Source organism: Hemitrygon akajei, chromosome 4, assembly GCF_048418815.1.
Source record: "Hemitrygon akajei chromosome 4, sHemAka1.3, whole genome shotgun sequence".
Classification (NCBI taxonomy): Eukaryota; Metazoa; Chordata; class Chondrichthyes; order Myliobatiformes; family Dasyatidae; genus Hemitrygon; species Hemitrygon akajei.
The window spans coordinates 155,760,975-156,049,332 of record NC_133127.1 but is presented as its reverse complement, the minus strand read 5'-3'; the positions used below and the strand labels follow the sequence as shown (position 1 = coordinate 156,049,332).

The following is a 288,358-nucleotide window of genomic DNA, read 5'->3' as shown; positions in this document are numbered from 1 at the left end:
TTCTTTTGTTCTACCACGCACCTCAGAGCCCTACCATTCACTATTTAAGTCATACTCTGGTTGCTCTTGCTGAAATGCAACAGCTCTCACTTGACTGCATTAAATTCCATCAGCCCATTTTCCCAGCTGGTCAAGATGACATTGCAAGCTTTGAAAGCCTTCCTCGCTGTCCACTTTGCCCCTAGTCCCAGTGTCACCAGCAAATTTGCTGATCCAGTTTACTACATCATCTAAGTTATTATTGTAGATCAGGGGCGACAAACCTATGGCATGAGTGCCCAAGATGGCACCCACAAAAATTATATTGGCACATGGCATGCAGTGCCACCCATTGATTCTTTAAACCCCATTCATAATTTAAAAATAATAATGAATACTTCTTTACTGCCAAATGAAGCAGCAAACGATTTTGTACAACCCAAGAGCAGGAAACATCTCACTTTGACTTGGTGCCACCTAGATGGATGCAAGAGCACGTGATGTTGGATGATATGCTTTGAAATCCTTGCTGCTTGTGAAAATATTTCATTGAGAGTGAATTGGTTATTTTCCTTTCCTTGATCTTTTATGAATATGCACTGAAGTTTATAATTTCACATCAAGAATGCACAACAGCACCTCATCTTAGAAGTTTGGGTAATAAACAGCTGTGTCCGTTGACATTGGCTTCATTCTGCTTCCATTTCTTCCATCATTTGTGAATGATCACTGGATATTCAGTGATAATTATGGTAAATATTACCATTGGTAATAAACCACTAAACCAGTGGTTTAGCTCCTCCATGAATCTTTTTTGCAATAAACATTTTATTTACAGTATATCAGTAAAATCATTTTTAAGTTTATCGGTGTAATACTTTAAAATTGTTTGCCCTTTTCAGCCTGTTCAAAATATCAGATACATCAGTTAGAAATAAAAATGTTCAGATGATGGGAGAAGCAGCAGAGATTTTCAAGAGTGGTGGAGTGAAGGATTTGGCACGATAAAGCACTATGCATCTTATGTTCCGAAACAGTGGTATGCAGGACTCTCTCCATAAATTGGCATTATGAAACGGTTTATAAATAGCTTTGTGATAAAAATGAGCAAGAACAAAACAAATAAATTTCTCAAGAAATCAGCAACAAAAAATCAAATATTTTGATGACATTTGTTTTAGACAGTTCCAACTTAGTTATTGCTCAACCTGGAAACCACTCAGTGATGAGAAGTGTGTTAAAAACATGGCTAGAATGTGTGCCTTTGTTTTTATGGTTTTGCAGAAAAAGAAAACAAAAATATTCAGCACATTAAGGATTTGTCAGTGAGCAGAAAAGGGCAAAATATTAATTACATAACCAAGCCTAGCAGAACAACTGACAAGATATATTAGTTCATGGGAATTTCTTTCCATTTGTCTTGATGAGAGCACTGTTGTTACATCATTAGCCAGGCTAGCCATTATTGCTCAACTTGGTAGAGGCAAAATATCTGAAGGAATAGTTAACATAGTAACATTACCTGATCACAGCACAGGATTGAAATATGTAAAGTAGTAGTAAAACAATTGTCTGTTCAAGTTAACCTTTCAAAAATAGTTGCCGTGACAATTGATGCTGCAACTTGTGCTCAAGTGGCAGTATTTGTCAATCTGTTTGCAAAATACGGATGTTAGACATCCAATGATAGGCTTTAATTGTGTAGTACACGAGGTGGGTCTTTGTAACCTTGAGCAACTTGGAGAAGTGATGAAAGTCATAGCCAAGGTAATTAATTTTATTTTTTCCCATGCTTTGAAAAAGAAATTTCAGAATTGACTGAGCAAGGTGAATTTGGTTTACACAGGACTACTTGCGTACAATCTTTGTTGGCTTAATAGATGTTCTGTCCTTAAATGATTTGTTGAGTGTATGAATGAAATTTGTCTGTTTTTTGACCAATTAATTTTTTTTCTTGTCAAGAATCATATACATTGTGTGGATTTATAGATGAATGTTTTTTGCAGATTTCTGCTCATAATTAAATGACTTAAACACCAAATTACAGGGATCTGGCAAAATACTTGACGTCATGTTTAATAACATAAAAGCCTTTGAAATCAAACAAAGTATTTAAATGTGATGCCAAAAATGACACTTCTCAGTATTTTCCAAACCTAAAACATCACATAACAGATATTGAAATTCCTGAAAAGACAGACGTACAGAGCTGTGCAATGAAAATTTTCAGCATCGTTGGTTCAATGACTGTTCAATTTTCTTTAAGATTCACTAAATTTAAGTCATTTTTAGAAACTGCAGGGTTTATAAACCATGCAAACAATGTAAATTAGACAAACTGTATTTGGAAAGGTTGCAGTGGATTGATTTCAATCATTTTGAAATGCAATTGATTGATCTACAAAGCAACTCAATTTAGAAGTAAAATTTTGTCAAGAGCTAAACTTAAAAGCCAGTGCTCAGAGTGTAAATCGTAGTGCTCCATGGTCGAAGGCCAGTGATCTCTGGGGAGTTGGGTTGGCAGGTGGTGAGGGTGGCCAGTGATCCCCATGCTCAAGAACAGTGGTTGGCAGGCCCCAAAGGAGAGAGCTAGTGACACTCCAGCTTAGTGAGCCCTGATGTTGGTCCATTCGAGTCCAAAGGTCAAGACCTGTGTCCAAAGCCCTTTGATCAGCAAGTGAGTCCTGGAGTTTGGGGTTGATACCAGATATCAAAACCAAAGGTTGAAGACTGGAATCAGCAAGTCCGACGATTGAAGCCCCTGAGTTGGCTTGTCTAGAAGTTAAAGGCCTGATGTCTGCAATTCCAGAGCAGGCCTGAGAGTCCACGATCAAGGACTGAAGGTGGCCTGTCGTGTGGTTGGAGGCCTGCCTGTGTGAGTGGGTTGGTGGGAGGTTTGGAAAGGGCTTGTTTTGCTGCTATTGGTTTATTTTGTTGTTCTTGTTGTTTGTGGTGACGCTAGTGTATTTCACCCAACATATCTTTAGGTTGTGTTCACTTATGTTTCAAAGTACTTATAAATGAATCTGAATCTGAACTGGAAAATATCGAAATATATTAGTTAATGACTAGATCAAAGCATAAAACTCCATACTATGAAGTTCTACAACTCTGGAATCCATTCCTGAAACTTTTAACTGTTTGAAAAATCTTGCAATGGCAATATTTACAGTATTTTCATCAACATATTCATGTGGCTCATTGTTTTCAGTGATGAGCTCAGTCAAGTCTAGTTATAGGAGTAGACTTACTGATGAAACTAATGCTCTAAATTTTTTTATTATTGCAGCAGCAAATATTTCATTGAGAGTGAAGTATTTATTTTCGTTTCCTTGATATTTTGTGTATATGGACTGAAGTTTATAATTTATGAAGCGCCTCTACTTTCTTGGAAGTTTACACAGTTTCGGCATGTCATGTAAAACTTTAACAAACTTAAATAGGTCCACAGTGGAGAGTATCCTGACGAGTTACATCACGCCCCGGTGTGGAAACACAAATGCCCATGAACAGAAAAGACTACAATAAGTAATGAATATAGCCCATCCCATCACAAGAAAAGCCCTCCCCACCACTGAGCTCATCTACTAGGAATGCTGCCACAAGAAGGCAGCATCCATCTTCAAGGATCCCATCATCCAGTCCATTATCTCTTCTTGCTGATGCCATTAGGAAGGAGGTACAGGAGCCTTGGGTCCCAATCACCAGGTTCAGGGATAGTTATTACCCTTCAACTATCAGACTCGCTCGCCTCAACACTGAACTGTTCCACAACCTCTGAACTCTAGAGCTCATGTTGTAATTTTTATTTTTTTATTTATTGTTGTTATATTGTTTGCTTTGGTAATTGCACAGAGACCTCTTATGCATATTGGTTGTTTGCCTGTGTGTGTAGTTTCTCTTTGATTTTATTGTGTTTCTTTATGAATGCCCAGAAGAAAATGAATCTCAGGATAATATATGGTGACATATATGCATTTTGATAATAAAATTTCTTTGATAATAAATTTTTGAACATGCTAAGATGCTTTATTAATTTCAATGTTATACTTTTATTAATTGAACAATGAATATATGTAAATAAGCAATAGAATTCATCCTTTTTCCTTTAAAGCCCATAATTACTGTTACTAATTCATTAATCAATGATAATCTCTGTTCAAAATTACCATGCTAAGTGAGACAATTTTTTAGAAGGCTATAGCAAATTTGGGCACACATTCTCAAAACATTTCACCAACACTGATATAGATGATAAACAACAACAGACCCAACAACTTGTCCTGGATGATGTCAAACTTTCTCAGTGTTGTGGAATTATGTTTGTGGATTTTATCAGTCTTTTACATTTCCATTTGTCAGAAGGTACCAACAAACAGCTGGTGGATATGTAGAAAGCCAAGGGGCGGGATAGACTTTGCATCTGGACATTCAATTTTATACCAGTCTTGATTGCACATTTAATGCATCCTGTTTCTTTGAATGAGACTGCTGGCTTTCATCTATAAGGTAACTTTAGATATATTTGTAGTTTATTCTTCTTTACTTCAATCTATATTCATATTTCAATACTACTTTCATATTAATTCCCAAGCTGTGCTTTGGATCCTATCATTGGTAAGTTTGGAGATGCAAGACACTGCAGATGCTGGAGTCTGGAGAAACAAATTGATGGAAGAACTCAAGGGATCAAGCAACAACTTTGAGGAGAATATGCAAAATAAGGTAATTGAGCCCATAGCACAGTTAGAAATTGGCAGCTATGATGTGAGCATTGCAGAGTTCTGATTGAAAGAAGATCATAGCTGAGAGTTAAACATCCAAGGATACACATCCTATCAAAAAGACAAGTAAATGGAGTGAGGGGTGGGAGTGGCTATATTGGTAAAAATGAGATTGTATCCTTAAGAGGAAGTAACATAGGATCAGACAATGGAAGACTCTGTGTAGATAGAGTTAAGGACCCTGATGGGAGTTACAGGCCTCCAAAGAGTGTTCAGGAAATGAAGTACAAAGTAAACTGGGAGATGGAAAAAATGTAAAAGGCAGTGTTACAATGGTCATGGGGATTTCATTATGAATGTAGATTGGGAAAATCAGGTTGGTACTGGATCCCAAGAGTGTAGAATGCCTACAAGATTGCTTTTTAGAGCAGCTTGTGCTTGAACCCACTAGAGAAAATGCAATTCTGGATTAGGTATTGTGTAATGAACCAGATTTGATTAGTGAGCTTAATGTAAAGGAAGCCTTAGAAGACAGTGATCATAATACGAAAAAATTCACCCTGCATTTTGAGAGGAAGAAGCTAAAATAGGATGCATCGGTATTAGAGTTGAGTAAAAGTAACCACAGAGGCATGAGAGAGGAGCTGGCCTAAGTTGATTGCAGGGATGACGTAGAACAGCAATGGGGCAATTCAGAAGACACAGGATCGGTTAATTACAAAGAAGAAGCAGCATTCTAAAGGGAAGATGTGACAGCCATGGCTGATAAGGGAAGTCAAAAACAGCATAAAAACAAAATAGAGGGCATAAAATATAGCAAAACTTAATGGAAACTAGCAGACAGGGAAGCTTTTAAAAACCAACAGTAGATAACTAAAAAAGTAATGAGAGAAAAGATTAAATATGAAGGTAAGCTAGCTGGTTACGTAAAAGAGGATACCAAAAGCTTATCTCAGATCATTTGTTCGTTATGTGCCATGGCTGAGCATGGTCCTTCCATGACCATAATTGTTCTTGGCAAATTTTTCTGCTGGTAAACAGAGTAAACAGAGGCACAAATGGATATTGGACCACTGTAAAATGATGCTGACTAAGCAGTAATAGGAAATAAAGGAATGACAGATGAACTGAATAAGTATTTTGCATCAGTCTTCATCAGCAACTTGAGAAAATCAGGGCTGAAGTGACTGTAGTTGCTATTACTAAGGATTGGGTTCTTGGGAGCTGAAAGGTCTGAAAGTAGTTAAGTTATCTGGGCCAGATGGACTGCAACTCAGGTTCTGAAGGAAGTAGCTGAAGAGATTGTGGATGCATTACTAGTGGTGGTCTTTCAAAAATCACTACAGTCAAATGGTTTCAGAGCACTGGAAAATCACAAATGTCATTCAATCTTTTTAAGAGGGGATGGAAGCAAAAGGCAGGAAAATAAAGGCCAGTTAGCTTGACTTAAGTAGTTGGTAAGATCTTATTAAGGATGAGGTTTCCGGGTATTTGATAGCACATAACAAAATAGATGGAAGTCAACATTGTTTCTTTAAGAGGAGATCTTGCCTGACAAATCTGTTGGAATTCTTCAGGAAAGTAACAGGCAGGATCGACAAAAGGAGAGTCAGCAAATGTTATTTACTCAAGTTTCAGAAAGCCTTTGAAAAGGTGCCATGCTTGAGACTGCTAAACAAGGAAGGTACCCATGTGTAGAGGTTACTTAAAAACAAACCAAAATCACTCCGAGACTGAGTACAGGGGTTGACACTGCTTTCCACAAAAATGAAGTTCTAAAAGTCAAAAAAAAAGGTATTTTATTAAGAAACCGCCAAAGATGAGCAATCTTATACAAATTTTAAAAACTCAACAAAACTAAAAACTAGTGATATAATGAAATAAGCTGTCTAATTAGCAATTGCATAGTGATCTTAAGCTATAGCAGTCAACAACAAAAATCACCCCAGCTCTAACTAGACTAAACTGAATCTAAAGACAAAGCAACTATAATCAATCGCTTCTACCACCACCCTAACCAACGTGACAAATTACTCATGATAAATGTGCAATACATAATACAATACAGACAAAATAGATACATGGCTTCTACATCCCAGCTCTCATTATTACACAATAATAATTAGAGCTACATACAACTGAAAATAGGAGACATGAAATCTTCAAAGATAAACACCTTAACATTTATGCAAATGTCCTCTCTTCTTCCAGACGAGTCATGCAACACTCATCTAGGACAGAGGTTACCGGCACTTAGCCCAGTACAGAGTGATCTTAGCCACCACTCTGTCAAATCAAAGTCATGAAGATTCTAGAGCTATAGCTCCTTAAACTTCTGTCTCCTGTAGAATAAAGATCTTGGTTATTGGCCTGCCCAGATAGTTGGTCTTGATATACAACTGCTGCACAAATCCTCTTCTGTCTGAAAAGACTTAAGTTACTTCTCATAATCCATGAGTTTCAAGGCACTGTGTCGTCAACTATAAGCACGATGTCTCCTGGAAGGAGGTTGCATTTTATATCTGACTGTTTCTGGTGATCCTGCAGCTGTGGTAAATACTCCTTGATCCACCTTTCCAAAACAAGTTTGACATGTATTGGACCTGTTCTCATCTACAATGAGCATAAATGTTTTCGTTTTGGAATTCTCCTGGTGGTAAGGATGATGAGTGAGGTCTTCAGAAGGAACAGATCATTGGGTGTTAATGCTTCCAAATCATTGGGATCAGAGGATGCTTTAGTAATTGAATGATCATTGACAATAACCTCTACTTCATAAAGGAAACCCTCTTCATCAAGATTCTGTACCTTCATGGTGGAATTGAAGACCTTTCACACAGACCTGATCAATCTCTCTCATGCTCTTCCATGATGTGAAACAGCCAGGGAGTTAAAAATCCACTTAATTCCTTTTTGAAAAAGGATATCACTAAGCTGTGAATGATTCTACTTATCAATGGCTTCTAGCAACTCACGCTCAACTCCATCAAAGTTTGTCGCATTATCAAGCACAGTTCATGGTCTATCTCAGATCATGATCTTAAACTTGTAAGTATCAGACTGAATGCACCATTGCACACCCAGTACTCTCTCAACCAAAAGTATATCTTGATCTAAATCCAAATCTTTCGCTCTTTGCTCTTTTGGTACACAGCTAGCACACTATGTTGCTTATCCACTTTATGAGTCAAAAGCTGCCTTTAACCCAAATAGAAACAACGTTATGATAGACAGTGCTTTTTCCTCAGAAGACACTGACATAAGGCATCATCAACATAGGAGCAATGCAAAACCTTATCCACTGTCTCTCATTGTCTTCTGCACATTTCCTAAGGAGAAATTGACACAGCTTGGTGATGAAGTTGCTCCAAAGAGATGTACCACCATTTTAAAGTCCACCACATCTTGGCTGAGGTCACCTTCAAGCCACCAGAGAAACCTCAGCAGATCTGCTTGTTCCACTGGTACTTTAACCTGATGAAACAGATTCGATATCTGCCATCATCACCACTGGTTCTTTCCTGAATCTGGTTATGACTCCATTTAGTGAGCTAGTAAGATCTGGTCCCTGTAAAAGTTGAGCATTAAGTGATATTCCCTGAAAAGTTGCTCCATGGTCAAACACAACATGAAGTTTCCCTTTTCTGGGATGGTAAACACCATGATGTGGTGCTGAAGGGTCTTGACCCAAAATGTTGACTGTACTTTTTTCCATTGATGCCATCTGGCCTGCGGAGTTCCTCCAGCATTTTGTGTGTTACTTGGATTTCCAGCATCTGCAGATTTTCTCTTGTTTATGACGTGGATTATACCAGACTTTCCCATCACTGCATTCCAGATCTGCTGCTGCCATTCTTTCAGCATTACCTTTTGAGGTGACTTCCTTTGTAAACCCCACATTGGGCTCTCAGATCACTTATCTTCAAGGAGCAATGACCCAGAAAGGCGGTGTCCATTGTTAAGGATCCCAGTCAGCCAGGACATGCCCTCTTCTCATTGTTACCATCAGAAAGGAGTTACAGAAGCCTGAAGGCACAAACTCAGCAATCCAGGAACAGCTTTTTCCTCTCTGCCATCCGATTTTTAAATGGACATTAGAACCCATGAACACGACTTCACTTTTCATTTGTTTTTTGCATTATGATTCTTAATTTAACTATTTAATATACATATATTAAAGATCCAAGATGGCGGTGCGACGCAGCTTGCAGCAGCCACTCCGGAACTGATTATCTGTTATTTGTGAAGCGGGGTGCCGTGCGCAATCATAATCATAATCGGTTGAAAATGGACGTGGGAGCACGGAGGAACATCTGGAAATCTCCAGGAAGTCCTTCGTTGCTGCTGCTGCTGTGAGGTCCGGGTCTCTGCTGGGAAGAACAGGCCCCCGGTGCTCGGAGAAGCTGTGCCGGAGGGGATGGTCGGAGGTTCGACGGACTCGGAGTCCGCTGCGGTCAGGTCGCTTTCACTGTGTGTTGTGTCTGCGAGGCTGGGTCCGATGGAGCTTTCATTGTGTGCTGCGTCTGCGAGGCTGGGTCCAATGGAGCTTTCATTGTGTGCTGCGTCTGCGAGGTTGAGTTGGGCAGCGCAGTGGAAGTCCATAGCGGGGGTATTCCCTTCTACTGCCGGCATTGGATGACGAGTCAATCGGGACCCTGAGGACGTGTGAAAACTGTGTGATGGTTTCTTTCAAACTTATAGTCTTTTAACATCTTTGTACTATTTTTACTGTGCCCATGGTCTGTTTTTTTAATCAATTATGCTATTGTTTGCACTATTGTAACTATATGGTTTTGTGCAGGTCTTGTAGCTTTAGTTTTTGGTCTTGTTTTGTCTGGTGGATTTGGAGCTCCTTTCCGGGGAACGCGCTAAGACGGTAGCGCGATATTAATATGCAGCGGCCTCTCCGGACTCTAGATTGGGGATTGCCAAACGTTATGTGGATTTTCTGGTGTAGTCTGTTTTGTCATATGCTTTTGTGATATCATTCTGGAGGAACATTGTCTCATTTTTTAACTGCATTGCATTTGTGGTTTCTAAATTACAATAAACTGAATCTGAATCTGAATATATAGTTATTGTATTTAATTAATTTACTTTTGCTGCATTTATCATGTATTGTACTGCTGCAATTTTACGCCTTATGCCAGTGATATTAAATCTGATTCCAATTCCAACGAGCCAAACCAGCTCTAAAGATGGTGAAAACTTGGCCTGAGGGAATATCTCAACATTGCAGGACTGCTTTGAAAACACGAACTGGAGAGTATTCAGAGAGGCTTCTACCCATGGCAATGTGTGGATTCTGTGACCAGCTACATAGAGAAGTATACTGAGAATGATACCAACATGAAACACATCAGAAGCCATGGCAGAGGTCTGTGCACTGCTGAGGAATTGTAATGCTGCCTTTAGTTTGAGGGATGTGACAGCTTTCAGCAGAATGAGAATTGTGCTTTCCCACTCCATCGGGAAGGCAAAATGCGAGCATTCTCAAAGAATATGTAACCATTTCTGTGGTGTATGTGGCAGGGAATTCAGAGGGTTACTGACAACAGGCTATAATTCTACCCTGTGCGTCAGCAACCAGGTCACCTCACTTCCTGACAGGCTGAGTGTCTTTTTACACCCAGTTTAATGCACAGCACAAAGTGCTGATGATGAAGGCATTCTTTTCTCCCCAGGGGAGCAGAAACTCCCTCTGATGTGAGGAAAACCTTGCGAAGTCAACACACTCAAAGCAGTGGAGCTCAATAACATACCAGGTTGGGTTCTGAAAGATTGCACAACCAGCTAACTGAAGTGCTGACAGAAATATTCAACATCTGTCTGGAAGAGTACATTGTCCCTTCAGTTTTCAGGGTGGGTACCATCATTCCAGTGCCAATCGCCTAAAATCTTATCATCCTGTGGCATTAACATCAGTCATAATGAAATGCCTTGTATGGCTGGTCATGGAGAACATTAAAGACTTCCAGCTACATTGGATCCTTTCCAATTCACTTATCGCTTGAATAGATCTGCTGACGATGCCATAGCCTTTCTCCTGTCCCACCTGGAAAATGGGGTCTCATATGCCAGGATGCTGTTTATAGACTTCAGTTCAGTATTTAAAACAGTCATATCCGGGAAACTATCTTCACTGGGTCTCAACATCGTCCTCTGTAACTAGTTCCTGGACTACTATGGGAGCAACCAAGCATTGGACCACAAGTCCCTACAAAGGACTGTGAGAACAACTGAGAGGATCTCAGTGGTCTCCCCACCATCTATCGGGGACATTTATCAGAAGCACTGCGTACCAGGGTCTTTAGTATTATCAAAGGATCCTTAGTATTATCAAGGATCCCACCCATCCATCCAACATCCTCTTTGACATTCTACCGTCAGACAGGGGGTCTAACTCTTGTTTTACAGACACTTGAACAAATGAATCAACATTGATATTGAATGGTTTTGTCTTCTCCTGTGCCCTATCAATACTGTCCTGCTGAAGCACTTTTAGCACTCACCTTACTTGAAACCCTTAGCACATAATTTTTGGCCTCCTGTGTGGCAATTTCTTCCTGCAACTTAAGCTGTTCTTTCCTTTGCCATAACTTTTCCTCTTGCTCTTCAATAATTGTTGCCATGTGATTAATGCAGCTAAATCAGCTTCTAATTTAACGCGAGCAGAGGAGGTATTAAATATAGAAGATACTCTGCCTGCAGCACAACTTGGAGTACTGACATTTGACACACTGTAACTCAGGTTTTATGTCAACCTGTGAGTCCTCTGCTATATGTGTAGTCAAAACCTGCCTTGAAATTTGAGAAACATTTTCACTTGATGCAGCAACATGACCTTCAATAGAACATGCTTGGGTTAACCATTGTTTAATATCCTCTATGAATGCACTACTAAGGCAGCCAATGTTTGAAAAGCATTGGCTCTGTTTGTCCTGCTCAACCTTGGGAAGTAATGAGATCGATATGTGATGTTGCTTAGCAACAGCATTATAAAAATTAATCAAGTCTTCAAGATAAAATTGCACTTGTAAGGCATTTTCATTATTTCCCATAAGATCCTTCATTGATGATATTAAACCCTTAATTTTGTTCATATCTGTCTGATATTCCTTTTGAGGATTTTTGATTCTACCCGCTAAAGCTTTTGAAGTGAGTTTAATTTCTCTTTTACCAGCCTCAATATGAGGGTTGCTGACATCACTTCCAAGCTTTGATTCACTTTCTCCTAAATGCATCATTTGCAATTAACTCTTTGTTTTCCTGAAGCACCGATGATATTCCATTCAATAAACGTAGTCAAAAAACAAATATTCACAGCATTTAAACCAGACCGAACAAACAGCCTTCAGTTCAAATGTAGGCAGCCAGCATATTTCATCACTTCAGTAAAACAAAGCAACAAACACCACACAATTGAGCAACAGTCCCCAATGGACAGGCAGCACTGACCATTCAAAACTGTGTTGAAACCACAAACACATGGCATGAATCTACAAAAGGTTGCTTACTTGGCACAAGCTACTTGGGTTGCAATTTCAATTTCACTAATAGGTCCAAGGCAATCCTTTGCTCTAGACTGGTATTCGTTTAGTGTAATTTTTTTTGGTTGACAAAATTTAGCGGTTACTTGAAAACAAATCAAAGCTGCTCAGAGACTGAGTCTGGGGAATTGACACTGCATGACACACTTCCCACAATAACGAATTTCCAAAGTTGAAAAGGTATGTTTGGTCCTTTATTACAAAACCAGCACAGGCGAACAATCTTAGTGATTTTTCTTTAAACTAATGAAACGGAAACTAGTGATAAGCGGTAAAATGGCTATATAACAGTCTAATTAGCAATCAAATAGCGATCTTAAGCTGGAATAATCAACATCAAAAAAATTGCCTACCCCCCCCCCCCCAACCTTACGCTGGCTCTGACTAGACTAAAGTGGACCTAAAGACAAAGCATGAATACATAACTATACTCATTCACTTCTACCATGCCCCAACCCACATGGCAAATTACCCATGATAAACTCGCAACACAAAATACAATACAGACAGAAAATGGATGCATGACTCCTACACCATAGTAGTAAAAGAAAGATACTACGATGGATAGAAGATTCACTGTTTGGCAGAAGGCAAAGGGTGGGAACAAAGGAGGCATTTTCTAGTTGGCTCTCGGTGACTAGTCATGATTCACAGGAGTTAGTGTTATATGTTAATGACCTGGATGACAGAATTGATGGCTTTATGGCCAAGTTTGTGGATGATGCAAAGATAGGTGGAAGGGCATGTAGTGTTGATGAAGCTGGGAGTCTGCAAAAGGGCTTGGACAGGTTAGAAGAATGGGCAAAGAAGTGGCAGATTAAATACAGCAGAGGGAAGTATATGGCCAAGCACCTTGGTAGAAGAAATAAAGGCAGGCAAAAGCTAGGAAGCAAATTCAGAAATCAAGCTGCAAAGGGACTTGGGAGTCCTAGTGCAAGATTCCCTAAAGGTTAACTCCTAAAGGTTGAGTCAGTAGTGGTGAAGGCAAATGCAATGCTAGCATACATTTTGAGAGGACTAGAATATAAAAGCAACAATGTAATGCTGAGGCTTTATAAGGCACTGGTCAGACCACATTGGAGTATTATGAGCAGTTTTTGGAGCCCATATCACTATCCTGGCATTGGAGAAGGTCCAGAAGAGGATTAAAAGAATATTTCCAGAAATGAAAGGGTTAATGCATGAGGAGTGTTTGATGTCTTTGGGCCTGTGGAAGGCTAATTTAAGAGTGAAAACCAATTCAATTGAAGTTAGAGGTGGTATAGAAAGCAGATCAGCTTTGACAGGGTTTGTAGGCCTTTATGCAGGGCAAAACCTAACATCATAAACAGATCTGATGCTTCACTTCCAGATGAGCTGAATGCCTTTTATGCACATTTTGAAAGGGATAATAAAAATACATCTGTATGAATCCTTGCAACATCTGGCAACCCTGTGATCTCTGTTTCAGAGGCTAAAGTCAAATGATCTTTCAGGAGGATGAACCCTCGCGAGTTACACCTTGCGAGAACTCCTAGATGGTGTACCTGGCAGGGCACTGAAAACCTGTGCCAGGCAGGAGTGATCAAGGACATCTTCAACCTCTCACTGATGCAGTTGGAGGTTCTTGCCTGCTTCAAAAGGGTGTCACTTATATCAGTCCCCAAGAAGAACAGTGTGAACTGCCTGAATGACTTTCACCCAGTTGCATTCACATCTACTGTGATGAAGTGCTTTGAAACATCATGGCAAAAACCTGGACCTGCTACAATTTTCCTCTTGCCACAATAGGTCTATAGTGGATGCAATTTCACTGACTCTGCACTCTGCTTTGGACCACCTGGTCAACAGCAATACTAACATCAGTCTGCTGTTTATTGGTTATAGCTCAGTATTCAACACCATCGTACTCTCAGTACTAATCACGAAGCTTAAAAACTTGGGCCTCTGTACCTCTCTCTGCAACTGGATCCTGGACTTTTTTATTGAGAGACTACAGTCAGTGCAGATCACATATGACATCTCCCCCTCACTGACAATCAACACCAGCGCATCTCAAGTATGTGTACTTAGCCCTTTGTTCTTCTCTTAGGCATAGCTCAAATGCATTCTATAAATTTGCCAATGACACAGCTGTTGTGGGCAGAGTCTGATAATGACAAGGAAGTGCCCAGCAGTGAGTTAGATCTGTCAGCTGAGTGGTGTTGTAACAACAACCTTGCACTCAGTGTCAGCAGCCACCAAGGAACTGATTGTGGATTTCAGGTTGGGGAAGTTAAGGGAACACACACCAGTCCTCATTGAGGGAGCAGCAGTTGAAAAGTTGAGCAGTTTGAAGTTCAAGATGCAACATATTGATACAATTACAAAGAAGGGATGATAGCGGCTGTATTTCATTAGGAGTTTGAGAAGACTTGGTATGTCAGCGAGGACTTGCAAATTTCTACAGATATTCGGTGGCAATGGGGGTTGTATCACTATCTGGTATGGAGGGGAAGGACTGGAAAAATCTGCAGAAAGTTTGAAAACTAAGCCAGTTTCATCATGGACAATAACCTCTCCAGCATTGAGGACACCTTCAAAATGCAATGCCTCAAAAAAATGGCATCTATCATTAAGGATCCCCATCACTCACAACATGTCCTCTTCACATTCCATTGAGGTGAAGGTTCAGGAGCCAGAAGACAGACACTTAGTGTTTTAGAAAAAGCTTCTGCTCTGTCATCAGATTTATGAACAGACAATGGACCAACTTATGAACACTACGTCACTATTTTTGCTCTCTTTTTGTAATACCTATTTAATTATATATACATTTTTCTTATTGTAATTTACAGCTTTTTATGTATTATATGGTGCTTCTGCTGCTGCAAAACAACTAATTTCATGACATATTCTGATTCTGTACTTCCAGAGTTCAGAAGAATAACAAGAGATTTCATTGAAACCTACTGAATATTGAAAGGCCCTTATAGGGAGGACATGGAGAGGATGTTTCCAATAAGACCCTAAGATTGCAAGATATAGAAGCAGAAGTAGGCCATTCAGCCCATCTAGTCTGCTCTACCATTCAATCACGGTCTGAACCAATTTTTCCAGTCATCCCCACTCCCCTGCTTTCACTCCATACCCTTTGATGCCCTGGCTAATCAAGAAAAATACACCCAATGACTTGGCCTACATAGCTGCTCGTGGCAACAAATTCCACAGATTTTTTAAATATATTTTTTATTGAAGGAATGACACAATACAGAATACACAATGGATTATATTTTCCTCCATTTTGCTTTGATACCTTACCCCTAAACAAACCTCCCCTCACCTGCCCTCCCCGAACATACCATGGCAGCTAATGTATTTACAATACAACAATTCACTAATACAAGTACGGACATTTCACAACCATACCTCCACACTACTTCAAGACAAAGGCCCACACACATCCACAACATGTCAGATGATCCAGAATACACCCATATTACAATTCATCAACCACCCTGTGAGGTAAACCATATGCGTGTTAAAAGGGAGGCAACTTCCCAACTACAATCAAATACCCTCAACTAATAGATAATTCCTTAAGACTCCCAAAATATGACAAGAAAGACCCCATTTCGAATAGAACTTTTTCACAGACCCCCTCAAAGTGAATTTAATCTTTTCTAATTTCAGAAAACACATTACGTCCTCTAACCAGGCAGCAGCAGATGGGGGAGTGGCAGATTTCCAGACCAACAAGGTTCTCCTATGGGCCAATAGAGATGTAAATGCAATGAGATCTGACTGGCTTGCATTTAAACCTAAAACATCATCTGCCACACCAAATACAGCTAAGCGGGCAAGGTCTCAGTGTCACCCCCAAAACCTCACTGATAATTTAAAAAACCAGTCCCCAATAGCCATCAAGCCGAGGGCAAGACCAAAATTCATGCACTAAACCAGCCAGAGAGAAGGAACACCTGTCACAGCCAGCATCTGTCCCAGGATATATGTCAGCAAGCCTGGCTTTATTTAAATGTACCCTGTGTAAAACTTTAAATTGTATGAGCCCCAGTCAAGCACATGATGACGAGGAATGAACCTTATTCAATGCTTTTGCCCAATATTCCTCAGCCAGTCATCCTCCCACCTAGTCTTAGTTTTGTTTAGATCTCGAACTCCCAAAGACATCGGCTGAGAGTATAGTACAGAGATCAGCTCTTTATTATTAAAGCTAAGAGTGAGTTTTTCCCACAACATAGCAGGTGGTAGATTAGGAAAAGAGGGAAACTTCTCCTTGACAAAGTGGCGAATCTGCAGGTATTAAAAAAAATTATTATGTGGAAGGCCATATTTACTGCACAGGTTATCAAAGCTATCAAATATGTTATCTGTACAAATCCTTAATGCGCATAAGACCATTCAAACCCCATCACAAATTCCACAGATTTACCACCCTCAGACTAAAGTAATTTCTCCACATCTCAGTTCTAAATGGACATCCTTCAATCCTGAAGTCGTGCCCTCTTGACCTAGAATTCCCTACCATGGGAAATAACTTTGGCATATCTAATCTGTTCAGGCCTTTTAACATTTGGAATGTTTCTATGAGTTCCCCTTCATTCTCCTAAACTCTAGGGAATACTGCCCAAGAGCTGCCAGACATTCCTCTTACAGTAACCCTTTCGTTCCTGGAATCATTTTCATGAATCTTCCCTGAACCCTCACCAACGACTGTATATCCTTTCTAAAATAAGGAGCCCAAAACTGCACACAATACTCCCAAGTGTGGTCTCACAAGTGCCTTATAAAGCCTCAACATCATATCCCTGCTCTTATATTCTATACCTCTAGAAATGAATGCCAACATTGCATTTGCCTTCTTCACAACAGACTCAACCTGGAAGTTAACCTTTAGGGTATCTTGCACAAGGACTCCCAAGTCCCTTTGCATCTCTGCATTTTGAATTCTCTCCCCATCTAAATAATAGTCTGCCCATTTATTTCTTCCACCAAAGTGCATGACCATATACTTTTCAACATTGTATTTCATTTGCCACTTCTTTGCCCATTCCCCTAAACCAGGGTTCCCCAATTAGTTTTCCACAAGGGCCAAATTATGTCAAGCATGCCAAACCAAGGGCCAAAACGTCCAGGGTTTTTTTTCCATTGTGCCAGTAAGTTGTTTTATGGGCAGATGTTGTTGTTGCTGCTATTACCATTATTAGTAGTAGTAGTAGTAGTAGTGGTGGTAGTAGTAATAACTTAGGCCTGGGATTCTCAAAGCCTGTGTTGTGGGTCATACAAGAAAAAAAAATGCACTCTTGAAACAAAATAAATCCAAAACAACCATTTAATTATGACTCTAGCTATCACAACTGTCAGCTGTCACATTGAGAACTCATCTGGACTTAAAACACACACACACACACACACACACACACACACACACACACACACAGGCACACACACACACACACACACGCACACACACACACACACACACACACACACACACACACACACACACACACACACACACACACACACACACACACACACACACACACACACACACACACACACCTCCCCCCTTCACCAATTCTCTTCCACACACAGAGTTTTAGTAGTACTGCCTTTTCCAGTGTTTCTGTTCTCTCATTTAATCTATTTGTTCTTTTTTAATTAAGCTATGTAGCATTTGAAGTATGAAGCGTAGCTATAAATGAAATTATCAGTATTATTGTTGATGTAATATTATTATACCAGAAGTGACAGCGACGGGATGAGGCAATCCTTCTGATGTCAGGCCTGTATTCTGTTGTGGCAATCCTGAGGCACTGGCCAAGATGTGCATTGGAGAGTCTGTTTCTGTCCTGGTTCTTGATAGAGTTCATTGAAGAAAACGATGACTCACATATGTACGTGGAGGGGAACAGTAGGAGCATTGCAATAGCTCTCATGTTTTTGAATTGAGCTTGGGGAACCACTTTGATCCAAAAGTCATTCACCCCAATGTCCTTGTGTTGTGCTTTGAGCAAATCAGATGTTCCCATTTCCAAGACCTCCATCTGAAGAGTTGCCTCATCTATGGAAGGCACCAGCCTTTTGGCCTCTGCAGTCCACTGGCTGTCAGCTGAAACAAAGAACAGCTGTCTCAGGAAGAGAAGGATGTCACCTGAGAGTTTAGGGGTCTGTGACTTACTGCTGGTAACAATTCGCTTAGATGACAGATTTGTTTCTTAGATGACAGGCGGGTAGCTGGTGCGTGCCGCTGTCTAGTCAAGGACCGTAGAGAGCGTGCAGTAGGTCACGTGCTCTACGGGGGTGTAGGTCAAGTGTACGGTGTGGGATGAGGTTAAAATAAATTAGAGCAGCGCGCGCTTTATTTACATGTTATGACAGGTGCGTTCACGTAAGTGCCAATGGGTAGGCGCGGTCCAGACATTTGGCTCTCGCAGTCCGGACCTGGCCCGCGGTCCGCCTATTGGGGTTGCCTGCCCTAAACTATCTATGTCTCTCTGCAGGCTCTATGTTTCCTCAACATTACCCACTCCTCCACCTATCTTTGTATCATCGGCAAGTTTAGCCACAAATCCATTAACACCATAGTCCAAATCATTGATATTCATCGTAAAAAACTGTAGTCCTAACACTGACCCCAGTGGAACTCCACTGGTAACCGACAGCCAGCCAGAATAGGATCCCTTTATTCCCACTCTCTGTTGTCTGCCGACCAGCCAATGCTCCACCCATGCTAATAACTTTCTTGTAATTCCATGGGCTCTTATCTTGCTAAGCAGCCTCATGTGTGGCACCTTGTCAAAGGCCTTCTGAAAATCCAAGTACACCACATCTACTGCATCTCCTTTGACTACCCTGCTTGTAATTTCCTCAAAACATTGCAGTAGGTTAGTCAGGCAGGATTTTCCTTTCAGGAAACCATGCTGGCTTTGGCATATCTTGTCATATACCTACAGGTACTCTGTAATCTCATCCCTAACAACTGATTCCAACTTCCCAACCACTGATGTCAGGCTAACAGGCCTATAGTTTCCTTTCTGCTGCCTCCCACCCTTCTTAAATAGCAGAGTAACATTTGCAATTTTCCAGTCATCCGGCACAATGCCAGAATCTATCAATTCTTGAAAGATCATCATTAATGCCTCCACAATCTCTCCAGCTACTTCCTTCAGAGCCCAAGGGAGCATTCCATCACATCCAGGAGATTTTCCATCCTCAGTCCATTAAGCTTCCTGAGCGCCTTCTCAGTCGTAATTTTCACTGCACAAACTTCACTTCCCCGACACTCTTGAATGTCCGGTATACATCAGATGTCTTCCACTGTGAAGACTGATGCAAAATACACATTCAGTTCCTCTGCCATCTCTGCATCTCTCATTACAATATCTCCAGCATCATTTTGTATTGGTCCTATATCTACCCTTGACTCTCTTTTACCCATTATATACTTAAAAAAGCTTTTGTATCTTCTTTGATATTAGTCCCAACTTCCTTTCATAATTTATCTTTTCCTTCCTAATTACCTTCTTAGTTTCCTTCTGCAAGTTTTTGAAAGCTTCCCAATCCTCTATCTTCCCATTAGCTCTGGCTTCCTTGTATTCCCTCTCTTTTGCTTTTACTTTGGCTCTGACATCACTTGTCAGCCACGGTAGTGTCCTTCTTCCCTTTGAAAATTCCTTCTTAGTTGGAATACAGTATATCTGTCTTACACTTCCCTCATTATGAAGTCAGGAATGAAAGAGTTACCATATGAGGAATGTCTGGCAGCTCTTGGGCTGCATTTCCTGGAGTTCAGGAGAAAGAGGGGGATCTCATAGAAACATTCCAAATGTTAAAAGGCCTGAATAGATTAAATATGGTAAAGTTATTTCCCATGGTAGGACAAGAGGGCACGACTTCAGGATTGAAGGATGTCCTTTTCGAACTGAGATGAAGAGAAATTACTTTAGTCAGAGGGTGGTAAGTCTGTGGAATTTGTTGCCACGAGCGGCTGTGGAGGCCAAGTCATTGGGTGTGTTTAAGGCAGAAATAGATAGGTTCTTGATTAACCAGGGCATCAAAGGATATGGGGTGAAAGCAGGGAAGTGGGGATGACTAGAAGAATTGGATCAGCCCATGATTGAATGGTGGAGCACACTCGATGGGCTGAATGGCCTACCTATGTTCCTATATCTTATGTTCTTATGGAATATATCTGTCTTGCCCTTCCCTCATTTTTTTGCAGAAACTCCAGCCATTGCTGCTGTACTGTCTTTCCTGCAACAGTGGGAGAGTCTGGGGCCAGAGCGCACAGCCTCAAAATAGAAGGCTATCCCTTTAGTACAGAGATAAGGAGGAATTTCTTTGGCAAGAAAGTAGGGAATTTATGGAATTCATTGCCACAAACTACTATGGAGGCCTAGTCATTGGGTGTACTTTAAGTGGAGGTTGATTAGTAAGTGGTGTTCGATACAAAGGGGAGTGCAGGGCACACGAGGATGTCAGCAGCGTACAGGCTATCAACTGAACTTTATTGACAATGCTGCTTTTACAATATGTGAACTCTTCCCATATGAGAGTAAGTAACTGAGTGACATAAAACTAACCCATTAACTACCACAAAATCTCCCCTTCTTGAAAATAGAAAAGCTAGTTATGTACTTCTAGTCCATAGAAAGTATTGAAATAATAGTCACTGAAGTTGAGCGATTCAATTTACTTTACCCATACCACATAACTTATACTTCTTACATTAACATAAAAAAGAATTGCCAACATTATAACTGTCTTTCACTTGGGTTTTAATGGTCTCACTCCTCCGCCCTCCCCCTCTCCCTCCTCCTTTCCCTCTCTTCCCCTTTCCTCTCCCCTTCTCCTTCTCCCCTCCCCCCTCCCTCTCCCTCCTTTGTTTCAGCTATTCCTTTTTTAAGAACAGTCTCATTTTGTGAAATGTTTTCAACATTGGAACTCTTTTTAAAAAAAAGCTAAATCTAATGGAGGTCAGGCTAGACTACCTGAACACACCAACAAAGTCGGATAATTATTCTGCCTCGTTAGTCACTTGCCCTAAGCTATTAGGCTATGGATTCTATCTCTATGTTGGGACAGGTAAACAACCATATCTGGTATAGGTTTCTGGAAGTGTTGGAGCAGATAGAGATTCTTGAACAGGTTCATCATAAGGATCAGGCCACTCTATTTCTTCCTCAACCTTCTGTTGACTTTGAAGAAGCATGAGTGCACGTCTGCTCCACCTGATGTCTGATCTCAAACGATCATGATGCATGCTGTCAGACTGTTGTTCCTTTGATGAATTGGTCTGAAACACAAACAGCTTCACCGCTCCTGTTCAGCGACAAAAATTCTGCTCTGTGTCGGAGATCCTGCATGCTCTTCATTTTCTCGTGCTGTGTTTTCTCAAAGTTTCTCACTTTGTCTAAATCCAGTAAGTGAGGTGGGAGAAGGGAAGGAAGAATGGGCAGGCTTGTTCTCAGTCTCCGGCCCACTGACAGCTCTGAAGGACTGTAGCCATTCGCAAGAGGTGTGAAGCAATAAGTTAGTAGTGCTTTGTAGGGGTCTTTTGGCTTGAGTAGAAGCCTCTTAACAGTGTGCACTGCTCTTTCTACTTCTCCATTTGCCTGGGGGTGCCATGGACTGCTTATCCAGTGTTTGAACTCATGATCCCTAGCAAAGGCTTTGGATTTTGAGCAGCTGAATTGTGGATTGTTGTCTGATGCAAGAGTCTCAGGTATTCCAAGGTGAGCGAATACAACTTTCAGTTGCTGCTGAGGATGTAGAGGACAGCTTGGACACTTCAACATCCTGTGAGTAGGACAGAAAGCTTCAACATGATTTTTGTGCAGTTTTCTGCATGCTTCACATTGCTTTACATCATCTCCCAGCTGTGCTCTCACACCAGGCTGCCATACAGATTGCTGAGCTCTTAAGGCGACATTTTTTCAATGCCTTGATGTCCTGGGTGGATTTTGTTCATGGTTTTGGTGTGCATAGAAGGGAGGAATGATGTAATTGGAGCCCTTCAGCAACGAACCATCAAAAATGGGGTGTTTGCCTCTTTCAAGCCAGTATGGTCTGAGCTTGTGAGTTCCCTTTGGAACAGCTGGCCATCCATGCTCACATGATTGCATGACCTTGCTGCAGATTTAGTTCTTTTTCAACTCAGCGCAAACTTCATCCAGTTTACCCTGTGATTCAGGAAAGCTTTCACATACCTGAGATGTTGGTGTCTTCTATGAAAGCGGAGTCAGCTTCTGTCCACTCACTTTTGCATGGCATCCTCGACAGAGTATCTGGTTTTGTGGAAGATTTGCCTGGGACGTGTTGAATGTCATAACAGCAATACAAAAGCTTCATTCTGAATCTTTGCAGACGTGGAGGTAAGTCATCCAAGTGTTTTGTCTGAGGAGGCTGACAAGTGGTTTGTGGTCTGTTTCAGGTAGGAATTTAGTGCCTATCTAGTATTAGCTGAAGTGTTTCCAAGCCCATATGAGAGCCAGTGTCTCCTTTTTGATTTTGGGTGTAATGCTGTTCAGTAGGAGTCAGTGCTCTATGCCACCAGTTTCCATACACAACTACAGAACTGTATGGTTACCCACCCTAGGCCAAAGGGAGATCTGCTGAGACCTTGGTTGCTTTGTTCCAATCAAAGAATGCCAATGTTGGTGGAGAGATAAGTTCTGCCTGGAGTGATAAGAATGACTTCTCCTGTGGTGTGTTGTAGGTCCAAATGTTTCTCTGAGAGAGGAGGTCATGTAGTGGCTTTGTTTTCTCTGCCAAATCTGGAATGAACTTTCCCTGCTGGTTTACCATGCCAAGAAAACAACAGATCTCTAATATATTCATAGGTTCCAAACTCCTGCCAATTTGTCTGAATCTGGTTGCATTCCCTCTGAGGACAATTGGTGATCTAAGAACTTCGCCTCTAACTTTGCAAATTCACATTTTCTTTTGTTCAGGGTAATTCCAGCCTGTTTCAGTTTCTCCAAGACAGCTTCCACCCCTTTGTCATGCTCCTCACTTGAGCCTCCGAAGATGAGTATATCGTCCATGTGGCAGACTATTTCTTCCAGTCCTTCCAAAACTTGGTTCATCCTCATCTGAAAGAGTTCAGTGGCTAATGAAATGCCAAAAGGGAGTCTCTTGAAGGCATAGCATCCATGTGGTGTGGTAAAGATTGTGAGTTTCTGTGACTCAGGATCTGCCAGAACCCAGAGTTTCAAAGGTTTCAAAGGTACATTTAATGTCAGAGAAATGTATACAATATACATCCTGAAATACTTTTTCTTCGCAAACATCCATGAAAACAGAAAGAATGAATGACAGTTAAATGTTAGAACCCCAAAGCACCCCCCCCAGCTCCCCCTCCCACGATTAAGCGGCAGCAAAGCAACAATCACCTCTCCCCTACCAGCAAAAAAAAGCATCGGCACCCTCCACCGAGCAGTAAAGACAGACTTGCAGTACCCCAAAGTCTATTCGTTCACCCGGTATTCGACATACCACAGGCTCTCTCTCTCCCTAATTAGGGAAAAAGAGGTGTCTCCATTTCACAGCAAGAGGGGAGACATAACAAACAACTCGCTGATCTACAATGTTAAAACTATTTGGGATCTAGTTTGGTGAAGAACTTTGCTCTTCCCAGCATAATCCAATGTGTGCTCAATAGAGGGCAGAATAAACTTCTCCCACCTCACTGCATTATTCAATTTTGTTATATCAACACAGATCCTCACTGTGCCATCTGTCTTGGGAAGAGGAACAATGCCCCCACACCAGTCAGTAGGGCCTTTCACTCTAGTTATGATGTCAAATGTCTCTATTCTCTCAAATTCAGCTTTGATTTTGTTCATTAATGGGACTAGTATATGCCTTGCTGTGGTCATAGAGTAGGGTATCACTCCTGGCATCAGTTGGATAAGCTACTCTTCTTTCAGTACCCCCCAGGCCTGTGAACAACTCCAGGTAATTCTTCTGCCACTGAACATTGTTTAGCGAGTCCAGCCTTGTAATAGGTTCAACTACTCAATGGCATATCATCCCAGTAGTGGTGGGAAGAGATAGACGTCCTCTTTTAACTGTTTTTCATTTTTACTGATGGAAATATAAAATATTCCTCTCACACTGAGCATATGTTTCCCTGGTCCCATGAGCACTTTTCTTGGTAGGTTTAGTGTAACGCCTGCTTTCTTCACCAGCTTTGTGAGTGGACATTCAGGGATGGCTATGACAACTGCCACAGTGTCCATTCTGAATGTCATTACCCCATTTTGCAGTACACTAGCCTTGTCTATTTGAATCTAGAGCCCCAAGGAAAGCTCTCTCTTCATCTGCATCTGGTCTTCTTTAACCTCCTGAAGAAATGTTTTTGAGTGACACTGGCTTTTATAATGGCCAACTCTATTGCATTGGTGGCATTGCACTTTAATTGGACAGAGCTTTGACTTGGAATGGAGACTTGCCACAAGACATTTTACCTGTTCTTTGTTTTGTTTGTCTGTTTTGTTTGAGCTGAGCTCTGCTGTCACCTCTTTCTGTAGTCTTTCTGACTGCACCTTGTTTCCTCTCATATATCACATAGAAACATAGAAAACCTACAGCACAATACAGGCCCTTCGACCCCCAAAGCTCTGCTGAACATGTCCCTACCTCAGAAATTACTAGGCTTACCCATAGCCCTCTATTTTACTAAGCTCCATGTACCTATCCAAAAACCTCTTAAAAGACCCTATTGTATCCGCCTACACCACCGTTGCCGGCAGTCCATTCCACGCACTCACCACTCTCTGAGTTAAAAACATACCCCTGACATCTCCTCTGTACCTACTCCCCAGCACCTTAAACCTCTTGTGGCAACTATTTCAGCCCTGGGAGAAAGCCTCTGACTATCCACACGATCAGTGCCTCTCATCACCTTATACACCTCTATCAGGTCACCTCTCATCCTCCGTTGCTCCAAGGAGAAAAGGTCGAGTTCACTCAGCCTATTCTCATAAGGCATGCTCCCCAATCCAGGCAACATCCTTGTAAGTCTCCTCTGCACCCACCTTTGCTTTCATGTGAAGTATCCGTTGAATTCGTCCTGCACTATTTAGTACTCCTTTTCCTGAAAACCTGTCAGTCCTTATCCACCATGATGCCATCTGCTTTGTCACCCATGCAGTATATCAGTGTGCTTATTTTATGCTCTTCTGAAGCCTGAATGAGATTGCTTGCAACCCTAAATCTCTCAGTGTCTGAGCCATCTCTCAGAATCCCCTGGTTTAAAGAAATCAAATGCCTCGGGGGAGGCTTTATTAGGTAAGTAGTTGTAAGTATTGCAGCTGTCTACGGATGCCTGGGAGGGCAGTCCATCTAAGAGAAGGAAAACTCTGATTTCAAACCTCCGCTGCCTTGCGGCCATACCCACTCATGGGAAAGGCTTCGGGAGTAAACCCTGAGGATAAATCCAGAGCCAGAGTCCCTAAGGCAATCCGATGTTACATTCAACCTCGTTCTGGCAACTCCTGCGACGACGTCGGTGTCAAGCTGTATCGGCCCCTGCCTTTCCCTTGGACAGCATCGGTGGCGTGGAGAGGGGAGACGTGCTGCATGGGCAACTGCCGATCTCTCATAAAACCTTGCCCAGGCCTGCGCCCTGGAGAGGACACTCCAGCGTTGCCTCACCGTGGCGGCAAAAGACGGAAAGCAGCAGTCTACCGGTTATAAGCCTGCGCTCGATTGGCGTAGAGCAAGGCACCAGGGGTTGCTTTCGACGGAGGGAGAGGCCATCGTGCCTCACTGGACAGCTACCGCCCGCCTCAAGCTGGGCAGCCCCCAGCCAATAAGGTGCTGTCCCGCCACAGTCTGCCCGCTTCACTGGGTGCGTGGGGCTTAGGGATACAAGTATCCTGAATCGCGGTCTGTAAACACTGCACCAAGCAAAACAACAAGGAAGCAAGGCAAGAAGCCAGCATTCAGACTCGGATGTTGGAACGTACGGACTATGACAACCGGTCTATCAGACGACCTTCGGGAGATCACTGACACCTGCAAAACAGCAGTGATTAACAACGAACTGCTTCGTCTTCAAGTGGACATCACAGCGCTCCAAGAGACGCGGCTTCCAGAATCGGGGACCCTTCGTGAGAGAGAGTACACCTTCTTCTGGCAGGGGGAAGGCAAGGACGAGACCAGAGAGCATGGCGTCGGCTTTGCTGTGAAAAACTCGCTGCTGAAGATGGTGGAACCCAGCAAGGATGGATTGGAGCGGATCTACTTACTGCGGCTGCACGCCTCCGATGGGCCTGTCAACCTTATTAGCGCTTACGCCCCAACCCTACATTCCACACAAGACGCAAATGATGAGTTCTATGATCAACTTTCAAGGCAAATACAGGCGATCCCAAAACAGGAACAGTTGCTGCTACTTGGCGACTTCAACGCAAGAGTGGGTGCCGACCACGACTCCTGGCCAAGCTGTCTAGGAAGGTATGGGATCGGTAACTTGAATGACAATGGACAGCGACTGCTCGAGCTTTGCGTGCTCCACGGACTATGTGTCACCAACACCTGCTTCCAGGCCAAAGCTCAACACAAGGTTTCCTGGCCACATCCCCGTTCCAAACACTGGCATCAGCTAGACCTGATCTTCACAAGACGCAACCACCTGAAAAACATGCTCATGACTCGGTCCTCTCAAAGTGCTGACTGTGACACGGATCACTCCCTGGTTTGCTGCAAGCTCAGACTCCAACCGAAGAAGATGCACTGCGCCAAGCCTCTAGGCAAACAGCGTATCAATGCTACTACAATCCAAAACTTAACCAAAGCGGAGGTCATCAAGTCACTGGAGGATGCCCTCCCTGCAGACCCACCAGGAGGAGCAGTTCAGCAGAGATGGGATTCTCTCAGGGACACCATCCACAGCACTGCATTGAAGACCTTCGGGAGGAAGCGGAGCAAAACACAGGATTGGTTCGAGGCAAGCGCGAATGAGCTCAATGCGACCATCGAGGAGAAGCACGTTGCACTGTTGAAGCACAAACACCAACCTACTCAGGCGATGTTGCAAGCGTTGAGGACAGCTAGGAACAACGCACAGAAGACAGCCAGACGCTGTGCAAATGGCTACTGGCTACAACTATGCAAAAGCATCCAGTTATCAGTCGACACAGGCAACATTCGCGGAATGTATGAGGGGATCAAGAAAGCCATCGGTCCAACCCAGAGCAAGACAGCTCCACTGAAATCCAGGACAGGCGAGGTCATCAAAGACAAAAGAAAGCAGATGGAGAGATGGGTGGAGCACTACTCCGAACTCTACTCCAGGGAAAATGATATCTCGGACATCGCATTAGCCACCGTGGAATGTCTACCGGTCATGGAGGAGCTGGACGTACTGCCGACTGCTGAAGAGCTGAGCAGAGCCATCGACAGATTACCCACTGGAAAGGCACCAGGGTTGGATGGCATCCCACCAGAGGTCATCAAGTGTGCAAAGGGAGTTCTGCTCAACCACTTGCTGGAACTACTCTGTCAGTGCTGGGAGGAGGGAACGGTGCCACAAGACATGAGAGACTGCAACATTGTCACCTTCTATAAAAACAAGGGGGACAGAAGCGATTGTAACAACTACAGAGGAATCTCGCTGCTGAACATCGTTGGGAAGGTCTTCGCCCGTGTGGTCCTGGGCAGACTACAGAAAATCGCCGAAAGGGTATACCCCGAATCTCAGTGCGGTTTCAGGTCGGAACTTTCCACAATCGACATGATCTTCTCTTTGCTGCAAGAGAAATGCCGAGAGCAAAGACAACCACTCTACGTCGCTTTCATCGAACTCACAAAGGCATTCGACCTTGTTTAAAATCCTCGCCAGGATTGGTTGTCCTCTGAGGCTCCTCAAGATAGTCCAATCATTTCATGCGGATATGAAAGGCGTCGTTCAATTTGATGGCTCTTCTTCAGAGGCTTTCAACATCTGCAGCGGTGTGAAGCAGGGTTGTGTGCTTGCTCCCGCCCTATTCGGCATCTTCTTGGCAGTCATGCTGAAAAATGCATTTGGAACTTCAACCGATGGAGTTTACCTTCATACCAGATCGGACGGAAGGCTGTTCAGTCTGTCCCGGCTGAGGGCAAAATCCAAGGTCTGTGAAGTACTCATCAGAGACATGCTGTTTGCAGACGACGCAGCGTTGGTGACACACTCTGAAGAGCAACTGCAGCGACTTATGGACAACCTCTCAAGAGCCTGCCAGGAATTCAGTCTAACCATTAGTCTGAAGAAGGCCAACGTGATGGGCCAAGGCGTTGAACAACCCCCCGTCATCAACATCAACAATTACGAGCTGGAGGTAGTCCACGAAGTCACATACCTCGGCTCCACCATCACGGACAGCCTCTCCCTGGACTCCGAGATCAACAGGCAGGTCGGACGAGCAGCCACCACATTCGCCAAGAGAGTCTGGGAGAACAGAAAGCTAATTACGAACACCAAAATTACAGTCTACAGGGGATGCGTCCTCAGCACACTGCTCTACGGCAGCGAGACCTGGAGCCTGTACTCCAGGCAGGAGCGATGTCTCAATGCCTTCCACCTTCACAGCCTGAGACACGTTCTGGGCATGAAATGGACCGACCGAGTCACCAACACCGAAGTCCTTACCCATGCCCAGTTACCCAGCCTCTTCACCCTTCTCCAGCAACGCCGCCTCCGCTGGCTGGGACACGTACATCGCATGCTGGACAGGAGGATTCCGAAAGACCTACTGTACGGGGAACTGACCACCGGCAAGAGAGCACGAGGACATCCTCATCTTCGTTTCAAAGACGTCTGCAAAAGGGACATGAAGTCAATGGACCTGGACGTCAAAAGATGGGAAGATGTCGCGAACGATTGCTTACGCTGGAGACGAGAACTACACAGAGGGCTGGAGCGAGGAGAAGAGAAACTGAGGCTTGCCGCCGAGGAAAAGCACGCTCGCCGAAAAGACAACAACACGGCAACATTGGAGGAGAGCATTTTCAAATGCAATCGCTGCAACCGAGACTGTCACTCCCGTGTGGGCCTGTACAGCCACAACAGACGCTGCACCACCATCAGCAGCTGAATCAAAACTCTCCAGGAGCAGATCCATGGTCTCTAGAGACCGACGGATGCCACACACACACACTACAGCTATTTGTTCCATTTTCCTGTTTATGTATCATGTTATTTATTTAGACTACAAAATCTTTTTTTTTCTCTCTCTCCCTGAGAGTGTGACTGGCTTCTCTGCTGTGTCTCTATCTCCGTGCACTTTCCAAAGCTAGTGCCCCACAGATTATTGCAATATATCCACTTTTGGGTGCAACTCAAAGACGTAGCCTAGCACCCCTCTCCAGGTCTGATCTCTGCCTCATGATGCATACAATTAGCAACTAGAATATGCAGTTGTCCACAATTTTCAGAATCTGGCCATAAATCTTTATTGGGAGAAGGTGGTGCATGTTGTTAGAGAACATTTGTTTTGTAGATGTGTAAAACATTTCCTTTTATGCTACAATGAACAAGTTAAGGAGAACTCGGAGGTTGCCCTCTTACACAAAGTGTCAACTGTATATTACATCTGAGATTAGGATTATCTTGGTCTGAATCAAAGATAATTTCCCATTTATCATGAGGATTAGTTGCTTTCCAGCTAATTTTCTTCCATGTCTTTGTTAGATACAGATTTAATTATTCAGAATTCTCTTATGGATGACTTATCTTGTTCTACTTTAAATTTGCAGTTGTCCATGACCCAAGTTGTACTATCATTGCTATTTTCAAATTCCTCCTCTATAATTTTCCATCTATTATTTCCTTTAGCTTTTAAACTCTACAATTTTGACACGGTCTGACACGGTGGTCAGCAGCACAGGAGCGCCGCAGGGAACCGTACTCTCTCCAGTCCTGTTCACCCTGTACACATCAGACTTCCAATATAACTCGGAGTCCTGCCATGTGCAGAAGTTCGCTGATGACACGGCCATAGTGGGGTGTGTCAGGAATGGACAGGAGGAGGAGTATAGGAAACTGATACAGGACTTTGTGATATGGTGCAACTCAAACTACCTGCGTCTCAATGATCATTAATGGAGAATGTGTGGAGCAGGTTAAGACCTACAAGTATCTGGGAGTACAGTTAGACGAGAAGCTAGACTGGACTGCCAACATAGATGCCTTGTGCAGGAAGGCACAGAGTCGACTGTACTTCCTTAGAAGGTTGGCGTCATTCAATGTCTGTAGTGAGATGCTGAAGATGTTCTATAGGTCAGTTGTGGAGAGCGCCCTCTTCTTTGTGGTGGCGTGTTGGGGAGGAAGCATTAAGAAGAGGGATGCCTCACGTCTTAATAAGCTGGTAAGGAAGGCGGGCTCTGTCATGGGCAAAGTACTGGAGAGTTTAACATCGTTAGCTGAGCGAAGGGCGCTGAGTAGGCTACGGTCAATTATGGATAACTCTGAACATCCTCTACATAGCACCATCCAGAGACAGAGAAGCAGTTTCAGCGACAGGTTACTATCGATGCAATGCTCCTCAGACAGGATGAAGAGGTCAATACTCCCCAATGCCATTAGGCTTTACAATTCAACCGCCAGGACTTAAGAACTTTTTAAAAGCTATTATTAATGCTTTTTGAGATAGTGATTTAGATGCATATCATATTTTTTACTGAGTTAAGTATTGTATGTAATTAGTTTTGCTACAAGAAGTGTATGGGACATTGGAAAAAAGTTGAATTTCCCCATGGGGATGAATAAAGTATCTATCTATCTATCTATCTAATTTTGGCTTCTTGAACATTCCTATCAATGCACTGTCATGGTTTGGAATTCCCTTGCAAAACTGGGAGAACCACAAAGTTCAAGAGGCTTACCAGCACCCTCTCAAAAGCAAATACACTTGGGAAATAAATGATAGCTTTACCAGTAATGCCTAATATGAAGAACGAATGGGAAATAAAACCCACCAGTGCAGAACAGGCACTGTGTGATAATAAACATGAGGAATTCTTCAGTTGCTGAAAATCCAAAGCAGCATACACTCAATGCTGGAGGGACTCTGCAGGTCAGGTAGCATCTATAGAAATAAACAAACAGTTGACATTTGGGGCTGAGACCCTTACTCAGGACTGTAAAGGAAGAGGGAAGATGTTGAAATAAAAAGGTGGGGGTGACAAAGAGGATAGCTAGAAGGTGGTTGGTGGAACCAGGTGTGTAGGAAAGACAAAGGGTTGATGCTGAAGGAATCTGATAGGAGAGGAGAGTGGACCAGAGGAGAAAGGGGAGAAGGAGGGACCCAAAGGCAGGTGAGAAGAGGTCAGAGACCAGTGTCTTTAGATTGTTTGTGTTGTCACTTAGACCACAAATGATATGGACATTGTGTAGGCAGAAGCAATTCTTTCAGTTGGACATTTAATTAGTTCGGGACAACATTGTGTGTCGAAGGACCGGTTTCTGTTCATGTTCTATCATTTCAAATCTAGCAATTGTAATAAAAATGCAGAAACTGCCTTGGAAAATAGTTGCAGATCCTTGCTCATCCGCCTGGATGCACTGTGGGTGCCTTGGGAATCCATCCAGGGCCGTTGGGTGGGACGCGCATGCGCGGAGGTCGGCGCGCGCGAAATTCAAGCAGAACCTCCGGGCGCAGCTTCCGGTTGGTGTGTTTGGACACGGATGTGGTGTTGGGTGACCGTTAAATTGGTAAAAATCATCAACTTCTGATTTCTGAAAGTAATTGTTTACAGGAGTATGTTAGGGTTTTTTAATCGGTTTATGTGCGGTTAAAACCGGCCTTCACGGATTGAACTGTGAACGCTCTGCTTTCCGGAACGAAGACTCATGAACTGGTCGTTCGGCTTTTGGTCATTGGGCTCACTCTTAAAAAGAAAGGAATCAGCCAGAGTTTTCTTTAACACCCTGACGTAAAGAAAGATAGAGTGCACAGAAGTTGCAATTAACCTTGTGATGAGTTCAGTATTTGATTTGGGAAATGGAGCTTAAAGTAGGGACAAAGCAACGTTTGTTCACCGTCGTTTTTGATAGATGTCAATCATTTGGGTGACTTGCTTGTGAATAAGTTTGCAGTTGACTCATTTTATTAATTTTGTGTTTTGTGGAAAACATGGGTTGCTGGATAGTGCAAACAATAATTCATAATGGGCAAAATCTGGCAGTCTGTGACTATCCTTTTTGAAAGGAATTGCAAGTGTTTTGACATTTGAACAGAGGTCCCAGACAGACAAATTAGGGAAACCAAATCCCTATATTATTCAATTCCATTTGCAGCGAAAATCAGAGATTTTTAAAATGTTGATCCATAATATTGTTAATATGAGACAAGCTTTACCCAGCTTTGTCTCCAGTGAAAGCCATTCTGCAGCATTTGGGCAAGGCTGCGCTGTCTAGTCATCATTCAGACCTCTGAAGCATCCGCCTGACATAAATGGAATCTATTTATTGGAGGTGATCACAGGCACTGGACCTGAACCAGCATAGTGATTGGAAAAGAACAGGAGGATCTAGAAGAGTATCTTCCAACTTCTAAAAGTAACTATAATAGTAGATGAAATACTTAAAGGTATATTGAATAATGTTCTTTATTTGTCAACATACAGATCATAAGAGCAAGGGAGTCTCAGTGGATATGAATAAAATGTTGGGTACTTATGCTTGAGTTTTGAATGTGGCTTTCTTCATATTACAGGCATATTGTGATTGCAGTAAGAAACATGCAGAAGAGGTTTAAGACATTGCTAGGACTAGAGAATTTTAACTATAATAAATAAAGTATGGTAATGGTTTCCATGGTTGTGAGGAATTTGTAAGTTCTGAATTACATTTTAGTTGGACCATGCAGGTGTTTGCTTCCAGCAAGGCTGTACAGTATTAACAAAGAAGATCAAGGAATAACCATTCATGATCTTGAAACAGTACTCTGACAGGCTTAGTTGAAACTTTTTATATTTGGTATTTAATTCGTATTGTATTAAAATTTTATTTCAGTCCTTTAGAGAAAAACAAAAATCTTCCGGTGGCTGGGTTTCCTAAGTCAAGAAGGCAGCATGATCACAAGAATCCATGACCTTCCATTATCAAAATTGTTTTTAATTTTTATTCTAGTTTGTTTCCAACAGAGATGGATGTAACAGCTAATTTTTTCACTAAGTTGAAAACACTTGCAGTAAATTTGGAGAAAGAGACAACATATTTGGACAATGCTTTGAATAATGATTATGGTAAGCAAGTTAATTAATACTTTGCAAAGATGATTTTGTCTATTCTGCTGAAAAGACATAACAGTCCTGGAGTCTGTGACTAAGTTATAAATGCCTTAATAAATTATTTTGAAATTTCTAATTAAAACCAGAGAGAATTTACATAGAATTCCCCCCCAATAATGCTCATTTAGTTTAATGCAAATGAGACAAATTTAAATCTTTATATTACGATGTATCATCTGTTCAGTAATGTTATGTACATATGAATTAGGAGCACAAATATAGCGTGCATCTCTCTCTGCTCCTGGCAATTTTTATTGTCTGTCTCTAACCTAGAAAGATGCACTGTAACGGAAGCTTAACCTCACCAATTTCCCTAGCAATAAAGTGATCTTGTTCTGTTTTTTTTAAAATTACATGCCATATCTACACACTAGCCTTTTGAAAATACGGCACAATCCACTCATAACCTCTGCAATGTAGAGCTCTCGCCATTTTGATGTCAAGCTATTTTTTTTATTTTTCCGCCAAATTGAACAATTTTGCATTTCCAAGATTATACTCCATTTGCCAGATCACTAGTTACTAATTTAACCTATGTATTAACACACTTTCCTACCTTTGTGTTGACAATAAATTTACTAACAGTGCCTTCATTAAATTATTTGTATTAATTGTGACAGGTTAGGATCACGCAAGTCATTACCACTGCCAACCCTCTTTTCTGATAGCCAGCCAATCTTCAAACCATGCTAGATTATTACTTCATAGAGCAAGAGCTTTTATTTTTCATTAATTTGTTTGATGTGGCACCTTATCAAGTCTAAGAAAATCTAAGAACCATGCATCAACATTTTCGTCCCTCAACCACAGCACTAGTTACTCCTTGAAAGAATTTCAATAAATTTGACTTCTCTTTTATAGAATACTATTGACATTACCTGATTATTTAAAAAATTTCCAAGCTGCTATAACCACTTGTTTTCTGGGTCCCTTTTAGAATAAAGTGACAGATTGAAGGATACTAAAAGCAGTTTAAAATAATCATCTTGGAATCCATGGAATTTTGGCAAATTTAAATCTCTGTCAGTTTTTATTTACACTAAAATAATGTCTATCAGGATATGAATACTTGACTGTCTACATATCCAACAATTTTCTTACCACTTCCTTGGTGGTCAATTTCTCCAAGTTCCTCCTTCCTTCACAGTTCTGATTCACACCTATTTCTGGGTTGTTCCCTCTTCTGTACTGAAGACTGATGTATAATACCATCTCCTTACTTTCCATTATTTATTTACTTGACTTTATATAAGACCAATGCTTACTTTCCTCTTTAAATATATATTAAAATGACTCAGTTTTATACTGTTGGCTATCTTATCATTTGCTATTAATGTTTAGCCATACTTTGTCATTTTATATTCTAACAATTCTGCAATTATATTTTCTCTTTATGTTTGTGCTGCAGAGAGATATTTATAATACTGGTCCAATTTGGTGCATTACTCTATGGTTTCTAGTAGAAAGGATGTTAAGGAGAAAAGCCTCAAAGAAATTGTGAAAATGTACAAAATCTATAAAGTAATGGTAATAAGAGAGTTTTGCTATTAAAATACAGATTATGATAGCAATACATAAGGAGCAAGAGAGAGGAAGTAGATTGTCACAGGATAGCGGACTGTAAAACTAGAGGGCATAAGTTTAAGGTGAGAGGAGAATGACCTGTAGGGGATCTGTGGGGCAGGCTTTTCATACAGTGGGTGGAGGGTATATGAAAGTATATCCACCTCTCCCATTTCCTCAAAGGCGGATACAATTACAACATTTAAAAAAACATAGCCAGGTTCATGGATAGGAAGGGTTTCTGGATATGGACCTAATGCAGGCAAATAAGACTGGTTCAGGAAGAAACTTTGGTCAGCATGGGCCTGTTTCCTTGCTTTATGACACAATGAAGGAGCCAAAACCTAACATTTTATTTCTATCACATGAAGACCATGAAGAAGCTGCTCGCACAAAGATGCTTCATGAATTACATTCAGAAGTTAGAAATATTAAGGTAACTATTAAGTTATAAATACAATCAAATGGTAGACTTACTAGTTGGGAAGTTTTACTTCCAATTCTAACTATTTTGCATGAAGTTCATTTGTTGCATATTAAATGGTTTCTCCTAACATTTCACTTTGGCTAGCCAGAAGGTAAATATTTTAAAGATTAATTACTGTTAACAACTGGAGTCTGTTGTCAGCAATTGTAATTCTTGAAACTTACAGATGAAGGTCAAGCTTTCAAATCTGCTGTTTCAGAAAACGTTTTAAACTGATGTGAGTAAACTAACGTACACCTTTCACTTTTGAGTACAACATAACTCAATATGGCTATTAGTTGTTTATTTACATATTAATATGGATTATTTTTTGTCTCTATTTACATTTGAGGTTTTGTTTATTTGCACATTTCTTGTGATATGGACATGACTTTTGTTTATCCTAAGTGCTCTTGTAGGATGTTGTAGTGCGCTGACTTTATAATGATCCTTCATTAATTATAAATCTAAATGCTGGACTTCTGTTGGGGAGTGTGTTTCAGGGGTTAGACCTAACAGTGAAGAAGAAATGATGATGTATTGTTAGGGGCTTGGAGGTGATGCTATTCCTGTGCATTTCAAACCTTTCCCTCCTTGGCTGATTAATCTTCAAGTGCATTTTGTGGATAGTACAGGTGAAAGGGCTATCAGTGAAGTGAGCTGCTTTACCCTGGATGGTGTTGCAACTTCAACAATACACATGGTTCATTCACCCAGCCACACTCTTGACTTATGCCTTGTAAATGGTGGAAAGATTTTGGAATATCAGCAAGTGAGTTGCAGGTCAAAGATGTCGATGGAAGGGGATTTAGTGATGGTAATGTCATTGAATGTCATGGATAGGTGGTTGGATCTACTGGTGAAGGTGGTCATTGCCCAGTGTTTTTTTAAGGGCTGTATCTTAATACTTATCAGCCCTTCTTGAATGTTGACTAGGTATTGTTGTATGCAGGGATGGATAACTTCATTTGCTGTGGAGTGTTAAATGGAATCATCAACAAATATCCCCACATCTGATCTTTTGATAACAAAGTCATTGTTGAAGTGGTTTAAAAATGGTTTGGTCTAAGGCTACTACTGTGACGAGCTTCTAAAGTGGTGTCCTGGGTTAGATAACCACAGGCATTTTCTTTTTAAGTGTGGTATTACTGCAAACATAATGTTTATCCTTTGATACAAATTAATTTGTTTTATCGGGACTTCTTGATTCTACACTTGGTCAAATGCAGTCTTACTATCATTCTCATCACGTCACTAGAAATGAGCCCTTTGGTCCACCTGAAGGTGGACAGCCCAGGCAAACCCCAAACTAAGCATAGGCGATCAGGTTATTGAAGAATAAGTGCTATTGAAGCTTTTCATCACTTCACTGAGGGTTAAGAAAATGCTGGGTGGTAGCTAGATTTCCCTGTTTCCTTTGAGGAACACATACCTAGAAAATTTTCCATGTTGGGTGGATAATATTGTCACTATAGAACAGCTTCATGAAACACTGCAAAATATGCAGCCTTCCTATATCTGAGTCAACACAATAGATACTAATTTTATCAAAGTAGAAACAAAATTTTGTTTTTAGCATATATTTGCATTACTCAGGTGATGCGGAACATCACAATTTGCTCACAGCAAAGTTTCTTTGCCACTAACTTGTAAACATGCAAATTTGACAAGGAATTATTTTGCTGCTGAACATGCATTAAGATCTTTTTCAATTTGATCATCTTTCATGTAATCTCAGTACTTAGGATATTATCTGATCCTACACCCCAGGGTATACCCAGTGCTCTCAGTCATTGACTTTGGTGGTTCCCAGAGAACTCTAAGATAGGTTATCCACTTTTGGCTAAATGTGATTGTGAATACTTCAGTTTTGTCTTTGCTGTTATATTCAGGGCTTATCCTTTGATAGGTAGGTTAATTGTAAATTGTCCTGTGATTTGCTAATGATACAACCATTGTTAGTAGAACCTCAGATGAAGATGAGAGGGCGTACAGGAGTGAGATATATCAGCTAGTTGAGTGGTGTTGCAGCAACAACTTTGCACTCAATGTCAAAAAGACGAAAGAGCTAATTGTGGACTTAAGGAAGGGTAAGACGAGGGAACACAGAACAATCCTCATAGAGGGATCAGAAGTGGAGAGAGTGAGACATTACAAGTTCCTGGGTGTCAGTCAGTATCTGAGGACCTAACGTGGTCCCAACATATCAATGCAGTTGTAAAGAAGGCAAGGCAGTGGGTGTATTTCATTAGGAGTTTGAAGAGACTTAGTTTGTCACCTAAAACACTCAAAAACTTCTAACAATGTACTGTGGAGAACATTCTGTTAGGCTGCATCACTATCTGGTTTTGGGAGGGTTCCTGCACAGGACCCAAGGAAGCTACAGAAAGTGTAAAATTAGTTAGCTCCATCATGGATACTAGCCTCCTTAGTATCCAAGACATCTTCAAGGAGTGGAGCCTCAAAAAGGTGACGTCCATTATTAAGGACCCCCATCACCCAGGACATGCCCTCTTCTCATTGTTACCATTAGGAAGGAGATACAGAAGCCTAAAGGCACACATTCATTCATTCAGGAACAGCCTCTTCCCCTCTGCCATATGATTCCTGAATGGACATGGAACCTAGGAACAGTACCTCATTGTTTTGTTTCTATATTATCATGCATTGTACTGCTGCTGCTGAGTTAACAAATTTCACAACCTGATTTTGATTCTAATCAGGTTAATTGGGGTTGTCAAGGGGTTGCTGGGATGGCGTGGCTCAAACGCCTGTTCCACACTATATTGCTCTTTTTTAAATCATTGAATGGAGATGTTCATGGAGCTGCTGATATTCATTAACTTTTTTTATTATCCATCTCTCATCGGCAAAAGTGGCAGGATTGTGTCACCACTTAACTCCATATTTTCTATATTAATTATGCACATGTTACAGTTTCACTGGATTGGTACTTTTTTTTAGTGCTACAGGTATGGCTCTGTCATAAGACAGGAACAGGATTAGGGCATTTGGTCAATTGAGTCTGCTCAGCCATTCGATCAAGACCTATCCACTCTCAACCCTATTCTCCAGCCTATTCTCTGCCTGTAACCTTTAGCGTCCTTATTAATCAAGAGCTTGTCAATGAATTCCCCAGATTTACTACCCACAGGCTAAAGAAATTCTTCTTCATCTCTTTTCTAAAGGGAAGTCCTTGTATTCTGAGTCTGTGCCCCCCTTGCTAGAGTCTTCCATTATTGGAAACATCCTCTTCATGTCCACTCTATTTAAGCCTGCCAGTATTCGTTACGTTTCAATGAGATCTCCCCTTGTTCTTCGAAACTCTAGCAAGTAGCGTCCCAGAGCCATCAAACACTCCTCATGCATTAACCCTTCAATCCCAGGTTTATTCTCAAAAACCTCCTTTGGGCCTTCTCCAATGCCAGCTCACCCTTCCCTAGATATGGGGCTCAAAGCTGCTCATGATACTCCAAATGTGGTCTGACCAATGTCTTATAGAGTCTCAGCGTTACATCCTTGCTTTTATATTCTAGTTCTTGAAGTGAATGTTAACATTGCATTTGTCTTCATACCTGCAAGTTAACCTCCAGGGAATTCTGCAACAGGACTCCCAAATCCCTTTGCACTTCTGATTTCTGAAATCATTCCCCATTTAGAAAATAGTCTCTGCCTTTATTCCTTGTACTAAACTGCATGACCATACACTTTACTACAATATATTCCTTCTGCCAGTTCTTTGCCTGTTCTCCTAATCTGTTACTAGACACTAGAATACTACACAGTACAGGCCCTTTGGCCCTTGATGTTGTGCCAACCCATATATTCCTTAAAAAAAGTACTAAACCCACACTACCCCATAACCCTCTATTTTTCTTTCATCCATGTGTCTGTCCAAGAGGCTGTTAAATACCCCTAATATTTTAGCCTCCACCACCATCCTTGGCAAGTCATTCCAGGCACCCACAACCCTCTGTGTAAAAAAAAAAACAACTTAGATGTCTCCCCTAAACTTCCCTCCCTTAACTTTGCACATATGCCCTCTGGTGTTTGCTATTCATGCCCTGGGAAACAGGTACTGGTTATCCACCCTATCTGTGCCTCTCATAATCTTGTAGACCTCTATCAATTCCCCTCTCATCCTCCTACACTCCAAAGAGAAAAGTCTGAGCTCTGCTAACCATGGATCATAAGATTTGCTTTCTAATCCAGGCAACATCCTGGTAAATCTCCTCTGCACCCTCTCCATAGCTTCCACATCCTTCCTATAATGAGGTGACCAGAACTGAACACAATACTCAATACAATACTTGTATTGAACACAATACAAGTGCGGTCTCACCAGAGATTTGTAGAGTTGCAACATGACCTCTTTACTCTTGAACAAAATTCCCCTATTAATGAAGCCTAGTATCCCATAGGCCTTCTTAACTTTCCTATCAACCTGTGCAGCAACCTTGAGGGATGCACGGATTTGAACCTCTGTTCATCCACACTCTTAAGTAACCGACCATTAACCCTATACTCAGCTTTCTGGTTTGTCCTTCCAAAATGCATCACCTCACACTTATCAGGATTGAAATCCATCTGCCACTTTTCTGCCCAACTCTGCATCCTGTCTATATTCTCTTGTAACCTTCGACAACCTACAGCTCCATCCACAACTCCAATCTTCGTGTCATCCGCAAACTTACTCACCCATCCTTCCACCTCTTCATCTAGGTCATTTATAAAAATCACAGAGCAGGGGTCCCAGGACAGATCCTTGCGGCACTCCACTAGTAACCGACCTCCAGGCAGAATACTTTCCTTCCACTACTACCCTCTGCTTTCTTCCTGTAAGCCAATTTTTTATCCAAACAGCCAAGGTTCCACTGATCCCATGCCTCATGACTTTCTGGATGAGTCTGTCATGAGGGACCTTGTCAAATGCCTTACGAAAATCCATGTAGACCACATCTATCGCCCTACCTTCATCAATTTCTTTTGTTACCTCTTCAAAAAATTCAATTAGGCTTGTGAGGCATGACCCCTTCACAAAGCCATGTTGACTATCCTTGAGTAGACTGTACTTCTCCAAATGCTCATAAATCCTATCCTTAAGAATCCTTTCCAATAGTTTGCAGACCACCAATGTAAGACTCCTGGCTACCCTATATTTCTCATGAGCCCCTTCTGCTTCCTGATTCTTATATCTAAATATATGCTTCCTTCTTCCTCTTGACGAGTTGCCTCACATGTTTCGTCAGCCACGGTTCCCTTTTCCTACCATTTTTTCCTTGTCTCAGTGGGACAAACTATCCTGAACCCAGCACAAGTGATCCCTAAACTTCCTCCAAATTACTTCTGTGCTTTCACCCTTGAACATCTGTTTCCAATTTGCTCTCGCTAGTTCCTGCCTCAGGTAATTTAGTAGCCTACCTGCTTCCATAACACTACCTGACCCTCCACCTATCATTGTATCATCTACAAACTTGTAGATACAAATCTACAAATCAACTAGTGTTGCCATGAGTTTATGGTAGTATATATTGCTGCTTCTGTTCATGGTCCAGTGCCTCCTAATATGAGCTATTTAATGGAGTCGTAATACCACACAACACAACATGGTAGGAAGAATGTGATGATGCTGATTCTGTAATTTTTTTTTTGAAGTATAGCAGTTCTTGCTATACAGCCCTAAATCAGCAAATCTTATCTTTTGTTATTTGATCATCTCTAATAGAACAGTGTATCCAAATGGAAGGTTTGAATGATCTTATATAAGAATATTTTGAAGTACATTGCAGAGAAGTTGCCTGTTTGGTGCTACTTTATTGTGGAAATAAAAATTAATAGTAGACTCCAAATCAAACTGACAAATTTGTTAAATCACTGGGCAGGATATTGAACTACTCAAAAAAAACTATCTTTATATTAAAACTATTTAAGGGAAGTGATAAAACTCATCTGATTGTTATAGACTACAAGTTTGAATTGTCTTGTCTGGCTTTGCAGACATCCAGGTTAAATGGAATTCATACTTGTCAATATTTTTGTTTCCTCTTTAAAGGCAGATCTTCACAAAAAATTAGAAACTCTTGAAACAGAAAACAGAGATAATAGTGCATTAATTAGAGCTTTTCAGACACTGCACCAAAAGAATACTGCAGACCTTGAGGAAATCGAAGAACACTTTCAAAATTATGGGTATGAGCCCTTGCATAAAAATGATCAAGGTATGTGAATAGATGAGAACAGAATGTAACTCTCAGTTGCAATTTCATTGTGCTTTGATAAGTTTTAGAATGTTGTTGAAATATACTACTAAAATTAATTAGTAATATACAGAAGTTTAAGAAAATGGGGCTACAAAATAATTGAATTATTGCATGCAGTGATCTGCTATCACTATTCTGGAAAAAATTTAATTGGCAGATACTGCAAATTTAAAATAAAAACACAATACTAGAAATGTTCATCAGGTGATGCAATATATGAAAGGGGTGCCAGGACTTTCAACATGTTTTTTCAAAGCCGTAAGTTCACCACCCATTATAGCAATTAAAAATCCAAAGAAATGCATAACTGATGTTACTAGATTTTTGTATATGCCTACATAAGGCTCAGCGCATTTTTGATGTCTCCTTTACCCAATTAGTAAAATTTGCTGTCATAGAAGTTATGAATGGGATGGGCTGAAAAGGTTGTTTGATTTCTTAACACTCATTTCTTAATGATGACATAACTTTGCACTATGGAATATTGTGATAGGATTCTTTACTAGGAACACAACACTCATCCCTGTAATGGATTTTTGAACAAAATATGAAAATCTGTGGCAACTTAAAATTATGTTACAATTTTAATTTCAGTTTTTATGAACGGCTCCATTTTCCTTATCTTAACTATTTTTGCTTGTGAGTTTCGTATTCATCATCACAATTTGCGCCCATGTATAATTCTGTACAATTCCAACTAGTTAATCACAAAAGTCTTTAGGAATGGGGAAAATAATAATAATAAAAACTACTGAATGCCACATCCCATTACCAGTATTTCCCAATCTAAGAACAGATAATTCAAAGTGGCAGTAGTGTTAGTGAGGGCAGAAGTGATGTTGATGTACAAGTTTAATTTCTTACCTTTTTCCTTTATCTTTTCTGTTTTTATAAAAAAGGGGGAATGCTATGAACCTCCCAAAGTAACAATAGCTACATCAACAATAGTTTTCTTCAAAGAGAAGAAAGGCAGCCTGCAATTAGAAATGGCACCACCTCTTGGTTTTCCTTTTAAACTGAACTGTTCCAGTCTTGGAAAAACATGTTTCTATATTGTGGCTAGGATAAAATTATGGAACTCCATCTTGGAACCTCATCTCATTCACTGTCTGCAATAGTGGAGAATAATCATTCATTTAAACTAATATTAAATTCATAACTACAAATATTTACAAAAGTAATAGCATTGAGCACAGATGAGTTTCTTACAATGCATTTCTTTGCAAAGTCTGGAAGTTTGGTTGCATGCTATAAATCTTTGAACTACTTGTCCTATAGAATATAATGTTGTATTCCCTACCTAATACAGGTTTCCCCTGCTATCCAAAGGTAGAGCGTTCCTATGAAACCGTTTGTAAGCTGAAATGTCGTAAAGCGAAGAAGCAATTACCATTAATTTATATGGGAAAATTTTTTGAGCGTTCCCAGACCCAAAAGATAACCTATCAAATCATACCAAATAACATATAAAACCTAAAATAACACTAACATATAATAAAGCAGGAATGATATGATAAATATGCAGCCTATATAAAGTAGGAATATTGTATGTACGATGTAGTTTCACTTATCAAAATCAGGAAGACAGTGAGCCAAAATCGATTTGGAGGAAAAAAATCGGCATGTACATGCATGCGCACACAACTGCCCGCACAAGGTTTCACAGTCATGGTAGTCTTTCTCGGGGTAAACACACGTATAAAGTGGGCGTCTTTTTCTTCGTAAAAGCAAAAATCCTCTTTGGCTAGTGTTATGAAACCAGTAACTGGTTTCACTTACCAGCAAAGATAGATATGTCAGTTGAAGTCCAATGGTACTATTTTCAAAAGTTTTATTAATAAAGGGGCACAAAAATTAAGGTTAATACAAACATTCAGATAACATGCGTCAATACTCAATCTAAAACGCAGGTACATTAATAATCACTCAGAAATAAGCTCTTTCGTTGTCTAGGGTATAATACTGAGTCCAATTGGAAATATAAAGAGTCACTCTGAAGTCTGCAGGCTTTTCCCTTTTGGTGTCACGTGTTGGAGAGAGAGAGAGAGATTGTTAGGAAAAGAGACACTTGCCGTTGTCTTTATGAATCAAATCCTCAGCCTCAGAGGATTTGGCTTCCCTGGTGTTAAATAAAAGCGGTTTTCCGTTGGTTCTAGCCACAAACCCCGCATTCGGAATTTAACGCACGTGGCTTGCTTCAAAATGGCTTCCCGTTCCCACGGGAAGCGGTATCGTGCTTCTTGGTGTCTCCTTGGTGCGTCTGAGGGTCGTCCTCTTTCAGACCCTTCTTTATACTGCCTCACGGGATCTCAGGTGTCAATCAGGTTGCAGGTGATGCAATCTCTCTCAACCAGCCCACTTTGCCCGAGGGCTTTACAATGTCCCTGCGAGTTGGCACGTCTGCAGTTCCCAGGTGTCTCCTGAGAACAATGCCACAGTCACCAGCTTTTGTCCCAGTGGAATGCGGTATCCAGCACGTCGCTGTCTTTCCATTTCCTGTGTCCATTCAGCCTGTCTCTCTCTCTCTCGGGTCATTGACCCCCCCTTTCACTAGGGCTCTTGCAATTCTCACAAAGGAGGGGGCTGGTATCATAACACCTCCCCTCTTAAAAAGGTTTTTACCAGCGGTTAAAACCCAGAGTGGTACAGTCTTACAGAAATTTTGAATCTAATACAATACAGAAGCTTTTCTTTTCACTACAGAGTAATACAGTTATACATTCAAGTCAGCATCTAAACAGTTAACAAGTACAGTGCCCCTTTAGTTAATATCTTAACATCTTAATATCTTAAAGTCTTGTAGCATCAGACTTCAATTCAATAACCACCTATTTATTTATTGTTTTCAGCCACAAAACTGCGGAGGTGTGATCTTAGCTTAGGTGCATCTACAAAAGTTTATGCGAATACTAATCGTTTCGGTCGGTTTACTTCGCCGGCAGGTCTCCAAAGGTCTGTCTTTATTATTCACAGGCTTTGGCGCAACCCGTAAAACCTGCTTTGCTGTTAAAAAAAAATGGCATCCCCATTAACCGTCACCTCTTTTCTGGCGAGTCCCCCCGTTGGGACTTTGAGTAATTTGGCGTGGTGAACTCCCGCCCGCCTCGTTCATCGGGGCTATTTTTTCAACACCATGCCCCAAACTGTCAAGACCCTTCAGGCTATTTGTTTTTAATTCCAACTCCTCTTTCAGGTAGCATTTCGAATGCATCCTCTTCACACCCCACCCTGGCGTAACAATAGAGTGGGGGGCCCCGCTATTTCCCGACTCACTCTGTGAGCGATCTGCCAGGTTTAAAATTTCTTCCTTCGACTTGGGAACTACAGACTTTCCGTTTCCTTCCATAACAATCCTCATTCCCCCCTTAAATTCGGCATTAACCTTGGCCCCACTCTCGAATACAAACACCGTGGAACTCACACTTCCCACGGTTACCAAGGTTAACCCTTTTCCTACTGAACCCACCCTATCTGATCCACAAAGACGGCCGCCCCGTCCCCCTGAATCAAACACCTCAGACTTCCCCTGAGCTCTGTTACCAGGTTCAGCACCACGTGCGCCCCCATCTTGGACACACTCAAACGGGACATTGGCCCCTTCCAGGCTTTCAATACCCGTACCTTTTTCAAATTCTAACGTCCCCCGATCCTTCCAGTTACTCTCTAGGCAGCCCCCCGTTGGGGAAGGCGCAACCCTGCGAGCTGAAACAACCTCCTCGGCCATTTCAGCTGACTTCTCCACAGCAAGGATACCCTTCCTCTCTAAGACTGCCCTCATTTCACTCTCGGGACCATCGAGAACACCTTTAGAACTCTGAACTTCTTCAAACAATTCTGCCAAACCAGACAGATTAACCCTGTCCAACTCTGGACATTTTAACAACTTTATCCGTTTCTCAACTTTAGTTCCTACCTCTAGGACCTTTCTCTTCACTAAGGGCAGGGCTATTTCCTCTCCCTTACCCCCTTTTACTTTACTGCTTTCTGTTTTACCACCCTCGGAACCCTCATGGTACAGGGTCGGTAAAAACATCTTGGCCAGATTACTGCTGGCCCGATTTAAACTGCTCTCTGCTTTTCTGGACAGGCTGCGTGTGACCGCGCATGCGCGATAGCTTTGGGACTCTAGGGGCGGGGCCACCGCACTCGCCGGTCGGCGGGTCGGCATCATGGCTGCCCAAATCCTCCCTCCTGCTAACACACTTTGTAACAACGCGACCCACTGCTCTTGTGGCCACTTCTGGTTCACTGCCACCTTTTCAAAAAGCAAGAAATAACTATCAACATCCGTCTCTTCGAACGGAGGTACTACTCTCAGCTCCCGACTAACATTAAACCGCTCTCTCCTTAGCTCCTCCCTCTCTCTTTCTCTCCCCGCTGCCGTTCTCTCGGCTGCTGCTAACTCTCTGATCCGAATTTCATGCTGTCTTTGCCTCTCAGCTTGATCCTGCTCGTTCTCCAGTTCTAACCCCTTCGCCAAATTTAACAAGTCTGCTTTGGCACTCACCTCTAGCGCCGCCACAGTCGCGTTTTTCATAAATTCACACACGTCCATCTTTGCTGGTTTTTCTGTCTGGCTACCTGCGTACCAGATCCAAATTATTTTTTTTTGACTTACAATCCCGATTGACTGACCTCCCCCTTTTTGGTGTCAAATCCCGGACGAGCCCCCACTTGTTATGAAACCAGTAACTGGTTTCACTTACCAGCAAAGATAGATATGTCAGTTGAAGTCCAATGGTACTATTTTCAAAAGTTTTATTAATAAAGGGGCACAAAAATTAAGGTTAATACAAACATTCAGATAACATGCGTCAATACTCAATCTAAAACGCAGGTACATTAATAATCACTCAGAAATAAGCTCTTTCGTTGTCTAGGGTATAATACTGAGTCCAATTGGAAATATAAAGAGTCACTCTGAAGTCTGCAGGCTTTTCCCTTTTGGTGTCACGTGTTGGAGAGAGAGAGAGAGATTGTTAGGAAAAGAGACACTTGCCGTTGTCTTTATGAATCAAATCCTCAGCCTCAGAGGATTTGGCTTCCCTGGTGTTAAATAAAAGCGGTTTTCCGTTGGTTCTAGCCACAAACCCCGCATTCGGAATTTAACGCACGTGGCTTGCTTCAAAATGGCTTCCCGTTCCCACGGGAAGCGGTATCGTGCTTCTTGGTGTCTCCTTGGTGCGTCTGAGGGTCGTCCTCTTTCAGACCCTTCTTTATACTGCCTCACGGGATCTCAGGTGTCAATCAGGTTGCAGGTGATGCAATCTCTCTCAACCAGCCCACTTTGCCCGAGGGCTTTACAATGTCCCTGCGAGTTGGCACGTCTGCAGTTCCCAGGTGTCTCCTGAGAACAATGCCACAGTCACCAGCTTTTGTCCCAGTGGAATGCGGTATCCAGCACGTCGCTGTCTTTCCATTTCCTGTGTCCATTCAGCCTGTCTCTCTCTCTCTCTTGCTCTCTCTCTCTCGGGTCATTGACCCCCCCTTTCACTAGGGCTCTTGCAATTCTCACAAAGGAGGGGGCTGGTATCATAACACTAGCGAAAACAGATAATAATGTAGGTCTTTCGTAACAGCGAGCTGTCGTAAAGCAAAAGTTCAAAAAACGGGGGCCACCTGTACCACTATGAGAATGCTTTTACTGCATGGACTGCAGCAATTAGTGAAGACCTTTCCATACAATCACCCTTTGGCAAGAATGGGCAATATTTGCTGACTTTGCTGGCAGTACCCACCTTTGATAAATCAATATATAATAAGATTATCTGAGACAATCTTTTAGGAAATTTTGGGCCATTATGATACACCTTTGGTGTGAACTAAAGTAATAAAAGATGCTTGAAAGAATTCATTGCATGTTTTTATTTGATCGCCCTATAATTGGCAGGTGCTAATTACAACATCTTTCTTTTAGTAGTGAACTGTCGCTAGAGCTTTTTATTGTTTTAAGTTGTAGAGTTCTAAATGCATATTTTAACATAGAGGGACTATGTATCTTGCATATTGTCAGTACAGCAAATTAGAGTGTTTACTGAATTGCTTTTGTTACGTACCCCGTAACTGGGTCACTTACCAGCAAAGATAGAGAGGTCCGTTGAAGTCTGATAGTACTATTTTTAACAATATTTATTGATAAAAATACACAAAAATAATATTAATATTAATGCAAACATACAGATAATGTATGTCATCAATACTAAATCTAAAAGCGCGGGTATAATAATAATCAATAAGGAATAGCTCTATCGTTGTCTAGGGGATAATGTATTGTCCGATGGAAATATAAAAGTCACTTTAGTTCATTCAAGCTGCAGCTTTTTGGTTGGAGAGAAAGACGGGTTAAAATTTGCCCATTCCTTTTATGATGTCAATCCTTCGAGAGTCGTTGGGAGTTGATTTCCCCGTTGTTAGCTAAAAACCGTTCTCCCGTGGTAAAGGCCCACCGATTCCGGGGCAAATGGAAATGGACGCACGTGGCCTTCCCACCGGTTTTTGCTATTATGGGATCGCTAGCGTTTCTTCTGGTGCGTCTGAAGGGGCTGTTCCTCAGACCCTCTTTTATCCTGACTCACAGGGTCTCAGATGTCAATCAGGGTGGGATGATGCAATCCCTCCACCAACCCCCCCTCGGTTCATTGTCTGGGGGCTTCGATGCATTGTACAGGATTCAATACACAAGTCCGTCTCCAAGAGACAATAGCCGTTATCAATGGTTCCGCCTTTCGGAGGCCAGGACACATTCCAAACTCTTTGTGGATTCTGCATGTCTTTCTCTCATTTCCTGGGTCTCCTGACTCGAATCAATAGCAATCCTGCCATTCTCAAAAAGGAGGGGGCCACGGGCGTAACACTTTCAAACTACAATTTACCTAATGTAAGATTTTTCCACCTGAGCTCATTCGTAGTCCCTGTTCTTTGCAGCAAATTCACAAATGGTCCATTACTACGAAATAAAGTGAACACAAAATTGTACAGCACAGAAATGGGTACTTCAGCCTACCAGATCCATCTACAGTAATCCAGTTTGTCCACATTAGGTCTATATCCTTTTATGTCTTGGTTATTAAATAAAGTGCCTGTCTAAATGTAGTCATTGTATCTGACTCCAGCACCACTTCTGACAGGGTTTCAATATCAATTACTTTCTTTGTAAAAGAAAGCTTGCTCTTCAAAGCTTCCTTTTAAAACTCCTTCCTCTTGCCTTAACCCCATGCCCTCTTGTTTTTGATAACCCTATGTTAGGAAAAGATTCTGACAATTTACCCTATCTATGTTGCTTATTTTATTTATCTTTATCAGCTGACCGTCACCTTCCTTTACTCCAACTTATTCAATCCTCCAATTCAGACAATATCCCCTGCATCCTCTCTTAAACAACTATATCCTTCCTATAGTACAGCAACCCGGACTACAGGCTTTACCTCAAAAGCAGCTAACCTGTGTTCTGTAATATTTCAAAATAAGACCCATCTTTTTGAATTCTATACTCTGACTTAAGCAAGCATGCCATATGCCCTCTTAACAAACATATCTACCTGTTTTTGCCATTTTCAAGAAACTATGGACTTGAACCCCCATGTCCTTCTGTTCTTTTAACATTCCTTAGTGCCCTACCACTTACTGTATCTCCTACCCCTATTTAACTTCCCAAGATACCTCACCTTTCACTTGTCAGGATTAAATTTCATTTACCAACACTGCCAAATGTTTATCTTGTGTGTCATTCTGTAGCCTGAGAATACTTTCCATTCTATCCACAACACCAATTTTCATATCATCTGCAAACTTGGTATCATATTTCCTACATTCACATCCATAATATATATATATATATATATAAAATAAACAACAAGGATCCCAGCACCAATTTGTACAGTATACCACTGGTCATAAACATTAAATCAGAAAAAACCTGCCTCCTATAGTCAAGAATGTCCTTTCCCTCTCATCACCAAAGTATTTGGACAATGTTCCTGAAAAGTTATACAATCCTCAATGCTTTAGGGCAAAGGGAAGTAGGCAATATCCAAAGTCCTCATGAAGGGTCTCAGCCTGAAACACTGACTGTACTCTTTTCCATATATGCTGCCTGGCCTGCTGTGTTCCTCTAGCATTTTGTTTGTGCATTGCTTGTCCAAATAAATGCAGTATTTTTTTCCTTCTAGAACCGCAGATGAAACTTATGGAAACTGAAACTGAATTGGCAGCAAATTCTGAAACCAATCTTGAATCACAGAACGATGAAGTTACTACTCCAACGCATGAAAAGCCTTTGCTAAGTGACCCTACGCGTACCCCTCAGCTTGAAGATTTTGGACTTGGTCATTTAATGTTTCGAAGTGCTTGGGGGGTACAAGAATGTCCTCTGCCTTCAGATCCCAAAATGACTGATGGATTCTCTGGAAATTACGATACGCAATCTTCCGCATTTCAAGGTCCAGTTATACCAAAGACACCAAAATGTACATTGCAGCTGGGAGATGATGTGCTTCTTACACCCAAGATGGAAAATTTTGAAATTGATGAACATACAGGCTATGTAAACGACTTTACTTTGGCACTGTATAATAAACGTGATCAACTGAATATCAACAGGTAAATTTTAAACATTTTTCGAACTGTTCATACTTTTCCATTCAGTTTCCAATTATGTATGTGATTTCAACAATTAATAATGACTGATTTTTAGGAATATTTCATTATTGATTTTATACCTTAAGGATCTCTACTGTTGACCATATTCTGGATTTACTTTTTGCAATAACAGCAGCTATATTGCATTTTCTCATTTCTGCATGAACATTAAAACATTCTGCAGATTTTAATCTCATTTCCTTCCTAAGCATTTATAGCAGGGTTCCAGTGACATCATCATCCAGAATGGCTGCCTAAAATAACAGCTCCTCCGAAAAAGTACGTATTTTGCCCCTTGAACCGCCAAGTACAAAATCTCTTGATAATACTTGAACTGGTAAGGGGGACAAGAATGGGGAAAAGGGATGGAAACAAAAACAGCGCCATTGCAGAGCCTGTAAACGAGGAAAACACAGAGAACAGCTCTGTACACAGGCATAAGATGGCAAAGTTGACGCTAACCCTCACTCAAACGAAGAGGCAAGTTTAGCAAAAGTTCTGGAAGAGATACGGGACTTCCGTAAAGACATAAAACAACAACTAAATGATATTAAATCTGAGCTCACCAACGTTAATCAAAAAATAGCGGAAGCAGAGGCATAAATTGAAAAGGTGAAAGATCGTGCTCAAAATGTGGAACACATGCTAAGCAAGATGATAAAATTGATGAATCAACAAGAAAATAAACTACTCGACCAAGAAGGGAGGTCTCGACGGAAGAATGTAAAGATATGTAATGTTCCTGAAGGAACGGAGGGGTCGTCTATGGTGGAGCTTGTGGGAAAGTTACTACGGGACGCACTGGAGATTCCTCCAATTAAGGAGCTTGACATCGAGAGAGCACATCGGACACTGGCCCTGAGACCCTCTGAGGATCGGGAAGACAAGCCACAGTCAATAATAATCCGATTCCTCTGCTACAAAACCAAAGCAGAGATTCTGTGCAAGGCCTGGGGAAAGAAGGTATTTTTGAACGGGAGATTAATATATTTTGATCAAGATGAACCCCCAGCGGTCCTGCAAAAATGTAAGGAATATTCTGAAGTGAAGTGAGTGTTAAAGCAGAGAAAGATTAGCTTCCAGACCTCTGTCCCCTGCTAAACTGAGTGTTCTATGAGAACGGAACGCAGCTGTACCAGACAGTGGAGGAGGCGACTGCAGACACGAAGAACAGAGGACTGCCCGTCAACATGATCACACCAAGGGAAAGCCTGGCTGAGCAGCTATCCCGCTCCGCCTGGGAAATGGTGGGAGGACCGAAAAAGCAGGGGACGGGAGAAGAATATCAGGGAGAGACAGCAAGTTTTCATAAGACAGCCCTCACCCCCTCCAGAAGAGATATAAGGTTTGACTAATCTCAAAAGTGTTGATAAGCTGAACAGAAGCCAAAATAGATGATACTGTATTTATCTCAAGAAATACCTATTACAATGTGGATTTACTATTACTCTGTTATTTTATTTTTTATTCATTCATTCACTCCTCCTTCCCCACCTAAATGAGAATATATATATGGGAGGAATACACAGGGAAGTCTTTTCTGTGTAATGGACATAGACTTTTTCACTTACTTTTATGGGTGCTGCAGTGGGGGCCCTCAGCCCATAGGTAGGAGAGGCTATCCCCCACAGCTGGACGTTTCCTCTAGCTCAGCCCAGGGTCATCTACTAGAGACCTCAGCCTCGGAATCACATCTTCGTTACCTTTTTTCTCATTTGCGTTTCTTTGTTCTTACTTGTTCAGGGAGTAGATCGGCTAAGTTCTTTTCTGCTAATTTCAATGATACACTGACAGATAAATACAAATGATTAATGACAAGGTAAAATTCATATATTTTAATGTCAATGGGCTGTTGAATCCAATTAAACGCAGTAAAATTCTATCTAAAATGAAGAAAGAACAAGCCCACATAGTATATTTACAGGAAACTCATTTAAATGATAATGAGCATAGAAAACTAAAGAGAATAGGCTTCACTAATTTGTTTTTCTCCTTATATAAATCAAGACATAGGAGAGGAGTTGCTATTCTCATCTCAAGCAAGTTAAATTTTGAAAAAGTATTCAAAATTGGAGATAAGGAGGGCAGATATATTCTAGTAAGGGGGAATATAGACGGGAATTCCGTTACTCTGTTGAATATATACGCAACCCCAGGAAATGATATTTTCTTCCAGAAAATCACTAATATTATAGTAACGGAAACAGAAGGTCCCTTGATATGTGGGGGGTGATTTCAATTTACAATTACAATCAAAGTTAGACTCTTCCAGTAGAAAATCCCTTGAAACAAAGTCATTACGTAAGAAAGTTAACACATTTTTTGATGTTGGTCTAATTGATATATTGAGAGACCTTTTCCCCGACTAAAGGGATTACACTCACTATTCTGCCCCTCATTCTTTATATACAAGAATAGACTATTTCATAACATTTGGAAATTAACACCTGTGGAATTGAGACGATAGATTTAAGTGACCATGCACCTATATATTTATCTGTTGATTTTGATCTACAACCAAAGAATACTATGTGGAAACCAAATTCAAGACTACTCAATGATCCCTATTTTAAGGAACAAATTAAAAAAGAAATTGGTCTTTGCTTAGAATTCAACGATAATGGAGAGGTTTCACCTCCCATTCTATGGGATACTCTGAAGGCTTTCTTAAGAGGGAAAATTATAGCGATATCTTCATATAAGAAAAAAATAAGGAATAAAACATTAGAGAAATTACAAAACAAGCTGAAGGAACTATAAAAAAAACACTGAGTTTGGCGCAGGATACCTTAGAGGAAATTTTAAAAATTAGGAACAAAATTAATAGCTCTAAAATACTCTATCTAAATCGATGCAATCCTTTGAACAATATGGTCAATTATCAGGATACAAGATTAACATAGATAAAACCCAATTACTTTCATATAACTATAGTCCATCAAGAGAAATTGAAAGTAGATATCCCTTGGCATGGCAAACAGAGTCTTCCAAATATTTGGGCATCAAGTGCCAAAAGATTTGGCAAAACTATCAGAATGCAATTATTTGCCTATATATAAAAAAAATTAAGGAAGACATAACAAGATGGAATCTAATTCCTTTCTTTAGTCTCAGTTCAAGGATTGAGTCCATTAAAATGAATATATTGCCCAGATTATTATATCTCTTTCAGACCCTACCAATAGAGATTAACTAAAATCAATTCAATGAATGGCACAAAATGTTTCAAGGTATATATGGCAAGGTAAAAGACCTAGAGTTCATCTCAAAACTTTGCAATTGGCCAAGGAAAGGGAGGGGGGGATGGGGCCTACCCTCTCTTAGAGATTATTATTTTGCAGTACATTGGAGAGGTGTGATATGCTGGTGCAACCCATCATATGACACTCAATGGAAATACATTGAGGGGGGGATACGTCCCATCCCCATACAGGCAATTTTGGCTGATAACAACCTACAAAGTTATATAAATACTATTAATAACCCATGGTTGAAATAGAGTTAAAATATGGAAAACTATTATAGAAGAATATAAACTAGAGGGAGATATTGTAATTCTTAAATGGTGTGCATATGACTCGGATTTTACGCCAAATAAACTGAATGCTAGATTTAAGGACTGGACAGCCAAAGGAATAACAGTTCTATGTAATATAATGAAAGAAGGAACATTGTTCTGATTTGAAATGCTTAAAGAGAAACACCTATTAGAAAAGCAAGTTTTTTATCGGTATTTGCAGATGTGACATTATGTTAATAGGAGGGTGAAAAATGTAACCGAGGCAAGTACATGTTTGATAGAACTGTTTAGAAAAGCATTTAATTCAGATAATGATAGTAGAATCATTTCAAGCATGTATAAGGCTCTGTCAAATCTTAAAACACACTTGACTTCATACATTAAAACAAAATTGGAGAAGGAAGAAGGGATAACTATATCTGAGGAAGAATGGACAATAATATGGAGGAATCAATGAAAGTGTACTAGTTCACAGAAATGGAGGGAGTTTGGGTGGAAGAACCTGATAAGATATTTTACTACACCCTCTCAGAAATCCCATTATGATAGTAACCTCCCTGTTTGCTGGAGAAATTGTAGAAATCAAAATTCAAACCATTACAGGTCCACAATCCCTTAACCGAAATCCTTGGGGCCAGTTGCATTTTGGAATTCAGAACTTTAAGCATTTCAGAATCCCTCCTTATTGGTTCCGGGACCCCCCCGCAAATACCAAAAAACAGGTATGCTCAAGTCCCTTATTTAACCTGTTTCAGTGCGGGTGGACTTTAGGACCTGGCGGAGCTCCGAACCTACGCACATCCTCCCATATACTTTAAATCACCTCTAGATTACTTAAAATACCTAATACAATGTAAATAGTTGTTATACTGTGTTGTTTAGGGAATAATAGCAAAAATATTTTATTTCCAACAAAATCATTCAATAAAACAAAAATATACTGCTTGAAACAAACCAAATCAACACTCGGTAAATGATTTACTGGAATAAATGTAGAACGTCACTGTCACTTTAAAACTTCAGTAACTTGTCTTTCTGGTTCTTTAAATCATATACAATGGTAGTTCTGACGCCATATTCTTCAGTAAGACGCTTCACAGACACACCGCTTCTGTAATGACTCCACTTTCTGTGTTATTGATAATGATAGATGATTCCTTTTTTTTCTCATTGTTACCCATAGGGGTATCTGCAGCTCTTTTTGACATTTTCACAGTGAAATTAAACACAAAGTCAACAGTGAACACAAAATATCAGCGAACAGCAAATGCATGTGTAACCAGTACGAACGCTGAGCCACAACTGACATCTGGTGGCCTCTGCTAATGCTGCCACATCACTCCTGAGTGACGTCAGCTGTTGGCGAAAAGGACTTCGGTTTTCGGAGCTTTTTGGATTTCAGAATTTCGGATAAGGGATTGTGGACCTGTACAATATTTTATGGGATTGCCCATTATCAAAGACTATTGGAGTGGGTTACACAATGCCATACAAGACATTTTTAAATGTGAAATACCCTTAGAAAGTAAGACCATATATTTTGGGTATATACCTCAAGAATGGTTGAAAAGAGATAAATATTTAATGAATATACTGCTGGTGGCTGGTAAAAAGACTCTTACTAGGAAATGGTTATCACAGGAGAGACCAACTTTAAACGCATGGATGGAAATTACAATGGACATTTACAAAATGGAGAAGATAACAGCGTCTGTCAATCATAAATTGGAACAATTTGATTCATACTGGGAAAAATGGTTTTAACTACATAACACCCCATAGGCCTGATTTTATTCTCACAAATCAATGATTATGTTGTAAAAAATAGATCACTCCCTACTTATACATAGTTTTCCTTTTGTTAGTTCTTTTCTATAAGTGTATACCTCAGATAAATACTATGTGGAGATTTGTGGCAAACATGAATATATGATGTATTTCAAATACATCTTATGGAAATGTTTGTATGATTCAATAAAAAATAAATTACAAAATAAGAGCATTTATAGCAACTTTGCAGAATTGACTATCATGTGAGGGGTAGTACTATTGGGTTCTTCATGTAACTTATTTTGCAGCATTTGTAATTCAGAAAGAGGAAAATCATGTTTCCATTCTTCCTAAGGAAAAAATGTAACAATAAATGATTTTCCCAATGATTGTACTGACCTCCTTTGTCAATACTACAATCTTTAAATACATGTCTCTCTTTTTTTTGTTCCTTGTATTATTTTCTCCCATCCCAAAACAAAATGGTTTCCAGTTGTAATCCTCTATCAACTGCAGACAATCAACCACAGAAAGCCCATTCATTGAAGGATGACTTTGTGCATTGTATGTCACACCAATCAGTGTTGAATGGTATGTATTACGTAATACATTTTTGATTTTGAGATCAAAAGCCTATTATAGCAAATTATTTGATATACCCATTTAATTTATTAATTGGTCTGTTGATTACGTTTATGCTGGAAATACAAACTAAACATTCTGATTAAATGAGAATACATTGTTAGAAATTGATCTTTTAAAAAATATTAGAATATTAATATTTTCTGTAGAATTAACATTCAAGTTGTAAAATTTAGTGTTGTATATAATTGTTATATATTAGCTTAGTGGTTTATGAATTGCAGCTTACAATTTGAAATAAGTAAACATAAAAGTAGTTCAGATCTGTCATTGATTACAAACTAAGACTGTTAATTGAATCCAAGCAGACCACTTGTGGGCTACAAAATTTAAAATATGCATGAATATGCAAATAAATGTAATACAGACAGATGTGAAGGATTGCATGTAGGACAGATCATAAATTCCCAAATCCATCTCAGCTCAATATTCATCATGTCTACCCTGGACTTAATATCATAATTAATAGAATAAAATAGTAAAGCCAAGAGGAAAACGTTAATGTATTGTTCAGTCCCCAACTACAAGTCTCCAAATGGTTGTTGTAACTAAGGTTCTTGGAACATAGAATATTACAGCCCAGGAACAGTCCCTTCGGCCCATGGTGCTGTGCTAAACCAATTAAATTAGTAATCAATGGCTAGCTAAACTAATCTCTTCTGCTTAGACAATGTCCATATCCTTTCATTTCCCTCCCATTATATGCCCATCTAAATGTCTCTTAAAAGTCCCTAATACTTCTGCCTCTACCACCACCCCTGGCAGCACATTCTAGGCACCCACCACTCTGTTTATATTTTTTTAAAACTTGCCCTTCACACAAGCTTTGAAATTACCCCCTTTCCCTCTGATATTAGACATTGCAACTCTGGAGGGAAAAAGTTACTGTCTGTCTACTCTATCCATGCCTCTCATAATCTTATAAACAACTATCAGATCTCCCCTCAGCCTCTGCTGTGCCAGAGAAAACAACCCAAGTTAGTCCAGCCTCTCGTTATAGCATATGCACTCCTCATCCAGGCAGCATCCTGGTAAACCTCTTCTGCACTCTCTCCAAAGCCTCAACATCCTTCCTATAATGGTGATACCAGAACTGTATGCGATACTCTGGATGCAGTCAAACTAGAGTTGTATAAAGCTGCAACATAATTTCCTGACTTTTGAACTTAATGCCTCGACTAATAAAGGCAAGCCTTATCAATCTATGTAGCCAGATTCAGGGAGTTATGAACTTGGACTCCAAGATCCCTCTGGTCATCGAAACTGTTAAGGGAGTTGCCCTTAATGCTCTTTAAGAGGCCCAACACTACTTCCTCCTTTACGTTGAAATGCCCTAGTATATCAATACACTTGGCACTGATCTCCCTATTTTCCATATGCTTCTCGGTGAATGCTGATGTAAAGTATTCATGAAGGACCTCACCCACATTCTCTGCATCTACCCATCCAAATAAATGTTCCCTCTTTTATCTCTGAGTGGTCCCATCCACTCCCTAATTATACATTTGCATTTACAGTCGGCCCTCCTTATCTGCGGGGGATTGGTTCTGAGACACCCCGCGGATAACAAAAAACGCGGATGCTCAAGTCCCTTATTTAACCTGAATCAATGCGGTGGTCTTTAGGACCCAGTGGAACCCCTGACTTAATTTAACATGTTCAGTGCAGTGAATATTAGGAACCGGTGTAGCTCTAAATCTGCGGTGTTTCTGTTCACGAAAATAATCACGATCGCGATTGAAAATAAGGTGGGAGTAATAAAGCGATCGGAAAGAGGTGAAACGCCATCTGTCATTGGAAAAGCATTAGGCTACAGTGGGTCAACGGTCGGAACAATTTTAATGGAGCATTTGAAAGGCACTGCTCCAATGAAAGCTACAATTATTACTAAGCAATGCAGTGGTTTAATTATTGAAATGCGTATGATTCTTAAGTGTTTTATATGCATAGAAAAGTAAAATATGTACTATATACTAAGAAAAACGTTTGACTAACTGACGCTAAATAATACCGGATGTATCTGTTCCAACTCAAATCCGACTTAAAGATGGACTCAGGATTGGAACTCATTCAAACCCGGGGACTGCCTGTACTTTTAAGTCATTTCTAGATCACTTATAATACCTAATACAATGTAAATGCTATGTAAACAATTGTTATACTGTATTGTTTAGGGAATAATGACAAGAATCTGTATATGCTCAAAAAATGAGTGCTAGAGAGAACTTACGGGTTTTCCCGATCAACGGTTGGTTGAATCCGCGGATAAGGAGGGCCGACTGTATTTGTTTATTTAGAGATACCATGAGGAATAGACCTTTTTGACCCTTGGTGCCACACTGCCACCAAACCCCGATTTAACCCTAGCCTAATCACGGTACAATTTACAATGACCATTTTACCTACTACCGTAATTGGTACGTCTTTGGATTGTGGGAAGGAACCAGAGCACCCAGAGGAAACCCACACATTTCGCAGGGAGACCAGGATTAAACTCCGAATTCCTGTGCCCCGAGCTGTAATAGTGTCACACTAGCCACTACACTACTGTGGTGCCCCCTTGAGACATTAAGCACCCATTCCTGTCCCTCCCTTAACTAGGTCACAACATCATTGTTCCATGTACTGATTTATGCTCATAAGTTCATCACCTTTACCATAATACTCCTAGCATTAAAATACACACGCTTCATGTCTTCATATCAATTGCTTTGCTCCTGCCTGTGTTTTTTTTTTCAGGATCTGACATCTACATTCCTCTTCCATCCTCCGCTTTCTGACCTGGTGCTCTCATTCCCATCCCCTGCCCTCTCCTCAGTCACTGAGCCTTCACTCATTATTAAAATCAGAAGCCTTTTTATGTAGAAAAATCAGTTAGAAATAAAACTGGTCCTTTGACCCCACCCCAACTATTTCAGCTATCAAGTACCTGTCTGTACTAATCTCATCATTGCTATGAGCTAGCAGCTAGCAATCTGAACTGTACAGGATAGATTCAAGTTAAAATACAGGTGGTAATCTGATTATCTCCTGAGTTATGGCAATTTATTTGTAGAGAGCCTATGATTTTGCATCCTCTCAGTCCTTTTCTTGCCTCACCCCCACCCACCCACCACCATCCTCTCATATATTTTTAACTTAACATTAGGTCATTTTCCCACTTCTCTATTATAAGTAATTATTTATCAAGGATTTTGTAATTCACTGGTAATGTTTATACTGGTGAACAAAGAAATATGCTTAAATTATCTTGTAGTACACCCAAATTAATTTTAAAAGATTTTGGTCTGTTAAATGTGATTTTCTGCTGTAATATTTTTAGTATTTTCTTATTTTTTTTCTATTAAATTCATCTGTGCTCACTATCCAAAGTACTTTCCTTCTGCTCATTCATGAATTAGTACTCCAGTCTGAGTTTCTAATTCTGCATCGGTATACTTAACTATATCAGTCCTGTCTGGAAATCTATTTTCATATTTTAACAGATAAGTTGAATTCTCCTCTGCCTCCTGTGTTCTGCACACCTGGTTTGAAAATAAATAAGGCTAACCACCAAGTTTCAGTGGATGAAAATAGGAAATCAAATGGTTCAATTTCTTCACCAGTAGTACCAAACTTTGAAACGCCCTGGCTGAAAAGGCAATCTACTGTGAGTATGATCTTCAGCCAAGTGGAAATAAATATATATATATAAATAAAATGTGGGTGTGTGTGCATATTAATAAAATGGTTGTAGTGCTGTGTCTAGTGTGCTAGTTGCTCTCACTTTCAGCTTCCACCTCTGGCTAGCAGTCCTGTGAAAAGGAGAGCCAAATGAGTAAGTGTCTCCCTGCCAATCCATAGCCTCTCCAACAACAGGCCTTGTGTAGTGCCTCCTCACTGGCAACACACAGAAACTAAACTCCTTTCGGACTCGGAGGCTGAACTACAGAGGATGGGGAAGAGGTCTGGCCCCTACACATGTAGCATGCAGGTCCACCAGTGTGTGGAACACACCCTGATGCTCATGAACCAGATCCCCAGCAATGGGTAAATAGCCCCACTGCCTTGAGGGTAGTCTCAGGAGAGATGAAGGTTGTGGGAGTAAACCCAAACAGCAAATACGGAGCGGAACCATGAAGGCAGCTGGACATCATTGAACTTCCTTCCAGCAGCTCCTGCAGCCAAGCTGGGCCAAACATTTTGCTTCATAAGCTTTGGACTGCCCTCGTCAACTTTGCATCTTAGAATCTCTATGCCTTCCACCCAGCTTTGTGATAAGGACCCAGAGCGATAGAGCAGTGAAAGAAGTGCATGGAGTAAAGCCAGATCTAACATATAGAGAGGCTTTGAGGAAAGAGAAGCAGAATAAAGGGTGTAAAGGTAGTAAGGTAGAAGAGCTAAAGTGTGTGTACTTCAATGCAAGAAGCACCAGGAAGAAAGGTGATGAACTGAGAGCTTGGATACATACATGGAATTATGATGTAGTGGCCATTACAGAGACTTGGCTGGCACCAGGGCAGGAATGGATTCTCAATATTCCTGGATTTCAGTGCTTTAAAAGAGATAGAGAGGGGGGAAAAGGGGAGGAGAGGTGACATTACTGGTCAGGGATACTATTGCAGCTACAGAAAAGGTGGGTAATGTAGCAGGATCCTCTTTTGAGTCAGTATGGGTGGAAGTCAGGAACAGGAAGGGAGCAGTTACTCTATTGGGGGTATTCTATAGGCCCCCTGGTAGCAGCAGAGATACCGAGGAGCAGATTGGGAGGCAGATTTTGGAAAGGTGCAAAAATAACAGGGTTATTATCATGGGTGACTTTAACTTCCCTAATATTGATTGGCACCTGATTAGTTCCAAGGGTTTAGATGGGGCAGAGTTTGTTAAGTGTGTCCAGGATGGATTACTGTCACAGTATGTTGACAGGCCGACTAGCGGGAATGCCATACTAGATCTAGTAGTAGGTAACGAACCGGGTCAGGTCACAGATCTCTCAGTGGGTGAGCATCTGGGGGACAGTGATCACCACTCCCTGGCCTTTAGCATTATCATGGAAAAGGATAGAATCAGAGAGGACAGGAAAATTTTTAATTGGGGGAAGGGCAAATTATGAGGCTGTAAGGCTAGAACTTGCGGGTGTGAATTGGGATGATGTTTTTGCAGGGAAATGTACTAAGGACATGTGGTCGATGTTTAAGGATCTCTTGCAGGATGTTAGGGATAAATTTCTCCTGGTGAGTAAGTTAAAGAATGGTAGGGTGAAGGAACCATGGGTGACAAGTGAGGTGGAAAATCTAGTCAGGTGGAAGAAGGCACCAAGAAGTGTATATATATAGCTGTGCTGAATAAACGATTGTAAATATATATATATATATATATATATATATATATATACACAAAAACAAAATATCAAAGTAATTCTTCAATTTATGTGAAGAACAAAAGGATGACAGGAGTGAAGGTAGGACCGATTAGAAATAAAGGTGGGAAGATGTGCCTGGAGACTGTGGAAGTGAGCGAGGTCCTCAATGAATACTTCTCTTTGGTATTGACCGATGAGAGGGAACTTGATGACGGTGAGGATAATATGAGTGAGGTTGATGTTCTGGAGCATGTTGATATTAAGGGAGAGGAGGTGTTGGAGTTGTTAAAATACATTAGGACGGATAAGTCCCCGGGGCCTGACGGAATATTCCCCAGGCTGCTCCACGAGGCACGGGGAGAGATTGCTGAGCCTCTGGCTAGGACCTTTATGTCCTCGTTGTCCACAGGAATGGTACCGGAGGAGTGGAGGGAGGCGAATGTTGTCCCCTTGTTCAAAAAAGGTAGTAGGGATAGTCCAGGTAATAATAGACCAGTGAGCCTTACGTCTGTTGTGTGAAATCTGTTGGAAAAGATTCTTAGAGGTAGGATCTATGGGCATTTAGAGAATCATGGTCTGATCAGGGACAGTCAGCATGGCTTTGTAAAGGGCAGATCGTGTCTAACAAGCCTGATAGAGTTCTTTGAGGAGGTGACCAGGCATATAGATGAGTGTAGTGCAGTGGATGTGATCTACGTGGAGTTTAGTAAGGCATTTGACAAGGTTCCACACAGTAGGCTTATTCAGAAAATCAGAAGGCATGGGATCCAGGGAAGTTTGGCCAAGTGGATTCAGAATTGGCTTACCTGCAGAAGGCAGAGGGTCATGGTGGAGGGTTGTGATTAGTCGTATCCCACAAGGATCTGTTCTGGAACCTCTACTTTTCGTGATTTTTATTAACGACCTGGGTGTGGGGGTAGAAGGATGGGTTGGCAAGTTTGCAGACAACACAAAGGTTGGTGGTGTTGTAGGTAGTGTAGAGGATTGTCGAAAGTTGCAGAGAGACATTGATAGGATGCAGAAGTGGGCTGAGAAGTGGCAGGTGGAGTTCAACCTGGAGAAGTGTGAGGTGGTACACTTTGGAAGGACAAACTCCAAGGCAGAGTACAAAGTAAATGGCAGGATACTTGGTAGTGGAGGAGCAGAGGGATCTGGGGGTACATGTCCACAGATCCCTGAAAGTTGCCTCACAGGTAGATAGAGTAGTTAAGAAAGCTTATGGGGTTTTAGCTTTCATAAGTCGAGGGATAGAGTTTAAGAGTCGCGATGTAATGATGCAGCTCTATAAAACTCTGGTTAGGCCACACTTGGAGTACTGTGTCCAGTTCTGGTTGCCTCACTATAGGAAGGAAGTGGAAGCATTGGAAAGGGTACAGAGGAGATTTACCAGGATGCTGCCTGGTTTAGAGAGTATGGATTATGATCAGAGATTAAGGGAGCTAGGGCTTTACTCTTTGGAGAGAAGGAGGATGAGAGGAGACATGATAGAGGTGTACAAGATATTAAGAGGAATAGATAGGAGTGGATAGCCAGCGCCTCTTCCCCATGTCCTCAGTACAAGAGGACATGGCTTTAAGGTAAGGGGAGGGAAGTTCAAAGGGGATATTAGGAAGGATTTTACTCAGACTGGTTGGTGCGTGGAATGCACTGCCTGAGTCAGTGGTGGAGGCAGATACACTAGCGAAGTTTAAGAGACTACTAGACAGGCATATGGAAGAATATAAGGTGGGGGGTTATATGGGAGGCAGGGTTTGAGGGTCGGCACAACATTGTGGGCTGAAGGGCCTGTAATGTGCTGTACTGTTCTATAATGATTATCATCACCCATTGTTCGTCAAGATACAACCAACAACTGTGTGTGTGTGTATGTATGTATATATATATATATATATATAGATGAATTGTGCCTGTGTATATATTATCTATCAATCACACTCAGTGGCCACTTTATTAGGTACATCTGCTCATTAATATAAATATCTAATCAGCAAATAATGTATCAGCAGCTCAATACATAAAAGCATGCAAACAATTTCTGCATGGTAAATGCAAGTATGCTTTTTCCACTGAGGTTGGATAAGACTAGAAGTAGAGGTTAAGGGTGAAAGGTGAAATGTTTAAGGGAAACATGAGGCAAAACTTTTTCACTCAGGGTGGAGAGTGTGTGGAGAAAACTACCAGCAGAAGTGGTAGGTGCGGGTTTTATTTCAACATTTAAGAGAAATTTGGATAGGTACGTGGATGGGAGAGTTTTGAACGATTATGGTCCAGGTGTTCTGTGACTCTTATGGTTAAGCGTTTCATTACTTGTACGGATCAAACATCAGAATGGGGAGGAAAAGTAATTTTGACTGTGAAATGGCTGTCGGTGCTTAATGGGGTGGTTTGAGTATCTCAGAAACTACTGATCTGGGATTTTCATGCAGAACTATCTCTAGAGTTTACAGAGTATGTTGCAAAAAACAAAAAAAATCAATTGAACGGCAGTTCTGTGGGTGAAAAGCCTTGATAATGAGAGGTCAGAAGAGAATAGCCAGACTGGTTCAAGCTGACAGGAAGTGACAGTCAGAAAATTAAATATCCATGCATTGCAACAGTGGTGTGCAGAAGGGCACTTCTGAACACACAACATATCAAACTTCGAAGTGGATGGGCTACAGCAGCAGAAGACCACACCGGGTACCACTCCCGTACCTAATGAGTGTGTGTATATAATTTTTTTTTGCTTTTAAGATATAATATATACATATTGTTAACAGACTTGCTAACCAGCACAGCTGTCCAAGAGAGCAGTGATCTCATTGAATTCTGTGACTGCTGCAGATTTTGATGGAACTAGGGACAAAAGAACATGAGATACAGAAATGAGACTGTCCAAGACAACAGATGTCTGGTGTTCTTTCTGAAATGCTGTTGTTGAGAAATAGTATTGACTGAGATTTCTCTGATATCTATCATAGCCTCAAAGGACTGAATACCCATAGTCATTAGAAAACAAAGAAATTAATGATAAACAAAGAAATTAGTGACATCAGTTGCTAAACGCAAGGATTCCTCTAGAAGTGGAGCTCAGTTAATACAAGACATTGGCAAAGGGGAAGCACTCACCAAAGACACTACTAAACCTTTGTGTGAAGCTTTCTTCTAGATCAATTGGATACACAATGGGTTTGCTATTAACTGAATTCTGTGTTATTACAAAATAAGCTTCCCTTACATCAATATCCACAAGAAAGTTTTTTATAGTACATCTCTGACCATTATAATCTGAAATTTATATCATTGTATATTGCATCTGTGTTTGATGTTCCCAAATTATATTTAATGTTCTATTGGAAAGAATAAATGTAATAACTACAATGTTCTTGTAAAATCCCAATGTGGAAAATAGCACACCAGCATTGAGGCACCAAAGTGGTAAAATTACTTGACCCCTCTCAAAAACAATAACTGCTAATCCACACATGATACCTGCTTATTGGATTATGGAATTATAGAGAAATGAAATTAAAGAACCTAATTATCACTGCTTCAACTAGCCAAAGGAGAAAATGAATGTTGCGTTTTTGGGTAGCCATGAGAAGAAAATAACATGAGGCAATCTCAGCAGGAAAAATAGATAATATTAGTTAAATTAAGTACAAATAATCTTGTTTCCTTTAATGCTGGATTATTATATTTCATATTAATTTTTTTAAATTTAGTTGCAACATCTTAAAAATGAGGCATATGTACAAAAAGAAGCATCAGGTGAACTTGATTTAAAAGAACCTCAGCTACCAGCTATGAGCTCCTTTGGCTTTCTGAATGGATACAACAAATCGCCATCACCTCCGCCGATAATGTCTAACTATGAAATTCTTCTTGATACACCAAAAGTTCCAGAAATGACCACACAAATTCCAAGTGATGTTCTAAAGGTTGGATTTGCTTTTATTATATTACAAAATTGAACAGAAATTAATAAAGTGCAGCATATGATTTCAACTGAAGAGACTCTCCTAAAATTACACTATTATAGACACAGTAGGTATACTATTTGTTTGGGGTATCTTACTTTAGGAAGGATTTTATTGATATGATCTCTTATTGTAAGAAAAATTATGAATGGGGGTTTTCTGCCATAATTGGTTTTAGCAAGTCAATAATTAGAGGACTAAAACTTAAGAATAAAAAGAGTGCAAAATAATTCTCAAACTATATTTTTGGTATGATAGTAAATCGAGAGTGGGAAAAATTAAAATGGAATATCCTAATGAGAAGTAAGTATTATTCAATTTGACCACAGGTTGTAAAGGCACAATTTTAGGAGGAAAAAACTGGGGGGAGAGAGTATAAAGACTGAAGCAGCAGAAGGGTGGAATTAAACATAGCTTAATTCTTGGAAAATACTCCATCTTTCACATTTTGTGAAATCAGGTTGCCCAAAAGCTTCTGTTCCTGTTGAAGCATATGTCAAGTTGTGTTCACTTTTGTATCCAATTCAGGATCATGTTAATTTTAAAATTCTAACCTTCATTTTCAAATATTTGTGGCCTTGCTTTATTTAGGTCAATCACCAATTCCCCCCCCCCCCCCCCCCCCCCACCTTCTATGAATCTCTAGTTCTGGTTTTTTGCACATCCTTTCCTCTAATGACTTTACGTTCAGCAAAAATATCTGTGCTGTCGTGGCCTTAAGATTTGAAAATACTTTGTTTTTTTCAATTCCTCTCTTTAATGCTCTTGTCAGGAGCTTCATTATTTTATTATAGCTTTGTTCATCTAATGTCTCAAGACTTGGGAGGTATTGTTAAATTTAGTTAACACTTGTTCAAACAATTTTGGGCTTTTTATTGTCTGCAAGGCATTGTATAAATATAAGCTGTGTTTAAGAAGCAGTTTCAAAAAAACTTAGCAAGTGTAAGGTAGGCAAAATGGACAACACCTTTATTGTAAAATTATATACCTACCATTCATTTTACCATGATCATAAGCTGTTCTGTAGAATTTGATATTCAGGTAAGAAATATAATAAAAGTTAAATGTTACTACTTTTAAAATCATAGTTCATAATTTGCTTGCTATGGTAAACTAATTGTTTAATTTCTGCCAGATTCTGTCATCTTATGATACAAATCGACAAAAATCTAACAGGGAAAATTTGACTTCCTTTAACCTAATGACTCCTGTGCCAAGGAATAAATTTGTAAAGGAAAATAGGTAAGCTGGAATCATTAATTATTTTGTTTGTATTTTTAAATTTATCTGTCAGAAATTCTGATTCAATGCTATACCTCATTTTGAATACATTTTCCCTCTGATACAATGCAGCATGCTCTTTTTATACAGCTTTCAAGGTACTAGGTAGGGATTCTTCAATATCATCATCCTTGGAATTTGTCCTAAGGTATTATTTCTCTTATACCTTTTATCTTTGTGGCCCAGTAAATATTTGCATGGTGGCCAAGTTACAGAGTAAAGTACTAATGGGTTTTACTATATTAATTATAGTATAAAGAATAATTTTGCTGTATTATGATGCAGTAATTTTATTCAGTGGCCTATCGATGTGGTAATAATGTTTAAACATGTAAACTTTTAGCAATTTAGAAAAAGTAATGTTCTAATAATGTTTATTTTTCTAGAATGTGATCTCTTTGTACATTGAAGTCTTGGCGCAAGAAATTCAAAAATGAATGGAATAATACATCAGATTAGTTGGAAAAGTCTGAATATGACCAGAAGAGTAGTCCTGGAAGAGGATCTGTGCTGTTGAAAACCAGGTGCAGAAGCAACAACGGATCCATATAGGCAGAAGAGATACATGTAAATAGTTCTTGTAGAATAAATTCAATTATTAGTGAAACATATAGTTGTTTCCATATTCTTGGCACATTGCAAAGGTAGATCAAATAATTAAAGTGCAGTTAGGTATGTGAAGAAATCCATTTTTGAGGCTCAATATGCTGGAATAAGATGCATTATTTGAAGCTAAATAACTGATTTTTTTTGGCATTCAGTGTGTGATTATGGAATTGATTTTAAATTCAAACAAAGTTATAACACTGGTCATCATGATCATAATTTCTGTAAAATTCTCAATTTTGTACATTAATATATTTATAAAATTACTTGGTTTATGTATATTTTCATTAGCAAATAAAGTATACACTTGGTGTACGTGAGGATTTCAAACATTTCATTTGAAGAACTACCATCAAGAAACAGCTGGGGGGGAAATCACTGAGGAAAACCCCAGGTCAAACTTGTTTCCATGTACAGGTGACCCCGTTTTTCGAACATTCGCTTTACGTCACCTCGCTGTTACGAAAAAAGGCAGCGCACACCGAGCAGCCAAGTTCCTCCCCCGAAACTTGATTTAGTGTTGAACAGGATTTGATAAGCAATCTTGAAGTAAAGGAGCCATTAGGAGGTAGTGACTATAATATAAGTTTTTATCTGCAATCTGAGAAGAATAAGGGCAGATCGGAGGTGTCAGTGTTGCAGTTGAACAAAGGAGACTATGGAGCCATGAGGGAGGAGCTGGCCAAAGTTAAATGGACGGATATCCTAGCAGAAAAGACAGTGGAACAGCAATGGCAGGTATTCTTGGGAATAATGCACAAGGTGCAAAATCAGTTCATTCCCCGGAGAAGGAAGGATTCAAAGGGGGGAAAAGGGCCACAGTGGTTGACAAAGGAAGTCAGAGATTGCATATCATTAAAAAAAAGGAAGTATGACAGAGCTAAGGTGAGTGCAAAGACAGATGATTGGGAAATTTTTAAGGAACAACAGAACTTAACTAAAAAGACAATACGGGGAGAAAAAATGAGGTACAAATGCAAGCTAGCCAGGAATATAAAGGAGGATAGCAAAAGCTTTTTTAGGTATGTGAAGAGAAAGAAGATTGTTAAGAACAATGTTGGGCCCTTGAATGAATTGGGTGAAATTGTTATGGGAAACAGAGAAATGGCAGAAGAATGTAATAAGTACTTTAGATCTGTCTTCACTAGGGAAGACACAAGCAATCTCCCAGATGTATGGATGGGCCAAGGACATAGGGTAACAGAGGAAATGAAACAGATTGACATTAGGAAGGAAACGGTGATGAGTAGACTGATGGGACTGAAGGCTAACAAATTCCCAGGTCCAGATGGTCTGCATCCTAGGGTACTAAAGGAGGTGGCTCTGGAAATTGCGGATGCATTGGTAATCATTTTCCAATGTTCCTTAGATTCAGGATCAGTTCCTGAGGATTGAAGAATGGCTAATGTTATCCCACTTTTTAAGAAAGGAGGGAGGGAGAAAACAACTATCGTCCTGTCAGCCTAACATCAGTAGTGGGGAAGATGCTAGAGTCCATTATTAAAGATGAAATAGTGGCATATCTAGATAGCAGTGATAGGATTGGGCCAAGCCAGCATGGATTTACCAAGGGCAAATCATGCTTGACTAATCTATTGGAGTTTTTCGAGGATGTAACCAGGAAGTTAGACGAGGGAGATCCAGTGGATGTTAGTGTACCTCGATTTTCAGAAGGCATTTGATAAGGTCCCACATAGGAGATTGGTGGGTAAGATCAGAGCTCATGGCATTGGGGGGAAGATATTGACATGGATAGAAAACTGGTTGGCAGATAGAAAGCAAAGGGTAGCAGTGAATGGATGTTTCTCAGAATGGCAGGTGGTGACTAGTGGGGTCCCACAGGGCTCGGTATTGGGACCACAGCTGTTTACGATTTACATCAACGATTTAGATGAAGGCATTGAGAATAACATCAAGTTTGCTGATGATACTAAGCTGGGTGGCAGTGTGACACGTGATGAGGATGTTAGAATTCAGGGTGACTTGGATAGGCTGGGTGAGTGGGCAGATACTTGGCAGATGACGTTTAATGTGAATAAATGTGAGGTAATCCACTTTGGGAGTAAGAACAGGAAGGCAGATTATTATCTGAACGGTGTAGAGTTAGGTAAGGGAGAAATACAAAGAGATCTAGGAGTCCTTGTTCATCAGTCACTGAAGGTGAATGAGCAAGTGCAGCAGGCAGTGAAGAGGGCTAATGGAATGCTGGCCTTTATTACAAAGGGAATTGAGTACAAGAGCAAGGAAATCCTTTTGCATTTGTACAGGGCCCTGGTGAGACCACACCTGGAGTATTGTGTACAGTTTTGGTCTCCAGGGTTAAGGAAGGACATCCTGGCTGTAGAGGAAGTGCAGCGTAGATTCACAAGGTTAATTCCTGGGATGTCCGGACTGTCTTACGCAGAGAGGTTAGAGAGACTGGGCTTGTAGACGCTGGAATTAAGGAGATTGAGAGGGGATCTGATTGCAACATATAAGATTATTAAGGGATTGGACAAGATAGAGGCAGGAAATATGTTCCAGATGCTGGGAGAGTCCCGTACCAGAGGGCATGATTTAAGAATAAGGGGTAGGTCATTTAGGACAGAGTTAAGGAAAAACTTCTCCCAGAGAGTTGTGGGGGTGTGGAATGCACTGCGTCAGAAGGCAGTGGAGGCCAATTCTCTGGATGCTTTCAAGAAGGAGCTAGATAGGTATCTTATGGATAGGGGAATCAAGGGATATGGGGACAAGGCAGGAACCGGGTATTGATAGTAGATGATCAGCCATGATCTCAGAATGGTGGTGCAGGCTCAAAGGGCCGAAAGGTCTACTTCTGCACCTATTGTCTATTGAAACTGCATTCTAGCTGGCATTGCTTAAGCACTTGCCTGTGAGCATCTGTGTTTTATTTCGATTTATTTTGTGCATCCGTTAGCAAGATGAGTTCTAAGGTATCGGAAAAGCCTAAAAGAGCACGTAAGGGTGTTACACAGCGTAAAACTATACATAATTAAGCGTTTCGATCGTGGTGAATAAAGTAAGGACATAGTAAGTTTGGCTAAGGGTTTGTGGAAGTTGACGAAGATGATGTTGAAGAGGTTTTGGCATCCCATGACCAAGAACTGACTGATGAAGAGGAAAGGATAACAATTAAAGCCGAACGCAGTAGCGAACGGCCCGAAAGTGAAGTCGTCCAGGAACTGAACGGGACGCAATTGCGTGAGATTTTCGCTGGGATTGACAACACTGCAATGATTGCAGAAAAGTATGACTTTAATTTTGAAAGGGTACGTAGGTTTAGGGCATATTTGCAGGATGGTTTGAGTGCTTACAAAGAACTGATAGAAAAATGCGCGAGGCTAAGCAGTCAAGCATAGTTGTTTTTCAAGCCTTCCACATCAGCCACAGCAGACAACGAAACTCGACCGACATCGAGGCAGGCAGACATAGAAGATACCTGCCTGCCCTGATGGAAACAGATGACCCAGTGTCCCACCACCCCAACCTCCAATGACTCAGCCTAACACAACATCATCAGTGTGCTCACTCTCTACTCGATCCCAGTAAGTGAAACTACACTGTACATACATTATTTCTACTTTATATAGGCTGTGTATTTTTGTATTATTTGGTAGCTTCATAGCTTAAAGGTTACTGGAAAGAGTGCTTCTGCCGGGAGTACTTGCGCCATGTGTTTTTGCTGTGAGTGCTGCCAAAAGCACTTGCGTGAGATTTTTGCTGCGGTGGACAGTGCTGCAATAATTGCAGAGAAGTATTCCTACATTATATAGGCTGTGTATTTATCAGATCATTCCTGCTTTTACTATATGTTACTATTATTTTAGGTTTTATGTATTATTTGGCAGGTTATTTTTTGGGTCTGCGAACACTCACAAATTTTTCCCATATAAATGGATGGTAATTGCTTCTTCACTTTACGACATTCCGGCTTACAAACCGTTTCATAGGAACGCTCTACCTTTGAATAGCAGGGGAAACCTGTATTGTCCTTTCCACTAACCTAGTACTTCCATTTTTATTTTCTATTGTTAGCCATCAGGATAAAGTAGCCAATTAGAACCAACGTTGGCTTAGCAGGAGACCAAAAGTAGAATGGATGGCTGTCTCTGACTGAAGACCTGTGATGGGTGCTGTGCCACAGGGATCATTTCTCATTTTGTTGTTTATCATCTATATTAACGAGTTAGATGAACATAGAACAGTACAGCCCCTTTGACGTTGTGCCAACCTTTTAACCTACTCTAAGATCAATCTAACCCTTCCCTCCCATAAAGCCCTCCCTTTTTCTTTCAGCCTTGTAAGAGACTCTTAAATCTCCATAATACATCTGCCTCCACCACCACTCCCGGGAGTGCATTCCATGTACTTACCACTGTGTGTGTGTGTGTGTCTATATATATAAAAATTTTATATAAATAAAAAAACACACACCTCTGCTCTTCGCCCCCCCCCCCCCCCACCCACTACAATTTCTAAAATCGCCTTTAAAATAATATTAGCCATTGCCACGTTGGGGAAAAAGGTAAAAGGTGCTGGCTGTCAACTATCTATGCCTGTTGTACACCTCTAACCTTTATCAAGTCTTTTCTCATCCACCTTTTCTCCAAAGAGAAAAACCTTTTCTCATAAGACATGCTCTCTAATCCAGACAGCATCTTAGTAAATCTCCTCTGCATTCTCTCTAAAGTTCCATATAATGAGCAGATCAAAACTGAACACAATGCTACAAGTATGGTCTAACCAGAGTTTATGAGTTGAAACAGTACTTTGTGGCTCCTTGTCCCCTGACCATGGACCCCGAGATTCCTCGGTTCCTCCACACAGTTAAGAATCCTATCATTAACCCTGTACTCTGCCTTCAAGTTCAGAATCAGAATCAGAATCAGATTTTAATCGCCAAGTACCTATGCACATACAAGGAATTTACTTCCGGCAGATGTTGTCTCTCTGCTCATAACAATAATAATGATAAATATAAATGAAAATATAAATTGTACATACAGGTAGTGCAATCCAAGTAATAGTTAGCCGACAGTTAACCGGCAGTTAACTGTTCAGCAAAGTGACCGCAGTAGGGATAAAACTTCTCCAGTGCCTATTAGTCTTAGTCTGGAGGGATCTGAAGCGCCTACCAGACGGAAGCAGATCAAACAGTCCGTGCGCAGGATGGGAGGAGTCCTTTATGATGTTCCCCGCCCTCTTCTTCAACCTGGAAGAGTACAGGTCCACAATAGAGGGCAGGGAGGCTCCAATAATGCGCTCGGCAGTCCTCACTGTGCGCTGTAGTCTGGTTCTATCCTGCTTGGTGGCGGCTCCAAACCACACAATGATGGAGGTGCACAGGACAGACTCAAATGACTGCAGTGTAGAATTGCAGCAGCAATTCCTGAGGCAGACCGTATTTCCTCAAGAGCCGCAGGAAATACATCCGCTGCTGGGCCTTCTTCAGGATGGAGCTGATGTTCTGCTCCCACTTCAGATCCTGAGTGATGGTGGTTCTCAGGAACCTGAAGTTCTCCACGGTGGACACAGGGCTGCTGAGGACTGTGAGGGGAGACATAGCAGGGGGATGTCTCCTGAAATCCACTATCATCTCCTTTGTCTTGAGCGTGTTCAGCTCCAGATTGTTCCGACTGCACCAAAGTGCCAGTTGGTCCACCTGCTGTCAATATGCAGACTCATCACTATTCTGGATGAGTCCGATGACGGTAGTGTCGTCTGCAAACTTCAAAAGCTTCACATAGGGGTTGGAGGAAGTGCAGTCATTGGTGTAGAGGGAGAACAGCAGTGGAGAGAGGACACACCCCTGGGAGGCGCCGGTGTTGGTGATTCGAATATCCGAGGTGACCTGTCCCATCCTTACCTGCTGACTTCTGTTGGTCAGGAAGCTGTAAATCCAATCGCAGAGGTCAGGTGGCACAGTAAGGTGAGACAATTTGGAGCAGAGGGTATGAGGGACGATGGTGTTAAACGCCGAACTGAAATCCACAAACAGCATCCGAGCATAGGTCCCAGGACGATCCAGATGTTGCAGGATATAGTGCAGTCCCAGGTTGACTGCATCGTCTACTGACCTATTTGCCCGGTAGGCAAACTGCAGGGGATCCAGCAGGCTGCTGGTGAGGGTCTTCAGGTGGTTCAACACCAAGCGTTCAAAGGATTTCATGACTACAGATGTCAGTGCAACAGGTCTGTAGTCGTTCAGTCCTGTGATGGTGGGTTTCTTGGGGACCGGGATGATGGTAGAGCGCTTGAAGCAAGTCGGAACCTCACTCAGGAACCTTCCAAAGTGGATCACTTCACACTATTCCAGGTTGAACTCCATCTGCCACTTCTCAGATCAGCTCTCCATCCTGTCAACGTCCCATTACAACCTATAACCCACCATACTATCCAGAAATTCACCAACCTTCATGTCATCTGCAAGTTAACCCATCCTTCCATTTCCTCATCCAAACAATTTATAAAATCACAAAGAGCAGGGTCGCAGAACAAATTCCTGAAGTTGCTGGAAACTGACATCCAGGCAGAATCTACTACCACCCTCTGCCTTCTGCAGTCAAGCCAATTCTGAATACATGCACCTGAGTTTCCCTGGATCTCATGCCTCCTGATTTTCTGAATGAGCCTACCATGGAGAACCTCATCAAATGCCTTACTAAAATCCTTATACACCTCTGCCTTCATCAACTTATAAATCTTAGAGATGTACAAAATTATTAGGGATATACTGGTAGATAGAACAAATGCATGTAGGGTTTTTCCTCTCAGGTTAGGCAAGAAGTAGAGGTCATAGGTTTATGGTGAAAGATGAAATAAAAAGGCGATTGAGAACATTCTTCACTAAGAGGGTGGTGTGAGTGTGTAATGAGCTGCCAGTGGAAGTGATAGATGCAGGTTCAGTTGTAACATTTAAGAAAGTTTGAATAAATACATGGTTGAGAAGGGTTTGAAGGAATATGGTCTGGGTGTAGGTAAATGGCACTAGGCAGGTCAGTATGAACTGGATATACAGTATGCTGTGTATTTTTCATTAGTTCATGATATTATTTATGCAAGTGTAAACGAATGTGAAAATTACCACAATTTTAGCCTTTTTAATGGGAATTTAAACTTCGTACAGATGTAAGTTTGATTCGTAGTTTGAAAATTTATGCTTATGATCAGGATTTCTAAATGACCTATCTGTTTTTAATGCACTTTATGGATATTTACTAATGCTATATGATTAAACTTTTTCATTAAAGCCTGTAATAATTTATAAGGTACTTAACACCACAGATTTCATGGAGGAAAACCTCCATGTGCACAATTGACTATTTACTTTGTTTTGTTTGGACTTACTGTGCTACATCAAGGATAGTTTGTACAGAACTAAGTGAAGCTAGTCATTTAGACAGTTGATGGATTCAAGACAAGAAAAAAGTTTTATGACAACTAAAGTTCTTCAAGGAAGTAAGCAGAGATGATAGAGGGGCATCTTGTTGTCGTAATGTTGATTTCAAAGGTCCAATTTAATGTCAGAGAAATGTATACAATATACATCTTGAAATGCTTTTTCTTCGTAAAACATCCACAAAAACACAAATGCCCCAAAGAATGAACGGCAGTTAAACATGAGAACACGATGGCCCCCTTCCCCCCGGCAAAAAAAGCGCACCCGCTACCAAGCACAAGCGTGAGCTAGGCAATAGCAAAGACACAGACCTTGCAGTTACCCCAAAGACTATCATATTTCATCTGGCATTTGTCTGTGCCACATTAAAAGCTGATATTCCAAGAGCCATGGTTTTGGGGAAGTATTTAAGCATGGACTGAAGCTCTGTTGCACAGTAGTCAGAACAAACCTGTATTTTTCAGGATGGAAGGATGTAACTCAGTTCCACAGATCATTTGCCTTGGTTACTTTCTATTTATATTGAACAGAAGTGGGGGTAAAGTGCAATATATCTAAATTTGTCAATGATAATACAGTATGTTGGCAGGTACATTGCAGTGAGGATATTTAGACCCTGCAGTGAGATGTGGGTATGTTGAGTGAATAGATGAAAACTTGATAAATGTGGCTTAATGTAGGAATCAAAAGGCAAATTATTAAATAAATGGAGAAAGATTGTAGGATGAAGTACAGAGGAATCTGGGTGTTCTTTGGTGAACAAATTGCAAAATTTTAGCAGGCACAAGGGCTAATTTAGAAAAAGGAAGCCATGTTACAATTGTGCAAGATAATTGATGAGAGTATTGTGCATGATCCCCTTATTTAAGTTATACCAGCATTGGGAGTGGTCCAAAAGAAATTCCCTAGCCTTAATATCCAGGATAAGAGTTGTTCCTATCACAAGTAGCTAAAAATAGCAAAGGGGGCATAGTTACAATATGGGAGAAGTCATTTAAAACCGAACTGAGTAGAAATTTAGTATGGTGAATTTCTGGAATTTTCTAACCAGGGTAGTGAAGGCTAGATCATTGCATATATTTAAAACATGGATTTCTCTACATCAAGAGTGTAACCAGGGGAGCTTGCGGGTTCATGTTAACAGTGTCTGTTGGATACATGGACTGATCTCCATTTCCTATTCAGCTCTCTTCTCAACATTTTCCCATTAGGTTTTTACTTGACTTTTGCTACTTTATGTGCTTATACAGAACTTCACTTCTGCTGCCAATTTCTATCCTGACTCTCCCTCCTTGATGCCTCTTAAGGAAATGAATTAACTACTGACATCCATTATAAACCTACAATAACTGCATCTTTCTTTTCTTCAACTTTTCCTACCCCCAGCAACCAGTAAGAGTTCCATTTCAGCCTCCATGTCAAATAACTACTGTCCAGGCTTTCTACACCAGTGATTGTGTTTTTTCTTAACTATAGTTTTCCTTCAAAGATAACTGACAGGACTCTCAACTGTACCTCCTTGGTTTCTATACACAGCTGCTCTCACTATTCTGTTCTCGCTCACCAGACATTGCTTCATCCTCCATAATTTCTTCACCTTCAACAGAATTCCACCCTTTCCTCTCCACAAACAGATCCCCTGCTTCAAAAAATCCACATAGTGAAATAGCAACTCAATACCATTTCCAATTAACAGTAACCTCTACAATGGACAAGAATGTGACCTAGTGCAGAACAGCTTTGTTCTAGCTGGAAAGCTTATCCTGAGCTCCCAGTATCCTGCCACTCTAATTCTCTGTTCACCAATCCCACTCTGCTCTTTACTCTCTACTCTCCTACATTGCAGTAACTTAGGATTTCTTTACCTGTATAGATTTTTTAAGACAGTGGGAAATGGGTTTGAATGAAGCAATGTTTAGCCTGAATGATAATAAGCATGAATATTGGTAATTTCTATTCAGTGAAGCAGAGAAGTGTAGTCAATACAAAATCCTTAATTTTATATATCCTTAACTGTTTCTGGTGATTGGTGACTCTCCTACTCTTCCTCCAAATTTGTGTAAATTATATTAATGTTGAGAAATAAAAGTTCACAAAAGGCATACCTTTATTAAACTCCAAATAAATCACTAATCAAAATCCATAACTAAGATAGAACACACAAACGCTATAAATCAGTACTGCAAATTTCCAAAAATACATTTGCTTACAATGGAATTGGAATATGGCATACTTGGTTTTGTTTTCTGTAACAGTTAGATTGTAGCAGGGCCACCTGTTCCAAACAAAACCTAAATATGAGGTTTCCCAACCTCACCCCAACAAAAGGGGATGGGAAAAGAACATTAATAGGGTCTCATACGGCCAGGAGGTGGTGGTGCTCGACTAGGCGGTGTTATTGCAATGTCCAGATAGTCCCCAATCTGAAATTTTTGTGATTGTAATGTCATAGAGTCATCTGGTCCTTTCCTTCCTGAAACAGTGGTGCCAATTTCTTTTACTCTATGATTTAAAAAAAAAAGCACAAGTTAGCTGACGAGGTAAATTTTCTTCTATAAACACCTATAGAAAAAACCCTTAAACCTTTACCATTAACCTTTCTGTTGAACTTAACTTTAATAATCCCTTAAAACTGTATGTGCTTTATGTATGATTTATATTTAAACTTATCCTCCACAGAGAGTCTTCACTTTGTGCATTAATGTTCCTCATTTGTCTTCAAGACTGGCATTAAAGATTACAAACTTACATCAGACATCTGCACTAATTGACAAAATGTCCTGTGTTCAAGCAACCTCGCAGTCCATTACTCCGATGCAAAGATATGTCATCTCCAAAATGTTAGCAAACAAAAAGGGCAACTGAAGCCAATATTAGCAAATGACCTTTTGTTATAACACCTCTACAAGGATATTATGTGCTTGCAAAGAGTGTGATGTACAGTGAATCTGATCTTATACTAACCTGTAACCAGGTCGTTTTGGATCTGGATACACAATTGCAAAGCTGAAGTGTGTTCCTTTCTTCCGTGCTTCTGGGTAAACTTCCTTTACTAAACTTGTTAACTCTTTTAATGTTGCATCCATCCTTAAATGAAAAAAAAACTGCTGTTTAAATACATTTATAAAGCAAATCTTCCGAAGAATTATTAGTACAAGAAGCATGCGTACAGGTTTGAGTATAGATGTTTTTATACTGTTGGCTTCTTTTACATAGACGAATGTCAAGGCTACAAAAATAGCATAGTCATCAGAACTGAGTTAATAAGAACAATACTAACCAAGTGTAGATCTGAAGCTCACTAGATGGGACATTCCCTCTCGCAAAATCATCCATTCTGTGATGTCTTCCATTATTAGTTGTGAATACTCTCAGCAACAGAGGGCAGGTCTAAACAGATAAATGTAAAATATAAATAATGCAACATGGGGAAAAAGTTAACAGAGCATCTTAACTTTTTTTTTCTAGATCCACTATAAGCTGTACAGCAGGACCAATTATGTGAAACTGACCCAAGAGTTAATAACGGTATTGAGAAATAAAATGTCCAGGTATTGTTTCTAGATTGGATCATGAGAATTAAAAAAAAAGAAAATTGTTACACATGTACAACGTGCCATTTTCTAAAGCATAGCACTATAAACTAGAAAATGTAGTGCTGAAAACTGAAATCACATTAAAATTACATACTTTTTATTTCTAATATTGACCCATTGACATTTCTACTGCATGACATTACAATGCAAGATTAAGCTCCATAGCTGCATAAAGATTTGCTGAGACTCACAAGGCCTGCACTGTCCCTGCTGTATTCATGGAAACAATTTAACTGAATGGATCCACATGCACAGGTGTCCCCCACTTTACAAATGTTCGCTTAATGCCACTTCGCTTTTACAAAACACCTACATTAGTAACCCATTTTCACATTTACGAAAATTTTTCCCATATAAATTAATGGTTCTTCGCTTTACATCTTTTGGGCTTAAGAAATGTTTCATAGGAATGCTCTACCTTTGTAAAGTAGGGGACACCTGTATTCTCTTGCAGGGTTTCAAGCACAGCCATAGTAAAGAGAATTGTAGTTGAGACTTACAAGGTTGCCAACATGGTAATGAAATAAAAAGACACCAAATTACAACTAATTAAAGTAGGGATGCGGAATCAGGTGATGTGTTGTAGTTGCATTATGTGGGAGCGTGTGGACCCTATTCTGGTTCTTGGGTGCCACTGGCAGCACATGTTGGTTGCTTGAGAAACTTAAGATTCCAGGTCACCAACTTCAAGCACTGTGACAGATCAAAAAGGCAGAGAGTTACCTTGACACTGTTTCAGGAGGCAGTCAGGCCTGAACACTTAAATTCAGTCCAGGGAAAAGACAGCGTGACTGTGAGTGAGGCAAGTGGAAGACTCCAAGAATAGTTCTGGAGGAGCCACGGCCATCGAGCTTGTCCAACAGGTCTGAGATTTTTGCTCCCTATGTAAACAACAGTGGGGTCTATAGGAAAGCTATTTAGAGAAGCTATCATCTCATAAAATTACATTGGTTTTCAAAAATTGTTATGTACTCACAGTAGCTCCAATAGTCTGCAGTGAAATAGATCTAGTTTTATAAACTTCCTATTTAAAACTCCATGATTAAGTACAGTAGCTCAACCACCTTCAAAGAGTTTATTTTAAAAATGCTACTTGGTTTACCTTAAATACATGTGAGATTCAAACTCTTATCACTTCATGTTTTGCTTTACACAACACATGGTTACTTAAAATTACTGCGTAAATCTACTCTCTCGGGCATTATCATGGAATGTTTAATTGAACATTAATTAAGGAAGACGTATTCAGTTCATCAATATTGCCTTCACTGAGAGATGGCTCTAAGATACAGGAAGATACAATTCCGAGCAAGGTTGGAGGTAACATCAAATGCACATCGGCTCTAGCAGGGTTTGCAAGACATTACTTCCCACAAAGTGAAACCTAATATTATGAATGGCAGTGATGCTTCACTACCAGATGAGCTCAATGCCTTCCATGGCCACTTTGAAAGGGAGAATATAACTACAGCTGTGAAGATCCCTACTGCATACTGTGATCTGTCTTGGAAGCTGATGTTAAGCTGTCTTTAAGGAAGGTAAACGCTTGCAAGGCGGCAAGCGCCTATGGGGTACCTGCTAAGGCTCTGAAAACTTGTCACAACCAACTGGCAAGAGTATCCAAGGACATTTTAGCACTCATATCTATAGTGATGAAATTCTTTGAGAGGTTGGTCATGGCTAGAATAAACTGCAGCCTCAGCAAGGACCTGAACCAACTGCAATTTGCCTATCGCCATAATAGGTCTACGGCAGATGCAACCTCAATGGCTCTTCACATGGCCTTAGATCACCTGGACAACACAAACACCCATGGCAGGATGCTGTTCGTTGACTAGCTCAGCATTTAACACCATTGTTCCCATGATCCTGATCGTCTACCTGGGCCTCTACTTTTCTCTGCAATTGAATCCTCTACTACTTAATCAGAAAACAACAATCTGTGCAGATTGGCGATAATATCACCTCCTCACTGATGATCAACACTGGCACACCTCAGGGGTGTATGCTTAGCCCACTGCTCTATTCCCATGACTGTGTGGCTCAAATACCATATATAAATTTGTTGATGAAACAACTATTGTTGGTAGAATCTCAGATGGAGATGACAGGGCAAACAGGAGCGAGATATACCAGCTAGTTGAGCGGTATTGCAACAACAACTTTGCAATCAATGTCACTATGACAAAAGAGCTGATTATAATCTTCAGGAAATGTAAGACAAGGACATATGAACCAATCCTCAGTAGGATCAGATGTGGAAAGAGGAGCAATTTCAAGTTCTGAGGATCTACCCTGGTCCAACATATTAATGCATCTATAAAGAAAGCAAGACAGTGGCTGTATTTCATTAGGAGTTTGAAGAAATTTGGTTTGTCAACGAAAACACAAAATTCTATAGATGTACTGTAGAGAGCATTCTGACAGGCTGCATCACTGTCTGGTAAGGTGGGGGGGAAGGTGCTACTGCTACAGAAAGTTGTAAAATTAAATCAGTTCTATCTTGGGTACTAGCCTCTGTAGTACCCAAGACATCTTCAAGGAGCTGTGCCTCAGTAAGGTGACATCCATTATTATTAAGACCCCATCACCCAGGGCATGCCCTCTTCTCTTGTTAGTATCAAGAAGGAGGTACAGAAGCCTGAAGGCTCACACTCAGCAATTCAGGAACAGCTTCTTCCCCTCTGCCATATTATTCCTAAATGAACATTGAACTTACTGTAATTGATTTACTTATTAAATTTCCCACCTTTCTAAATTATCATGTATTGCATTGAACTGCTGCTAAGTTAACAAATGTCACGACAAATGATGGAGTTAATAAACCCGATTCTGAAGTGATCTACGTTATCTAGTGATGCCTTGAGGAACTTTATTGTTGCCAATCCTGTACAGTGCAAGCAAGGTGGTAAAGGATTTTTGTTCTGCAGAAGTGCAAAGCCCTCTTAAATGATTGTGAATGAGCTGACTTAGAATATGGCCACTGACCAGTCTTAAGCATATATTTACTGCACTGTATTGCTGCCACAAAAAAACCATGACATACGTGAGTGATGATAAACCCGATTCTGATATGGCTCTCTATTGTGGACTAAGAGCGGAAAGGGGGCAGGGAGAGGGGAATCAGGTTGGGAAAAGGAGGAGAGGGAGCAGGAAGCACACTGAGTGACATTCTGTAATTATCAATAAACCAACTGGAATGAAGTGTCTCAGGGCCATTCTCTCTCTGTCACCTGTCCCACACTCCTGCAGCACTCCACCCTCACCATTCCCACCAGATTTACAGACTTACTCTCCACTCCACATTGACAAATACAGTACTGTGCAAAGGTCTCAGGCACCCGAGCCATATACATGTACCCAAGACTTGCAGTGTACAAGAGGGCAGAATCAGGTTTAATATTACTGGCATTTGTTGTTTTGTAGCAGCAGTACAATGCAATACATAATGATAAAAAATATAAATTATAGTAAGTATATATAGTGAAGAAAATTAAGTTAAATGAGTAGTGCAGAGAGATGAAAATGCTAATGAAACGTTTGTGGTTCATTGTCCATCATAAATCTGATGGCAGAGGGGAAGAAGCTATTCCTGAAGCATTGAGTGTGTGTGCTGAAAACCCTGTACCTCTTTGATGGTAGTAATGAGAAGAGGGCATGTCCTGGGTGATGGGGTACTTAATGATAGATGCACCTTGAGACACGGTCTTTTGAACATATCCTGGATGCTGGGGAGGCAAGTGCCCATGATGGAGCTGACAGTTTAAAACTTTTTGCAGCTTTTTCCAATCCAATGTGGTATTCCCTCCATACCAGACTGCGATGCAATCAGTTAGAATGCTCTCCACAGAACATCCGTAAAAATTTGTAAGAGTCTTTGATGACAGACCAAGTCTCCTCAATATAGAAGCCCCACAATCCCTGTCAAGTGATAAATTATTTTTCCCATGTGAAAGAGCAGGAGTAGGCTATCAGACCCTTTAATCTTGTCCCACTACTGAATATGATCATATGATCTATGCAGCGTTCAACTCTTCTATATCATTCCTCCATACACCTATCACTTGATGTGAAATATTTATCCACTTTAATGTTATTGCCGGTACCTCTAATGCTTCAATTTCCACCACTAGCCAAGACAGAGATTCATCATCTTCTGCAAAAAAGAAATTTCTATGTACTGACCTCTTGTAGTTACCGGTACATCCCATTGTTTGAGACTCTCCACTACCAAAAACATCCCAATATCTACCCTGTCAAACACCCTCAGAATCTTATGATTGAATAAGATCACCACTTTATTCTAAATGCCATATAATACATGCCCAAAGTATTTTGTCTGCTTTGATAAGACAAGTCTTTCTTTCCAGAAATTAGCCTGGTGAATCTCCTTTGTATTGCCTCAAATGTTACTTACACTCTTTCCAGGATAAGGGGACTAAAACCATACACGGTATGGTGAGACCAATTGCAACCAAACCTGTCTGTTTTTAAATTCCAAATCTTTTATAATGAATACTAAAATGTCATTTGCCTTCTTGACAACTTGTTCGGCTTGCCTGCCCAAGATTTTTGAGATTCATGCAGTAGAAAGCTAGATGCCTCTGCACTTTATTCATTTACAGTTTATGCTCATTTAGATAACAACATGCTTTTGATTTCCTTTACTTACTAAGAGCATTTCACACTTCCTCACATCAAGGTTTTTCTTAAAACCCCACTCTCTAAATTTTTATGCCACTGAAGAATCACAGTATGCCCTTCCATCTATTTTCTGCAAATGTAGGAGCTCTACAATCCTTCACATAGAAATCTTCGTCCAGACCATTGATGAGAAAAGTGAACATGCAGGCCAAGAACTGGTCCATGTATTACTCCACTATTTCAGTCTGAAAGGGGTGCAATTATTCTAACTTTTCTATGAGACAGCCAGTTTCCACTCCTCTGATACCATGGACTCTTAATTTATGCACCAGCCTCTGACGTGACACCTTGTCAAATGCATTTTGGAAATCTAAATACACATCTATCACTTCCCCTCTATCAACCCTCTCCCCTCAGAATTTATGGTACTGATGAATTACAATCTGAAAAGTATCCTTTTTCCAAAATTACATCAAAAAAATCCAATCCAATTTACACAATCAAGTATTTTGAAGTGCATGAGCACACAAAAATCTTGCTGAAACAAAGGATGAACTATATTACAAATTACTTACATCATGGTCCATCAATGGAAGAACTTAAAGATTTCAATCAACTCAATAGTAACCTCAGAACCAGAGTGTAAGCATTTTGTATTGTCAAGCATACTCCTGATCTCAAAAGACTGCCCAAAATGATACAACTGAAGCAATAATGAACCTAAATGACATGAAACAACTTTATCAATCCATGGGAACCCATCTGGTCAAACGCTGCGTCTCCTCTTCCCCTTCATTTTGAGCAGGGTTAATATCTTCAGGGCTCTTTATGTCCTCCCCATTTTTGAAACATTTGTGGTCAGTTATTTCGTGTCCCGACATTTCTCAGCGAATTATGTGACTGTGTAACACCAGTTGTCTGCAGCAGTCCAGGCAGCCGCCAGTCGGAGAAGGCCCCATCGCTTCCCCAGGCCGCCTTCCCACACTAAGCTCTTCCAGACTCGGAAAAACGCTTCCCCTTCAATGACCGCCACCCACCATTCAGAAGTTAAATGTTAAGTGCCCAGCCGCAGCTGTCCATCACCAACCGACACTGGACACAGAGCCAGGGGGCTGGTAGCCGCGGCGCCTCGAGCCATCCCGCTCACCCGAGTGAGTGAGTGACGGCCTCAATCTCCGCGGTTTCGTAAATACTGCGCCCCATCATCACCATCAACAATACTCACTTTTTCTCGATCCACCGGCTTTTCTGGCTCCTTCTTAATCTCCTCCTGTGTGACTCTGGACTCCACAGCCATGTTCCCTCCCCGCCGTTCCCTCAGTGATGGCGACCGCACCATCGATGTCGAGTGTCCCGCGCGCGCACATGCGCACGCCAGAAAGCTCCTGTGACTGCTACGGTGGCCATCTTTGATCTGGGCAGTGGACGGCGATCATCAGCTCTCTGTTCCGTTCAATCCTGTCTGTTGGCCTTTCTTCCTACGCTTATTTGTATTCCGGCTTATAAACTTTTTTTAATATATTATCAAAACCTTTAATGCAGAATTGCGCACTTAGACTTTGCTGCTAACTTTCTAAATAACTTATGCAATAACTGAAATTTGTACCCTCTCACTAATTACTGGAAAACTATCAACAGCACATACGGTACACGCTCACTCCCATTTTGACCTCAATTTCAATCGTAGAAAAAGCTTCAGATTCTGGAAATCTGAAACAAAAAGTGTAAAATGCAGCATGTGATAAAACATTCGTGGAAAGAGAAGCTGACGTAGCATTTTATATTGAAAACCTTTCATAAAAACTGGGTAAAAGAGAGAAACATTAGTTTTAAGGTGCAAGTAGGTTGAACAAAGGACAAATTGGACAAAGGGAATATCTGATAAATTAGACCCAGGGTGTATGACAGAGGAGCTTCACAAGAATGATCCTTGGGAGAGCACATGAGAAGTGTTTGATGGCTCTAGAGCTGTACTCATTGGAGTTTAGAAGAATGAGGGAGGATCTTATTGAAACCTATTGGATATTGAAAGGCCCAGATAGACTGGACATGAGAGAATGTTTCCAATAGTGGGATAGTCTAGGGCCTCTATAGACTCAGAATACAAGGACATCACCCCAAAACAGATGATGAGGAGCTAGAGGACTGGTGGGTGAAACTGTGGAATTCATTGCCACAACCAGCTGTGAAGGCAAGTTACCAGGTATATTTAAAGTGGAGGTTTATAGTTCCTTGATTAGTCAGAGTGTCAAAGGTTACAAAGAGAAGGCAGGAGAATGGGGTTGAGAGGGATAATAAATCAGGCATTATTGAATAGTGGAGCAAACTTTATGGGCTGAATAGCCCAATTCTGCTCCTATGTCTTACTGTATGTCCACAGGGAGTGCCTGACCAGGTAAGCATTTCTAGCTTTTTCCTTGTTTTAAAATCAGGTTGTTGATCAACCACATTAAGAAATAAGATAAACAGAGAATAAAGGAGAAGTAGATGCCAGGATAATGACAGTAATCAAGTAAAACAAAAGGTACAGGAGCACATGATATTTATGAAGTAACATTATCCTCAAAGACTGGACAAACCAAATTGGCAAAAGCAGGCTGGAGAAGGATTTCATAGAATACATCTGAGAATGTTGTGTGAGGAACCAATTAGGGAATAAGGACAATGATGTTGTTAAACCCACAACTATAAGTGTGAACAAATTCAGCAAATGACTTTAATGAAAGGTGAGTTGACAGACATAGATTAAAAAGTTAAGTTGAAAATCTGGTAGAAGGCGGCTGCCCAACGTGCCAGAAAGAGAAACGGGCCATTGATGATAGAAGGGAAAATAGTTCTTTTCTATCCTGATATAAATTATGACCTTTTGAAGAGAAGGAAGGAATTTAACCCAGCGAAAAAAGTTTTATGGGGAAAAAGGTTATAAATTTATATTGCGCCTCCCGGCAACCCTGATAATTTTTTTGGATGACGGAAAAAGAAGATTTTTTACTGATTATCGGGATGCGGAAGAATTTGCACAAGAACTCCCAAATATTCGCTAACCACAGCCAAAGATTTAAAAGTGAAATGGATTAAAGATGAAGACAGGGACAGTGAATGGAGTTAATGGATGTTTAAGGACAGAAGAATATTTAAATATATTCTTAATTATATGATACAGGGGAGAAAGGTAAAAATTTGAGAAATATTAATCGAGAGTAGTGATATTATTTTATCTTCTCTTATATATACTTTTTTATGTTATGGGGGAGCTGGGAGAACTTCGGATCGATTGCTACGGGACTCACGTGTGTAATCATGGTGATTGCCATGACCCGTACAACGGAGGGGGGTAATGTTGTGTTTTTTTTTATTCAGAACATTAGTAGGGGGGTATTTTGTTATTTTTTTTCTTTATAATCTATTTCTCTTTTATCTTTCTTTCTTTGCCTGGATAATCGGGGGGGGGGGGGGGGGGGGAGAGACACATAGCAACATGGAGAATTTTAAAAAGATTCCCCAAGGTACTACAAAAGTTGAAAGGTTAGGTATTACTATGGATTGGAGTAACCCTGTTAAAAATAATGACTAATTTACTGAATTTTTAAAGGTTTAATGTTAATGGGCTTAATGGACCGGTGAAAAGAAAAAAGAATTTTAACATACATTAAGAAAATGAAAATAGATATAACTTTTTTACAAGAAACACACTTAACAGAGATAGAACATTAGAAATTAAAGAGAGATTGGGTCGGAAATGTTATCGAAGCTTCATTTAATTCAAAGGCGAGGGGAGTTGCAATTTTGGTTAATAAAACTTTACCAATTAAAATACAAAATGTATTAATTGATTCTGCGGGGAGTTATGTAATTATACAATATCAAGTTTTTTCAGAACTATGGACTCTTATGAATATTTATGCACCAAATGAAAATGATGTAAAATTTATACAAGAGGCCTTTTTGAATTTGGCTGACGCACATGACAAAATATTAATAGGTGGAGATTTTAATTTTTGTCTAGACCCAGTTTTAGATAGATCAACAAAGGTTGTTACAAAATCAAAAGTAGCAAAATTAACTTTATCACTGATGAAAGATTTAAATTTGATTGATATATGGAGAAGAATTAATCCAAAAGAAAGAGATTACTCATTTTATTCAAATAGACATAAAACTTATTCAATGATAGATTTTTTCCTATTATCAACGAATATTTAAGACAGAATGAAAAATATGGAATATAAAGCAAGAATATTGTTAGATCATTCCCCCTTGACAATGACAATGATAATGATGGATAAAGAGGAATCGATTTACAGATGGAGATTTAATTCAATATTATTAAAACGTCAAGATTTTTGTGATTTCATGAAAAAGCAGATTCTTTTTTTTTAGATACAAATTTACATTCAGTTGATGATAAGTTTATAGTATGGGAAGCAATGAAGGCATATTTGAGAGGCCAGATAATAAGTTATACTTCTAAAATTAAGAAGGAATATATGGTAGAAATAGATCAATTGGAAAAAGAGATTACAAAATTAGAAAAAGAATCTCAAAGATATATGACAGAAGAAAAACGAAGACAACTTGTTAGCAAGAAGTTACAATATAATACACTTCAGACATATCGAACAGAAAAAGCAATTATGAGAACTAAACAGAGATATTACGAACTAGTTGAAAGATCACACAAGATTCTTGCTTGGCAGTTAAAAACAGACCAGATTTCCAAAATGATAAATGCAATTAGAACAAGTGTAAATAAAATGACTTATAAACCTTTAGAATTTAATGAAACTTTTAAGAATTTTTATTCTGAACTGTATCAATCAGAATCACAAAATGATAATGTCAAGATAGAAAGGTTTTTATCACAAATAACTCTTCCAAACTTGAATTCGGAAGAACAGAAGGGATTAGATATGCCTTTTACATTAAAAGAGGTCGAAGAAGCTCTAGGATCACTTCAGAGTAATAAATCCCCAGGAGAAGATGGTTTTCCGCCCAAATTTTATAAAAAGTTTAAATATTTACTAATTCCTCCTTTTATGGAGTTAATATACCAAGCGGAAAGAACGCATAAACTTCCAGCATCTTTTTCGACAGCTATTTTAATAGTATTGCCAAAAAAAGATAGAGATCTTTTAAAACCAACATCATATAGACCTAACACGAGGAAATCTGCAGATGCTGGAAATGGAGCTGTGTTGCTGATCATATAGACCTATTTCTTTGTTGAATACTGACTGTAAAATAATAGCAAAAATTTTATCTAATAGATTATCTAAATACTTACCAAAATTAATACATATGGATCAAACAGGATTTATCAAAAATAGACAATCGGCAGATAACGTAACTCGGTTACTTAGCATAATTCATTTGGCACAAAAGAGGGAGGAAATGAGTGTGGCAGTTGCCTTAGATGCAGAAAAAGCATCTGATAGATTGGAATGGGATTTTTTATTTAAGGTATTGGAAAAATATGGATTGGGAGTATCTTTTATAAAATGGATTAAAACCTTAAATACTAATCCCAAAGCTAAAGTAGTGACAAATGGTCAAATTTCAACATCATTTCAGTTAACAAGGTCAACTAGACAAGGTTGTCCATTATCACCTGCTTTATTTGTGTTGGCGATAGAACCATTAGCTGAATTAATTAGAACGGACCCAGATATTACGGGTTTCAGAGTTAACCAGGAAGAATATAAAATTAATTTATTTGCTGACGATGTTTTGCTTTATTTAACAAACCCTTTGTATTTGCTGCGTAAATTATCTTCTAGATTGGAAGAATATGGGAAAATATCAGGCTACAAAATAAATTGGGATAAAAGTGAAATTCTACCCTTTACTAAAGGAGATTATAGTCAATGTCGACTAATAACTCAATTTAAATGGCCGATAAATGGTATAAAATATTTAGGTATAACAGTTGATAATGATATAAAGAATTTATATAAATTAAATTATTTATCATTACTGAAAAAAATTCAAGAAGATCTTGATAAATGGATGACGTTACCAATAACATTAGTAGGCAGAGTAAATGCTGTAAAAATGAATATATTCCCTAGATTACGATATTTATTCCAAACACTACCAATACAATTACCGCAGAAGTTTTTTCAAGAGTTAAATAAATGTGTGAGGAAGTTCCTTTGGAAAGGTAAGATGTCAAGAATATCATTGGAAAAATTGGCATGGAAACTTGACCTAGGAGGGTTACAACTTCCAAACTTTAAGAATTATTATAAAGCAAATCAACTTAGATTTATTGCATCTTTTTTTGATGAAGATAAACCGGCATGGATTAGAATAGAATTAGATAAAATAGGAGAAAATATACCAGAAGATTTTATATATAAGTGGGAATCTAAATGGATATGGGAAAAGAAAGAATCTCTTATATTAAAACATTTGATTGATTTATGGGATAAGATAAATGTTGATGATGAGATAAAGAAATCTTTATTAGCAAAGAGACCTTTAATTCAAAATAAACTTATTCCTTTTACAATGGATAACCAACTTTTATACAATTGGTTTCAAAAAGGGATTAGATATATAGGAGATTGTTTTGAAGGAGGTATATTAATGTCATTTGATCAATTAAAGAATAAATACAAAATATCAAACAACACTCTTCTTTGTTATTTCCAATTAAGGGCTTATTTAAGAGATAAATTGGGTCAAACAATGTTATTGCCGAAACCTAATGAAATAGAAACATTAATTCAAAAAGGAAAAATTTTAAAAATTATTTCTTGTATGTATAGTTTGATTCAAAAACAGGCAATTAAACAAGGAATTCATAAGTCAAGATAAAAATGGGAAACTGATTTGAATATTAAAATTGAAGAAACAAGTTGGTCAAGACTATGTCTTGACAGTATGACAAATGCAACAAATGTGCGGTTAAGATTAGTGCAATATAATTCTTTACATCAATTATATATTGCACCACAAAAAATAAATAAATTAAACCCAAATTTATCTGATCAATGTTTCTGATGTAATCAAGAAATTGGTACTTTTTTACATTCTACTTGGTCTTGTTTTAAAATTCAACCTCTTTGGACAAATTTAAGAATTTTATTGGAACAAATTATTGGAACACAACTTCCACATAATCCAACATTATTTTTACTAGGCGATATTGAAGGGATAAAACCGAAATCCAAACTGAATAAACATCAGAAAGAATTCATAAAAATTGCATTGGCAGTAGCCAAAAAGGCTATTGCAGTTACTTGGAAATCGGATTCATACTTAAGTATAGATCATTGGAAGAATGAAATTTTTAGCTGCATTCCACTTGAAAAAATTACTTATAATTTAAGAGATAAATATGAAATATTTCTGAAAATTTGGCGCCCTTATTTACAAAAGATAGGATTAAATATATAGATGCTCCAAAGATAAAATTACTGGTTATCTGGGGAAAGAAATAAATATATATATTAAAGCTATTATGAACTCCATGGAGCATGTGGGGATCTTCCGATATCCAGGCATTCTTTCTTTCTTTCTTTTTACTTCTCTCTTTTTTTTTTCTCTTTCTACAGGGATATGTTAGGGGGAAGGGGTTAAGGGGAGGGGGGAAGGGTTGATCTTTTTTTTTTACAATTTTTTTTTCCTTCTGTAACCTATTTGAAAATTCAATTTAAAAAATTTTATTAAAAAAAAGAAAATCTGGTAGATAAGCAGTCATAAACATTGAAAGAAATCATATTTCTGAATGAAAATATATCTTCTGGAGGATAAACACTGCATCCAAGGCTAACTGAGTTAAAGATAATATTCCATTAATAATAAGTCTTGCAGTGTTGTTAAGAATTATGAGCCCGAGATATTTTAACAGTAGATGACCAATGAAATGTTAGTGATTAGAATAAGAATCAGGCTCATTATCACTGCCAAATGTTGTGAAATTTGCTTTTTGTGACAGCAGTGCAGGGCAAGACATAAAAATAAGTTGAAAAATAAATAAATAATGTTCATGCATTCATGGTCCATTCGTTAATTGGATGACAGCAGCAGAGAAGAAGTTGTTGCTAAAGTATAAAGTTTTCAGGCTCCTGTACACCGTTCCTGATGGTAGTCTCAAATGGTGTGGGCCCTTAATGACATCTACCACCTTCCTGAAGGCGCTGTCTCTTAAAGATGTCGTCAGTGGTGGGAAAGGTTCTGCCCGTGAGCCTCTTTTAGTCCTGCACATTGCAGCTTAATACTAGGTGCAGATGTAACCAGTCAGAATGCTCTTGGCTGTACAAAGCAAGAAGCACAAAAGCTGATTATAGATCATTTATACCCACTGTAAAAAAAAAATTAAATAAATATGGGTCTTTTGAAACACAGCCAAGAATGAAGAATATTGGAGATTTTTAAAAAGCGGTTGTCCATATAAGACAGATAAAAGGCATTTTTTTTCCCCTTCTTACTGAGTCAAGTGATTTTGGAACAAACTTCCTCAGAGAGTGGTGGAAGCAAGCAGTATCTTTGGATACTTTTAAATCCGATGTGGACGAATATCTGGTAAGCAAGGGGGATGAAAATTACCTTGTGTAGATGGAAAGTGGAGGCGAAGTCATAAATGCATCAGGCATTATATAATGAATGCCATTGCAGAGTTGAGATTTGAGTGGCCTGTTCCTTCTCTTAGGTTTAATTTTTGTACAATAAAGAAATACTGGGTCTGTTCTCAGGCTGAAAAACAAATGATGAAAATTATAGGGAACTAGAATCCAATACGATTTAGGAATTTAAACTAATTAATATCAGTCAAGAAAATGTGGAAAGTAGATAGATAGATAGATAGATAGATAGATAGATAGATAGATACTTTATTCATCCCCATGGGGAAATTCAACATTTTTTCCAATGTCCCATACACTTATTGTAGCAGAACTAATTACATACAATACTTAACTCAGTAAAAATATGATATGCATCTAAAATCACCCTCTCAAAAAAGGCATTAATAATAGCTTTTAAAAAGTTCTTAAGTAGTTTACTTAAATACATTGAGTCCTAACCCCGGCACTTTAACATATCTTACTCCTGGCGGTTGAATTGTAAAGCCGAATGGCATCGGGGAGTATTGACCTCTTCATCCTGTCTGAGGAGCATTGCATCGATAGCAACCTGTCGCTGAAACTGCTTCTCTGTCTCTGGATGGTGCTATGTAGAGGATGTTCAGGGTTTTCCATAATTGACCGTAGCCTACTCAGCGCCCTTCGCTCTGCTACCGATGTTATACTCTCCAGTACTTTGCCCACGACAGAGCCCGCCTTCCTTACCAGCTTATTAAGACGTGAGGCGTCCCTCTTCTTAATGCTGCCTCCCCAACACGCCACCACGAAGAAGAGGGTGCTCTCCACAACTGACCTATAGAACATCTTCAGCATCTCACTACAAACATTGAATGACACCAACCTTCTAAGGAAGTACAGTCGACTCTGTGCCTTCCTGCACAAGGCATCTGTGTTGGCAGTGGGACTGTTATGAGACTGTATCTCTAAATAAAGTAAAAATAAAAGCCAACAGGCCCCCTGAAAGCAGGGGTGATGAACCTCTTTGAGAGCGTGTGCCTAAACTGGCAATACTATTCTGAATAATTTTTTTCACATGCCTTGGTAATTTTAAGCAGACCTTTTCATTAATAATCTCTGCTCCATCTTGGCTTCTCTTTTTATTTGAAAATTTTTGTTTCTTTTCTAGTGCATCTGACATTTTGAATAGGGAGAAAAGGGTAAACAAAATTTTAAAATATCTCACCACTGAACCAGATAATATAGTTTTATGAATATAAATAAATACCGTATATTTACTGTATGAAAATGAATATTATGGAGGCACAAAACTACATACAGTATTTACCATTATTATCACTGAATATCCAGTGCTCACTTACAAACATAAGGCAACTGGCCCATCCATTTACTATCCAATACTAAACTGTGCAGCAGGTTTGTGAGGATTTCAAAATGCATCATCCTCATCACATGTTCTTGCAGCTGTCTATCTGGAGCCAAGCCCGCTTGAGATTTTTCCTGTGAAGATATCTCATTGCCTTTGGGTTGTTAAAAAAAAAATCACTTGCTGCTTCATTTGGCAGTGAAGATAATCAATATGTATCTTTCTAATATGATAGATGTTTAAAGAACCAAGGAGATGGCACTGCACACCACATGCCAACAAAATTTTTGCAGGTGTCATCTTGGGTATGTGTGCCAAAGGTAGACTACCCCTGTCTTAGAACAAAATTACTCCAAAAATAATGAATGCTTTGGTATTAATAAACCAAAATCTTCTAAATTCTGGAACAGTTATCATTGATTCAAAGGTAACCAATGAAAGAAGGGAGAAGCTGGTTTGCCTGAAATTCACTGTAAGGTAAACTATTATGAATGTAGTAATAAGGTTCTTACAAATTCATATTGTGGTTGGGAGAGCGGATACAGTTGAATAAAAGAGAAATTTGTATTCAACAAATCTGTCAGAATTTTTAAGCTGTAACACACAAAATGCATGTAAAGAGTACATTTTATTTCCTTGGCCATAACTCTTATTTTTTCCTGCATCAGTAAGCCTGGATAGATCTCCTTAGTAGAAAGGTCAAAGGTTAGTCTTCAAAAGTTAATGTGAGTAAACTGCTTTGGACATCCTGATGATAATGTATATTAACCATAGAAATGCTTAAACCGTTCTTGTAAAATTGCTGTACACAATAAAGTACGGTAGTAAGCTTTTAATTTGATTAGCTTAAACTTTCATTTTAGTAGTGACTAAAAAAGAATTATTCATATAAAGAACATAAAAAATGGACTAGGTGTTAAAAATATGAGCACTCCAGTCTGCATTGCCATTAATAAAATCATGACTAATCTGATTGTGTCCTAAACTCCACTTCACCACTGGGTGTCAAAGATTCTCATTTCTGTTAAAGTCAAAAAATCTATTTATTTTAAGCTTCAATACATTTAAAAACTCAGCACCCACAGCTCTCTGTGGAGGATAAATCAAATTACAAAGATTCACAACCATTTGAACGAGGAAATTCCTCTTTAGCTCAGTCAGAAACAGGTGAATTGATCATGGGGAACAAGGACATGGCAGACCAATTGAATAACTACTTTGGTTCTGTCTTCACTAAGGAGGACATAAATAATCTTCCGGAAATAGTAGGGGACCGAGGGTCTAGTGAGATGGAGGAACTGAGCGAAATACACATTAGTAGGGAAGTGGTGTTAGGTAAATTGAAGGGATTAAAGGCAGATAAATCCCCAGGGCCAGATGGTCTGCATCCCAGAGTGCTTAAGGAAGTAGCCCAAGAAATAGTGATAATTTTTCAAAACTCCTTAGATTCTGGATTAGTTCCTGAGGATTGGAGGGTGGCTAATGTAACCCCACTTTTTAAAAAAGGAGGGAGAGAGAAACCGGGGAATTATAGACCGGTTAGCCTGACATTGGTGGTGGGGAAAATGCTAGAGTCGGTTATCAAAGATGAGATAACAGCACATTTGGAAAGAGGTGAAATCATCGGACAAAGTCAGCATGGATTTGTGAAAGAAAATCATGTCTGACGAATCTTACAGAATTTTTTGAGGATGTAATTAGTAGAGTGGATAGGGGAGAACCAGTGGATGTGGTATATTTGGATTTTCAAAAGGCTTTTGACAAGGTCCCACACAGGAGATTAGTGTGCAAACTTAAAGCACACGGTATTGGGGGTATGGTATTGATGTGGATAGAGAATTGGTCGGCAAACAGGAAGCAAAGAGTGGGAATAAATGGGACCTTTTCAGATCGGCAGGCAGTGACTAGTGGGGTACCGCAAGGCTCAGTGCTGGGACCTCAGTTGTTTACAATATATATTAATGATTTAGACGAAGGAATTAAATGCAGCATCTCCAAGTTTGCAGATGACACGAAGCTGGGCGGCAGTGTTAACTGTGAGGAGGATGCTAAGAGGATGCAGGGTGACTTGGATAGGTTAGGTGAGTGGGCAAATTCATGGCAGATGCAATTTAGTGTGGATAAATGTGAGGTTATCCACTTTGGTTGCAAGAACAGGAAAACAGATTATTATCTGAATGGTGGCTGATTAGGAAAAGGGGAGGTGCAACGAGACCTGGGTGTCATTGTACACCAGTCATTGAAAGTGGGCATGCAGGTACAGCAGGCGGTGAAAAAGGCGAATGGTATGTTGGCATTCATAGCAAGAGGATTTGAGTACAAGAGCAGGGAGGTTCTACTGCAGTTGTACAAGGCCTTGGAGAGACCACAGCTGGAGTATTGTGTGCAGTTTTGGTCCCCTAATCTGAGGAAAGACATTCTTGCCATAGAGGGAGTACAAAGAAGGTTCACCAGATTGATTCCTGGGATGGCAGGACTTTCATATGAAGAAAGACTGGATCGACTAGGCTTATACTCACTGGAATTTAGAAGATTGAGGGGGGATCTTATTGAAATGTATAAAATTCTAAAGGGATTGGACAGGCTAGATGCAGGAAGATTGTTTCTGATGTTGGGGGAGTCCAGAACAAGGGGTCACAGTTTAAGGATAAAGGGGAAGCCTTTTAGGCCCAAGATGAGGAAAAACTTCTTCACACAGAGAGTGGTGAATCTGTGGAATGCTCTGCCACAGGAAACAGTTGAGGCTAGTTCATTGGCTATATTTAAGAGGGAGTTAGATATGGCCCTTGTGGCTAATGGGATCGGGGGTATGGAGAGAAAGCAGGTACAGGGTTCTGAGTTGGACGATCAGCCATGATCATACTGAATGGCGGTGCAGGCTCGAAGGGCCGAATGGCCTACTCCTGCACCTATTTTCTATGTTTCTATTTTTCTAAATGGGCACCAGACAAAAAAGTCCTGTCATACCCTAATTTCTCAGGTCCCTTAAGAATTTTATATGGTTTAAATAAGATCACGTTTCATTCTTCCAAAATCTGGATGGCATGAATTTAACCTGCTTTATCTCACTTTATACCTCCATAATACTTTATCTAATGAATCTTCACTGCAATGTCTCCAATTCAAAGGCATGAAAGGCATTAAGGTCAGCCTGGATGTGGTGGGTAGAAGGGCTGTTTCTGTGCTGTACAACTCAATGATTCTCTCAGCTCCATCTTTAAGAGAAAGAGATCCAAATGGTGTTACAGATTTGTTCCCGCCACGTCCCATACTATTGCAGCAGAGCTACCCTAATTTTGTTCTACATTTCCTTTGCAGTAAAGGCCTCTGTCCCATTTGCCTTCTTAATTATGTAGCACCTGTATGTCAAGTTTATACTTCTTGTTAAAGGGCCTCTCTGGACACTAGCATTCAGTTGTCTGATACCATTTAAATAGTTGTGTTTTTACCATCCTTCTGACAAAGGCAATAACCTCAAGATTATATAGAAAACAATAAAAGCAGGATTATGAAGAGGAAGCAGAGGAAATTCACTGGAATGATAAGACCATAAGATATAGGAGCAGAATTAGGCCATTTGGCCCATCGAGCCTGCTCTGCCATTTCATCATGGCTGATCCATTTCTCTCTCAGCCCGAATCCCCTGCATTTTCCCCATATCCCTTCATGCCCTGACTAATCAAAAACCTATCAACCTCAGCCTTAAATATACCCAATAACCTGGCCTTCACAGCAGCCTGTGATATCAAATTCCAGAGACACCCCACTCTCTGGCTAAAGAAATCCCTCCTCAACTCCATTCTAAATGGACGACCCCCTGTTCTGAGGTTATGTCCTCTGATCTTAGACTCCTTCACCATAGGAATCATCCTCTCCACCTCCACTCTATGGAGCTCTTTCACATTTGATTGGTTTCAAAGAGATTCCCGCCCACCATTCTTCTGAATTCCAGTAAGTACAGGCCCAGGGTCACAAATGCTCTTCATATGATATGTTTTTCAATCTCAGAATCATTTTCGTGAACCTCCTTTGAACTTTCTCAAATGTCAGCACATACTTTCTTAGATAAGGGACCCAAAACTGTTCACAACAATCCAAGTGAGGCCTCACCAGTGCCTTATAAAGCCTCAACATTGCATATTTTAGTCCTCTCGAAAGGTAAGCTAACATCACATTTGCCTTACTCAACTGAAAACTAACCTTTGGGGACTCCCAAGTCCATTTGCATCTCAGATTTTTGAATTTTCTCACCAATTTAAGTGCTTGACCCTACACTTCCCGACACTGTACTCCATCTGCCACTTCTTTGTCCATTCTCCTAATCTGTCTAAATCCTTCTGTAGCCTCTCTACTTCCTAAAGGTACCTGACCCTCCACCTATTTTCATATTGCCTGCAAACTTTGCAACAAAGTCATCAAATCCATTGTCCAAATTATTGACATAACACAAAAAGAATCGGTCCCAACACAGACCCCTGTGGAACACCATTAGTCACCTCTTACTCAACTGTCACCACTAGTCACCGGAAGACAACCAGAAAAGGATCCCTTTATTCCAAATCTTTGCCTCCTGCCAGTCACCCACTGATCTATCCATGCTAGTATCTATCCTGTAATACCATCTTGTTAAGCAACCTCATGTGCAAGACCTTGTCAAAGACCTTCTGAAAATTCAAGTACACAACATTCAATTCTCCTCTGTCTATCCTGCTTGTTATTTCTTCTAAGAATTCCAACAGATTTGTCAGGCAAAGGTTTTCCTTGAGGAAACCATGCTAACATTGACATATTTTATCACATGCCTCTAAGCACTCCAAAACCACATCCTTAACAATCGACTCCAAATCTTCCAAACCACTGAGGTCAGACTAACTGGCCTAGAATTTCCTTTCTTCTGCCTCTCTCCCTTCTTGAAGAGTGGAGTGACATTTGCAATTTTCCAGTCTCTGGAAGCATGCCAGAATCTATTGATTTTTGAAACTTCATTACTAAGGCCTCCACAATCTCTTCAGCCACCTCTTTTAGAACCCTAGGGTGTAGTCCATCTGGTTCAGGTGACTTATCTCCCTTCAGGCCTTTTTGTTTCTCCAAGCACCTCCTCCTTAGTGATAGCAATTTCACTCAGATCTGCCCCTTAACACTCTTGAAGCGCCGCCGTACTGCTAGTATCTTCCACAGTGAAGACTGATACAAAATACTTATTCAGTTCAGTACGTCCACCATTTCCTTGTCCACCATTACGACCCCTCCAGCTTTATCAGTGGTCCGATATCTACTCTCACCTCTCTTTTACACTTTATATATCAAAAAACTTTTGGCATCATCTTTAATATTATTGGCTAGCTTACCTTCATATTCTATCTTTTCCTTCTTAATGACTTTTTTAGTTGCCTTCTGTTGGTTTTTAAAAGTTTCCCAATCCTCTAACTTCCCACTAATTTTTGCTCTATTATATTCCATCTCTTTGACTTCTCTTGTCAGCCACGATTGTGCCATCTTCCTTTAGAATACTTCTTCCTCCTTGGGATGTATCTATCCTGTGCCTTCCAAATCGCCACCAGAAATTCCAACCATCGCTGCTCACCATCGTCCCTGCTAGTGTTTCTTTCCAACCAACTTTGGCCTGCTCCTCTCTCACGCCTCTGTAATTCCCTTTACTCCACTGCAATAGTGATACATCTGACTTTAGCTCTCCTTCTCAAAATGCAGGGTGAATTCTACCATATTGTATTATGATCACTGGCCTTTATGGGCCCATTGCACAACACCCTATCTAGAATAGCTGATTTCCTAGTAGATACTCCAAAAAGCTATCTCTCAGGCATTCCACAAACTCCCCTTCTTGGGACCCAGCACCAACCCGATTTTCCCAATCTGCCTGCATTTTGAAATCTCCCATGACTGTCGAACATTTCCCTTTCAGCTTGCATTTTCTATTTCCCGTTGTAATTTGCAGTCCACATCCTTACTATTGTTTAGGGTCTTTTTACCCTTTGCAGTTCCTTAACTCTACCCACAATGATTCTACACTTTCGAATCCTATGTCACCTCTTTCTAATGATTTGCTTTCATTTTTTACCTTTAGAGCCACCCCACCCCCTCTGCCTACCTGCCTGTCCTTTCGATACAATGTTTATCCTTAGACATTAAGCTCCCAGCTATAATCTTCTTTCTGCCATGATTCAGTGATGCCCATAAAGTTATACATGCCGATCTGTAACTGTACTACAAGTTCATTTACCATATACTTTGTGCATTTAAATATAACACCTTCAGTCCTGTATTCATCACCCTTTATGATTTTGTCCCCCTTTTACATTGCAACTTATCCTGTTGACTGAAATTTTGCCGTGTCAACAGCCTCTCCTTGCTAGCAGTCTCACTACACACTGCCTCTGTTTGTAAACCAACTACCCCATCCTTAGCACTATTCCCATCCTAGCATACTGGTTAGCAAAAGGCTTTACAGTACAGGCAACCCGGATTCAATTCTCACTGCTGTCAGCGAGGAGTCTGTACATTCTCACTGCAACCACATGGGTTTCCTCTGGGTGCTCCAGTTTCCTACAAAGTATCCAGGACATCTTCAAGGAGCAGCATCTCAGAAAGGCAGTGTCCATTATTAAGAACCTCCAGCACCCAGGGATGCCCTTTGTTACCATCAGGTAGGAGGTACAGAAGCCTGAAGGAACACACTCAGCAATTCAGGAACAGCTTCTTCCTCTCTGCCATCCGACTCCTAAATAGCCCTTGAACCTGTGAACACTACCTTACTTTTCAATATATATTATTTCTGTTTCAGTGTAATTTTTAACCTCCAATATACATATACTGTAATTTATTTAGTTATTTATTTATCTTCTATATTGTGTAATGCATTGAACTGCTGTTGCTAAGACAACGGATTTCATGACACATGCCAGTGATAATAAACCCGATTGTGGCTTATCACTTCCTCAGTCTCCCGTATGAGTCAAAGGTCATCGAGCCGCAGCTCTGGTTCCTTAACGTGTTCTCCGCGGAGCTGCAGCTCAGTGCACCCGGTGCAGCCTGGAGTCTCCCAGGATTCCCACATCTCACACACAGAATAAAATACAGTCTGGAGCCTAACTGTACCATAACACATAAGGAATGATGAATAAAGAAGAAGAAAAAGAAACTTACCAGGTACTTACCTTGCCCAAGCCTGATGAGCCAAAGCCATTGCAACACTGGCTCACTCTGCTTGCCCTACCTTAGTTATATTCGCCCTTACTAATGAATCCCGTTCACTGATTGGGCACTGTCCAACTCCAAAAACTACCACAAAGTGCTGTTTTTTAAAAATCTTCAGCCACATACGCAAGTGAAATCGCGGCTTTTTCTCATGCACCCACTCACTGATTTGGCACAGTCCAACTCCCAACATGCACAGCAACTCCAGTCATGTAAAGAGATTAGAGAAATTCAGATTGCTCTTCTTGGAAGTGATGAAGATAAAAGGAAATACAAAACAAACATTCAAAATCAGAAGTTTGTTGGAATGAATAGGGAGAACCTATTTCCATTTGCCAATGTGTCTGTTAGCTCTCAAAATAGACTTAACAGTTGTTATAGAACATAGAACAGTACAACACAGGAACAGAGCCTTCAGCTCAGGACTTTGTCAAGTCAAGTCACTTTTATTGTCTTTTAGACCATAACTGCTGGTACGGTACATAGTAAAAATGAGACAACGTTTTTCAGGACCATGGTGTTACATGACACAGTACAAAAACTAGACTGAACTACCTAAAACAACACAGAGAAAGCTACACTAGACTACAGACCTACACAGGACTGCGTAAAGTGCACAAAAACAGTGCGGGCATTACAATAAATAATAAACAGGACAATAGGGCAAGGTGTCAGTCCAGGCTCTGGGCATTGAGGAGTCTGATGGCTTGGGGGAAGAAACTGTTACATAGTCTGGTCATGAGAGCCTGAATGCTACGGTGCCTTTTCCCAGACGGCAGGAGGGAGAAGAGTTTGTATGAGGGGTGCATGGGGTCCTTCATAATGCTGTTTGCTTTGCGGATGCAGCGTGTGGTGTAAATGTCTGTAATAGCGGGAAGAGAGACCCCGATGATCTTCTTAGCTGACCTCACTGTCCGCTGCAGGGTCTTGCGATCCGAGATGGTGCAATTTCCGAACCAGGCAGTGATGCAGCTGCTCAGGATGCTCTCAATACAACCCCTGTAGAATGTGATGAGGATGGGGGGTGGGAGATGGACTTTCCTCAGCTTTTGCAGAAAGTAGAGACGCTGCTGGGCTTTCTTTGCTATGGAGCTGGTGTTGAGGGACCAGGTGAGATTCTCCGCCAGGTGAACACCAAGAAATCTGGTGCTCTTAACGATCTCTACCGAGGAGCCGTCGATGTTCAGCGGGGAGTGGTCACTCTGTGCCCTCCTGAAGTCAACAACCATCTCTTTTGTTTTGTTCACATTAAGAGACAGGTTGTTGGCTCTGCACCAGTCCGTTAGCCGCTGCACCTCCTCTCTGTAAACTGACTCGTCGTTCTTGCTGATGAGACCCATCACGGTCGTGTCATCGGTGAACTTGATGATGTGGTTCGAGCTGTGGTTTGCAGCACAGTCGTGGGTCAGCAGAGTGAACAGCAGTGGACTGAGCACACAGCCAAACTAATTAAGCTAATGATACCCAATTAAACTAATTCCTTCTGCCTGCACATGGTGAATACCCCTCCATTCTCTGCATATTCCTGTGCCTATGTAATAGCCCCTTCTGCACCCTCACCATATTTGCCTCTACTGCCACCTCTGGCATTGCATTCTCGGCACCAGTTGCTCAATGTGCAAAAAAGAAGTTACCACACACATCTCCTTCGAATTTACCTCTCTCAGCTTAAATGTATGTCCTCTAGTATTAGACGTTTCAATCCTGGGAAAAAAGATGCCAGCTATCTATTCCATCTGTACCTCTCCTACTGTAATTTTATAAACTTCTGTCAAGTCTTCTCTCAGTCTCTGTTGCTCTAGAGAAAAACAAACCTAGTTTGTCCAACCTCTCCTTTTAGCACATGCCTGCTATTTCAGAGAGCATCGTGGTAAACCCCCTCTGCACCCTCTCCAAAGCCTCCACACTCTTCCTATAATGGGTTGACCAGTACTGAATACAATACTCCAGATGTGGCCTAATCAGAGTTTTATAAAGTTTCATCATTACCAGCCCATCTACCTTTGCAGTCACTCTCAGGGAGCTGTGGGCCTGGAGGGAAAATGAAAAATGTATTTTGCAGTAAGTTGATAAGGTCTTAATTACAATACTGGAAAAAAACTGAAAATAAATCCAATAAAAACAAGGACAAAAAGGGAATTGGATGCATATCTAAAAAGTAGAAAAACAGGAGAATAGGACACTTCAGTATTTATTTCAAAAAGCCAGCAAGGACAAGATGCGCTGCACTTGCAAATAACTTTGAGTAGAGAAATCAGAAAAAAATTATCTTAAATGACACAGCATATTGAACAGGTCATAAAACCAAACAGGCAGAAGTTAATAAAGTCCTGATAAAGAGTCTCAGCCTCTTTATTTTGTGAGTGTTGCAGATGGAAGTTAAGATGTTATTGAATCTTGTAAGTCACAAGCCTAATACATAACTCTCAAATTAAACCTCAGAGAACCCTTAGATACTTTATGTGCACATTGAAACCTACCAAAAGTGAAATGGTCGACTGATACTAGTTCTTGACTCACAAACACGAATAGGAAAAAAATCTTAATGGAAGAAAGATTGTTAGATAACTAATTTTGCAGTTTGAGACAAAGGCTGGTAGGTGGTAGATGGAAAGGTAAGAATTTTATTTTAAATAGGCTAGTGGAAGTGGCTGGGAGAACAGAAGAGAGGCATAAGGGTAGAGACAGAGACTGGTAGAAGGAGGAATGATGGACAGATGGAACCAATATAGAAGTGCAAAAAGATTAAGGCTAGCGACGGCAGTCAAAAGAAGACAGACACAGCACAACAACAGTGACAAAAACAGCTAAGAGTGATGATACACCAATAATGAACCCTACTTCAGACTAAAAACAAATGTGTGATAAAGGCATTTCTGACGACTGCACATCAGAACTCCAAACAATATGAATTCATTTCAAAGCAAACTGTTCCATATCAGAGGAGTGGGATGATTTCAAGGGAAACTGCAGTAGGAGTTTGCATGGTGAAAGGAGCAAGAGGATCTATCACCTTCCCTTCAAAGCGATAAGCACAATCAGTTTGGACCGGATTTAGAAGGGCAATCTGTTGACGTAAAAAATCATTTGTCCGAAGGTAAAACACACATATTAATCACTTACTTTGGGCGTGATTGTTTTTCTCTTAGGTATTTTCAATATCAAATGAGGGATTTAACATACACGGATGGCAGGTCTGAATCCCTTTGAAGAATCGTAGTATCGCTCTCTCAATGTTAAAATTCAGTATGGAAGAGCGCGGAACAGCACATGCCTACCCGTGGAATTAAGCCTCAAGAATGTTGTACCTCATTGCTAAAACCAGAAACTATACTGTTATTTTGAAACACCTACAGTATTTTCTTGAAGAGAAATCACGAGATTATTGGTTTCCCTGAATTCTTATTGCATCATTAGTTCGGTAATTTTCAGAGTTTAAGTGCGACTGGGGAAATGTTTTCTTTGGAGAATGAGAAGAGACAAATATCTTGACTTAGATATGCAATTAAAAAGCGGGTGCCGGAAAGGTGCAGGTTTTGGAGGGGCACCGGGACACCGAGGGCATTTCAGCGGAGGGGGCCCCGCCCCCTGCTGGTATGCCGGCCGCTCCGCGTGAGCGCGGCCACGTGATCCGAATGGAATGAAAACAATGTGGAAGGCGGCTGTCAATCAGGTGCTTTCCGAGCTCCGGCCCACATTCTGCGAGCGAGCGATCGGCACCCCCGACTCTCCCTGCAGCGCACGATCCGGAGGAAATTATTACAAGCCAGAAGCTTAGGGGTAGGAAAGGCAGCAACGTCAAGTAAGTAATTAAACTTCAAACTTAACGCAGTAGCTCTCAAAGCAGTTCAATTGTACGATTAGATTGATCATATTTAAATATTTTATACATATCAAATTGTCCGGCCTACGTGTTTAAATTTCTTAAAATTTAATAGTGAAACTAATCTGAGTTAAGTGCTGTCCTGAGCTTTTTATAGGATTACAGCTGACGTTTCTTAATAATTTGTCATTGTTGAAGATTAACCAGATTTATGCGACTTTATAGTAATTTTTAATGATAATGTTGGTAAATGGGGACTTCTTTTTTCTCTATTCCCACAGCACAACATGGTGTCGCTGGTAGATTGAATGTATTTTCTCCCTGCTATGGAATGTGGTTGCTCGGGCCGAGGTGCGTTCCATTGGCTCTGAGCCGCATAACTTCGTGTAAAAAAAAGAGAAACTGCGGTGACTCCAAATTGCCTGTATTTATCCCATTAAATCGGGGACAGTCTTGGGGAGACGATTTGTGATCTTAACGTGTAATTAACTACGGAAGATATTTTTGATGGTAATGTATTGTTTAAATCTCTTCTTGTCCTGTCACGTTAAAAAAAACACTCCCGATTATTTGAAGCAGTTTCTTTTTGACTACGATCTTAAATGTACCGTGAAGTAAACCCGTTTCGCAGTCTTCTTAAACCTTGACCAGTTCGAGTATAGATCCCACTTTGGGAGAGTTCGCGTGTCCGTTTGAAACATGATAACAATTTCAGAACATTTTTGAGGCCAGCCAAAGACCCTCTGATGACAGCTTCGAGTAGCCACTGACGTCCGCGGAATCAGGGCCGCAATGTAGGCAATTCTGAAGCTTGCATGCTTTCGGAAGCTTGTCATCGGTAATTCTAGACGTCCGGTATAAAATATCAAGTGCAATCAAAAGCGAAGGGTAGAGTTATCAGATGAATAAAATTGTCGATAAGCTACTTTCGAATAATCTATTCGTCGATTACTAGAATAATCGGGTTCTTTGTTAATGCTATATTCTGCTTCTAACTTTCGCGCATAGTGGGGAGGAGGAATAAAAAGGAAACAAGGATATGGGGGGCAATCGACCTATCACTTTTAGAGAAAATTCTAGAATCTAATTTTATTGAAGTCATGCTGTTTAACTAATTTGTTCGACTTCATGGTGGTTAGGACTTGCGAGATAGATATAGTGCCCATCATTGGATTGGTTATTAAGCAAAATACTTGGCTCCTTTGCCAGTTGGAATGCTGTTGGGTGTTAGAAAGATCAGTGCTTGGTCTGAATTATTTACAATCTTAACAATGACTTAAATGAGTAGTGAATAAAATTTATTCAGATTTTCTGGTGGGAAAACTAACTGGAATAACTAAAGGGAACTAGTTGGAAAAATCTGAAAAAATGTTGGAAAAGCTCAGTTGGTATGTCAATATTTCTGGTGGGCGGGTGACATTTTAGAGTGACTAACCTCAAGAGTTAGTAAAATTTCAAGATGTAATACATTTCAAGATGTATTCAAGGCGGGATACAGGGAAACAAAATTTAAAAACATGAGAAAACCTACACAAATTTTGCATTTAAAATTAAAGTTCTAAAGGAGGGGTAAATCAGAGTATCAGTATCATGATATAAAAGTGTTGAACTCCCAAGTTCAGAAGTTAGTAATGAGCCCAAAAGGTCACCTGACCAGGGATTGATAGATTTTTGAATGGGAGTGAAGACACAAGGGTAATGCAAAAAGGTTTAGTTGACGGAGAAGATCTTCCATGGTGTAACGAAATGGAGGAGCCTGTTTGTAGGACTGAATGGTTCAGATCTGGTCCTTCTGTTCTCACATTGATAATATATTGATAATATCAGCCGTTGATAATATCAGTCCTCATTCTAGTGCTGTATTTGATGCATATCTTAGACTTTAAAATGTGTAATGCATTTGTTTCTCATCGCAACAATGCACAAACAAATTATAATCCAAATTAGAGATAATTTGTAACACATTTCTGCTAATCAATGTTTTAGTTTACTATTTTCATATATATATATATATATATATATATATATATATATATATATATATATGTATAAACAAATAAGTGCATTACTTTTCCCAGTGTATACACACAACGTAATGCAAAACCTTACTGAATCCCATTTTGGTTGGTAGTATCAACACCTGAAAAACAGCAATTACTTTTTACTTGAAAAAGCTTCAGTTTTACAAATTAACTATCATTGGATTTCAACCTCAAAGTAATTCCCTCTTTTTAAAAAATCTCTACATTGGTGGAATTTTCTCCTTTTAGCAGGAAACATTTGAATGTGGTTATATGCCTCATTAAGCTAAATACATGTATCTGATTTCCAACAATCCTTAAATTATTTTGAAATATTACATGGGGTGCTAGCAGTTAATCAATAAATGTTTTCACAATTTTCAAAAATGTAATTTTAACCATACCTGTAGAAAAGAGGTAATGTAACTGCACACAGAAGAATAACAGGTTAAATTAGAGCAGTGCAGGTTACTGTGACAGAATATGTTTGTACAATACAGGTATGAAAGTTTTCATCTCTAAAACAGTACCAATATTAACATGGTGTGGTGATAATTAAAATGTTAGCTGAAGTATATTTTGTTTTAGATTAATAAAACCAATTTTCAAAATATTTTGTCTTAGTCTTATTAGTTGATTTTAAAAAGTTGTAGAATCCTGGAGAATATAGATATTTAAACTAGGTCCTATGGATCCTGAGAACTGTCATATCACGTGCCATGTTTTTAAAAAAATCTTAAATTACTAACAGGTTGTTTCATTACTTCTTGAATGCTGTATTCTGCATACATTTAAGTAGTTAAATGTCTAATTGACAGGGAGTAGTTTATTCTCTTTCAGAAAAGCTGCCTTTTGTAGTATGATACAGAAAGTATTGGACATTTATTAACTATTGTCCTCCTGCCAAATAAGCGAGAGTGTCTAATGATGCTGAACTCATTGCTTTGCAATGAACTCATTGCTTTGCAACAGGGATGTATATTCTCTAGATAATAAGTGGTCCAGAAGGTAGATAAGGCATCAGTATCTCTTGCTTATTGCCTAATGATATAAAATTCCTCCAGCTAGGCACATTTAAAATACAACAGTCACTAAGAAAAACGTGGTAATAAACTTGCTCAGAATTATAAGGAAGATGTAACAGCTGAAATAATTTTAATGTTTTTATAATATTTGTCTTTCAAGAATTAAAGGTGCCAATTATACACAATGTGCCCCATGTTTCTTATCACGGTTACATTGTAAAGAGTTAACTGCTATCTTTATTGTAACTACATTAAAACTATTATTACCCTTTTGTAGTCAAAACCTACCGCAAAATGTATATCAAAGTCTTGAAACAATTAGTAAGCCTTTGTACTTGAGGGATGTAAATGCTTTTAATTAATAAGTGTTACAAATTTGTTCATTTTCCTGTGCAAGTCATGGCAAGTTAAGTCTCCTCCCTTTAATTGACACTACTGATTAAACCAATTCATGGATAAAAGAAAAGAATATCGCTATAACTTGCCTCAGCTTGTTGTAAACTGCATAGTTCACATTTTTTTCTGCGAAGTACTTATTGCAAAATAGTGCACATGTATAATATTGTTCTATTTTAAGCATCCTAAAATAAATACCGGTAGATGGGTAATTAATTTCAATTCTGAGGTTGCTTAAAAGCCCTCCTCCACCCCCGGCCCAAAAAAATACAAAACTAACTTGATTTGCTTGAAAGAGACAATTAATTGAGTGGTGCTCAGCTGGATATTGATCATCTCTTCACGCATTCGGTAAAATAATTGTTTGCTATTTAATTTATTGATCTATGATCCTACAGCACAAGACGCCCCTTCACTTTCCTCTCTATTGTATAATATTATTGTTCGGTTTTTGTTGATATTTTTTCTCAGTATCTTTTTGAAGTTGTAGTTTATACTGTTAATGGCATTGGTCTAATCCAGAGGATAAAGGTCCATGACTTTGCATTTCAAAATGGTAAAATTTGGCTCTTCTAATTATGGTGATTTTTTTTTTTGGTGTGGCCATTTCAAAGAAAGGAAATAACTGACATTGTCTGCTCGGGCTAGAACAAGCAAATATTGTTTCCATTGGCCAATCACAGTATACCTGGCACTCTCTGAATGTAGGGGAGCTTCCTCTTTCTTTCCCTATAAATATTCACATGATTCTAAATGGTTCTGTCTTGGTCTCTGAAGAGTATATGAGGCATTAAAGCTGCGCTGTAACTCCAGGAAGAATTATTTTATTAGAATGCATTAATCAGTGTGATGTGCTGATTAATCAACAAATTTAAAAATATATAGGGTACCAAATTAGTGTGGAGTATGTTATGACACCAGTAAAACAGAGAGACTAAGTTTCAAGATATTCCCCTCAATTAAATTTGAAAACTTGATCTACTGAGATGGCAACAAAATCTGGGGAATAGGTCAACCCTGAAGAATTTTAAATCTTCTCTTCAATGGGAATTCAGTGAGACCCTCTCTCACTGCTCCCTCTCTGTGATCGCTGCTGCCTTCTGACTCTTCAACCATGTAACTTCCAGCTATGCTTCTCTCGCTTTCCCTCCTCTCACCTTTTTAATTCAGGCGTATTCTCTCTTCCTTTTCAGTCCTGAAGAAGGGTCTCGGCCTGACATGTTCACTGTTTATTCATTTCCATAGTTGCTGCCTGACCTGTTGAATTCTTCCAGCATTTTGTGTGTGTTGTGTTGAATAGGAGATAAAGGAATATTTTAGAGGGCATTTTGACTCTGGGTATGTGATATATTCTCTTAGTAATAGAATTGTAATGGGCAATTACTGTTTATCTCTGCATTTTCAGACAAATAGCTCAACTTCAAAATAATTGTTAAATTTCAGATTTGAAGAGTTATTGAATTTCTTTTAGCTTGGCTTTTGTTACATGTATAGAATGGCCACTTTGTTAGGCACAGGAGTGTATATTCATGGTCTTATGGCGCTGTAGCCCATCCACTTTGGGGTTCAACATGTTGTGCATTCAGAGATGCCTTCTGCACACCACTGTTGTAACATGGGATTATTTGAGTTACTGTCACCTTCCTGTCAGCTTGAACCAGTCTGGCCATTCTCTGACCCAGGCATTTCCCCCCACAGAACTACCTCTCACTAAATGTTTTTTCTTTTGTTTCTCACACCATTCTGTGCAACCTCTAGAGATTGTTGTGTGTGAAAATCCCAGGATGCTCAGACCACCCCATCTGGCACTAACAATCATTTCAGTCAGTCATTTAGGTCACATTTCTTCCTCATTCTGATGTTTGGTTTGAACAACTGAACCTCTTGACCATGTCTGCATTCTTTTATAACATTGAGTTGCTGCATGAGAATTTGCATTAACGAGTGGATGTACCTAATAAAGTGAGCACTGTATTTTTTTTAGAGTGACATTGTATCGTGTAAAGGAGTATTTGAAAAAATTAACTACTACTCTAGCCTACCTGAAGGTAGATGATAGGAATTCCACAGTACAGGAAAGATATGGTTGGCATTGGTGTAGTACCATCAATAAGTTCCAAAGTGTATCACTCAAAACAGGCACATGAAAGCTGAGTTTGGAGAGAAAGAGGCGACCTGAGATTTAACAGATAGTTATGTAAGAATATGGGCCTTGCATTGCTCTTCCATAAAATGAGGGTCGTTTTTGCACCATTTTAATAATTTATTCAATATACGTAATTGATTTAGTTGTTTATTATTATGTTTTATTTTATTTTCTTTCTCTCTTTGCTAGATTATGCATTGCATTGAACTGCTGCTGCTACGTTAACAAATTTCATATCACATGCCAGTGATAATAAACCTGAGTCTGATTCTAACATATCCTATTGCACAACACTAACCCATAAATAATCTCAGCTACAGTGGATTTCAGTTAATTGGGACACATCGGGACCAGTACATTTTGGTCCAGTTAAGCAGCTGCCCCAGTTACCCAAATTTTCATGGAAATAGTTTGAAAAGGTATAAAAAAAGACAAACTGAGGAACAAATTATGTATTTAAATAAAATATAGAACAAACTAGAACACTACCAATACTACTGCAGTACTATAAATCAATATTAGTTCCTAATACTTATTGCTGGAAGAACTCATCTGTGTCATGTACTTTTAACTGTAAATGTACAAAATCACCGCTGATAATGGATTGCCTTTATACAAAACTGTCAATCATTACATGCTCCAAATCTTCATTTTTCATCTTAATGTTCAAGATGATTGTCGATGCTTCAAATTCTTTGTAGTTCCTAACTTGTTAAAGTAGTGAAATCGTTCTATTTTTTTACTCCCAGCTGTTTCTGGCATCTCCAAGCCTCAATGCTTAAAACCACTGTAAGCAAAATAGTTCTGAATTGTCTTGCTGCTTATTTCTTGCCAACTGCTTTTTTGAACACAAACACACACATCTGACGCTATTTAAAAACTGCTTTAAGCACAGTGTAGTGTCTGACGGCCTCGCGAGTGTACGTGACTGACGCTAGTTAGACTCTGTTTGACAACAGTCGCAGTCCCAATTAAGCAGCATAGTGTCCCAAATAAAGGGAGTCCCAGCTATTTTCTCAATTAGTTTTTGTTCTTTAAGAATTGTCACAAATAAGGGGCTGCCCCCAGTAACTGGGACGCACTGTATATCTTAGAAAATATGGATCACTTTTTATATCTTGGAGCCGCATCTCAATGAAACTCATCACCACGTCTAGAGTATCTGCCCAGCCTTTGGCTTCGGGGGGGAGTATTCAAAGATCAAAACTCAAACCAGCATGACGTTGATGCTCTACTGAGCAGCAGTGATCTATGCTCTTTAGAGACATGGACCACCACCAGAAAGCACCTCAAAGTAGAGGAGAAGTGACTCCCAAGGCTATGCCTGAAGAGCTGTCGAATTCATTGTCAGAATTAACATCAGCTTCCTCTTCAGGCCAATATCTCCATCATTGAAGTTATGATTAGACTCACACTATTTGCACATTAAACTGCCTGAAGCTTGTCATCTGTTCAGAGCTCAAGATGTCAAGAGTTTCCCAGAAGGACAGAAAAAGTACCTTGAATTTGTTTGTGTGTGTGTGTGTGTGTGTGTGTGTGTGTGTGTGTGTGTGTGTGTGTGTGTGTGTGTGTGTGTGTGTGTGTGTGTGTGTGTGTGTGTGTGTGTGTGTGTGTGTGTGTGTGTGTGTGTGTGTGTGTGTGTGTGTGTGTGTGTGTGTGTGTAAATTAATATTCTTCTAAACCTATTGGGATCCTTGTCCCATAGAAATAGAAAGGTGCTGAGAGTTACTTGTGGATCCTATGCGAAAACACAAGAACATTCTAAACAAGCCACCACATTAAACATCTCTGCCTCTCTCGTGGCAGTACTCTTATTTGCTATGTACCTTAAATCCAACATCACTGGAATGGATAAAAAAAGTCATTCTTGAGGGCTGCCTAAAAAATACCGTATTGAGTCACTATTACAATGTGACAAGTGTCAGGAGTACACGTGCAAGTCCTTTGTGAGTGTTGACTCAAGCAGCTATCAATTAAACCAACCTACCCTCTAAACAAAAAGAATTGGTATTGATGTCAGAAAGGGCTGAATTCATAAGTATCAAGTACTGCTTTCTGAATAGCTTTTGTTTTTTCTCTCAGAAATAGCACAGTATAGGGGACTCAACACTCTTGGCTAGAAAGGAGATAAAAACCAATCAGAATTCTTCTCATTGCCAAGCAGAGTACCCTGCTGGAAATTGTACTCTTCGTCACTTAGCAAAGACGAGGTGAAGCCTAGCTGTGATGCCTATCATCATCATGTGGTCTACCCCATTGCTGGGTCTATTTAAAAAAGAACATCCCCCAGAGAACTATTCAACGTTTTTCCAACATGAGTCTGGAACTTCTGCAAGAATAGGAAAGAGAGGGAAAATATTAAGACCAGGGTAAACTGTGCTTTATTAACAAGAGGTTAAGAAGCTATTTGGATATTGGAGTATAGGATATTCTTAGCAGTTTTTGAAAAATAATATATATTCACATTTTATTTGAAAATGTACTCTGTATGTTGGATTTTGCAACCTTTTTATAACCATTCATCCACAAATGTACACATACTTGCAAACGCATATGTAAAGGAGAAAGTGTGTTCATAATATATTTCAATCAAGTAACTGGTTAGAGAATTTTGCTTTTTGTAAATATAACTGTCTTATTAACTCTTCTTCTATATTTCAGGTCAGGATGGTCATGGGAATGAAGCTGACATACTCTTTCTGTTGAAAATAAATCAAAGGACCACGAGTGACTATCAACAGAGGAAGTATAAATATATTGATTACAGCAGACTGATACAACTTCCTCAAAATCTGCATTGAGTCCATAGAGAGTTTATTTATGAAAAGCACAAGTTGTTTTGGTGATGAGGCCAAAGACATTTCCAGCCACTTCATATGTTGGAAACAGCCGCCAAAGACTACAGGAAATTCGGGAAGGGTTGAAGCAACCTCCTAAGTCTTCAAGCCAGGGCTGGAATGTTGGCTCTAACAATGAAACCCAACTTGACCCGAAAGTCACTGTTGGAAAAGATGCCACCAGACAGCAGCAGATGCGACCCGTCCCAAAATTTGGCCCTTATCAGAAAGCTCTCAGGGAAATCAGAAACTCCCTGATGCCATTTGCAAATGAGTCGGGTTCATCCATCAGCGTTGAAGTAAACAGGCAAATGCTTCAAGAATTAGTGAATGCTGGTTGTGAACAGGTACGTCTCACTGATAGTACGTTTTGCCATATGCCGCTAATTTGTAAAACGTTAAGCTTTCACTGCCACTGGGAAACTAAAAGTGTATTGGCTTGTAATTTCCATGCAAGTTACCTCCACACTCAATTGTAATGAAGAGGGTACAACTGGATACCAGTAAATGATAATGACAAAAGTGAATGACTGAGGTAGAAGTAGGAGGAAATAATGGTGGTGAACTGTCTGAAGCCATTGTACAGTTATTTTTTCAAAATCCATTTTCATTGTAAATGGTGCATATAATGAGAAACGAAAGGTCATTTGGGGCAGCAGGTCGAGGCACTGTCTCATAGTGCCAGAAACCAGGGTTCAATCCTGACTTTGGGTACTACATAGAGTTTATCCATTCACTCTACATCAATGTCTCTCTCTTCTGAGTACTCTGGTTTCTTCTCACTTGTGACATTGGAGCAGAATTAGGCCTATCGAGTGTACTCCACCATTCAATCATGCTGATTTATTTTCCTTTTCAACCCCATTCTCCTGGCTTCTTCAATGAAGTCCCCCCTCATTCTTCTAAACAGGTCCAGGGCTATCAAGTGCTCCTCGTATGTTAAGCATTTCATTCCTGGGATCATTCTTGTGAGGCTCTTCTGGAATCTCTCAAATGCCAGCTCATCCTTTCTTTGATGAGTGCCCAAAACTGCTCAAACGTGGTCTAACCAATGCCTTATGAAGCCACAGCAATGCATCCTTGCTTTTGTATTTTAATGCTACCAGTTTAACCTGTGAATTAAATTTAGGGAATCCTGCACAAGGACTCTCAAGTCCCTTTGCACCTCGGATTTCTGAATTCACTCCCCATTTAGAAAGCAGTCGACACCTTTATTCCTTCTACGAAGTGCATGACCATACACTTCCCTGCACTGTTTTCCCCTTGCTGCTTATTTGCCCATTCTCCTAATCAGTCCGAGTTCTTCTGCAGACTCCGTTTCCTCAAGACTGCCTGCCCCTCCATTTACCTTTGTATTGTCCTCAAACCTGGACCAAGGCCATAGTACTATCATCCAGATCACTTTTTCCCACTTTGTCTCCTGCCAGTCAGCCTATTTTCTGTCCGTGCTAGTATCTTTCCTGTAATACCATGGGCTCTTGTTTAGCAGCTTCACGTGCAGCACCTTGTCAAAGGCCTTCTGAGATTGTAAATAAAAGCACCCACTGACTCTCCTTTGTCTATCCTGCCAGTTATTTCCTAAAGACGTGCAGGTTACAGGTTAATTGGCCACTGTAAATTGCCCCTAACAGGTGAATAATGTAATCAGAGTGAAAGTGGGGAGAATAAAGAAGTAGAATTAATGCAGGTTTATTGTAAATGGGTGATGATGGTCAGCAAGGATTTGGTAAGCCAAAAGACCTGCTTCTGTGACTCTGAGCTGGATCTTTACATGGACTTGTACAGATAGAAAGAGAGATGAGACAAGTGCAAGCAGACATGACTAACTCAGACATCTTGGCCAGTTTGAAGTTGAGTTTGCTGTCGTCTGCGCAGGTGCAATGAAAAATTACTTGTATCATCATCACAGGCACATAGCATCATATAAGCAACTTGCACTAGATAAATTATAACAAAGGGTCTCTTTTTGTGCAGTTTGACTCTGTGGCTCTTTGACCACTGATGGCAAAACAGTCCATGTGATTGATCATCCCTCTCCTACTGCAAATGCTCATTCCCTACAATATCAGTATCCAGCGGTACTGGTTCATATTGTGTATGAATTGACTATAGTTAATTGGTTAATTTAATAGCGCCTCTCAAACCTGGGGTCTTCACCACACGAAGGACCACTGCAGTTGGGAATAACAGCATTTGCAGATTCCAAGTGTATATCGTGTTGACTTGGAAAGATTGTTGTTCCTTTGTCACTGGGTCTATGTTGCGGAACTCGCTGTGTAATGGCACTGTGAGAATACCTCCGCCAGAAGTCTACCGCAATTCAAGCTGATGACCCACAACCATTTTAAGCACAAGTTGGAATGGACAATGAATGCCCTTGCCTTGCCAGTAACGCAAAATATGAAAAATTAATAGATTAAAATCATTTGTCAGGAAACTGCCAGAATCTGTAATTAAGGATGTGGTAGTAGGTCTTTTAGAAAATTACAATAAGATTCGGCAGAATCAGTCTGGTTTTATGAAAGGGAAACAGTGTTTGACAAATTGAGAATGTAGTCAGCAGGCCAGAATGTTGTACTTGTGTATGTGGATTTTAAAAGAGTTTAATAATGTGACATAAGTATTGGGCTTCAATCTAGTGTGGAGAAAGGATTGTTTACAGAGTAGAGCAGAGTAGGAATAAATAGTCTTTCTCAAGCAGGTAGGCTACTACCAGAAAGTGACTAAAAGAACCCAGCCTTGGTAATTTGTAACTTGTATCTATTAGATCAGAAGACCTGGGTAAATGTTTGCCCAATAGTGATCAGAGCAAGAATGGAAAGTGAAGAATAAGGAGGGTGCAATCTGTAAATGTTTAGCCAGGCTTAGTGAGTGAGTGTAAGGTGCAGTCAATAGAGTTTATCTGGAAAGTGGGAACTTAGTCACTTCTGCGGGAAGAAAATGGTAAGAGATCAATAAATCTTTAACATATGGGTTCATTAAACATAGAAAAATTTAGAGCTAGGATAAGCAGGCAATTAGGGTTGAATCAGGTTAAAACAAGTTAGACTGGCGGAGAGTTACATGGCACAGAAACGTCCCTTTGGCCCACTGAATCTGCATCGACCATCTACACTACTCCTACTGTAATTTTTCTTAATATTCCCATTATCTTTCCTCAGATTCAACCATTCACCAGCACACTAGGGGCAGTTTACATTGACCAAGTAACCTACCAACCAGTATATCATTTGAGCATCTGGTGATCAGGATCAAGCCAGGTTACTGGAACTGAAGCAGCAGCAATACCACGTGTGGTACTGTGCCACACGCATTCATAGAACATACAGATAGACTATCTACATGCAAGTTTCTGTTAAAAACAGTTTTAGCAATTCTCCAAAGTGTCTCCGATTGTGAAGCTATTGGCACACATGGATGCCATGTGAATACTCAGTTCAAAAGTGTTTTCATTTTACCTCAGTAAAATAATATGTTTTCCAGTGAACCTGGTTAGTTTAAAGAGAGCAGAGGAAATGCTGCCTCAGTTTCAAGAGCAAGTGGGAGAAAGAACCAGGTGAGCTTCACAGGAGGGTAGGAACCAGGGCACAAGTTTGTAAAATGTAGTTAGGGAGTTAGCACCCATTGAACCAGGTGCCAAGCTGATAGAATTTTCAAATAGCTGGAACGTAGATTATTTAGTTTTACCCCTATTTAGCTTTCCTTTCATCTTTGTACATTCATATCACTGAGGCCTGTATTGGTTTTATTTTCTTATCCCTGATGTGGGAAGGATGGTGCCCCAAGAGAATATCTGATGAGAAACTAACTCACCACTGACTGGACTAAATCTTGATGTTTCTGGTCTGAATAGGTTAGTATAATGTCAGACAGTCATTTACTGCCTAAGCTGTAGGAGTGTTACAAGGAGCTATTTGAAAACTCAATTTCTTTCAACAAAATACATTTGCTAAGTACTATTGAGTTGGATAATGTCATTAAGCAAGATGTTGTCTGTCATCAATTGGCATGACACTATGGTATGTCCTGACCATTTGATTGCAAAATGAGTGCATGCCTGGGCCCACAATCATGCATTGTCTCTGATGTGAGCACTTGATTTCTTACTCTTAGTCAACACTGACTGAAAAATTTTATCTATTGGAGAACTCAAAAGTTCCTTATCATTGAGCCAGTCATGGGTTCTGGAATCCTTTCTGTGTTATCAGTACATTTTTTTCATTGATTGCATTCCACATTTTGTTATTGGTTGAGGATTTAACATTAAAGATATTTGTTTCTCCTTCATTCCATCATCTTTCAAAGGCTTTATGCCTTGTTTAATTTATTGATAAGAGCTTCATCCGTGCTTTTATGTAAGAAAAATGTTTAATGATTCAAAATGTAAGAAAACTTAAACTAAGTAATCTAAAAGCTTAATAAAATGTAAAGAAAAAAATCACCTCTGATTCATATTAGTACAATATTCATACTGTGCAAATGTCTTAGAGATGTGTGTGTGTATATATAGTGTGTGTTTGTGTGAGGGGGAGTGCGTTTATAAATCTGGTGGGAGCAAAGGATGTTGGGAATGGCGAGGATGAAGTGCCATGGAAGGAGTGTGTGAGTCAGGTGATGGAGAGGGCATGCCAGGGGTGGGGGGGGGGGGGTGGTGTGGATGTCAATACTTGCAATACCTGCAAGTTCTTCATAGTTCCTAACTTGTTGAAGTAGTGAAATAGTTTCATTTTCACTCCTGGCTGTTTCTGACGCCTCCCAGCCTAAACTGCAGTGAGCAAAACAGTTCTGAATTGTCTTGCGTTTATTTCCGGCCACCTATCAGTGACTAAAAAATCGCTGCTTTTTGAAAACAAACACATGCAACTGACAGTTTTTTAGAACTCTTTGCTTGAAGAAAAGTGTGGTGCCTAATGGCCACTGAAGTGAGCTAGAAACAGTTCAGCAACAATCTCCTGTCCCAGTGAAGGGGCAATGTGTCCAAAATAAACAAAGGGAATCTCAGTTATTTTCTCAATCAGTTCTTTGTCCTTTGAGTTGTCCTAAATAAGAGCCTGCCCCAATTAATCGGAATCCATTGTATTATAAACTTTTTAATGCTTTTGGGCTCGGCCTACACTTCTCATTGACTGCTAAAGCAGCTAGCATAATTAAAGGTCCCAGCCACATGGAACATTCTCTTTTTCCCCCCCTCCTGAAAATACAAAAGCCTAAAAGCACCTACTGCTACGCTCAAGGTCATCTATGTTATAAGACTATTGAATGGTTCCCTAGTATGATAAAATGGGTTCTTGACCTCCCAATCTGACTTCTTGTGACCTTTCATCTTATGGTCTACCTGCACTGCACTTTCTCTGCTGCTTAATCTGCACCTAGTTATCATTTATCTTGTCCTACCTCGGTGCATTGTTGTAATGAATTTACAATTCTGTATGGCTGTATGTCAGTAAAGGGGTCAGTGTGGACATAGTGGAGGATTACAAATACCTGGGGATACGAATGGACAATAAACTGGACTGGTCAAAGAACACTGAGGCTGTCTACAAGAAGGGTCAGAGCCGTCACTATTTCCTGAGGAGACTGAGGTCCTTTAACATCTGCCGGACGATGCTGAGGATGTTCTACGAGGCTGTGGTGGCCAGTGCTATCATGTTTGCTGTTGTGTGCTGGGGCAGTAGGCTGAGGGTAGCAGACACCAACAGAATCAACAAACTCATTCGTAAGGCCAGTGTTGTTGTGGGGGTGGAACTGGACACGGTGGTGTCTGAAAAGAGGATGCTGTCCAAGTTGCATGCCATCTTGGACAATGACTCCCATCCACTCCATAATGTACTGGTTAGACACAGAAGTACATTCAGCCAGAGACTCATTCCACCAAGATGTAACACTGAGCATCATAGGAAGTCATTCCTACCCTTGGCCATCAAACTTTACAACTCCTCCCTCGGAGTGTCAGACACCCTGAGCCAATAGGCTGGTCCTGGACTTATTTCCACTTGGCATGATTAACTTATTATTTAATTATTTATGGTTTTATATTGCTATATTTCTTCACTATTCTTGGTTGGTGCGTCTGTAACGAAACCCAATTTCCCTCAGGATCAATAAAGTATGTCTGTCTGTCTGTACATGTGACAATAATAAACCAATTTACCAATTACTCTATAGTTGGTCTCTCTTGTACTTCCAAACACCTGGACTCACTGCATCAAAATCTTCTGAAATTTTCTCACCATTCTTTCATTCTGCTTTTGTAGAGAAAAGAATCTAGCCCGTTCAGCTATTTCCTCTAAAATATAACCTCTCAATTCTTGGGAACATCCTTGGAAGGACCTCCTTTCATGTGTGGTGGCTGTTTTCAGACACATGTTCACAAAATCTTTGAGTAGAACACATTTATGTGGTTGGTAAAGTTAGTGTGAAGTTTTATGAAATTCTGCACCTGGCACAGAAATGATTCTGGCACACTTAGCAACCTTGTTTATGGCAATACTGAGCTTGATTTTAGCCTTGCCTTCCATTCTGATCTGATTCAAACTAACCATCTTTGTTGATTCATTAGTTCAGAACAATCTCTTTTAAAGATCCTCGTCAAACATTTTTGTGCTTTGATGACCTCTAAGAACAAACAATCTGTGATTATTTTTTCTCGGAAACAACATTGCTACAGTTTCTGCAGTGCAAATAATAAACTAAAGACAATGATTTTCTCAGTGCAACTGCTGAGTAATCCCATCTCCATCAAATTCTTTGGGTTCTCTGTCTAAATAATTATTAAACTCTTAACTGGTAAAGATAAAAATCTACATCTTATTGCCTCAGGATATCCCAAAACATTTATAACCACATTTATTACTGTTGACATTTTGTCACTATTGTTGCAGAGATAATCATTGGGCCACCTCTTAGTAGAGCCAATTAATCTGTATTTGATTGGTTCAATTTTAGACTCATTACAGAATTTCATTAAGATTATTGTTACCAATTGCTCAGGAAAATTTATGGTGAGATGAAAAACCAGTGAGGATTGCTGTCTGCCTCTCAAACAAATGTAAACATCCCTTGGTGATTTTCAAAGAACAAGAGGTCTCCATGTCGTCTTGATAAATATTTATCTTTAAAGATAATGCTACATGAAGCAAACATCATCTGGCCATTAGCGCATTGTTAATGCAATCTTGTGTATTTAGTACTGGTGGCACTTCATTAACTGGTATAGTGATCCTGAGACGTTATCAGATTGTAAAGAACAGCATATAAATGTGTTTATTTCCCACAACCCACTCATTAGTAGTGGCGTGTTGATCGTTAGCTTTCTAATGGTGCAGTGAGAAGAAGCAAAGGACACATTTCTATTTGGGAATACCTCCAAAGCAAAACAGAAATGTTATGCAATGCTAGAGTATGTTTTATGTTGGTTGCTATGGTGTAGGCATGGACCAATAATGCCTAGTTTGTTTTTAAGTTGTGAATTTATCAACTTGAACTCATGGGAGAGGATTCCAACAGTATTACTGTTATATGGAAGTTTTTAGTAACTGAAAACAAGGCTTGCATTTCCCCTGACATCTGAGTCAATGGAGAAACAGAAATCAATTGGCAATTAATCCAAATTTAAAGAAAATTCACTAATTCTTTGCTCATGTCACCACTTTGGAACAACAAATGAAGTAGTTTTGTGTAAATATGTGATGTATTACCTTTCATATGATTGCTCTTCTTTCACATTTTAATATATCATCAAACATGATTTTTAAAAAATAAAGTACGTTTATGTAGATAGTTTTGTGGAAGGCTTAAGCATTGAAAGGGTGAAGCACAGAAAAGCATTGCTGGCAACAAAATAATCTACTTTTCTTCCATTTGAATGAATGGAAGGAAAATTTAGCAGATTTAAATTACTGCTGAGTAATCCCATCCCCATCAAATTCTTCTTTGGGTTCTCTGTCTAAATAATTATTAAACTCTTAACTGGTAAAGATAAAAATCTACATCTTATTGCCTCAGGATATCCCAAAACATTTATAACCACATTTATTACTGTTGACATTTTGTCACTATTGTTGCAGAGGTAATCATTGGGCCACCTCTTATAGAGCCAATTAATCTGTATTTGAGGTTTTGTCCAGCATGTGCATTGCTGGTTGAGAGATAAAGAGAGCTGTATGCTATGGAATCTTTTATAGCGACTTGAATAGATAAATAGAATTTAAGCTCAATGCCTCAGCAGAAACCTAACACCTTCAATAATGTGGTGTCAGCTCAGTAATGCTATGAATATACACTTGAGTCTTGTCAGGATTATCAATTGAGTTAAATTGATTTTCTTTTGTAAAAACTAGCATCATACAAAACAAGACGTCCATAAAAGGATCAAGTAAATTTTGGAGACTCAGCTAATAGATGGAAGCAGGCAAAGGAAAAAAGAGAGGTAGATGGAGCGAGCTAGGAAATGGGGAGGGTGGTTGGAGACAGCTGCTGGTGGGAGATGCTTATCAATCTTCCTGTCATCTCTTACTTCTCTTCAGTACACCTATTACTTTCACTGCTGTCTCACCACTTCCCTTCTCTTTTTACTGGCCTTCACCGATGTGTGGTTTGACTTGAAACATTGACAGTTCCACAGATGCTGCTCAATCTGCTGAGTTCCTCCAAAGTCCAGAATCTGCAGGATTTTGTGTCTATTATTTTTTATTACTTAATTCAAAATGTAAGCCAAAAAGATTGTGGAGATTTTGAAAACATGCAATTAGAAAATGAAGAGCTCCACCTTTGCAATGTTTAAAGGTTTTAATTTTTTATTAAGCTGATTTGGACAGCATACTGAATTACTTTCTTCCCAACTGCATCTTGCAGTTTTCTATGGCTCTTTCACAGAACAAGTACAGCATTTCTGTTTAATTAAAAGAGATTGTTTTATATGTCCTTGAGTGTTAAATTACTTTCATATCATTTCTGAAACAAGATTGTATAAGTAAATGTTTGAGACGTAGTTTTGAATAAGTCCTCATCATTATTCATCTGAAACTGAGGGAGATCACAGTAATGACCAAAAATGTTACTGAATTAAACAGGAAAGACCTCAAGTAAACTTTATAAATGTTATGCTGAAGAGTTCAGAGAATGTGCCGAATTCTTAGAAACTATACAAAATAAAACGTTATGCAGTATTCTAATTTAGTTATCAGTTTATAAATAGAGAGGGATTTACTTTTAAGGTTTTTGTTTGGTATGATGCTGATAACTAGTTCTGGGAATTTAGTAACTCATTTTGCACATGATTGTTCTTTTAACTGCAGCAATGGTTTTCGTCTTGCTTCAGACTCGTTTGTACCCAAGAAGGCGTAACCAATTACAGGCAAATCCATTGGGAATTGCTGGTATTTCCCACTTAACTCTATGGAAGATTAGAACTTGTGTATAAGTATGCTTGTACGCAGAAGTGCAGATTTTGAGAGGTTCTTGTTGCTACTGATTAGACTGTGTTCTAATGTTGGGCTCTTCATGGGGCCCAGCAGTGGAATGCCAACTTCCTGCATTTTTACTGAGATATCTGTTAACTCAGCCAGATTTAGACCAGGAGCAGGTTCATTGCAATGGAAAGGAATGGTTGTGAGGGGGAAGAGGAAAATTGCAGGTACTATATCTTTTTGAGCTAATTGGGTTTAAATGCTTCCAAGTGTTTTAAATACTATCTATTTTAAAAATATATAATATTTTTGAAGTTTCAATATCTCTTGAATTCCAAAAAACATTCAATCTAACTCATTTAACAGCTAGTATATCTGCTTCAGCCCTGCCAAAGCATTTGCAGGCAGAGCTTCCTGTTAACACTTAATGGAACCTTATTCATCAGTTGGCTTTATGAACCATGTTGCAACTGGTAGATCTGCTCCACAGATCTACATGCTAAAGGAGTGGCAAAGTAGTTTATCATTACTAGAAATCTCAGGGATAATTTGTCCAAAGGTGCCTGCTTCCAGAATTTGCAAATGAGTTTTAATTTTAACTTCAATTTCAGTTTCCTTTTATTTCACTCCCCTCCATTCCCAACCCTAGTGCTGAGATGTGGTTTCAGGACGATTTCCCATTATCCATTATCATGATTTTTAGTATTTTTCCCTTCACAGTTTAGCTTAAGCAGGTGACATTGCCAAGTTGCTCCTGCGGGATCTGAAGTGATAGAGGGGGTGGTGCAGTTGTGTAGATTACTGATGGTGAATCATAAAGGTAAAACTAGACCTTTTCTCACAGGATTGCTGCATCAAGTATATTTCCCATCTTTCAGTGAAAAAGAACACTGTCGGACTTTTTGTTTCATACACTAGTTTGCTCATTCTAAATAACGTTCCTGCAGGGAAATTGATTAATGAATTGAGATCTGTAGAACATTTCTTTCAAAGCCATTTATTTTGACTGATTCTTGATCAAAGTTTTCTGTATAATGTAAAGCTGAACTGTTGCATTGACCTGTGTATGGATCATGAATGTTGGATCAGGTATTGTGAGTAAGCAGTTTTAGCACGGCTTGGCTGTGTGGCATATTGATTAGCCTGTGCTTGAAGTGTACAGACTAGATATTTGGTGACTTAAGATCTTGTGCAAGGGTACTTGGCGTTTAACACCCACCCACCTACCCATACAATTGAAAGAGATCCTCAATGCCTAACAGGTTTGTTGTGGAGTGACTGGGTGTGATTATTAAATAATAGTATGTTGATTGGTAACTTCTGAAGTGCTTGAAGTCTCAAATGCTCTAAGCAGTACTGAAGGTACCAACTTTTCCAAAAAGCTGTGATGTCAGAACTTTGTTGCTAGGCTCAGCTGATCTCTACTGGCATAGTGGTTATTGCTGCCTCAGACTGCCTCTGGCTCAATCTACCCTTGTATGCTAACAGTATGGATTGTGCGTCCTAATCCCAGTGCGCATTCTCTCCAGTTTTTTTCTGGGTGCTAAATTTTCTTCCACGTTTCCAAGAATATGAGTTATTGATGGGTTGCAGAAGGGTCAGTGGAGATGCATGAGAAGAAAGGTTACAGTGAATTAATTGGGGGAATGGGCATGTTCAAAGACCTTGTGTAGAATTAATGGGCTGAGTGTGCAGAAGAAATTCACCAAGAAATGCTTGAATTGGAGCATTAGCATTATAAGGAGAGATTGGATAGGCTGGGTTTCTTTTCCCTCGACCAGAAGAAGTGGGGAGGAATACAACAGGAAGATTTTAATCATCTTTTTTTTCTTCTCCTTGGTACGAGTGTCCAGGACAAGAGACCATAGGTAAAAGATGAAATTTAGGGGGATCTGAGGGGTATATTTTCCCCACAGAGGATGGTTTGATTCTGTAGTGTGTTGCCTGAAGTTGTGGTGGAGCCAAATATGATCACAACATTTAAGAAGCGTCTGGACAAGTGCTTGAATTGCAAAGGCATATAAAGTGATGAGGCTAGTGTGGGTAAATGGGACGGAGTTACAGTGGGTGGCAAAGGCATAGGCCAAAGGACCTGTTTCTGTGCTGCTTGACTCTGTGGACAGCCCTTGTCGATGTTATGAACAACAGGAATAAGAATCTCTTTTCCTGGAAGGAATGGATATCTTTGCTGACCACCCTGCCGGGCACTCATCATGATGAGGGGAAGGAGAGAGTCCAAAGAGTACACTTAATTGACAGAGAGGCAAGGAAGTGGAGAAAGTCTTCGGCCAGCCAGCCCTAACGTATAGGGCATTTCAGGAACAGAGCTCGCATATCTTCTTTTCCAACATTAATCCTCTCCATGGAGATAGTCTTTGATACCTGCCACCTGTTCTAGGTAAAGTCACTTTATTAATATTTTGAATCTGACTGTTTCTGAGCAGGAACTGCAAGGGTCAATGCCATCTCCCAACTTGCAGCACAGTACTGTATGAGTGCGGGTAGGCTCATTAGTAATAGGGAGGGGAAGATGCCTTCTTGGGAAGGGAATAGCAGAATATGGAAGTACATAGCTTCATGAACACACAGCTGGCCTCCCATGGTATTGGGCGTAATTGAGTCAAATAATCCAGATTTTTATCAGATGCAGGGTGGTTTCACTTCCTCACTTGAAAATTACATCATATATAAAATATTCATATTCAATACAAAGGACTGGGGAGTATTTAAGAATTCTTTGTACTGCAGCAGTCAGCTGAGCTTGCCATACCAGAGGAATATCCTCTGGAATAAGAGACCTAACCAAATACTCATTTCAAACCATTTATACATCCAGTTCAAGACTAAAATGATATGATAATTGACTAATCATTCTTGTACATACCTTTAGTGCTCATAGTACACTAAATAGATTGGAGCAGAATTCAGCCGTTTGGCTCAATGACTCTGCTCCACCATTCAATGATAGCGGATTTATTTTCCCATTCAATCCCATTCTCCTGCCTTCTCCCTGTAACCTTTGGTGAGCTTACTAATGAAGAACCTATCAATCTCTGCTTGAAGTACAGCCAATGACTTGGTCTCCACAGTTGTCTGTGGACATCAGTTCCATCCTGTCAAAAGAAATTGATCCTTATCTCTGTTATAAAGGGATAATTTTATTTTGAGTCTCTACCCTCTGGTCCTAGACTCTCCCACTACTGGGTACATCCTGTCCACATCCACTCTTATCCAGGCCTTTCAATATTCAGTAGATTTCAGTGATATTCCCCATCATTCTTCTAAACTCTAGCAAGTGCAGCCCCAGATCTACCATGTGCTCCTCATACCCTTTCTTCCCCAGAATTATTCTTGTAAACTACCCAGCACCCTCTCTCGCACAACTTTCCTTAGATATGGGTGCCAAAACTACTTATAATACTCCAACTGTGGTCTGACCTATGCCTCATAAAGCCTCAGCATTTTTATACTCTAGTCTTCTCAAAACAAATGCTAACTTTGTATGTACCTTCTGACTCAAACTGCAAGTTAATGTTTAGAGAATCCTATATTAGGACTCCCAAATCCACAACTATGATAGCAACAGTCTGAGATTTCATAGGGAAGACATTGATTACTCTGGAGATAATGCATCAGAGGTTCACCAGGATGTTCCCTGGGTGGGAAGGATTGTTCCAGTTATAAGGAGAGACTTTTTTTGGAGCAGCTGTAGGTAGTGGTGGAGGAGACTTGCTAGAGATGTACAAAATTATAAGAGCCACAGATAAGGTTGCTGGTAAGAAAAGTTTTTACTGTGCCCAAGTTCAGAGGACATAAGTTTAAGGTGAGAGGTAAGATTTCCTTCTTCCTGAAGGGATCTGAGGATGAATGTTTCCACTCAGATGCCACCTGACAAAGTGATGGAGGCAGGTACCCTCACATCTGGCATGAATTTGGATTGCTAAAACGTGACTGTCTATGAACCAAGTGCAGGTAAATGAGATTAGTATAGATAGGAACTTGATAGTTGGCGTGGACAGTGGCAGAAGGGCTTGTTTCTGTGCTGCGCGACTTTGCAAATTGGCTGATATGCTGCCCTGATGAAGTAAATGGGAATGTGTAAGTAGTGAGAATCTGTGAGATTTGAAGCAGTGTGAAGCAGCATGTGAGAGTGTGAATGTTAGATAGCAAGTATTTTGATGCTGCTGTGTGTAATGTTCTGAATACACTAAATAGATGGGAGCAGAATTAGGCCATTTGGCTCAATGACTCTGCTCCACCATTCCATGATGGCTGATTTATTTTCCCATTCAATCCCATTTTGCATGGCATGGGATATAGTGTAGGGTTAATGTTGCAGTTTCTGTGTCCTTGCTGATGCCTTCCTGAGCTTGAGCATGAGTAGGGTTCTGGTGTTGATCACAAACTTGACCTGATTTCACAGACACTTCATTACTTATTTGAATTTGAATGGCTTCCTGTGCACCCGCATGCAGAGTTCCTCCTTTACCCATCTATCTCATCCACCAAAGCCAGATAGCTCACTTTCCCAATGACCTCTAATAAGCTTTCTCAGTCTTTTGGAATGCCTTCCACCTTGTATTGGAGGATGTGAGCACTTTCCTTTTAGGGGATGCAGGCATGTCTTCAACCACTGCTAGTTTGCTACAGCTAATGATAGTCACCATGAAATCGAACCCCATGGATTAGAGTAAAAAGTAAATAATGGGTTAGCATTAGCAGATTACAGAAATCGTGATAATAATTTTATGTGCCTGAGTTTTATGTGCATCCTTCACAAGTTAATTGTGTGTCAAGAATCTAGTGATCATTTTACAGTGCTGTTCATTTTGCTTGGAAAATTTATTTTTGAAATTGATCAAGACCATGTTTGAAAGATGTGGCACACAATGTAGGCAAATAACACATGTTGAAATTAAAACTATTTCTTAAAGACAAAAGTTTTATGTAATTTTCAGGCATTTCCTCAAGTCTTCCTTCCCAGTATTGTAACTTAAGCAGTGGGTTTAGAATCCCTTTTATAAAACAAACTGTTTCCAATAGCCTCTGGCAAAGTTATAGTAGCAGAGAAGGAATCCCACTGGGGAAAACCCTTGTTGTCATCTAAAAGAAATGTAAAATCACGATATTTTTACAAAGTTCATAATCTGTGAATGTAATCTTATCACAATACTTCCAGTGGTCACTTTATTGGGTGCAGGAGTGGAACCTGGTGTAGGAATAATATCATGGTATGGTATCCCCTGTGTCATCTCCGGGATTTCTGTATGCCATATTATCAAGGTTTGACATGTTCTGTATTCAGAGCTGCTCTTCTGCACACCAGTGCTGTAATGTGTGATTATTTGAGTTACTGTCATCTTCTTGAACCAGTCAGTAACATGGTATTTTCGCTCACAGAACTGCCGCTCACCATTCTCTGTCAACTCTAGAGGTTGTTGGGTATGAAGATTCCAGGAGATCAGCAGTTTCTGAGATACTCAAACCACCCCATCTGGCACCTGCATTCATTTCTTCCCCATTCTGATGTTTGTTTTGAAGAACAACCAGACCTCTTGACCATGTCTACATGCTTTTATGCATTGAGTTGCTGCCACATGATTGGCTAATTAGGTATTTGCATTTATGAGCACATGTATAGGTGTACTTAATAAAGTGGCCACTGAGTGTAAGTTGATTCTAAGTATTGGTTAGGTTTATAACACTAAGTACTTATATATAAACCAAATCCAACTAGATCACAACCAATGCATCTTGCGTCATAACTCTAACCACACTGTAGAGTAAGATTGCTGAATTTTGTAAGCCATGAGGAGTAATTGCTAGAAATACTTAATAAGAAACTCAAACCTGTGTTGCAGTCTGGAGTATGTTGCCTTACAAGATGATGGAATAAAATAAATATTTAGAAAGCAAATTTTCTACGGTCTTGAATATTTTTGTTCTGAGATTCTTATTATTCCTGACTGCCAACATGTATCTGTGATTTACGTAACTGTAATTCTTCTGGAATTTACTCCACAATTGTAGAACATGAAAATGTGTAAATATATGCAAAGCTAAAAGCCTGAGAGTTTAAATTTTGGGGTCCTGTGAAGTCAGGACCATTAAGAGCTCTTTCTCTGGTGTGATGTTCATCTGGATGATGCTTTTAAAGGCTGAAATAAAGCATAGATTTACTTTTTCTTTCTTACAATTGAACATTTAGTTACTATTATATTAACAATTGCATTGTCACATTTCTTGGAAGTATGTATGCTATGTTAACTCATGGAAAACCTGTTCTATATCAACTGATAAGATTAACTTTGAAGTTAATTTTATCTCAATATATTGAAAGGTGAATGTGTCTTAAACATATGCTCTTGAAGTGGAGCGTGCTGTACTTTCTAAGTATAATTACCATTGCTTTGCTCTAAGGTTTTAGGAGGTACTACACCAGGGCTAATGAGAAGGTTGCGGAATTAATTTTTTTTCAATTTAAATTCAAAATATGCATTAATATGTCAGAGCGTTGAATTTAATCATGGTGAAATGTTGCAAAGGGGCATGGTGCATTTATTAAGTATGCTTAATGATAATGTCCAGCCACACTAGGTTGGCTAAGACTGAAATGCCTCCAAAAGTTTCTGTTGAGAAGGTGCAGGCAGTGACAGGCCATTTGACTTTTATTTTAACTGGTCAGGAATTCAATGGCAACAGCTGCATTCTGTGAAGGTTTCTGCTTGTATTGGAAACCAAGTGGGAAGGACTGATGGACTGTGGTGAAAAAGAGCTACGCTGGCTTCGAGCCATGTGAGAACATCAAATGACCTGGGGGGACAAAAGAACAGAGAGACAGACTGAGAGAATATTGTTACCCATGTCCTTTCAATGCCCTCACCGTTCATATTCTTCTAGGTGGTTTGAAGAATTGCTGGCAAAGAAGCCTTAGCAAATTGTTTCAGTGCATTTTGCAGCCATGATCCCCTGGATCTAAAAGAAGTAAATATCTGATCATGCGCTTGCCTTTCAGACAGGCTACTTTTTTCTCTGAATGGTCTCAGGCTTATTGAGTGTTATTTGATCCAAACTCATCTGGACCTAGATAATGGAAAGGGAGCTAGGTGAGTCAGTTGCGACAGAATAGCCAACTTCTGGCCTGTTCTTGCAGTGATAGCGTTTGTTCAATTGGGTTGCTGGTCAGTGGTGACTACTCACCACCACCCCAAGGTCTTTTGTGGTAGATTCTGTTTGGCAAATAGTGTTGAATTTCAAGGAAGATTCTCTGTTTAAAGTTTTCCTGTTCTGGTAATATTGCGGTTAGCGTAATGTTATTACAACATCAACGACTTGAGTTCAGTTGCTGCTGCTCTCTGCAAGGGGTTTGTACGTTCTCCCTGTGTCTGCGTGAGTTTGCTCCGGGTGTTCCAGTTACTGAAGATGGATGGGTTTGGTTAACTAGTCACATGGGTTTCATTGGGTGCTGTGGGCTCACTAGGCTGGAATGGTCTGTTACCGTGTTGTGTCTCTAAATAAAACATAAATAAATTTTATATTTGTATTGTTTGACTGTTAGTTGCCAATTACCCCATGCCAGAATATTGTCAGAGACAGTTTCATTCTGAGAAGTTCTAATTGGAACTGAAGTCTGTTGCTGAAATTTCAGCAAATGTCCTCACATTTGACTTTATCTGTGATTTAAGATTAATGGTGAAATGGGCAAAGATGCTGGTTTGGGACACTATTCTGAGAAACTCTTAGGATGACATCCAGGAGTTGAGAAAATTGTTCTCCCGCAACCTTCACCTTTTTGTTCTCCAACCAAGGGCTTACCATCATGGTTGTCATTTTTAAAATTCCTGTCAGGGTTTTTCATGTCACATTGCCAACTGTTGTACTGCTTTATGTTAATAACAATCACTTTTGCCTCAAACTTGGAATTTGTGTCCCTTCATTACATGCTCAGAGCAAGGCTATAATGCAGCATGCAGCTCAGTGATCATAACGAAACCCAAAAAGAGTATCAGTCATCAAGTTTTGGTGGGAAATTGCCACTTGACCACATGCACCAAGATACCTTCCGTCACCTTCGAGAGTGAATGGATGGGATGGTAATTGTTCAATGTCATTTGCCTTGCAACACTTAACTGGGAATTTTTCTGTATTGTTGGTTTTGTATATCCTTGTGACAGTGAAGGTGGCTATTCAGCCACTGAGTTCATGCTCGTTCTCATTTCAATTGCGTCTGTTCCAATCTCTCACTAATTTCCTTATAGCGTATTCTCTCTCACATGCCCATCAACTCCTCTCTGGTTTATGTTGCTGTTGTGTGTATTTATTAATCGGCAATACCCAATTAACCCACCACTAACCCCAGCTATAGATTCTCCCACAAGAAGCAGCTTCATTTTCACATCCACCCTATTCACACCCTTTATATTGTACTTCATATATAAATCCTTTCAGGCAGCCTGAGAATTTGAAATGACCAGAAAATCCTTGCTTGAGTTACTGTAATAGTGTCTTAGTAAGCATTCCATGGGACCTTTATCCACTCTGATGCAGAGGAAGCAAAAGAATAGAATAAAAGAGTATGGGGGGGGGGGGTGCTTGTGCAGGAAGCACTTCTCAGGATATTACACCTTTCCAAGGAATTTGCAGGCCATTGTTATATAATTCTGGGTATTTCCATCATTTTGTTTTAATTTTGAATTTCCAGCATCGCTAATATTTTACTTTTTGCATTTTCATTTCAGTAAGTTCTACAGAAGTGCAGTTGAGACCATGTTTTTGTAGTAAGCACTCTAAATTTAAAAAAAAATATACATAATTAGCTCGTACTTGTTAACTACAAAAACCCAAATGACCTGAGACAAGGATTTTATTTGCTGAAACTTGCCGTGTTACATGAAACTAACGGTGGGAGCTGCAATGTCTAAAGAAATGTTATCAACCTGAAACAATTACAAGTTTTTGCCTCCATTGATGTCTGACCAGTTGGCTATGATTCGAATTTTATTGTTGTAAATCCAAATTCAGTTCTATTAAATTCCTTACAGTATTATAAAATACCACGTACTCCACTATAAGCTGCTCTTTGATACTCTGTTTGGATTCTGTTAGGATCACTTGGCTCCAAGCCTCTGTTCAGACAAGGGTAAAAGAGCTAAATTCCAGGGTGAGGAAGAGTGAATTGCTCTGAATATCACAGAGCCTTGGTAAAGTCTGCAGCCATTGGGATATAACCACTGAGGCAATGAATCCAGTTGACAGTGAGAAGGAGAATCTATTCAGCATACTGTATTACAAGATGGTTAACTGCCCTGGAGGTTGGCTAAGATTTTTATGCACTGTGTTCATGATCATTTTTCTGGCACAGAGAAGGCTTTGTATGTTAGACGATTAACTTTAACATTGGTAAGCCATGTGCAAATTATGAGAATAGTTCACCGAAATACTTTCCTAATACCATGAGAGCTGACCCCAGGATAACTCCTATGTGTGGCTTTTCTTTATAGATGATGCAAGTTTATTAGAAGACTGAAATGCCTTCTTAACTGTATGTGTAGCTTACTGAGTCTGAACTACAGCCCCAAGGTGATTAGCAATTTGCTTAAAAAATGAACTTGGTAGTTTTATTCATGACAAAGTGATGTGTTGTACTTGGCTAAACTTTAGTAAAGTCTGCCAGAATAGAGTTTTTGCAGAAATATATTTGTAATAACCTACATTCTTAAATTATAGTGGAAAAGAATGTGGGTGGTAATTATGGGTTGCTTGGTAACCTGGTGTTTTTCTATGAATCAATATTTTCCCTAGTAAAACGGGGAGTCTGTCTAGATAAAATCATGGGAGAATAATTTGTGATCATGTATGTAGGACCAGCTTTTCTTCTTTGGAACTTGCTGTATGAGGGCCTTGAATACCTGATGTGTGTTTCTGGAGCATTTGTTAACATGTTCACTGTAGGAATAATATCATGGTATCCCCTGTGTCATCTCCAGGATTTCTACATGCCATATTACCAAGAATAAGTGGACATTAAAGGCTGAGAAATGAATGAAGGGAAATAACATGAATCACTAATGAAGAACAGTGGTGTTTTTGGTCGACCCACAGTATCTAGAAGCTAGTCATCGGTTCAGTTCTGCAATAGCACATAATTTCCTTTTCTACTCCAGGGCATCTGCCATATTGGCATTATCCCTCTTGGTTGGAGATTAGCGTATGTTGGGGGGGGGGGGGGGAAATGAAGTTAAACCTAAAAATTAGGTACCCAGAATAATATATTGTGAATGTCTTATTACAGAAATAGGTAAAATGCACACTTTTTTACCGCTGGCATGTTAATTTGAAGACTCTGGGGAAAACCCTACAGCATTGACCTTCTTTAGTTTGCATCCATGGTCCAGCTCAACATCAAATAGTTGCAACAGAGGCAAGTCAATGGCAACCTTGCACTCAACATCAGCAAAGTCAAGGAATTGATTGTGGCCTTCAGGAAGCTGGGAGAAGACACACCAGTCTTTGTTGATGGGTCAGCAGTGGGAAGGGTGAGCTGCTTTAAGTTCCTGGATGTCAATATCTCAGGACCTGTCCTGGGCCCAACACATTGATGCATTCACAAAGAAGGCATCCCAGCGACTCTACTTTGTTAATAGTTTGGGGAGATTTGGTACTTTTGCAAATTTCTGTAGATGTACTGTGGAGAGCATTCTAACTGGTTGCATCACCGTCTGCTCTGGACGCTCCAATATACAGGATTGCAAGAGGCTGCAGAGGGTTGTAGACTCAGCCAGCATAATCGCAGGCACAACCTTCTCCAACATTGAGGACATCCTGAAGAGGCAGACCCTAAGAAAGTGATCTCCATCATTAAGGACCCTCAACATTCAGCACATTCCTTTTTCCTCAATACTATCATCAGGAGCCTGAGGACCTATACTCAATGAGTCGGGAATAGCTTCTTGCCCTCTTATCATCAGATTTCTGAAAGGTCCCATGAACACTACCACAGTATTTCTTTTACTTTGCAATATTTATTTAGTTTTGTAATTTATAGTCATTTTATCTCTGTACTGTGCTGCTGCAAAGCAACAAACTTCATGCCATATAATAAACCTGATTCTGATTCTGTTTTGGAAAGCTTGTGGTCAAACTTGAATATTAATTTTCCTGCAGTAATCTATTTCAGAATGCAATTAGAGTAAGACCATACTAATTATGTTTCTTAAATGGGAAGGAATACTGTTTGGGGAGTTTGCATCATGCCTCTCAGAAAGAAAGAGGTGTCTATATATACAGCAACTGAGAAACACCCCAGCAGCATAGGGCAAAGCTTGGAGAGGATGTATTACCATGTGATTCCACATTGGCTTCTTCCACCTTTTAAGGAAAATGTGCTGTGTAGCTTTGGTAGAATAATAATGCAGTAATATAGAATAATAATAGTTGAGTTACAACATGTCCTGTTGGTTTGTGCTGTGCTTAATAAACTGTAGGAAAAATTAAAGCTACCCTTATGTTTTTACTGTTAATATCATACTACTTCCTCATCTGAAACCAGTTAAAAGGAAACTTTTTTATAATTTAAAGATTTGTAGGTGACTTTTAGTAAGACGATTAGATACTTACCTGATGCCTTGGTAAACACCCAAGTTTTTGTTTGTGAAATTCCTTTGAATTTGTTCATTTTCAGCAATCCTCATCTATGTTCTCTGGTAATATTGTTCTGAAGGGTGGCATGTAGCCGTAAATAGTAATAGACTCCATTTGCCTTTCTTTATTAAATGATTAATAACTACACTGGCTCAAAAGAAATACATTTTCAGAAATCCTGATCCAGAGTTGACTTATGTGATCTACGTGGGAATTTAAGAACACTTGAAGAAGCTTTTTAAAGGACTGTAGCAGTGCCTGCAACGTGTAGAAGTTGTGGTAACTTAAGTGGAGAGATGGTTAGACTCTTGCCAGCTCTCAAGTTGCTTGATAATCACGGAGCCAAGATTGTTTGCAGGAAGTCTTCTCTTTCTGGTGACTTACCTGAAATTAATTTGGTCAGTTTCAGAATAGCAAAAATTATCATTAAATTGGAACATCATTTTCTCTCAGTGAGGTCAAGGGTGGCTGATATTAGAAAAGGAAAACATTATATTTGTATCACAGGGGCTTTTTGCTTTCCCAGGACCACCAGGAATACAGAGTAAGTACTGATTCACAAACAAAAATCATAGAACTTAAAGAATTTGCCAGGTTTTGTTTCAATTGCCTGTAACCCTGCCATCCTGGTTTGCAGATCTTCTCGTGATTTTGGTTATTGCAAGAAGCACGACGGTCTGCAGCCAGAATATGGCACCTGAAGGGGTCAGCTAGAAGATGAATTTCATAACTCTACACTCAACTTTGTTGATTGTAACAAACTAGATATCTGACCTCTGATAATACCCTAGTTTTAGAAGGGATAAATTTCTAAATTGCATTTGGGAGATAATAAAAGCAAATCAAAATAATGTTCTGGAGAAATAAACAGAAAAGACAATGAAATTCACTGTTTGTAACAATACAACGGTTCTAATGTTGCAGTGCTCCGGGAAGGCAATAAGTTTCCAATGAAAGAAGAGCAGTTTTATAACTAACTCCTTTGGTGACATAATGTCTCCCATGAATGTAGATTATCCATTATCTCATTTTCAATCCTGTATACTTTCAAGTCCGTGCTAGTACTGATGAAACTTGACTATCACATTCATATCATTAATCTGACAAGTACTGAATTTAAGAAATTTTTTGGTGAAGATCTATATTCCTTCTGCTGTTTCTGCAAGGCTTTTGTGTCTGCCTGATAGACTTGAGATTTTTAATCCAGCCTGAATGGACCTCCTCCACGTTGGTCATGGTCTGTTGATTCCCAGGAGTCAGTGGAGATCTTGCACCTTTTCGAGGTGGCTTTGAGCACATCTTTGAATATTTTTCTTTATCTGCCTGATTCTCTGTTTGCAGTTTTAAAACTATTTTTGAGACTTGAGTCTGTTGTTGGTAAACACCATGTCCTCCCAATGGACCCAACTAACTGAGTACATGTGGGGTATCAATACTGAAGGTGTTGGTCTGGTAGAGGACACTGACATTGAGTAGCTTCTCCTTCCTATGGATTTGAAGGATTTTGCAGAGCACAATGGTAATGTTCCAACAGTGTCGTGAAGTGTCTGGGAAACCAACAGGAGGACAGAGATCACTGCTATTGTGTAGGCTGTGCACTTCGGACTGGGTGTGAGCGCTTCATCTTTGAACACCCTTTTTCTCAATTGGCCATACACTATACTTGTGAATTAAAAGTGTGAGTGAATTTCATCACTGACATCATTTTCTCCCTCAAGAAGTGGTTCCCAAAAATGATGTGATCCAAGTTTTCTAAAACCTTGAAAAAAGCCTTTGTTGTTAGATGAGGTGGTGTATAGCAGGGACAGAGCCAAACAACTGTCTTGTAGATATTGAGTGCAAGGCACATCCTCTGACATATTTTAAAATATCAAAATAAATTTTATTCAAAATAAAAATGATTTACAAGAATAAACCATGCAATCTGTTTCATTCTTACATTCATTGTCAATGTCTTCATTTCTGTTTTATTGTATTCTTTAAAACCAATAGGACTGTTGCAACTCTGACCATCTCAGATGGTACACTACTACAAGAGAAGGGCTCCACGGTAGTGTCGTGGTTAGCATGATGCTATTATAGCTCAGGGCACTGGAGTTCAATTCCAGCATCGTCTGTAAGGAGTCTCTGTGCGTCCTCCCCATAGAATGTGAGGGTTTTTCCGCGTGCTCCAGTTTCCTCCTGCAGTCCACGTACCGTGTAGGGTAATTGGTCATTGTAAATTGTCTTGTGATGAGGTTAAGGTTAAATCAGGGTTGTCAGGGATTGTTGGGGTGGGAGGCTCAAAGGGCCAGTAGGGCCTACTCCGGACTGTATCACTAATTAATTGAGGGACTTCCTCACCCAACCTGCACTGCATCCCTCTCCAGTAGCAGAAGAGTCATACACCGTGGTTCCTATCCTCTTAACTGTTTCAACAAATAAATCAAAAAGAGCTTGGAGCTTAGCACTCTACAGCTTAACAGGTAAGGTTGTGGTGACCTTGATTCTGGAATGTAGTCACCGTGGGTTAAATATTCTATTTCCAATTAGTTCTAATGATCTTCACTCCCATGGGAGGTTTGTTGGCTGCCATATTGTGAGAAATATTGAAAGAAGTGTTGGGGCAGTAATGCAGACTTGTTTGATTCTGTACTGAGGTTGTCTCTGTTGCAAATTCATTGGATACAATCAAGGCTTGCACCCCATCACAAATCATACGTTACATGAAGGTGAATTTCTGTTCACAGCTGAATTTGAGGAGAGTGCTCTTCAGTCCCTTGGAGCTGATGGAGTCAAAGGCTTTTGTAACATCAAAAACCAACCCTGTTCCTTGCATTTCATTTGAAGTGATGACAATGGAGACAAAAGAGACAGCAGATGCTGGAATCTGGAGGAACAGCAGGTCAAGCAGCAGTGAGAGGGGAACTAATTGTCAATTTCTCCCACCCCCTCCCCTCACACAGATGCTCTATCACCCACTGAGTTCATTTGGTAGATTATTTGTTCCAGCTGATGAAGATGATATCTACTCTGCCTTCAGATCAGGGTTCCTAACCTGAGGTCCATGGACTCCTCGGCTCCAAGGCATAAAAAAGATTGGGACACCCTGCCCTAGATGATGGAATCCACAAAGCAAGTTGGAAACTTTTCTTCAGATACTAAGAGCAAGCTGCTTATGAAGGCCCTCAATTATTTTTTTCTGTAGATGATTGAAGGAAGACCCCTTGAGGTTTCCATAGTCACATCAGTCTCCTTTCCTGAAGATGATCTTGTTTATAGCATTCCTCTGGTGCCCCTACTATATCCTGCTCCTGATTTGTGGACAATGAGATTGAAATTTGGTGAATGAAGCCATTCATCAACGTGTTTTAGAGCTTCAGTTAGGACATGGTGCACCAAGGCCCAGTTGACTTTTAGTTGGTTTGTGATCTTTTCAAATTGATGGACTGTAGATGGACTTGACAACACTGAAAACCCATGTGTGTCATGCATGTCAGTGAGTTGCAGGGCCTCTTGGATATTTCTGCCCACCACTTGACCTTTAGTTCATGGGTTTTCAGTTGGGGCCTATGACTTGGGTGCGAAGTGATAGAGATTCCAATCCAGTAACAACTTGTGTTTGCGCTTATTCCTTAATTTCTGGGTCATTCTCACTATACCATTCTTGGTAGAGAAGCCAGGGGTCTCTACATAGGCAATAATTATGGTGGACTTACTGGGTGCGGACACACTGTGGCTTTAGTTAGTTGGGAGTCAACAGGTTGTCTACGAGGTACTGCCTGAGAAGAGTTAACTTCTGTGAGATCCTTGTGAGTTATGACATTGATGTTTCTTTTCAGTGGCAGTGTCTGCTTCTGCTTGTAGTTTAGGGCTGTTGAGCAGGCCTCAGTATGTGCGGTTGGGAGACTGTAGGTCTGACACGGTGGTCAGCAGCACAGGAGCGCCGCAGGGGACCGTACTCTCTCCGGTCCTGTTCACCCTGTACACATCAGACTTCCAATATAACTCGGAGTCCTGCCATGTGCAGAAGTTCGCTGATGACACGGCCATAGTGGGGTGTGTCAGGAATGGACAGGAGGAGGAGTATAGGAAACTGATACAGGACTTTGTGTTATGGTGCGACTCAAACTACCTGCGTCTCAATATCACCAAGACCAAGGAGATGGTGGTGGACTTTAGGAGATCTAGGCCTCATATGGAGCCAGTGAGATGTTTGTAGTGAGATGCTGAAGATGTTCTATAGGTCAGTTGTGGAGAGTGCCCTCTTCTTTGTGGTGGCGTGTTGGGGAGGAAGCATTAAGAAGAGGGACGCCTCACGTCTTAATAAGCTGGTAAGGAAGGCAGGCTCTGTCGTGGGCAAAGTACTGGAGAGTTTAACATCGGTAGCTGAGCGAAGGGCGCTGAGTAGGCTACGGTCAATTATGGAAAACTCTGAACATCCTCTACATAGCACCATCCAGAGACAGAGAAGCAGTTTCAGCGACAGGTTACTATCGATGCAATGCTCCTCAGACAGGATGAAGAGGTCAATACTCCCCAATGCCATTAGGCTTTACAATTCAACCGCCAGGACTTAAGAACTTTTTAAAAGCTATTATAAATGCTTTTTGAGATATTGATTTAGATGCATATCATATTTTTTTACTGAGTTAAGTATTGTATGTAATTAGTTTTGCTACAACAAGTGTATGGGACATTGGAAAAAAAGTTGAATTTCCCCATGGGGATGAATAAAGTATCTATCTATCTATCTATCTATCTATCTATCTATCTATCTATCAGTTACCATGACCGTCATGGTGTGGATGATGGGGGCATCTTTGCTTTCACTTGTATGAACTAACAGGTGCCAGAACATGAGCTGGTGGGGTAGGGGGCATGTTGCTTTGATATTTTATGACCCTCTGATAAAGCTAGATGTTGATTATAGCAAAATTGTACCTCATGGATTTTGTCAGGACTCTATATTAGAATGAGCCTTCTTGGCTTCTCCTTTGCCGGTCATTCCCTGTCAGAAGTTTGCTCCCTTTCCCACCCTGGCATTGATCTCACCCAGGAGGATCACACTGTGTTCCTTTCAAATGTGACTTGGATTTTTTTCAAGGTCAAAGTATGAATTGTTAATCTTAACATGCTTGTTACGTCGTAGAAGGATTATAAGGCATTTTCTAATTCTGCCTCGGGAGTTGCTCAGGGACCAGACTAACTTATTCTTGATGGCAACATCCGTGCTGTGAAGGCAACGTTGTTCTTTTAGTTTGCCCTTTCAGAAGGTATACCCATCTCCAAACAGTGGGAGCAATATCAGTGTGGAAGTGTCTGAGTGCCCAGGCAATTATAGCTGAGCAGTGTTCCGATCTATTGCTGTTAGATTTGTCCAGTCATAGAATCTTGATTTGTGCAAGTTTCTTTTCACATGGGGCAGCCTTTGCATTTCAGCTATACACAATATAGCAGAACAGGAAGGAGCTAATCAATTCATGGAGAGTGTAGTACTTCCAATAATTGTTTATTAAGGGTTAATTTGTCATATTTTGATTCTATATTATATTCTCTTTAATTTCTAGGATACTGTGGGCAAATTACAGGAATTTGCATGCATAATTCCACATTACTCAGTGACTTTTCAACTTGGTCTTGCAGCTTCCTTGGAGATTGAACTGTAATCATAACAGAACCCTGTAGAGACTCTTGTTTATTTAAGTACACATAAACTTTACCAGTGACAAATTGTTTCTGAATACATAATTAGCTTCAAATATGAGATGAATGTAAATTTTGTTGTATACTTTGCAAAACACTCTTCAGAAAATATTACCATTACAAGAACACCATTTCTACTTTGAGTTTGCAGTATTCTGTTGCATGGAATAGTCACCAGTCTTTTGTAACCATCACCTTACCCTTTCATCTCATCCTATTCTCTCACTTAGTCAGTTACCCAAACTTATGCACTGTCATTTGCAAGGTATAAATACTCTTATTGAAAGCACCGTTAAGAGGAGGTAGACTTACAATTTTCCAAGCAGTGACTGCTAGATATTGACATATGTAAAGATTGTGCATCTACAAACTTGTATGCTATCCACGAATTGTGGAATCGGAACAGCTGAAACCTGCGACACTTAACGTTGCTGTTGTTTGCAGGTTATCATATTCTGGTAGATGGTTGCACCTTGTGTAACTGCTTACCTGTGGAGGCCAGAAATTCTGTCAGGTGGTGTCAAAACAGGCTTCCCAGAAAGATTACACATGCTTTTTATAGAAGTGCTGCAAGTTATTAAGCCATTCATTTGCAGTCTTATAATTGCATTTGTTTTTCGTGATTGCCTCTAGGCATGCTCCTTGATAAATCAATTTGTCTAGTCTAGCTGTTATGTAGCCATCGAGTCCTAGGATGAGAAAACTGTTGGTCAGCAGGTCTTCTCCATCACTCATCCTCTGTCTTAAACACTGGATGCTCCTGATTGGGTATACGTCTGGCATAATTTCTGGCTCTTCCGCACACAGATGGGAGCACACGGGGAATACATTGGATATTATTTCTTCAGTTTCTAATGCAGACTTCTGATTCTTGAAAATAAATATTTGCTAAATGGAACTAAGTATGTTGACCAGTCACTTGTAAGCACAATAAGACAAAGAGCAACCTCCTGTATTTCTGTAACTTATTAAATTTGTTGAACTTTAGAAGTGGCGAAAAAAAATGATGAGGAAAAAGGGATTACAAATATAGAAAATAGGACTCTGCATCAATAATTGTTTTTATTATATATGGGAAAAAAGTACAGTTGACGTTTCGGGCTGAAACCCTTCAGCAGTCCTGCCGAAGGGTCTCGGCCTGAAATGTCGACTGTACTTTTTTCCATAGATGCTGCCTGAGTTTCTTCAGCATTGTGTGTGTGTGTGTGTGTGTGTGTGTGTGTGTGTGTGTGTGTGTGTGTGTGTGTGTGTGTGTGTGTGTGTGTGTGTGTGTGTGTGTGTGTGTGTGTGTGTGTGTGTGTGTGTGTGTGTAGATTTTCGCTTGTTTTTCATTGTATATAGCTGAATCAAAAATATACTGAAGAATGCGTGGTTTTTGAGAATAATTTGTAACAGGTGTGGAAGGTGCATTGGTGATGCTTTTTTTCTCAATGCATATATAATTGTTTCTCCTCCCTTCGGGTTTTAACACTTTGTTGTTATATATTTCTGTGAGCATAACACTTGCTACCATAGGTTATAAATAGTCACATTTTTTGGCAGGAAAAAGAGCACCATCTAGTTCTGTCTTGTAGGGGAATTTACCCAAACCACAGACTAAAAGATTGTAGCTGCCACAAGTGTTACAAACCCGGCCACTTTGCTACATTTATATCTCCTATGTATAACTATTATTTGTCAACTTGATCTAAAATTTATGTTTTATTTATACTTTCTTAAATGGATTTTGTTTTTAGGAAATGGCAATCAGAGCTCTCAAGCAGACTGGTAGCAGAAGCATAGAAGCAGCTCTGGACTACATAAGCAAGATGGGTTATCTGGACCCTAGGACTGAACAGATCGTACGAGTTATTAAGCAAACTTCACCAGGTAAACCCAGAGCAACAATTCAGACCTGTGAATTTAACAGTGATTTGTTAAAGTCATAGTCATGTTTTTATAGTGATGGGTCCCAGGAGTGAGTTCCAAATTGTCACCACCTCTCAGTGGAAAAGAACTGTTTCTCATTACCCTTCTGTTAGTGTGTGTGAGTGTGAGTGTGTGTGAGTGTGAGTGTGTGTATGTGTGTGAGTGTGTGTGTGAGTGTGTGTGTGTGAGTGTGTGAGTGTGTGTGAGTGTGAGTGTGTGTGTGAGTGTGTGAGTGTGAGTGTGTGTGAGTGTGTGTGCGCGCGCGCGCGCCCCTCTGCTAAGGGAAAAAGATAATTCTTAAATATCTTTCTCAACCACTCATAATTTCTTTCAATAAGCCTCCTCTGTTCCAAAGAAAACAACCTCAGTGTCCTTAATCTTTCCTCAGCCAAATTTTTCCATTCCTGGCAATTTCCAGTATTAATTCGTAATACTTCCTCTCTCTCCCATTGTTGTTGTATGCAATAATTCACACACTTCCTCCTTTAAGTATAAAAAAAAGCATTATCTCCCTCTTTTGGGAAGATGGATACAAAGCATTCATTAAGAACCTTATCCATGTAACCTCTCACTACACACGGGTTATTTTTTGACTGACTCAATCAAAATCAGGTTTGATATCACTGGCATATGTCGTGAAATTTGTTAATTTTATAGCAGCAGTGTAATGAAATATGTGATAAATATAGAGGAAAAATCTGAATTACAGTATGCATATATATGTCTATTAGATAATTAAGTAGTGCAAAAAAAACCCAAAATTTTTAAAAAAGGTAGTGTTCATGGGTTCAATGTCTATTTAGAAGTCAGATGACAGAGGGGAAGAAGCTGTTCCTGAATCCCCGAGCTGTTCCTGAACCAATGATGATTAAATATAACTACATTTTCAATAGCTTAACATTTGGAGGTATATCTGTTAATTGTATCATTACATAGATTCTCAGCACCTCTTTATTTTCTATAATAAAATGAGACTGTTTGAGATATTGTGTAATAAGGTGTGATGGGAAAACCTTATGCTTGATTCCCAGTTTACACTAAATTAGCCAAAGATAAATATGATTGGAGTCAGCACAGTCTACATTCATTAGATTAATTTCTAGGATGGGAGGTTTCTCCTCAGAAGGAAGAAGGAAAGGTTTGGCTTGGCACATGCAGGATCTCATTAAGACTTTAAGATTCTGTGAAGGTTTTATTGGATAGATGCCAAAAAGCAATTTCCTTTTGCTGGAGAATCTAGAATTGGTTGGAGGAGGGGGAGGCCAGAAGGGTTAGCACAGTATTGGGGTAAGGGTGATTATTTAGGACTGAGAATCAAATATTTTTTTCTGCAGAAGATTGTAGATCTGTAGAATTTTTCACTTCAGAATTGTGAAAGCTCTATCATGGAAAATGACCTTCATAGACTTTTGGATGCAAAGAGAAATGGGGATTAGGCAGGAATGTATATGTCATAAGGTGAACCACGATTTTATTGAATAACAGGAAAGTCGTGAGAGGCCCTGTGGGCATTCCTGTTTCAGTCTTCTTTGTTCTTAGATGTCTCTGGGGCAGAGATGGCTATTTGGATTTGGCCTCAAGGGAAATTGTCTTTAGTGGCTAATTACAATAGCTGTCCAGCAATTTCGCTTAAATTGTTTTTGACCCAGAACAAGATGCTGCTTGCATGAGTTTGCCTCCCACAATTTGCTAATTCTTTTGCCAGAAGGAAATGCTACTGTGGAGCTGTAACCTAAGAAGGTGTTGTTAGCCCAAGGGCAAGAATATCATAGTGTTTTATATTTTTTTTTCAATTTATGCAGCTGTGATGAACAAAGCAAAACTTTAGATATTAGCATATCAGTCTTCTAAGTTGCTCACAATGTTCCTTCCAGCAATTGAAATGAAAATTGTGATTGTCTTGTCTAGTAGAAGTGTTCTTATAAAGCTCTGATATCCTGATGCTGAAGAGTTTAAAAACTTTGACAAAGTTTATACAAAGCCAGAATTTGCTACCGTTATAGATGACTTTCTCATATGATGAGAAATGTGATGTGTTGAAAAAATGCAGTTTATTTTGAAGAATCGTAAATGTCACTTAATTTTGCACAAGATTTCTTTGCCAATGTTTTCAGGCTTTTTGCTTTCCTGTCTTTTTGGTCTTAGGATAGTATTTAAACACCTTGAATTAATATATTCATAAATACAGAATCAGTAGCAATTATTGATCGGTAATCAAAATTTAAGTTCCTCCCAAGTTTTTAATTCCGTATCATAAGAGCACCTAAATCAATTACATCTACTGAGAAAATAAATGGGTTAAATCTTGGATGTTGCCTATTGTTTCATATTCAGCTCCTCATTGAAAAGAAAATGCAGTGTTTGGGTGATTCACTGCTCCAGGTTTGTTGACTTACATTAGCTCTTGACAGGACATGATTTTAAAATCCTTCCCCGTATTTTTAGATCCCTATATGGCTCACTCTTCCCATCTTTGTGATCTCATGCAGCTCTGTAACCCTCAGATGTCACTGTTTCTGCATTTCTGCTTTCATGATCATTCATGCATTTAGCCGTTCCACCAATGGTGACTCCGTCGTCAATTCTGGAATTCTCCTTTCAAATCTCACTTCTTCTCTATTGGTCTTTTCACCTTTAGTGCAATTATTAAAACCTGCACCTTTCAATGAAGTGGTTGGTCATCTACCTCAAAGTCTCTTTGTAGATAGTCAAATTTTATTAAAATATATTTCCCTGAAATGCCTGGGAATGCTTTGCCACATAAATATTAGTTGCTGTGGTTAAATGGACTTGATAACCTTGAGTGTGTGTATTATTTTTAATCCAGGAGGAATCTGGGATAGTGTAGAGTAGAATATGATTTTTAGCCATGTTTTTAATCATAATGTTCTGTGTTACTGCAGGAAACTCATTGTGATGGTAATATTATGATTTGTTTACTTTAAGGAAAAGGTGTTGGACCACATCTTGATCATAGACCAAGTTTTGAAGGATCAAACGACTCTTTGTCTGCCTATCATCAGATGGGAAATCCGATTTATGAAGCAGCAGATTCTGGAGCTGAGGGTGGAAGTATACATACTGAACTATCACGGCAATATGCAAATACGTCTAATGTTAACTTTTTAGTTGCAACTGGACAAGCCATGACAGCTAACAATCCTGGACAGAGGTGCTCCCCCATAGGACAACACCCTACAATGAGTGGACAGAATCCTCCATCGAATAATATATTCCCACCCATAGCTTGTGATATTAAACATCAACAGAAAGCATATTCAGCCAAAGGTGAGACAGGCCAAACTCTCCAAATGATTAGTTACAATCTCTCAAATCACAGCAGCCAAACAATTGCACTACAAGGCTCTCAAGTGTCAAATAATCCTCATTATATGAGGCAACATTTAATAGCTCAAGGAGACAACACTGTCTCTTTAGGTTATCCTGTCCAAAGAAGCTCATCTTTCCAAAATAAGATTCAACAAGAGGGAAGTTATGGAAGCCTTCAGAATAAAAATCATGTCACTCAAGGCATTGCCACCCTCACTTTCCAACAGTCTCCAACAGTTCTATACATACCACAGTCCCACCACAGACAACAAAGTCCTACATCCCCTCAGATGCAGATGTTGCCAGCTGTTGCCCCAGCATTTGGAAATGACTTTCCTGAACTTGCCCCAAATATGATGACACCCTCAAGAAATAGCCTAAACCTGGAGATCTTTGATATGAACTCTTCCCAGGTACAACATTGGCAAGTACCGTCTCCAATGAGAAGGGATTCCCTGCAGAACCCTGGTCTGGAGACATTGCCAAGGTCAGCTGGCCACCTGCGGCCAGATGCTAAAATTCCAAATCGAACTAATTCATTCAATAGCAAACTGCAGACATCGCCATCTGTGAGACAAGTTCAGACGAACAAAACAGATCCATCTCTTAACACTACCAATACCATTACAGCAGTAACATCAACCCCTATTCTCAAAGCAGTGAGGAGCATTAGAGTTCCAAGGCCCGAGCCTCAGACAGCTGTGGCACCTTTACATCCAGCATGGTTACAGACTCAGGGCACAGATAGCAATGATGTAATGGATCAGAAGCCGTTGGCGGTAGGTGGGGCTGTAGCCTATCCCCTGGAGCCTGATGATTACACTGTGAAAGAGCGTCGATGCCCTCCACCACCATATCCAAAACATTTGTTACTTCAGAACAGCGCAGAGCAGTTTGATGCCAATAGTTTATGCATGGGTGTGGACCAAAATATTCGCGCTATTCAAAGTTTGACATGCAGTGAAACTGAAAGTGTTGGCAATCAAAAATCTGAGAAAAATAACAAGCCGAACAAATCAGAGAAGATGGGAAAGGACAAAAAACTTATTCAAACATCTCCTGTACCAGTTCGCAAAAACAACAAAGATGAGGAAAAGAGAGAATCGAGAATTAAAAGTTACTCTCCTTTTGCTTTTAAATTCTTCATGGAACAACATGTAGAGAATATAATGAAAACATACCAACAAAAATTAAACAGAAGGCTGCAGTTGGAGCAAGAGATGTCAAAGGTATTGATTTTTCATTGTTAAAACATGTCTGGTCTGCAGAATTAAGTTGTGGGACTGGCATATGGCATATGGCTACTGGAAAAATGTTTCTGTAGTGTCACAGACTGACTTCTGCCAGCAGATGGGGAATGAGAGTAGGTGGCCTCTGGCACCACCACACAATCACAGACACAGGGCAAAACCTTTTCAGTTTATCAGTTACAAGGATTGACCATAAGTTAAAATACACTTCCATGGTGTACTGCATTTAACAGAGCAATCTTCACCTTCATCTATAATGGTTCCTTCGATTGCTTTATCCACTTTAAACCAGAAGGAGCACTCTAACATTACTAACTGTTGCATTATTATAACATGTATTAGCATTCTGATGCCTGAATCCTTTCTGACTAACAGAACTGGCACAAGCTGGAAGTTAAAATACTTGCAACAATCTATTCACAAAATCCTTAATGATTGTAAACTCTAACTGACTTGTAATCACTGTGGTGAGAGCATCATTGAAATTCATTAGTTAAGGTCTGGCGTGGATTTGACAATGGGATGTAGAGGAAAAACCTGGATTGTGTTAGGTTGCCTTCTTAGTCAGGAGTAGCAGGGTGACCATTGTCTTAAACACCAAGATGCAGGAGAAAATGTCTATTTCAACAGAAACAGAGCTTGCACGTCAAGTTAGTTTTTACTTATAATCCTTCTCAAAATTTCTAGGGGGTAGAAACAATTCTGGAAACAAGGAAATACCCAAATTTCAGTTGCTTTCCCTTCTCCTCTCACTTTCAATATATTTTGCTGCCAAAAAAAGAAGAGCCATTATCATGTCAATTTTACTTTTTAAAGTTGTCTATGAACCCAAAATGACTTGCATTGCTGTTGTGCCTTTTAAAACAAAATATCCCGAGATGTTTCTTGAGGATATTATCAAACAGAATTTTGATACCAAGCCATATTGGGAGATACTAAGGCAGATGATCAAAAGTTTAGTTAAGAAGAAGAGTTCTTAAACTCTCTCTTAAAGGAGGAGAAAGTGGTGGAGAGATTTAGAGAGTGAATTCTAGGGTTTAGGTCTTGAAAACCTTGGGTGATTACATTGGGATTGGTCAAGTCCAAAAATGAAAGAACGCCAATATCTTGTATAGTTACATGGTTGGAGGAGGTTGGAGATAGAAAAAAGTACAGCCACATAAGAATTTTAAAATTGAGTTAACTGAGAATTGGTGAAAGCTATCAAAGACAGTGGTCTTGGGTGTTGGGGGGGAAAAGTTAGGACGCAGGGAGCATGTTTTGGATGACTATTAGCTCAGAGGGTAGAACAAGGTATGTGTTGTCACAAAAGATGTGGAAGAGGACTTCAGCATCCGATGGGCTTAGACAGGAGGGATTTAAATATCGATACAGAAATAAAAATAGATCATACCGTATATTCCGGAGTATAAGCCGAACCCCCATTTTCAAGGTTAAAGAAGTGACTTCTTCATGTTACCTTTGTATAAGCCGACCCCTTTTGTAGAGGTTTTTGATTTAACCAGGAAAGATCACAAGATCTCACTTGTCGGTACTCAGCTTTGCCGGATGCGGGACCGGGAAATTTTGTGAACCAGTACCTGCTAAGAAAACAGGGCCTACACATTGTAGAGCGTTACAAGCAAATTCTTAATAAATAAATCAGGGAGGGAAATTTTGGATTAGGTCTCCAATGGTAAAGAATCCTCTGAAATGTAACCCCCACGAAACCATCGTAATCTCGTTAAAACATAACACGAGGTGGCGGGATCAGTACGTCTACTCAGTATTGAGTTTGCGACTGCCATGTACAAAAGATTAAAACAAATGCGATATGATGCTGGCTTCAAGCTGAAGGTTGTTGATTTTGCTAAAGAGACAAATAATTCTGCAGCTGCTAAGAAGTTTAGTGTAAACGAGAAACAAGTGAGAGAGTGGAGAAAGGCCGAGGAGACGCTGAGGGAAATGCCAAAGATGAAATGTGCAAACCGTGGGAAAACATGCCAGTGGCCAGAACTGGAAGAAAAAGTTTCAGAGTGGGTGAATCACCAGCGATCATCTGGATGCATTGTTACCAGAGAAATGATTCGAGTTCAAGTGTTGAAATGGGCCGAAAAACACCGTGAGGTCAGCGAAAATTCCAAAGCTACGCGAAGTTGGTGCACCAGATTTATGAATAGATGTGATCTTGTATTGAGACAAAAAACAGAGATTGCTCAGAAAATTTCCGTGGGGTGTAGTTGTTTACATTCATGAACGCTGCTGGATGGATGAAGCGGGTTGCTTGAAGTGGGTTAAAGAGGTGTGGTGTCGACGTCCCGAAGGTTTCGGGAAGGAAACGTCGCTACTTCTCTGGGACATGTTCAAAACGCACTTGTCAGGTGAGACAAAAGCAGCACTGAAAGCTGAAAATACTGACACTGCAGTCATCCCCGGTGGTTTGATCTCTGTGCTCCAGCCACGAGATGTGTGTTTAAACAAATCATTCAAAGAATTCATGTGTCGAGAGTGGAACGAATTTGACTCAAAAACAGCCAATAAATACGACCTGTCTTCTGTGTATTTGTTTTTCCAAAGTTGGCACCCTCTGTATAAGCTGACCTAATTTTAGGACCAAAATTTAGGGCCGCACTCTCGGTTTATACACCGGAATTTACGGTATTTGTGATTGCATGTGATGTGATCAAAAGCTCATCCTATGATCAAAAACAATCTAGTTTGGTTTCAGACAGTTATCAGTTAAGAGAAATGGTGTTTCAGAGCAAATGGAGCTAGACACTAAAACAAACCATAACCAACTTGCAAATTTTTAGATGTGGTGATAGGTTGCAAAGTGCATGTTTTCACTCACTCATGTTCATAGAGATTTAAATAGTGAGCCACAGGAGAATGAACTAGATTACACAGTATGAACAACATGGAGAAACCTGTCATTTTGTGAGCCAGTTTGCATTTGAATCACATGGATCTGATTTTAAAAGATGCCTGTGAGGATCGAACTGTCATTCATTCATTGACAATCATTACTAAGTGATGTGATGTAGCAGTAACTTGGCTGTGGTAGTGCATGCTTGCATCTTATCTACCGGTACCTTAAACTGAAGAACACTGTGGAATATGTGGCTAATCTGTCTTGGAGGGCACCAGAGCCATTGAGGAGTCTGTGCTTCTTTTCTGAGATTATCAGAGAGCATAATCTATGACTTCAGGAATATTTCTAACTCCACAAAAGTTATACTTCATAAAAGGAGCACGTTATACTCCTGCTGCATCCAGTTACCCCTACAGAACGTTAACTTCTTGCTTTGCTGATAGGCAGCTGATTGTAATTCCTAGATATTGGCAAAACCTTTGCTATATTCTAATTTGCCACAGCATCCAGACCTAATCAAGTCAACACTCTCACTGTTAAATGCAGATATATCGGTACTACATGGGTGAGGACTCTGATAAATGCAGATATATCGGTACTACATGGGTGAGGACTCTGATAAATGCAGATATATCGGTACTACATGGGTGAGGACTCTGATAAATGCAGATATATCGGTACTACATGGGTGAGGACTCTGATAAATGCAGATATATCGGTACTACGTGGGTGAGGACTCTGATAAATGCAGATATATCGGTACTACATGGGTGAGGACTCTGATAAATGCAGGTATATTGGTACTACATGGGTGAGGACTCTGATGGCTACAGAGCACTTCTGGTGTGGCCTGCACCACCAGACATCTCTATTTTCCTTCCTTCAAAAAGAGGGAGTATTCAGAAAATCTAGTTGGGAAAACATTTTTGTGGACATTGTAGCTGCACTGACAACAAACACTTGTAAGATAGAAAAATATGGTATAGAAATGACTAGAAAATCATAGGGCATTGTATGGTAGTTCCTTATGAAAGTTCTGGTAAATACATTTCCTTCACAACCCCACCTCATCTGGTTAAGTCCTCCTATGTAATGTTCATATACACAGGAAGAATTAATGGATCTCAGAGTAATGCTACATAGATGTTGAATTGTTTCAGTTCAGAGTTTCATTCCTGATAATCCATGTTGCTTCACTTTCTTGCTGGTAGCAGTCTGTCTAATTTTACAATTGTAAGTGTATACTTCGTGGACAAGTTGAAAGTCAAAACTCACAAGTAGTTTTTCAGTTCTTTTGCATAGTTAAGGTGTTTTTTCTCCCCCAAGTACAATTCACCTATTTTTATTAATTTGTAATATATGACTTCCAAAGGCAGGACTCTCCGTGGCTGAACAGGAGCAGATGAGGAAAATGCTTAATCAGAAAGAATCCAATTACAACAGATTGAAAAGAGCAAAAATGGACAAATCCCTGTTTGTAAAAATTAAGACTCTGGGAGTCGGTGCATTTGGGGAGGTCTGCCTGGCTCAAAAAGTGGACACCAATGCTCTGTATGCAATGAAAACTCTAAGGAAAAAAGATGTGTTGAGTCGCAATCAAGTGGCTCATGTGAAAGCTGAAAGGGACATTCTGGCTGAAGCTGACAATGAATGGGTGGTGAAGCTTTACTACTCCTTCCAAGATAAAGACAGCTTATACTTTGTGATGGATTACATCCCTGGTGGAGATATGATGAGCCTCTTAATACGAATGGGAGTTTTTCCAGAGTCACTGGCAAGATTCTATATCGGAGAACTGACTTTAGCCATTGAGAGCGTCCACAAAATGGGATTTATTCACAGAGATATTAAACCTGATAACATCCTGATAGATCTTGACGGACACATTAAGCTCACTGACTTTGGTCTTTGTACTGGGTTCAGGTGGACACATGATTCCAAATACTATCAGAAAGGTAAGTCTTGCTAATAGTTTTCAAAGTTTTCACTGGAATATTTGTAATAGTGCTTTTTGTATGTTTCATTTCAGCTTGTAAAATTGGCAATATTGTGCCTCAATTGACAGCAGAGTATCAGCTTTTGCCCTGAAGCGTCATTTGTATGCTCTGATTAAGTAACTTTGTCAGTTTGTAGAAGGGGAATTTTCCATCTTTACTGCTTGGAGAGAGGATCAGAAATATTATCCAGTTTGACTGATGTGGTTCAAATTCCTGTAGGCTGATGCTGATTGGGTTGTTATATTCTATGCGTTCTCAGTTATGCAGGAGCGAGGGAGATGTGCAGATACCTACAAATACATCCCTGAATGCTAACAGCACTTGCAATATTTAGTCATGTCTATGTACTGCACTTGACAGTGCTCATTCCAAATTTCAGAGATGGAGTTTGGTAGATAAGTCAGATTTACCAGCAGGGATTTCTAGACATAAGGCATTTTCAAAGGTATGCCATGAATGTTTTGTAAAGTCTGTAATGTTGTCTGTAGATTTAGAAAGATGAAGCATCATTAGTCATTCTGGAGTTTTTTTTCAGGTAATACCATGTACTGCTGAGAACTCGATGAATCAGAAAGCAACATGAAAAGTGATCATACTGAGATCACATCAGTTCAGGTTGTTGACTTTAAGCCCTTTCCTTGTTTATTGGCTGTGGAAGATAAGCTGACAAAATGACCCCTGCTCTTCACTTTTATACACTGTAGATGTTTGCTTCTCCTTTCAAAGCATTGGAAGCTGATTTTATGAATACCCAAGCAAATATAAATAGTATATTTATATTCAGTGAGTGAGTCTGAAATTGATGTGAGTTGGTTCTATGTATTTCTGGGCTCATACAATAGTAAGGGCACTGGAATTCAGAGGAGCAATGGATTTATCAGAAATAATTATTTCTATTTTGCTGTACTATGAAGCAGGCAACAGGAGAACTGTTGTTCTTGACAAGGAAATAGAAGATGTGTTCTTTTAAATAGAACTCAGCTACATTGGGAATATAAAAAAAACTACTGTATAACCAGATGGTATTAGTTTAAAATGAGAGATAGAAGATTAAGGAGGACAATTGGAGAAGATTTTTACCCAGAAGGTGGTTGAAATCTGGACTGCATTGCCTGAGGGATGGTAATGAAAGATACTCTCTCGGCATTTAGTAAGTATTTAGATCAGCACTTGGACCTAGCGTTGGAAGCTCTGATGGGGGTAGAATGGTATTCATGGCTGGTACAGATGTGAGCTGCAGGGCCTCATTTTGAGCTGTATGATCTAAGTAGGGAATTATAGTTAGCCATGGAACCATTTTTTTTTGTGATTAAATATCTTGAAAGGTTTTTTTACCCTGATTGCTGTGAAACAGCTGCCGGAAGTGTGAAGAGATTTATATTGGTGAGGATGGCATCAACATGGTGAAATTAATGAAATTCTATTGCATGTTGCATGAATAAATTTTTATCAAAAGTTCAGTTGCATTTAATTCAGATATTTTTTCCTTGATTCTCTATGCATATAATCTGGAGATATAGTAGGTCATGGACAAGCAAAATCTGCATTTGCTGTGGCAAGGGCACACACATTTTGATACCATTTGCAGAAAAGAATTTACAGACTTTAAATGCAAAAGCAGGGCTTAAATGGAGGATTGAGCCCTGCTTTAGCTTTAAGTGGGTTAGAGTCATACTGCACAGCAACAGTCACTTCAGCCCATATTTGTCAGTGCTGTCTAAAATAAATATTCAAGCTATTCCTGTTTTCCAGCACTTGGCTTATATCTCTCTAAACTCTTGCCGTCCACATCCTGTCCACATAATGTGTTTAATGTACCTGCCTCAACCATCTAGCAGCTGGTTGCATATATCTACCATCTGCTGTTTTAAAAGAAAGTTACCTCTTATATTCTTATTAAGTCTTTCACCTCTAACCTTAAACTATCTTCTCCAGTTTTTGATTCCCTGGAAAAACCAGCATTTATCCTATCTATGCCCCTCATGATTTTATCCCTCAGTATCCTACTCTCCAAGGAGTAAAGCTCCAGCCAGTCCACTGTCCCCCTGTAAATCAGTCCCTCAAGTGCTGGCAACATCCTCGTAATAAACAAGAGATTCTGCAGATGCTGAAAATCCAGAGTAAAACACAAAATGCTGGAGGAACTCAGTAGGTCATGCAACATCTATGGAGGGGAATAAACAGTCAAGCTTCAGGCTGAGACCCTTTGTCAGGACTGAAAAGGAAGGCGGAGGAAGCCAGAGTAAATAGTAATCGTTTTTGCCCTTTTTCCAGTTTAATCACATTCTTCCTATAACAGGGCGACCAAAACTAAACACAGTACTCCAAATGTGGCCTCATCAACATCTAGCATGGAAACTTCCCAATTTCCTTATTGGCCACCCAACTAGTTCCTACTTACTGCATTCAGCCCACACCCCTCTAAATCCCACCGTCCATGTATAGTATCTATCCAAGAGCTTCACTGATACCACTGTACCTGCCTCAACCACTTCCGCTGGCACCACATTCCGTATGATCACCACACTTTGTATGAGAAAGTTGTCCCTCAGTCTTTTCTCTCTCCCCCTAAATCCATGTCCTTTAGCTTTAGACTTCCCTACCTTGGGGAAAAGATTGTCATTGTTCATCTTATCTGTGCCTATCATAACTTTAAACATTTCTGTAAGGTCACCTTTCATTCTCCAATGTTCCAAGGAATACAGACCTAGCCTGCCCAACCCCTCTATATCACTCAGACCCGCTTGTCCTGGTAACGTCCTTGTACATTTTTTCTGCACTCTTTCCAATTTAACGCATTTTTCCTATAGCAGGATAACCAAAACTGGACACAGTACTCCCAATTTTCACAGCTACAACATAATATTTCAATTCCTGACTGATGAAGGCCAGTGTGTTAAATTCCGTCATCGCCACCTGATCTACCTGTGATGAACTTTTAATTTGTTCTCCTAAATCCCTCTGTTCCATGGCACTCTTGAATGCCCTACCATTCATAAGTCCTACACTGGTGTGACTTTCTAAAAATTGCATCCCTTCACACTTACCTGTATTGAAATCCATTCGCCACTATTAGGTCCACTTTCCTAACTGATTACGATCCTTTTGTAAACTACAATAACCTTCTTCACTATCAGCAACACCTTCTAATTTTGTGTCACCCACAAACTTACTGATTAAGCCAAGTGTATTTGCATCCAAACCACCTATATAAGTAACTAATAACAAGGGTCCCAACACCAGTCCCTATGGCACATCACTAGTTACCAGCCTCCAGTTCGGGAAACAACCGACTCCTACTTCTGATTTATGCGTTCCTATGAGTAATAACACATTGGCCTGGGTAAGATTGGCTGGCTAATATGAAATACAGTTGTAAAAATTGCAGTCCAACAAGGTTTTGACTCACATTATATGAAAAATTATATGAAAAACTATTACTAAATTTGAGGCCATAAAGATGTAAATAAGTTGTGAAGAGGGTGGCAAAGATAAGTAAGTGGAGCACAATGCAAGGAACTGTGAACAGTAGGGTTGTGCATTAAATCTTGCTTCTGAAATTTGGTTCCAATTAAATCCTTATACTGTTCTTTTGAAATTTGATTCTAATGTTCTGTTATTTTCTGAACATGTTACTGCTGAAGATGAAGTTCCGGCCAAAAAACTAAAGTTAATAAAATATTAGGACAGCCACAGTGACGCTTCCAGCAGTCTAGGTTCAGTGCTGACCTCTGGGTCTATCTGTGTGGAGTTTGCAGGCAAGGATTTCTTTTGAGTGCACCAGTTTCCTCCTGCACCCCAAAAGCTTGGGGGTTGCAGATGAATGGCCCCTGAAAATTGCCCCAGTGTGTAAGTAAATGGTAGAATTTGGTGGGTGCTGGGATGAAGAGAAAATTGAGAGAATTGTTTGAAAGATGGGATGATTGTACTTCAGGAGTAATTGGGTGCTTGATGTTCAGTGGATTTGATGGGCCAAAGGCTTTGTTTCTACATTGTAGCAATCAGTGACTCAAAAAGCTAAATATTTTCTTCTTTCCTATAAAAAGTAATAGTTGTTTTGGTTTCATCTGTTTTATTTTCCGCTTTATAAAAGGGAGCCATGCCAGACAAGACAGCATGGAGCCAAGTGATCTTTGGGGAGACTTGTCTGATTGTAAGTGTGGTGATAGACTAAAAACCCTTGAACAGAGGGCTGCCCGACAGCACCAAAGATGCCTGGCCCACTCATTGGTCGGAACTCCAAACTACATTGCTCCTGAGGTTCTGGTACGAAAAGGTAAGTATCACAAGTCTTTTTTGATGTTGGTGTATTTTTGAAAAAAAAAATATAGATCAAATTATTGGGGAGAATTTCCTCAGCTGTTCTGATTGACTGCATCCATTAGAATATTAGGTATCTGCTGTTTTGTTGTGTTCTGTGTAGTTCTGCCAAGCATTGCAGGCATGCTCTGTTGGCACTGGAATGTGTGGCAACAGTTAGGGCAACCCCCAACATATCCTTCGGTGTGTTGATTGTTAACGCAGACAATGCATTTCACTATATGTTTCGTTATACATGTTATAAATCTGAATCTGAATGACCACAAGCTTTACTAAAATAATGATTTCCCAGGCTTTGCCATTTCTGAGATAGAGCCGCAGCTATTCATTGATTGAAGATCTGGGAATGGGAACTCTCTCGGCCAGGAATTCTTTTGCTGAATATTCATCTGCAGCTCTGTGTAGTTTCGGAGGAAGTTTCAGAGCAGGCCTCTTTGGCAAGATGTGTACTGCAGTAATTCTGCCAACTGTCATTATCCCACATCTCTCTGCCCGTCTATTTTAATGGGTACACTAGTGGAATTCATTTATGAGCATATAACTGAACGACTGCATTGCTTAAAAATTTCGACCTCAATATAATTTCAGCACTCAAAATACTACTTTATTTTGCATTTGTAATATATTATCAACTTCTTATCACATGTATTTCAGCTGTCCTGAAGGAATAAATAGCTTCATCCTGCAGAACTACCTGTCTTTTGGAATGTGCATTTTCCCCCCAGAAGCTTATTGAATATTTTTTCTAGAAAAGAAAGCTAATATATTTTAACTGTACTCATGCAGGAGTTTGGTGGGGTTAGATGTAAAGAAGATGCTTTCATGTGTGAAATTGGGGTACGACCCGCTGCATTGACCTTGTACATTCATTCTCTCAATTAAGAAGAAATCCAAAAAACTACAAATGCTGGAAATGTACTCTTAATTTCGTATTCACTCCCTCAATCACTAAAGTTCTACCGTTTCAACGTGTACTGTGCAACCTACAAAACACACTGTCTTCACTTCTCTACATTACTCTTAGACCCTGCAGTTATCTATAAGGTCAACAGCTGCAGGTGCCTGAGAGCGTTGCCAACCTGGAGGTTCAGATTATATAGCACGCTGACTTTAAACTTATTGTCATATTCTCACCATCACAGGATTTATATTTTGGAACCCCCCTGCCCAGTGTCAGTTAGCAACCCTGTCATCTTATCAACGGACTCAGTTTTTGTACCATACATTGTAAGAACTTGCACCTTTTATATGTTTCATAATATCCCAGTATTTATTCTATATTTGTATTAATTTTGTTTCAATATTCTTTTCTTTTCTTTAATAGCAGCGCCTTGTTTATTCTCTGGTTCCCTAATCTCACTGGCAGTTCTTTCTAATAATCTTTTTACATACCTGCAAAATTCCTTCAGTAAACAGTTTCCATAACTGCATGCAATACGGTATGCAGATACAGCCTTGCGAACTGGTATATAATAACATGGAAATTATTTTTATATGCGCTGCACAATACCGTTTGTCTAGTGTGAGGTCAGTGGTTTTCATTCTTGGTCCTATGTGTCTCTGTTGCACAGCATTGATGATGACATCAATGCGTTTTGCTTTATCATGACCTAAAGAGACTCTGTCCAAGTGTAACGTTCAGCTTTGGAAATCAACTTCAAATAGATCCACTTCAAGTCAAATACTTACTTGTGAGACAGACACAATTACCTCTTCATCTGCTCTGAGGTTATAACCCCATTTTTCAAATCTAAATGTAATACCTGCATAGCACCAGTCTTATCATGTGTGACAAGTTGCCACACCCTTTGAGAAAATCAAATTACACTAGGTGCTAGAAGGTCATTAGAAGATTCTAGGTATCGGAAGGAGACTGTGAATAGAAACCACATACTTCTGGAAATAAAAAACAATATGTACAAAATATTTACATGAGCAAGAACAATTCAAAATCCCACCATTCTCTTTAGGTTCCAAATCTTAGAAACCAAACCAAAACAAATTCCTTTTTAATTAGAATCAGTGAGATTCCTTTATTACTCTAATCTCTCTAACTAATTAGATCTGGTGTTATTCCCTATTTAAAAGTTTACAGACTAAACATTACTTTTTATTTATCCCTAGTTAGTTAGAAAACCAAATATAATTCATACTCTTAAGTATTATAGTTAACTTCAGTTTCAGTTCCAGGCAGTACATCTAAAAATTCAAATTCAAAAATTATATATACAGTTTAACTCCTTTCACAATTTTCCAACATCACAACTTTTAGACAAAGTAAATCTCATTCAGTAACTTATCAAAGTCTTTGCAAAAATAATCAGTTTTTGGCAGAAAACCAAATTCAGATTCTTCGAATGAAAATAATTTATACATCCAGCCATATTAAATTCTCTGTGTCAATACACATTTCGTCCTTGCGCTGGTTCTTCATCTTGGGTAGCTCAGCATCTTCTTTCTTGGTTCATTGGATTGAAATGGCTTATCATCCACGGCAAGTCAATTCACAAACTTGTACAAAAACTTGACTAAATCCCTTGGTATGATTTTACAGAACTAATTCCCAACTACACGGTAGGGATCTTGGACTATCATCTCTGCCAGTATTGCCTCGTTAATGCTGCTGTGTGTGATCACCGTAGCTTCAATAAATCTTCTATCGCTATTGTCTCTCCTCCAGGGGTTTCACCCTGAGGTTTTCAAGTTAGTAGGGTAGAGATACTCACTGTTAATTTCACTCTTAACAGTTCAAGTCTTCAGCTTCTAAGTTTTGCTGTGTTTCTCTCCTTGTCCGTCCTGTCAGCCACGCCCCTTCTCACAGTGCTTTTTTTTCAAATTCTGTTTTTTATAAAATTGGTAAACCCTCGTTTTCATCCCTCCGCAGGTGGAGCTTTCTAACATTACATCTTTGAGTTTAATTAACCTGCGTTACACCAGCAACCTCAATAACACCACTCTCCCCCTACACACATTCTTTCTTTCCCCTCACATTCCTCCTCCACAACCCTCAGCAGGTGAAAGCAGTATAATCTACAGTGGCAGGTGACTAAGGAAAAAGTGTTTACTCTCTCATAATGCCCTTACCCTTCAAAAGATTGTTCCATGCCCCAATAAATTTCTAGATCAACATGATTAACCAGTTAACTGTTTAAGGGCTCCGTACAGCTTTGAACAAAATCTGATCAGTGTTACATGACATCTCTATACATGGACCAAGTGAGAAAGAGAATAAAATGACCTATGAAAAATGAAGAGGAATTCTTGAGGCAGAACAAAATGTATGAAAAGCAAAAAACTGACCTGCTAAGTATTTCCAGCATTTTGTTTTTATTTCGGAATGAAAGTCATCTTTGTGTACAAAAATGAAAAACTTTTCTGAATGAATTTTGAAATATTTAGATATTCAAATACTGTAGCAATGAAGGTCTGACAATATATTTCCAAATTAGCATAATACAGAATTAAATAATATTCTTCCTTAATCATATTTTCTTTCCTGATCTTGAGGCTATGAAACAAATCTATTTTCAATATTTCTGATTATTGATTTAACTTCTAGGGACATCCAAGATGATATAGGGCCTATATATTTTAATTTTTTATACAGAGAAATTAATTAGGGTAAGGTATATTATAAGAAAATGAATGAATATAATTATTGCTATCTATATACATATTTTGGTTAGTGACATATCCTAACGAGTTTTGCTTACATAGAATTTGCTGCCCAGAAACATTGTGTACAGTCCTACCATCCTGTGTCAATTTGGGCATATTTGATCAAAAATATTAACTGCTTTATTTCAATCTCAGGAGACTTTTTAGGTTTTACTTGTATTTGAGAATTAACTTAAACAATGGTTTCTCTCTTTCAGGATATACACAACTCTGTGACTGGTGGAGTGTAGGAGTTATACTCTTTGAGATGTTAGTGGGACAGCCTCCTTTTCTTGCTCCAACACCTGCAGAAACTCAAATTAAGGTAATTATAAGTTTGTAAAGTTCTAAAGCAAATGACAATTGATACAGGGTTAATTGTTAATGTTAAGAGGGTGAGAGATTTTTGTTAACCAAAAGGTTTTAAAGAAATATGGAAAGCCAGGCACACAGAGCTAGGACAGAGAACAATTATGATTTATGGAACAAGTTCAGGGACTAAGTGGCATACTTCTGTTCCTAAGTCCATCACCTGAATGGAATTTCATAATTCCTGTTTCTGATTGCTCTCAATAAATGTGTTTGCAAAACAAAGCTTAGAATTGGTATTTTGTCTTAAAAGTAAACAATTAATTAACATTTGAAGCCAAGCTAATCCTGTGCCTTTTTTAAACTTTCTTTTACAGGTAATAAATTGGGAAAGTACACTGTACATTCCACCACAAGTAAAACTTAGTCCTGAAGCAAGAGATCTCATCACAAAGCTCTGTTGTGGAGCCAGTGACAGACTTGGTGGAAACGGAGCAGATGAAATTAAGGCTCATCCTTTCTTTACCTCCATTGATTTTTCTAAAGACATCCGCAGACAGCCAGCACCCTATGTTCCAAAGATTAGCCATCCCATGGACACCTCAAACTTTGATCCAATAGAAGAGGAGAATTTGTGGAATGACAGCAGTGACAGCACCAAAACCTCTGACACATTAACTAGTCCAATTGGTGGTAACAAGCATCCTGAACATGCATTTTATGAGTTCACTTTCCGACGGTTCTTTGATGACCATGGTTATCCTTTCCGGTATCCAAAACCCTTAGAAAATAATGAACCCAAAGAAAGTCAGCCGGATTTGGGCCAGAGTGAATCTGTCAACCATGGTGAAAGCTATCAGCCAGTATATGTTTAGAAACAAAATGTAACATTTTCTATTAATTGTGATTTTTTTGTTGTTGTTGTTGTCCCAGAATTCAAACAGGAAATTTTACCTGACATCTGTGGCTTAAAACAGATAGCACTTACTTTGTCAGTGGCATATTATGCCCCCTAGGGATGATTGGCTCCTGCTGCTAAATATTTAAAAATATTATATTTAGTATTAACACTAATTTTATAGAAGAAAATAGAACTAGATAATAGGGAATAAACTCTAGATAGATTTAGAATATATAAACAGGATTTCCAAAATATACGGAAGGCTGAAAAGTTTTGAAAAATGGTTATGTGCAATAATATGTAAATCAATGTTTTATATATATATATATACATTCATTAATATTGCAATACCATAATAAACATTTTGTTAATTTTATAATCTATATTGAAAGCTCTAGAGCAAATTGGATAACACCAAAAAGAAGCTTGCTGGAGAAACTTAGCGAACCAAGCAGCATCTATGCAGAGACAGTAATTGTGGAATGATAAAAGGATCTCAATCCAAAACCTTGACAATTCCTTTCCTTTCACTGATGCTTCTTAGCCTACTTCCAGAAGTTTGTGTTTTTTTTTGCTCCAGCTTTTTATAGCAGTGTTTGGATAACACCAATGCTGCTTTCAATCCTTTATGATATATTCAAAGTATTTTTCAATATAAAAAGTGATAGTGAATTGGTAATTGCATAATGCTTTGAAATGCCTTGGAGTGCAACTCAAACATGAATATTAATTTCAACTTTTGGGTTAAACTAATTTTAGGAAATATGTGTAAAACACAGGCAGGTCCTGTGTGAATCAATTCATTTACAGTAATTAAAAAACAGCTCCTTGTATCTCAGTCTCTTTAAAACAGTTTATAATCAAGCCTTTTACATGTTCTCCATTTCTTATGTTTTTTTTCTATGCGACATCAGACCTTAAAATATTAATATTATAGAGTGCCACTTAAGCTTTTTTACAAAAAATGATATGGACACAGAATGTTTCTGTTTCAATTAATGTGAAATGACTATGGTCCAGAAATAAATATATTGTCTGAATGTAAAATTATTGACAAAGTACTATTTCTGTTGATTACTGTTTCATAAAGTTGCAAGCAGCAGAGATGTATAAATAATATAACTATTTATAAAGAGTAAGCTTTTCCATATATGTATGATTGTGTTCCCCAAAGCAATAACTATTTTAGTTGCACCTATTTCATTATTATATTGATAAACATCAAAATTAGCAACTTTTCTTGCATTGTAAGACCCTTCTATCAAAACCAATTTGAACATAATCAAGTTTTAATGGAATCTGTACATGCTTTAGTAATGTAGTATAAATTAGACTTTAGTATGGGACAGGAATTTTGGTCCAGTCTTACACTTTCAATATTCGTCTCACCTGAAGTTGTTGATGTGTCTCAATGGATGAAAATAAAATGCCAGAGTATGGCTGTACACTGGTTGGGCTCCGTTAGCTAGCTGGAACATAAATTTACATACAGTTCACCACAGTAATGCCAACAATTTAATAAATACTTTTTGGCCAATCAGTCAGCTATCTGTACATAAAACTTTTAATGGAGGTTGAAAACATAACAGTATAATGCTATCAAACATCATCAAAATCTTTTCTATTAAGTTCTGCAGATAATAGTTCACTAAGTTCACATATTGTCATTTTGTGTGGGACAAGTACAGAAAACTTTGTTTTTCTCAGCAGCTACCAGAATGATTATGAAAATATATATTTTGTTATTGACACTCCAATTTGTGTCTTACTGTGTAGGCCTCTACATACTAGGACAAATATCAAAGTGGAAATGACGCAAAACTTAAACCCGACCTAACCACAGCCAATTCTGAACTGGCCAAGTATTTATAGATCTTTTTTCCTCTCATCTGACCCAATCTGACTTGTGATCATCTCAAAGAAAAAAAACATATTATCCTGACCTGGTTAAAGTACTGAACGGGAGTGGATCTGAAATAGAATATTTTAGCAATACATACATCCAAATCTGACAGAGCCAGGTCCTATTAGGTTCAGATTTGGTGACCAGACTCTACCCCAATAGTCTTATTACAGATGGATTTTTTAAAAAGATCCTGGATTAAATGTCCTCTCATTTCTAAAGGTAAAAATCAAAGATAGCAACTACTCACAAGCCAATGTGAATAGCCTTGATTGAAGACAAAATAGCTAATGCAGCAGATAATGTAATGGTAATGGAATAACATCTGGTAAGTATTTTGTTGTAAATATTGTTCAGCAATTCATAAATGATTGCACAGAATTTAGTTGCATTTTTGTGTCTAAACTTCTAAAATATCATCTACATTTGGAAGTCATCTTGGCTATTCAGTCTGCTTGATTATATTCCATTTGGATATCCTTGACATTTTATCTCCTAAAGAATATTTTTCTTCCCCAGATTTTTGTATTCTTTTCTAGTAGGTAGCCATCGATCCTGGGGAATCATAGGTTTGCGCCTCTGGTGGACTGTGTCCTGCCTGGGTGGGAAGATTTGAAGAACCAGCTGTTGCCCATGCAGCGGGTTCCCCCTCTCCATGTCACTGATGTAGTCCAAGGGAGGGACAAACGCCGGTACAGCTTGGCACCAGTGTTGTTGCGGAGGTTGCCAGAGTGAAGTTGTAAACAACATCAAACTGCCTTAGGGACCCTGGCTCCGGATTTCTTCCTCGGGGTTTACTCCCGAAGCCTTTCCCATGGGTGGGTATGGCCGCAAGGCAGCATAGGTTTAAAATCAGAGTTTTCCTTCTCCTAGGTGGGCTGCTGTCCAAGGCTGACGAGTCCCACCTGTCTGAACTCTTTTCTACTACCTTTAGATAATATCAGCAAATGTTTATGTATTATTCTGCAAGTGGTGTTGATGTTACATCTTATTACCCAAAGGGTGACTTTTTGTGGGAGCCTGAAAAACAAGTTTTACTGTTAGGAGGCTGATGTCACAGCTCATTTTTCTGGTATTCTAATGCATGAACAGGAGTAGATATATTTCTGACTGCCTGAGCAAACAAACACAGGCAGTTGTGGTACTGCCTTGCTGCCATAGCTGAGATGATCTCAATCAGCATATACCAAGATTTAAACATACATCTTTTTAGGCTTGTGCAACACAATTAACAGTGCAATTTGTTTTCCTGTTTTGTGTTAAAGAGGGTAATACTGGTGATATTCATTAGAAATTTGAAGGTAGAATTGAGTATTTTGTAAAGGGGAACTAAGGAAATGGCTGCAAATAGGAGTTCAAGATGTACAATAGGATTAACTTTGGTATGTATGTTGGATATATGGAGAAAAGGAACAAGAGATACAGACAAAGAGATTCATTATTCAGAAAACATTCTGTGTCAACTTAGAATGCAGTGAAGTTCAATGCCGATAGCTAATTCTGATTATATTTGTCCCTAATATGCCAAGTATTTATTGTCTAAAGTATATCCAAATATGACTTGGACAACTGGTTACAATTTAGCTTATTTGACTATATAATGTATCAAGTTCTATTTTTTTGGAAAAAAACTTAAGAGTGTCTATGCAATATGGAGATAAAATCAGTAAATGTCATTGTAATTCTCATAGAACACAACCTTTTCTAAAATAAAAAGTACCGTATATGGTATTAATTAGACCATATTAAAATATTACCTCTTTTGTAAGTACTTGTTGACATTTGTGTATAAAAGGAGAACTATTGTCCTTTTACGGTCTCTTGCATATACAGTGTTATTGATTTTATAATGTTAGTTGTAACATCCATATCCTGAGTTTTCCCTCAGGATTTCAAATATAACTATTTGTATAAAATGGGTGCATTTTGGATCATCATTTTGGCAAAATTTCAAAAGTGTTTTTTAAAAGGGGGGGAAGAATACTGTTTTCTGTGCCCTTGTCACAAAAGGCAGTTTGTAATTTGGAGGGGAAATTATTTCACAGTATTTGTAGTCATTGCATTCAATCATTCATAATCAAAGGCATATGTGTCCAAAACAGAATTTCAAAAGCAATCCAAGCTAATCTCACTTTAAATGTCATTGTAAGTAATTCTGTAATTTAAGTGTTAATGCAAAAACATTTTAAATGCTGTTTTTTTCCCACTATCACCTGATGAGTACTAGATCCCATTGCTCTTTAGGTTAAAAAAAAACCTCCTTAGTTTCTCTCTAATCCTATAAATTACTTGGAATCATTACCTTTGGCTTTTGACCTTTCAACAACAGAGGCAAGATCTATTTTGGTACATTATGTTAAATTTCCTTTTGAACATAGAACATAGAAATCTACACCACAATGTTGTGCCGACCATGTAACCTACTCTATATTTCCCTATCACCTCGTTCTTTATTTTTCTAAGCTCCATGTATCTGTCTAAGAGGCTCTTAAAAGACCCTATTGTATCCTCTTCCACCACTGCCGTTGGCAGTGCATTCCACACACCCACCACTCTGTGTGGAAAAACTTACCCCGATATCCCTTCGGTACTTATTTCCAAGCACCTTAAAACTATGCCCCTCGTGTTAGCCATTTCAGCCCCAGGGAAAAGCCTTTGGCTATCCACACGATTAATGCCCCTCATCATCTTATACGCTTATATATGGTAACCTTTCATCCTCCTTCGCTCCAAGGAGAAAAGGCCAAGTACACTCAACCTTTTCTCATAAAGTATGCCCTCCAATCCAGGAAACATCTTTGTAAATCTCCTCTGCACTCTCCACATCCTTCCTCCATTCCCACCACTCCTAAATGCATATCTTGAAAAATGAATTCTATTCACCATTTTCTCCCCTTTTTTCCTTATGATAAAACAATTTTATATCACCTTTAACTATTCAATCATGGCTCCCACATATTTATTTCACCTGCACACTTCACATCCTGAAATGATATGCCTAGATAACAGCACTGATGACTATTAGATTAATTAACACTCTAAATGCCTGTTTTATTACATTCAATGTTAACAATTTTATATTTTGTGAAAGCTCATTGAATGCAAAACATGACACCAGAGCTAAAATAACCCAAGTATGGTCTCTCGTAGGCAATCTCAGTAAAGGTGCCATCAAGAACATTACATTTGACTTCAGCACACCAAAGAGAAAATTAATTAGGAATACTCATTGCTATCCAGTGACACCTGCTGGAAACTTGAAAAGTAGCTAGCAAAATGTTTGTAAATGCTAGTCCTCCAGACACAGAGTGCCGAGACTCAGGAGTAATTTTCTGATGAAGAATCATGTCAAACAGGCATGTATTGGTTAGAAAACCTGTGAACTAATCGTACTATGAAGTCCTTGTGGTTATTATTTCAAATACTATAAAAACAGTACCTGTCTAGTTTTTCTGTCCAGCTAAATGGCTAGAGATAATATGACTTTCTATGATGTTTGAGTTTTGGGTAATTATTTCAATCCAAGTGCAATAAGAGCGGAAAAAAATTGCCCTTTGTTTTCTAACAAAAAATAAATTTAATGTTGACCAAAGATTAGAATATTACAAATAAAATAACAATCTTTAAATATAACAAAGCTATACACTGGATTTTTGTTGCTACCACTTGGACTGCAGGACATGAATGAACTTGTCCAAACAGGGAAAGGTCAACTATTGCGTCTTCTGGAGTTGGCTATCATCTTAATAATGTACAAACACGAGGAAATTTGCAGATGCTGGAAATTCAAACAGCAACACACACAAAATGCTGGTGGAACACAGCAGGCCAGGCAGCATCTAAAGGGAGAAGTGCTGTCGACGTTTTGGGCCGAGACCCGAAACGTCGACAGCGCTTCTCCCTATAGATACTGCCTGGCCTGCTGTGTTCCACCAGCATTTTGTGTGTGTTGCTATCTTAATAATGTAATTTGTTTTCTTTGCTGTTGAGTCTAAAAATATTCTATTGCTAATAATCCATTATTTATTAAATTCAAACACCAGTGTGAGGTTTCCATACTGAATATTTAACACAATTTCAAAAATATGATGCAGAAGTTTGAGATCCATTTGCCAATCTACTCATTTACTGACAACACTAATCCGTGCAGAGTAAAGAGACGACATTTTTGCTGTCAAGATTTGAACTATTACTGAAAAATCTAAAAAAAAAGTATGCCAAATCATACATGAATTCTTGAGTACCATTACATCAGTATTTATCTAAATGTCAAATAGATTTCCTTGTGAATCCACTTTAAAGTTCTATCAACTGCCCTGTGGAATAGTTCTGATTTGTTGTAAGATTAGATGGTGATAAATATTTGGAATGGAGATTAGAAATTCTTTGCATGTTATATTAGAAAATTTTATCCATAAATTGATCGCTGACTAATTGTCAACTTCAGTGCACAATGAAGTTTGGGAAAATATTTCATGGCCTTCTGAGTACCTGACTAGCTTACAAATGGAGTCCACTGGTCACACATTTGTGATATACATAAACTTAAAATGATGTTCCATTGGCAGCCAAGGGTGTCCGATGCTTGAAACAGTCACCCTCCTGAATTGAGACCCAATTCCTGTTACTTTCCAAGGTTGTAGAACAAAATTTTAAATCTTCTTGCATAACTTTCTTTCAAATGTGTTTTTGCATGCTGCAACAAAGAAAGTTTGTTTTTTTTGCCATGTGGAGGGAAGGTATACTATTTAAATATGCTTTCCTCAGTGCCTCACATGAACTAGGCATCAACAGTAGTGCTTTGTTAATCTGCATTTTTACATGCATACATTTTCTAATTCTAATAGTTTGTGTTGAGCTGGTATTGGGATAGAAAATACAATGAGGGATGTAGACTCTGGAGCCTGACAGATTTTTGCCTAATTAATTGTCTACTTTTCCCCACCCCTTATGTACTGAACCTATTGATGTTATTTAAATGGTAATTTAGACCCAATTGTCCTGGTGAGAACACAACACATTTGTTTTATTCTCCTGATATACATCTTTTCTCCTCATGGTTCACTGGGAATGAAGATGAAATACAAGAAATAACTCCATGCATTAACTATGCAGAGAAGCAGCATTAGAATGGTGAGTTCCTACAAAAGGGTCTTTGATCTGAAACATCGTGTTTATCTTTCCACTGCCTAACTTGTTGAGAGTTCCAACATTTCCTGCTTTTTATTTCAGTTTTCCAGCATCTGCAATACATCTTCATTGCTTGGCTCTGTTGCACCTGGGTAACACTGCAGAAAGCATTTAACTGAGACATGAAATTGCAGATGCTGTAATCTGCAGCAACAAACAAACTGTTAGAAGAGCTTAATGAGTCAGAGAAAGTCTGTGGCAGCAAAGAGACAGTCAACATTTTGGGTCAAGACCCTGCTTCAGGACCGTGAGATTTAGGAGCAGAATCAGGCCATTTGGCCCATTGAGTCTGTTCTACCATTTAATCATGGCCAATCTATTTCCTTCTCAAATCATACCCTGACTAATCAAGAATCTATCAAATTCTGCCTTAAATACACCCAATGACCTGGCCTCCACAGCTGCCTGTGGCAATGAATTCTGCAGATTCACCACCCTTTGGCTAAAGAAGTTCCTTCTCATCTCCATTCTAAATGGACACCTTTTCATTCAGTTTGTGCCCTCTGGCCCTTGATTCACCACTAAAGTAAAGATCCTCTCTATCTAAGCCTTTAAACATTCGATAGGCTTCAATCCCCCTCATTCTTTTAAATTCCAGCTCGTACAAGCCCAGAGTCATCAAATGCTCCTCATATGATCCTTTTATTCACAGAATCAGTTTACTTTGAATCCTACCCAATGTCAGATAAAGGGCCCAAAACTGCTCACAATACTCAAGTGAGGCCTCACCAGTGCCTTATAAAACCTCAGCATACATCCTTGCTTTCATATTCTAGTCCTCCTGAAGTGAATACTAACATTGCATTTGCCTTCCTCACTACCGATTCAACCTGCAAGTTAAATTTTGCGAAAGCTGCATGAGGACTCAAGTCCCTTTGCACCTCAGACTGAAGAATGTGAAGGGAGAGATAGTCAATGTAAAGAGGTGAGAGGGGAGGGTGGGCCAGGGCTGGCAAGCAAAAGATGGATCAAGTCTCTTGCTATCTCCAACCGTCCCCACTTGGTCCATCTGTGCATCAAACCCTATTCACCCAGACCCAACTATCATGCCCTGAACCTACCTTGCATCTCCTATCATTTTGCATTTCCCCCTCCCCCCTCTACTTTCAAATCTCTTGCTATCTTTCCTTTCGGTTAGTCCTGACGAAAGGTCTCGGCCCAAAACGTCGACATCGCTTCTCCCTATAGATGCTGCCTAACCTGCTGTGTTCTACCAGCATTTTGTGTGTGTTGTTGTTTGCATCTCTTTATTACTGGTTGTCGCCTCAATGCAAGGTCTCGACAGAGAAACATCAACTATCTCTTTGCCTTCACAGAAACATTTGATTGAACTTAAAAGGTGTTTCTTTCTTAAATTCATCAATCTGGAAAAGTATGGTTGCAAATTGTTATTTTTACATTTAAGCCAAAATATAATGATAAGTGAAGTCTGCTATATCAATGAGACCATATTTCTAGAGCTGGCATTCCAAAATTATTTCATGCCCAAACTTTTCTACTCCCCACTGAATGCTCCTCATGGCTGACATTTCTTTTACTGCCTTCATCTCATCGTAGCACCCAGACTGGGACCTCTGCTGTTTGTAATATATACTACTAAAATAACCTGATGAAAATGTAGACAGATGGGTTAGCAAGTTTTCAGATAATACAAAGATTGGTGGTGTTGTGTTTAGTGTAGAAGACTGGCAAAGGATAACAGCAGTACATAGGTCAGGTGACCTTATGGGGACAAATGGCAGAATGGGTTTAATACTGTCAAATGTGAAATGTTATACTTTGGGTGATCAAATGTAAAGAGATCGTATATTGTTAATGGCAAGACTTTTAACAGTACTGATGATCCGAAGGATCTTGGGGTTCAAGTTCAAAGCTTCCTGAAAAAGGCGATACAGGTCAATAGAATAATTAAGAGGACATATGGCATGTCTGCCTTCAATGGTCAAGGATATAAGTTCAAGAATCATAAAGTTATGTTGCAGCTTTATGAAACTCTAGTTAGGTTGCATCTGCAATACTACATTCAGTTCTGGTCAGTTAACTATAGGAAGGACTTTGGGCTTTAGAAAGGATGAAGAAAATGCTGTCTGGATTACAGGGCATGTGCTATATGTAGAGGTTGGACAAACTTGATTTCTCTGGAGTGGCAGCGGCTGTGGGGGATATGATAGATTCATTAAATTATGAGATACATAGACAGAGTAGACAGCTAGTATAGTTTTTCCAATATCTAACATCAGAGGGCATGTATTTAATGTGAAAGGAGGCAAGTTGAAAGGAGTTAATACACAGAAAATATGCCAACATTGGAAATCCAAGCAATGCAGACAAAATGCTGGAGGAACTCAGCAGGCCAGGCAGCACCTATGGGAAAGAGTAAACAGATCTTTCATCAGAACTTGGCCTGAAACATCAACTGTTTACTCTTTTCCATAGATGCTGCCTGACCTGCTGAGTTCCTCCAGCATTTTGTGTTGCTTGGTACACAGAATATGATGGTGTCTAGAATGTGCTGCCTGGGGTGGTGGTGGAAGCAAATACAACAGAGATGTTCAAGAAGCTCTTGAACAGGCACATGAATGTGCAGGAAATGGAAGGATATAGACATTGTGTAGGCAGAAGAGATTAGTTTGGTTGGGCATTTGATTACTAATTTAGTTAGTTCATTACAACATTGTGGCCCATGGGGCATGTTTCTATTCTGTACTGTTCTATGTTCCATAATTACAACCATAACACTCTAAGATGTAGGAGTAGAATTAGACCATTCAGCCCATTGAGTCTGCTCCACCATTCCATCATGACTGATTTATCCCTCTCAACCCCATGCCCCTACTAATCAAAAAGCTATCAACCTCTGCTTTCAATGTACCCAATGACTTGGCCTCCCCAGTAAATGAATTTCACAGATTCATCACCCTCTGACTAAAAAAAAAATCCTCTTTATCTTTATTCTAAAGGTACGTCATTCTATTCTGAGGATGTGCCCTCTGGTCCTACCTAGTCTGTCCCAAGAAAGGAAATATCTTCCCCATCCATTTTCCTCTATGATGTATATTTACTGATGCTTTGTACATTTGAATATTTGCTGTTTGTAGCCTCCCTACATCTGGAGTGAGTCTTCTGAGCAACGTAGTTTAAGGCTTGAAGACATAAGTTAAAAGAATCTGAAAGAATCTCTAGGTAGGGCTATATAAGGCTAGGTAGAGTTGGAAAATGCTTAGATGTTTGCAAACAGTTTCAGCATTGAAAGAAACTATGTAAAGATCAGGTTGGGATCAACAGGTAGGAAGTCTGTGAACATTATCCACCTGCAATATTTTTGGTTTCACCACTACACAGAATCTTGACAGGACCAGCTTCATTCATTCAGTGGCTATTAAAATGCAGGTTAGATGTAGGATGTCCTGCAAAAAGAGTCCTCTGATTTCCTAAAGCTGTAGAAACTCAGTGGGTTAAGTAGCATCTATGGAAGGAAAGGAATTGTCTATGTTTCAGGTTGAAACCTTGCTACATGTTCTAGCATTTTAATCTTTTGTGTATTCAAAGTGATGGAATTCTTACTATTGGCCAGGTTGAGACAGCTTCAAGGACAAGCAAGAAGCTTGATACTATCCAGGACAAAACAGTCCACTCGATTGATATCCAATGCAGGATACTAAACACCCAATTGCTCTGCCACTGGTGCATGCAGCAGGTTTTGCAACCTTTGCCATTGAGGTGAACACTGACAGAAAACACATGGTGAAACAAATAACTACAGGTTTTGCTCCGAGATGAACACCACCCTGACCAGGAAATAAAACTACAGTTCATTTATTGGTCCATAAATAAAATAACTGGCAGAAGGAAATGTAAGGTTTCTTTATCTGTCCTAGTTTGGAGCAATGGTACATAACTCTTGTGAGGAGTCCAGACTGAATCTCAATGACCTTTGAAGACCACATTACTGAACCATAATTATCCGTCAGTATCTGTTATTTCTGGAAAAGGGGAAAATGCTAACCTTATTGACAGCCTAATTTTTTATCAGTATGTTAAAACTAGCAAACCAATTGTGTTTTTTAATATAAATACTTGGGATTCTGACCAGAAGTTCAGATAGCAAAATTTATTGGATATCATATTTAGCCTTTATTCTGGAGTCTGGGTGATTACAGCAAAACTCCAGGTATGTATCTAAACATCTTATCACTGCATTTAGAATATTTAACAACTTACTTCCCACCAACTCTACACTTCATATTTATTCATGTTTATGGACAATCAAATATTTAACTACAAATAATCCAATATTATCCTTAATAATTGCAAAAATACTGGAAAGAATGAACTACAATTTACCCAACATGCTAAATGTTATACAGCTCCTCTTGGCTGACAAGCCCTGATCCTGTCAACCTGCAGGTTATGTTTTCTGCACTTAATAGAGTAAATTTACAAGTTGACAGATGAGTTGGGGAACAAAATTTATGCAAACAGCTGCCATTGATGTTAATAAAATCAAATGACCAAAGCGCAGAATTGAAGGGAACATTTTGCTAAGCAGATGTTTGCTGGTCGCAAATGATACATCCCAAAAAAATCCATTGCTCTTTTCCCCAACCATCAGTTCCTCCCCCTTGAACCTGTAACTATTTTCTTTAGGTACTCAAGCACTTTCCTCTTGCAATGCGTTAACTTCCAATATCAATTAATGAGTTCTGAAACCTCTCTGTGCAGGAAATAGAGGAAACGGGAAGAAGGCCATTCAGCTCATCAAGTCTATGTCAGCTGTCAGAGTATTTCTATTAGGTTCATCAACCCATCAACTTCAAAGTTCAAAATAAAATTTATTACCAAAGTTTGTATAGGTTACCATATACTACCAAGTAGGCATCTACAGGAAAATAAAAAAATGCAATAGAATTTACAAAAAAAAAGACTGACAAACAACCAACGTGCAAAAAAGACAAAGAGCGTAAATGAAAAATAATACTGAGTACGTTAGTTATAGAGGTGCTGTTGTGCCTTCTTGTGATGACAAGATCCTGTCATGCTGGTCCTGGGACAGATCCTTTGAAATGATGACACTAGGTAATTTAAAGCTACTGACCTCTCCATCTTTGATCTCCTAATGAGAAATAGGGTAGTGGTGGGGGTGGGGGGAGAGAACTTCGGCCTTCTTCCTCCTTTAGTTGATAATCAGCTCTTTAGTTTTGCTGATATTGGGTGAGTTTGTTGTTGTGCCAGCAGCTAATCTGATTGGCCCTGATTAGCTACTGAGCTACATGAAGCATGTATATTGGCAATAGTGTAGGTAAGTGGCAAGTTTCGTTCCTTAATACCTCACAGAACTACTTCTGAGATTTCAACAATGCCTCTGCTCTACAGAAAGAAAATGACTTTCTACTTCACGCTTAACCATGGCATGCTAGAAATTGCTTCACCAGCCATTATACTCTTTGTTGGGGCAATATACTAGATTATTGTTCAGAGGTAAAGGAGCTTTTTGCTATTTCTATAAATTAATTTATTTGGAGTTCAGCAAACCATGAATTTCATCATTTAAACACTGGATCAGAAGTCCACAAAAGTCAAAGTGCTTCTAGACAGAATTGACAAGCAATTGTAAGATGGGATTAGAATGTTTAAGAGCAAAACAAAACTACTGAGTTTGGAAATAAGAACAGAAAATGCTGCAAGTACTTTTCACCTTAACGGTTTAGGTCAATAACCCTTCATCAGATCCGGAAGAATGCAGAGTAGAAGAGTGGAGAAAACAGGAAATGTGCAAGAGACCAAGGTTTCTAGGTGATACAATTGCTTTCAGTGACCATTTAGATGAGGGAAATAAATTGTAACTGATATGTTTTGAGATGAACAAGGACAGTAAAGAATTAAGAGGGGGGATCTGGAACTGTGAAATGTAGAACAAATGCAGTTGCTGGAAATCTAAAAAATAGAAATACTTAACAAATCAGATAGCATCTATGAAGATAGAAAAAAATGAGTTAATGGTATGGGGGACGGGGAACCTCACATCAGAACTGGACAGTTCTAACACCAACAATTGTTTAACTAAAACTCTGAATTCAACATCAAGTCCTGTGAGCTGCAATGAGCCCAAGAATAAATGCTGGTCTTCATGCTTATGTTCTGCTTTGTTGGAACAGGTCTTTGAGATAACTAGATGAACAAGTGACAGGCAATGTACACTCAGTCACTCTTGGGGATTGAATGAGATGTTCTGCAAAGCAGTCAATCTGCATATGGTATTGCTAATGTAAGAAGGTGAAATCTGCACATGCACTTGATGTTATCCCTTCTAATGTAAAGAGATAACATTGAGTGCATGTGCAAATTTCACCTGCACAGACCGTTTGAAAGGCCAAGGTAAAAAGGCTATGTTCTACGTTTCAGTCACAGTGCATTAAAATATTTTTTAAAAAATCATTGTCCACCTATTTACACTCATTTACAAACTATCTAAAATTATAACTATGTCTTTCTCCAGTTAGCTACCTGGGTATCTGCCCTACACAGACATTTCTTGTTCTCTGCAATTGAAAGACTTCTCACTTGGAAACACAAGACTGCAGATATTGGAATCTCAAGCAACAAACAAGATGCTTTCAGAGAACAGAGTCAACCTGAAATATCCACTGTCAAATTATCTCCACAGATGACCTGCTAAGTTCCTCCAGCTTGTTGCTTTCTCATTTTTTTAGTTTTGATGATCAGACCTGAAATGCAGTATGTTTCTCTTTCAATATGTTGCCTAGCCTGCTGTGTATTTCCAGCATTTTTGATTCATATTCATGTTGGAAGCTTCAGTTAGCTTGAAAAATAACTTTCATAAAATAACCAATGTATTTCTGGAAGTTAGCATGTATCACAAAAGCTCTGAATCTACATGGGAAGAAGCCAGCCCACTAGAATCGCACTTACTTCACCCTTGCAGCTAGTTTGGAGATTCTGAATGAGCCAGAACTAAAGTCCACGCTGAATATTACGCGACTAAAACAGGCCATTCAGTCTACTACATCCGTGCTTACTCCCCGCCACCCCATCTACACCGATCTCACGTGCCCACGTATCCCATGCCTTCGAAGTGTGATTGTATCCGAGTGCACCATCTCCTCCGGTAGCGCACAACTCCATGCATCAACTACACTGCGGGGCAAATATTCGCCAAATCCTCTTTAAAACTCCTTCCTCTCGCATTGGCTTTAAAAATATTGCTAATGAATGGGGGGAGGGGCCTTGAAGAAAATGATGAGAGGCTTAATTTGAATTCTCTCAAATTAGATAGTGCTGGGAAAGTTACTGCTTTGCAGCAGTTTCTGAAGAAGACTATTCACTGCTCGAGGAGAGTGGAGACCGATGATGATAATTCTGTGGCTCCAGTAAATTTTACTGCGGGAGCTCCTGAACGCAGAGCTACTACGATGCTTTGTGTGGCTGCTTAAACACACACAGGCGGGCCACATGTTGGTAACTGCAAGCGAAACCCGAGTCAATTCAGAAACGCACTTGCTCTCCTTCCGGAAGTACCTGAAAAAAATAAGAATTGAAGTGACTGCGCCGAGATTTCCCAGGCGCCGATACTCGGGCCGGTCCCCAGCGCCAGCCTCCGGGCGCCCTGGGCTCGGCCGCTCCATCCCACAATGCTTCGCGCGGCGCGTCACTGACGGAGAGCATGATGGCGGCTCATAGTGCACCAGAAGTGATAGCACAGCTGGAAAGCGCAGCCAAAGTTTTAATGGTAAGGGCCTGCTTTCCCCTTTGCCTCTTCTCCAAGTCCACGGGGTATGTCGGAAGCTCCTGGGCTTAATTTTGATGGCCGTGGGTTGCAGGATGCTGGGATGATGAGGGGTGAAACACGGTGCGTGGCGCAGTGCCCCAGACCCTGGTGTTTGATTAAACTCTACACCCGAGAGTGTCTTTGGCTCTGCTCACCTCATGTTATCTCCGCCTAACTCTATTTGTTTGTCTGTGGTTTTATAATTAAATCTATTGTTATCTACAGTTTTTAAAGAAGCTGTATAAGATTTTATTTAGATAGATACCGATGTTCAAGTAGAATCATTTTCTCTCACCATCGGCGGGGTTCTTGATATCCTTCAGAAATATTTTTTTTGTATACGAAGAGTTGGAATGCAGTCAGATCAAATATTTTGCAGTTCAATGGAATTATTTATGGTGGCTAAACTAACTTCTAGTAAAATTCTCCCATTGAGCTTTAAAATGGCGTGTTGTTTCAGGTATTGATTGGTGATAGCCTTTCAGGTACACTACTGAGGTATATAGGGAGAAGTAAAGATTAATTTTCTTCACCTTTAACTTTGGGTTTAATGCATGAACCAGCACAGAAGTTGTGGAAGATGGGCTTTATTTTCCATGATATAAAGTCATCAAGGATTCTTACCTTTTATGGACTGCTAAATATTAATTAAGAAATATTAATTCACCGCAGACTAATAGTTTTAATTTGAAATGTATGAATGATGGAAAACAAGCAGCTTAGGTAAACATACTCATGAAATTTGCTACATGGTTATGGTCTTTACATCTTTCTTTGTAACAATCCAATTTTTGAAATAGAAATGACGTTGACTTTACATTGCATCTGTTCATTCAGAGCTCGAAATGCTTGCTTGTATTTTGATACAGTTTTGTCGTGTTGCAAAAGCTTAAAATTTATGAATTTTCACTTCTATTTCAATTTCCTCATTGTTTTTCCTTGCCATCTGAATTCTGAGTATGTTATTCAACCTCCATGTCCTTCTCAATTATCCTGCAGGATTATTTGTTTGTTTATTTTATTGCTGTTTTTTCATGGCTCTGTTAATTTTGGCACAACTGTGCTGTTTAATTTACATAAATTGTTTGGAATACCGGGATTGTGAAAGACAGTGTAAATGCAGATCCTTTCAAGTGCCTTTTAATCACATGTGAGTTGAGAGTTTGTATCCTTATCAGGTCTGTCAATTACTTTGAATCCTGGAACTGAGTCTAGTAGACCAGTTTTGACCACAGAATTAACAATTCCTTTATTTCAATCATTAATGCTCATTATTGTAAGGATGACCTACGGTAAGGAGGCAGAACAGCTTGGGGCCTGGTGCCAGGCAAATAATCCCTTCCTTAATATCAACAAGACAAAGGAGATGGTTATCAACTTCAGGGGGAACTGTCATCACTTGCATCCTCCTTTACATCAGAATCAGGTTTATTATCACCGGCATGTGTCATGAAATTTGTTAACTTTGCAGCAGCAGTTCAATGCAATACATAATATAGAAGAAAAATAAATAAATCAATGACAGAACATTTGATTTGAATAGGTTAAAAACTGTGCAAAAACAGAAATGTATATTAAAAAAGTGAGGTAGTTGTGTGTGCCTTCAGGCTTCTGTACCTCCTGTCTAAGGGTAAAACTAAGAAGAGGGCATGCCTTGGGTGCTGGGGGTCCTTAATGATGGACGCTTCCTTTCTGAGGCACTGCTCCTTGAAGGTGTGTTGGATACAACTGAGGCTAGTGCCCATGATGGAGCTGACTAATTTCACAACTTTTTGTAGGTTCTTTCAATCCTGTGCAGTAGCCTCTCACCGCCCCCCCCCCCCATACCAGACAGTGATGTATCCATGATACATCTGTAGAAGTTTTTGAGTGTTTTAGGTGACAATCTAAATCTCCTCAAACTCCTAATGAAATATAGTCGTTGCCTTGCCTTCTTTATAGCTGCATTAATATGTTGGGACCAGTTTAGATCCTCAGAGGTATTGACACCCAGGAACTTGAAATTCCTCGCTCTCTTCACTTCTGATCCCTATACAAGGATTGGATCAGTGACTCAGCAGTAGAAACTGCAAGTAGTTTCTAACTCCTGGGAGTGTGCATCACACATAATCTTTCATGGTCCCAGAATACATCCTACACAGACAAGGAAGCTCATTAATACCTCTACTTTCTGAAGGGAGCTGGACTTTGCACGTCCGTATGTCATTACAGAGGTGTGTAGTACAGAAGGGATCCTGACAAGCTGCATTAAGCTTGGTATATAGAAGCTGCACTGCAGCGGATAGTAGGGCTCTACGACTGGTAAACAACCGCCCAGTGCATCACTGGCACCTACTTACCCGCTGTCAGGGACATATATAGAAAGATGCCGCAAAAGGGCTATTTACTTCATGAAGGATTCCACCCACCCTGCTCATGGATTATTTGGCCTTCTCCCATCAGGGAGGAGGCTACGTAGCATCCATGCCAGGATCACCAGGCTAAAAAACAATTATTTTCCCTGAGCAGTATGGCTGATCCAACACCTCCACCCACTAACTCCGCTACTTTATTGTTTCCTGTCATTCACCTTCTGTACAGCCTAGTGTCACTTTATGGGCAAACAACCGATCTATGTATATAAGCTATCATGTGTATTTATTGTATGTGTTTTATTCTTTATCTTTTGTGGGTTTCTTGTCCTGCATTGGATCCAGAGTAACAATTTTGTACTTCTTTACACATGTGTATAGGAAATGACATTAAACAATTTTGAATCTTGAAAACAAACTGAAGCTAAAGCCTACTACAGTGGGAATTTCAATATGGTTTCTGAGTTGGAGAGTTCCTCTTTTTAGGAACATCCTTATTCATCCTTTGACATTTCTTCCCAACCTCCCTTCCTTCCTTCTGTTTAAAGCATATGGCTCAAATATTAATAAAAATTATTTAGGTTAGCTGCACTTTTACAACTAATTTAGAGAGAAGTTGTATTCATTGAACCCACCCTCAGCTGGGTGGTTCCTCTGTTTCTTTTCAATGAGGGACACCAGCTGAAATTTTAAGTTTTAACACCTGGAATTCTCTGTGAGGGTTACCATGTTGTACTTGCACTGTAAAGTTTAACTGCTGTACATTATAGTAAAATTTAGATTTTTAGCCAAGACTGAATATTCCTTCAGCTTTCAGTTCCAGATTCTTTGAGTTCACTGGTTATGAACTATACTCTTTGCCTGAAACTTCCAAGTATTTTTGAACCAGTCAAGAGGCACCACTTCTGTGTCTGTGACTGAGAAACTGGTTCATCAGGTTCTGCTCTAGCCTTGGTTCATGGCTTGAGTTTCTGACCTTTCACCTTTCTGCATTCTGGATTTCAAACATTTGCAGCTGTTCAAGTTGCACATCTTGTATATCGTAAGTTTCAGAGAAATACATCCAACAGAACACTCTTCAATACTCTAAATTTCTTAACATGGCTGTGAAGGATCTCTGAGCTTTCACACATAGTTCATTATCAGATACACCATGTTGATTCAGGTTTACTTAAAATAGCCTAATCCCGGTATGACAACATTGGACTTTTATTTTTTAAATATTTCTGGGGAATGAATTGTTTCTACAAGATCCATACAATGATTCAGCATCCCAGGTTTGATCCTGATCAGAGCTATCTATGTTGTCTTTGTGTTCTTTCTGTGACTGGCTGGCTTTCCCTCTGGTGTTCTAGTTTCCTTTTTTCTTTCCAACACTTTACTAGTTGATAGGTTAATCTACTATAAAATGGTCCTCGAATATTTGGGTGGTAGGAGAATGTGATGGGGGGGGTGGTGAAAGGGTGGAGTTAATGGGAAAATGGTATTGCTGTGAGGACTGAATGATCTCCTGCGTCATAAGATATGGAATTAACCGGGCTACCATTCCAGAATGCTGCTACTTTTCACAGTCTATTTGCCTAGACTGTTTTCCCATTATTGTGCTTCCTTTCATTTTGCTCATTAGGAACTCTGCTTTCCAGTTTGTATCCTAACTGTTCTGTACTTGAACTTCCTACTTTGGTTCTCTGATCAGATGCATACCTGCATTTAGGAATTTTTCATCCTCTGATTCCACCTCCTCATTCAATCACCTTGTGATCTGTGCTCATTTGCCCTTTTCTCCCATAAGCTCTCCCTCCACATAAACTCCCTGGTATGTATGGTAGTTTATATGGATGGAGAGCTTAAGGGAGATGCTCTTTCCTCTGTTAACCCTGGTTCCTGTCTATTTCTCACCTACATGATTCAACTATAGTGCCTGTTTTTAGTTTCTCCCCCTTGCCATCTCTTTTGACCAACTGTGGGTAGTACTGGGTGGGCAGAGATTCTAACAAATAGATACGGAAAAGAACAGACCTATTGAGTTGTGCCCTTGTAGCAAGCTCTGATTCTCCCAGCTAATGACTCATTTCTCATTGAACCAGATTGTAATTTTGATACTATATTTGATCCCAAGTAAAGTTTTGGTCTCTGTGTTCATGCCATACCTTTCTGTCTAAGCCTCTAAATGAGCATTGCAACGTGCTTCTAGATGGCATGTCATATTCTATATTCATGTCACTATTGGTTGTGACCTAACTTGCACCCGTTCACCTATTGCTCCCATCCTTGCTGATCTGTGTTGGCTCCTGGTTAAGCACTGCCTCAATTTTTGAAAATTGTTCGTCCTTGTTTCATAGCAACTTTCTATTATCGTAACTGAAATGGAAAGGAGAATTGTTTTACAAATGGAGTAGTCAAGATGCTACAAAGATTGATTATATGTGGTGCCAGATTAAAGACATGTCCTTAGTTAGAAAGATGAAACCATATCTGCGGGTTTGTATTTACTCACAGACATTGGTGTGGTTGTGTAGGGTGGTTCTGCAGTTTGTACTGTTGCTTCACTACTCCAGCAGTTCAGGCTTGTCTTGACTTTGCATCTATCTGTAGAGCTCACACGTTCTCCCTGGATTTCACCTGGATGCTCCGAATTTCTTCACAAAAATATGCTGGTTGGTCAGTGAATTGTTTACCATAAATTACCCTTAAGATAAATGGGGCTAGATTAATTGGGGTGGAGTTGATGGATGTGAGAATAGGTATTGGAAGAAAGTTGGGGAGGTTGGGGGAAATGGGATTGTGATGAGAAGTAGGGAGACAAAGGGCTGAATTCTTAAATTGCAACATAAAAAATGAGAAATTACGAATAGATTTTCCATTGTCTAAAGTATATGGTAACTATTAGAAGAATATTTTACCCTGATAACTCAGGTGGTTTCTTTGGTAGAAACTGTAAGTGATGGTATTTCAAATCTTGATTGTGTACTTCAAGCCTATAGATTCTTCTGGTGGTAGGTGAAAGACTCATTACTTTTTTTTAAAAAAAAGAGTGAGACAAGATTAAGAATCATGATGGTGAGCTTCCTTCTTGATATTGCCACACTTCTGGTTAAAGTATTTTCATAAGTCTTTTGGCTAGGGAGTTTTGTGATTTAATAGTGATGAAGGAGAAGCAATATATTTCTATGTCAAAATGATATGGGACTTGAAGGGGACTCTGAATGTAAAGGTGCTCCCATGCACATGTCTTTAGCTGATACAGGCTGCAAGTTCGGAAGATGCGGCTAGATTAGCCTGGGTGAGCAATTGTAGTGCTCACAGGTGAACAGGTGCACAGGCACTGTACACCTGTGGTGGACGGGATTAATTTTTAGGATGGTTCTGTGAAATAAAGGTGCTGCCTTTTGGTGTGAGCCATTGGTCCTGCACTCATTCAGGCAAAATGGGAATTATTCTATTGTGCTACTGATTTGCGTTTTTGTCATGGCCCTTTGCTCTTTATTTGCCTACTTACACTGCACCGTCTCTCTGTAACTGTAACACTATTATTATTGTTTCTTCCTTTTTTTATTACCTTGGCATACTTGCATTTGGAAGCGACCTGTTTCAATGGCATCCTCAACAAAATTTTTCACTGTAACTTGGTACATCTGACGTTAATAAACCAATTGGCTTGCAAATGCTGGAAAGGCTATGTGCTGTTAAAAAGCGAGTCATTCTCTACAATGTATCAGACTTTCTAACCTACTCTTGTAGTTTTTGTATTTATGTGGCAGGTCCATGGTCTCCCACCACAATGTCAAAGGAGTATGTGCTGATTAAGGAGTTGTTGGAGGTGGTCATATCTGGTACTTGCAACTTAGTCCATGTATAAATATTGCTTAGATCTTGCTGTATGCTGGCAGAGGTTGCTTAAATTGACAATCTATCTGAAATTGAGCATTGTGTAATCATCAGTGAACATCTCCACTTATAATGGAAGAACAATTGTACAAAAAAAGCAGTAATGGTTGGATCAAGGACACTGCCACAAGAAATTTCTACAACTATGTCCTCCATCTTGCTCTGCTGACAACAACATAATTTTCTTTTGTTCAAGATTGGCCTTCAACCACTAGAATGTTTTCTCTTTTGATGCTTTGGACTTCAGTTTTAACAGGATGTCTTAGATCATAAGAAATAGGAACAGGAGTAGGCCTTCTGGCCTCTTAAGCCTACTTCACCATTTAATAATATCATGGCTGATCTGGTTGTGGACTCAGCTCCCCATAACCCTGGTTCTCTTCATGTGCAAAAATCTATATAAATATATTTAATGAGGTAGCCTCTACTGCATCGCTCGGCAGAGAATTCCACAAATTCACTACTCTCCAGCAAAGCAGATTCTCCTCATCTGTCCTAAATCTATCCTCTGAAATCTTGAGGCTATGTGTAGTCTCACCAGTGCAAACAACTTTCCTGACTCTTATCTTACACATCTCTTTTACTATTTTGTGCTTCTATCGTATCCCTCCTCTTCTGAATTGCAGTGAAGTCCCAGGTGACTCAATCTCTCCTGGTAGGCTAACCACCTTATCTCTGGCATTTTTCTGGTGAGCCTCCTCTGCACTACCCCCAAAGCCAGAATATCTTTCCTCCAGTTAGGAGAGCAGACCTGCATGCAGTACTCCAGGTGCGATCTTACCAGTACCCTGCACAACCTCCCTACTTCTAAATTCAATCTCTTTAGCAATGAAATCAACATTCCATTTGCCTTCCCGGTAACCTGTTGCACCTACAGTTCATGCACAAACACTCCTAAGTCCCTTTGCAACAATGTGCTGCATCCCTTCACATTTAAATAATAATCTGGTCTTCTGTTTTCCTTCCAAATTGAATTTACCTACATTGTACTCCATCTGCCAGGCACTTGCACATTCATATCTCTCTGTAGACTCTCTGCATAGAACATAGGACAGTACCGACTCTTCATCCCACAATACTGTGCTGTCCTTTTAACCAACTCTAAGAACAACGTAACCTTGCCCTTCATTTCTCTTTCTTCAATGTGTGCCATGGTGGCATAGTAGTTAGCACGATGCTATTACAGCTCTGGGTGTTGGAGTTGAGTTCCGATGTCATGTGAAGGAGTCTGTACACCCTCCCTCTGGAATGCATGGGTTTTCTCCAGGTGCTCCACTTTCTTCCCACAAGGCAAAGGCACACCAGTTAGTGGGTTGATTGTCCTGTGATTAGGGTAAAATTTGGTGGGGGTGGGGTGCTAGGTGGCGTGGCTCAAAAGGCCAGAAGAGTCTATTCTGTGCTCAATAAATAAAGTCTAAGAGTCTCTTAAATGTCTCTAACGTATTTGCTTCTAAATTCCATGCACTTACCACTCTCTGTAATAAAAGACATTCCTCCTACACTTTCTCCAATCACCTCAAAATTATGCCCTCTTGGATTATCATTGCCACTCTGAGTATATATGCCTATTATCATTTAAACTCCTATCATGTCACCTCTCATCCTTCTCTCCAAAGAGAAAAGCCAGAGCTTACTCAACTTTTCCTCATAAGACAAATTTTATTAAATACTTTAGTAAAGCTTTGAACAAGGCACCTTATGGTTGGATGATCCAGAAGGTTAAGGCACATGAAAAATTGCTCTTTAATGCAGTTAGCATCCTGGTAAATCTCCTCTGCACCCTTTCTAAAGCTTTCCATATTGTTCCTATAATGTGACCAGAACTTGACTCTCAAGTGGTGTAACCAGAATTATATAGAGCTGCGATATTACCTCATGGCACTTGAACTAAATCCCCCGACTAATGAAGGCCAATGCTCCATGTACCTTATTAACCAACCTATCAACTTGCATGGCAACTTTTAGGAATTTATGGACGTGGACCCTCTGTTCCTCCACACTACTAAGAATCTTGCCATTAACCTTGTACTTTGTCTTCAAGTTCAACATTCCAAAGTGTATCTTCACAATTCTCTGGATTGAATTCCATCTAACACTTCTCAGGCCAGCTCTGCATCCTATTAATATCCTGCTATCATCTATGATAACCTACATTATCCACAACTTGACTAACTTTCTGCAAACAGCACCCCTCCACTTCTCCAGGCAGAGTACGCTCCATCTGCTACCATCTTGTACAGGCAAGTCATTTTTGAATCCATGCAGCCAGGTTTCCCATGTCTCCTGACTTACTGAATAAGGCTACCATGGGGAACTTTGTCATATATCTTACTAAGATCCATTTGCACCACCTTCATCAACTACCTTATCTCTTTCTTCAAGAAGTTAATCAGGGACCTGAGGCATGTCCCTCACAAAGCCATGCTAACTGTCTTTAATCAGACTATGATTTCCCCAAATGCTTGTAAATCCTGTATCTTAAGAATCCCCTCCAATAGTTTTCCCACTACTAATGGAAGACTCGCTGAACAAAAGAATAACATTTTCCACCCTCCAATTTTTTGGTACTACTCTTGTGGCCAGTGAGGATGCGAAGAACATTCCCAGAGGTGTAGCAGTCTCTTCCCCCTCTGCAGTAACTTGAGTTATATCCTGCCCTGCCCTGGATATTTATCTATTCTAATGTTTTTCAAGAGTTCAGTATATCCTCTTTGTTAACCTTGACATTTTCCAGTATATTAACTTATTCTGTGCTGACCTCGTGTTAAGCAAAGTCCTTCCTATTGATGAATACTGAAGCATAGTACTCATTAAGAACCTATCCTTCCTCTGGTTCTAGCACTTTTTCATCTTTAATTCTTGGTTGGTCCTATCCTCATGCTAGTCATCCTGTTCTTCACATTTTGGGGTTTAGAATGACTTCAGGCTTTCACTAATCCTACTCACCAAGGCCTTATTCCAATCTGGGGTCCATGGACCCTTGGTGTAAAAGGGCATAAAAAAGGTTGGGAATCCCTGCATTAGAGTGATTGTTCCCTTCTTGTTTTTTCCACCCACACTGACTCAGTGGATGATCCCTCCATGACGTCCTTCATTTCTGCAGCTGTGATATTTTCCCTGATTAGCAATGCCATTCCCCACCTCTTTTATCTCCCTCCCTGTCCTTTTTAAGACTATAAGACAGGAGCAGAATTAGGCCATCTGGCCCATTGAGTCTGCTCTGCCATTTAATCATGACTGATACTTTTTTTTAATCTCCTCTTCAACCCCAGATCCCGGCCTTCACCCCATAATCTTTGATGCCATGTCCAATCAAAATCCTATCAATCTCTGCCTTAAATACACCCAACGACCTGGCCTCCACAGCTGCATGTGGCAACAAATTCCACAAATTCACCCACCCTTTGGCTAAAGAAATTTCTCCACATCTGTTTTGAAAAGGCGCCCCTCTGTTGTGAGGCTATGTCCTATTGTCCTAGACTCTCCCATCATGGAAAACATCCTTTCCACATCTATTCTGTCTAGGCCTTTCAACATTTGAAAGGTTTCAATGAGACTGTCCCCCCCCCCCCCACCCCCAATCCTTCTGAATTCCAGTGAGTACAGAGCCAGAATCATCTAACATTCCTCTTACGATGACCCTTTCATTCCTGGAATCATCCTTGTGAAGCTCCTGGACCGTTTTCCAATGCTAGCACAGCTTTTCTAAGATGAGGGATCCAAAACTGTTCACAATGCTCAAGGTGAGGCCTCACCAGTGCCTTGTAAAGAAAGCCTCAGTATCACATCCTTACTCATGGATTCTAAACCTGTTGAATGAATGCTAACTTGGCATTTACCTTCCTCACCACTGACTCAACCTGAAGTTAAACTTCAGGATGTTCTGGACAATGACTCAAAAGTCCTTCTGCAACTCAGATTCCTGGATTTTCTCCCTGTTTCGAAAATAGTCCGCTCATTTATTTCTACCACCAACATGCAGAACCATGCATTTTTTTGAAACATCTAAACTTGGAACTTTCAGTAGCTATTCTTGCCATTGTGACAGCCAAACCTCTGTAATGGCCACAATATCATAGTTGTATGTACTAATACAGTAGGCCCTCCTTATCCGCGGGTTCTGCATGCGTGGATTCAACCAACCACTGATCGGGAAAACCCGGAAGTTCTCTCTCCAGCACTCGTTTGAGCATGTACAGACTTTTTTCTTGTCATTATTCCCTAAATAATACAGTTGTTACGACTGTGCCCCAACTCTGAGGGGCCGAAGGGTACAAAGTAGCCCCCTCCTTTTTGAGAATCGCAAGATCGCTAATAATGCGGGTCTGGGATCCAGGAAATGAGAGAGAGACACACACAGAATCCACAAGGGGTTTGGAATGTCCTGGCCCCTCAGCGATACAAAGCCACGGAAAACGGCCATTGTCTCTTGAAGACGGAATTGTGTATTGAGTACTGTGCTATTCATCGAAGCCCCTCAGGGAATGGCCAGAGTGGGCTGGTTGAGGGATTGCATCATCCCAACCTGATTGACATCTGAGACCCCGTGAGTAAGGATAAAAGAGGGTCTGGGGAACAACCCCTTTAGACGCACCAGGAGAAACGCTAGAAATCCCGTGACAGCGTTTAATGGCGACAGCCGGTGGAGGGCCCACGTGTGTCCTTTCCAGTTGCCCGGGATTGAGGTCTTACCACGGAAGACGGCTTAGCTAAAGAAGAGATCACCACCAACGAAATTTCGAAGGATCAACATCATAAAAAGGAAAAGCTGGCAAGTTCTAAAAATCTGTCTTTCTCCAACCAAAGGCTGCAGCCTGCATGAACTTGAGTGACTTTTATATTTCCATCAGACAATACATTATCCCCTAGACAACGATAGAGCTATTTCTTATTGATTATTATTATACCCGCACTTTTAGATTTAGTATTGATGATGTATGTTATCTGTATGTTTGCATTGATATTTTTTTTGTGTATTTTTATCAATAAATACTGTTAAAAATAGTACCATCAGACTTCAACGGACCTCCCTATCTTTGCTGGTAAGTGACCCAGTTACGGGGTATGTAACAGTATAACAACTATTTACATAGCATTTACTTTGTATTAGGTGTTATAAGTAAGTCAGAACAGGTACATCTGGTATTATTTTAGCGTCAGTTAGTCAAATGTTTGTCTTAGTATATAGTATATATTTTACCTTTCTATGCATATAAAACACTTAAGAAATGTATGTATTTCAATAATTAAACCACTGCATTGCTGTGTAATAATTGTAGCTTTCATCGGGGCACAGCCTTTCATCTGCTCCATTATTTTCACTTTATCCATTAAAAATTGTTCTGATCGTTGACCGACTGTACCCTAACGTTTTTCCAATGACCGATGGCATTTCACCTCTTTCCGATTGGTTTATTATTTCCACTTTATTTTCGGTCATGATTGTTTCCCGTCAACGGAACAGAAACACTGCGGATTCAGTGGCGGGTCCCAAGCTCTGCCGGGTCCTAAAGTCTGCCGGATTGAGACAGGTTAAATAAGGTCCGGAGCTCTGCCAGGTCCTAAAGTCCGCCGGATTGAGACAGGTTAAATAAGGTCCGGAGCTCTGCCAGGTCCTAAAGTCCGCCGGATTGAGACAGGTTAAATAAGGTCCGGAGCTCTGCCAGGTCCTAAAGTCCGCCGGATTGAGACAGGTTAAATAAGGTCTGGAGCTCTGCCGAGTCCTAAAGTGCACCACACTGAGACAGGTTAAATAAGGGACTTGAGCATCCATGTTTTTTGGTATCCATGGGGGGGTCCCGGAACCAATCCCCTGCGGATAAGGAGGGCCGACTGTATATGTGCTAAATTCATCACTCTTATTTCTGATATATTTCACATGAAAGGAGACATTTCAACCCAACCCACTGATTGCATTTATGCCCTATCCATTGTGCACATCCTTTGCACAATTTGCTTTTCTACTCCATTTCTTGTCATCAGCAAACTTGGATACATATGCTACACTTAATCCTCTCTTCCAAATCATTAATGTTTATTGTGAATTGTTGTGGGCCTAGCACTAACCCCTGAGGCACTCAGCTCATCACAGACTTCCAAGCAAAAAAATGCCCAAGTTTTTGCCTTCTATTGGTTAACCAGTCCTCTATCCATGCTAATATATTACTTCCAACTCTAGGCACCTTTATTTGATGAATAAGTATTTTATACGTCATTTTATCAAACATTTTCTGTAAATCCAAGAATACAACATGTACCTGTTCCCCTCTATCCACTGTGCTCCTTATATCTTCAACTCCAGCAAGTTTGTCAAGCTGTATCTGCCTGATAGAACCAATTTTATCTAGATGTTTCATTATGTCTTAATGATAGCTTTAAAGCATTTACCAAACTACAGATTTTATGGCACACTTAATCAAACTAGTTTGATGTTGAAGGCAGTCACTGTCACTTCACCTCTAGGTCCACATTTGGTTTGTTCTTGTGAGGAGGTCTGAAGATGAGTGATCCTAGTTAAACCTAAACTGGACATTGGTTGAGTAGGTTAGTCAGTGGAATTTGACAACTTCTGTCACCTTTCTGATGACAGAGTAGATTCTGGCTAATTTTCCACATTGTTGCTTAGATACCAGTGTCTCTTTTGGGCATTTGAGCAATGCACTGGATTCTGGTTAACTGGGTTAATCAAGACAGAACTTAATTGGGACAATTCATAAAGAACAAAAACAAATCGAAAATAACTGGATTTCTCTTTGTTTATTTGGGACACTATGCCGCTTAATCGGGACTGTAGACTTGTTTCCAAACAGTTTCTAACTAGTGCCAGTTGCATGCACATTGAGTGGCCTGAGAGAGAGTTGGAAGCAGACTAACTACACCATGCCTAGAGTGAACAGCTTCTAAATATTTGTGTATTATGTTTGTGTTCAAAAAGCAATTATTTTTGTCACTGATGGTGAGTTATAAGCAGTAAGACAATACAAACCGTTTTGCTCACTGTGGTTTCAAGCATTCACGCAGGAGCAACTAGGAGTTAAATGAAATGATTTCAATACTTCAAGTTAGGAACTGTGAAGAACTTGAAGGTATCAACAATCATTTTGAATGTTACAATGAAAATGAAGTTTTGGGTGATGCAATCATTGAAAGCACTGTTTAAAGGCAGCCCATTATCTGCACTGATTTTGTTCTTTTACAGTTAATCAAGAAAGCACAGCAGTGTACTCGGTGAATTCTCCTGTCGCAAACTATTAGTAACTAATACACAGGTTTATAGTATTGTAGTAGTATTGGTAGTGTTCTAATTTATTCTGTATTTCTGTTAAATACATACTTTATTATTTAGTTAAATAGTAGTTTGTTTCATATCTTTGTAACTATTTCCTGAAGCTTTGACTATTTGGGGCAGCTGCTTAATTGGGCCAAAATATACTGATCATGATGTGTACAAATTAACTGGCACCCACTGTATGTAATACTTTACACTTTACCCAGGGAGTGCTGACTGTGCTGAATACACTGCCTGAGAGAGAGTTGGAAGCAGACTGACTAACAGCATTTATTAAGTGCCTACACAAGTTCTTGAATTGCCTAAACATTAGAAAGTTAACTTTTTTGGAGCTAATCAGAGAACAAGGGCATTTAATTGATGCTCTTGATAAAAGCTTTCTTTATAATGTGACTAAAGACCATGGGAGAATATTAATGTGTGTGCAGTGTCCATTAAAAAAAATATTCCCCCCCCCCCTGGAATTTTCATGTTTTATTTTACAACATTGAATCACAGTGGATTTATTTTGACTTTTTTTGACACTGATCAATGGAAAAAAAGACTCTTTTGTGTCAAAGTGAAAACATCTCTACAAAGTGTTCTAAATTAATTACAAATATAAAACACAAAATAATTGATTGCATAAGTATTCATCTCTTTTAATATGACACACAAAATCATCACTGGTGCAGCCAGCTGGTTTTAGAGGTCACGTAATTTGTTAAATGGAGATCACCTGTGTGCAGTCAAGCTGTTTCAACTGATTGTAGTAAAAATACACCTGTATCTGGAAGGTCCAACTCCTGGCAAAAACTACACCTTGAAGACAAAAGAATACTCCAAGCAACTCTGCAAAAAAGTTATTGAAAAGCACAACTCAGGAGATGGATACAAGAAATTTTTCAAGTCACTGACTGTTCCTTGGAGTACAGTTAAGTCAATAATCAAGAAATGGGAAGAATACAGGTAGCCCCCGAGTTACGAACGTCCGACTTACAGACAACTCGTACTTATGAACCAAGGAAGGAGAACACCGTCCTCCATTTTAAGTCGGATCACGACACTGTCCGCCATTTTAAGTCGTTGTCGCAGTGAGATCAGCGCTGGGCTGGAAAACGGAGTTTCCCGAGTTCGATCCAGTGACAGACCGCTCCCGTGCCAGGTTGATGTCAATCCAGTGACTCCCGTACCAACCGTGCGGGTTAATGTCGAGCGCACAACTTGACCTCGTTTTTTTAAAGAAACACTGCCACCTCCAGTTTAAATTCCCATGCAGAATATTGTAGAGGATCAAATGCCCAAACCCAGCACAGCCCCCACTTGTCTCATTTAACCTGTCTCAGTGCGGTGGACTTTAGGACCCTGGGAATTTAGTGTGATGGTCCTCGGGACCCAGCGGACCTCGGGAGCTGGCACAGCTTGGGACCCGCCGTCCGCAGTGTTTCTGTTCCATTGATGGGAAGCGATCGCGATTGAAAATAAAGTGGAAATAATAAAGCGTTTGGAAAGAGTTGAAACGCCATCGGTCGTTGGAAAAGCGTTAGGCTACAGTCGGTCAACGATCGGAACAATTTTAAAGGATAAAGTGAGAATAATGGAGCATGTGAAAGGCCCTGCCCCGATGAAAGCTACAATTATTGCTAAGCAAAGCAGTGGTTTAATTATTGGAATACATACGTTTCTTAAGTGTTTTATATGCATAGAAGGTAAAGTATATACTAAGACAAACGTTTGACTAACTGATACTAAATAATACCAGATGTACTTGTTCCGACTTACGTATAAATCCGACTTAAAGATGGATTGAGGAACGGAACTCGTACGTAACCCGGGGTCTGCCTGTATGGCACAGCTATAATCTGCTCACCACAGGCCATCCTCAAAAACTGAGTAACCATGCAAGAAGGGGACTAGTAAGGGAACCTACCAAAGACCTATGACAACTCTGGAGGAGTTACAAGCTTCTGTGGCTGAGATGGGAGAGACTGTGCATACAACAGCTGTTGACTGGGTGCTTCCCCAGTTGCAGCTTTATGGGAGAGTGGCAAAGAGAAAGCCACTGTTGGGGGGGAAAAAAACTTATGTGAAATCTCGGCTAGAGTTTGCCAGAAGGGGAGTGGGAGATTCTGACATCAGTTGGAAGAAAGTTCTATGGCTTGATGAAACCAAAGTTGAGCTTTTTGATCATCAGTCTGAATGTTATGTTAGGCACAAGTCAAACATCACGTATTATTAAAATCACACCATCCCTGCTGTGAAGCATGGTGGTGGCTGCATCATGCTGTGGGGATGCTTCACTGCAGCAGGCCCTGGAAAACTTGTGAAGGTAGAGGGCAAAACCTCAAGCAGTCTGCAAAAGACTGCAATTTGAGAGATGATTTGTTTCCAAGCATAAAGCCAAAGCTAACCAGGAATGGCTTAAAAACACCAAAGTTAATCTGGAGTAACCAAATCAGAGGTCAGACCTCAATCCAATTGAGAAGTTGTGGCTGGACTTGAAAAGGAATGCTCACTCATGATCCCCATACAATTTGACAGAGCTTGAGCAGTTTTGTATAGAAGAATGGGGAAAAATTGCAAGTGTTCTGATGTACAAAGCTGATAGACCTGTCCACACAGTCTCAAGCTGTAATTGCTGGCGAAGGTGCATCTATTAAATACTGACTTGAAGGGGGTGAGTAATTATGCAGTCAATTATTTTGTGATTAATAATTGTAATAGTCTTCTGTTGTACAGTCAAAAAAGCCAAATTAAGTCCACTGTGATTCAGTGTTGTAAAACAACAAAACGTGAAAATTTCTAAGTCAGTGAATACTTTTTACAGGCACTGTAAATTTCCAGAACGCATTTGAAGAAGTTTGCCATAAGCAACAGCAATCCAAAGATAAAACACATGAAATTTGAGCTAAATTATTGACATAACTTATTTATTTTGGAGATGCAGCATGGTAACCGGCCCTGCCAGCCCAATGAGCCTGTGCTGCCCAGTTACACCCATGTGACTAACTTACTAACCTGTACATCTTTGGACTGTGGGAGGAAGCCAGAGCACCCAGTGGAACCCATGCAATCATGGGCGGAATGAACCCACTCCTTTCAGACAGTGATGGAATTGAACCAGGCTTGCTGATGCTGTTAAGCAGATGTAGGAAATCTGGAGCAATGCACAAAATGCTGGAGGAACTCAGTGGGTCCAGTAACACAATAATTTTTGCTGTATTCTATGCCTTGCTTTTATGCTTCCATTGACTTCACTTGTCTGTCATGTCTGCCCCTCATCTGCCCTTTTAAATGGTTCTTCCACTTTGGTATGAACTAATTCTGTGTCTTCCAAATTACTCCCAGAAACTCCAGCTATTGCAGCTCTACTGTCATTCCTGCTAGTGTTCCCTTCCAAGCAGCCTTGGCCAGCTCCTCTCTCGTGTCTCTGTAGTTATCTTTACTCATCTGTAGTACTGATAAATCTGATTTTAGCTGCTCTCCCTCAAACGACAGGGTGAATTCTATCATTTAATGACCACTGTTTCCTTAAGAGTTCCTTTACCTTGGGTCTCTAATTAAATGTGATTCATTACACACCACTCAATCCAAAATTACCTTTCCCCTGGAGCAGGGGTTCCCAACCTGTGGTCCATGGACCCCTTGCTTAATGTATTGGTCCATAGTATTTTTTTAAAAAAAAGTTAGGAACCCCAGCCCTAGTGGGTTCAACCACAAGCTGCTCTTAAAAAGCCATCTTGTAGACATTCTACAAATTTCCTCTCTTGGGATTCAGCACTAACATAAATTTATCAAACTACCTTCATATTGAAATCCCCCCACAACTCTTGTGACATTACCTTTTTACATGCCTTTTCTATCTACTGTTGTAATACTTAACGTAATTTATAGTTTTTATTATACATTGCAATGTATTGTTGCCACATGAGAACAAATGTCACAACATATGCCAGTAATATTTCTGATAATTTGTATCCCATATCCTGACTATTGTTTGGAGGCCTGCACGTAACTCCCATTGAGGTCTGTTTACTCTTGCAGTTTCTTAGCTCTACCCACAAGGATCCTACATCTTCTAATTCTATGTCGCTTCTTCCTGAAGATTTTATTTTATTATTTTTTAAACCAACAAGCCACCCAACCCTCCTCTACCTTTCAGATATGATATTTGTTTTTGGAGAAAATCTTGATGACAATCTTAAAACCGGTCAGACAGGATTTTTTTTGATGTGCTTTATAATAGTTACTTTAAGACCATAAAATATAGGAGTGTGGCGACCCACTTCCTAGTGCACTCGAACCGGCTCACAAATAGCCAGCGCACCGGCACAAAGGCCAGTCCCAAAAGGGCGCCAAGTCTGCTTCACCAACAAAGGGAAAAGCCTGCGTGGGACTGTGAATACGTGCCCCCTACAGCATCCGTGCCCGGGGAGGGCGGGATCAGGGAGGCTTTAAAGCGAGGCCGTGAAGTTCGAATAAAATCTTTTTTAACTGCAGTTTACCGACTCCATGTCGTTATTTCAGCGCTGCGTGTAGCACACCGCTACAATTGGTGACCCCGACGGTCCAAACGATATTTGGACCGGAGATGAACGATGCCGCATCTGTTCATGTGGTTTCGTTGAAACTGCCAAGCTTCTGGACGCTGCGACCTCACCTATGGTTCCAGCAAGCAGAAGCCCAATTCCACGTTCGGCAGATAACCTTGGAGGACACACGTTACTACTACGTGGTGAGCTCCCTCGACCAGGACACAGCGGCCCAGGTTGAGGAGTTCATACAGTCTCCCCCAGCGGACGGCAAATACACGGAATTCAAAGCCCTGCTCATAAGGACTTTCGGACTCTCATGGCGCGAGCGAGCTGCCTGTTTACTGCACCTGGATGGTTTGGGAGACAGACCGCCATCGGCTTTGATGAATGAGATGTTGTCTCTGGCCGGAGGACACAAGCCCTGCCTCATGTTTGAGCAGGCATTCCTGGAGCAGCTGCCCGAGGACATACGCCTGCTGCTGTCCGACGCGGATTTCAGCAACCCTCGGAAGGTGGCAGCCCGGGCGGACTTGCTGTGGAATGCTAAGAAGGAGAGTGGGGCGTCCGTCACACAGATCACCAGGCCATGCTCCCAGTTCAAACCAGACCAGGCCCGGCCACAGAGCCCGCTAGCCCCAGAGGCAGGGGTGAGGAGACCAACGAACAATGGTGCTTCTACCACCAGCGGTGGGGCGCAGAAGCCAGCCGCTGATGGCTACGGCGGCTGGCCATCGGGATAGCCTCCTGTATGTATGAGACAAGCGGTCGGGACACCGTTTTTTTGGTCGACACCAGTGCCGAGATCAGCGTCTTACCTCCGACGAGTTACGACACCCGCAACAGGGCACCGGGTTCCACCCTGAGGGCCGTGAACGGCAGCACAGTAAGGACCTACGGCACCCGTACGGTGCAGCTACAGTTCGGCTCCAGGCGGTTCATGTGGGACTTCACACTGGCCGTCGTAGCCCAACCGCTTCTGGGTGGGGATTTTTTGCGGGCTCACAGCCTACTGGTCAACCTGCTGAGGCAGAGACTGGTCCACGCCGAGACCTTTCAAACGTTCTCCCTGGGAGAAGCCCAGTTGCCAGCCCCACACCTCGACTCCATCACGCTGTCTGACAACGACTTCACCGGAGTCCTGGCCAATTTCCCATCGGTTCTGGCGCCGGAGTTCACGGCAGCCATGCCCAGACACGGCGTACAGTACCACATCCCGACCCAGGGACCACCCCTCCACGCCCGTGCTTGAAGGCTTCCCCCGGACAAGCTCCGTCTGGCGAAGGAGGAGTTCAAGAGGATGGAGGAATTGGGGATAATATGGCAGTCCAACAGCCCATGGGCCTCCCCCCTGCACACGGTGCCCAAAGCGACGGGGCTGGAGACCATGCGGCGACTACCACAGGCTGAACGAGGATACAACACCGGACTGCTACCCTGTGCCGCACATTCAGGATTTTGCAGCAAACCTGCACGGCGCACGGATCGTCTCCATGGCAGACCTCGTCTGGGGATACCATCAAATCCCGATGCATCGGGACGACGTCCCCAAAACGGCACTTATCACCCCATTTGGCCTTTTCGAGTTCCTCCGCATGCCGTTCGGCCTGAAGAATGCTGCACAGATGTTTCAGCAGTTAATGGACGCGGTGGGACGCGACCTGGACTTTGCTTTCATCTATTTGGACGACATCCTCATAGCCAGCAGCAGTCGTCAGGAGCATCTGTCCCACCTCCGTCAACTCTACGCCCGACTGAGTGAATACGGCCTGACAATCAACCCGGCCAAATGCCAGTTCGGGCTCGACTCCATCGACTTCCTGGGCCACAGGATCACTACAGACGGGGCAACCCCTCTGCCCGCTAAGGTAGACGCAGTCCGCCATTTCCCCCGACCCACCACAATCAAAGGCCTTCAGGAATTCGTGGGTATGGTAAATTTCTACCACCGCTTCCTCCCTTCAGCTGCCCGAATCTTGCACCCCCTGTTCGCCCTGATGTCGGGTCCGGGCAAGGACATTACCCGGGACGAGGAGTCCGCCGCCGCTTTCATTAAAACGAAAGAAGCCTTGGCAAATGCCGTGATGCTAGTGCACCCCAGAATGGACGTCCCTACCGCCCTCACAGTGGACGCATCTAACATGGCAGTCGGTGGGGTACTGAAGCAACTCATCGAGGGTCGCTGGCAACCCCTGGCGTTTTTCAGCAAACACCAGCGACCACCCGAGCGCAAATACAGTGCTTTCAACCGGGAACTGTTGGCACTATACCTGGCAATCTGGCATTTCAGGTACTTCTTAGAAGGTAGGCCCTTCACCGCGTTCATGGACCACAAGCCGCTTACCTTTACGTTCACGAAGGTGTCCGATCCCTGGTCGTCCCGCCAGCAGTGCCATCTGTCCTACATCTCTGAATACACGACGGATGTCCGGCACGTCTCAGGTAAGGACAATGTCGTGGCGGACACGCGCTCTTGCCCTAACATTCATGCCCTTTCCCAAGGGGTAGAACTTGAGGCGCTGGCAGAGGCGCAGCAGGAAGACAAGAAGATCCCTAGTTACAGAACTGCAGTCTCTGGTTTGCAGCTCCAGGACCTCCCCGTAGGCCCAGGTGAGAGGACCCTACTCTGTAACGTCACCACAGGCCAACCCCGTCCCGGCAGCCTGGCGGCGACGCGTTTTCGACTCCATTCATAACTTAGCGCACCCCTCCATCAGGACAACCATCCGGATGGTCTCCAGCAGGTTTGTTTGGCACGGACTCCGCAAGCAAGTCAGTGAATGGGCCAAAACGTGCATGCACTGCCAGACGGCCAAGGTACAGCAGCACACCAAAGCTCTGCGCAGCAGTTCCACCCCACCCACCGGCGTTTCGACCACGTTCATGTGGATATCGTGGACCCCCTGCCAGTGTCGCGAGGAGTGCGGCACCTCCTCACTATCATGGACCGGTTCACAAGATGGCCAGAGGCAGTCCCGCTCACCGACACCACCTCCGAATCTTGCGCCCGGGCACTGATCACCACCTGGGTATCCCGCTTTGGTGTACCGGCCCACATTACCTCCGACAGAGGCGCCCAGTTCACCTCCGGCCTGTGGTCAGCTATGGCCAGCCTTTTGGGGACACAGCTGCACCACACAACTGCCTACCACGCACAGTCGAACGGCCTGGTGGAGCGTTTCCACCGTCACCTAAAGTCGCTCTCATGGCCCGCCTGAGAGGAGCTAACTGGGTGGACGAGCTTCCCTGGGTCCTACTCGGCATCCGCACGGCGCCCAAAGACGATCTGCACACCTCGTCGGCCGAGTTGGTATACGGCGCACCCCTGGTCGTCCCCGGGGAGTTCATACCAGCCCCAAGGGGGCATGAGAAAGAACCCGCAGCAGTCCTGGGCAGACTATGCGAGAGGCTCGGCAACCTGGCCCCCATACCCACTTCGCAGCATGGGCAGAACCCGACCTGCGTAGGTTCTGTAAGACCTGCAGAACTGTAAGTTTGTGTTTGTACGAAGGGGCGGGCATCGGCCACCGCTGCAACGACCCTACGAGGGGCCGTTTACGGTGATCAGGAACAACGGGTTCACGTTCGTGCTGGACGTTGGGGGGAGAGAGGAGGTTTTCACAGTGGACCGACTCAAACCGGCCCATGTGGACGTGGCGCAGCCGGTCGAGTTTCCGGCACTGCAGTGCAGAGGCCGACCTCCCAAACAGGGTCCGGCCCAGACTGTGGACATTGGGGGGTGTATCGCCGGTTCTGGGGGGTGGGGGGGGGGGGGGTTATGTGGCGACCCACTTCCTAGCGCACTTGAACCGGCTCACAAATAGCCAGCGCGCCGGCATAAAGGCTAGTCCCAAAAGGGCGCCAAGTCTGCTTCACCAACAAAGGGAAAAGCCTGCGCGGGACTGTGAATACGTGCCCCCTACAGCATTCGCGCCCGGGTAGGGCGGGATCAGGGAGACTTTAAAGCGAGGCCGCGAAGTTCGAATAAAATCTTTTTTAACTGCAGTTTACCGACTCCGTGTCGTTATTTCAGCGCTGCGTGTAGCACACTGTTACAGGAGCATAATTTGGCCCAATGAGTCTGCTCTGCTTTATTTTAGTTTGTCTGTAGATTTGAATCATGGATAAGCCAGATGTAGAGTTACAGGGAAAATAAAGCACAGAAATAGACTTCCAGCCCATTAAGATAATACCAATCATAAAGCACCTATTTTATACAGGTCGACCTTCTATAATCTGGCACCACCGGGACCTGAGGAGTGTCAGATTAGTGAAAATTCCAAGTTACAGAAGGATCACATTACGCAATAGCTAACCACCTCATCATACCTTTAAAATATCATGTAAATCAGTACGTTAGATAATAATGAAACAGAAATATTAAATGAGTAGCAAGTGAAATTTTAATAAAGTAATATACTGTACAGGCACAGATTAAAATAAAGGGTACAGGTAAATGTACAGGATTTAGCTCATACAGAACAGTTGTGCACTTCTAAAGTGAGACGTTTAATATACCTTCAGGCAAAGTTACATGTCTGCAAGTGTGGGGTTGTTAGGATCATCATCTTCATCTTGAAAAATGAGTGAAGCATCAGGAACTGGTGCTGAAACTGGCACAACGGTTTCTTCAAAAACTGTTGATGTTGGTGGCAGCACATCTGGGTGGGCAGAAGCAGAAGTCGCAGAAAGGAAGTCTGCTATTTGCTTTATTTCACGCAGCTGCCAGGCGGCCATGGATTTGGCGCTGGGCTCTTCTCTCTTCACTTGCAGTTACTGAGGGAATCCTCATCAGTTTCTTTTCCTCCACTTAGTAATGCGCTTAAATTCAGCGGGTTGCCATGTCTGATCTGAGGTCGTAGGCAGAAAAGAACGGAGCGCCGGCCGGGCAAAGCCGGAGGGCAGTGCGAGACTGCCGGCAGGCGGGCGAGGAGGCAGACCGACCCAGCGCGCGCCAGCTCTTCTGCCACTGGCAGGTGAGACGGGCGGGTGCCGGGCAGCCGCACCTCACCCAAGTGATATTAATAAATGCAGGAAAACAAGCAGGAATTGCCTGTCTGTGCTTACAAGAGCGCGCCAACACGTGAACAGATCTAGTGCAACCAAAACAATCCGCAGCAGATTGGTACAGTGGCCCGGGAAATTTGAAATTACAGTTGCGTGGAAAATTTAAAATCAGTGCCAGATTATCAAAGGAACCAGATTACAGGTAGTCGGATTAGTGAAGGTCGACTGCACTAATCTTACTTTAATCTGTTTCATTCTCCCCACTTTCATAGTCAATTACTTTAAGCAAATTGTTTCAATAATATCATGATTAACTGTGTACAGCTCATGCTGTCACATAACATCACATATCAAAGCATTTTACCAGATCCAAAGCATTATATATCCAGAATAATGGTATAAACAACTTGTTTATCATTCCTCGAATTTCTATGCTTCTGAAAATATGGATGAACTCTGTAGAAGTTCTTGAAGTAACTTCTGGATGTTTTGAAATTGTTGTGCCAAGATGAGGCCACTCTCAGTGTGGAGGAGCAACACCTTGTATTCCGTCTGGGTACCCTCCAACCTGACGGAATGAATATCAATTTCTCCTTCTGGTAAACATATCCCTCCTCTTGCCCACCCCCTGTTCCCCACTCTGATCTTTTACTACTTTTCACCTGCCTATTACTTCCTCCTTGGTTTCCTCCCCCCTTCCCTTTCTCCTACAGTTTACTCTCCTCTCCAATCAGAATCCTTCTCCTCCAGTCCTTGACCTTTCCCACCTACCTGGCTTCACCTATCATCTTCCAACTAGCCAAATTTGCCACCTCCTCCCTACCTTTTTTATTCTAACATCTTCCCCCTTGGTCCTGGTGAAGGGTTTCGGCTTGAAACATCGAATGATTATTAATTTTCATTTATTAATTCCCATAGATTCCTGCTGAGTTCCTCCAGCACTTTGTGTGTGTTTTGGATATCCAGCATCTGTAGACTTTCTCGTGTTTAGTAATTTGATTGACTTTCATTGACTATTTGCAGTTTGTTTGGCTCTTTGCATTGTTTATTTCACCCTGACTCTCTTTACTCTCTGTGTATGGGCTTTACTGGAATGGATTAATTTATGACATTGCTTTGAGATGATGTTGAGCTTTCTCTTACAATCACTAAAATTCTGGGGTTGTTATTGCTCCTAAAGTTAGTGAATAACTTTGAAGCCAAGTACCGATAACTATGAAGAGGCACTATTTTATATGCAGCAATTCAGCAGATGATCTTGACGACCTATATCCAGGACAGAAAGTTGTTGTGAATGAATAGGGATAATGTTTTTTCTGATCATTGCTACTTTTGTATTTGCATCAAATTAAAGGATTTTCATTGCCTTTTACTAAGAAGTACCTTAAACAACATGCATACTGCACTTGATGGCCACTGTTAGTGGAAGGGTAGATGCTGGATGTCTTGTGTTCTTGGTGTTGATTTGTACATTTTTATTTAGGGTGGTAATATTGAAAAACACCATGAATATTTTGTAAATTTCCTGAATTCACTATTGATGGTGACATTTTGAAGAATTATTTGATGAGGCACTTATTATAAGACAATACTCTACTGGGTAGCATTTACGTGATCTTAGAGCACACTGTAATGTAGCTGCTTAGACAAAAATCACCAAGCCAATCACCTCTTCCATCAAGAAGTATAAGCACATATGAACGTAACTAAGTACAAGTCTGTTCCAATTTGTGCCGCCCTGACTAGGAAATATAGTGCAGTAACTTGATTGTCACCAGGTCTGAATCTTGGAACTCCCTTTGTTGCAATGTGAGAGTAAATCAGCAAGGTGCTCATCATCATTTCCACAAGGTCCTTTGCGGGGCCAATAAATGTCCTTTCCAGTTATGGCTGCAGCTGTTATATACAAATAAAAATCTTTCAAGCAAGTTGTTTGCAAGTTTAATTGAGATTCATCTTCTCAGATTCTTGCCACATAATGCCTGAAAGAACGGAATTATATATCCAAATTTACAATGGAGCGTTGATACGTCATTGTTATGGGTGGACTAATCATGAGTAAATTGAGCAAAAACAGAAAATACTGGAAATATTCAGGAGGTCAGCCTGTGTCTGGGTTGACAAGATAACTTTGTTTACAGCTTATTCCCAGGGGTACCATGGTTTTGTGAATCAAAGGCATTCCCCTCCCCACCTTCTGAGTAGCTTTGCAAGCTTCTTTTGTCTCTTACCCACTGTGAAGAAGGGAAGGATCTCTCACTTGGAACATGATTTTTGTTCCTCTTCTCACTGATGCAGCTGAGCCTGCTGAATATTTGTAACATTTTATTTGGATCTTTGGTGCCAGTATTTTTTTTGACTTTCACTTGTGGTTTGAATTCCCTTTATGGGAAATGTGAGATTATCTAGTTTGAATCTGAGTCAGACAAGCTGGCATAATTTCTTAAGACATTAATAGTTATATAAAATCATTAATTTCTGTATAGATACTTTAAGTAATCAAAAAGATGGATTATCATTTATATTTCTAGGAGTTATTTCTAAATTGTGAATGTTTCATTTGTGCAAGGATCTTGGTCAGATCATATCTTGAATACTGTACTGTATTGCATTCAGATTTAGGCACGAAATATTATATAGGAAACAGGAAATAATATAATAAATACAGCGGAAATTTACCAGTATGTATTAGGATTAAATTATGCATAAAGAATGTATTGACTAAAGCATATGAGAAATTGGGCTTTAATCTTCTGTAAAACAAAGGTCCTCCATGTACCTGCCCTTGCTGTTGAACGCTAACTTGCAGCAAAAAGCTCCATGCAAGAAGATGTGGACTACTCTCAATATTTTGGTAGTCATTCTTCAACTAAGGTGGACCTTGATTGTGGACACAGGAGATTCTGCAGATGCTAGAAATCCAGAGAAATAAACACAAAATGCTGGAGAGACTAAGCAGGTCAGGCAGCATCTATGGAAATGAATAAACAGCCAACATTTCAGGCCAGGACCCTTATTCAGGGTTGGAAAGAAAGAGGGATGATGCCAGAATAAAAAGGTGGGTGTTGGCAAGTGAGGAATACCTTGAAGATGATAGATGAAGCTAGATGGGTGGGAAAGGTAAAGGGCTGGAGTAGAAGTAATTTGATAGAGAGTGGACCATTGGAGAAATAAAAGGAGGAGGGGCACTGGGGGAGTTGACGGGCAGGTGAGGAAAAGAGGTAAGAGGCTTAGAGTGGGGAATAGAAAAAAATTCCTGGTAAGTGATAGCGGTGCTTATGCCATCGGGTTGGAAGTTACCTAGATGTTATCCAAGGAGTTGCTCCTCCACCCTGAATGCAGCCTCTTTGTGGCAAAAGAGGAGGCCATGGACTGACATGTTGGAACAGGAATGGGGATACAAATTAAAATGGTTGGCCATCAGGAAATCCCGCTTTTGGTGGAGGCACTTGGCAAGGTAGTCCCCCTATTCACTTTAGGTTTCACCAATGTAGAGGCGGCTGCATTGGTTGTACTGGCTGCAGAAGACAACCCCAACAGATTCATAGGTGAAGTGTTGCACCTCACCTGGAAGGGCTTTTTGGAGCCCTGAATAGAGGTGAGTGCGGAGATGAATGGGCAGGTGTAGCATTTTGGCTGCTCACAGGGTTAAGTACCATGAGGGAGAAAAGTGAGGAGAGATGAATTGACAAGTGAGATGAGTTAAATGTGTTTAGTGGTAGGAACCCATTGGAGAAGGTAGAAGTTGTGGAGAATGATGCGTTGGATGCGGAGGCTTATAAGGTGGTAGTGAGAAAAAGAGCAATTCTATCCCTGTTAAGGTGGTGGAAAGAAAAAAAAGACAGCATTAACGGTGGGGGTAGGGAAACGTCTGCCATTGTTTGAAAAAAGATATCTCTGATGCCCTGGAAAGGAAAGCCACAACCTGGGAATGGACACAGCAGGGATGAAAGGATTGACATTTTCACAGGTGGGAAGATGTAAAGTCAAGATAGCCTTGGGAATCGGTGGGTTTAATAGAGATGTCAGTGGACAGACTGAGAAAGGGGAGGGAGGTGTCATAAATGGACCAAGTGAATTTAGGGGCAGGGTGGAAGTTCAAGGCAAAGTTGATGAAATTGACAAGCTCAGCATGGGTGCATGAAGCAGCACCAATGCAGTTGTCAATAAAGTGAAGGAGGCGTTGGCTTGGACTGTGGACTGTTTTACATAGTGAAAAGGCAGGCATTGCTAGGTCCCATGCAGGAGCCCATAGCTACTCCTTGAGTCTGGAGAAAATGAGGGGAGTCAAAGGAGAAATTGTTGAGGGTCAAGACCAGTTCTGCCAGCAGCTATACTTCATTAGGAGTTTGAGATTTTGTATGTCACCAAAGACTTGTAAATTTCTACAGATACTGTGAAGGGCATTCTGACTGGTTACAGCACTGTCTTGTATGTAAGTGCCAATGCACAGGATTGTGAGAGGCTTCAGAGGGTTGTAAACTGTGCCAGGTCATCACAAGCACAAGTCTCCCCACCATCAGGGACATCTTCAAAAGGTGGTACATCAAGAAGGTATTCATCAGTAAAGACTCACTATCCAGAGCATGTCCTCTTCTCATTACTATCATCAGTGAGGAAGTACAAGAGCCTGAAGAGCCAAATGCAACATTTTAGAAATGGCTGTTTCCTCTCTGCCATCAGACTTATGAACAGGCCATGAACACTACCTCTCAGTTATTCTTTTATACAATTTTTTTTAAAAAACTTAAATATCAGAATCGTATTGTCACCAAGATGGGTCTTGAATTTTATGGCAGTAGTACAGTGCAAACATAACAATTTAATATATTTTATTGTAGCTTATACTAATTTGTTATGCCTGCACTGTACTGTTGCCAGAAAACAATACATTTCATGACTTATGCCTGTGACAGTAAATCGATTCTGATAATTTTTGTTATTTTAAAAAAATTTTCTTATAGTATTTTTTCCCTGATTAGGAAAATGAGCTGAAGATCTGTTTTCAATTCTCGTTACTTAGGTTCCTGTCTTCCCTCGACAAGAAATAATATTTAAATAATGCCCCTGATACAGCAGTTTGTCTTTGAGAGCTTCATGTTGGGGGTAGAGATTGATAGTGGGAGATGGTGTTTTTATTGATGATTTGCTTTTGGAGCAAGACAAATATAGGAACAAGTGTTTCAAAGAATATGATTCTGCTGGTTAAATGAATGCCTTGTATTAGTGGAAGCGAGCAAATGGGTTCAAATTAGTAAGCCAGACATGAAGGAATATGGACTGATGGTTAAAGAATATTGCAGACATAATTGTGACATCTCAGGGACATGAAAAAAATCTGAATTAATATGCTTGAGTGCAGAGAGTAACTGTAGTCTGAGGGGAGGGGCCTAGAGGCAAAAATACTAAATTGTGAAGGAAAAGCCTGCAAAAAATGGATTCTAAAATTACAGCTTCTTTGGGATTAGGTTATTAAAGCTAAAGAGTTTGATACACAGGGACATGATATGTTTTGGGGATGCAGGGGCACTGTTGGAAGCTGTGAAGAAACAGCTTCACCTTCCTTCAGGTGTACTTAAAATGTGGAGCTTCCATTAGAATTTAAAAGATCATTTTTCTGTTTTGCAGAAAAAATGTTTTAAATCTATGAAATAAGTTTTGATACAATAATTTTTCTGATATTTGGGAATAAAGCACAGTTTGCACTATAATAATTGAAAAATTTTCTAAAAGGGGTGGGGGGGGGGGGGTTTGAAGAACAGATTAAGCCACCTTGTCAGTAAAATATGTTTGGTTCGTTCTGCTTTGTGGTGGAGCGTAGCATGTAACTGTACTACCAAATCTTGCTTAAAGGGGGAGCCAGATTGATTTATTTGGCTGGGAATATTATACTGTATGTAAGAGGACTGTTGAATGTTTATATTTTAGTATCTTATTGGGCGGCCAGTCATTGGCAGAAGTCCGCCACAGTGATGAGGTTTCTTGCGAGTTGGCAAAGTTTGTTTAAAAGGAGATCTTTATGGGTATTTGGGCTCATTCTGGTGGCCTAATCAGTGGCAGTAGCAAGCCACAACGACAAAGTTTTTTGCAGGTCGGCGTCACTTGTTTAAAAAGACAGAAGGGCCATTGTTGGGAATAGGCCAGTGGTGAGAGTAGGAGTATCAGGCTTCGGTTTGGAAGAGGCATTGGCTCTGGGTAAGTTTCTGTTAAGGTTCCCTTTTTACTCTTGCTGTACCTAGTGTAGTAAATGGCCATAGAGTGTTCTTCATGCTGGTTGTTGGAGTTGTGGGAGATCCAGAGTCTCCCAGAGAACTGCAGCAGTTGGATGACCTTTGGTTTGTACGGGAGTGAGGAGATAATTGATCAGAGTTACAGGGAAGTTGTCACCCCTAAGTTGCAAGAGGTGAGTAACTGGGTGACTGTCAGGAGAAATGGAAATATGAATAGGCAGTTAGCACAGAGCTCCCCTGTGGCCATTACCTTCAATAATAAGAATACCATTTTAGATACTTTAGTGGAAATAACCTTCCAGGGAGTGCTAGGGTGACCAGGTTACTGGCACTGAGCATGGGTCCATGGTGCAGAAAGGAAAGAGGGAGAAGAGAGGAGCGGTAGTGATAGGGGACTCAGTAGTCAGAGGAACAGACAGGAGATTCTGTGGACGTGAACAGGGCACCCGGATGGTATGTTCTCTCCCAGGTGTCAGAGTCGTGGACATCTTGGATCGTGTCCACAGCATTTTGGAGAGGGAGGGAGAGCAGCCAAATGTCTTGGTATGAATGGGTACCAATGACAAAGAGGAAGGAAAAGCAAAGAGGTCCTGAAAAGAGAATTTAGAGAGGGGTAGGTAGAAAGCTGAGAAGCAAGACCTCCTGGGTAGTAATTTCTGGACTGCTGCCCGTGCCATACGCCAGTGAGAGTAGATTTGGCAGATTAATACATGGCTGAGAAGCTGCTGGAGGGCAGGGCTTCAGGTTCTTGGATCATTAGGATCTTTTTTGATGGAGGTATGACCTGTTCAAAAGTGACAAGTTGCACCTGAACCCAAGGGGGGCAGTTAAATCAGCTGGTTTTTGATTGGACACAACATCAGAGGTTACGGGGAGAAGGTTGGGGAGTGGGGCTGAGGAGGGGAGAGAAGGATCAACTGTGATTGACTGGCGGAGCAAACTCAATTAGTCAAATTGCCTAATTCTGCTGCTATGTCATATGGTCTTAATTAATAGCCCAATGAATAATTTCGAAGTAGGCCACTGTTTCCAAATAACAGTTCAATTTAGCTTGCCTTTATACAGTACTTTGTGGCCTTCTATATGTCACACAGTTTTGTATTCATTATATAATTTTAAATGAAAATTATTACTCTTTTTAACTTGAAGTTTATCTTTTATTTATTACATTTTTAAATTGCTAATTCATTCACAAAATTCTACAGATGGGCTCTGAAATGAAAACAAAATTCTGGGAAAACCATAGGTTTAAAATGTTAACTTTTTTTCTCCATAGAAGTTGTCTGACTTGACCATTTACTGTGTCTAATTTTCTCAACAAGTTTTCACAAATTGATGCAAAGCTAGGTTTTGATACTTTTAAGGGAGGAATATTTGGGAGACTCCAGTTCCTTTATGTAATCTGTTTAGTTTCACTTGATCCACAGGAGAGACAGATCATGCCAAAGACTGCACTCATATTCTTTGGAAAAGTTAGGATTTACTTTTTTTTTTAAAAATGATCTGCTTTCTGAAGTAGATTATCTTGGTTTAGTTTATTCTGTGTAGTTTATGCATGTAGCTATGCTGTTAATCTCATATGATGGCTTCAGTGTGCTTTAAACAATTCAAAGTAAATTTCAACTTTGTTTCCAAATACTTCATATTTTACTCCAATTTACTTGTAATCAAAAAGCTAACTATATAAATAACTATATTTTCCTCTTCTCTCAGGCACCCCCATCCATGGTCAGTCATGAGCAACGTCAGCATGCAGAACATATATTCCTGTCGTTTAGAAAATCAAAATCACCATTTGCAGTATGTAAACACATATTAGGTAAATTTCTCATTTTTGTATTAACTGTACATAGAACAAAAGTAGTTGCTTTCTTATAAATATTTATGAATCTGTTTATAGACCACAAGATAAATTATCTTTATTGAATGTGAAAATATGCTGAGCTGGCTGGAAATAATAAACTACTGCCTGTGATTGTTTTTTTTATATAAAATTTGCTTTCCCCTTCTGAATCATGCACTTAAAGTGCTGTAGGATTTCTATCATCTCATTTTGCCATTCTTAGCCTTGGTCATATATCTTTACTACTTAATTATGAAGGTTTTCTACAATGGCAGAGAAGCTTAGATAGGTATTTACAACATTTTCTGGTTGTGAATTAGTTTTTTTTAAACGTATCCCATGGGTAATTAAATCAACAGTTGTGCTTGTCAAATGTTACAATTTAAGATCAAAGGCATACTAAAAGATAACAAGCCATAGAGCTGAGTGGTATCTTATGAAATAGATGTGAAACATCGAAGTTCTCCACAAATCACTGAGGTAAATATTTTTTGATGGCTGCAAGGATAATAGATACAAATGCAAGAAAATCAGATGATAGATAACTATGTGGGGGGAAAATAAGGAAATTCACATGGATAAAGTGGCAGCTGCAGCTCTGCTCCAGCAGTTAGAGCACATTGTTGGGATGAAGTAGGGAGACTTGCACCTGACCCAGAAAATCTTGGCCGTCTCTAACTCTAAAATATGAATTGACCAAATGGAACAACTGTTGGTTTTGTGGGGTAGTTTTGAAGTCTTGTAGTCAAATGGAACCTTGATTTTGATGAATGGCAGAGCAGACTTATAAGGTTATGTCACCTGTTGTTGCTCCTAATATACTTTAATGAAGTTTGGTGTATAGAAAATCTGAAACAAAAATGATGTTGGGAATCAATAATTTGAACAGAAAATGCTGAGACACTCAGAAGGTCAGGCTGCATCTCTGGGAAGAGAAATGGCTAATGTTTCAGCTTCTTTGACTTGAAACAATGCTCTTCTTACAACTAAGGCCTCACCTACTGAATACTTCCAGCATTTGCCATGTATTTCTTAAGCTGAGTATACCATTGACATTAATAGATCCAGTTCAGGGCAAGAAAATTTCAACTTGTTTTACCAGTATAGTGTAACAAGCTTTCATAGACTCTTTGTAGTTTAGAATAAGTGTCTCTTTCCTTACCCCCACCTTCACTTCTTGCTTGCCATTAGCACTTCCTGATGAAGGTTATTAATAACTTGGCTGAGTGTACATTAATTCCATTCAGTAAATTGATATCCTGTGTATACAGTTAATGGTAACTTTGACTTCCCTTTGTAGTTTGGAAGAATGATCTCTACATTCCTTTAGTTGAGAAGGAACCTCCTGTTGAAGATATAATAGTGCAGCAATTAGGTCACCAAACTGGTTGCAAGACGCAGAGTTGTAAGCAGCTGGACATTTTGAATTTAAGTAACTAAGTAAATTTATATCTATTTTTTAAATAGCTTATTGTGATAATTGAACCCCACAATAGCCATGTTGTTGCTTTAAAAAAATCTTGATTTATTAATATTTAGAGATACAAATCTGCCATCATTACCAAGTTTGTCCTGTGTAACACTCAGCCCACTGAACCTTTACAGGGCCCTCTGTTCAGGGGTGAATGGGGATAAATAATAAATGCTGGCATTGCCAGTGATGTTCATATGCTGTGAATGAATAAAAAGAATGCTGGGTTTATACCGATACAGATCATAACTAAAGCGCCCTCTTCGTAAGCTTGCAATTAAATTGATAGCGGGACAATATAAGAGACCATGGTATTAGAGGCAAGCTACAAGTATTGCAGAAGGCAGAGAATGGGGATACAGGGATCCTTTACAGGATGGCTGCTTGTGATTAGTGCAAGGCTCAAAGTTGGTACAACAATTTTATATGCTAATGATCTGAATGGAGGAACTGATGGTATCATAGCCAAGTTGCACAGGATCCAAAAGTTCACAAGACTGATCTTATGAAAGGATTAACATATAAGGAGTGCTTATCTCTAAACTTGTACTCAATGGAGTTCAGAGGGATGAGCGGGAAATCTCACTGAGACTTACTAAAAGGCCTGGATAGACTGGACCTCAAGAAGATATTCCTATTAGCTGGAGAGTCTGGAATCCTATGGCAAAACCTTAGAATAAAGGATCAATCCTTTAGAACTGAGATGAAGAAGAATTTTGTTATCCAGAGGGTGATGAAACTGTGGAACCTGTGAAGGCCAATTTATTGGGTGTTTTTAAGGCAGAGATTGATGGGTTCTTGATTGGTAAAGGTAAAAAGCTTAAGGGTTATGGAGAGAAGGTGGAAGAGTGAGATTGAGAAAAGATGAAAAATATGAGCCACAATTGAGTGACAGAGCAGACTGTATGGGTCAAGTGACCTAAATTGTGCCCCTACTACTTGTTCTATTGTGGCCTAAAAGAGTAATAAAGAAAGAAATAATGAATAACGCCAGCAAGACACATAAAAGATAGAAAGTGCATTGTGGGGGGGGGGGGAATTATTCATTTTGATAGGAAAAATTTAAAAAAGAATCATTCTCTAAATGGGGTAAGATTGTAGAGCTTGGACATGTAGAACAACCTATTTGTGATTGTGTATGATTCACTAAAGATTGCAGGTACAGAAAGTAATTAAGAAAGTTAATAGAATATTACTGTTTATTTCTTGGTGAATTAAATGCCAAAGTATGGAAGTTAACGTTTTAATATAGTGCAGTGGTGAGACCCCATTTGTGTATGTAATTGGACTCCTTACTTAAAGAAGTAAATACTTTGGAAATGGCTCGGAAAATGTTTCTTAGTCTAATATCTGGAATGCGTAAGTATTTTGAGGAAAGGTTTCACATACTGGGCTTGCATTTGCTGGATTTTGAAGGTATAAGGGCAAAGTGGAGCTTGGAGGTGTAAGAGGTGATTTGATTGGATCATAATATTCAAGAGGTGGTTGTAGAAAAGTTGTTTTCTCTTGTTGGTGAATCTAGACCAACTGAGAGTCCTTGCTTGAAAATAAGGTACCATTTTTTAATTTTGGCAAGAGACAACATGAAATGCAGTCTTTGAATAATCTTTTAAGGAATATGTACATAAATAATAAACAAATGAGAGAACAATCTCCTTGGTCAGATGAGTCCATGATCTGATCAAATGGGAGAATAGGCTTAAGGAGTTGAGTGGCCTGCTTCTGATCCGAATTTGAATGTCAATATGTCTTAATTAGTGATTTCTGCTTTTGGCACTTTGCCGGTGGGGAAATATTTTCCAATTCTTAAGCCTGCGTTTTAATCCTATGTAAGTGGTTACAGGGAAAAGCTGACTATAAGTATTTTTGATTTTTCCCTCATAGAAACAAGTAAAGTTGACTACGTTCTATTTCAAGCTGCCACAACCATAATGGAAGCAGTTGTGCGAGAATGGGTACTATTGGAAAAAAACAGCATTGAGTCACTACGGACATTCCTCTTAACTTATGTCTTGCAAAGGCCTAAGTATGTACTGAATAATTTGAGTGTTGTGATAATGGAACTGTAAGATTCTGATAAACTGGCACCCTTGGGACTTTGGAATACTGAATTAGCAGCTTGTTTGGACTATTAAATATTCCTGTTAATCCTTAAACACACTTGTGTTTAAAATACACTTCTATTTTACATTTGTGCACATCACACAAGAGTATAATGAATTTATAAGAAAAACACAAGCATTCTACACCCTGCTACAGCCACGATTTTACTCGTGTTTCTGAGTGCTGATGTATCAGACCTTGATTCTGGTTCTTGCTGCACAACCACAGCTCACAATTGCCCTGGCTGCTCTTTGGACCTTCAGCGTTTCAGCGCATATTCTGGGTTAATGAGCTAGTTAGTTGCCAGATGATCAGGATTTCTGAATAAATGATTTTTTACATTTTGGGAATTTTACTGTCCATTATAATTTAAAATAAAGTCTTCACGCAATCTTAAAAATTTCTCCCTCCCCCCCCAGCTGTTAATCTGATCAACCATTCTATTTAGATACCCCTCCCCACCATCTATTACCCCTTCATTGCATGGTACACTAAGCCAGTTTTTGTAATACTATTTGTAAATACATGCTATTATTGTTTTTGTTCACATTTTAATCTATATTCATACTTTAACCTTTAACTATATCTATTTTTATTCTTTATACTTGAATTTTTTTGTTATATGTTGCATCCTGACCAACACACCGTAGTAAATTCCTAAGGCATGTAAATGTATATGGCGAAAAAAGCTAGTCTTTGATCCTTTATAAATTTAATGTGAATCTCTCGCTCCATTTGCATGTAAGATGGTAGCCACTATTTGTGTAAATTTGAAAAGAATGTCATGTTGTATTAAAGATTAATCACTTGTCATCCTAATCGAATTACAAGGTCAAATGAAGAAGGAAGTTTAACACTGCAGTACAATATGTCTGAAATCCTTCAGGGTCACAATTTAATACCAAATCAAAATGAAGTCCTGAAATTCATCCTTTCACCATGTGGGTTCAGAACTTAATAACAGTATGTTCAACAAATTACAGTAAACACTGATATTAGTCAATCGCATTCCACTAGAAAACATTTAAAACACCTTGTAATTAAGTGAATATGGTGTAGGTGATCTCAAAATCTATTTTTGTTTTCTCACAGAAACTTCAAGTACACTCATCCACACATCATACTCTAACCTAGATTGCAGTAACAATAAGAATTATCAAGCATTAACTACCCCCTTCTCTTGCAATTCATCAGTATGTGGCTCCATGTAACTGCAGTTGTCTGGTTCTATCTTAAATGTAGTTAGAAAATCACTCGCAATTGCTTTGCTAATGTTTATAATTGATATAGAAGTATAGAAAACCTACAACACAATACAGGCCCTTCGGCCCACAATGCTGTGCTGAACACGTATTTACTTGGGAAATTACCTAGGATTCCCCACAGCCCTCTATTTTTCTAAGCTCCAGGTACCTATCTAGAAGTCTCTTAAAAGACCCTATCATATCTGCCTCCACCACTGTTGCTGGCAGTCTATTCCACACACTCACCACTCTCTGCGTTTCAAAAAAAAAACAATAAACAAACAAACGCCCTTGACATCTCCTCTGTGCCTACTTCCAAGCATCTTAAAGCTACCCATTTCAGCCCTGGGAAAAAGCCTCTGACTATCCACACGATCAATGCCTCTCATCATCTTATGCACCTCTATCAGATACCTCTCATCTCCGCCGCTTCAAGGAGGAATGGCCAAGTTCACTCAAATCTATTCTCATAAGGCATGCTCCCCAATCCAGGCAACATCTTTGTAAATTTCCTCTGCACCTTTCCTATAGTTTCCACATCCTTCCTGTAGTGAGGTGACCAGAACTGAGCACAGTACTCCAAGTGGGGTCTGACGAGGGTCCTATGAAGCTGTAATATTACCTCTTGGCTCTTGAACTCAATCCGCGGTTGATGAAGGCCAATGCACTGTATGCCACCTTAACCACAGAGTCAACCTGCACAGCAGCTTTGAGTGTCCTATGGACTCGGACCCCAAGATCCCTCTGATCCTACACACTGCCAGGAGTCTTACCATTAATAATATATTCTGCCATCATATTTGACATACCAAAATGAACCACCTCACGCTTATCTGGGTTGAACTCCATGTGCCACATCTCAGCCCAGTTCTGCATCCTATCAGTGTCCCACGATAACCTCTGACAGCCCTCCATACTATCCACAACACCCCCAACCTTTGTGTCATCAGCAAATTTACTAACCCATCCCTCCACATCCAGGTCATTTATAAAAATCACAAAGAGAAGGGGTCCCAGAACAGATCCCTGAGGCATGCCACTGATCACCAACCTCCATTATATATAAACCAAAAAGATTGCAATTAGATTTATTGTACATGGTACTCTTGCCCATTTTTCCAACTTGTTAAGTATCCGTTTCTCATCAGTCTCTTGCTTGTTGATCTGCAGTATTTCATTTCTAAGAAATCTTAAAATCCCTCCATGGCTTCACCACTTTTTGACACTCACCTCCCTTGGACCTTTATTGTCCTAGTTATTGCTGTTCTCTTTGTTCTAACTTCTGCAATTGTAGTTGTAATGCCTTTAGCTGCCAAGACACTGTTGAATAATTTCCTTAAATTTCTCCCTTGCACTTTCCTCTTTCTTAAAAAAAATGGAGCTCGTTAAATCAATATTGATTCATAAGAAAGCTGTAGAGTTGTGGACTCCGTTCAGCACATGATGGAAACCAGCCTCCCCTCTATGGACTCTGTTTATATTTCTTGCTGCCTTAGTAAAGCAGCCAGAATAATTAAAGATGCCACTTACCTCAGATATTCTCTTTTTCCTTCTTCCATCATGCAGAAGATATAAAAGCCTGAAAGCATGTACAGCCAGTTTCAAAGACAGATTCTGCCATGTTCTTAAGACGATTAAATACTTCCCTAGTATAATAAAATGGACGCTTGACCTTTTATGATTTTGCACCTAATTGCTTATCTACATTGTATTTTCTCTGTAGATGTTACACTTTATTCTGGATCCTTAATGTTATTACCTTTTTTTTTACCACAGTGCACTGTGTACTGATTCGATCTATATAAACAGTGTGCAAGACAAGCTTTTCACTGTGTCAATAAACCAATTTCAATTTCTACTTCCCACATTGTTGACTATGCCTTTTAGTGACATTCCTTGTAATTTCCTTCCATGTTTGATCCTGTGGGAAAATTTGTTGTTAAAGGGGCTTCTGTTCCAGTTTGTTAATTGAATTTGTGTCAACGAAGCTTCTATTAAACCTTCCTAAAAAAAAATTAGGATTTTGTTTCCAAATGCAACTTTGCCAGTTGCCAGAATGGACATCTTATTAAGAAGACTTGATTGGACTAGAACTCTGCATTCATTTAAGAAATACTTTTGTGTGCAATGGGACGATGACAGAGACTGTATTTTGGAAAGTTCTGATCAAATGGATTACATAACTATGCACTTAATCTCTTTGTATTTCATGGTTCCTTTACCCATGGAGCTTTGATTAATAGATTAACAGAATATCACCATAATTTTCTTTCAAAGGCTGTTAACCTGTTTGTTTTTTTTCCATAGCCTTCAGAAATATGTTCGAGAACAGATACTATTAGCAGTAGCAGTAATTGTCAAACGAGGCTCATTGGACAAAACCATTGTCTGCAACAGCATCTTCCATGAAGTCAGCCACTTAATCAATAGTGGCAACCCAGCAGTGGTAAGTACTCAATGCTGCCTCTGAAGTTTGTAATGCCTTCGGTACTTGTGCTTGACATTGTGTTTTGGTCAAATCTTGGATAATTTTATCTTTGTCTTTGTGTTTACTTTCCTCTTGGTCTCCCTTTAATTGAGAGATAGGTTGTCAAATATTTTCCACACCCAATTTTTCAATAAAAGAAGGACAAGCAAGCTGTCATAATCCACACTGCATTTTATTCTACTCTGCTCATGAACTACCCTTTGCCACCTTATGACCATTTTGATACTAGTCCTTTGTACTCTTTGCCTCTTCAATATTGTCCGGTACTTTATCCTGATCCATTTTATTTCTTAACCATCCATCTTGTATCATCTTTTTTTAACCCATTTTTCATTGACATCACTCCAGATGAATGCTGTAAGACTCAGAATTGAACACCATCCTGTACAACAGAGTTTTCTCCATTGGTATCTCAGCTGATAGACTCAAACAGGCACCTCTTAGAGGCTGGAGTGTGTAAACTCAAGAGATTGCTGTGTTGTTGTTGGTATTGTCAGATATACTGAGATAAAAAATTTTTTAAACTTTTCTTTACGTACTGTCACAAGATAGCAGATGATGTCATGCATAACTATGTCGAGGTAGTAGAAGAAAACAGTGCAGAATACCGTGCAGAAAACAGTGCAGAATACCACAGAGAAAATGCAGTGAAGGTAAACAAAGTGGAGAGCCACAAGAAAGCAGATTGTGAGATTGAGTTCATCTTTAGTATATGATAGGTCCATTCTTGTTGTGCTGTTCCAAATGTTATATTAGGTGGTAGTATGATATGTGGGATAGAGAGAGTCCTTTAGTCTGGTGGTGTATGTTTTCAATTTGTATCTTCTCCACAGTGCGTGAGAGGAGAAGAAAGAATGTGTGGCATGGGGGTGGGGGGGTTGTTGTCCTTGATGATGTCAAATGATTTCCCAAGTCAATGGGAAGGGTAGACCTCTTTTGCATGCCACTGTACCTGTTTTGATGTGTTATGGCAGTGTTTCCCAACTATTTTTTTTAGCCCAATGCCCCCTTAAAGCACTTTCATACTTCAAGTCAAGTCACTTTTTATTGTCATTTCGACCAAAACTGCTGGTACAGTACACAGTAAAAATGAGACTTTTTCAGGACCGTGGTGCTACATGAAACAATACAAAAACTACACTGAACTATGTAAAACAACACAAAAAACTACACTAGACTACAGGCCTACCCGGGAATGCATAAAGTGCACAAAGCAGTGCAGGCATTACAATAAATAATAAACAAGACAATAAGCACAGTAGAGGGCAGTAAGTTGGTGTCAGTCCAGGCTCTGAGTATTGAGGAGTCTGATGGCTTGGGGGAAGAAACTGTTACATAGTCTGGTTGTGAGAGCCCGAATGCTTCGGTGCCTTTTTCCAGATGGCAGGAGGGAAAAGAGTTTGTATGAGGGGTGCATGGGGTCCTTCATAATGCTTGACACGCATCCCCTGCCCAAAGCACCTTCATGCTTGCCAATGCCCCTCTTAGGCACAATATAATTTTCAGCACCCCCATAGTGTAAAAAGCATGTCTCCATATCCTAACATGAGAAAAATGATTCTGCTTTAAATTTTTATTTGTCCTTAAACCTAGCTTATACAGTACCAGTGCACTGTACACTGTAATGTGACCCTTGAGCATGGTGATTTTTAGCAAGAGTTGAAATATCTGGTTCAAGTTGTCATAGCAAAAGCCTCAGTTCCCCACGCATAATAATGTCCAAATGGTTTCTGAATTATTGTGAGTATGTGGTTCACTGCATGAAGCCTCTTTCAACAAGGTAGATGGAAATGCAATGAAGAGCAGTTTGGCTCTTCTTCAAAGACCAAGACATTTCATGTGATGGTGTAGCCACATTTTTGAAAAGCAGTTTATGCTGCTTCATCATTCTGAATTTTGATAATTTCTTCTTGCAAGCTCTCTTCCTGTTCTTCCACCTTGTAAAGAAATGGGTTACTTACATAGTCTGGAATTTCCAGATCATTCCAATACTCGAATCGATCTTGAAAATACTTCTTCAGTGACTGCAGGTGTAAGCAATACTCTTGCAAATCACCGTCCATGAAAGAGAGTGCCATATTTTCCATGCAGGGAAATTGTGAGAATATTCTTCTCCCAATGTTTTGCCTATATATTTCCAATTTTCTGATAAGAGTGGACATAGCACTTTTTGCCTGGATAAAATTGAAATTCTCACTCTGCAGTTTCATGTTTAGAATGTTAATTTTGTCGTACAGATCAGCTAGGTGTGCCACATCTCCATGTAGAAGTTCGATCTTGTTTCCCAAGCTCTTTTCGACTTTGAGCAAAATTTCAACCACAGTGTCAAAAGCATCAAAAACATTTTAAGCAGCAGTCTTTTGACAGTCAGCACACTTTAGCGTGAAGAAGCAAGCATTCAATCTCTTCATTGTTATCTTGGCATAATTGGCGAAATAGCATGGTATAATGGATGAGCTTTAAATTTTGTTGATAGCAAATATTACGAGAGTCATGAATTACACAATGGATTGCAAACAGACTTGGAATTTCTTTTTTTCATAAATGCCACTAAACCAGCATGATGGCCTGTCATATATGTTGCACCATCTGTTGCATAGGAGATCAAGTTCCTAATTGGAGTACTTTTATCCTCAAAATACTTTTTGAGCTCGTCGTAGATTGATTCTTAGTTGATAACTGTTTTTGACTTTTTACAAAAGAGAAACACCCCGAACTTTATTTATGGATACACCGTACATAGGTCATTAGCAATGCCTCATTGTCTCACATTGTTGATTCTTACAGTTGTATCCAAAATTCTGTTTTTTGTAACTCTATGCATAGTTGATACTCAATGCCTTTTCTCATTTCGTCAATACAACGAGCTACAGAATTACGCAGGTGAATTGATTTTAAACTACTTGGATCCATTTTGAGAGCAGTGGTAACCACTTCTGATACAGCAGATTTATTGATTGGCTCTGTTTCACCGTTTGGTTCCAGCCAGCGCTGTATTGTGCCGTCTGTTTTCCATAGATCTGTAGAGAAAGTTGACTTGCCAACAGTTAAATTACATGACCCGTGCTGTGACTCATGGGAACCGTTGGGCACCCTGGTTGCCAATTTATGCATCCGCTATAATGTCTGGTTGGTGAGGTTGGATGAGATTGCCAAGTTTCGGACACGTTGTGATGACGAGTGCTCACTGTTTGCAGAGCTGTGGCTTTTCCTGTGCTCCAGTGCCTCATCTTTTTTTTTCTGCTCCACTAGTGGTCTGTTAGGTCTCATTCCTCAAGTTAGGGTGCCACTCCCCCCCCCCCAAAGAAACTTGAACACCCCCTAACGACTTCTATTTTCCCTTCCGCCTGTAACATGTAACTGCCCTCATTGGGAATCACTGTTAGAGTGATCTAATATCTTCTACTGTGGCTGGTGTATTATTTTGTTTGATAATACATGTCATTGACAAGGCATCTAAAGACAAGTTCTGGTTGAGACTTTGTAATGGCTATTTTGTGCCTAACTAAAGTTTGCTAATATTCCATACTGCAAAACTCTGTTGGTGTTCTTATTTTTCTGTGACCGGGAGCCTGAATTAATTCAGCCACAAGGTCAAGGTATTACTGTTGAGTGGCATCTCTCAACTGAACTGTCGCAGCTGACCAACAGCATTACTTCAGCTGTTGTTTGCAATTGCATAAATAGAAACACACTGGTAACATACTTTCAGTATACAGTGATTAACTAGGTAGGAAGACTTGCAGAATTTTCCCTGTAGACATTGGCTTCACAGGCATATAACTCTGAACATTAACACTTATGTTGACCCCACCTTGGCACCATATGGTCTGGGCATCTTGTCAATTACTTTGAAGTTGTAACAATGCTTATAATATTTTTGGGGTGAATCTACAGGGGGAATAGAAGTGTTACATTTGATTCAAAATTGCCATTCGAAGACTGCACCACTTTTCTCACATGAGTTATTGTACGATTAATGTATGGTTTTTCAAATTGAGCAAGGGACTCTAAAACTAACAAAGCATTGACACTTGCCTCAGAGTCCTTGCACTCAGCTGTATTTGCCTTCATAATTATTGGGGAGGAACATTCTTATACTTCTGGTTTCTGCCTAATTTGAAAAAATTTTGAGTCTCTGTTATTTAATTACAGATCATTTTATATTTTTAGGTTTGATATTTATAGGTGCAGACACACTGACACTTGCACTTTTTCTAAAATATGAACTGATCCTTTTTGCCAGCTTTATCCCCATCTCTTCCTTTTCTTTACCCATGTGCCAACAAATGTCTTTGGCTCTACTGTTTTTGGTCACGTGCAACTTCTCCAGTTATTTTGGCCTGACACTTAAAAATAAACCATAAATCATGTTATTTTGTTGCCTACGAAAAACTTTCTCTAGCAGTCTTTCAATATTGCCTTTAGTAATATATTTAAAAATTTAATTTTGGGAATTTATGTATATGAAAGTGCAGATTTAACATAGCAACCTCAGTAGTTTAATTCTTATTTATTAAAAGCTTCTGTTAGTTAGCTACAACTTGAACATGCATTGAGATGAAATCTATTGTACTTTAAAAAAAAAAAATTGGGTCCAGATCTTGCCCTTGTTACTCCCGAAAAAAAATTGTACGTGTATGTGCACATTTTATTATACATTTTCAAGAGTTTATGATAAACAGATGAAACTCTGATAATTACTATCATGTACAATTAGAGCCAATAACTTAATTTAATAAAATCTCAAATCTAGCATTGAAGTATTATCTTCATTGTTAAACATACCAAGTCTCTACTGTCTGTTTCTACATGTTTCCTACACAGTTTTATATCTTAGGAACATAATCCTATTTATAGGACAAAATCTATTAATTGTTTATTGGTTGATTTAATGGTTAAATGATGATGACTTAAATCGGAAGTTTTTTTTAACTAAAATTGAGGACCAATCCCTTTCCAAACACAAAGCAACTTTTTTGTTAATTTTGATTGGTGTAAATTTTGAATCCATATAGTTTTGACTATAATTTTTAACATGTTTTACATCAGTTTGCATAATTTCAGTTTTGTCTATAAAGAATATTATCTACTTTATCTTGAAGATAGGTGGCACTCTGACACTGTTTTCCATCACTTGTACCTACCTACCTGAAGAGCCAAGGGAATTGAAACTCAGCCACTTTCATAATTCCTTTTTGCTGTGGCAGAGTCTTACTAATCCTTCCTCTGCCCTTAATCTTCTGTTATGAGTATTATTGATTCCATTCAGCACTTGTTCGTCGTTATGTGAATACTATAAGTTCTCCTTCACTTCACTGGCAACCTTTTCACTTTGATTCAAGGCCTTAGAGATGTCCAGGATTTTGATAAGTGAAGTGTACTTCATACTATATGGCTATTTTAAAGATGTACTGTACTGCAATTTAAGTTTAAAAAAATTCTAATGTATCTTGCAGCAGACATTGGCTTGTTCGATTCTAACAGCATTATTGAGTGAATTCTCAAGTTCCACTAAAACCAGCAATATAGGCCTCAGTATGGAATTCCACGGGAGCTGTAAAAGAATTTTTCAGGTAAAAAAAATTACTAATGTAAAGAATTACTGAAAAATAATGTAGCATTAATGAGAACATCCCAAAATCACTATATTTTGATCAAATTTTATTTTTGAATGAGGCCATTATTTACAACTTAAGATATGAATCTTTTACAATGGCTTTATCTCTGAATAAGTCATCTAAGATAGTTTATATTTAAATTGTAGATTATGAAAGTTATTATCATCTCCTATTGTCAAAGCTTATCGTTATGCCTAGTAAACACTCAACAGGCAAGGTTGCAAAAGCATCTTGGACTGGCATTGTCTTTTCACCATTCTTGCTGTTTCAACAGATTGTTGAAAGTAAAGCTAAACCAGAGGAATTAAAGTTTTAAATTAACAATTAAAGAGTAGTTGGTGGTCTGGATCATCCTATTCCAAGCAGTTTCAAATCTTAAACATATAAAAAGGCATAAATTTAAGCATTATGTTTAATATATCTTCACTGTTCTGTTTTAATTTAAAAAAAATTTTACAGTCCAATGTTTTGTATGTATATGGGCTGTTTTTAAATAGCATTTCAGATGAAACAGCGTAACAACTCTTAATTTTTCTGTAAGCACAAAGTGCTTAAGTGAGGCACTCCATCTTCAGGGCAAAGATGCATTTATCAACCTTTTTAATAAAGAAACTCTTAGAGATTACAGTTTAACTTTCAACTGGAATGATGATCAAAAAATGCTTTGTAATCATTACGTGGAATGTTTTCTCCATCTAGCCATTACAGATATGAATGTTACAGTGCTAGTTTTTGAAAAGGGCAGTGTTCACAGTATTGGAATTAATTAATTTAATCGGTTTAAATTTATGTCAACAATGACCACAAAGAACACAAAGCATCTCTGCTTCAGACTTATTAAAAATAGAGCCTGCAGTTCAGTGTGATAGATTAAAAAAAAATAATCTTGAGTGAGGACATATATTACTGTCCATGTCTAGATGTAAATAAATACATTTAGTACATTTTTGAAAGTAATGTACCTGTGACATATGTACTGCTAAGATGTTTCATTGATACATGATTTCTGACATGCACTGTTAACAGTAATAAACAGCTAAACAGAAATAATGTATTCAAATCTTAAGTCAAGGTTTAAAACAATAAAACAGTCATCAAAATTAGTGTTGAATGTAACTGGATTATGCATATGTGTTTTTTTTTGTTCTTGAACTGAAAATACAGGAAGATGACCTTCGGCAAATATTTGTTTTGACGGTTGAGGTGCTTCAAGAATTCAGCCGACGAGAAAACCTCAATGCTCAAATGTCTTCTGTGTTCCAGCGTTACCTTGCACTAGCTAATCAAGTCTTAAGCTGGAACTTTCTTCCTCCAAATTATATCCTTTCAAGCTTCATTTTTATTTGTGTGTTTGTAGAGTGGTCTGTAAGTTATGTGGACGTTAATGGTTGTGTTTGTGAAAATAGTTTTATAAAGCCACTTTGATTGAAATGAAGCATAAGCAATCTGCTGTCCTAGCTGGAGATGAATTTTCCATTCTAAATTAAGGTTTAATCATTTGATTTGAATATGTGTGGATCACTTTGAAAACCATTGAAGCAGTACTTTATTTAAATAAAAAACTGATCAACAAACGTTGATATCAGGGTATGGTTCCTGTAGATCCATACCTAAAAAAGGAGGTAATCTTAAATAGAGAAGCAAATTGGTAAAGGAAAGAATAATTACCCAATTTATCATTTTTCTGTTTGGTTATGTTATCTAACCAAATTTTGTGGTTAATAGAAGTAGTTAAATATTTGGTTTAAGAAAAAGTCTCATTAATAAGATGTGTGTTGTTTTTTCCTTGGACATATATAAGGCTATTGGGGAGAGATTGTGGTACATATTGGTACCAAGGACATAGGTAGGAAAAGGGAAGAGGTCCAGAAAACAGACTACAGGGAGTTAGGAAGGAAGTTGAGAAGCAGGACCTCAAAGGTGGTTGTACCATGGGTTAACAATGAAAAATAATATTCTGGAAGAATTAGAGAACTTTAACTTACAGTAATAAACAAACACGTCTTAACCCAGCCATGTGCTGGAACATTCTAGCAATCCTGCGCATGCTCAGTGCTCTGTCCAGTCATGTACTGGCACATCATTGCACGTGTTATCTTCCTTTCCTTAAATCTGATCTAAGGAGACGTTTGTTTGAAGGACATGGAAACAAAGTGAGGATACACTTTGAACACATGGTCACAGACCAGATCATACATGGTCCAAACAGAGGAGGGTGCAGTGGTAAGAAACCACAAAGACCTCAAGAAAGAGCCTACTTCAGAGATTCAGTTAACGGGTGAAGACAAAACATATAAATAATAACAAGGAAGCACAAGAACTGTATGTACCACTTAGAAGGTTTTCTCATGTTTGTAAACCCACAGAGAGACTGATAGAGACTTGTTGAGTTCTGTATTTGCATTGATTAATGTTGTTAATCTTACTTTTAAGGAAAGGAAGATGTGATACCACATGCAATGTTGTGCCAGTACATGATTGGACAGAGCACTGAACATGCGCAGGATTGCTAGAGTGTTTCAGCACGTGGCTGGGTTAAGACGTGCTTGTTTATTACTGTAAATAAAAGTTTTCTATTTCTTCCAGAATATGATTCTTCATTGTTAACCCACGGTACGTTTAAACAGAAGTCACATAACAGTAGTCATCTCAGGATTACTGCCTGTGCCACGTGACAGTGAGTATAGGAATGGAATGGGGTGGAGGATAAATGCATGGCTGAGGGATTGGAGCGGGGGCAGGGATTCAGATTTCTGCATCATTGGGACCTCTTGGGTCTGGCGTGACCTGTACAAAAAGGATGGGTTGCACTTGAATCTGAAGGGGACCAATATCCTGCAAGAAGGTTTGCAAAAGGTATTGGGGAGAGTTTAAACTAGAATTGCTGGAGGGTGGGAACTGAACTGAAGAGATAGAGGAAGGGTCTGTTGGCTCACAAGTAGAGAAAGCTTGGAGACAGTGCGAGAGGGTGGATAGGCAGGTGATAGAGAAGGAAAGCGCTCAGACCGATGGTTTGAGATGAGTCTCTTTTAATGCTAGAACCATTATGAGTAAAGCGGATGAGCTTAGAGTGTGGATCAGTACTTAGACCTATGAAGTTGTAGCCATTACAGAGACTTGGATTGTTCAGAGGCAGGAACAGTTACTTAGAGTGCCAAGCTTTAGATGTTTCAGAAAGGACAGGAGGGCAGCAAAAGAGGTGGGGGTGTGGCACTGTGATCAGAGATGGTATCACGGCTGCAGAAAAGGAGGAAGTCATGGAGGGATTGTCTACTGAGTCTCTGTGGGTGGAACTTAGAAATAGGAAGTGGTCAATAACTCTACTGGGTGTTTTTTTTTATAGACCACCCAATAGTAACATGGACATTGAAGGAGCAGATAGGGAGACAGATTCTGGAAAGATGTAATAATAACAGGGTTGTCGTAGTGAGAGAGTTTAATTTCCCTGATATTGATTGGCATCTCCCTAGAGCGAGCAGTTTAGATGGGGTGGAGTTTGTTAGGTGTGTTCAGAAAGGTTTCTTGACACAAAATGTAGATAGGCCTACTACAAGAGGAGAGGCTGTACTTGATCTGGTATTGGGAAATTAACTTGGTCAGGTGTCAGGTCTCTCAGTGGAAGAGCATTTTGGAGATAGTGATCACAATTCTATCTCCTTTACCATAGCATTGGAGAGGGATAGGAACAGACAAGTTAGGAAAGTATTTAATTGGAGTAAGGGGAAATATGAAGCTATCAAGCAAGAACTTGGAAGCATAAATTGGGAACAGATGTTCTCAGGGAAATGTACGGCTGAAATGTGGCAAATGTTCAGGGAATATTTGCGTGGTATTCTGCAATGGTACATTCCAATGAGAAAGGGAAAGGATGGTAGGGTACAGGAACCATGGTGTACAAAGGCTGTTGACAATCTAGTTAAGAAGAAAAGAAAAGCTTACGAAAGGTTCAAAAAATAAGGTAATGTTAGAGATCTAGAAGATTGTAAGGCTAGCAGGAAGGAGCTTAAGAAAGAAATTAGGAGAGACAGAAAGGGCCATGAGAAGGCCTTGGCAGGCAGGATTAAGGAAAACACCAAGGCATTCTACTAGTATGTGAAGAGCAAGAGGATAAGACGTGAGAGAATAGGACCAATCAAGTGTGATGGTGGAAAAGAGTGTATGGAACCAGAGGAAATAGCAGATGTACTGAATGCATACATTGCTTCAGTATTCACTACGGAAAAGGATCTTGGCGATTGTTGGGATGGCTTACAGTGGATTGAAAAGCTTGAGCTTGTAGACATTAAGAAAGAGGATGTGCTGGAGCTTTTGGAAAGCATCAAGTTGGATATGTCTCCAGGACTGTATGAGATGTACCCCAGGCTACTGTGGGAGGTGAGGGAGCAGATTGCTGAGCCTCTGGCAATGATCTTTGCATCATCAATGGGGACGGGAGAAGTTCCAGAGGATTGGAGGGTTTCAGATGTTGTTCCCTTATTCAAGAAAGGGAGTAGAGATAGCCCAGGAAATTATAGACCAGTGAATCTTACTTCAGTGGTTGGTAAGTTGATGGTAAAGATCCTGAGAGGCAGGATTTATGAACATTTGGAGAGGTGTAATATGATTAGGAATAGTCAGCATGGCTTTGTGAAAGGCAGGTCGTGCCTTACGAACCTAATTGGATTTTTTGAGGATGTGACTAAACACATTGAAGAAGGAAGAACAGTAGGTGTAGTGTATATGGATTTCAGCAAGGTATTTGATAAGGTATCCCATGCAAGGCTTATTGAAAAAGTAAGGAGGCATGGGATCCAAGGGAACCTTGCTTTGTGTATTCAGAACTGGCTTGCTCACAGAAGGCAAAGAATAGTTATAGACAGGTCATATTCTGCATGGAGGTCAGTGACCAGTGGTGTGCCTCGGGGATCTGTTCTGGGAGACCTACTCTTTGTGATTTTTATAAATGACCTGGATGAGGAAGTGGAGGGATGGGTTAGTAAGTTTGCTGATGACACAACGGTTGGAGGTGTGGTGGATAGTGTGGAGGGCTGTCAGAGGTTACACTGGGACATGAATAGGATGCAAAACTGGGCTGAGAAGTGGCAGATGGAGTCCAACCAGATAAATGTGAGGTGGTTCATTTTGGTTGGTCAAATATGATGGCAGGATATAGTATTAATGGTAAGACTCTTAGCAGTGTGGAGGATCGGAGGGATTTTAAGGTCCGAGTCCATAGGACACTCCAAGCTGCTGCACAGGTTGACTCTGTGGTTAAGAAGGCATATGGTGCATTGGCCTTCATCAATCATGGGATTAAGTTCAAGAGCCGAGAGGTAATGTTACAGCTATATAGGACCCTGGTCAGGCCCCACTTGGAGTACTGTGCTCAGTTCTGGTCACCTCACTACTGGAAGAATGTGGAAACCTTAGAAAGGGTGCAGAGGAGATTTACAAGGATTTTGCCTGGATTGGGGAGCATGCCTTATGAGAATAGGTTGAGTGAACTTGGCCTTTTCTCCTTGGAGCGGTGAAGGATAAGTGGTGACCTGATAGAGGTGTATAAGATGATGAGAGAAATTGATTTTGTGCAAAGTCAAAGGCTTTTTCCCAGGGCTGAAATGGCTAACATGAGGGGGCACAGTTTTAAAGTGCTTGGAAGTAGGTACAGAGGTGATGTCGGGTAAGTTTTTTTACACAGAGTGGTGAGTGTGAGGAATGGGCTGCTGGTGGCGGTGGTGGAGGCAGATACGATAGGGGCTTTTAAAAGACTCCTGGATAGGTACATGGAGCTTAGAAAAATAGAGATCTGTGGGTAACCTTAGGTAATTTCTAAGTAAGTACTTGTTCGGCACAGAATTGTGGGCCGAAGGGCCTGTACTGAACTGTAGGTTTTCTATGTTTCTATGTACAGACAAAATGAAGAATAAAATATAATGACATCCCTGGCTTCTCTCCCCTGAATTAAAATCCGCTGCCTGTCATAGTGGTAGAGGCAAATACATCAGATGCTTTTAAGAACTGTTTCTATAGGCGAATGGATGTAAGGAAGTTGGAGGGATATCGACATGGTGTAGGTAGGAGGGAGTTGTGTTCGGATAGTTTTGATTTGCTTTTTAGCTGGTTAGCACAACATTGTGTGCCAAATGGCGTATTCCTGTGCTCTATTGTTTTATGTTCTAAATACTCAAAAGTTGGGCTGCATTTGTTAAAAAGAGAACAGGAGCTAATTTTTTCATTTGACCTTACATCCTCCTCAGTCTGAGACATTAACACAGTTTCTCCACAAGTTTGGAATAATCTTGGAATTTCCAGAAAATTTTATTTAAGCACAGATGTTTTACTGTGTTAAAGGGATTATATAAATTAGGTAATGCAATTATTCTTACTATCCTATGACTATATTATGGCCAGTGATATTTGGGTATTTGTATTGCTATTTTGAACTTCATTGAACTGAATAACTATCTGTTCAGTTCTTTTGAGAGTTGATGTGAACTGAATAGTGTAGTAATCCTATAGTGCCAAAATTGTCAACAGTACATTAGTATGAATTGTCTTACTAAAAATAACAGGATGTGACAGCTAAATATTGTGGCTGGTTAAAATAGTGCCAATAAACCTAACTGCTTTGAAGCGATCACTAGTCTAGCCTAGTTCTAATCATTTGAAGTAAGTAAACACTAATCTGTTACAGTTTTACCTTTGATTCCAGTCATTTACATGTCTGCAATGAAATGTATGTTCATCTCTGTATTTTGGATAATTTAGTGATAACTTTTGCATGCAAACTATTCTTTAAGGTGACTATGAAAAAAATTTACAGACATACTGAACAAAAGCATGGATAGTGAGCTTTGTAATTACTTATCAAAGTGAAGGATTTTTGTAAATGAATCAAACTTGCTTTTAAATCTATCAGTGTGAACTTTGAAAGTAATTCTTTTGAGGTTTGACTTTTGAAGAAATAGGTTTTAACAAATTAATTCAATATTGTCAAACCTTAAGTAGAATAGAGATGATACTTTAATTTTTAATTATAAAATAACAGCTTACACTAACCATTCGAATGCAACTATTTTTAGGGTGCAAAACCCCTTGGCTACTTTAACTACCTGTGTTTTGGCCAAATGAGAACATAGCTTTAGCCAGAGTGCTGTAAAATCTGTGGAATGCCTTCCAAGTCAGTACAGACAAACAATGCATGAGTGCAGCAGGCAAAAGCTATATATAGGTGTTTCTTTCAAGTGGGATGCTCTTCAGCTGTTTTTTTTATTATCTCCGCTTCACAGCTTTCTTTAAGCGTATAAAGTAATTATCATGTAACTTTAGTCAGTGGTAGTTTAACTGACATCCAGGAACAAGCAGAAACTGCCAAGAATATTGCTAATAGGTATGTTGTATTTTTATTATATTTTAAGATTTCTCATCACAAAATCAGTTTGATTGCAAAAAATTGCCAGATCTATTTGAACCATGTTAAAATTAACTCTCGTGCTCCTTAAAGAAACCTAATAAATCTTTGACATTGTGGAGCAGTATCATTATATTTTGTATCTACTTTTAATGAAATCAAATTTGTGTTGTAACATTACACCAATTGTTAGCAATTCTGATCTTTATTGTAGTTTTTATTTACAAATTGGCTACAAATAATAATTACAGTTAAAATCATGTTGTCGGTTCATGTTGATATCCTTAGTGCAAGAGTATTGTCTAGCTTTTCATGCAAAATGAAAGTCCATGTTTTACTAGTGTTATCATGGAAATTCTGTCAACATAATTTGGTGCCTTTGTCTGTCTGAAGTTTCTGTAATTTTCATTGTTTAAAATTGAAAACAGCAGGCATCTACTTCAAGATTGCTCCAAAGAGAGTTCACAAATGCTAGATTTTTATCTGCTTTTAAATTACATTATAGTTGCATGTGTTCAGTCTACCAGTGGTTATAAAAACATAGCATAGGCTTGTATTAATATCGTGTCTTTCATGCCTCAGGACATCCTAAAGTTTTTGACAGCCAGAGAAATATTTTCGAATTGTAGTCATTGTTCTAATGTAGCAATAACTGGCAGGCAATTTCTGCATGGCAGGGTGTCCCATTATTAACAATGAAGTAACTGACAAGATAATTTAAGTAATGATTTCAGGGATAAGTGTTGACCACTCTGAGAACTAATTCAAATAATGTCATCGGATCTCTTCTGTCCACTGAAGCAGCGGCCTTGATTTAACATCTGATGTGAGTGTTAGCATCTCCAGCAGGGCAGCACACCCTTTGTACTGCACCAAAGTATTAGCTTTGGTTTTGTGCTTGCTTCTGAAGTGGGCTTTGAACCCATGGCCTTTGACTTAGGCAAAGTACTACAACTGAGCCCATGCTAGCACCTGTTGTATGTACATTACAGCATCAAAAGAGTGCCACAGACTAAAGACTGCAGTTTGTCATGTTTATGTAAATATATAACCTCAGTGAATATAATAAAAGGTATTGGGATGGTTATGGAAAAATCTGCTTTAACTATCTCTCATAAATCATGACACCTGTTAATTAAAGCTGTTTTTGCCTTCTCTTGTCACTTAAGATACTGTGGTTATTTATGTGATCATATCACAATGGAATGCCACATGATTATAATCAAACTTTAATCTTGCGACCCTTCATGGGTCTTGTTTCTGAACAGTTAAATGCTTTTATTCCTTAGCCTCATGCTGCAGTTATTCCATGTATTTAACATGGCTTAAGTTTTATTTCCATTACGGTCTCCCTCTGAACTCATTTTAGTTGTAGCTAAGAAATATTTTCCCCCGGTAATGTTCGTCTATTGACCTTGACTTCAGATAACTGGGCAGGCATTATATAGCTATGTTTGAATCCTCCCAAAATGTGATGTTAAAGCCAACAGAATCCTGGCGAGACACCCTTCTGGACTGCAGAGTTATGGATCTATTCTTTACAGTAAGTAGTATTCTAAAAATATATTTAGTTATTGGATTGAAGACCAGAGAAGTTGCACCATGTATGTTTTGCATTATATTTCAGTGTTTTTAATTACTTAAAGGTGGAGTAGATGTCTGAATTGTTTTTAGTAAAACTATTTAAGTATCTTTGCAAGAAATAAAAGTGGAAATTTTCTTTGGTATTGCATTGAGTAGGATATATTGGCAAGTAAGTTGTATATGATACTGTGTTAATAGAAAAGTTAATTTACACCACAACTTACTCGGAAATCTATTGTGCTCTTTTTCAAATGACAAAATTAACATTAAAAATGAATGTAAACACAGTTCACTACAATGTTGAACTGACATTGCATCATTTTATAAATGAAAAATACTGATACCTCAAACTAATACATTGCTACCTTTATTTTGCTTAAGAGTGATGGCTTTCTTCTTTGGTTATCTAGTTTCTGTTATGCTGTACTATTAGTTACAGATGTGTAGAATTGTTTCTTTTGCAATTGCATATTCATTAACATTTAAAAGAAAATATTTCCAGAACTCCTGTTTAAATTTCTAGATTTAGGTCATCCTTGTAGGTATTTTACTATCTACTGTTACTATCACTTAGATACCATTTAGACTTTTAATTTTTCAAAAAATCTATCAGAGACTTACTTGAAAGTACAGTTTTATGGGCTATTCTTCCATGCTACATTTATGAAATTTAATTTGTCTCTATCTCTAATAGTTTATATTTTAAAAAATCATTATATGCGCCAAACTCCTGTCATGGTGTGGATGATAATTTGGTATTGATCCATGTACTGTTAAGGAACAAAAAGAGCATTTCTGCTACCTATTCAAAGATTTATAAGCAAATACTGAATATTTATAACTTTTTGTCATATGTTTCATCTTGTACCACTATATGATAAATATGAAACAAGTTGTAACACCAACTATAGGAATTCCTACACGCAAGACTTTACACAAAGCAGTGTTGCAAAAGGATGATGTGCCTTTAGCACTTGCCCACATGCACTCAGGCATAAGGTACAAACAGCATTTTGACCATTGGGTACCTTAAATTTGTATGAGTGTGATTTGGCTCGTGTATTGAAGATATTGGCAAGTTCTTTTTTTAATCTTGTGCTCCCATAATCTTAATAAAGTGCTGCATTTGTAATTGAACTGGATTGTAAATGCTGAAATGGATACTAAAAGCCAGTTATGGAAGGTTCGTTGTATTCTTCAATGTTAAAGACTTAGCGATGTTTCACAATGCCCTAATGATCAGTGATCTGCGATTTTATTCTTAAAGTCTGTTAGAATTTACTTGATCTTTTACCAAGATAAGTTGATCTCCTTGCCACCAACCTTGATCAAGTGACAGTTGTACATTTTTACTGTGATTATTTTAGATGACTCTGCATTGTTACCAAATTCTGGTTTAAAATTGGCATTTTGTTGTGTAGTAAGATGAACAAAATTAAATGGAAAGATTTGAGAATGAGTACAATTTTAAGCATGTTTTTGATATTTGCAGTGTCGGTTGTAATGAGAAATGTCAAATTAAAACAACTGATTTTGTAGGAGTATATATATAATTTTTAAAGTTTTTTTCGCATAGTTCTGTAATTTCTCTCATTACCCAGTAAATTGTGATTTTTAAAAAAAAAATTACTTGGTTCCTTTTATTCATTTAGTTAATTTACTCCCAGATTCACTGCTGAATCTCACCTTCAGTTGTGAGGTAGTCTCCTTGGGAAAATGCTCTGCCTCTTATTCCTCACCATTTTTTTTGAACAAACTGTCCTTTTTCTCCAGTTTTTGTTGTTTGCTGTCCTCACTTTCTAATTCTTTTCACTTTATCTCTGTGTTTTACTTCCCCTTTCTCTGCTGCATTAGTCATCCACCCCCCCCCCCCCACTATGTCAGGATTAAATAGATTTCAAAATATTTCTTGTAGGCATAAGTATGATTTAGATGTTGGCAATTGTTATTCCAGATATGCTATCAGCCAATCAATAACAATTTTTCAATCTATCAGTTCTTGTAGGAGAATATCACTCATAGAAGAGCAAAACAATTGCAAATGAGAAAGGAAAATACCAATCAGGATTATGCTATTTTCAAATTAGATTTGTTACAAACTTGTGGATGATAGAACAGGCAATTGAATATTTGATCAAATTAAATGTAGACAGACACAGTTTAAATTATCTTGATTATTGATCCAATTCATTGAGTATTTGAGAAGAATTTGTATTATAGATGCCAAAAATAAGTATCAATTTAAATTAAATTCAAAGTCTCAACAGCTGCGTAGGTTTTAATTTATAAGGTCACAATGTGATTGAGTTCACTGGTAAGACTGATAATGTAACACTTCATTGGTAATTTCTTGTGACAACTCTGATATGTTAAAGAGGATGAAACATTTTTCCCCCGAGGAAAATTAAAAATTTTGGTTTTGTAAGTGACTGAAATTTGTAGATGGTTTTAACTGTGCCTTAGAGTTGATTATATTTTAATTTTTGTTGCATGTATACTCTATATTTGCGGTACATTTAACACCGTATTTTAATTGTTAGTAAACTTGGCAGTAATTAGTCATTTGACTTTCTTATCCTTGACAGATTAATACTTGCTAAAGGTGTTTGCAATTTATCACCAATTTAAACTGAATAAGCAGTTATGCTTACATCTTTATGATCTAAATTTATTCCATTTCTCAAGCTATTATTGAATAACCTCTGACTCAGGCCATATTCTGAACTGTGTTAAGTGTACAGGAATATTTTAAAACTTTGATATAAATTGTTTATATTAAGTACAAACATGAAACATTTCATAAGGATAGGTGACTACAGTGAATAATATCTCCTTTTCCAAAATTTTAGGCAATGTGTTCATTTTAATAGTTGCTCTGTATTGGGATTCACCAAATTGAAACATGGAATTTCTCAGTCATTGACATATGTTTAAATTGCAATTGCTTTTCAAGTTTATGATAGCCATTGAGTCTGTTATTATTTGAATACCTAGAAACAATGCAAGATCAATTTTTGTGGCTGTAGATACAAGAGAAAAATATTTATTCAACAAGAGCTTCTCTAACTTATTCTTTTAATTGAAGTTATTTAGAGAAGCGTAAAAACTTATTTCTAAGTTTTAATACATATAATTTAAATAGAGCTGAGCCATTTTTGTTCTGTTGCAGGTACATCGCAAAATCAGAGAAGATTCAGACATGGCCCAGGACTCTTTGCAGTGTTTGGCACAACTAGCCTCAATCCATGGACCTATATTTCCTGATGAGAGAGCTCAGGTTGATTACCTGGCTCACTTCATTGAAGGGTTACTCAATATGATTAATGGGTATGTTCTTAATTTATTAGGCAATAAAATGAATCAACTGAATTTGTCTTTTAATAGCATATTTAGAGTAATTTTACAAAATTGCACTACCTGCTATTTATTCCATCTTAGGAATCAGGGCGGATCACACTGGTGAAGATTACTAGTTCTGTATGGAGCCACCAGTGTTTAACCATTTAAATGACAGTAACTCCAGAACTACTTGATGTGCACAGCTAAAAGTAGACTTGGAATGCCCAGTCTGGCTAGGATCCAGGGCCCATTGATTTCAGGGGGGATTGCAGGGCTGCAGGTTAGGAGGCAAAAGGGAAAGTGAGTTCCATTTTTATAAATTGCTTTAGTTTAATTTTAATTAAATATTATTAAATGCAATTTTAATTATTTCAGTGTATACACTTAATACATATTCCTAGGGAGTGTGTTTTCATGCCAGAAGCAATGTTGTGCAACTCTTCTCCCACGAGCCTTATGGGAAAGTTTCTGTTATAAATCTGTGATATTTTTTGTCTTCCAAAAGCAGCTTTGAGGCCATTTATGTTGCTACTTCACCCTTGCTGAGATTAATTCACACTGTAGATTAGATATTATTTCTTGAGTTGTGGAGCTTATCTAAACTTCTTTTTTGTTTGAATAAAAATTCAGAGTCCTGAAGAAGGGTATCAGCCCGAAACATTAACTTTATTCATTTCCATAAACGCTGCTCTTTTCTGCGAGTGAGGGGGTTGGGGATTGTTGCGTGTAGGGGGTTGTTGATTGTTATTGTGGCTGTTTTTTGCTGCGGGCGAGGAGGGGATCTTGGAGTCTGTGAGTTCTGTTTCTTTTTTCTGCCAGTTTTGGGGGGGGGGGGGTGGAGTTGATGTCTTTCCTTTCATCAACATTCATGGTTTTTCCATATTTAATGGCTATCTAGAGCAGACAAATTTCAAAGTCATATTATACATGTACACTTTGACAATAAATGTACTTTTGCCTAACCTGCAGAGTTCCTCCAGCTTTTTGTATGTGTTGCCTTGGATTTCTAGCATCTTCAGAAATTCTCATATTTATGAATTAAAATTTGATAACTAGATTAGGTTGGAAAATGTATTGTTAAATAGTTGGAATGGCACAGATGGGGATGAACTGCTATGTGTGAGTAGCAGTATTTTATTGAGAGCAATTGCAGCTTGGCTAGCAGCAATGGATTGAATTAAACAGGGTGTCTTATTGTTGGTAAGTAGTGAAAGAAAGTTTGAGAAAGGAAAAAATTGAGAATTCTTCCTATGCCCAAAACAAAATATCTCAAGCTCCAATACACAAAGGAGAGATTGGTGCACAGTAGGAATGCCCCCATCTCCACACAACCGTTTATACTAAGCATTTTTAATTCAATTTACATATTAGCTTCAATCCAATATCCTCGCTCTTGTGAGATTATGTGCAACACTGGGATATAAAAATAGATTTGCTTTTGTTTTCTGTTTTCACTTTATAACAGGTAATTTGCACAGGCAATGAATATACTGGTTCTCTATTTTGGATTTTACAGCCATTCATAGGCCTCCTCGGGACCATTTTTTTTGAAGTTACCATAAAACAAGAAAATTAATTGGAGTTTTAATAATATGTACTCCATTCAAAATGTCTTGCATTTTGGTGTTGAATACTTACTTGTTTTAGATGTTAAGCAAATAACAGATTTGCCACAAAATGGAGGACCAGTAATCCGCTATTAATATAAATAACATATTGGATCTCAATAGATCAGAATAAATTGCACCTGTTTGTCGATTCCAAAAATTGAAAAAAGAAACAAATCTTATTTCTATCTCAATATTGAATGTAACTCCCCTGAATGCCAAGATATTGGGAACATGTAAATGTTCCTTGTAGCTTTTGTAATTTTTTTCCTACCCTAAATCATGTACTTTGAAAATCTATTTTCATTTGAGAACTTATAGATAGTTCCAAAAAAAATTTTGATTTTATTTGTCATTAGCTAAATCAGTTTATTTTCTTTCACTTCATGTGATCTAGAATACATGCTAATTTTAGTTAAACCAATCATCATTTAATCTTAGTTTCTGAACTTTTCTTTGTCAAATCAATATTCCTATTTTGATTATTACTAATTATGTTAAGTAGAAATTAACTTCAAGCTCATTGAATTTTCTAGGATAGAAATTGAGGATTCTGAAGCAGTGGGAATTTCCAATATTATGAGCAACTTAATTTCAGAGTTCCCACGTAGTATTTTAACTGCCATTCCAAGTGAACTATTTTCTTCATTCATAAACTGCCTCACGCATCTCACCTGTTCCTTTGGACGGAGTGCTGCACTGGAAGAAGTGGTAAATGTCTTCTCTTATTTCATCTTGACACAATTTATTTTGCCTTCTGAATTGACTTCAAAATGTACTAAAATGAATTAATATTTTTGCTATTCATTTGCATGAACATATTTCAAATGGTATTTTTGTACCATGGCTACCTTTTCAGTTTAAACGAAATTTATAAAATTTACAAGCTCAAAAGATATGTGGAATGTTTAGTTTATAATATAAATGATATCTATGTAAATCTAGTTTCATGTTTCTGTGTAGAAAATTACTTAACCAACAATTTCCGAATCATTTATATGACATGGATTATTGTCGTGAAGAGAGATTTACTATAGTTTGCAATGTTCCTGACTTTAACAGATAACTTATCCTATCACAAACTTTATTCCCAAACACTGTCTTCAACCCTCAGGTTACTTTCTGAAACTGACCCAGATTGATTCCAACATTGGCACTGAAGTAAGCCGCATCAGCCCCATCAGGATCAATGTCCTCCATTTTCAACTGTTTAATATTATCCACTTCCATGCCTACTTCAGTGGTCCCACTAAAGCTCTCTTCCAGAATTAGCTTTTATTTGATTATCCCAGTACACTCTGGCAGCTGACCTCATTCCACTCTCTGAATGTTGCTATCAAGAATTGTTGCTGTCTCATAATTGGTACAGCTCCAATCATCCTTTGTGCCTGTGAGTGTTGATGCACGTCAACTTTCAATTAAGCAACATCTCAATTTTAAAAGTACTCATTGTCAAATCTGTCACTGTCTTATCCCTGGTCTCCATTGTCTCTACAGCCCTACAAAATATCTGTTTATTTACATTTCTGACCTCTTAATCAGCCCCAAATTGATTTGTTCTCATATTAATAGCTGTGACTTGTGCTGTGAAGTTCCATATTCTGGTCTTTTCCTACCCTGAATCTCTTTCCTCCTTGCATGGTTCTTGTAACTATGTCCAAGTTAATGGCACGGTAATATAGTGGCCTGCTCAACGCTTTATCGTACCAATAACCCAGGTTCAATTCACGCTGCTATCTGTAAGGATTTGTACGTTCTCCCCATGAGCATGTAGGTTTCCTGCAGGTGCTCTGGTTTCCTCCCACAGTCCAAAGGTGTTTCTGTTGTTAGGTTAATTGGTCATAGTAAATTGTCCTGTGATTAGGCTAGGGTTAAATAGGTGGTTTGTTGGGTGGTGCGGCTAGAAGGGCCTATTTTGTGCTGTATCTCAATAAATAATAAACAATAAATTAAAGCAGAGCTCAGATTGTTCAGGTGACAGAAAAATTGTTGGTATTACTGTACATGAACACTGCTAGTTAATCAGTTATTTAATATTTCAGATTTTTAATGGGTGCTGTATTCTGGATACTTTTTGCTGTCAACTTCATTCATCTCCATCTATTTATGTTCCCCATCTGGGCTTAACAAGCATTCATCTCCCTCTTAGCTGACATTAACAAAGTGCATGTCACCTGAATACTCTTGGTCTCCACAGAAATTCCCTTTGTTAATTTTACCTTTTTTTCTATAACTTGAAATACCCTTGGTTCTTTCTATTTTTCTAGTTCTGTTGAAAGGTCATTGATCTAAAATATTAATTTGTTCCTTTGTTTTATGAAATAATTTCTGCTGAGTGCATTAATGTTGATACTCAGCTGCAACTTTTTTGATATGTACACTTAACCTCCTATAACTTGATGTTAAAGTACTTTTAATTTAGAGATGCTGATTTTATAGTGTAAAGAATAATGTATCCTGAAAGCAATCCTCACTCTAGCTGCCATTGATACTTGTTAGGTTAGATTTGGTAATCCCTGAGTATGCTGTTTCATGCCCACTGTATATTTTCATTTCTAATGGGCTGTTTAGAATAAAGTGAGCATTATTAGTACAATGCCATGCTGTCAGTTGTTTTGCTTGTATTTATTGGAAAAATATTAAGCTGGAGAGCATTTTGATGATTTTCAGAAAAGTTGTGGAAAATGCCTAGTGCATATTATCATTTTTTATGTTCTTGTATCCTATTTTGTACAATGGAATATGTGTCCATTGAGTTTTGTTTGTTTACTTTCCACTCAATTGAATAATTTACTGTTTTGTTCTTAGTTGGACAAAGATGACATGGTGTATATGGAGGCATATGATAAACTCCTTGAATCATGGCTTACACTTGTGCAAGATAACAAGCATTTCCATAAAGGATTTTTTACTCAACATGCTGTGCAAGTTTTTAATTCGTACATTCAATGCCATTTGGCAGCACCAGAGGGCACAAGAAATTTGGTGAGTATTACTTCAAAATTTATTCTGCTTTCCTTCACTTTTCCTCTTGTATAAAAGTTGTGGAGGTTCTTCAACCACCAGAATAGATTTTAATGCTAATATGTCCTATATTTTTGCTTTCTGTTAAACATTTCTGGTTGAGGACTGCACTTTGAGAGAATTCATTTCAAAACGTTGCTTATAATAAAATGCGGATGATTGTATTTGATCTGAAATTTGTCCTTTTAATTTTTTTCCTTAATTTCCTTTTCTCTTATCTCATCCATGTAATTTTTGTTTATACAAGTATCTTCCAAATGATTTATCATGCTAAATAATAATTTGGCAGCATCACTATGGAGTATGACTCTGTCCTAATATAACCTAAGTGATTCAATTACCAGCAGCATACATGTGGCTGGACTGACTTAAATATCTTAATGCAGGAACGCTGAAGGCAACTGTACCAATAACTACTAAACCACTTTGGATCAGGTAAAACACAAGTGGGATTTAGACTTGGAAATGCATGGAGTATATGAAGATACTTTACCAGCTGAATCGAAAGGGAGTTACAAGTTGCTTCTAGTTGGAAAATTTAGGAGTGCAAAACTTGTTAGCTTAAAATTATGTGGCAAGTGATATGTGAATTAACTTGAGATCATTCTGAGTCCTAAGTTTTGGAGGATAAAATGCCTCCTATGCATCATTAATGATGATTTTAGCTTGTTCTGCATTAGCTGTCTGATTAATTTCTGACGTTGAATGTGCTATTGTTAGAAAGTCAAAAGAGATTGAGTGTCATTGCCCAGCATAAATGAGAAGCTATTTTTATTTTATAATCATTTGGTTTTGGCACAACAGACTAATGTAAATTTCAGTTGTGAATTATTGTTATCAAACAGTAGATTGCAAAAGAATCAGTCAAGCTTAAAATTTCTTGCATGACTTAAAGTTATCAGATGAAATTATGTACACAAATTCATGGTGAGACTATCTTGACAAGGTCATCCTTTGAGACCAATCTGCTAAGCATGAATGTAATGGGTCTAAGTTCTTATTTGTCTGCAGAAGGCCAATCAAACTGCATTCATGAGCTTTCCAGCAAGCTCTGCACATTGAGAATGGCTTGGGCAGTATACTGATGAGATGGCACACCTGGAACACAGAGACTGTCTTGGATGGAGCTTTGCCTTTTTCTTTGAAATACAGGTTTCACCCGTTATCCGAAAGTAGAGCATTCCTGTGAAACCTTTCGTAAGCCGAAATGGTGTAAAGCAAAGAAGCAATTCACAAGACAAGATCACAAGACAAAGGAGCAGAAGTAGACCATTCAGCCCATCAAGTCTGCTCCGCCACTCCACCATGAGCTAAACTATTCTCCTGTCTAGTTCCAATTTCCGGCTTTTTCCCCATATCCCTTGATACCCTGACTAATTAGAGATCTATCAATCTCCTCCTTAAACACCCTCAATGATCGGGCCTCCACAGCTGTATGTGGCAACGAATTCCATAAATCCATGACCCTCTGGCTAAAAAAATTTCTCATCTCTGTTTTAAACCTCTAATTCTAAGACTGTGGCCTTTAATGGTATAAATTACCATTAATTTATATGGGAAAAAATTTTGAGCGTTCCCAGACTCAAAAAATAACCTACCAAATTGTACCAAATAGCACACAAAATCTAAAATAACATATAGTAAAACAGGAATGATATGATAATCACACAGCCTATATAAAGTAGAAATAATGTATGTACAGTGTAGTTTCACTTATCAGAATCGGAAAGATTCAGCCAAAACTGATTCGTAGAAAAAAAATAGGCACGTACATGCATGCGTACACACCCGCGCAAGGCTTCACGGTCATGGTTGTCTTTCTTGGGGTAAACACAAGTTTAAAGCAGGTGCTTTTTTTTGTAAAAGTGAAAATCCTCTGGATTTCTTTCGGTTAATGAAAACAGGTACTAATGTAGGTCTTTCGTAAAAGTGAAGAGGCATAAAGCGAACTTTCATAAAGCTGGGGACACCTGTATTTTGAGTTTTCTGGTGGCAGAGAGAGGCTGTCCTTTCTCTGCACATAACATGTTTCCAAAATGGTTTCAAATATAGCTTTGTTGAATCTATGAATGCAAAGCCCTGTTTACTTAAAACAAAGCAATTAAATCCTCATTTGGTGTTGCAGACAGTGTTGTAAGTGGCTGATACTGTCAGCTGTATGAGTGTTCTTTCATGGTGCCCACTTTAGCCTGATTTATGAAACCTGAATGGTTGTAATTACTCAAAATTTTAAAATATGCAACTTTCATTTCCCTGTGTCATGAATTTCTACAATGCTCAACTGTGAATGTGGCAAGAAAGAAGCAAACCAAGATGACTAATTGTTGGTTATGTTCTTCACCCTACAATAATTCCAAGAGAAGTCTAGTAAATGACTCTAGTCATGATACACGGCCATTCACTCACTTAAAAATTTTGACTCTGCAGTCAAGAGGGACTGTGGGACATCATCCTCAATTTCAGCTGTCTATATAAATATGATTCTAATTTCCATTAACTTCAGGACCATATGCCAGACATGATCCTAAACAAGTCCACAGCAGAATCTAGTCTCAGTGCAGACTGGTGTTTTTTCAGTCTTTTTCACTAAGTGTGCACTTCAGATCCATTGACAAACAACTATTACATTATAGTGGAGATAAAGTTTAGGTCTAATAGGAAAGCCTTCAGAATATGTTGCGTCTCTTCTGGAACTTGGGCTGCCTCAGTATACTGGTGAAGCTTCTGAACTTCAAGTTGTCGTAACTCATTCACTAAAACAGTCAATACCTGTGGGGTGAAAAAGGGCTCTTTCAATTTATCCCTAACAACAACAAGAAAGTAAGACCTTGGGAAATGTAGACCACTTCAAATATCTTGGAAGCCACATCACTGATAGCAAAATTTGAAATTTAGTATCAACTGTAGTGGGCCATCAAGTTTAAGGAAAATTGTTTGGCAATTAAAATCTGAAACTTTGTCGAAAGCTTGTGGCCCAAGGCAGCATTTTCTTTCTGTTCTATATTGTTCTGAAACCTAGACAACTTGTAACAGGTACTCCAGCTTTGAAGACATTCCACCAACACCCTTTGCAAAATCCCCACAGATAATTGAACCAATGACAGTGTGCTATCCCAGCTAACATCCCCAGCTTTAAGGTCCTAGCTGGACTCAGTCAAATACATTGGACAGATTATTATACATATACCTATTCTCAAAATTGTCAATTCCATGCTCAGGGCATTGACAAGAGGGTTACCAAACAGATATGTGAGAAGTTTCAAGGATATTCTTAAAGCTTCCTTGTAAATATATTCCATCTCCAATTATTTACGGAAGCATTACCTAGCACTGCTCAAGGTACAGAACGTGTGTTTGGGTTAGCATTGCAAGCTTAGAAAGGGTGTTCTACCTAGTTTTGCATTTGCAACAACTTTGCTCTTAATATGCATTTCAGTTTTGCAAGTTTAGAAGAGGGTTTTGAGTTCTACAACACAGAAACAGGCACCTCAGCCCACTTTGCCTTTGTCAACCATTGTACCTATCTATACTAATCCCACTATCCTGCATTAATTCCTTATCCCTGTTCCTGTAACCTCTACCAACTCTGGTAGCTCATTCCAGAAAGCCAACTACCATTTGTGTGAAGATGTTACCTCAGATTCCCTTTAAACCTATGCTATCTAGTTTTATGCACTCCTCCTGCAGGAGGAAAATACTCTGACATTCTACCCCATCCATGTCTCTCATTTTATATAACTTTATCATGTCACCTTTCGGCCTCCTTTACCCCAGGGAAAGCAGACCCAACTTATCCAACTTCTCCTTATAATTTAAGCCCTTCAATCCAGGCATTGTGAATCGTTTCTTCACCCCCTACAGCTGTAATATAGTGACCAGAAATGGGCACAATATTTCTAAGTACAACCTAACCTATATTTTGTACAGCTATAATGTGATGTTCTGATGCTTGTACTCAATGCTTTGGCCAACAAAGGCTTCTTCAGTACCCTGTCTACCCGGTTTCCATTTTCAAGGAACTATGTAATTGTACCTCAAGGACTCTATTCAACACCTCCCTCAGGTAACAAATAAACTATCGGAGGGCCACTTCATCAAGCATATTTGCTCTGTCTGTTGCAAAAGTGGCTACCCATTTCATTTTGATTTTCCATTCCTATTCTGTCATGTTGGACCATGGCCACTTCTATTGCCCTGATGACGCCAAACTCAGGTTAGAGGAATAACAAACATGAGGAAATCTGCAGATGCTGGAAATTCAAACAACACACACAAAATGCTGGTGGAACACAGCAAGCCAGGCAGCATCTATAGGAAGAAGCACTGTTGGCATTTTGGGCTGAAACCCTTCATCAGGACTAACTGAAAGGAGAGATACTAAGAGATTTGAAAGTAGTGGGGGGGAGGGGGGAAATGCAAAATGATAGGAGAAGACTGGAGGGGGTGGAATGAAGCTAAGAGCTGGAAAGGTGATTGGCGAAAGTGATACAGAGCTGGAAAAGGGAAAGGATCATGGGACGGGAGGCCTAGGGAGAAAGAAAGAGGGAGGGGCACACCAGAGGGAGATGGAGAACAGGCAGGATGATGGGCAGAGAGAGAGAAAAAAAAACAAAATATGTCAGGGATGAGGTAAGAAGAGGAGGAGGGGCATTAACGGAAGTTAGAGAAGTCAATGTTCATGCCATCAGGTTGGAGGCTACCCAGCCGGTATATAAGGTGTTGTTCCTCCAACCTGAGTTTGGATTCATTTTGACAGTAGAGGAGGCCATGGATAGACATACCAGAATGGGAATGGGATGTGGAATTAAAATGTGTGGCCACTGGGAGATCCTGCTTTCAGAGATACAATTTTTCAGTATTATACAATTATATAATTATAATTATACAATTTTACAATACAGCCAGCACAATTTTGCCCAATTTCTTTAATTTTTTTTTACTGCAGCATTGGTCCAACCTATTTAATGACTATTTAGTGCTTCTAAGTTGTTTCCTCTAATTTTATTGAAAGATTTTCATCTCTAATTGGCTTAATCTTTTATCCTTGTTATTTGAGAAGTCACTCCCTTAGTACCGCACCAAAATGTTGTTACGTTCCCCAGTAACTGGGTGACTTATCAGCAAAGATAGATAGGTCCGCTGAAGCCTGATGCTACTATTTTCAAACGTTTTATTTATAAAGGGGCACAAACGTATGGTTACTACAAAACATTCAGATCATATACATCGTCAAAACTCAATCTAAAGCACAGGTGTAGTAATAATCAATCAAAAATGAGCTCTATCGTTGTCTAGGGGTTAAACGATTTGTCCAATTGAAATATAAAAGTCTCGCCAGTTCATGGAGGCTTTTTGCCGCTTGAGGGACCGCTGCGTGTTCACGGGTTGGGGAGAGAAAATAAACTTGCCAGCCTTCTGGACTCAAAGCATGAGATCGAGAACGGGAGTTCCTCGTTGTCAGTCCGAAATCCTTTTCGGGGTTATTAGCCACTCGATTCCCAAGCTAGGGGATCCGAATCACACGTGGCTTCCGAGCAGCTTCCCGTTATTACGAGAGGAATGAGCGATGGTCTCCGTCTAGTGCGTCGCTGGAGTACCGCCTCCAGCAGTCTCCTTTTTATCATGGCTGGCAGATTTGTAAATGTCAATCAAGGTAGGGTGAGGCCATCCCCACACCACATTGCCTGAGGGTGTCCATGTCCCTGATAGCTGGCACGTACTATAGAGTTGCAATTCACACAGGTGCCTCTAAGAACAATGGTCAACTCCGTGGCATTGTCTCTCATTTCCTGGGTCCAAGACCCGAATTAATAGCGATCTTGCGATTCTCTTGAAGGAGGGGTCTGAGGTCATGACAATGTTATCTCAGATTGTGTTCATAAACACAAGGATGGTATTTTATTGTCTAATCCAATTCCTGTCCTGCCACCTGAACTAAAATCTAGCTAAAACACCATTGTTCTTGCAATTTTAATAATTTCCCTTTTTAGGCAAGTACCTTAAATATGTTCTTCAAAATATTCAGTTAATCTTAACAAAATATTTACATTTAAAGAACCTTTGTTCCTCCAGGAAGGCATTTGAATATATCAGTATTCATAAATTATAATAAATTATAAAATATTGTTTTCTTTTACAAGTAAAGAAAATGTTATTTGACCAATAAAGTCACCATATACTGGTATTGATGAGGGCTTTCTTAATGATCTTTTATCATGCTGAGGATGTTGTTTTCTTAGTTTGGTCTTCATTTTACGAATCTTAAAATATTGTGCAGTTAATTCAGTCGTACATCTTATCATATGTCATTCCTTCAATATATTTGGTGGAATGTCCAAAGTGAATGCAGTTGTCCTACCTCCTTATGTAATGGACATATTGGACGCTAACATTATTTCAGTTAGATATTTAATTTAAAAAGAAATTCTTTTGAAGGGAATTAAATACCGGGCTACTCTGATCAATCAAATTCCTAGGTACTAGAATGTGTAGGTCACTGCAGGGTACATGTTATTTTATGCTCTCGAGTTTTCACCAGGATGGATCACTTGAATTCCTGACATATTTGTGAAGCTGATCTTGGCATTTGAGTCAGTTCATCCTCTTGATCTTTGAATCCTTTTTGTGGGTATTCCTTAATTTGTAACTTCTCCCAAAATACAGAAGATTAAAATGGGTACAAATCTATGTACTACATCAACATAACTAAAATTGATTATCGGTTCTTCGTGCTGGAAGTGTGATATTTTGTTTATGTAATTCTGCTTCAGTGTTTGCTTCCACATCTTATCCAACTTAGCACTAGCTGTCATGAATGGTTAAGTACTCCCCCTTATGTTGTGCAAACTGCCTATCAACTCTTTTCAAAAGTGCCTGCTTATCATTATGAAATCCACTGCTCAATTTATATTTAAAATGTCTGCGCCAACTGATTTCAATTTGTAGCCCTGTAATCCATAAAGTATTTATATGAAACTGAAGATTGTTGGCTTGTGATCTTGCCATTAGCACTTGCTATGCAGTTTGCTGTAGTGTAATGATAGGTATGTGTGCACAAGGTGCCCTTCTCAAGAGATCCTGAATGTTCCTTTTTCAGTCTATAAATACAGATCTGGTTTATTTTAGTTTAATGGAAGCTATAGAAAACTGATCACCTATCTCACTGTTGTCACCGGAGTCTTGAATTAACCTTTTGTATGATAACATGGACTTGCTATCTAGCTCATTATAATCTTGCACTTTATCACTTACCTGCACTATCATTTTTTGGTGGCTTTGGCACTTTATTCTGCATTGTTGTTATTCTACTTGGTTCTTCCACACTGCACTATGTAAACCATATGCAAGACAAGCTTTTCACTGTATTGTGGTACATGTGACAGTACGAAATTACACTACCTGACAGATCTTAAAATAAAATATTTTAAAGATTACAATCAGATAATCTATCACGAGACAGCAACATCTGTCTATTGAAGAATATTAAAATAAAAAAAACTACATTTGTTTTCTATTTATTCCAAATGTCGAAGCCATATATTGCTTTTGTCTGCTGTATTTTGTGTTGCAGGTTTATTATGGGCTTGGTAGAAGCGAATGAGTATAGTTACATATTCACGCTTCGTCAAAGTTCATTTTAGTCTAGTCTAGAGCCAAGGAGTAGGCTAGTGGTGATATTTTTTAGTTAACCATTTAAGACCACTAAGATTGCAAATGCTACTTCTTTGTTATATTGTTAGTTTTAGTTTTGTTACTTTTTAAATCACTACAAGAGTGTTCATCTTTGCTGGTTTCTTAATAGAGGATCGAAGGTACTCTTTTAACATTGGAACTTCATTATTTGAGCACTTCATACAGTATCAACCCCTGCTATGATCTTGCACTTTATCATTTTAGTGGTTTTGGTATGTCTTCAAGTAACTGCTTGAGAAGAGATCTAAACATTTCTGAAAATTTAGTAATTGATTGTCTGTGAGGTGCCTGATTCAGGAAATAAGGATGAAGAGGCAAAAGTAACTAATGAAGTTGTAGAATAAAATTTGCCTTGACATTTTAATTGTGCATATTAACATAAACAACTCACATCTTGTACATGTTTATATTTAATTTCAAATATAGTTTCTATTTTTATACAGACTACCAATGGTGTAGCAACACGTGAAGAAGAAGAAATTAGTGAAGTACAGGAAGATGATCGAGATATGTTTTCAGATCAGTTAGCTGGTATAGGCATGCTGGGAAGAATAGCAGCAGACCACTGTATTCCTCTGCTTATCAGGTGGGTGCGAAATTTTCTCTCAATGTTAAAGCGCAATTGATAGCATACACCATCCAAAAGATTTAAATTGATATGACAATTATATAATGCTGCCAAAAACCCTACTTCTGTTTATATTTTAAAGATTAAAGTGAAGTAAAGAATATGCTCATTTGTGTTATTTTTCCAAGCTAGTTCTCATTTTAACTCCACATATATTACTTAATATGGCTTCTGCATGAATTATTAGGTATTATTCTGGCAAATGCCTCAACGTTTGGTGGAGCTTCTTCCATATGGTTATGTTTAAAATGAACTAAGACAGAATTATCAACTTTTACGGAGTTGAAGAAAGAACTGAGAATGATTGACATGCATTATTAGATGGAGAACATGAAGATGGAAATGGAGGATTTCAGAGCAGATATATTCAATAATTTTGCAATGTAGTGAAGGAAGTTGGGAATCCTGGTAGGAACTAAGAAGGGATATAGGAGCTAAGGGAATATGTGGTTTTAAGTTTAAGAATACAACTGATGAGTTTAAATATGGGATGAATATAAAAAAGGGTAAAAATGCCAAGGATTTGTAGTGAGTGCCTAAATGAATGAAATTTAAGTCTGCAGAAAGATACAAAATAGAATAGAAAACTTTAGATTCAGTGAAGTGAATAGTAGGTGAATATTTGGGATATCGGTGTAAGGATGTCTTTTTTCTGTGTGCTTAATGACTACCTTTCATTGGATTCTAATTTAAAGAACAAGAACAACCTGTAAAGAATGTGGTAGGCAGAGTACCAAAGAAGGTACCTGCACCTGATGAACCTTATGGTAAAATATTAAAAGTCAAGATATACTGATACTTCAAGGTGATTACAATAGGGGAGAGCTTATTGCAGTACTTTTGTAACAGTGGATCAAAAAAAACTAAGGGAGATAAAGGCTAGTGAGTTTGATAATTGTACTGAATTTTAAGCAAAAATATTTCCTGAATATAAGAATTTTGAAACCTCAATATAAACCTAGAGTGAGTTTAAATGTTGATCTTCCTTAACAGTATGCAGCTTAAAACAGTCCCTCTAGGTGAGGCAGCACTTCACATGTGAATCTACCAGGATTATTTATTATATCCGTTGCTCCAAGTGCAGCCTCCTCTAGTGCCTGCTTTGTCAAGCACCTTTGCTCTGTCTGCTGCAACAGCCAAGCTCTCTTGCTGGTGAGCCATTTTCTTTCCATTTCCTATTCCCATACTGACGTGTCTGTCCATGGCCTCCTCTGCTCCATTTTGAGGTCAGACACAAACTGGAGCAGCAGCACCTCATACTGCATTTTGGTAGGCTCCAACCTGATGGTATACACAGTGATTTCTCTAACTTCTAAAAACCAGTCCCTTCTGTTCCCTTTATTCCATCTTGCCCCTTCGTTGTCCTCACAACCTGCCCTTCACTCTCATTTTCCTCCCTCTGGTTTCCCATCTCTAGCAGAAAATGCTAGAAATAATTAGTAAGTCTCCATCACTGGAAAAAGAAACAGTATTAATGTTTTAGAACAAAGGTCCGAATCAGAGCTAGTAAGGAGAAAATTGGTGTTAACTTGGGAGATGTATCACCTATCTTTTCGTGTCTTCTCACTTCCCATGGAACTCCCTGTTGTCTGCTTTTTTAATTTTTCAAACTATTTATGAATCAAGAGATGTGAACCCTCAACCAATGCTGCTGGGATACAAGCCAGGGCCTGATCCGCCCTGGCTATGTTGCATGGGCGAAAGTGTCTGATGTTGAAAGACCCGAGAAACCTGATGACCCCAGGTTACTCCAGTGATGATGTATCCCAGCAAAACCTAGGACGTATTGCAGCATCACTCTTAATGTATCTGTGTGGCTACCTGCACAGTTAGAAAATTAAATTTGAGGAAAGCCATCTCAATTTTTATGCAAGAATGTTCCAGCTTTTTCAGTTGAACAGTGAATTCTACAACTTCAGGCACCTAATTCACCCTGTCTGTATCAGACTGACTATTTCCACTTTAAGTCATTCATCTATAATATTGTTCAGTTTTTCTTTATCCATTAGCACAGTCTGACACAGTGGGCATGTCCTTCAGCGTTGCACTTCTCAACTTCTGTTCCTTTTTTAAAATTACGGTTCCCATAATCCATTGACCGAATGACCTGTACAATTTATTCTTGATTTCATCCTCTCAGAGAAACTGCCTATCCAGCACCCCACCCCCATAATGCTTGCAATTTTAAAACTAACTTGTTTTCACTCTTACCCACTTCTGATAAAAAGACTTTGATGTGAATATTGATGCAAGAGATGGGGAATGTGGACCATTGTATAGGTTACTGCTATTTGCAAGATGAAATTCAAATGTGGGCATTTGAAGTACAATGAACAGAGAATTTTGTCTCTTTAGAAGCTTCCCCAAATGATAATATTCATTGATTTACCCTCTTTTTCTACCCCCTGAAGATTGAGTGAACTTGACCTTGGTTGAGTGAACTTGGCCTTTTCTCCTTGGAGTGACAGAGGATGAGAAGTGACCTGATAGAGTTGTAAAAGATGATGAGAAGCATTGATCGTGTGGATAGTCAGAGGCTTTTTCCCAGGGCTGAAATGGCTAACACGAGAGGGCACAGTTTTAAGGTGCTTGGGAGTAGGTACAGAGAAGATGTCAGGGGTAAGTTTTTTACGCAGAGTGGTGGGTGTGTGGAGTGGGCTGCCGGCAACGGTGGTGGAGGCGGATACGATAGGAGCTTTTAAGAGACTCCTGGATAGGTACATAGAGCTTAGAAAAATGGAGGGCTATGGGTAACCCTAGGTAATTTCTAAAGTACATGTTCAGCACAGCATTGTGGGCCGAAGGGCCTGTATTGTGCTGTAGGTTTTCTATGTTTCTATTTTGCTGGTATTGTTATGTTGACAAGCACACTTCCTTTCTAGTTTGCTAGGCAAAGCTCTGTCTTTGGATGCAGGGGATACTTTGCTTAAAGTGTTGGGGACCATACCAATTCAGATGCAGAACATAACGAGATTAGTCCCAATATTTCACAGGCTGTTCCCAGGGATGTACATATGGACGGATATCAAGTGCGGCTGGCAGTTCATCAGCTTGGTGAAAGATGCCCTTTGGTCTGCCCAAAACTTGTTGCTCTGCCAGTACATCAAGACATTCCTAGAGGAATGCTGCCAACTGGCACGTTCCAGGCTGCAAGAATACATGTGGAGGGACGCACTTATGCTTGGTGCAGCCAATGCATAGCTTGGTAGAGGAGGATCACGGTGTAGGGTTCTTCTGCTTCTGGACAGGGAGGGGCCAGTTGGGTGAAGAAGCCTGTCAATTATTGTAGCAGTGTGTCAGCCCAGGGGCCACGAATGGCAGCAACAGTCATACTAGTTTTAAGGAATGTAATAGAACGCTACTTAAAGCATTGACTAACTATGTAAGCATGAAAAGGCATTGAAAAGTTTATTCCTGTAATTTAAAAATTATTTTAATAAAATTTATTGTGATTTTAAAAATCACAATGTTACTAAGGAGAAGGTACTTGGGGAAGCTGCAAGGTCTGTAAGTAGACGTCACCTAGACTAGATGGTCTACACCCCAGGATTCTGGTAGCTGAAGAGATTTGGAGGCATAGATAATGATCTTTCAAGAGTGAATAGATTCTGGAATGGCTCCAGAAGACTGGAAAATTGCAAATGTCACTCCACCCTTTAAGAAAGGAGCGAGGTGGAAGAAAGGACATAATTGGCTAGTTAGTCTGACTTCAGTGGTTGGGAAGATGTTGAAGTCCATTATTAAGGATGAGCTTTCAGGGTACTTGGAGGTACATGATAAAATAGGCCAAAGTGGGCATGGTTTCCTTGAGGGAAAATCTTGCCTGACAAATATGTTGAAATTCTTTGAGGAAATAACAAGCAGGATAGACAAAGGACAGTCAGTGGATGTTGTATACTTGTATTTTCAGAAAGGGTTTCACATAGTGCTGCATGTGAGGCTGCATAACAAGATAAGAGCCTATGGTATTACAAGAAAGATACTAACATGGATGGAAGATTGGCTGATTGGCAAGAGGCAAAGAGTGAGAATAAAGGGGCCCTTTTACACAGCTGCTGGTGACTAGTGGCTTTTCTCAGGAGTCAGTGTTGGGACTGCTTTTCACTTTATATGTCAGTGATATGGATGATGGAATTGATGGCTTTGGGGCCAAGTTTGCAAAAGATCTGAAGCTAGGTGGAGGGACAGTTAGTGTTGAGGAAGCAGGGAGTTTACAGAAGGACTTGGATTGGGACACTGGGCAAAGAAGTGGCAGATGGAATATAGTGTAGGGAAATGTATGGTTATGCACTTTGGTAGAAGGGATAAAGGCATAGATTATTTTCTAAATGGGGAGAAAATTTCAAAAATCAGAAGTGCAAAGGAGAATATTCATGCAAGATTCCCTAAAGGTTAACTTGCTGGTTGAATTGATAGTAAGGAAGGCAAGTGCAATGTTAGCATTCATTTCACAAGGAATGGAATTTAAAAGCAAGGATGTAATACTAAGGCTTTATAAGGTATTGGTCAGTCTGCACTTGGAGTATGGTGAGTAGTTTTGGACCCTCTATCTAAGAAAAGATGTGCTGGCATTGGAGAGGGTCCAGAGGAGGTTCACAAGAATGATCCCAGGGATGTAAGGGTTTACATATGAGGATCATTTGATGGCTCTGGGCATTTACTCACTGGAGTTTAGCAGAATGAGGGGGGAATCTCATTGAAACCTTATTGAATATTGAAAGGCCGTGATGAGGCATCCCACTACCACACGCTCTTTCAGGAAGTGGACTCCTGAAGCTGAACAGGCCCTGAGAGACTGCTTCGGTACTACTAACTGGGATGTACTGCAAGGGGGGCTCTGTGGGGGCGTTGAGGTCACTGAATGCACAACGGACTATATTAACTTTTGTGTGGATGCCGTTGTCCCTGTTAGAACTGTTCGCTGCTATCCCAATAATAAGCCCTGGATCACTAGTCACATCAAAGGCCTCCTAAACCAGAAGAAGAGGGCCTTTAAAGATGGTGATCGGTTGGAGCTTAAAAGAGTTCAGAAGGAACTCAGAGTACAGATAAGGGGGGCAAAGGAGCAGTATAGGAGGAAGTTAGAACAAAAGCTGCAGGAAAAAAGCATGAAGGAGGTGTGGGATGGGATGAAGATCATCACCGGATGTGGTGCAAAGCGGGGGGCAAACATAAGTGGAGATGTGGAGAAAGCGAACCAGCTGAACAACTTCTTCAATAGGTTCGACAGCACAATCTCACCCTCACTGCAGAACTCCACACCAGGCTTACTTCCCTCACAGGAAAATATCCACTCACAGGAGACCTGGCCCACGCCCAGGTTTACAGCTGCACAGGTGGAAGGTCAACTGAGGAAGATCTGTACCAGCAAGGCGGCTGGACCGGATGGAGTTTCCCCACGATTACTGAGGGCCTGTGCGACTGAACTGGGAGAACCACTACAGCGCATCTTCAACATGAGTCTAGATCAGAGAAGAGTACCCAGACAGTGGAAAACATCTTGTATTGTCCCGGTACCGAAGAAACCACAACCAAAGGAGTTGAATGACTTCAGACCTGTTGCCTTGACGTCGCACGTGATGAAGACCATGGAGCGGCTGATAATACAGAATCTGAGGCCACAAACCAGGCACGCCCGGGATCCGCTTCAGTTTGCGTATAAGGAGAAGGTGGGAGTGGAGGATGCTATCACGTATTTGCTGCACAAATCACTCTCTCACCTAGATGGGGTCAGTTGTGCTGTGAGGATTACATTCCTTGACTTCTCTAGTGCCTTTAACACCATCCAGCCCAAGATCTTAAAGCACAAACTAACGGAGATGGGAGTAGACTCTCACATGGTGGATTGGATAGTGGACTACTTGACAGATAGACCTCAGTATGTGCGGTTGGGAGACTGTAGGTCTGACACAGTGGTCAGCAGCACAGGAGCGCCACAGGGAACCGTACTCTCTCCGGTCCTGTTCACCCTGTACACATCTGACTTCCAATATAACTCGGAGTCCTGCCATGTGCAGAAGTTCGCTGATGACACGGCCATAGTGGGGTGTGTCAGAAATGGACAGGAGGAGGAGTATAGGAAACTGATTCAGGACTTTGTGATATGGTGCAACTCAAACTACCTGCGTCTCAATGTCACCAAGACCAAGGAGATGGTGGTGGACTTTAGGAGATCTAGGCCTCATATGGAGCCAGTGATCATTAATGGAGAATGTGTGGAGCAGGTTAAGACCTACAAGTATCTGGGAGTACAGTTGGACGAGAAGCTAGACTGGACTGCCAACACAGATGCCTTGTGCAGGAAGGCACAGAGTCGACTGTACTTCCTTAGAAGGTTGGCGTCATTCAATGTCTGCAGTGAGATGCTGAAGATGTTCTATAGGTCAGTTGTTGAGAGCGCCCTCTTCTTTGTGGTGGCGTGTTGGGGAGGAAGCATTAAGAAGAAGGACGCCTCACGTCTTAATAAGCTGATAAGGAAGGCGGGCTCTGTCGTGGGCAAAGTACTGGAGAGTTTAACATCGGTAGCTGAGCGAAGGGCGCTGAGTAGGCTACGGTCAATTATGGAAAACCCTGAACATCCTCTACATAGCACCATCCAGAGACAGAGAAGCAGTTTCAGCGACAGGTTACTGTCGATGCAATGCTCCTCAGACAGGATGAAGAGGTCAATACTCCCCAATGCCATTAGGCTTTACAATTCAACTGCCAGGACTTAAGAACTTTTTTTAAAGCTATTATTAATGCTTTTTGAGTTAGTGATTTAGATGCATATCATATTATTATTGAGTTAAGTATTGTATGTAATGAGTTTTTGCTACAACAAGTGTATGGGACATTGGAAAAAATGTTGAATTTCCCCATGGGGATGAATAAAGTATCTATCTATCTATCTATCTATCTATCTAGTGGATGTGGAGAGGATGTATCCTATCGTGGGTGGGTCTAGGACCCGAGAAGCCTCAGAATAGAAGGACATCCATTTAGTCAATCAAATGAAGTTTATTCTCATTGAACTACATACATGTATGTAACCATATAACGTATATAGAAATGAGCAACATTTCTTTGAACTAGGGTGTAAAGCACAGTAGTACACATAACGCATGATAACTTGTGAAGGTAAGGATAAAATCTACAGATGAATTACAAAAATAACAAACTAAAGAGCATAAATTAAATATTGTAGGGTATGGAACAGATTAACTAGTGTCACTTCAAATGATGCAGCTGGGAGTTCAGAAGCCTCATAGCCTGGGGCGAGAAACTGTTTCTCAACCTGACCATTTTTATTTTTATGCATCGGAGTCTCCTGCCTGATTGTAGAGAGTCAGAGGATACTGGATGGATGGGTGGGACCTTTAATAATATTGGACCCTGTGCATGCAATGCTCCAGATAAATGTCCCTGGTGGATGGTAAGGAGACCCCCATGATCCTCTCAGCAGTTCTTATAGTCCTTTTTCAGGACTTCAGGTCCAATGCTTGACTGCTCCTATACCAGATGGAGATGCAACTTGTCAGGATACTTTCAATGGTGCTCCTGTAAAACACAGTTAAGATGGCCGGTGGGAGCCTTGCTTGCCTCAGGAAGTGGAGGCACTGCTGTTTCTACTTGTTCAGGGAAGTGATATTAAGAAACCAGGTGAGATCATCTGTGATGTCAACTTCCAGGAGGGCCAACAGAGATGAGGAGGAATTTGAGGGTAGTGAATCTGTGAATTCATTCCCACTGACTGCTGTGGTGGCCAAATTATTGGGTATATCTAAAGCGAAGGTTGGTAGGTTCTTGGTTAGCCAGAGCGTCAAAGGTAATGGGACAAGGCAGGAAAACGAGGCTGAGGGGGATAATACGTCAAGCATGATGAAATGGCAGAGCAGACTTGATGGGCCAAGTGGCCTGATTCTGGTCTTTACTCTATGGTCTAAGAGGACGTGCAACTGCAGAAAACTGGGAAGATGTAAAATTGTGCAACAATAGCAGTAATGAGTAGTTGAGAAGGACATGCTTCTGGAACAAATAAATGTTGCCATTGTTGTGGATATTTCAAATTTTTTGATGCTTTTTAAAAATAGCTCTGTTTGGGATTTGGTGATCATGGTTTAGCAGCTAAAATTTTTGTTGAGAGAAGACTTGTTTGTAACTGATATTGCATCTTTTCAGGGGAGAATATGTACCGTAGATTCCGGACTACAGAGCGCACCTGATTATTAGCCGCAGGCTCTAATTTTAGAAATAAAATCAATTTTTTAATTGTAAAGGCCGCACCGGATTTTAGGCCGCACCGCTACTTTTAAATATACATACGTATCGGTAACACAAATTACGTTGCATATACTTTTTTACTGAACAGCACGAACAACATTCCAATATCTCCTAGCGACTGGTAAAAATATATATATTGCAGCCTACCAGGAAAAGTTATTGATCGACTTTAACTTAAAAGCAGCGTTTTCGATCGGGTCTAATCGGGTCTGACGCTTGCGCAATGCGATCGGGTCTAATCGGGTCTGACGCTTGCGCATTGCGATCGGGTCTAATCGGGTCTGACGCTTGCGCATTGCGATCGGGTCTAATCGGGTCTGACGCTTGCGCATTGCGATCGGGTCTAATCGGGTCTGACACGCTTGCGCAATGCGATCGGGTCTAATCGGATCTGACGCTTGCGCAATGCGATCGGGTCTAATCGGGTCTGACGCTTGCGCAATGCGATCGGGTCTAATCGGGTCTGACACGCTTGCGCAATGCGATCGGGTCTAATCGGGTCTGACGCGCTTGCGCAATGCGCTCGGGTCTAATCGGGTCTGACGCTTGCGCATTGCGATCGGGTCTAATCGGGTCTGACGCTTGCGCAATGCGCTCGGGTCTAATCGGGTCTGACGCGCTCGGGTCTTGCTTCGAGTATTTTCCATGTTGATGAGGGTGAGTACAAATGACTGATTTACAATAATTTAATTGTGAAAGTGCGCTTGATTTATCGTACAATTTCATTGGACCTCTGTGAACTACTCATCAATTTTATTGGTCTACTGTTACGAGGCAAAATGTTTACGAGGCGGCATGAAAAAAAAACCATGTATTAGCCGCTCTGGATTATAGGCCGCAGAGTTCAAAGCTGTTCAAAATGTGGGAAAAAAGTAGCGGCTTATAATCCGGAATCTACGGTATATGTCTGCAGGAGAGGTGAAATCTCTGCCAAGAGAGATGGACAGTGGATTGTTTTGGATTAAAGAAGCAGTCTGCTGTATTGTACTTTGATTCTGATCAAATTAAGAACAGCAACAAAATGATCTGTCGTACGAGTTCACATGACGAAAGATCAAATAATATTTTATGAAATTCCATTAGATTCGCCTATCCAACTTTTTTTTTGCACTGGAATGTGCATATGAAATAATAGCTTAGAATACTTGATAGAATTGGGATATTTGATGTGAAAATCTAAGACAATATACAAAACATAGGAATGTTTTTGTAATAAATTAATTCCAGAGGGCTCCAGCTATCAAAATAACATCATGGATTGCTAAACTACATGAACCTAAGCGCTATTTTGTTGGACTATCAAAATGATGCTTGCAGTTGGTAACTGGCCAACCTCCCCATAAAGCTAAAATGTTCAAATGAAATATATTGTCTGATCAGTACATGCCACAATTCCAAACTTAATTTTAGAACAAATAGGAATAGATATTAAATGTACACTTATTTTCTTGTTTTACATGTACAGCATTAAGACCAAAAGACATAGGAGCAGAATTAGGTTGTTCGGCTCTTCACAGCTGATTTACTATCCTTCTCAACCCTATTCTCCTACCCTCTACTCATAACCTTTGATACCTTGACTAATCAAGAACCTTATCAATCTCCACCTCAAATATACCTAATGATTTGGCCAGACGAACGCAAGGCTACAATGGTGGTCAGAAAATTTCTGTTGGGAAATACCAATCTACATAAAATAACAGCTAGAGGAGATTCGTATCTGGTTATTCTTGTTTGTTCGAACTAATTGTAATTAGGTTCATGAGTACACATAACAATGATTCTAAAGTAAAATCTAGAGAAGTTTGTTAACAGGGATAAAGGAATTTGATTAGTTTCTGATTCAATTTGTAATGTGTTTATTGATCATAGTCTCTAGTTCATTGCATGTTTTCCCTAGAACTCTGCTCCAGTGTTTCTATAAATCTCTCTTTATTGTTATCTACTTTTTAAGAGTGTACCAGGATAATGTAATCTAATTGGGTTTCCTATAGCTTTCTAGTCTGTGCAGGTTGTCATAGTCACTTAGATGATCACTGATTTTTAATGTGCACGGTTTCACTGATTAAGTGTCAAAATGGTTTTGCTTTAAATAATTTCTTTTATGTATGTTTAGCTTATTAGAAGATAGAGTAACAAGACTTCATGGTCAGTTACAAAGGCAACAGCAGCAGTTCCTGTCATCACCAGGACCAGCATCATTGGATAATAAAGTACTAGATGATTTGTATGAGGATATTCATTGGCTACTATTAGTCACAGGTACGTTTGCTACAATATATATAGAATTATGTTTTTATAAATGTGTTTTCATTATTGTAAAGAATGTATATAACAAAGAAGTTAACAGCAAACTCTTCGAAAAGACGATAACCCATTTATATACTATTCACTATTCTTCGCAATGATTCTTTCAGAATAAGTGTGATGATGCAAGTGTGTTCTCAGAATTGTCAAAAAGTTAATTTGGATGTTTGCTGGAGCAGGCAGCCTCTGCTTAGCTAGGAAAGAATGACTAATAGAGATTCCAAAGTTCAAAGTAAATTTATTATCACAAGTACATATCTTTCACCATATGCAACCTTGAGATTCATTTTCTTGTGGGCACACACAGTAAATCCAAGAATCACAATAGCATCAATGAAAGACGACACCCAGCTGGACGGACAAAGAACAAATGTGCAAAAAACAACAAGCTGTGGAAATACAAAAAGAAAGAAAATAATAATACATAAGCAATAAATATAGAGAACCTGAGGTGAAGAGTCCTTGAGAGTGAGTCCATATGTTGTGGGAACAGTTCAGTGATGGGGCAAGTGAGGTTATCTCCTCTGGTTCAAGAGTCTGAGTGGTTAACGGGTAGTAACTGTTCCTGAAGCTAGTGGTGTGGGTTTGAACCACCTTCCTGAAGGCAGCAGTGAGAGAACTGTATGATCTGGGTGGTGGGGGTCCTTGATGATGGATGCTGCTTTCCTGCGACAGCACTCCATGTAGATATGCTCAACAGTGGGAAGGACTTTATCCATGATGGGCAGAGCCGTATCCACTAATTTTTGTAGGATTTGCAGTTCAAGAGCATCAGTGTTTCCATACCAGGCCGTGATGCAACCAGTCAGTATACTCTCCACAGCACATCTATAGAAGTTTGTCAAAATTTAAAATAAATGCAATGATGTGAGGTTACTTTCAATGAGCATTTCAAGAGACTAACTTAAAAAATGTGTGTGAAAAACAGAAGATATAAAAATGAAAACTGAGTGGCATTTAGTATTTCTGAGGGAAGGAAATTTTATCATTGAGAAAATAGAAATTGGAGGGGATAAAACATCTTAACATTCACTACTGCTCCTTAGCTGCATAAACTTAACTCTGAGCATTTAGTTAAAGAAATCAGTTTGGTTCAATGCACATTATATAGTTACGTCCTTTGTCTTTTAAGATCTATTTTGGACCCTTTTTTTTCATCTGCATACTTCTCCTTGGCAGATTATCTGAAGATAGTGTTGTGTTCAGAATTAGATTTATTATCATTAACATGACATGTCGTGTGTTTTTTATTTGCTGCAGAACAGTGCAAAAACATAAAATCCTATAAGTTACAAAAACAACTAGTGCAAAAATAATATCCATGTCTCTCTAAGTTCTCAGCCCATGTCTGAATGAGCAGAATTTCCTATAACTGAATATCGGGAACATCAATGCCATTGCCTCTGAAACCAAACTGGATTTTACTCTCCTGTATCTCATACCTACCTTGGAGATTAACTCAATTTCATGTACTATCTGTGCTTTCACCAAGTCTACTATTTCAACGACTCATGTCACCTTACTTCATCCCTGGCATCATTGTGCTACTTTAATGCAAAACTTTTTCTGTCCTTAATAAATTTGAAATCATCCAAATTTTTGAACTCACCAAATCCCATTCATTCCCTTTGTGGTACATAACCATATTCTGAATATGAATCATTTCAACTCTTGAAATTCTCAGCCTTGTATTCAATTTCCTCATGGCCTCTTCCCTTCATACTTATGTAATCACCACATGCACCACAATCAAAATATATTGCTGTTTCTCCAAATCTGGACTCTTATTCACTGTACCTTTGTGATTTTTGGTCTGAAGGATCTGCTTTCTATATTAGTATACCTGAGCATTTCTGTCTCTCAAAGCATTCCATCCTTCGGACAATGTTCACCAAGCTTTTCATCATTTACTGTATGTGACTCAGTGTTTTATTTAGTTTGATAAAGTTTCTGTGAAATATTGTGAGACAGTGATATGTTGAATACTATACAAATTCTAGTTCCTGTTGTACGTTGTAACCTTGATGATATAATATAAAAATTAATAGCATTGAATTTTAAACTATTATTGTTGCTGCTTTGTTGCTAGGCTACCTCTTGGCTGATGATACTCAGGGAGAGACTCCTCTCATTCCTCCAGAGATAATGGAATATTCTATTAAGCATGCAACTGAGGTTGACATTAACACAACACTTCAGATTCTAGGTTCGCCAGGGGAGAAAGCCTCCTCAATCCCAGGCTGCAATAGAACAGATTCTGTGATTAGGTAAATACCGCATGATATGATGGGGGGTGGGGGGAGGTGGGTTTGCATAGTAGCTTTTATTTGAGATCAATCTAAACCTAACTATAAATGGTTAAATTCAAATGTTATTTCTTAAGTGATATTGCTGTGGTTGGATCAGCCAGTTTTCTGCATTTATAAATGAAAACCCAGTCAAATGCTTTTTAAAAGTATGTTGCTTGTTTTTAAATTTAAAGCTGTTTACAGGAGGTATATAGTTAATTGGATGCATCTTTAAACTTTGGAGTTTCAAGACCTTTAATGGAAATGAATATCAGTATAAGAGGATGCTGGTGGTGGGAATATTTAGTGATGCTGGAGAGATGTACTGGAGGACTTATGTGGCCGGTCAGCTATTGCTACTGAGTGTCCTAGTTAGAAGTTGCTTAGTGACCACAACTCCCTGACCTCTAGAATAGTATGGGGAAATATTGTGGCAAGCATTTGGTCCATAATGACAGATGAAGAAGCTCGTTGATCTCAACAACCATTTTATCGTGATGAGACAAAACAGACTGGGCACCATGACCCGGAGAGTGAACCCAGCCAGTCTTGTACGGATGGAGGAGGTAACCATCACATTTGTAGTGTGACCCACAAACACACAAGCAAATATCTGTATAACCCAAGCTAAAATGGAACAATAAATGAACTGGAACTTCCAACCTTAATCCCACGGAAGCATTTTAACAGAAGAACAATAAACGGTACTGGCCATTAGAAATACAGAGCTGTCTGTCAACCTCCCCCCCAAGAACATATACTGCCCACACCCGAGAGGTCAGCTGTCCCCAGCAACACCAGAGTCCAGTGCAAAGTCCAGAACTCGTGGTGGGCATCAACACTGCCACGTGTTTGTGTGAGACAAGAGGCAGGGCAGCTGGAGTGTCACTTCCTCGCTGGGTAGGTGGTGGCCAAGGGCTGACTCAGTGCCAGCTGGTTCTGGTGCAGCCTTCCACTGCTCAGGCAACCACACCTGATGTAAACACAAAGTACACTGCAGATGCTGTGGTCAAATCAACACGTACAAACAAGCTGGAGGAACTCAGCAGGTCGGGCAGCATCCGTGGAAACGAGCAGTCAACGTTTTGGGCCGAGACCCTTCGTCAGGACTGAAGAAGAGGGGGTGGGGGGAGGGGGGAAGGTGCCAGGTGAAAAACCAATCAGATGAAAGCACCACATCAGAAATGCGGTCAAGCCCCTTCTGGCCCCTTCCAGTGGCTTCCCTTCTTCTGGGAGGGGCAGTAGACCCATACTGGGGCCCCCACCATGTACTGCTGTATTGGCAGCCCAGCCCCTTCTGGGACGTGCAAATGTCACAGCAGTGCACAAACAGCACCACATCCTGCCTCCACCCAGGTCAGTAGAAGCATTCACATAGCCTGTCCAACATCTTTACTACTCCAAGATGGCCGGCCCCCATCAGCCGGTGCACTGACTGCAGCACCATGACACCGAGCCCCCGGGGGACCACCAGCTGCAAGAGATGTCTGTCACCATCAGACAACTGCCACTGCCGAAATAGCAACCCATTGCGCATCTCCAACGTTCTCCACTGCGAGTATAGGGCATTGTTCTCTGGATCCAGGGTGGAGACCTTTGCCCACTCCAGCCATCGCCCCACACTCAGCCATTTCCTCACCAGCCCAGCATGGGATCATTCACCTGTTCGCTGCGCAGCTGTTGGTCCATGGTGAGGAGGTTGTCGCTGGCTGTCACCTGAAGCGCCATCACTGTTGCTTGCCCGTGGTCAGCTGTGTTGCGCTGGGCCGCTGCCAGGTGTGCTGGACTGCCGCGGGCCGCTGTGAAACCAGTGGTGGTTGCTGCTCCTCCCGCTGGAACCGCTTCCTGAAGCTGCCCCCGCTGGAGAGCCACGGCTTCAGCACTGAGGTAGAGTGTTGCCCCCGACATATCCACACAGACCGCCCAACAGGACAGCAGGTCCAGGCCAAGGATGCAGGAGTCTCTGATGTTGGCAAGCCACACCTCGTGCTGCTCTGCGTTTCTCCCCACTGCGCTGTGCAGCCTCCTTTTCCTTTGCATTGCTGCACAGTCACCAGTAGCGGTAGCCAGCTGGACCGCCGTCGTTGTCCACCCAGGCAGGGATGGCCGGTCCATGTTGGGGAGAACACCAGAATGGATGATAGTGATAATTGACCCCATGTCCACCAACACATAGCATCTGATGCCCTCCACCAGGCAGTCCACGTTTAATCCTTGCTCTTCACCCAAATAGCCCACCCGGAGGGATTCTGCTGGAGGACTTGGGCAGCACTGCTCACTCGCCATTTCCTGATGGCTGCTCTGAGCTGTGGTGTGGTGCCGGTGCGGGGCAGCCCTGGGCCAAATGACTTGCCTCACCGCACCGGCAGCAGAGGTGGTTTTGTGGCCGCCGGTGGGGTCAGCGTGGTGCTAGTCAGACCCGTCTTACGGACTCCTTGTTGGTTTACTCCTCACCTTTGGTGACACAAGCTCGAGCTTCTTGCATACGGGGCAATGCTGGAACAGTTTGTGGGGCTAAAATTGCTTCTGCCCTCTCAGCCTTGGCCAGTCCTCGTCCAGCAATGATGGTGATGTCAGGCAAACACGCTGCTGAAGGCGCTTTAGTGTCAGCGCCTTTGCAAAGGTGTGGAGGGCAAGCTGGGCCGCAGAGGGAACTCGGGGTAGCCATGCCAAGCACGGTGGCGGAAATACGCTGCTAATGACCCCAGGCTTTCTCCCATATGGTGCCGTCTGCTGCACAGTTCTTCTCTCGTTGCTTCCACCACCGGCCTCTGCCCAAAACGCCACTCCAGTGCCATTACGAGTGCCCTGTAGTCATGTTGCTCTGCCAGCGTTAGCTTGACGGGGGTCTGCAGAGCATCTCCCTCCACTGCTAGGTCAAGGTGTACTGCTGTTTTGATGGGGGTCCACCTATTGTGCCATGTGTCAAGTTTGACTTGTACCAGGTATGGCTCCAGGCGGCTGGTACCGTTGTATCTGGGGAGCTTCAGGGTAGACCTTGAGGCGCAACTCGTCGAGGTCCTTTGATCTTCCTTGAGTTCCGGTGGCATCCTCTCATGGCTACGGTGTCTTGGGTTCTCCAGTGTGGGTTGCAACAGAGGCGAGTGATGCGCTCTGCTCTGTCCCCGGGTTGGGGAGCCTGTACACTCGCTCCATTGGGGCTCTCTGGAAAGGCACAGTGCTTGGTACCCAGGTCCTCCCTCTGGGTCCCATGTTCATGAGCCCTGCCCATGGGTGCAGGGGAGGCATACTGCTCCGTCCCTCGTCTTACTCCCTGGGTCTTACGGCACTCTATCCAACATCGTAGCTCTTCAATCTCCTCATCGAATTCACATCCCACTCCTGACACCAATGTGGCAAGCATTCTGTCTATAATGATAGACGAGGAAGCTCATTGAACTCAACAGCTGTTTTATTGTGATAGACACAAAACAGACCAGGTGCCATAACCCAGAGAGTGAATCCAACCAGCCTCATACCGACGGGGAGGTGACCATCACACACCCCAGTTACAGTTAGGGTGACCCACGAATACATAAGCAAATAATTGTATAATCCAAGCTAAAATGTAACGATAAATGAACTGGAACTTCCCACCATAATCCCACAAAAGCATTTTAACACAGAGCTATAAACAGTTCTGGTCATTAGAAATGTAGGGTTGGTCTGTCAACCACGCTCTCTCTCCCGCCCCCCCCCCCCCCCCCCCCCCCCCCCCCAGAGCATAACAGTATTTAATTGGGGAAGGATTAATTATGATGGTGTGAAGCAGGAACTTGGGAGTGTAAATTAGGAACAGATGTTCTCAGGAAATGCACAGTAGAAATGTGAAGATTGTTTAGGGACAACTTGCATGGAGTTCTGGATTAGTTTGTTCTGCTTAGACAAGGAAAGAATTGTAGGGTAAAGGAACCTGTTTGACATGAGAGATGGAAATTAGTCAAGAGGATGAATGAAACAAACTTGAGATTTCAGAAGTAAGAATCAGAGAGTCAAGAAGATAGTCTGCAAGGAGCTTAAGAATGGATTTAGGAGAGCTAGAAGGGGGCATGAAAAGTCCTAGGCAAATAGATTAAGGAAAGCTCCGAGGCATTCTGCACATGTGAAGAACAGAAGGATGAAGAAAGAGCTGCAGAAAACATTCAGATAGATAGGTACCAGGGCTCTAATGGGGTATACCCAGGTAACCATGGGAAGTAAGGGAAGTGACTGCTGGGACATTGATAATGATCTTTGCACCTTCCTTGGCCATGGGATTGCTTCCAGAGGGCTGGAGAATGTCAAATGTTATTCCGTTGTTCATAAAGGTGAAAAGGACAATGAGACATATGTCAGTCATGAGCAAACTCTTGGAGAGGGACTTTGGGGACAGGAGTTTGGAGAAGCATAATCTGATTAGGGCTTTTCAGCATGACTTTGTGATGGGCAGGTCATGCCTGATGAGCTTAACTGAGTTTTTCGAGGAGGCAATGAAAGTAAAGCAGTGGATGTGGTGTACATGGATGTTAGTAAGGCACTTGACAAGTTTCTCTATTGTAGGCTCATTCAGCAAGTCAGAAGGCATGAGATCCAGGGAAATTTGGCAAAATGGATTCATAAGTGGCTTGCTCATTGAAGGTAGAGGGTGGTAGTAGAGCATATTCTACCTGGAGGAATGTATCACAGGGATCTGCTGTGGGACGCCTGCTCCTTGTGATTTTTATAAATAATTTGTAAGAGCCAATAGCATAGAAGTTAATACAATGCTATTTCAGCTTGGGGCAATGGAGTTTGAAGTTCAATTCCGACACCATCTGTAAGGATTTTGTACTTTGGAACACTTTTGGAGCACTAGGTTTCCTCCAGGTGCTCTGGTTTCTTCCCACATTCCAAAGACTTCCTGCTTGGTCGGTTAATTGTTCATTGTAAATTGCCCTGTGATTAGACTAGGGTTAAAAAGGTGGTTTGTTGGGCTGGAAGGGCCTGTTCCACGCTGCATCTCCAAATAAATAAAATGGAGGAAGTGGAAGGGTGGGTTAGTAAGTATGCAGATGAAGTTTGGATGTGTTGTGGATAGTGCAGAAGGCTGCAGAGTTGGGCGGAGAAGTAGCAGTTGAAGTTCAGTCTGGAGAGTTGTGGAGTGATGCACTTTGGAAGATCGGACTTGAAGGTAGAGTACAGGGTTAATGGCAGGATTCTTAGCAGTGTTGAGGAACAAAGGGATCTTAAGGTCCAAGTCCATAGATCCCTTAAAGTTGCTGCACAATTGATAGGGTGATTTATGGTGTGCTGGTCTTCAATAGCAGGGGGATAAGAGTTCAAGAGCTGTGACGTAATGTTACAGCTCTTTAAAACTCTGGTTTGACCACATTCAGAGTATTGTGTTCAGTTATAAGTATTTGGGAGCTTTAGAGATAGTTCCCAGGAGATTTACCAGGATACTGTCCAGATTAGAGAACATGGCTTATGAGGACAGGTTAAGTTTTTCTCTTTGCAGTAACGGAGGAAGAGAGGCAATTTGATTGATGTATATAAGATTATGAGGAATGTAGATAGTGGACATGGCAGTGGCCAATACCAGAGGACATCCATTCAAGGTGAGTGGAGGCATGTTTAAGGGAGATGTCAGGTTGGAATTTTACATAGAGTGGTGGATGCCTGAAATGCACTGCCAGGGATGCTGGTGAAGACTGATACCATAGGGACATGTAGAAGACTTAAAAAGGCACATGGAGGTTATACAACTGTGTAGGAAGAAATGGTTGGATTGGTTTGTATACCATATCGTGAGCTAAAGGGCCCATATTATGCTATACTGTTCAATGTTCTGTTTAGCAGTTTGTTTATCGATTCTACCTACTATAGTAATTTGATAAATGTCCCAATCTGCCTGATGTTCAGAACAAAATTATTTAAAATTTGATCTGAAGGAGGTGACCCTGTAGCACAGCAGATAATGTTGCTCTTACAGCACAGGTGACCTGGGTTCAATCCGCTGCTGTCTATAAGGAGTTTGTCTGTCCTCCCCATGACTGTGTGCATTTCTGCCAACATCCCAACGATGTTACCATGTGGGCCTGTTACTGTGCTGTATCTCTAAATAGCCTGGTGAAAGTGGCAGAGCACTATGATTGGTTCAGATGAGGGAACATCTCCTTTGTAGTTCACTATTTTTGGTAAAGGAGTGTGAAGAATTGCTCGAGAGCCAGTTGACATTTGAAAAATAACACTTGGACATGTTATTGAATAATTCCCTTGGGAAGTTACTATCTTTAGAGTAAGTAAATAAGGATGCATTTTTTAATAAAATTGCTGCAAAGTGTAAATAAATTAAAATCTCTCTCTGAAATTTACCTTTCTTTGAAACTGTAAATTTGTATCAACTTTTGAAAGAATGCTTAATTGGAACTTAAATTCCCTCTTAGGTTGTTAGCTGCTGTTCTTCGAGCTTCAGAAGTTGAGTCTCGAGCCACAAGGGCAAACTTGACAGAACTACTCAGCCCACAAATGGGAAAAGATATTATGTGGTTCTTGAAACGATGGACAAAGACTTACCTTTTAGCAGATGAAAAACTTTATGACCAGGTCAGAAATCATGTTCTTTGCGTTTGTTTGTATGTATGGACTAACTATTGCTTAATAATCAATTCTGTAGAATTTTCTTTGGATTTGATTCAATTAGGGAGCATGCAAAGGCATTTTATATATATAATATATAGAGAAATGCATTTACATGCTCCCTGATCGGAGCTTCACTATGCACCAATTCTCCATTCTAGTTCAGTATTATACCTTAATGGTCATTATAAATAACTTCCTATTAATGAGAATTCTTTCATATGGTGCCATATTTTTAATCTTGCTTGTTATCATCATCACCCCCAACTGTGTTGATATCACTTAATATGAAAATCACATTTAGGTCAACTGTTTAATTCACAAAATTAGTTTCTTATGTGTATACAGTGTGTTTAAGTTTAAAGTTTATTTCAATTCTACAGAAGCAAAAAGTACATTGATCAATATTTAGAATACCAAACACAAAATGCTGGAGAAACTCAGCAGGTCAGGCAACATCTATAGAAAGGAATAAAGAATCAATGTTTTGGGCTGAGACCCTTCATTAGGTTGGAAAAGGAAAAGGGAAAAGGAGGAGGAGTACAAGATGGAAGGTGATACAGTACCTCTAAAAGTATTCAGCCCCCAACCAGGATCTCTCTGTATTTAGCAACATTCATCTTCCCATCAGTCCTAACCAGTTTCTAGTTCCTGTGCTGAAAAGCATACCCATAGCATGATGCTACCTCCACCATACTTTGCTGTAGGGATGGTGTTACTTAGCTGATGCACGGTATTAGGTTTACGCCACACATACAGGCCAAAAAATTCCACTTTAATCTCATCTAACCACAAGACTACCTTCCACATCTTTACAGTACCTTCGAGATGATGCTTTGCAAAGCCATTACGGGCAAGGATGTGTTTTTTAAGCCAGGGCTGCTTCCTTTTTTGTAGGAAGAGGCACCTCTTTTGTGCAAGCCTTAGAGCAGGATTTCCCAATCTTTTTATCCCATGGACCCCTACCATTAAGCGAGGGGTCCATGGACTCCACGTTGGGAACCCCTGCCTTAGAGATTGTAGAACCGTCAATTCATCTCCAATTGCAGCCACTGACTTCTGTAACTTAGTGTCATAGTGGCCTCTCTTACAACTGCCATTCTTCTCCAGCGACTAAGTTTAAAGGGGCGGTGCACCTAGGGAGTGTGGCTGTTGTTTCATTTCTTTCCCCCACCACCACTTTTTCACAGTGGACTACACTGAGCTCCAAGGTATGTTCAATGCCTTTGAGATGGTCTTGTACCCTCCCTCAGACTTGAGCTTCTCTATTATCATTTCCCTGGCTCGTCTTGAATGCTCTTTTGTCTTCATGTTGGTTTGGTCTGTTGAAAATCTACCATACTGTTGGACTTTACCGGGGGAGGGGGGGGGGGTGGATATTGGGATATTTATTCTTATGAATTCGTTGAAAACAGGCGATGCTCCAATTTTCTACATCAACAAATTGGGTGAGTCGTAAGGTAATACACTATAATGCACCTAAGGAAAGTTAGCATAATAATTATAAAGAGGATGAATACTTTTACAGCCACACAATTTTGGTTTTAATTTTTATTAAATTTGTTGACAGGCTTTGGAATTTTCTTTTGATTTGATAATGATTTGTAGATTAGCTCAAAAATACTATTTCAATATACCTTAAATTTAGAAAACAACACAGTAAAATGTGAAAATAGTTGTGGGGGCTGAATACTTTTACAAGACACTGTAAGTGAAGCCAGATGAGAGGGAAGGTTGCTGGGTAGGGGAGGGGTAAAGAAGTGAGAAGCTGGGCGGTGATAGATGGAGAAGGTAAAGGGCTGAAGAAGGACGTATCTGATAGGAGAGGAGAGTGGACGATGGGACAATATTAATTTTACTGTCAAAGTAAGCGTGTACAATACAACTCCTATATTTGTCTTCTTCAGGTAGCCATGAAGTGCACATGAAAAAGTAAAAAGAAACAAAACTTGGAGAGCCCAGAATCCCCCAACCCCTCCTCCGCAGAAAAAGAAAAGCAACAACAATAACAATCCCCGACCCCCTCACTCGCAGGGAAAAAAACAGTGACAATATTAACACATCAACCCCTCCCTTGCTATGTACAAATTGGCTGCTACAGAACTTAAAATAAAAGCAAAATCCTTTGGGTACCGGTGAAGGGTATTTGATCTGAAATATGAACTCTGTATCTCTTTCCATGGATACTCTCTGACTTGCTGAGTATTTCCAACATTTCTAGCATCTGCATTTTATCTTAAATTTTCTGTCATAGAACTGAAGTGGCATTGCTCTAAATTTCTTGTGGGATGCTGAATCTTTGATCATCTGCTCTCAACATGAAAGTTTGTTCATTCTTTTAAAACCATGGGAGTTTTTTATTGATTTAAGTGCTCTTAGGGCAAAGTTCCATGGAAAAATCAGTGTAAAAGTTCGCTGATTTTATCACCTACATTATTGAGGAAGCAAATACATTTGAAACATTTCATTCTGAATTTTCATAATAGTGTGCAAGACTTTCTGCAAAATTCCCTTTTAGATCTAATGAGCATCATTGCCATGTTTTTTTTTGAAATGTCATCTTTCTTTACAGATAAGTTTACCTTTAAGTACAGCATTTGGTGCGGACACTGAAGGTGCTCAGTGGATTGTTGGTTACCTTTTAGAAAAGGTTATAAGTAACCTTTCAGTGTGGATTGCAGAACAGGACCTGGCAAATGACACTGTTCAACTCCTTGTAACTCTGGTAGAGAGGAGAGAACGGTGAGTAAATATTGTAATAAGGTTAGGCCATTTGCCCTGCATTGTAAAAAAAAAATTATTACTTTTCATGCATTGCTGTAAAGTAGTGGTCACCAACCTTTTTAAGCCCAAGATCCCCTACCTCGGCCTTGGTGAAAGGCAAGGTCAACTACTAAATTGATTAGTCACACACATGCACACCGGGCAGAAAAGACTGGAAGTTAAAAAAAAACAACCCCGCAACCCGGAAGTAGAAATAATGTATGTACGTCAGGGGTCACCACACTTTTTTGCACCACGGACTGGTTTAGTATTGACAATATTCTTGCAGACCGGCCGACAGGGGGGTGGGGGTGATGTTAAATACAACCGGAATACAGCGATACTCGAAGTACGTTCCTTATGTCCAGTCTATTCCACAATTTAGTTTACGTGGCTCTCAGCATTTAGCTTCTGTCCCGCTTGCTTATGTTTTTTCCGCTCAAAAAACTCAACGGGTTTGCCTTTAACTGCAGGGTGCTTGGACTTAGGGTACAGAAGCAGTTTTGAGGGACTCATTGCCTCATTAGACAGCCTCCCTCCTGCACGCCACCAGACACCTTGGCCAGATGCAGCTGGTTGTGGGTGGGGTGAGAGGACAAGGCAAGGGCCGGAAGTCCCCGTGCCGGGGCCGCAGCAGTCACAGTCCGGAGATGGCGAGCAAGCGAGGAGGAGTGCAACAGGGCACGCACCTGCCCCCGTTGTAGGATCTATTGGCTGACAAAAGTTTGGCTTGAGGGATGACTTACAATAGATTGCAGCAAGGTAGCTGCTCTGCTAATTATGAAACCCCGAGCCCGAATTAGGTCATCTGCAAATATCTTAGCACTGGGTTCCCACATCATTCGATGTGGTAAACAGGTTTAGAGGCGGCGCCCATCTGTCCGCACTCCAGGCCAGTATCAACGGCGCTTCTCGCCAGCCGCGCATGGCCAACCAGTAATCCCTGGCACGAGGGTATCACTGCGTTTAGGCGACTGATGACCTCAAGTGCTTTCAAGTTCAGCAGTGGGTGTGACAGGAGATGAGGAAAGGAGCAGCTGACTCGAAGTACACTGTAGTGCGTGGCGGGGGAGCTACGCACATGCGCACTGGCCAGAAAGAACGGAACTAAAACCCCGCAACCCAGAAACAATCTCTCAACAGTATTTGTGTATTTAGTTTTCTTTTTTTTTGGGATCTACCAGGAAAGTCTCGAAGATTGACCAGTCGATTGTGATCGGCGGGTTGGGGACCACTACTGTAAAGAGTTTAATTTTAAATTAATTGGATAGTAGCTGTAATTGGATGTTGATTATTCTTTATATATGTATGTGTATAGATAATGTTAATAGATAACTTTTCATTTTAGGGCTAATTTAGTGATAAAATGTGAAAACTGGTGGAATTTAGCAAAACAATATGCAAGTCGAAGCCCACCATTGAGCTACCTTCCTAGTGCTGTACAGCGGACGTTGATGAAAGCCCTCGTTTTGGCAGGGTTTGCTCATGTGGATACAGAAACAAAACAGCAGTATTGGACAGAGGTGAGAATTTGCATATGGATTTAATGTAATATTTTGTCTGAGGTTGAAAGATTTCCAACATGTCTAGTTAGGTTTTATACAGTTGAAGTCAGAATACATTTAAGCTCAGTTTTTCACAATTACTGACATTTAATCCTAGAAAACATTCCTTGTCTTAGGTCAGTTAGGATCACTATTTTATTTTAAGAATGTGAAATGTCAGAATAATAGAAAGAATGATTTATTTCATTCATTCATTTTATTTATTTCATCACTTTCCCATTGGGTCAGAAGTTTACATACAATTTGTTAGTATTTGGTAGCATTGCCTTTAAGTTGTTTAACTTGGGTCAAACATTTTGGGTAGCCTTCCACAAGCTTCTCACAGTAAGTTGCTGGAATTCTGTTCCATTCCTCCAGACAGAACTGGTGTAACTGAGTCAGGTTTGTAGGCCTCCTTGCTCACACACGCTTTTTCAATTTTGCCCACAAATTTTCTGTCAGATTGAGGTCAAGAAATAATGTCAAGTCTGGTTCATCCTTGGGAGCAATTTCTGTTATGTTTGGTTTGATTCTCTGCTCAACTTAAAAATGTAATTCCCAAACGTTTTCATCACGCTGAAAGTATCTGTCTCTTGCAGCGCCAAAGTTAGCTTGTTCTATATCTTGGGGATCACTGGAGGTGCCTTTCTGAATTCTTTAAATTAAATCGGCTGTAAGTTGAAATGCAACATAACACATTCACAGGATAAAACGGGTTTACCAAAATGGTTATTCATGTTTACATGGTATATTAAATTCAAAATGTATTTTGCATCAAAGTGAACTTGTGAATACAGTAGTGCAAAAATACTACAATACAAATCCATGTGCTTCAGACCTGAATTGTAGAGGAAGAGATCAAACCTTGAATGGCACTTTGTAGTTTGCTTGAATTTAAGGTAAGCCGCCAAAATGGCTTTGTCGGTTGTCTTCACATTGGATATCTAAGTAGTCTGTGGAAACTTAGTAGTAATATTAGCTTAAAGATTTCAAAGATTTTATTTTATTTACTACAACTGTTTTCAAGGAAGGTCTGTGGCAAAGTTACGTGTTCTCCTTGCCACTGTGTGATTTCACCAGATACTGTGGAATTCTCCCGTGTCCCAAGATGTACTGTAAAGTTAATATGCTGCTGTAAATTACCAGATAGTGTAGATAGGTGGCACAAATAGAATCAAAAATGAGTACGAGAGAGAATAAGTAGTAAAGCTGCAGGAAAATAATATGAGAGGGAATAGTACTGATGGGATTACTCTTTCAGAAGCCAACATGGATCTAACAAGCCCAAATTCATTTTTCTTAGTTGTAAGAAGCAAGAAAAAAATCTCAAGAAGAGAAACATTCCATGATGATTGGCTTTATTTATCATAGATTTATACTTTTCTTAGGTTCTCCAGCCACTTCAGCAACGATTCCTTAATGTTATAAACCAAGAAAACTTCCAACAAATCTGTCAGGAAGAAGAAGTAAAGCAGGAAATCATTGCCACGCTAGAAGCACTTTGTGGAATAGCGGAAGCAACACAAATAGACAATGTAGTCATTCTCTTCACCTTTTTAATGGACTTCCTCAATAATTGCATTGGCTTAATGGAGATTTACAAGAATACACCCGAGACTGTTAACTTGATAATAGAAGTTTTTGTTGAAGTTGCACATAAACAAATCTGTTACCTTGGAGAGGTAAGTAAAATACGTCAGAGCTATTTTGCTTTTATCTCGACGTCCTAGATATGGTTACTATTTAACAATTGTGTGCTTCATAACTTGCCTTTATTCATTTTTATTGTTGGTGTTTATTGTTGAAGAATTTGATAATGGAATAAGAGCAAGTTCCATAAACACCTCGTAAATGAATATAAATGAGTAATTGATGAAAACAACATGCATTGTAACTATTGCAGTAATAACAGAAAACCTTTGTGTTTTGTTTAAGAAAAATGATCTGAATTGTGATATATCTTTTTAACTGGTTGTTAGCTCTAAAGAGACTGGACTTTATACACATGTGGAAAATGCAAATAAATCGTGATTGCTAAGTACCAAATTATAAGTATTTACAAAGTTAGAAAGCTACCTGCTTATATAGTGTTTATTTGTTAAGACCACAGCTTACTTTTCCTTAAATAATGCTAAAACTATTCATGAATATAAAGGAGATGCATAGCATCAGGGTTTGTGATTTTTCAGAAAATTAAATTACATGGACAGGAAAGACCAGCTTTCTGGTTGTACAAAGATAGTAGTATCAGTCTTTTTATGAGGTCTTGACTCAAGAATCGTTTATAGATGTTATTTGTCCAAATTTCTTGAAAGCATTCAACAATATTTTACATAGTACAAGCAAAAATGGAATTGGAAGTAGCCTTTGGCTTTGGTTGGAACTTGTTTGGAAGGTAAGAAGCCAAAGAATGGGAATAAAAGTTGCTGGTGTGACAACTGATATACGTATTCCAGGGATTTATAGTGAGTCTTTCTATCAATGTCAAATATATTTTGAAAATTTGTTATATTTAGTACATATATTTAAGACAAGGTTGGATAGATTTTTACATAGTAGCAGAATTGAGGATTATGGGGGAAAGGCAGGTGGGTGGAGATGAGGCCATGGCCATGACAGTCATGATCTTATCGGATGGCAGAGCAGGCTCGACGGGCCAGATGGTCTCTTGCTCCTATTTCTTATGTTCTTAAGTTCTCAGATACTCCAGATTCTGCCTACTGTGCATTTCCAGTATTCCAGGTTTTTCAAAGAGCAAAGCATTGGAAACTCTGTAGGACTATATGTATCTTGAAGTTTAAACCTAGACAGGTAGGAGGCTGCAAAGAGCAATTGAAAGGTGAATTGAAAGTTTGCATTTTTGTACAAGACCTGGAGTACATATAAAGTTGCGCATTAGTTAAATAGTTTTGATCAACTTCCTTCTGGATTATGTTTTGGACACTACATCATAGAGGAAGTTTTTTTGGACCCAGATGTTTATTGTGCAGTTTCACTAAAGTTAGAAACATAGAAAACCTACAGCACAATACAGGCCCTTCAACCTACAAAGCTGTGCCAAACATGTCCTTACTTCAGAAATTACCTAGGGTTACCCATAGCCCTCTCTTTTTCTAAGCTCCATGTACGTATCCAGGAGCCTTTTAAAAGACCCTATTGTATCTGCCTCCACCACCGTTGCCAGCAGCTTATTCCACACACTCGCCACTCTCTGCGTAAAAAACAAACAAACAAAATTGCCCCTGGCGTTTCCTCTGTACCTACTTCCAAGCAACTTAAATCTGTGTCCTCTCATGTTAGCCATTTCAGCCCTGGGAGAAAGCCTCTGACTATCCACACGATCAATGCCTCTCATCATCCTGTACATGCTATCAGGTCACCTCTCATCCTACGTCGCTCCAAGGAGAAAAGGCCGAGTTCACTCAACCTATTCTCATAAGGCGTGCTCGCCAATCCAGGCAACATCCTTGTAAATCTCCTCTGCACCTTTTCTATAGTTTCCACATCATTCCTGTAGTGAGGTGACCAGAATTGAGCACTGTACTCCAAGTGGGGTCTGATTAGTGTCCTATATAGCTGTAACATTACCTCTTGGCTCTTGAATTCAATCCCATGGTTGATGAAGGCCAATACACCGTACGTCGCCTTAACCACAGAGTCAACCTGCGCAGCAGCTTTGAGTGTCCTATGGACTCAGACTCCAAGATCCCTCTGATCCTCCACACTGTCAAGAGTCTTACTATTAATACTATATTCTGCCATCATATTTGACCTACCAAAATGAACCACCTCACACTTATCTGGGTTGAACTCCATCTCCCACTTCTCAGCCCAGTTTTGCATCCTATCGATGTCCTGCTGTAACCCCTGACAGCCCTCCACACTATCCACAACACCTCCAACCTTTGTGTCATCAGCAGATTTACTAACCTATCCCTCCACTTCCTCATCCAGCTCATTTATAAAAATCACAAAAAAGTTATGCTAAGTTTGGAGGTATACATCCAAGAGGACACAAAAATGCAGAAGTTGATCAGTTGTTTAAAATGTTTGTTTGAGTAGGTACGAAAAGCTGTTGGTAGAATCAAAATGACTATTTTATAAATTGGAGGTAGTCAATTTAAAAGTGAAATGGGAATCATTTTACCCAGGCACAGTCTGACATTTGTAGGTACAGTCGGCCCTCCTTATCCGCGAATTCCACATCTGCGAATTCAACCAATCGCGAAAACCCGGAAGTGCTCTTCCAGCACTTGTTGTTCGAGCATGTACAGACTTATTTTTCCTTGTCATTATTCCCTAAACAATGCAGTATAACAACCATTTTACATAGCATTTACATTGTATTAGGTATTATAAGTAATCTAGAGATGATTTAAAGTATACGGGAGGATGTGCGTAGGTTACCGTGGATCAGGATATTAAAAAAAATCGGAAGTTCTCTTACTAAGTAAGTCGGAACAGGTACATCCAGTATTATTTAGTGTCAGTTAGTCAAACGTTTGCATTCGTATATAGTATATATTTTACCTTTCTATGCATATAAAACACTTAAGAACGTATGTTTCAGTGCTGGGCTCGGGAAGTTCCTGAGTTCGATCTAGTGACAGACCGCTATCGAGTGCGCTCTCCACTGTGCCGGGTTGATGTGGAGGATCAAAAACCCAAAACCCAATAATTAAACCACTGCATTGCTTAGTAATAATCGTAGCTTTCATCGGGGCAGGGCCTTTCACATGCTCCATTAAAATTGTTCTGATTGTTGACTGAAGCCTAATGCTTTTCCAATGACTGATAGCATTTCACCTCTTTCCAATTGCTTTATTTCTTCCACCTTATTTTCAATCGTGATCGTGATTATTTTCATGAACAGAAACACCACAGATTCAGAGCTACGCCGGGTCCTAATGCCCACCACTCTGAACATGTTAAATAAAGTCCGGGGTTCCGCTGGGTCCTAAAGACCACCGCACTTATTCAGGTTAAATAACTGACTTGAGCATCTGCGATTTTTGGTATCTGCAGGGGGTGGGGGGGGCGGTCTCGGAACCAATCCCCTGTGGATAAGGAGGGCAGACTGTATTTGAGTAAAGAGGTATTGGTAGCTTTAGAAAGAGATAGTTGATTAAAAAAACAGAATGATTTTTATAAAAAAACACAAAATGCTGGCAGAACTCAGCAGGCCAGACAGCATCTATGGGAGGAGGTAGTGACGACGTTTCGGGCCGAAACCCTTCATCAGGAGGGTTTTATATTTTTATATAAATCATGAGAAGGAAACTTCAGTGTGTTCTGGCATGGAGTCAGTGGGCTGAATAGCTTTTTTGCTATAATGATTCTGATTTATTTTTACTTTTTCAGTCCCAAGATAGGTATGAACTTGGTATAAAAGCCTACTAGTTGTCTGAGTTTTTTGTCTGTGGTTTTGATTGAGTTTAGTCATTTATACAATAAGTAACCAGTTTTGTCATGTCATTTGTTTTTACTACACAAGGCATCCTTATTCGTTTGGTTACATCCAGAGATACATGCTGAGTCTCTCTTGATCGTATTATTTCATTAAAAAGACAGATTTTTTTAAAAATGGAGGAAATTGCCTGCACAAGTGCTATAATTTTCCCCCCAATTTTCTGCTTCATATACACCAAGGTGATAATAAAGTTGTAATCTTGCTTCCTGGCCAGGAGTTGTTGGATTTGAATAGAACTTGGATTGGAGTACTCACACCTGTTAGGAGTGCCATTTTCAGGCTTGTGTTCTTGAAGCACTTGTGTAGGGAAGCTGATTTTTTTTTTTAAAAAAGGGATATGATGCTTATTTGAAAGCGCAAAATTCTGTCACTCTCACAAGGCTCATGAGAATCCTGAAGGTTTTACTCAAAAGACTGAAGGTATCGTGTTAGGTTAAAGGGCCCCATGTCATGTGGGCCAGTTCTAGAGAATCCAGTGCCTCTGTCTTCATTCTTTAACTTTCTTCCTTTGCTAATTATTCTTTTCAACCACATGGTATCATCTGCCTGTCTCTGATTTTTATTTCCACCCTGGTTCAGCTGTGCCACAATCCATTTTCCTCCCTCCTGCCATCCTAGAGCACTCATCCAACCAAGTCCTGGAAAGTCCTAAACTACTTTCACACCTTAGTCAGTACTTACATATTGTTCACATATTTCATATATAGGAACTTATTACAGGTCCTCCCAGATTATGAATGGCTTGTGTATCAGGGTGTCACAAACATTTGGGAAACTGGTGTGATCGGTGGCAATGCCAGCTGCTGTGAGACTACAGGCATCTTCCATGTGCCTACTTTGCCCACCCATCCACTCCACCTCCCCTGAGTGGCAATAGTCAGGGTCTAAATCAGGCCAAACAGAGCTGGGAGTACTAACAGTCTCTCTTCCCCTCTCCCCCTGAATCAGAGAGGCTGGCTGCTTGCTGCCTGCCCTTCCTGTGCCCATTCATTCTCCCATCCTAAATGTGATCCTCACATGTGTATTTGTTTTCATTTCTGACTTTTCAACAGTTTGGATAATGAACTGTTTTTGGGAACAGAAGACTGTAGTGATTTGAGGACTGTCTGTATACTCTTGTTTATGTAACTGATATATTTGTTACAGTTTGCTTAAGTGACTTGAGACTATAACAGTTGCTTGATATCTCTGTACAATCTGTTATCAGTGCAGAACAATGCTTCCTTTACTTCACCTTTGACTTGATGCTAATAGCACCTAAAAGAATTGTTAAACTTAAGTTCATTTGTTATCTCTCATCAGATTTGTTACTTTGTATGTTTCATTACAAGAGCAAAAGAGACCGCTGATTAGCTGTTTTCTGTAGAAGTCATTTACAGGTTGATTTTTAAGCCATTAACATTTTTTTTCTGATTTTGCAGTCAAAAGCTATGAAGTTGTATGAAGCCTGCCTAACATTACTGCAGGTTTATTCCAAGAACAGCTTGGGAAGGAAGCGGTCTGACGTGGCAGCTGAAGAAGAACAGTATCAAGATTTGTTACTTATTATGGAGCTCTTGACTAACCTCCTATCTAAGGAGTTTATAGATTTCAGTGATACAGGTACATTTTAACTTTGGAGTACAATGAAGACAAAGAGAACAAAACAACATGCAAAATATATGACATTACAAAATCTCCTTAAGTTATGAATACCACTTGAATAAATTCTGATGGTTTAAAATACTGATGCACAATAATGTAATGGTGTGATTTGAGTTCTGGAGCATGTTTTTGAGTGAGGCCACAATGGGTCACCACATTAATTAAGGATAGAGCTGTCAAAGAATGGTGCTTTTGAAAGTGGCTTTTTTTTAAAATTTTTATTAAATGCCACTAAGATTTTGTAATAAGTTGTGGTTGGCAATGCAGTTGCTCTTAGGCAACCACTGCTTGTTTCTGCTAAATTTCTGAAATGACTGAAGCCAGAATGTTAGTTGTCACAAGTGCATTAGGTAGATAGATAGTGTGGGAGGTAGAAGATGAATGAAAATGATACACAGAACAGGCATAATTTAACCAACAAAGAAACTTGGTTTTTGGTGTCATAGAGAATGTTCAGTTTGATGGCTGTGAGCCGTAAGGATTTCCATGTGGGAGAGAATGTTGCACTTTTTGCCCACAAGGTTTTGAAAATTTGCAAATTTTCTGTTTCCAGCTAACTTTTGACACGATAAGTAGAGTACCTACTTTGAACCACTGGTGCTCGGCATGCCTTCTACTGCTTTTTAAATGACAACGAAATGTTAGGTTTTATCACTAGTGTCAGTCTAATTGGTCTGTAGCTCCTTCCTTTGACCCTCGCTACAACCCTCGCTTCAATTATATTAGCTATGTTCCATTCTGGGAATAATTGTGTAAGATAGCAATTGGTGCATTCAATATCTCTGCAGCCAGTTCTTTCAAAATCTTGAGATGCAGGTTGACATGTCCTGGGAATTTATTAGCTTTCAGTCAAAATAATTTTGTCAATCTTTTTTTTATTGATGCTAATTTGTTTGAGATCGTCATATGCACTAGATGAGTTACTCTATTATTTCTAATAACTTAATGCTTTCATTTACAAAATGCTCAAAATGCCTAAAGTCTTTTGGGGAATAAATAATAACAGTGAATCAAGGAGATTGAATTTCGTTTTAAATTCAAGAATTAGAAACACATCCATTTCCTAAAGTTTATATCTGTCTGCTGGTCTTTTTAAAAAGGAGAAATTTTAATCCATTTTGCACATTATTTCCACTGCAGATGAAGTATTTCGGGGACAGGAACCTGGGCAATCGGGAAACAGATCAGTGTCAGCTGCAGATGTTGTCCTTTACGGAGTTAATATCGTACTGCCACTAATGTCACAAGATTTGCTAAAGGTAAGGGTTATTTTTAATATTAAAACATAGTGGAAAAATTATATTCACTTCTATATTTACTACTACTGGAGACTGGCAGCCGATTTGAACAGCTTACAGAGCTGAGCAATATGTTTTGTGCAGAATTTAGTATATTTTAGCATGGTCTGCTTCAGCAGACTAAAACCCATGACAGATCAGTTGGGTGGGGGGGAGGGGTGTTTGGATGTGCCAAACCCCCCCAAGGTGCACCTGGATTGTGGGGAGGTGGATGGAGGGAGCTTACTGTTAGGAGGTGGGAAGAGCACCATGGAGAGGCTGTATACTGTGTCACAGTGAGAAAAACAAAACTATTTTTTAATGTACTTGTTTAAATCATAAGAATGTTGTTTGGTATTAATGATGGAGGCTGGTGTGTAATAGTTTGATTCAGTGATTCTGGCCACATAATTGTCTTAATTTTATATTGTAGTTGATAAATATTTTACAAATTAAGTATTTTTTTTGTCTTGCCAGTTTCCATCATTGTGTAACCAATATTATAAATTAATCACCTTCATCTGTGAGATATTTCCTGAGAAAATACCACAACTTCCAGAAGAACTTTTTAAGAGTCTTATGTACTCCTTGGAACTGGGAATGACCTCGTATCCTTTTTCTGCTGGTTGGTGATCTAATCCATGCTTCTGACAGTTAAAATGTCAGGCAAGTTTTGTTTCTGGAAGTGTTAAAGTGGGCTGGAGCAATCTGAGCCTGCTTTGTACAAACGTAAATTCAAACTAACTCAGAAACAAGACCTTAAGATGATATTGAAAATAAAGCTATGGTGCACAACTTCTCAAGTATTTTTCCCTTCATCTTTAGTGAAATCATGTGTATTTTAATAAATTAAAAAATGGGTAGCAGTTGTGTGGACATTGTAAACACAAGGTTCTCTGTAGGAGTACTAGAAGTCAAAAGTTGACACTGAGCCACACAGGGATAAGATGGATGAAGAAAAGTCTGGTAAGTAAATTAGTTTCTTAGGAAAGGTTTGAAGAAAGAAAGAGAGGGGTTTGAGGAAAGAATTCCAAAGTTTAGGGTACTAGTAGCTTAAAAGTGCACTTGTCAGAATTAAGGGATTAAATCCTGGAATGAGGAAGAAGCTAAAGTTAGAGGAATGCAAATATGGTGGATAAAGTTAGAGGTAATTATTAAGAGACAAGGTCATAGAGTGACATGAAGATAAGGTTGTATTGCATAACTGCTTTAAAAAGCTTTTACCCTTCATCTTCAGTAAAATGACAAACCTTTTAATAGAGTAGAAAAATTGGTAGAAGTTAGACACATTAAAAAGATAGGAATTCAGTTCCTTTGATTTTCTAAACAGCATCAAAGATAGCTGAAGCAGAGCCAATTTTATTCTGTACTATCTTTGGAGTCCCAATACAGTTAATATATTGATTTGTATAATCAGTCCTGTTTGACATATCTATTGTACTCTGATCCTTTTAAAATTTGCACGAGGGATATCAACTCATAGATGGCATTTGTACAGTTTCCTTCACTCTTTCCTTCAGAATGACATCTGAAGTTTCCCAACTCTGTTTAGAAGCTCTTACGCCCCTGGCTGAACAGTGTGCCAAGGCACAAGAGACAGAATCACCACTCTTCACTGCAACCAGACATTTCCTTAAGGTACATCTTAAAGTTGCAATAGTTGGTCTTTGATTATTTTGTATATTGTTATGGTATGAAAGGTAAATCCTAAAGTTCATAAAGTTAAACATATAATAACATGACAATTTAGTTGATAATTGATTTTATGTTAATAGGAAGATTGAATTTTAATTATGCATTTTGAGAAGCTAAAATTCTATTCATATTTCATCACTTTTTCCACAGTTATTCACTGTGCCCTCACCATTACATCATCCATTTCTAAATTTTCCCTTTTTAGATCCTTTTGTCTCCATTTTGGGGATAGGCCAGATGTTAAACATCCATAACTCCCACAATTAACTACCGTAGATTCCGGACTACAGAGCGCACCTGATTAAAAGCCGCTGGCTCTAATTTTAGAAAGAAAATCAATTTTTTACTTGTACAGGCCGCACCGGATTTTCGGCCGCAGGTGTCCCACGTTGTAATATGAGATATTTACACAGAAAGATATTACACGTGAGGATTTTTTAACTTTTAATTAAATCCATATGGTAACATAAACAAATACATATTGCAAATGCTTTTTTTCGAACCGTGCCTGTAACGCGGCTACTTTTAAATATACGTTGCGTATACTTTTTTACTGAACAACATTCCAATATCTCCTAACGACTGGTAAAAAATATATATACTGCAGCCTACCAGGAAAAGTTATTGATCGCCTTTAACTTAAAAACAGCGTTCGCTCAGATCCAATGCCGCTCGCCCCCCGCCGTCCCGTTTATCGCAAACGGCATTTTTCCCACAAGATGCGGCGAAACCGGGTGTGACGTCATAGCATCCCGCGATGTAGTACAGAAAACAAATATAGTTAAAACACTTCTAACTTTAACTAACAAATGAATTACTAAGCGAAAATATTATAAACTAAATAACTGCCATAAAGGCAGCACAATGCTTTTCTTCGAGTGTTTTCCATGTTGATGAAGGTGAGTACAAATGACTGATTTACAATAATTTAATTGTGAAAGTGCGCTTGATTTATCGTACAATTTCATTGGACCTCTGTGAACTACTCATCAATTTTATTGGTCTACTGTTACGAGGCAAAATGTTTTTGGCGGCATGAAAAAAATCATGTATTAGCCGCTCCGTATTAAAGGCTGCAGTGTTCAAAGCTGTTCAAAATGTGGGAAAAAAGTAGCGGCTTATAATCCGACATCTACGGTAGTATTTCCCCATACTACCTTTAGTAATGAATTTTTGTGCCAGTTTCTCCATTGACCTTGTTTTTCACAAAGATGCCTCTGAAATGTCCTCCATCTCCACCATGGTGCTCATTGCTCTTGACCACATTTCTTCTGTTTGATGCTCCTTTGCTCTCATTTCTCTTTCCCTCGACAGAGGTAGAAGTTCTTTCTTCACCTAACACCCAACTAGCTTCTGCATTGAACATGTCACCCCTTACAATTTCTATCAGCTCCAACAATATTCCATCACCAAATAATGCTTCCTTCTTTCAGTATTTCAAAAGGGCAGCTTCCTTCATGACTCCCTGGTCCTCTCTCCTATCCCTACCTAATACTCTGCTCATGGCAATATATCATGCAACTACAGGTGATGGAGCTGCCCTTTCACCTCTTTCCTATCTAGCACCATCCAGGAATCCAAACTTTTTCCATATGAAAAGTGACTCTAGTGTACCGCTCCCTGTTGCCTGCCACTTTAATTTTCCATCCCACTCTTCCTGTGTCTGTGGTCTCTTGCTGTGTTACACTGAGGTCCGGTATAACCCTGAGGACCAGTATCTCATCTGTGTACAAACATTGCAGCTTTCCACACTCAATATTGTTTTCTATTATCTCAGCTACCTTGCCTTAGAGCAGTTCATTTATGCTTTAAGTCATCCATTTATGATATTTACATTTTCTTTCTCTACAAGTGGAATTGACCTGGACGTGTCCTCCAACCCTGCATTATGCAATATTGTGTGCTTCTGTTTCTAAAGTCACCCTCTAACTGCCCACGTTAATTCAATAACTAAAGAGAAAGCTACTCACCACAGCCTTCCTGTCTCACCCCATCACCAACACCCTTCTCTCACCTTCTTTGTAACTTAAAGGTAGCTTATTTTCTCTTGCTCAGTTCTCAGGATCCTCAACCAGAAACATTAACTCTGTTTCAAGATGCTACTTGACTAGCTGAGTTCTTTTACCATTTTCTGGGTTTTTTTGAAGAATTTGTATCATACTTAGCTGAGATATTAAAATATCTTTGATTGCCCTTTTCATTTTATTTACAAAAATACATTGGCAGATAATCTTTTAAATAAAACCTGAATAAAATTGTTTTGCACAAAACATCTAGGATTTCTTTTGCCAGGAATTGTAATTTCAGCATTCTTCCATTACTGGCCTTGACATTTGTTTAAACTCCACACTTTGTAGCATTCATTATGAACAAAGTCTCTATACAGGTTTATCTAAGTTCCTGCAACAGCATTATGATGCACATTCCTGTTTCATATTTCACAAATGTGCTACCAGAAGATCATTGCTCTCTTTTGGTACTTTCTAGTACTAAAATATTGACCTACATAGGCTGTTACTGACACTGATTTCAAATACAGGTGTCCCCCGCTTTACAAATGTTCACTTTACTCCACTTCGCTTTTATAAAAGGCCTACATTAGTAACCTGTTTTCGTATTACAAAGAGGATTTTTGCTTTTACGAAAATTTTTCCCATATAAATGGATGGTTCTTCACTTTACGCCATTTCGGCTTAAGAAAGGTTTGTAAAGGAGTGGGGGGGATACCTGTAGTATTCTAACTGGCATATGAATTACCAGGACCTTTAGAAGATAGATCTGCCGTCTCTAAGAAATGCTCTGACCATCATAGCTACAGGCAGTTAATTTGTGATTTGATTGATTACAGCTCGTCTTTGACATGCTGGTATTGCAGAAGCACAATGCTGAACTTACTGATGCTGCTGGAGAAGCATTTTACACATTAGTATGTCTGCACCAGGTAAGAGTGTTTAAAAATAATCTGTTGTCCCCACACTCCTCTCCCACTTAATCTTGAATCTCTTTTTTTTTGAAGAATTGCTTATATTCCATGTGGTTGTTTCAACAGGCTGAGTATTCAGAATTAGTTGAAACCTTACTATCAAGCCAGCAGGATCCAGTTATATATCAAAGATTAGCAGATGCCTTTAATAATCTTACTGGAAGCAGCACTCCCCCCACCTTGGACCGCAAGCAGAGGATGGCCTTCCTAAAAAGCCTTAAAGACTTCATGGCAAATGTTGGTGGTCTTCTGTGCGTTAAATAATTGCAAACTGCAAAAGTCCCATGTTGACTAATACACTGTAGAGCATAGAAATCAAAGCTGACTGAATTTTACACCTGTTCCAAGGCTATCGCCTGCCATCTTGGATTTTAGACTCTCAGGATATCTAGTCTACCACAATAAGAACGAAGGATGAATCCACTACTATTCAGTTGCCAGTGTTTCTTAGCCATGATTTGCCATACAAACTAATTGTTTACTTAAAAAAAGAATTAAATAGTGTATTTTAGAAAATTCCAGTGTATGGATGAATGGCACAGTGAATGAATTCAGTGCCTTTTAATGTCTGGTTCAAACCAGCTGCCCAAATGGTCAGAGAAACTGTCGTTGCTTATATTTGAACCCTTGTTTTGGGGAATCACTGTAGACAAAATGAACAGCTGTAAATGTGTTATAGCTGAAATTATCTTTATTTTTTTTTCAATGTATGGATTTATTTGTGACCTAAAGAAGAAAACACCAAATTGTAGCATTTTAATCTTGATTTTCTTTTGCATATTGGGCAGTAATCACATTGTACACACATTTCAGATTCAATTTGTACTGCCTGCTGTTCAGAATAAAATATATATTTTTGCTTCCAGCGGTGAATTTTAGGAATTGTAACCAGTTGCCTTATTTTCTGTAAATACAAAAGTTTTGTTTAGTGAAAGACTGAAACTGGATTGCCAAAGTGGCAGCTTTGTGTTGTTTTTCTTGTAATGTACTTTTCTTCTAAAATGAAAAGTTTGTCAACTGTCTGTTGTCAGAAGTAGCGTTAAGAACTTTTACTTATAAATAGAAGTTATCATTTTGGATATCAGAATTAAGTCATCTAAGTTCTGCATTTCAGGTTTAAAGGGATTTACTTTTAAACAAAACACAACTTGACACTGAACTGCCACACTGCAAAGTTCTTATGTTTATTTGAGCAATAACTAATTCTAGGGTTTGAATTGTTTAATGTTCTTGAGCATAACCTAGGACATTAAAAAAACAAACAAAACTCTGGTTTATACTGTTGCAAAGTCAAAAATCAAACTTGTGACTTCAGAAAAATGTAAATAAATTGTTGGGCATTTTGCCTTGACTTGCTGTTGCTCAACAAATCAAATTGTATGTACATAAGTAAATAGAATATTGTAATACTGCACAGTATACTTAGAGTTCCAAAATGAGAAGTGAATCAGGTTGAGTTTTGAACATTGAATTAGTTTTAAATACACAGATTAAGTGTTGGGGGTAGGGGAAGGGAGAAGCTTGTGGTGTTCACACCACTAAAAAGCTGAAACAGAATATGCGCAATGATCCTCTGAAGGGGAAAAGAGGGGTTAGCATTTAAATGTGATCAGTGTAATAGCAGCCTCCGTTCAAAATATTCATGTGTCTTTCTGTTTGAGTAACTTGAAACACTTCCACATTTCTAATGTTGTTGCCCATTTCATTATCCTTAAAAGAGTATACTTTTCCTTGAACTATGTATAGGTTGCGTGTCAAAACTACTGAAAAATAGTAGTACGGGTTGAGCACCCCTTATCCAAAATGTTTGGGGCCTAAAGTGTTTCACATTTCTGATTTTGGAGTATTTACATCTGTATAACAGGGTAGCTTGGGAATGGGACCCATGTGTAAACATGAATTCCATTTACAGCTTGTACATACTCCCTGAAGGTAGTTTTATGTAATATTTTAAATATTTTTTGCATGAAACAATCATGTGTACACTGCACCATCAGAAAGGTAAGCTGTCACTTCCTCAGCCATCCAGCTGGGCAGTCAGTGGCTGCTTGATATTGCCATCATTCCCAACTCTGAATTTGTGTGCTACTGGGTAAGCAATTTGTCTTACACTTGTTCATCTCACGTGTATAGTTAACAATAAAATTATTACATAGCATTAATATAATGAAAATACAACATAGTAATCACTGTGAGTAATACACAGATCTGGCTATGATGACTTCTGGAAACAAAGAAGGCCCCACTCAGGGTATATGAGATTACTTCTCAGAACTGTTTGTGGTGAACAGAGACCTGCACATCATCTGGGAACCTTCCCAGTGCCTTGTGCAATTTTCCATTTGTGGCGTCCCGTCATCAAAATTTCAGATTTTGGATTTTCAGATGAGGGGTGCTCAACCTGTACTATGTTTAGTTTCCTGAAGCCAGCAGGCCAGCTTAAGCGTAAGTTTGTAAGGATCCTATAAAATATTCCATTTAAAATAAAAATGGAGTAACTTACGGAATTAAATTGCTGCATTTTGCTTTTCAATTTTTCTAGATTATTCAAAAGAAACTGAAGCAAAAACAATGTGGTTGAGAACTTGTGCAGATCCCTTGTCTGTAGTGCATTAATGCTTTTTAATATTTGTCCACACTTTGGGTCTTTTCAAAATACCCCATTTATCAAACTAGTTTCTTGTAATCTGAGGCCAAACACATAATTTCCCTCTATTGCTACCTATCTTCCCAGCTCAATCTGAACAAGTTACTTATTTCATTTGCTATGAAAATATTTGAACTAGCCCTCGCATAGAATCATTATTTTTTACTACATTTTATTTTGTTAACTGTTCCTATCTAATTCCAAAAGCTGGCAAAAAATAAGATTATATGCAAATTAGAAATACATTGCATTTTATTTCATTTGATGACAACATTTATTGACAACCATTTATAAGGAAAGATGATTAATTAATATCTCATTGAAGTGCTTCAGATTATCCTTATTGGAACTCTATATAATTGCAATTTACCCAAGACTTTTTTTGCCAGGCTCCCATTAAAATGCAACTGCAATAATTTATTTTTTTAATGGATGCAATGGAAGATTTTTAAAGTCAAATATTTCTACAAATATGTAGAAGGAGCTTAAGAGGTGACATCTTCATTAAGCATAATATTGCTTGTAAACACTGAGCTCTGACCTTGCCTTTTTTCTCCACTCTTCCATTCCCTCCAACATCCTGTATTATTTCCAGACATAATCTGATGTAGTTTACCTGTCATCAATGTTTTTTATAATTGAATTGCAAAATGAAAGATTATCATATTTAAATAGATCTTAATCAATGCATGCTGTACAGCAAAGTAATTCCTTGTCAAATTTGCATGTGTACAAATTGGTGGCAAAGAAAACTTGCTGTATTTGAATTTGGTGTTCTTCATCACCTAGGTAATGCAAATATATGCTAAAGACCAAGAACTTTGTCTTTGTTATGATGAAATTATTAACCATAGTGTCAACTTAGATACAGGAAAATGGGATATTAGAGTAAGGGACACATTGTACAGATTTTATTCAGCATCACTTAATGTGGTTATGTTAAAAAGATCAAAGAATAATATGATTTGTCTTAAGTATTCTAAGCCCCCAGACATTGTATTTGATATTCCATTTTATCATGTTATGTGAAGTTTCTATCCTATGATTAAACTGCTGGAACTATTGTTGTCTGTTATCATAAAACATTAAGTAATTTATAGCCAAATTATGCTAAAATGAAAACTTTTTTTTAAAAAAAGGTACAAAATGAATGCTTCACTTTTGGTTATCATATTTGTAATATTTTTAAAAGGTGTCACATTTTGGTTTCAATTCCATGATTTCAGTCCTAGTTCTGACCAGGATATTTAGGACTGTTGAACAAAGTATTTAACTATGCTGTGAAATAATGCAGGTCAATAAAAATTTTTAAAAAACTGTCAATTGCTGCCATGTGACAACTACTGTGACCTTTTTAATTCATCTGGAATCTGTTTTGAATGAATCATAGCTTTTCTTGATGTGTTATCAGTTCATGGACAGTTATGCATAAATTGATAGCTATAATGCATTTAAATGATTAGTATTTTGTATGTTTTGTACCTTTTGTGATTTATTTTCACATTACATCCCTGATGTGTGCAAGTTCAGCACCATTTTATGTACATTATAGGAATTTTGACAATTAGATTTTTTTAATTGCAAATAGAAGGAATTGTAAAGATTTGAAGATATGTTTTGGGGACAGCTGTCTCACCTAAAATGTATCGTATAAGTGTTCTTATAAAATTTAATATTTTGCTGCAGTTGAGTTCAGTACAAATTCTGACTATTGCATAGTCTACCCTTCTTGCATAGTACAAGATACATTTTTTAAAGAAAAATACACATGGAATGTTTCTCTGTATATATGCGGTGACGACCAAATAAACTTTGGCTGCTCTTTAAATCAACCTGTCACCATTAAAAATTGGTTTTGTTAATAGGATATCTCACACTACATTTAAACAATAGAATCAATGTTATATTAGGTTAAAACATGTTCAATATTATTTGTTGTATGCAAAGTGATAGTTTAAGCCTCAGTTTCAATTACTATTATGATTAAAATGTAACATTGTGATTTAAAATATTAAGATGCATTGTAAAGCATAACAGATGGCTTCTTAGTAAATTTTAATTTTCATTTGTCTTAACATGGTTACAAACTGAGTTTAGCATTCAGAACAGATGGTAGTTGACACTGGAGTAACTTTAAACATATGTGTACTGCGAATTTTGTTAATTGAGACACATTGGGACCAGTACATTTTGGCCCAATTAAGCAGCTGCCCAAACTCTGCCAAAGTTTCATGGAAATAGTTTCTCTTTTTTAAATTCCTTTTTTAACTATCATTTAAGTGAGTAACAAATTATTAATGAAGTATGGAACAAATTAGAACACTACCAATACAGTACTATAGAAATGTATTGATCTCTAATAGTTATCAAGAAGAATTGTCACAGAGTATGCAGCTGTGTTCTTTTGATTGACTGTAAATGAACAAAATCAGTGCAGATAATAGACTCACTTCATACAAGGCTTTTGGTAATTGCACTATCTAAATCATAATTTTCATTGTAACATTCAAGATTGTCAGTACTTTAATTCTTTGTAGGTCTTAACTTGTTGAAGTAGTGAAATAGTTTAATTTTCACACCCTGCCATTACTGGCATCTCAGAGCCTGAATAATATTTGAAACTGCAGTGAGCAAAACAGTTCTGAATCATCTTACTGCTTATTTCTTGCCAACTATCAGTGACAAAAATCGCTGATTTTTTTTTTAATACCAGCATCCAGAACCTATCCTCCTTAAAAGTTGTTTGCTCTAAGCAGGGTACAGTGTCTAACAGTCTTCTGTCCAAATTAAAAAGCATAGTAAATACAGTGAATCCCAGCTATTTCTCCATTTAGTTTTTGCTCTTTCAAGAGTTATTCCAAATATGCAGCTGCCCCATTAACTGATGGCCCAATTAACTGGAATCCACTATCACCAATAATAATTCAGAATCTCTTGTAGTGAATGCGGAGACATCAAATTCACTTTTTCAATATTTGCACCTTAATATTGTATAAAAATCAACAGAAATTTCTGAAATGTACTATTAATGCTGCTATTTAATAAGTCAAAATCTTTCAACTTTGGGAACCAAATACATTGATTAGTAATTAACAGTAATTTTACTGGAACTGTTGGAAGATAATAAAATTCACTTTAAGCAAGAAGTATTACAATTTTGCTAATCCCATGATTGTCTAAATCAGTTTAAATACATGTTTATTCAAAATCTCATTAAATACCAATCTTTAGAATGATAACTCAGTTGATAATTGGAACTTCCAACAATCCTTTTTATTAAAATGTTTGTAAATATATTAACAAATGAAACCGTGTCAAAGTGAGGGATCTCCAATACCGTATTGTATTGAATTGTATCTTAAAGCACGATGCTGGGCTTCAACTCGACTTGACGTGGGAATGACATTACTAAATCAAAGCTAACCAATCCAGGCAAACACAGATATTTATGCTAATTAGGCTGCTGCTAAATGTAATTTCCTTCAATTTTCAGCTAGTCCCCAGGTTACAAACAGCTGATTTATGGACACCCATAAACATTAAGGGCACCACGGTAGCAGTTAGCATGACACTATTACAGCTCGGGGCATCGAAATTCAGAGTTCAGTTTGAACATCATTTGTAAAGAGTGTGTACGTCCTCCCCATGAAATGTGAGCGTTTTCTATGGGTGCGCCAGTTTCCTCTTATAGTTCAAAGTCGGACTGGTTAGTAGGTTAATTGGTCTTTATAAATTGTGCCATGATTGGGCTAGGGTTAAATTAGAGATTGCTGGGTTGTCCTATTCCACACTGTATCTCAATAAAAATATAAACCGCCGTCATAATATTAAATTCAGAATTTAGATGTAAGGACATTCTATAAATAGGAACAAGTTTTACAACCCGTGAGATTCATTTCCTTGTGGCCAATCACAGTAAATACTGTACAAAGAAATAGAATTAGTGAAGACTGCACCTAACAGGATGGGCAAACAACCAGTGTGCAAAAGACAACAAACTGCAAAAAGAAAGAAAAATAATAATAAATAAGCAATAAATATTGAGAACATGAGATGAAGAATCCTTGAGAGTGAGTCCATCAGTTGTAGGAACAGTTCAGTGATGGGGTGAGTGAAGTTATCCCCTCTGGTTCCTGAGCCTGATAATCCAGAGGTAATAATTTCCTGAACTTGGTGGTATGGGTCCTGAGGTTCCTGTACCCTCTTCCTGATGGCAGCAGTGAGAAGAGAGTATGGCTTTCATACTGGGGGGTCCTTGCTGATGGATGCTGCTTTCCTGCAACGGTGCAGATGTGCTCAGTTGTGTGGAGGGCCTTACCTGTGATGGACTGGACCATATCAGCTACTGTTTGTGAATTGTTCCTACAACTTATGGACTCACTCTCAAGGTCTCTTCATCTCATGTTCTTGATATTTATTACATTAACGTTCAAGGGCATTGGTGTATCCAGACCAGGCCTTGATGCAGCCCGTCAACATACTCTCAGCCAAACATCTATAAGAGGTTTGTCAAAATTCTACAGTGATGTTAGAAAGTTTGTGACCCCCTTCATGGACATCCTAAAGCTACATAAAGAGCCTGATTAGATAACACAAAAAACATAATTGTTTGTTTATTGAGAAAAATGATCCAATATTACATAATTTTGCTGGAAAAAGTATGTGAACCTCTGGGATAATGCCTTCTACAAAAAGCTGAGTCAGGTGTTCCAATCAATGAGATGAAATTGGAGGTGTGAGTTGTAGTGGTACCCTGCCCGATAAACAAACAAACACACACACACACACACACATTACTGATAGAGCCTGCTCTTTTCAAGAACTGCTTATGTGTACGATGCCTTGATCAAAACAACTTTCAG

The 288,358-nt window shown here is 39.6% G+C and overlaps 4 protein-coding genes across 8 annotated transcripts; 3 read left to right on the top strand and 1 right to left on the bottom strand.

Moving 5' to 3' along the window:
- Positions 1-31,842: 31,842 nt before the first annotated feature.
- Positions 31,843-67,877, top strand: ska3 (spindle and kinetochore associated complex subunit 3). 2 transcript variants are annotated; one of them, XM_073043705.1, is made up of 11 exons: positions 31,843-31,937; positions 33,357-33,472; positions 35,452-35,516; positions 41,599-41,764; positions 49,975-50,404; positions 56,227-56,324; positions 59,861-60,024; positions 65,421-65,636; positions 66,811-66,917; positions 67,047-67,104; positions 67,343-67,877. In XM_073043705.1, the coding sequence occupies exons 2-10, from the start codon at positions 33,373-33,375 to the stop codon at positions 67,063-67,065; spliced, it is 1,365 nt and encodes a 454-aa protein (XP_072899806.1). In that variant the 5' UTR covers positions 31,843-31,937; positions 33,357-33,372; the 3' UTR covers positions 67,066-67,104; positions 67,343-67,877. The 2 variants fall into 2 exon arrangements, with proteins under 2 accessions (XP_072899806.1, XP_072899807.1); XM_073043706.1 differs by lacking the exon at positions 67,047-67,104.
- A 9,173-nt stretch (positions 67,878-77,050) lies between these two features.
- Positions 77,051-84,579, bottom strand: sap18 (Sin3A-associated protein). The gene is made up of 4 exons (XM_073043704.1): positions 84,427-84,579; positions 78,242-78,351; positions 77,926-78,048; positions 77,051-77,463 (listed from the first exon to the last, which is right to left on the bottom strand). Exons 1-4 carry the CDS (start codon positions 84,538-84,540, stop codon positions 77,307-77,309), a joined length of 504 nt encoding a protein of 167 aa, XP_072899805.1. The 5' UTR covers positions 84,541-84,579; the 3' UTR covers positions 77,051-77,306.
- A 19,421-nt stretch (positions 84,580-104,000) lies between these two features.
- lats2 (large tumor suppressor kinase 2) lies at positions 104,001-160,878 on the top strand. 4 transcript variants are annotated; one of them, XM_073043700.1, is made up of 9 exons: positions 104,001-104,130; positions 104,433-104,502; positions 112,401-112,923; positions 141,045-141,177; positions 144,163-145,775; positions 150,020-150,602; positions 154,738-154,920; positions 158,840-158,946; positions 159,308-160,878. In XM_073043700.1, exons 3-9 carry the CDS (start codon positions 112,585-112,587, stop codon positions 159,803-159,805), a joined length of 3,456 nt encoding a protein of 1,151 aa, XP_072899801.1. In that variant the 5' UTR covers positions 104,001-104,130; positions 104,433-104,502; positions 112,401-112,584; the 3' UTR covers positions 159,806-160,878. The 4 variants fall into 4 exon arrangements, with proteins under 4 accessions (XP_072899801.1, XP_072899800.1, XP_072899802.1 ...); XM_073043699.1 differs by having other exon boundaries at positions 104,433-104,661; XM_073043701.1 differs by lacking the exon at positions 104,433-104,502 and having other exon boundaries at positions 104,003-104,130.
- Positions 160,879-174,581: 13,703 nt separating this feature from the next.
- xpo4 (exportin 4) lies at positions 174,582-285,328 on the top strand. Its single transcript, XM_073043698.1, has 23 exons — positions 174,582-174,671; positions 205,699-205,804; positions 209,184-209,325; positions 212,954-213,092; positions 218,594-218,710; positions 219,920-220,073; positions 227,576-227,688; positions 230,899-231,056; positions 233,212-233,386; positions 235,484-235,660; positions 243,835-243,977; positions 254,398-254,543; positions 256,678-256,855; positions 263,281-263,440; positions 266,046-266,215; positions 267,585-267,759; positions 269,169-269,462; positions 274,672-274,852; positions 276,035-276,153; positions 276,649-276,779; positions 277,692-277,809; positions 280,715-280,807; positions 280,916-285,328. Exons 1-23 carry the CDS (start codon positions 174,606-174,608, stop codon positions 281,111-281,113), a joined length of 3,453 nt encoding a protein of 1,150 aa, XP_072899799.1. The 5' UTR covers positions 174,582-174,605; the 3' UTR covers positions 281,114-285,328.
- Positions 285,329-288,358: the final 3,030 nt, after the last annotated feature.

Excerpts from the sequence above, each read along its gene's own strand:
- lats2 (XM_073043700.1), top strand. The coding sequence starts at position 112,585 with ATGAGGCCAAAGACATTTCCAGCCACTTCATATGTTGGAAACAGCCGC. Across the intron at positions 112,924-141,044 it reads TGAATGCTGGTTGTGAACAG|GAAATGGCAATCAGAGCTCT; the intron begins GTACGTCTCACT and ends TTTTGTTTTTAG. Across the intron at positions 141,178-144,162 it reads TATTAAGCAAACTTCACCAG|GAAAAGGTGTTGGACCACAT; the intron begins GTAAACCCAGAG and ends GTTTACTTTAAG.
- xpo4 (XM_073043698.1), top strand. The coding sequence starts at position 174,606 with ATGATGGCGGCTCATAGTGCACCAGAAGTGATAGCACAGCTGGAAAGC. Across the intron at positions 227,689-230,898 it reads TTATGGATCTATTCTTTACA|GTACATCGCAAAATCAGAGA; the intron begins GTAAGTAGTATT and ends GTTCTGTTGCAG. Across the intron at positions 256,856-263,280 it reads AGAACAGATTCTGTGATTAG|GTTGTTAGCTGCTGTTCTTC; the intron begins GTAAATACCGCA and ends ATTCCCTCTTAG.
- ska3 (XM_073043705.1), top strand. The coding sequence starts at position 33,373 with ATGGATGTAACAGCTAATTTTTTCACTAAGTTGAAAACACTTGCAGTA. Across the intron at positions 33,473-35,451 it reads TGCTTTGAATAATGATTATG|ACCATGAAGAAGCTGCTCGC; the intron begins GTAAGCAAGTTA and ends TATCACATGAAG. Across the intron at positions 41,765-49,974 it reads CTTGCATAAAAATGATCAAG|AACCGCAGATGAAACTTATG; the intron begins GTATGTGAATAG and ends TTTTCCTTCTAG.
- sap18 (XM_073043704.1), bottom strand. The coding sequence starts at position 84,540 with ATGGTGCGGTCGCCATCACTGAGGGAACGGCGGGGAGGGAACATGGCT. Across the intron at positions 78,352-84,426 it reads AGCCGGTGGATCGAGAAAAA|ACCTGCCCTCTGTTGCTGAG; the intron begins GTGAGTATTGTT and ends TTATCTGTTTAG. Across the intron at positions 77,464-77,925 it reads CCAAAACGACCTGGTTACAG|AGTAAAAGAAATTGGCACCA; the intron begins GTTAGTATAAGA and ends TTTAAATCATAG.